Source organism: Myotis myotis, unplaced genomic scaffold, assembly GCF_014108235.1.
Source record: "Myotis myotis isolate mMyoMyo1 unplaced genomic scaffold, mMyoMyo1.p scaffold_m19_p_9, whole genome shotgun sequence".
NCBI classification, from domain to species: domain Eukaryota; kingdom Metazoa; phylum Chordata; class Mammalia; order Chiroptera; family Vespertilionidae; genus Myotis; species Myotis myotis.
The window spans coordinates 46,685,638-46,973,995 of NW_023416401.1; the positions used below are offsets into that span (position 1 = coordinate 46,685,638).

Consider the following 288,358-nt stretch of genomic DNA (forward strand, 5'->3'; position numbering starts at 1 on the left):
AGCACGACTGTTTCTTTCATCTGTCTCTTACAGATGCAGTATGATATTCTTGCCCATCAGCAGGGAATGAGAAGTAAAGTATTAATTTTATATTATAAAGTACTTGGCAATCTTTGCATGACACTTTGCAGGAGAATTATAAATATCATTAACACTACTAAATTAGGTGCTTTAATTTATAGTTATAGTTAATTACATATTAACAAAATTATCCCAGCTGGGTATTTTAAACCTCACCCTTGATGTACAGTACATATAATTTAATGTAGCATATTAGCCTTTCAAAATAGTTTCCCCCCCCCTCATTAACTTTACTAATACTAGTTACAAATACTTGCAAGCATTTTAAAAACTTTTGTAGCATTATAAAAGAATCTAGTAAACTTTGCTTCATCTTGCTTTGGTTGCTCAAATACTCAGGTAAAACTTTCTGAGGTTAAAAGTGATAAGTCTAGAAATATATTGTGTTTAAAAAAATCTTTAACTACCCCTATATAAATATAAATGTGTACGTGTCCTCCTGAATGCAGCACATCATTTAATAGTTATTTGCCATAATTATGATTATGGCTGATTCATCATAATACAAAATGACTAGACTATTGGAATACCATTCTGATATTCTCATAGATAGAGTTATATATGCACGTTTGTGTAAATTCCATGATTTTATTTCCTATAAATAAATTATAAATATTATCAATCATTAAATTGTAAGTAACTGATCGATTTAAAAAGGTACACTTCCCAAGGATGCAGTGTGTCGAATAATGGGAGCATTCTCTGAACAAGATGGTAGTAAAGACATTTGTTATAATTCAAAATTCTGCATAATAGCTGACTCCACCTTAAATCAGTCACAAGTTTTTAGTCCATTTTTCTTTAACTTTACTGAAATCCCCATGGTACATATTCAGGGCTTCATTTATTTTTTGTTTACTCTGTCCAGTATTTTCAAAGCAAGTATTGTTTTTTATCATATATTTAATGAATTTAATTAATTGTCATCTCTTTAACTATCCTAAGATCAGGCATGGTACTCTGAGGTTTCTGATTGAAAGCCTCGTGTTCTTTCTCTTTAGCCAAGTAACAATGCAGGTGTTTAATTCTGACAGTGAAAGTTTTCAGCTTTCTGTTGTTGTTGCTTCTATTTATTGGGGTGGCATTGGTTAATAAAATTATGTAGATTTCAGGTGTACAATTCTACAAGACATCAGCTGTATGTTGTATTGTGTGTTCACCACCCCAAGTCAAGTCTCCATTCATCACCATTTATCCCCCCTTTTACCATCCTTCACCACCACCCCAGACTCCCAGCAAACACGACATTGTTATCCATGTCCATGACTTTTTTCTATTTCTTTTTTTCTTTTCTGTTCAAACCTTTCACTCCTCCACCCAGCCCACCAATCCCCACAGCAGCTTTCAACCTGCTTTCTACTTATCAGTCTGTCTCCATTTTGTTTGTCAGTTCCTTTTGTTCATTATGTTCCACACATGAATGAAATCATGTGATACTTGTCTTTCTCTGACTGGCTTATTTCACTTAGCATAATACTCTCCAGGCCCATCCATACTGTCCCAAAGGGTGAGATTTCCCTTTTTATGGCCAAGTAGCATTCCATGGTGTAAATGTACCATAGTTTTTTTATCCACTCATCTACTGATGGACATTTGGTCTTCTTGCTACACCTGGCTATTGCAATGTTTTTTAAGCTTTGTAGTCTTGAAACTTCAGCTCCTGCCAAAATGACTTCAAGGTGAGACAGTCCATTTGCACCAGTTGGGCCACTCTGTACAGTGTTTTGTTCCCTTAGTATCACAGACTGCAACGAATTTTACTTTACATTTTATAAACTCAGGTATTACCTCAGAACTCGATTAATTAATCCCTCATCGTGAAAACATGTCTTCATTTGCAGCTCTTCACCTTCCAGTTTGGAACTACATACACACCACATACCTGACGCTTTGCTCATTTCCATTTGTCTAGCAGCAGTCTTCCACCTCCTCGGCGTGCAGAATCACTGTTTCCTAGGGGAGATGTCAGGGGAGCCTTAGCTCAACTTGGAACAGTTTCCCTCTCTAAGATTGTAGTGCATGCAGTACTCATTACTTCCTCAACTTTCTGTTGCTTTTAAACACATGCTGTGTGTACTGTGTCCTGCTTATGTAAGTCGCTGCAGTGGGGACCTGGGCCTGCTGCAACTGTCTGACACCCTTCTCGGAGCAGAAGTCTTCTCTCTCTGCTTTTTATTACAATAACAATTTCAAAATTAAAAAGAATATATACCCTCAGATCACATCAGGTAGGATGTAAGTTTTTTCATGTATTGAAATGGCAAGTTCTACCCTCAAAATAAACAAATTAAAACAACAACAACAAGTGACCCCAGGTTTGTCTTCACTTTAGACCAAAGGAAAGAGCTGACCATTTTGCCACAAACTAGTAAAGATCTGAGAATGGTTTGTCAATTGTTCTGAAAACACCTATGTGAATGTTTATTTCACCATGATTGTGAAAAATATATTTTTGAAAAGGCTAATGGAATCAAGTAAATGTTAACTTTAATAGATCATCTGAATAGTAATCATGACATGATAAAACTATAAAATGAGAAGAATCTAGGAACATTTCAACAATTTCACATTAACCAATATCATGAAAATATAGTCAATGCACATGAAAATATGTAACAACTACAAGTGAGTAACATTAATTTTCCTAGATGCATACACACATAGAAACTGCTACATAACACCATCTGTAAAAATAGTTTCCTAGTGTTTCATCTGTGAAGCAATAGTATTTTCAGTTTGGTTAAATAATCAGACTTTTTAACATTTAAAAGCATATACATGGTTACTGAAATATAGATGAAAGAGAAAACCATGAATATAAGTAGAGAAAAGGGACTGTTTATAAAATACAAATAAAAAATACCTAAATTTTATCTTCAGATTGTCTCTTATTTTAGGATGAGTAATAGTTTTAAATAATATAAGTAAACATAAACTATATCTTCAAAATTATGTTTGAAATATCAGATATTTATTGATATTGAATATCTGAACAGTTTAGCAAGACAAATTCTAATCATTTATAAAAGTTAATCAAAACACAAATTGTGATATGCCTTAAATACTATTAGGCAAACATATCAACTTTTCAACATAACATTTAATACAGTTCCAATTACAACAGAGGTCATTTGGGTTGGCTCTAGAGGATATTTATGAACAATAATAGCAGCAAAAATTACTTATTACAAAGATGCATTTTGTGAATATCATCCAAATTTAGTGCAGAGGAGCTGTGTGGGAAATAGTATATTTTTTACCTGAAGCTAGGTATTATAAAATCCCTCGGTTATAATCAATTTACATGCTGGTGAAGGAGGAGGCCTTTATTTTATTTGTTAATTTAGCATAGAATTGCCTACTTTGAAGTTCAGTGTTTAAATGGGTCCTTAACTTAATTACATCTACAAAGACTCTCTTTTCAAATAAGATCGCATTCACAGGTACAGGATGGTGGGGGTGGTGGTTAGGACTTGGGCATATCTTTTTGGAGGGAACTACTCAACCTATCTATGAGATACAAATACCTTATTATCTCAGTGGTTCCAAAATGTATAAGGGATGAATATCATTTGCTGGCCAACCTGTTTGGGTCAAATGCCCAGCCATGAACCAATTATTGTGGCCAGGGGAAGAAGTGCTTGGGCCTCTGTCCATCCCTGTGATCAGAAACCAGGATTTGCATCTATTCCATACCCTATGAACTGAGTATAGAGGGGTCAGTTTTCAAAAGAGAGCATATTTTATTATGACAATAAGGAATACTTAGCTAAATAACAGATAACCACTAGTTATTTATATCTTCACATGAACAGTATTTACTGAGTAAATGGGTTATTGTAAACTTTAATCACCAGTAAAAAAAAGTAATTCATTATAGAACAACACCATAGGAATAATACTATTTGCCCAAACATTTTCAGTGATGTGCATTTATGCCTTGGTACTTTAAGTGTGACTTCATTGCATTCATTCTACAACAACTCCCCCCTCCCCGCATTGATCTGGGTGGGACCTTGATGGACAGTGACGCTGTCACTTCTGTGATTAGGTTACCTTATGTGACAAAGCTGATGGGATTTACCGGGTGGAGTGAAGGTCGTCAGTCAGATGATTGGAGTTAATGCAAAGGGAGACTTTCTTGGGTGGGCCTGGTGTAATCGGGTCAAAACAGCTACAAGAGGGACCTGGCTCTCCTAAACAATTGAGAGCAGTTCAGACTCTCTTTTGTTGACCCTCAAGAAGCGAGCTGCCAGGATTTTGACAGTCACAGGAGATGATTCCTGCCAACAATCTGCAGAAACTGGGAAGCAGACATTCCCTAGTCAAGCTTCTATACAGCAAAGCAGCCAGCAGACACCTTGACTTCAGTCTGTGCAGCACTGGGCACAGGGCCCAGCTGAGCAGTGTTCACACCTCTGCCACTCGGAAACTGTGAAATAATAAATGTGTATTGTTCTAAGCTGCTGAATTGTGGTAATTTGTTATGCACTAATAGAAAATTAATTCAAAGATAAAATAACAAAATGTATAAATAGCATTTTCTGTTTGTTACATTGTCTAGATGTGCTATAGATATTTAATTCTGCATTAAAGTGAGAGGAGAATGACTTGATATTAAATAGCATTCTAATATACTAAATGCCATTCTCATAAGCAGGGCAGATTAGGGCCATCTTGGCTGCTGTGATGAGGAAAAAATAGGAATGGAGAAATTGGTAGGGTTGTAAGTGGGCCACATGGCTTTTGAGTGAGCTCTAATAGAAACACGATACTTCTAATTATTAAGTAGTCCATGATGGTATTATTTATTCATTTTCTTACTTCCAAATTCCTTACTATTTCTGTGTGCTTTTTGAGGAAAAGAAGAACTGACTTTCAAATTTTCGTTCATTAAAAAAGTTCTTTGAAAAGAGTGGTTTCCTTTTTTCTCCCTAAGCTAAGCAACCACAATTTTTATAGATAAGGGCATTTATAGTTTTAAGCATTTTATAGTTTTCAGGATTCTATAAAAAAAATCTCAAATTAAAATATGTAAATACATATAGCATGTACACTCAAAAATACTCTATCATGGCTTGGATTTACAGGGACTTTGGTATTTAAATCCTGGTAAGCAAATTTATAAAGCAATGGATCTTTAGATCCTTCTTATTTCTCTTTCTCAGGGCCATTAACCTCTCCACTTCCTGATCCATTGCCGCTTCGCTACAGCATAATGACTCCAAACACACTCTTTTCCTACCACTCAAGCACAGCTTAGCTTTTCAGGATATTTCCCTCATGGCCTAGAAAGTAATTACTTTCTTAATCTCTGTCAATATCATGAAGATAAAATGTTACAGCTTGAATAATTCATTCTCTTAAGATTATTTACAATTTAAAAAAGTATTGCAGGAAAAGTCTCTTTACCCAAAGAAAAGAATTCTTACCAGTGGAAGTTTTAGCACTGACAGGCTGGTTTTTAGATTGGCACTTGAAACCTTATTTCTCAGGCTGATGGATGTCTAACAAGTTCTGGTTTATGTAATACTAGCCCTTCCTGTACCTAGCCATTTAGGTGAGGTTTATTTTTTGGAATTTCTAGATGCTGCTCGTGTAATTTTCATCATTGAATTCCATTCTGTTTCTTTGGAAATCTTTTATTGCATTATTAGGCACTTTGAACAGCATTCATTCATTTTCAAGGCTAAAAAAAACCCCAAGCCTTTAACTTTACTTCATTTGTTTGATTTCCAGTCTCATCACTGTTTTTAATATTTTCCCGAAATTGTCTCTAAATTGCAGGTTTTCTCACACAATGAATCAGAGGCATGTACATGCACTTTAGGAAAGAGATGATATTGTTTGTGAAGAATTTCACATATTAAAGTGCCGTTTATGTGTTGATTACTAACAAATGCATATCGCCTCTTGCATCTACCTAATGTCCATATATCCAACTACCTTGTCAACATCTGTTCAGATATTGGACAGACATCTCAAATGTACTATGGCCAAGTCAAACCCTGCCATGATCGTTCCTGCTTCTCCACCACCAGCAACCCCTCTTCCCACAAACTTCCCCCATCAGTAAATGGAAGGTCCATCTTTCCTGCCCCTCAGGCAGAAACAGGTCAACATTGTTTACTTTGCACCTCCATGAGTCAGAAAATTCTGTCATTTTTACCTTCCAAATCTACCTGCATTCTGTTGTTTCTTACCCCATCTGCTGTGGCCCAGGTCCAAACCCACCTGTTCGCTGAGACTGCTAAGATTACTTCTTAATTGCTTCCCTGCACCCACTCACTCTGCATTTCTAATGTGCCTCATGCAGCAGCCAGACGTTGCTTTTACAGTACTCCCCTGCTCCAAACTGCCAGTGGCTTTTCTCTAAAAAAGCTGGTTTAATGGCCCTGCCTAGTAATTCTGTGGTCTGTGTCACTGAGGGTCATTTTTCTATTGAGTGATTTTTCTCCTTAAGTGTGGCATTTTCCTGTTTGTGTTTTTCCCCTTCGTGTTTTTTGTTTTGTTTTGTTTTGTTTTTTGCATATCTTTCTCTAATGCATTCCAAACGTTGTGACCTTGTTAGGTTTTAGATTTTTTTTTAAATTCCTCCAATTAGCCCTAGCCGGTTTGGCTCAGTGGATAGAGCGTCAACCTGCAGTCTGAATGGTCCCAGGTTCCATTCTGGTCAGGGGCACATGCCTGGGTTGTGAGCTCAATCCTCAGTAGGGGGCATGCAGGAGGCAGCCGATCAATGATTCTCATCACTGATGTTTCTATCTCTCTCTCCCTCTCCCTTCCTCTCTGAAATAAATTAAAATATATTTTAAAAAGAAATTCCTCTAATTAGATGGGGCTCGCTCTTGGATGGGATTAAGTTCCTTGGAAACAGTTTGATCAATTTGAGACTTGCTTTTAGGTTTTAAGGATATTCAAGATAGCCTTTAATCTTGGGACTATTTTCCCCAATAACTGAGAGAAGTCCCTTTCCCCTCCAGAGGAACTTGGCTTAATCCCCCTGCGTTAGGATCTTTGTACGTGGGTGAAGGTACACCAATTATGCACCCCCCCCCCTTACTCCCCTGCCCCCTGCACTGTGCAGACTTCCTAAATTGTTCTCTCTCCTCCTTCTCCTTCCAGAGGCCCAGTGCTGGGCCGTGGTCATCTCCTCACTCATATGTACTAGGATACTCAGTTCCAGACTCTGCCAAGCTCCCTTCTCTCCAGGGATGAAGTTAATTCCTATGTATCAGGACCCACAAATGCAGGCCACCGCCCAGTGGCCTGGCCCATGTCACAAATGTAAACCTAAGTCAGCCTGCACTTATGGAATGCAGGTCAAGGACACCTAACCTACACCCATCAGGATCCTCCACCACAACTTTAGCGAGCTCACCTCACCCTAGAAAACAAGACCTTCTGGTCTTACAAGGAAATCCCCACCTCCGTGCCCATCCTGCCCTATTTTCACTTTACTTCTAATGCTCCATGCACCTTGAGAAGGTTCTGGGCTGCGCTTGGCTTATCTGCTCTGCTCTCTGCTCTGGGTCCTGCAAAAACTCTTCCCAGAAAGTTAGGAGGACAATTGTAGGGTTCCCTCATTTAGATACTTTCTGTCAGGGATCACTGTCCTGTGCTGGTTATTGTTTGATCGGAAAATTGTGGCTTCCGATATTTTGTCCATTTCCCCTCACCCCCACATTTTAATGACTTTTGATTGATTTTAGAGAGAGAGGAAGGGAGAGGGGGAAAGAGAGAGAAACATCAATGATGAGAGAGCAACATCAATTGGCTGGCTCCTGCATGCCCCACAACCCCCTGGGGATTGAACCCACAACTCCTGCATGCGCCCTGACAGGAATCTTACCCGGGACTTCCTGTTGCATAGGTTGATGCTCAACCACTGAGCCACACTGGCTGCATTTTTGTCCAGTTTTTTAAGGATTGCTTTCAGCAAAGGGGAAATCTGCTCCTTGTTGTTCCATTTTGGTTGCAAGTGCAAATCTAGAGATATTTCTGATAGAATCAATGTTTTGCAATTGTTTTTTTCCTCCAGGTAAATCTGTTTCCAGGTAGGCCAATTTGAAAGTTTCAGCAATGCAGCAAAGCATTCATAAAAATGACTTCAGGAGATAAAGATACAAAATTATTTATAGCATTTCAGTAAGGTTTTGTCACCTTTATCACTAAGACGAATTTTCCTTTCTCTGTCTTATTTTTGAACACAGCTAATAAAATTGAAACCACCGTTAGGCCCACACTGTTGGGCCATGTCTCTGATATTTCTTTTCCATAATGAACAGACAAGGAGTGAATACAAAATCCTCTGTCCTGGAGGTTATTTAGAGCTGAACTTTCAACTTCTCCCCAGCATGAGTCTGTGAATCTTGTTAGACAAAAAAAGCTCAACCCTTGAAGTGAGGAGCCTCAGAAGGGAGCTCGAGGAGCAGACACCCGCCCTGCAGCTGCTCTGCAGCCAGCTTCTTCACCATCCGAGGTGCCTAGCAGAGGCCATTGACTCACCTCCTACAAGGGCTGGCGGGCTTCTTCTCTCATCTCCCTGGCATTTTATTTCTGACGTAGCCACAAAGGTAAATCCGAGTTCGCAGCTTGAACACGTATCAGAGTTCCTGAGGATTCCAGTTCCTCTAATTGTATCAGCTCACAGTGACTTATGATAGAGGACATTGCAATCAGGGGATATAGAATAGTACACCTGTGTTTCCTATTTCTTCCCATTGCCGGCTGAGAGCAACCATCAATGCCACATATTTGTTTAGACACCGCTGCCCTGAAATGAAAATTACCTTCTCACATATGCCATCTTCTCTTTGTTTCTGGTATTTTTTCTACTAAGTAATCATATTCCACCATTAGTTATAAAATTGTTGTTTAATGAATTGCAGATATAAGATGAATAGATTCTGGGGATCCATGCACAGCCTGGTGATTATAGCTATAAACATTGTATTATATACTGGAAGTCTGCTAAGAGAGTACATTTGTCTTCTCCTCCCGCCAGATGGTCACTATGTGAGGTGACTAACTTGATTGTGCTAATCATTTCACAACGCATATTGACATTAATCATCATATTGTACTGCTTTAAAACATTCATGTACAAATAATTATATAAAATTTTAAATAAAATATTTTTGAAATAGCATATAACAGTTTGACAATTCCTTCTGCCATCTATATATATAAATGCCTAAGCGACGGTTTGACCATTTGACCATTTAACCGGTAGCTATGACGCACACTGACCATCAGGGGGTAGATGCTCAATGCACAGGCATGGAAACATGGAACAGACTGATGAATATCAGAGGGAAGGGGGGATGGGGGAGGGTGGGAAGAGATTAACCAAACATCTTATATGCATATTAGAGGCTTGGTGCACAGATTCGTGCACAGTTGGGGTTCCTCAGCCTGGCCTGTGCCGTCTCGCAGTCTGGGACCCCTCGGGGTATGTCAGACTGTTGGTTTCTGCCTGATGCCCGCAGACCAGGCTGAGGGATCCCACCAGTACACAAATCTGTGCACTGGGCCTCTAGTTAATTATATATAGGCTTGTATTACAATTTATCTCAAGAACACTTTCAAATGATGTATTAGATAGTGATACTAGGTATCATCACGTTTTTTCTTTTAAAAGTCATTTAACAATTTGGCTGCTGCATGGAAAATAATAACAATACTGTTAATTTAATTTTTAATGTCTTCGCAAAATATTCAGAAAAAAAGTAGCAGACTTTTTAAGTGTACTTAATATATTTCTAACTTTGGAGCAGTCATGCTCTTTCATGTACTTAAGCGGTCTATTTCTCAGCTCTTTCCCCTTCTTTCTATACTAGGCCCTGTTAATTGTTGCTGATCCTCAGAATGTATAAATGTAATCATCTCAATCAATAGCCACCACTTTTTTCTTCTTTTTGTGCTTCTGGACACCTGTCGCAAGCACACAATGCACAGGGGACAAATGGCTCTTCATGTTCTAACTACTGTTAAGGGCTTAGAAAAGTGTGAACAAACACAAGAGCAGGTTGCACAAGCACAGAACATATATGATCATAACCTAGTGTTCACATGGGCATGAAAGAAAACAGTGTATTTCCTAAATATAGCTTGTGAAGAGAGGAGTGAGATTTCTCTAGGCTATGATTGAAATCACTAAGATTTATGAGGAAGGAGCACATTTTCTCGTGTGTCTGGAAGAGGTCTGATGACTCCTTAGTTGGAGGAGGATGTAGGGGGAGTCCCTGGAGCAGCAAGGTTTCCTAAACGCTTACCCAGTTGGTGGATGAGAAATAGTGACATGGAGTACTTAGATTATGGTCTTAATAGTTCCCAAGGCTTTCATGACTCATACATGGAAAAAATACATATACTTATTTATTTTTCTTCATAGGTGTTTTTAAACTGTTACATGCTTTAATAAAATAAAGTCCTTCACGCTTAAACTGCTTTTTCCTTTACTAACTTATGAGTGTTTCAGTGAAATTAGGAGACACACCATGTAGCTTGCAATCCTATTTTTTGAGCTTCTGAGAAGAATCTCTCATAAATATATTGAATTGTCACAAAATAACCTAAGGCTTTTTGAGACCTAGCTACATGTCTAAAACTTCAAACACTGCTGCTGAGGCCAATTGTTAATTTTTAAAATATGGTATAAAGACTATATTGTTTGAAAACCTTATGAAAAGTGAGTAGTTTAAGAAACTTTTGTTTACACACACAAATTATTTTTTGCTTATAATTTGATTACCCATAATAGTATGATTAGTGTTAGATAACCCCAAATAGTTAAAAGCCTTCTGAAAGTGGCATATCAGTCTTTTCACATATTTCAGTGAGGAAATTTATTTGAAAAATGTCTTTATTTTTAAGTGTTTTTATTGATTTCAGAGAGGAAAGGAGAGGGTGAGAGAGAGAGAGAGAGAGATAGAAACATCAATAATGAGAGAGAACCACTGATCGCCACCTCCTGCACACCCCACACTGGGGATTGAGCCGATAATCTGGGCATGTGGCCCGACTGGGAATCAAACTGTGACCTCCTGGTTCATAAGTCAATGCTCAATCACTGAGCCACACTGGCCGGCCTGTAAAATGTCTTGATAACATCAAATATATAATTGCTATTAATATGATAAAGATAACTTACAAGTCAAATTGTGTGTGTGTGTGTGTGTGTGTGTGTGTGTGTGTGTGTGTGTAAGTCACTGTATATTTTACATTTGCACTAAGATAGCCATTCCTTCCCTTATTATGACCTGGCTGAGAAATACGGAATGGGTGTCTCTTTCTTAATGTTCAGAATTTATGTGCTTATCATAATTATGTAACCATAGTAGCAGTTCTATTCCAATGAATTGTTGGGTTCTTTCATTGACCTAGTGGCTCTATGTCTGAAATAAGTTACAAAAAGTCTCCCTAATAACTCCCTTATTTTTGTTACTTCTACTTATTTTCAAAGCAAAAAAGCTAAGCAAACCAGTATTTAAACTGTTGTAACTTGCCGAAACCGGTTTGGCTCAGTGGATAGAGCGTCGGCCTGCGGACTGAAAGGTCCCAGGTTCGATTCCGGTCAAGGGCATGTACCTGGGTTGCGGGCACGTCCCCAGTAGGAGATGTGCAGGAGGCAGCTGATCGATGTTTCTCTCTCATCGATGTTTCTAACTCTATCTCTCTCCCTTCCTCTCTGTAAAAAATCAATAAAATATATATAAAAAAAAAACTGTTGTAACTTAATGACAAAATCAAAAGCTTTGTGATCTGCCAATTAACGAAAAGGTCTGTGGTTTTGGTCAGTTTCCTGTTTGTAAGTTTCCTTCATTTGGCAGCTGGACATTTAAATGTCCATGAACGTTATGTTAGCGCTGAAGCTCATACTCACTGAAGGCACCTGTGCCCTTTCAGAGGATTGGTGCATCCAGAACATTAGCCTTTTCACAGATTTTTCTGCCTGAAAATGTGATTAGAGACTAAAAAACAAACAAAAAAACATCCTTATCTTCTAAACTTACACTGACAAGGATATAAACTAAGAATGGGCTGGTTTTGCAATTACGTTTAGGAAATTTCTCACATACTAATTAACATGCTAACTAATATCTAGTTTACTTTCTAAAATTATAGTATCAAATAAACAAACACACCACCCTTTGACAGTGTGTTTACTGATGTGTCCATACTTATTTAAAAGCTACTGTAAACTGAATATATTTTAATTTTTAAGCGTTGTTAGATTTGCGTAAATACATAGAAGTTACATGAAATAGTCCAATTACTAAAGTTTCTATTACCTACTGTGAAAACATTTTAAAAATTAAACATTGTGAATTGTTAGCTACTTGCCTGTCCTGTATTCATAGATATAAAACAAATACTCTGTGAGCCTGAAGTATCTAATTTTTAATCAACTTTTAAATGGAGGTAGTATGATATTCATGTGACATTGTAATAGTGATCAAGTACAAAGTATTAATGTTTTGGGGAAGCATTGCCTTTAATTCAGCATAATGTCTTTGGGAAAAGGGTGACTGGTAATATATTTTAAATGCTGCAAAATATGTTCTTGGACTGTATTCTGGAACTCTGGGGGAGATTAACTCAGGTTGTTAAATAAATTAAATAAATACTTGCAGTAAGAGATAGCAAACTTGCTTGATTTTCTTCCAGGGATTGTTGAGCACATCTCACCAAACACCTCTCCTTCCCTCCCTGTTAAGGGTTTCTTGTATTCTGGTTGCTTAGAATACGTGTTCGAGGGCAGAGGCTCTCAAATTTGAGCATGCATTAGAATGACACTTAGATTTAATAGCTGAAATAGTTTAGATAATTTGTGGGTTCTCTTTAGATGAACTCTAAAATTATTCTTTGGTTGACCACTAGAAATTTTGACATTGACACAGATAAGCTCAAAAAATAGAGTCACTTTCCAAACTTCTCTTACAATTCTTAGGATTCCTGGAAAGAGAAAAAGAAAAGTAGAAAATCAAGTTTCTTTTAAATAAATTGAAACAGATTTTTAAGAGTCTGGGAAAGATTTTGTCCATTTCTGCCTCCCCTGTTGGCTTTTGCAGAGAGAGAGATAATGGCGGGGAGGGGTGGGGGGTACAATTGAGAGAGCAAAGCCTTTCATTTTAGATTCCTGCTACTCTGAATTTCACTCAGTTGTGAATTTGGACAGATCTTTCTGACATTCAGTTTTTATTTTGTAAAAATTAAGACAATAATTTAAGCTACCTCACAGAGTTAGTGCATAGATTAAACAAAGTATGTAGAAAAATGCCCAGAGCCATATAAGTGTCTCATAGATGCCTCTTGTTTTTCTGTAGAAAACCCTACATTCAATGTTTACATCATCAATTGTGCTGTAAAACCTGTGTTTTTAAATTTTTATTCTGTTCTAAAATTTAGAAATGAACTCATATGCTGTTACATAATGTTTGCCATTTTTAATGTCTCCTTTTAAATGACAAAGCCATATTGTTTAAGTGTAAATGTTTATGCAAATGTAATTCTGTCACAGGATAGAGTTGGTACAAATGGTTTTTTGTTTTGATACGCAGTACTACATTGCCTTAAGTTCTTTAGGATTTGGTGTTCTGGATTTGGTATTAATGTTATGGAATCCAGAGGTTTTTAATAATGGTGTGTGATTATATTCTCATCTTTCAAAATAATATCAGGTAGGAAAATATAGTCCTGTCCTCCTAATTCACTTTTCAGTTATCTAATTCAGTATTCTTTCAATATAAAACCTTTTCTTCAATTATCTGTACTTTAAAAATACTTGAAAATATGTCAAATCAACTCAGAACATAAACTCACTGATTTAAATTATGAAATTAGAAATGTGAAAGAAAATATTTCTTCAAACATTTTAATTTTCTAACAAATTTTGGGCCTTCTCCAGTTAAATTTGTAAATAGTCACAATTCCCACCGCATACTCAAATTTTGCCCTTAAGTGAGGGCCAACAGAATGACTGAATGCATTTCCACTTAAGAGTTAAACATAGGGATCACTTAATCAACATTCCAATTTGATTTACTAGGAATGATACAAAGCAATCAGTATCTCCTTACCCTGGCAATAAATATACTTTATGTTAATGGTCATATTATGAATTATATGCATTGGCTTCGAGATAGATAGGTTGACTGAAAGTCAGAAACATAGTAAATAAGCTCATAAATTAATAATGTATTGAACAAAACATTGTAAAGCTATGTCCCTTGATACGTTTTCCTCTGCTGTCTACTTTTATGGGAAGCTTCATATCAATGACAAGAACCTACAAAAATATTTGAAAGATATTATAAATAAATAAACAATCAAATAAATAATTATGGAAGTCAGCAAATATTTACTCTAATTTAATACACTTTAAACTTTATACTTTATGAATGAATACTTTATTCTTTAAAATCTTTATACTTTAAAACAGTATATTTTCTCTAATACATATTCCTTGCACTTCCCTCCATTTTAAGGCTATATTCCCCTCTGAGTTTCTTTCTACTGAAGAAACTTTTGCCTCAGACCCTAAATCCTAGTGTTTGTAAATCTATTGGACATTCTCATTCCTCAAAGAGCAGTACCACTTTGCGGGTGGGACCCTGTGTCATAACTACACATAGCTACATAAGCATAAGTTTTAGAGAATACATTTTCTTCTTATTTTCCCTAAACAAGCTCATTCATATACTATATATTCATCCATATATATAAAAAGCCAGGGGCCGTGATGACCGAAACGACCAAATGACCAGTCATCATGAGGTGGCATTGACTGGTGAGCGGGCTGAACTGCTGACCTCTCGGTCCCTCCCCACCTGGCTCCCGGGGGCTCCCTCCCATCTCCCATGGGTGGTGGCGGCTCGCTTCCGCCTCCCACCGGCTGCAGCCACCCGCCTCCAGCAAAGCTCTGCCACCCACTGTAGCCAGTGAACCAGCCCAATCAGAGGGTGGGGCCAGCCAAACTCGTGTCCCCTTCCCCCGCCAGCCTGCCCCTGATAGGACTCTCCCATCCTGATCAAGAGTGGGCTGCACAGAGCCTGGACCCTTCCTGGCAGTCCCGAGTCCCTGGGGTTGAGCATTCTAATGGCCCTGCCCAGAGAGTAGAGGCGCCTGACAGGGAGGGACAGGGACCACCGGCCTCCAGGGAGCACTGCAGAGTTGGCAAGGAGAGGAGAGGCCTGCGGAGGGGGAAGGAGGCGAATCCAGTGGACATCAGCCCAGAATCCAGCCCTTCCCCCCAGAGGCAGCAGACCCTCAACCCATAACCCCAGCCTGAATCAGCCTGAGGGAGGCTTCAGGAAGCTCTACACAGAGCTGCGTGTTGAGAACGAGAGACTTCGTCAGGTCCAGACTGAGACCACGCTGTTGGCTGGCGCAGCTTAAGGTGGAGCTGGAGCACACCGCACAGAGGCAGGAAAGCTTTGCGGAGAGGCCAGCCCTCCTGGAGCTGGAGAGATTTGAGCGCAGGGCCCTGGAGCACAAGGCCGCTGAACTGGAAGAGGAGCTAAAGGGCCTGTCCAACCTCCGGGTTGACAACCAGCGCCTCAAGGATGAGATGTGGCCCTGATCTGCGTCATCAGCAAACTGTCCAACTGACCCCAGAGGACGTGCCCCTGCACCCGCATTTATACAGCTGCTTCTGCCACACACACCCTTCCCTGTGTGAACACGAGTGGCAGGGCTGCCGGGGAGTCTCTGAGAATCCATAACCCCCCCTTGGGACCTCCAGGCTGGCAGGGGAGAGCAGTTGGGAGCCATTCAGGCTGGCTGGCTGGCAGGGGAGCAGTTAGGCGTCATTCAGGCTGGCTGGGGAGTGGTTAGGGGGCGATCAGCCTGGCAGGCAGAAGCAGTTAGGGGCAATCAGGCAGGCAGGCGAACGGTTAGGAGCCAGCGGTCCTGGATTGTGAGAGGTATGTCCGACTGCCTAGTGGGATTGGGCCTAAACTGGCAGTGGGACATCCCCCAAGGGGTCCCAGATTGGAGAGGGTGCAGGCTGGGCTGAGGGACACTCCCTCTCCCCGTGCACGAATTTCATGCACCAGGCCTCTAGTATACTATATATTCATTATATATATATATATATATATATATATATATATATATATATAAAATCTCCATGAATTTCAAACTTATCTTCAACTCCAACCTCTTCACTAAACACAGACTTCATATAGTAAACTATCTTATTAGCATATCCAGTTAACATATTTGAAATGTATCTCCACACCATATCTATATCAAATATTAAACTCATGATCTCCCCCCACAGTTCTTTTTTCCATTATTCTCCATCTCTGGATGTAAACAGCATCTGTCTATGAAAGCCACAACTCTAGCACCTGCATTTAATGCCATACATTCATTCCTTCCAGGAATAAATACATCATCAGCAACTTGATTGCAACTCTTTAGTATCTCTGGAGTCTACTTTTTCTCCTACTCTGCTTTAACCATCCCAAGGGCAAGCTACCCGACTCGGCTTACCTGGATTTTCTATACATCTTCTTATTCTGCTCTTTCCTTTCTCCATGGGACAGCCAGAGGAGGATCTTCTAAATTCAATGTAATTTTTGTTCCCCAAACTGTTCAATGGCTGTTTACAACTCTTAGAATGAAAATTAAAATACTCGACATGGTATCCTTGGATTGGTAGTAGTTTTGGTCATTGACTTTTGGTCATCTCTCCAGCTTTGACTTGCCTCAAACACTATTCTTTACACAGCAGCCACATCTTCTTTCCTTCAGTGTTTTGAAATAGGTAGCTCCTGTAAGCATCCTTCTCTCATGGCCTGGAATACCTTTTCTCCCTCCTTGCTCAGGAAACACCTATTCTTATTTACTAGTAGATCTCAAATATGATTTTCCCAAGGCAGCTTTCTTTGAACTCCTAAACTGTTTCTATCTCCCTGTCCTGTTCCCACCTACCACTCTACAGCTTTTCTTCATAGAAATGATCACCGTTTTATTTATATATGCCTTACAAAACTTCTACATATTGTATATGTACAGATGTATAGCACATATTTTTCACTTATTTCAGTATTTAACATATCTAATCAATAATTGGCTTGTACACTATCCTTTTACTTCTACAAGTACTCAATTATGAGGTAAAGCATCTTAACTATTTCCAATGAACTCAGTTAAATTTAATAACCTAGAAAGCTCCAACGTTTAAACATTGTGGTTATTCTAGACTTTATCTTTTGAAAGCCAGTTGCATTAATGCACCTCTTTCCTATGATTCTGTGAGTGGAGTTTTCAGGTCAGCTAATGGTGATGATCTTGGTTACTTGTGCCATTGATTTAAGGAGCTGCTTCAATGAGGGTAGTCTATCTAGAAATGAAAGGCCCTTCAGATCCTATTTGCAGAGCATAGAGTTAGAGTAGTACTATCTAGTTTGATACTCTTATCAAGATTCTCAGTCTTTATCTTTTTGCTCATCTCTTTGTAAGCACAACTGAGGATGCATAAAATATGAGCAAGTGCATTCTTAGTGAAGTCAATGTTCACTGGTTTCCCATTATTTATTTCCTGTCCTGCAGGCTGTAAGCTCTATTGATCCTTCCTCTTAGCCAGCATCTAATCTCATAACCTTTAAGACACCAAAAGTGGAGACATGCAAAATCTATACTGAATTTCAATTCCTTCCAAAAGCTTTACTGGGGAGAACAGCATGAAGAAGTGCTTCCATCTCCAGGACTGATAATTGGTTTCCAGCCTCGGTTCCTAGCAACTCGATGATCCTATCATTCAACAATTCTGTTCTCTAATTTCCTCATGTGCAAATTACAGATGGCATTAATTGATTCTTTGGGTATATTCTATTTCAAAAATTCATAACTAGAGTCATTTAAAAAGTCATTATGGTATTTTACTGCATACATTCAAATTATATAAACTTAAAAATAAATCTAAAATAATAACCACTCATCATAGATATTTGTATATGTATGCATGTATGTATACAAAGATGATATATGTCACTGAAATAAGTTTTTAGGCAGGTTTAGGAAATTTGAGGAATTAAGGGGTCCATGGAAAAAGCACAAGGCTATAGAGCTGCAGAAGGTACAATTCAATACAGTAAGGGAGCTGGGAGCTACAGAAGGTACACATTTACAGAATAAAGGGAAGAAAGCCCCCTCATTCAGAGAGGGAAGAGGAAAGCCCAGAGGGAAAAGAGAGGGGAACCTCACATACCTCAGGTGAGGTTTGAGCTCTGAAGTTGCTCAAGTGACCAAATCAGAGGGGATAGTGAACAATCAGAGGGGATGTCAGGGCACAAAGAACTGCAGCCTTTATGAACTGTAGAAAAAGGGGACTTAGTGGGACTCTCTACCCCTCCCCATGTGGGAGTCTGTGCTTGTTTCTCAATAAATGTCCATATTTTCTTATACCATCTTTTGTCCATGGTTTCATTCTTCGACTCCACTGGACAAGGACCCGGGAATCATTCTGCTCAAAAGAACCTCATGTGTTCCAGTTTAATTTTCGCATTTTATCCCTGTAAGATAATTATGCCTATTTGCATCAGGTTTTCAAAAAAAAGGCATTAGATATATCGGAGTATTTCATCTGTAAACTAAGGGCTCAGTGCACAAATTCATGCACCTTGAAAGGAACTGTGGGCCGTGAGGCTGCGGTAGGCACAGGGGCGGGTCTTGGCCCATCCTCTGCACCCCCACCTAGCCCCTTCCACCACAGCCCCTGATCCCCTGTCTGCCATCAGCCCCGCTCCCACCACTGCCACTCCCAAGTACTGACAGCGCCGGTGCCCCTTGCACCCACTGAAGGCGTGGAGCGATTGGGGCCGGCGCCAGCAGTGGGTACAAATGGCAGCTGCTGCCTCGATCACCCCTTAGGAATAGGGGGAGGTGGAGAAGCTCTCAGGGGCGATCAGGGCCTGCAGCCGCCACTCACACCTACTGATGGTGCCAAGCAATTGGGACTGGCACTGGGCACCGGAAGTGGGTGCGAGCAGCGGCTCTGGCACTGCCAGCGGGTGCAAGCAGGGCAGTTGCCTACAGTGGGTGTGAGAGGCAGCTGCTGGCCCCGATCTCCCCTCAGGAGCAGGGGGAGGTGGAGAAGCCCTGAGGAGCAATCCGGGCAAGCAGCCGCTGCTCGCACCTGCTGACTGTGCCAAGTGATGGGGTCAGCACTGGGGGCACTGGCAGTGGGTGTGAGCGGTGGCTCTGGTGCCAGCAGCAGGTGCGAGTGCCAGGCGGGACATCAGTGCACGAGAGCAAAGAATTTTCAGTAACCACCAGAAGTTCGCCTTGATGACAGTGACCAGTGCCTGCCTTAGTCTGGTGTTCCTGCTCACCTGCTCCACCATCCCGCCACAGCCAATGCCTGCCATGTTCTGCACATGCCCCCTGGTGGTCAGCACACATCATAGCTACCAGTTCTGCTGTTCGGTCTATTTGCATATTAGCCTTTTATTATATAGGATAATACTAATGGCAAAAATCATGCTTGATTTGAATCATTTTGTTTGAGTTATTTAATTGTGACACAAATTATTTGGAATTGAATTTGACTAAGCTATATTTTCATAGCATGATTTGAAGAATGAATTTAAACTCTTCTTTAGAGAATAAACATTTCTAATGGGATTGTGAAAATAGGGCCAATTTTCCAAATCTGAATAGTAAAATGATTTGAACAACAGAAAAACACATAGTAGCCAGCACTTTTGTTGATAGCTTCAGATAATGTTCTCTCTTGCCACAGTCCATATTGCATATTTTTTATAAATTTGGACATAGAATTTGTTCTTTCTATCCTTAAAATATCTGAAATTGTCCCTAAGGAATTAATAGAGGCAAATCCAGCTATATAATTAGTTCAGTCCAGTGTCAAACTAAATTGTGGGACTTTCCAAGAATGAAACAATCTATAGGCACAAGCTACAAAGTACAAATTGTATAATTTTGGTGAGTCTGTATACCTTGTAAGTGTTCATATTTGCCCTTAAAACTAGTCATGCTCAGTATAAAGATCAACATACAAATTTATGTTAGTCATTTAAAACTTTACTGTAATTGAATTAAGTACCAAATTTAAAAAAAAAAAAAACCTGCTGGAATAACTCAGTTATAAAATTCTCAGAATTTGATAAAAAGCATAAGCCTTGCCCTAGCTGGTTTGGCTCAGTGGATAGAGCATCAGCCTCTGGACTGAAGGGTCCCAGATTGGATTCCGGTAAAGGGCACATGCCCGGGTTGCGGGCTAGGTCCCTCATAGGGGATGTGCAGGAGGCAGCCGATCAACGACTCTCATCATTGATGTTTCTATCTCTCTCCCTCTCCCTTCCCCTCTGAAAGCAATAAAAATGTATTTAAGAAAACAAACAAGACTTGTTAAACATTACATAAACACATAGACAATGACATAAAACAATGAAGTGCTATAAACTGGAAGAAAACGTTTTTCTCTTCCTTTCTCTCTGCCCCCACTGCCTCTCTGAATAAATTACTAACACCGCTCCAAAATTACTGAGAACAATTACAAGGAAACATTATGTGCCTTTTTCTGGAAAAAGCCATTTTCCTTTGCTGATTTTCTGCATAACAGAGCATTCTTTTCTCTGTAGGGAACAATAAATGAGCACAAAGATTTCAAGATGATTTGTCAAACCTGCAATACAAACTGCCTCAATTTGGGGAACTACAGCCTCTGCTGCCGAGAAGCAGTGCAAAGACTTAAGTAGGTCCGATTAGAGGTCCGAGGAACTGAACCGCGGAGATTTAGGAGTTTCTAAATGTCACAAGACACTTCGGTACTTTGTTTCAGAAGGGAAACGGGATTAAATAGTAATTGTCCTCGAGGTCTTGATTCCTTCCCCAGCTGTGCTCTTAGAGATGGTGTAACCAAACCCTTTGGAGAAGTGTGAGACCAGGTTAAAGCCCAAGACCCTCCTGGGCCACTGAAAGTCTCCCTTCTGTGGTTTGGAAAATTCTGCTACGTTATTCAAAATTTAGTCCAGAACAGATTTGCCAGCAGTGATACGAGGTCTCATGGGTTTTGGGGTTTTTCGTTGTTGTTGTTAGACTCAGATTCAGTTTCTTAAATATAAACTAATTTCTTTCTGCTTAAAAAAGAAAAGTGAGGGGGAAAACTTCAGACTTCTATAAGCTTGGTGGTGAACATCAGTTTCTAAGCCAGCTGGATGTCTAACTTTGCAATCTTACTTAATCGGCAAAATAGAATTTATTTTCCAAATATTTTACTCATATTAAAACACTACCACCACCATTGTTGTCACCACCATCATCATCAACACCACCACCATTCTATATCATAGTTGGGAGAATCCAGAGAAGTCAAATACTATAAGTAGCCTGGCACCAAAATAGGTTATATTCTGACATGTTATAAAGCTTATTCTATTTGTTTTTTTAAAAAATATATATATTTTTATTGACTTCAGAGAGGGAGAGGGAGAGAGAATTAGAAATATCAGTGATCAGAATCATTGATCGTCTGTCTCCTGCACACCCCCTACTGGAGATGGAGCCTGTAATTGGGGCATGTGTCCTGACTGGCAATTGAACTGTGACCTCCTGGTTCATAGGTGGGTGCTCAACCACTGAGCACACAGGCTGGGTTTATTCTATTTGTTTTGCTAAAAAAGTTTAGAAAAGTGTTTTCATGGAAAAAAGACAGCCCTAAAGTCCAGTGTGGAAACGGGATAGGCTTGAACATTGAAGAACACAGAACATTGGAGGTAGCCATGCATTCCTTGGCTCTCAGTCCCATCCTTTCCAAGAACAAAGATGTGCTGCTGACATCCCTTTCTTTCATTTGTACACTTCATATTCGCTCAGTCCATCTTTGGATAGAGAACTAGACTGTTCCATGCAAGAGAGCGGGGAAAAAGATTTAGCTTGAGCTATTACATTTGGGGAATTTTTTTTCCTGCAATATCTCAGTGCACTCCTATTAATATCTACCCTTTCTTCCGGGTGAATATAAAAATATGGTTAGTATAAGTTTACATAATAATTCGGTGCCCATTTATTGAATTGAAGAAAGCTTAAATGGCTTCAATGCTATTTAATTTCAAAAGAGGCTGATTTTCAAAATAATTTTGGAGTAGTTATTAACTTTTGAGATATGTACAGTCAAGTTTTAGTGATTTTCTTCCAGGTTGACATTTAGCACACTGTAGTACAAAAATACAGCTGAGTTTAATGGAAAGGTAAGAAATTTATCATTTTAATGTCAAAGTTCTGGATATTTTCTATTTTTGATATTAACATATCTGGGGGGGGGATCCCTATATTTTAAAGTTACTTTCTTATGTATGTAACTATAATTTTGCTAAATTTCTAATAATTTATATTCTTTTGAACACTTGTTTTTATATTTCACATGTCTAATCATTCATATTTATTTTTAAAGAAATGATTTCTCTGCATGGAAAACTTTTTTAATTTCCATTTTTATATATTCAAATTGCTAAAACCAAATAAAATTCTAAAAACAAATAAGTATTGATTGGTTTCTTCCAATGATTTAAAAATATTTAAATCAGACATAAGTATATTTCTCTTTGCTAAAATTCAAATATGCAATCTTTAACATCATTGACAGCAGGAACATTATAATTTTGTAAGTTTCTGTGTGGTAACTATTTGAATATATGCACACAATTTTTAAAATTTAATTTAATTTTATTGCTGACAGTAATGTAGATATTCCTCAATGTTCTGTCCCTTTCCCTGCCTCTTTTCAGCCCTTGCCCCACCCCAGGCCTTCACTACACTATTTTTTAAATGCTACATTTGCCATATCTATAACAACATATCTACGTATCTCTGTATCTACCTGTCATCATCTATCCATCCCTCTGTTACACCATTTGAGAGTATGCCAAAATTTCATCCTCAGTACTTCAGCAGACATCTACTAAGAACATAATTTTACAAAATAATGAAATGATCACACCAAAATTTAAAGTCATTAAAATTCTAATAATCTAGACAGCTCCCTTGATTTGTTTTTCTGCCATGACATTATTGATCACCTAGCCAATGTTTTGCAGAATTTTATTTATGTCATTTCTGTTTCTCATAAATATAATCAGGCTAACTAAATACAAAAATGTTGGCATAAATACTGCATAGGTGATGTGTGAGCCTTAGTTTATCTTTTCTGTAGGAATTGAATGCCAGTTTGGTGGTATTGTGTTCAATCACGTGATTAAGCTAGTGTGTATCAAATTTCTCCACCAAAAAGGTAACTTTTTCTGATGGGTAAATAAGTAAGAATTTTCATCAGTTGATGTCTCTGCTAAAATCAGTTATTAAGCCCTGGCTGGGTGGCTCAGTTGGTTGAGTGTCATCCCATGCACCATGCATCAAAAGGTTGCCAGTTTGCCACTTAGATTCCCCATCAGGGCACAATACCTAGGTTGTGGGTTTGATCCCTGGTCCAGGGGCAATCGATCGATGTTTCTTTATTCTCTCTCTCTCTCTCTCTCTCTCTCTCTCTCTCTCTCTCTCTCTCTCGTAAAAAACATATCGTCCAGTGAGGATTACAAAAAAAAAAATCAGTTATTAAAATAATTTTGTAAAAAGGATGATTTCGAAATCTTTCCAGCTTTCTACACTAAATGATTTGTATTCTACTATAAAATAGAGTTTTTCTTTCCTTCCAGCCTTCAATCATTGGATCAAGGTGGCTATCACTCAAATAAACGTTGTATTTCTCAAAAACAACCATTAAGCTTCTAAACCTGAGGATATTAATTTGAACTATTTTCTTTCCCTTGAAAAGAAATGGCCACTATCAATCAGAAAAAGGATTTCTACTTCACATCTTTCAATAATTTTCAGAGTGGGGAATTGGTACCTGTAAAGTGTGATTTAGATTTTTATGACTAGTTTGAGATGCAAGGGCTTTATGAGACAAACAATGTTAATTTGCATTTATATGGGATGACATTGCCATCCCAGACAACTCTATGGGGATTCTTTCAGGCTGAGAGCATCATAAACCTCATTTGAAAAATGAAATGCATAGAATTTATTATCTTGTCATTATACATATGAAGTATTATCTCTTATCAGTGAAGACATAAATATGGATGATAGGAAAATGCATATAATGAGAATTGTACCACGAATTTCACAGGTGGATACATAGTTCTTTTTCTCAGAGAACTGTGTTCATTAACTGCCCCGCCCTTTCTAGTGTATAGCAAACATCTCCCAAATTATAAAACTAAAAACCCTCCAAATATAAAGATAAAGTAGCCGTCTTCTCTCAGCAGAATGCTTCTGAGATTTATTCATGTTCTTACATGTATCAGGAGTACATTCTTTTAGTTTGCTGAGAATGAACCTTTTTCCACTCATCAGTTCCTGATCTTTACCTTGTTTCTAGGGTTGGAGTCTTATGTTGACATGCTCTGTAAGCATTCATGTATAGGTGTGGACAAACATTTTGATATCTCATAGTTAAACACATGGGAGTGAAGTTGCTGGGAGTTAAGTGTATGTATAACTTTATAAGAATGAGCCATTTTTCTCTGCAAAGTGGCTTTTGCCTTACCAAAAGTAAGGTCTGAGAGTTCCAGTTGTTCTATAACCACTACTTTGTAATGTCTATCTCTCTCTCTATATATATATTTTTCTTTAATTCGTTATGTAAGAGTTGAAAGCCCTTCAGTTCTTCTAAGCCAATTAATGTTCTCATCTTTAAAATGATACAGTAGATCTAGCTTTAATTTCAACTGGCTTTTTAAAAAATGTTTTTATCCATTTTTTGAGAGAGAGGGAATGAGAGAGAGAGAAACATTGATGAGAGAGGGTCATATTGATCAGCTGCCTCCTGTCTCCTGAATGCCCCCCAGTGGAGATTGAGCCCAAAACCTGGGTATATGCCCTGACTGGAATTGAACTGGTGACCTCTTGGTACATGAGTCAACACTCAACCACTGAGCCTCACAGGCTGGGCTTGACTGAATTTTTTTAAATAAACATATAAACATGTTTAAGTCTTATAACATTAAAAAATGGCACACATGCACAAAAGTCATCAAAAACCCTGTTCTTGTCTTACAATCACTCCAGGGTTCTGAGCTCTCATTGTCACCTAATCTCCACACTGAAGTCATGAGTGTCCATATTCTCTGTCCTCTCACTCATATGAAGTGAACATACAATAGAGATAACAAAATTCCCTTTTTCCAAGTTCATCAAATGATAGTTTTTCCTTATGTGTCCAGTGTAGACTACTTAGCTGGATGGAAACATCCATTCCCATGATTTCATTAGCATATGATGATAATCCCACAGCATTATGGGAGCTGATAAAGGCCCAGATATTATTGCTGAGTTCTGGATCATTATATCCTACTAGAGGCCCAGTGCACAAAATCCGTGCATGGGTAGGATCCCTAGCAGCTGTCGGCTGGGGCCTTCTTTCATTCCATGCTGCCCCCTGGTGGTCAGCACAAGATCATAGTGAGCAGTCAAACTCCCAAGGGGACACTTTGAGTATCAGGCTTACCTTATATAATAAATAGGGAATATGCAAATTGACCATCATGCTATAACAGTCAAAGATGGCTGCGCCCACAGTGGAGGCAGGGATTCCATAACACAAGATGGCTGTGCCCACAGCAGAGGCCGAGTTCCCATAATGAGCCCTAACGAGCAAGCAGCAGGGACCTCAGGCTGTGTGGCACTGGGCCAGGGCAGGGGACCTGAGGATGCACCCCCTGTCTGGTGGGGCTTGACAGGGGACCTCAGGCCGTGCCCCCCACCCTGGTGCTGGGCTGGGGGACCTGAGGCCATGCCCCCCACCTGGAAGGGCTTGACGGGGGACCTCAGAGCACTCCCCTTGCCCAGCAGGGCTTGATGGGGGAACTCAGGCTGCACCGCCCGCCCTGGCACTAGGCCCAGGGACCTCAGGCTGTGCCCCCGTCCCCAGCACTGGGCTGGGGGACCTGAGAGTGCTCTGGGGGACCTAAGGCTGTGCCCCCCACCTGGCGGGGCTTGACGGGGGACCTGAGCCTGCGCTCCCCGGCCTGGCGGGGCTTGACAAGGGTAGGGCCGGCTGGGTCTGGATCTTGCCCAATGTGGGTGGGTTTTGCTGGGTCTGGGTCTCATGTGATTTTGAGGTGCCGTGGGTGGGTGGGGACTTGACTCTGGGTCCTGTGGTATGCCGCAGACTCTGACAGGAGGAGGATTTTCACATATATTTTACTAATTTTCTTTCATCTCTGACACTTCTATTATAGAGAAAGGGCAAATAGCAATATTAAAATATTTCCTCTAATTAATCCCCTTTTAATGAGCATGAATTTTCGTGTACTGGGCCACTAAGATATATATATATATATATATATATATATATATATATATATATATATATATATATATATATATATTCCTTATCACATAACCCTACTCTCCCTTTTCAAAATCACCTTAATTCAATGTGTTGAAAATTGAATTTGTCATTTATCTCTGCAAAGCCTCTTCCCCACTGGTACTCCTTACTTGTACGGATGTCACCACTTACTAGTGTCAAAATCAAAAGCAAAGAGGTTGCCCTTTGCTCTCCCCAGTTCACATCCACACAACTGCAAAATGTTATGGATCCATTCTGCCTTCTAAATTATTTGTTTCACCCCCGCTATTCCCCTCTGTGGGTCACCACCATTGCCCACCAAAACCTCCAGTCTGCAGTGACTTCTTCCTCCTCTTCCTCTCACCTCTCTCCACATCACATTCTCAGGGATGCTTCCAAAACACATATCTACTCTTCACTGCTCAGAGTCTAGCAGTGGCTACTCGTTGCCCCTATAGAAAAAGGAAAGCCCCCATGTGTCTGTAAGGTGTGCTGTGACCTCACTCCTGGCATTTCCAGCATCATTTCTCTCTACATACCCTGCCCACTCCATGTTCCAAACAAAAGGGAGATTTTTCATTATCTGAAAGCTTCTCAGCACTGCCACCCATGTGGCTGCCTGCAAAATGTTTAGTTTGTCTCCACTCCCTAAATCTTTTGATGTTCCTCTTCACCTAATAACATTCACTCTTTTAATATCTGTTTTACTTTTATTTGTTCTGAGGGGGTCCTTATTTAACCCCCTAGATTATTTTTTTATGTTCTTGCAGTGTTCTGTGCTTTTCAAAAATTCAATTTATTTTTACATAATGTTTTATTGGTTTTTTTAAATGAAATATAAACAATGTGAGAGCAGTGACCATTTAAAACTGTCTTTTAGCTCTTTGTTTAGCGTTTGACATAAATGAACACCATATATTATTGCACAATAACTTAGTCAATTATACTGTTGATTGATTAATAGTGTATAAATGTAGTAAACTATGTATCTAAGTTGAATAGTATATTATCTGGGTAAGTTACCTGGGAAACATTTGCCATCATTGCACCTATAACTATAATTTAACTTTCACATGATATATTTAATGCAGTTAGAGCTGCTTCTTGGTAACTAATACTCTATATAACTCATTAGAGTATTCAAAAACTCTGTTGTTATATTTTTTTTTTCTCATGAGACATATAGGTCCTAAATAATTATCCTTTTACACTGACTCTCTTCTAATCACAAGGTCTTTTTTTATTGGACTGCAGCCCCAGCAGGGTCACCCCCACGGGAATTCAGCAAAGGACAACCTGTCAGAGCAAATCCAAGCATCAGTCCATCAGGCCCGTGAGGAGCAGCCCTACCCTGCACCCTCCCTGACAGCAGCACGACCTTCCCCATGGGAATGGACTAGACTCATTTACATTCTGCTCTTCAAGGAGAAGGGAAACCGTCCCTAAATAACACTGACATTAACATATACTGCAATGAATTTGCTGTTTTCTCAGTGTTGTAGAGACAAAAGAAAAAGCCCAATTAGTATAGCTCAATAGTGTTTTGTTCGTTTGGTTGTTTTTAGTATGTTTTTTATTGATTTTAGAGAGAAGGGCAGGGAGAGAGAGAAAATAACATTGATGTGAGAGAGAAACATCCATCAGCTGCCTCCTGCACACCCCCTACTGGGGATGAACCCCTCTCCCCCAACCCAGGCATGTGCCCTGGCTGGGAATCGGACTGGTGACCTTCTAGTGCATGGGACGATGCTCATCCAACTGAACCACACCAGCCAGGGCCACTCAGTAGTGTTTTAAGTACTGTAATGTACACGAACGTTCATGTGTATGTACACACAGAGGCACTAGAGAAAAAACATGTTAGTAAATTACATGCCTCACTACTAATACAAGGAATAAAAAACAATCATGGGGATTAATAGTCTCCTGGTAGCTTGAAAATTAGAAAAAATAAGATCCACCACATTGACTTATTTTTTATTTAATTTAAAATACTACTTTATTGAGGCGTGATTTACATACAATATCTATATACACATTTAATTCATATAACTTGAAGATAAGGGTACAGCTGTGAAGCCATCACCACAACCTATGTCATAAACACATCTATCACATCACTTAGGATGCATCTCTTTGGTGACCAAATAATTTCGTGTAAATTGCTTAATATTTCTGGGCCTCAGGTTTTCATTCCCTCATAGGACTGATGCTATCAGACCTTGCCGGAGACCAGTTCCAGCATGACAGCAGGGCTGAATCTGGGAATGGCTGATGGCATTTTCCCAAACCTGAATAGGATACATTAAATTGATTTCTTGGCTGCCCAACAGCTAAAGGGCATCTTAATCTACATCTTATTGCCTCCTACTGGCCAAATACCTGAACAGCCGTAGGCTAATTTCCCCCATTCTGTCAATGCTTGTGTATACCCTTTGAAGTGTATATCTCTGCCTCACCTCAGGACAATCTGTGTTAATAAAAAGTATGGGGTCCTGGGATGAGGAGACTTTTAAGACCTTAGGCCATAGACTTAGAATTTAGATCTTAGCTCTTTTAGCTAGGCTCCTCTGACCCCCAATGCCTTTCAAAATTATGCTTCGTCTCCGGACTCTTTATTAATCTATGCACAGCCTTCTCCAGAACCCCGGCAATACCTCACCTGGGTGTTGTAAGAATTAATGAGCTTACACACATACAATATTTAGAATAGTTCTCAGCACATAATATTCATTAAAACTAAGCTACATACTTTTTCCTAAAAACAATTACTTAATTATGTTACCTGCTCTAAAATCTCTGAAAATATAACCATTTGACATTTCAGGTAAGTTCTGTGATCTTCATTTCATAAGTTGAAAACTTAACTAAGGCAAAGACAGGTTAGCACGTTGCCCGGAATAGAAACCATGCAGTTCATTTAATCAATATCTTCTATTTTTTCCCCTCCAATGTGGTTGTTCTGTGGCTTTCATATCATCGAGAGTTTGAACTCTTACCTCTTGGAGTTCAAATAAGATAACTGACATTCTTTTAGAAACAGACATTGGAAGTGGTCAGCTTGGACCAACTCTTGGCCTCTAACAAAGATCTCTTTTCTCTCATGACTGAAAGGATGAGATCCAGAAGACCAGGAAAATTGAGGTGGAAGTCCCAAGGGAAAATGGACTTAGAGCAAGAAAAGGAGGGTTAAGTACATTTTTGTTGAATCATTCAGAGGTATGAGGGGCACCCACTAAAGAGCGATGCTTTAAATTGTGTAGAAGTATGGGCAATTTCTAGATTTGTGAATCATTTGTCATATGCCAGAGTGTGTCTTTTTTATGTAGAAACTTTAAAAATGTTTATGAAATATCTAGTGTGTATCAGATATTGTTCTTGACTCTGGGAAGACCGGAGTGAACAAAATGGAGAAGGTTCCTGTTGTTACCAGGGGATTAAGGTGATAACAGATAAGTGAGTAAATATATAAGGTGATTTCAGATAGGAAAGTATACCATGAATGAAACAAAATGTGGTAAACCAAAAGCTGATCATTGAGAAGCAATAAGCCACTTGAAAAACTTGGGAGATGTTGCAAGGCAGAGGAAGGGGCAAAGGCAATACTTGTTAAGAGGGAAGTAGTAACCATATGTCTGGGGTGAGTCCGCCAGCAGAGAGAGGTTCAAATAAGAGTCACAAATAGGACAACAGGACACTAGACTTTTAGGGAGAGAGCAACTTATGTGTGGGCCAAATCAGGGTGAGATCTTTTAGACTACATTAATTTTTTTCAGATATTGAATACTTACAAAGCGCCTGGTACTTTGTGAAATTGGGCGGACTTATCAATGAACAAAATTCATTTAGCCCTTGTGTTTGTGAAAGTTATGTTCTATGTGGCCTCTGCACAGGATTGAAAATAACCGAGACAACATAAAAGAAAGAGCCCTGGAAACTGTAAAATCAATGAGGAAGCAGGTAATCCAATAATTCGATCAAGACCCTAGGACAGAGTTTCAATATTCCATAGCTTTTTTGATTTTCACGTATTCTTTAATTAAATCAACAATTACAAAACTAATGCTATAATAAATATGCAAGGGCTTACATCATTTTTAATACTATGTAAGTAAAATCAAATTATAAGTAAATTTCTAAGTAAAGTGCTTAGTCATTTGGGCACTAGAAAAATAACTCACTGTATACAAGTTACTTTGGAACTAAATTATGTTACAAATGACTTTGGTGATCTTGCTTGCTATGTATGGTAAGGAAAATAACAGAGGACATTAAAATAGTGTGTGTAAAATATTAAATTAAGTTTTCCTGCATGTCAACAATATAGAACAAAATTTAATGCATTATAAATGACCCGTAAATGTTCATCTCTGCATTTAGAAAATCCAGGTGATCTCAAAGCCTAAAACCCCTGTCAGCCAATTTAAACTGAATTGGCTTGAGATACTGCCACCAAGTGTACCTGGGGACATAAGGTCCTAAAAAAGAGATTATCCCAGCTTAAATCATAGAGCAATTGCGCAATACATCAGACCAAAACTTTTTAAATTAATTTTTGCTTTATTTATGTATTTACTTACATTTAGAAAATAAGAAAATTGGACGGGGCTATTTTTTTTTTTTCTTATTTCATGGGGACAGTGATCCATTATCTTGTCTCTTCTGTTTAAACAGCAGATTTATTGACCATAAACCTTATATGATGGCCTTGTGGAATTAGGTATTATACGAGGATTTGTTCTGACATGCACATTAAGTTGACTGAGTATAGCCTTCATGAAAAAAAAAAATCTAATGACCATCACTGCCAAGTTAACCAAGGGCTCTGAAAATCCATCTGTGTTCTTTGAGATCTGTAATAAATATTCTGCATCAGTTAATTGTGTGGGGAATCCAGCTTTCTTTTAATTCTTTTTATTAGTCATACAAATGTGGATTTGGGAGACGAAGAATTATTGAAAAATATAAGCTGATTTCACTCCGATTCACTGGCTTTCTTTACATTTACATAGAATTATTGTATCACAATAGAACTCTAGCAAAACATGCCTCACATTGATGGATTCAAAAAAATTATAGATTACATTATTCTCACTGAAACATGGCCATAAATATATTTTTTTACATTATTTGTTTGTTTGCTTATTTTGAGTGATACCTGAAAAACTTGATGTTATGAAATTAGGCTTAAAATATTGAGCCTGAAGACAAATGTGTCTCTAAAAGTCTAAATCCCCAGGAATTTGCAGAAATCATTGGTATGGCTTTGGACACATGCAATGTATTGAATGAGAACTTGAGCCAAAGCATCTAAATTTCCAGCTAAACTCTAGTTGGCATCTGGATTACACATATATGGGTTACACGTGGTCTGTTTCTTGAAAGTCCAATTAAAATGCCAATTCCTCTGCTATGCTCTCCTTTGTCATCTGCAGTATTTTCCTCTTCTTTGTCTCTTCTGTACAGCATTTCTCTAGATATGTATTATACTGCATCAGATCATTAATGTGTCTTCTTTCTGTCTTCTGAACCCTGACTATCCCATCCAAACAAAACATACACACCTTCTTCTAAAATAGGAACTGAAGGTGTTCAACTCTGTATTCCCAGATGCTAACAAGACACAATATAGGATATTGATATATTGTGATATATCATAATGTGCTACTATTTATCTGCTCTATCACCAATAATAAGTAAATGGTGTACTGAGTGACTAACAGGATGGAAGGTTGGATGGGTGAGTGGATTCAGTATTTTTAACCATTGTAGTGTTGGTGCTTAAATTCTTGTAATATGAGCTAAGATGCTCACTTTGGCTGAAAATATGTTGAAGAGTATCTCAAATACTAAAAGACAAAAACCTAACTAAGAGGAAAACAAAGTTAATTTACACTTATTTGTCTTATTCTATTGCTTTGGCACAAAGACTATTGCATAAAGCATAAAAAAAGGTTGGCTATGGTATCATTTTCAAAGTTAAAATGAGTTTCTGCTCATAAAATATACAATTACCTGGAGGGATTTTAAAAATTGTCTGAGTCATGTAAGAGCATTTGATATACTGTTAAATTGGATAACTATATTGGAATGTAAAAATTTATGAAAGTGGAATGCTTGACTTTTAATTTGAGAGTTTAATTAAAAACATACAACGCTATCATGTGGTTGATTAGCTTTCATGGTTTAAAATTAGTCAAGTAATAATAAGTATCTAGATTTGTAATATAACTGTTCCCTAAGGCTCGTTTCTCAGATTCAACCTGGCATGAGTTTGAACACTAAATTAATTTATTCAAAGTAAATAGAAATTAAAAACTATAGTTTATGAATTCAAATGTTCTCATCAAAAGTAAAGCATCCATTTGTCTGAAAATTCTTGCCAACAGCTATATGCTGATGCTTCCATTCTTGGTGTACCAAACCAATTCCAATCTGAAAGATGAATGTTCAAAGGAGCATCGGGAATTCTGCACTCTGTCATTAGCAAACCATGAGCTTGACAGTCACACATATTGAAAATCTTTGTGTATCAAACCAACCAGAAGAAAAATATATTCCTAGAATTCCTATAACTTCTCACTCCAAGAATATTGCAAGAAAGATGATCTACTCCTACTCTCTACTCACAGATTAATGCAGGTGTAATATGTTTGTCTGAAAATTTGCTGGCATAATAAAGAATGCACTAACACATATAAGAAGCAACCTGCTCCTAAATGCTGCCTTTTGAAAGGATTAATCTCCCATGAGTGATATATTCTATTAAAGTAGTTTACTCAAGATAAGATTGCAGTTATTAGAAAGTGTTATACTGACTGAGGACATTTTCCTCACTGCCTCTCCTTTCCTTTTTCTGATAATTAAACACTATCTTGCAAATACTAACTTCTCCTTCGCCTGTAGGCATGTATGAGTCAATTGCATTTTCAAGAAATTCTTGCTCCATCCGTCTTCTTTTCAAAGTGCTGTTTTGTCACTCTGATCCCTGTCATATGGAAAGCCTGGAAATACATCACTTGCTCAAATGAAATCACTTGTGTGTTTCTCTACACCTGTGCAATACCTGTTAACCAATAACAAATAATGCTCCTGAGGGCTGAGTGTGGTGCCCTTGTTTTTCTTGCTCACCTATTTATGTGATTTCAAATATCAACGGTACCAGGGTGACTTTGATTTATATTTCTAGGCCTGACCTCTTGTCCTCTCTATCCTCTTGCGTTTCACAGCCCACTGGATGTTTCTTGATTGTAAATGGTACCCAATTTTTGCCATCCCATTTCTCCCTTCTTTCCCAATAATTTTTAAAAGAATTTTGATAACCCCCAAATCTCAGAAGCTATGAATTATCTTTCACTCTTTCCAATCCTATGATCACTTTATGAAATCACATGCTGAAATGTGTTGTAATCCATCTCTAAATCCAGCTTCTCTTCTCTCTCTTTGCTACCCAACTCTACCCAGACAGATAGGGACTCATGGAAACTGCATTAAAATATGACAATGACATCTTTGTTTGGAAATAATATTAATAGCTTACTCAGACCATATTTTCTATCTTCCTCAAGTGATTCTGCTGGCTCATCTTTTTGTTTGTTTGTTTGTTAATCCTCACCCGGGGATATTTTTCCATTGATTTTTAGGGAGAGTGGAAGAGGGGAAAATAGAGAGAAACATCGATGTGAGAAAAAAACATCAGTTGGTTGCCTCCTTCATGCACCTTGACCAGGGCCTGGGCCGGGAGGGGCCTGCAAATAAGGTACATGCCCTTGACCAGAATCGAACCCGGGGATGCTTTGGTCAGCAGGCCGACAATCTACCCACTGAGCCAAACCTGCTAGAACTCATTTTTGCCTCCTTAAATAAAACTCACTTAGAAGATTCAAGGATCTTTGGCAAGTAGCTTACGTTCATGCCATATGCTTATTATGCGTTCAGTCATTTTATTCTGTGCAGACTTGAGAACTTTTTCCCCCCCTCTCTGATAGGTTTATTATTTTTACTTATTCTTTAGTACTATTTTCAGGTCTGCTATTTTCCAGGTGCTGAGGAACTAGAGATAAACAAGCTATGGTTACCATTCTCAAGGAACTTTGTTATCCCAGAGGGGATGCAGATACAGATATGTGAACAATTAAGTTCTGTTCACTGTGACAAGCGCAGGAATAAAGATACATACAAGGAAGTAAAGCAAAGACATGAGTTACTAGGTTGCATTGAGATCATTTAAATAAAGATCCACTGAGGAAAGCTAGAGAGGAGAGTTCTCCAGGTAGCAGAAAACCAATGCAAGTGGAGAGGCAGAAAATAGAACAAGGTATTTTGAGAACAATGATTTCAATAATACCAGACTCAAGTCTCTAGAGGCAATCTCTATGGAATAGACATTTAGAATAATATTTCAATTTTTTACTGGAATGAGTCTAATGTAATGAAAACTGAATAATGCTTATTTTCTCCAATATGTATATTGATTGTCATTTAAAATATATATATATATTTATTTCAGAGAGGAAGGGAGAGGGAGAGAGAGGTAGAAACATCAAGGAGAGAATCACTGATTGGCTGCTTCCTGCACGCCCCCTAGTGGATGGAGATCCAGCTCAAAACCCTGGCATGTGCCCTGACCGGGAATCGAATGGTGACCTCCTGGTTCATAGATTGATGCTCAACCACTGAGGCACATTGGCCCGGCCGGGTAGGTTGTAAATTTTTTAAACATATATTTGTAGTAAATGAGATTATTTGTGTATGTAGAAAATGAGGTCATTCAATGTTAAGCATACCTTTCTACAAGCCAGCATTTACTTGTATTTCCTTTATGATTAAAACTAGAGGCCCAGTGCATGAAATTTGTGCGGGGGTGGGGGGGGTTCCCTCAGCCCAGCCTGCATCCTCTCCAATCTGGGGCCCCTTGGGGGATGTCCGACTGCCATTTTAAAATGGCAGTCGGACATCCCTTTCAAAATCCAGGACCACTGGCTCCTAAACCCTTGCCTGCCTGCCTGCCAGCCTGATCACCCCCTAACCACTCCCATGCCGGCCCAATTGACACCTAACTGCTCCCCTGCCGACCTGATCGCCCCCAACTGCCCTACCTTGCCAGCCCGATGACCCCCAACTGCCCTCCCCTGCCAGCCCGATGACTCCCAACTGCCCTCCCCTGCCAGCCTGATCTCCCACAACTGCCCTCCCCTGCCACGACCCGCCTCCTCGGCCGGGACCCGCTTCTTCCACGTGAGGCAGCGGAGATGCCAGGACTGACCTCCTCCATGTCGTGCAGAGCCACAGGACTCCTAGGCCTCACCTCGTGGAGCAGCTTCCAGGCCCTGCCTCCACTGTGCACGCGACCGTCTTGTGGCGGCCATCTTCGTGCTTGAGGGCGTGATGCCACCTAGGCTTTTGTTAGTATAGATGTTCTAAGGATCTGATTTTGTATTTGGATTAGGTAAAGGGTACAACAGTATCTCAGCTGGCTGTCTGGGTTCCTCAGGGTTGGTCAGAAAGCTTAGGTTATTTGCTAAGAAAGTGAAAGGAAATGCAGCTAACCATGCTCATGCAACCTCTGCTATTCTCTCTTTGGCCCTCACTAACTCTCCTTTGTGAGTCTCAAGGCCATTGATCACCTCCCAAATATATTTATAAAATTGTCTGTTGTGCTACATGTTCTTTCTCTCTGACTTAAGGTGAACCTTCCCACAATTGCATCATAGTCTTTACACAATCATCTTAAACAAATAATTTTAAAAATATGTCTTTTATCCTACGTTATAAGGTTCTTAGAATATTAAAAAAAACAACACATGTTTTACTCTCAGAGCTGAGTACAGTGTCTGCTTTATAAGTGGCCACTTTACCTGGGCATCCCACCGACTAGTGCTTCTGCTGTCATGCATGTCCTAAGCGAGGCTAAATGCCTGAAGAATAGCTTCATGGAAATGAAAAGAAAACATAATTACTGCAAACGGTGGTCAGAGACCAAAAACAAAAAAAAGACAAATAAGGAGATTGATTTTATTCAGGGGACTGAAAAAGGCAGTTCCCCAGGTCTAAGGAGGGGGCAGAGCACGCAGCAGCGGGCTTCGCCTTACACCGGACAGGAAGCCATGAGCATGTTGTAGGTGAGTTGATTTACATCGGGCTGTTTTACAAAAGCAGGGAGAGTCTCATTCAGTTATCTGAGCAGGAACCGTTTTTTCTCTGGTTACCTCATTTCTCTGCAGAATAAAGGATTCTAATCCCAGCTAATCACCCATGAGATAAAGGATGGGCAGTTGTGCAGTCCCTGGCTTTGACATTAGGTTCAGGCGGAAGGTAAAGATCTTAGACTTCTCACAGGTGAACAAGGTAGCCAAGGGACAGCAGGGCCCACGGGAGTCATGAATGACAGTCTAAGCCAGTTTTCCATAAGCCATTTTCCAGAAAACAAAGGGGATGGGATTTGGGGGTAAAAAAATAAACTAGGGCTGTTCCTCAACTGCTCTCTGGAAGTGAAGAAGTCAGCTGTAGCTCAACCTTGTGTTAAATTAATTAAACAAGAAGGCCATTAGACAGAAGTGGCTCTAATATTGTGGTGGCCTAAGTAAGCAACCTAAAATCTAAGCCTGTAAATGTCTCAAGGTTACAAAATCAAAACACCAAGGACAACCAATCACAAACAGCCATGAGGCTTTAGGCTAGAGACAATCAATAATTTCCTTTCTTTGCTTCTGCAGTTTATAGGTCTTTCCCAGCCTCCTGTGTGCCCAGGGCTCCCAACAACTTCTGGTTTGGTAGCTGCCCTATTTGATTCGATTTTTACTCAAATTATTAAAACCTTTAATACGGTTTACTTAATGTTTTAACAATTGTAACAGCTTAGAGAATATTTTCAGTGAGATGGTTTCTGGTATTTGTATTTAATGCCGTTTATTATTATTTACTCTAGCTTAGTGTTGTTGTTTTTTTTCAAAATTAATAACTTCTGTAAATATGTCATGTATTTTCGGTTACAAGTCTTTTTTTTTTTCTTTTTTCCTTTTCACTGAAATGCCTTCATTAGTTTATTGGTCCAACTTTCATTGGCTCCTTTTTTTTTTTTTGTCACAACATGCTTCTAAATTATGGTAATATATCATTGCTTCCCACAGATGTGAGCTCATTTGTAGGGTCAGAAATGTGACTCCCAAAATGTGCTAATACAGTGGAAAAAAGGGTTGATGCCTTTGTTTAATTTTATTAATAAGCAAGATTTTTTTCTTGTCCTACATAGAAACTAGGTTAACTTTTCAGTTTAAAAAGTCTTGCAAAATAAATGGCCATGTGTTTGATTTATATAGGCAACATAGAAACTGTGCACTTTAAAATTGAAAGATTTTATGCTAGGATTTATGCTTCATGTAGTTCGTTAGATGTGGGTCAAATTAACGAAATATTTCATTGGTATTGTTCTGCCAGAATTCATAAGAATGCTATAATTCTGCACGGGTTACACTCCTTCAATCTCACTGAAACAACACAGATTCAGTGTGATACATGGTGCTATCATATTGATTGTTTATACATTTACTTTCTCTTTATCATGTAACTCCAGGGATTCCTGCTTCCCTTCAAATGCAGGATTCTTATCAACTAAGCCACAGGGATTAACAAGAAACAACAGAAGATTTTTTCTAAACTTTTATATCCAATGAAACATATATATCTTTAATGAGATATAGAAAAAATGGTCATTTTTTTTTCCAGAATAAATGTTCACAAAAAATTATTATAATCCGTATAAGATAGCCTGATTCTTTTGAGATGCATACCTATTAAGAATGACTAAACTCATATTAAAAAAAGACATTTGTAGATATTGTTATCATTGAGATATCCTTTCAACCCATCTTTAAAAATCAACAATAGCCCAGAAAGGTCTATGCTAAAATGTATGTGTGTGATCTTCTTGCTGTAGGAATATGCTAATAGAGAACCTAAATATGGAAAAGAATACATAGGATGCCTTTCAGGCTTTACAACTTGCCTAATTCAGACAGGTAATTTAGAGGTAAAGAAGATTAACTCTAAACTCTGTGATTGGTGACAATTTTTTAAAATCCATTACCCAAAATAAATAGTCAATAAACACAACTATTTAAAATAGAGCCAGCCAATTCTAGATTACTCACTAAAGAATGGTTTGTAGGTCACTAACATAAATTTTAGAAATAGTAAATTTCTATTACTATTCCATGTCTTTGTAAAATGTTTTTGGAAAATGGGGAGTGATGTTAATAATTATGAAATTGTTTTAAAATGCACCCTTCCTGGCAGGAGGAAGGGAAATATTGAAATATGCCCCTGGTATTGTCCATAACAAAAGGCTACCTACTCTTCAGAGGAAAGACTGTACCAGAGTCTTATCTCACCCAGAAGGATGGGACTTATCCAATTTCATCCTCTCTAGCTCACTTGTCTCACCTAAGAAGGAATTGGGAGCTAAGAAACACTTGTAAAAGTCATAGCCCAGAGACACAGACCCACTAACAACTCAGATTTCATTATCTATCTATCTATCTATCTATCTATCTATCTATCTATCTATCTATCATCTATCTATATAGAACCCTAATATGCAAATAAACCAAACGGTGGAACAACCGAACAACCGGTCGCTACGAGGTGCGCTGACCACCAGGGGGTGCACACGGAACATGGCGGGTGTTGGGATGATGGAACAGGTGAATGGGGGCGCCAGACCAAGGCGGGGCGTCAGTCACTGTCATTGGGGCGAGCCTCTGGTGGTTACTGAGAATTCTTAGCTCCCACACGCCACGGTCCCGCCCGGCGCTCGCACCTGCAGCCGGCACTGGCCCCGCTTGCACCCGTTGCCTGCACTGGAGCCACCACTAGAACCCCAATCACTTGGCACTGTCAGCAGGTGTGAGTGGCGGCTGCCGGCCCCTATCGCCCCTGAGGGCTTCTCCCCTCCCCCTGCTCCTGAGGGGTGATCGAGGATGGCAGCCACCTCTTGCACTTTCTGCTGGCACTAGCCCCAATTGGTCCATGCTATCAGCGGGTGCGAGCAGGGCCAGCACTGTCAGTGTGTGGGAATAGCGGCGATGGGAGCGGGGCTGCCAGCAGACAGGGGACCAGGGCCCGCTGCAGGAGGGGCTGGGAAGGGGCATGGAGGATGGGCCGAGACCTGCCCCTGTGCCAACCTCAGCCTCGTGGCCCACACTTCCTTTCAAGGTGCACAAATTTGTGCACTGGGCCCCTAGTAATTATAGAAAGCTTCCCCTCTCGACCACATTAATAGGAATCCAGGATTTTAAAAGTGGATTACAGTTTAAAGAAATGCAAGACTCAGATTCTAATGAGGAAGGAGTTCTTAGGGAAGCTCAGAGATAATAGGGGAGATAAAAACAACATTGGAGGAATATAAAACCTAAGAGAAAAACAAGTAAGCAAAGAATGACCTGTCTTTGATATTAATATAGACTAAGAAGACTGATAGACATGTTGAAAGCTAAATGACTTTATATGACCAAATTTCCTGTAAAAATCTTCGTAATTTTTTTGAGTAATCTCCATACTGTTTTCCATAGTGACTGCATCATTTACAAGTACACAAGGGTTCCCTTTTCTCCACACCCTCATAAACCCTTGTTATTTGTTAATTTTTTGAAAATAGCCATTCTGACAGGTGCAAGGTGATAGTCACTGTGGTTTTGATATACATTTCCCTGATGATTAGTGATGTTGAGAATTTTTTCATATGTCTGTGATGTAGAGAACAAACTGATGGTTGCCAGAGGGGATGGGAGTTGAGGGATGGGTAAAAAAGGTGAAGGGGAATAAGAGGTACAAACTTCCAGTTATAAAATAAATAAGCCACAACAATGTAGTGTACAGCCCAGGGGAGATAGTCAATCATATTGCAATAATTTTGCCCAGTGACAGATGGTTGTTAGACTTGTCCTGGTGATGACATTGTAAGGTATATAAATGTCAAATCACTAGGCTGTATGCCTGAAACTAATATAATATTGAATTCCAACTATACTTTAATAAAGTTTTGAAAATGTCTTTCTAAACTTTATAATGAAATGCCTTAGATCAGCCAAATGCTGTAAAAAGCTATATTTTGGAACAAGTGATAGGTTTAATTGGAATATCTGCAAAAACAAAATAAAAAAAAACACTAACTTTGGGTCAGGGTCTGTTTCTCAGGGAGGTGAATTTTATCTAAATGCAATTAAATGAATTATAGTAAATATTTCTGGCAATAATAAAATGTGCAGCTTTTGAAAAGTGAGGATTTTGTTTTGTTTTACTTTTGATGTTTTGCTGGAAACATTCAGTCTAGTGAGTGAAGTGCAGATTTTGATCTGAGAGTGTTTCTCCTTCATATTGAGATTATTTCTAAACTAGAGGCCTGGTGCATGAAATTCGTGCACGGGTAGGGTCCCTAAGCCTGTGGGGTGACTGGTGGGGTGATTGGGAGGGTCCCTGCTGGCACCCGCCTTGGCCGGCCTGGTGCTGCCCGCTCGTCACCTCCGCCCCCTGCCGCCGCTGCTGGTAGATTCCCTCTGTGGGGCAATCTGTGGGGCGATTGGAGGGGTGGACCCCACTTTCACCCACCTTGGATGGCCTGGGGCCTGCAGGCTGGGGGCAGCTCCTGCATTGAGCATCTACTCCAGCCGTGGGCAAACTATGGCCCGCAGGCCGGATCCGGCCCCTTTGAAATGAATAAAACTAAAAAAAAAAAGACCATACCCTTTTATGTAATGATGTTTACTTTGAATTTATATTAGTTCACACAAACACTCCATCCATGCTTTTGTTCCGGCCCTCCGGTCCAGTTTAAGAACCCATTGTGGCCCTCGCGTCAAAAAGTTTGCCCACCCCTGGTCTATGCCCTGGTAGTCAGTGTGCATCATAGTGACCAGTTGTTCCGCTGGTTGTTCTGCCATTTGATTGATGTGCATATTAGGCTTTTATTATATAGGGTTTTGTGGGCATTTATCATTGATGATCTTTAAAGAGACTTTTAATAATAAAAATAAAGAAATGTTTTCCAAAAATTAAGCCATACAGATACTTCCTAAAATCAAGCATAGTATGCACTCATTATCATATAAATGATATTTATAATGGTGATAATAGATATTTACTTTTCGGAGAATGCATATGGAGGCAAAAAGGACCAAATTCACATAACTGCAGAGTAATGTGTGTATTTTAAGATCTGTTGAGGGCTTAATCGTGGCACCTTGAAGAGTAGTCCAGTTCTCACAGATATGCGAAGAAGGGCTTGGAGGAGTCAATACATTGTCCAGCCAGTGAGCTACTTGCAGTTATTTGTCCCATTCAAACACAGAGGGGGAAAGGAGGTTAGCCCCCCCCCCCTTTTTTTGTTGGTTAATCCTCACCGAAGGATAGTTTTCCCATTGATTTTTAGAGGAAGTGGAAAGCAGGGTGTGAGACAGAGAAAAACATTGATGTGAGAGAAACAAATCAATTGGTTGACTCCTGCATGTGCCCTGACAAGGGCAGGGATGAAGCTTGCAACCAAGGTATGTGCCCTTGACCAGAATGGAACCCACAACCCTTCAGTCCATTGGGCGAAGCTCTAACTACTGAGCAACCAGCTAGGGCAGCCCTCCCCTCTTTTTCTTCCTTCTTCAGTCCTATCAGACTGAATCAGAATTAGCCACCTTTGGTCAGACTTCCATGATGATGTTCTTCTGATATTGGTCCCACATATTACACTTAGATTTAGTTTTCTGAAACACTAGAATGGACTCTTATCAACATATGCAAAACATATCGATCACACATGTATCATACTGAAGCTAGATCTAATATCAGTGTCCAGAGCTAGGAAACTACTCACGGAGCTCTGAGATAGTTCAATCCATTTTCGTAGGGGAAATCACATCAGCTCATAAACAATTTGATATAACTCTCTGTTGTGACTATGTCACCACCCTTTTCATTTCCCAGTTCCTTTTAGCTCAACTCCATGCATATGTCTTTCCTACAGGTGATATGGTCCTCCATTCCTGCCCTAAGATGGATAACATTATGGAAATAAGCTTTTTCCTCTGAGTACTGGATCTGTGTTCTTTAGGTCACTATGGTTGTGTGATAAATTGTGTCTGTACAATGGGAACCAAAAAATCAAAATGTCTTGTCCTTCATAGTTCCTTCCCCCATTCTCTGTGTCATGAGGGCTGGTGGATTTGTGGGGCTTCATGTAGGTTTCTTCCTTTCAGATCTCAGTGATTGCCTGCTGTATTGTTCAGTTTCCCTTCTAGAACTAGAGACCAACATTATAGCATTTGAGGAAATCCTTAAGCCTCTTGCATGCTAATATAAATTTTCTATTACAAAAACCAAAGAGCAAATTAATTTGACTTTTTCATGAATGCACATATGTATTATGTAAATATTATAACACACATATATATGGCACACATATACTCACATGCATATGTATACATATATAAATACTAGAGGCCCACTGCACAAAATTTGTGCATGGGGGGGGGGGGTTCCCCTCAGCCCAGCCTGCACAGTCTCCAATCCGGGACCCGTTGGGGGATCTCCTGATTGGGCCTAAACCAGCAGCTGGACATCCCTCTCACAATCCTGGACCACTGGCTCCTAATTGTTCACTTACCTGCCTGCCTGGTCACCCCTTACTGCCACCCCCTGCCAGCCTGGTTGCCCCCAACAGCCCCCCTCCTGCTGTCCTGGTTGTCCCCTACTGCCCTCCAACCGCCAGACTGGTCGCCCCTCACAGCACCCCCGCTAGCCTGGTAGCCCCATGCAGCCTGCTGTTTAGTCGTTTGGTCATCCCTCACTAACCCTCCTGCCGGCCTGGTTGGCCCATGCAGACTGCTTGTTCAGTTGTTTGGTTGCCCCTCACAAACCCCCCTGCAGGCCTGGTCATAGGCAGCCATCTTGTGAGGGTATGAGGGTTAATTTGCATATTACCTCTTTATTATATAGGATATATTTACCCTTTTCAGTGTGTTTTCACTTTTCAAAATACCAAAAAATTCATCATGTATCTATTTGTTTCTAATAATCACTCATTATCATGGCAACACCTTATCTGAGTCCTATCAGATCAGGTGAGCTTTTTTACAGCTATTGTCCAGTGATACCATCCTACGAACAAAAGGAGTTTGATGATTCTATCAAAAGGAGTTTATGCTTCCTATCCTTGTATGTACTAGTACAAATGGCTTTTTTACTGCATTCATTCCTCATTAACTCACCCAGGCGCATGGATAAACATTATTTTTGGAAGAAGTAAAGATTAAATGCACAACTCAGGATTCACCTGGAAACTTGAATCTCTCCTCTCCAGATGAGTTTCTTATATACAAACCACCTATATAGTTTCCAGTGTCAGCTTGGAAATAACTTAAACATTTCAAGATTTTTCTGTTTTTGGGGGGAGGCTACTTTTCCTTATATTATTTGTAGAGCGAGTTTTACAATAGAGGAAACAAAAATATCTCAATTCATCTTCTATGCTGTCCATGTCACTTTCAGTTTCTGTGAGACGTTATATAACACACATCACAGAGCTTGTCTCCACCTTTGTGTTGAAAACACGGGATTATCATTGTTTTCTCCTCAAATGTTTGGCAGCTTTGCCTTTTCCCCAACCCCATCTGTCTTTTTGCAGCTGTTCAGTTGCATTTATACTCACATTTTTGGCTTTCAAAATCAATAATTAAAAATGGGTTATTTTTGTTGTTGTTGCTGTTACATTAAAATTCCTCAAGCCCCAAACTCTAATGACCCATCTCTTCCTATCTGCCAACCACCACCCCCACCCCCCCATGTTCATTCTCAAGGTCATCTCAGATCAATACAATTGGCATAACATTTTTAAACTCAGAATTTTTCAAAGTTCACTTCATTTATCCATTCATACATATTAATGTAAAGTGGCTGTGCCTACACATTTTAAAAAGAAAATAACTCCATATATATACCTTTAAATTTTATTCAAGAATAACATAAATGGAAGTACTCATGTACCTAATTATGACTCAGGTATGAAAGGCATTGTGACATGTTTATTAAATAGATTTCAAAATTGTTCCAATCTCCAAAACAAGATGGACATATATACAACTTTTCAGTTCATTATTCACTGAGAAAATATGCCACTCAAAGGGGCCAACATAATGTGTAGATCCCCTAATGTCCTACAGTTCTAACTGTGAGGAGGCATTTCAGGGGAAGAAGCACAAATGCACATGTGTACCAATGAATGTGTTATCTCTGGGCATCATGTTCACTTGTAGATGCCAGGTATATATGAGAGAGATGAAGAAATTCTGATTCAAGGAAAAGACAAAACATTACTCTGAATACCTTAAGATGCGTCTGTTCGATAATTCATGGTTGGAAGCTTATGGACACATATCAGAGCAATGAATGCATCACTAGTTTGGAATTTTAACTAGCTTTTTTGGGGTTGCTATTTTCACTGCAAATTCCAAAAGCCTGGAGTTATACACCAGAGGGGATCTGTCACATTAAGTGACTTAGAAAGTCTGTACTTAAGGAGGAGCTGCATTGAAAAGCAAAAAGGAAGAAATTAGTTCAAAGCAAAAACATGGCCATAAACAGTAGGAGCTGGGAGTACACAGGTGCACCAGAAAGTCAGCCAGTCATCGTCATATGTCAACCACCTCCCACACCTCCCACAAGCTCCCCAGGTACCTGTCTGCACCCCCAACCTACACAACTGCTGGTGACTTCCTGCTGCATACGGTGCTCCATGGTGACTCAGGGGGCCCATGACAGCTGGAAGGCTCCATGCAACTCCCCAAAGTCAGTGCCACCTGGAGTGGCACCCAGATATCACCTCCCGCAAATGCAGTTTCTTTTTTCTTTTTTCTTTTCTTTTCTTTTCTTTTCTTTTCTTTTCTTTTCTTTTCTTTTCTTTTCTTTTCTTTTCTTTTCTTCTTTTCTTTTCTTTTCTTTTTTTTTTCTTTCCTTTCCTTTAATTTTCTTTTATTTTTTTAATCTTTATTGTTTTTTTCTTTATTGGTTAAGGTATTACATATGTGTCCTTATCCCCCCATTGTCCCCCCACCGCCCCCACTCATGCCCTCACCCCCCTGGTGTCTGTGTCCATTGGTTAGGCTTATATGCATGCATGCAAGTCCTTTGGTTGATCTCTCCCCCTTACCCCCACCCTCCCCTACCTTCCCTCTGAGGTTTGATGGTCTGATCATTGCTTCTCTGTCTCTGGATCTGTTTTTGTTCATCAGTTTATGTTGTTCATTATATTCCACAAATGAGTGAGATCATGTGATATTTATCTTTCTCTGACTGGCTTATTTCGCTAATCTTTATTGTTGAAAGTATTATATATGTCCCCCTTTTCCCCCCCATCGGCCCTCCAGCCCACCCCACCCTGCAGTTTCTTTTCTATATAAAAGTATGATGAGATGGGTTTAGTAAGTGAACAGTTTTCTTTGGTAATCAAATGCATCTATGGTTACATAATTTGCAAACATTTAAAAAAATATTTGAATCTCTGTACTTCTTCATTTCTATGAAGTTTTTCATTGTTTTTATGAAATGGTTCTGTGATTTTATCTAATTCATTACAAGTGCTCTTAAAGATTAAAATCAGCTTACATGAGTTATACAATGCACTAGGATTAGTGAGCTGCTGTTCACCTCATCTTGTTGCTAATACAGTAAGCCAGAATTCTCATTGTTGATGCTTTTCAGCATATCTCTCGAGTGCCCATTACATTTGAAAAGCTAGCATACTAAAAATTAAAGTAAAAAGAGTCATTTTTCAGTATAAACATATCCATACACACTCAGGTCAATTAGACTTTATATAGGGATAATGGCATTTCAAACAATAATTGGTTGGAATATAGGAACATGAAAACAGTTGGCCAGTTTTTGTTATTTGTATTATGATGTCTCATGAGAAGAAAAACAAAGGAAGTTGCTTGAAGAAATGTTTACATTAACATACAGTTAATGGCTTTCTGCCAAGTATGCTTTGTCAGAAGTTATCTAATTAGTACCTCATTTTTTTTGTTTTTGTTTTCTCAAAAAGGCTCATAATCCTTCTTAAAGCTGCCAAATGTTGAAGGTCTTTGGTATACTTCACAAACAAAGCAGATTTAACATCATCAGGAAAATAATGAAAACGTTATCCTTTCTAAGGCAAGCTCATTGATGTTATCAAAATAGCAATGAAAACATTAAAAAAATTTTAGGATTCTTAAACTTTCCTTTTATAGAAATAACTTTCTCAAAGTCAGCTTAAGAGTGAAAAATGAGATCATTACGTTTCACCCTAAGAACATGTGCTCAGAACGGAAACCAAGGTTTTAAACCAACTCTTCTTTTGAAACTCATGATCACAAATAAGTAATTATCATTCTTTTTCATATCAATAAGTGAACGGAGTGACAGACCCAAATTAGACATTTGGTTCTTGCCTGCTCACATGTGGGGGCTGGGGGAGGGTCGGGGGAAGAATCTGCTCATTTTTAAAATCTGCCCTTTGCTTTCCTTTCTAGTAAACTCATGGTTCCATTCTCACACAAGTCATATCTTTTGTTCTCTTTCCTGTTTCTCTCCTCATCTATTATTGTCCCTGTTTCTGTCCCCGTTAAGTGCAGAACTGATATGGAGACGGGCTTAGCGCGCAGGGCCAAGGCCAGCTGTGTTGGGCCAGCCCAGAGGAAGAAGCTTGTCCAGGGCTAGTCACACAGGCCAGTCTGCCAGTCAATCCCCATTCCAACCTCAGAGGTCACCCTGCCAGAGTTGCGCACACTTCAGGCTGTCAGGAGGCAGTGAGGGCATTGGCAGCAATAAATGTGACATAAAGTAAGGTCCTGCAATAGCAGTTGAAAGGAGAAAAGAAATGTTAATGTTGTTATCCAAAAACCTAATGATTTTACCCAGGATAAAAAAAAGGGACGAAATAACAAATTTCCATCTCCAAGTGCTGACTCTTGAGGCCATATGTTAAAGGGCCCAAGAACAACTTACAACCAAGATTGTTTTCCAAGTGCCTTCTTCTGTTATCTTTCAAAAAAGATTAAGTGTGCTTTTTGGTTTGTTTGTTAGTTTCCTTAATCACCAAATGTACTGCTTCTTTGAGCCATTGATTTAACAGAAAATGAGAACTCAATAATTTAATCCAGTGGAATAAGAGAGATTAACTATCAAAAAATGGGCAGGCTCATATTACTTAGAAAGCAGTAGATTATCCCTGAATGTTTTTCGTTTTTCTGTTGGGAAGTGGAGCGGTGTTATTCATTGCTTGAAAGTGATTGGTTTGTCTCCTGGATTCCAGTCTTGAAGTATAACCATATTGATGACTCATTATACATTTTCTGTGGTTTTCTGTATATGTTTTAGAGGTTTTTGTATGAATATACAAATGTTGCTTTGATCAATGAGAAAAAAAATATTACCTGTCAAGAGGATTGAGTTTTAAAACAAATTTATTCAAAGACTAATGATAGATTCAACTTCTTGTAAAAGGTGTAGAAGGAGGCAGTGTTATTAAGTTTTGCATTTAAATTCAGTTTTGGTGCTTTACAGAAGCAATAAATCATAGTTTTTAAGCATTATTAAATGGAAGTAACCTAAAATGGATGACACTATTGTGATAAAGAAGCTAAAATTCTTAAATGCCATGATTTCTAATAAAAATACAGATAAAGTATCTTTCAGAGATTTGTTGCCAAGCTGGAGTAGCATCAAATTATGAAAAATTATATTATAAAAATATACTATAAGCAATAATTAACCATTTTGTTTTCTCCAAATACTGAAATTAAATTTGTTCTAAAAAATGAATTTTCAAAGCAGTTTTAAAATTTGACTTGTTAATTTTCTTACTAAGTGTTTTGAGGTATACAATAAATATTGAAAAGCTTAAATTTGTTCCATAAAATTCTTAGGTAAAGCATGTAATGTTTTAATGAAACACTAAAACATAGATCAAGAAATGTTCAGAAAATGCACTAGCTTTTAAATTATAAAAGTACCTTTGGCATATACTTACAATGTAACTTAGAGATTACATTGAACACCACTAAGAGATTTTTAACATTCAATATTTGAGTGTATTCCATGTTAATAATTTATATAATTGTTTATCTCTATTTTTTTGAGCATAGATTTTTCAAAAAATCGTATTTTGCTCTGGTAATTATAATTTTTAATACCTACTTTATTTTTTAAAATATATTTTTATTGATTTCAGAGAGGAAGGGAGAGGGAGAAAGAACTAGAAACATAAATGATGAGAGTCATTGATTGGCTGCCTCCTGCACACCCCCCACTGGAGATTGAGCCCGAAACCCAGGCATGTGCCCTTGACCAGGGACCTTTCAGTCAGCAGGCCAATGCGCTAACCATTTTGCACCAGTTAGGGTGGTAATTATAATTTTATTTATTTTTATTTTAGTTTTTGGTAATTATAATTTTAAAAACTCATTCATCATATGTAAAATTGCTTAAATGATGCATTTGCAAATATGCTTATATATCACATCTTTGGAGAATTTCAATTTCTTTTTTCCTTCATTATTTTTAGTTTCCACTAATCTATATTCTAATGAATTCTGTAATCATGAAAACACATAGATAAATGAAGCAACTACACACATGGCACACACCTACCAGGGTGGAAATTTCTTAAGTTCTTTTGTTGGTGGAAGCATGTGAAAGGGTAAGTATCCTTAAAAGAGATAATGCAATGTGAACAGAGTGTTGACACAATTTTAATACAGTTTAAAATATCCTCAAACTAACTTGCAAACACATGTTCATAAAAATTTTGAAATCAGATTGTGATGAAATAAATGTAGACAGCTGAGTACAAGATATAGGGAAGATTTTATTCTTTTATCTTCTTCTCTAACAACGTTTATATACCCTGTGTCACACAATCATATAGCCACTGGGAAAAATAAAACACACAGATTTTCCTTCAGGAAATGTATATTCTAGTGGGGATGAATAATTAATACAAAGTTATGTGAAGGACACAAGTGCCTGAACAAACTTCACTTGATGAATAACTGTCATAGTTACAGTCTTAACTGTTTAAATCTATGTGCTATTTGAGAGAGGACTAGCAATTGTAAAGTGCCCAGTGGTAATACAAGCAAAGAGTTTAGAATCTTGGGAGAGTATGGCTCAAGCACAGTTTCCTGAGTGAGGACCTCCTTTGAATATCAGGGAGGACCCACGAGCCCAGCACAGTGGGAAGGTGCTCAAATCTATAGCACATTCTACTTAGAAAGGGGCATGTGTACAACCTATTAGCTATCTTACAAAGACATGTCTTTCAAAAATCTTAATTCTGGTTTGTTTAGTGTTGACTTTGTACATATTGTGCATTAAATTGAGAGAGATAGATTTTTAGTTCACTTAGCAAAATAATTTTTTACTATTTTCAAGGCCAATGGTTGATGAATGTTTAGGAATTTGAATTCCATCTTTACGTTTGTACCCCTCACTTTAATTGGGCAGTGAGTAAATATTAGTAAGGAAGTCACTCTCTTTGGAATAAATGCTCTATTTTTTTTTTTTTTTGTGACAATGTCCTCAATACTGTGAGGCTATGGTGGGAGAATTAATTTTCATTAAATTTTATGTATGGGATCGTGTATTATAGAATTCATTAAGAGCTAGGCAGTAGTTCCAAAACATTGTCATTTTCTCTGAAGAAGGTAAAATAAAATAAACAACAACAAATTACAGCCGAGGGGCAACAAAGAAAGCTGTCTCTACCCCACTGGATTTGAGAAGGCAAATTGAAGAGCTAACTTCCTCTGTAAGCAAGCTGAGGTCTACTCACACCAAGAACATGCTAAGATTTGGCTGTGACTCTGTTCTGTTTCCTTTGAGAAATGTGTTTGTTTCGGGAAATCTAAAATATGCACATGAGAACCAAGAACTCACTAAAAACAAATGGGACCGGCTAGGTCCACGTGTGCCGTTTGTCATGTCTCCTTGGCCTAATAAATCTGTCCCCACTGTAATACATCAGTTTCATGTGGAGTAATGTTTTATACTGCTGAAAAGGCTTTCCCCCTAGCGATTGTCATCGGTCATAGAGAAAACAGAGCACAGTATAGAGTAATAGTTGCTTGATACCGGAGCATAAAATAGTGTAAAAATACGAGTGGATTTAGTGGTCATAACGATGATGGACTGTGCGAATTGAACCAAATAAACGGTGTGTTGCCTTTCACTGCTTGGCCAACACGCCTCATCTATACTGCCTCTTTGCACTTAACTCTTGAATTTTTTCAGCAAAGCACAATAAAACTTGCTGGTGTTAAACGGCAATAAGGTTCCTTTGAAATACACACAAACTGTGAGTTATAGCAACACAATGACTTGGATATATCACTTGAGCCTTCATAAGTAGTAGCTGCTATAACACTGATATTCTGGAAGAAAAAGAAAAAATTGATCTTTTTTTCTTTTCTACTTCTGAATTTTGTATATGCCCTCAATGTAATAAATAGGTATAAAACGCAAATGACAATGAGAGTTCATAGTCCTAGAGAGGTTTCTAGTTCCAAAATGCTTACCGAAGAGCCTAGTTTAGACAGCATCAAAGATGGCTGTTAAGACCAGGGGGGTGGAATATAAATCTCTTCATCATTGTAGCAATGCTAAATTCACAAGTTTTTTTTTTTTATTGTTGTTAATCCTCACTTGAGGCTATTTTTCCCCCCATTGATATTTTTAGAGAGAATAGAAGGGAGGAAGGGGGGAGGGGAGGAGGAGAGAGAGAGAGAAACATCCATGTGAGAGAGACACATCGATTGGTGATTGGTTGCCTCCTGTACATGCCCGATGGAACCTGCAACTCAGGTACTTGCCCTTGACTTAGAATGGAACCTAAGATCCTTTGGTGTGTGGGCTGGTGTTTTCATCACTTAGCAACACTGGCCAGGGCAATTCATAGGTTATTTTAAAAGCTCGCAGAACCCAGCAACTAAATGAATATTTCTCTAATAGAAAAATAAACAAAAGAATATTTAGCTATTTTCAGATAATAAACACAACAGACATCCAGCATTTTACAAAAAAATGTGAAAATAAATTGATAAACACTAGCTATTTAAATGAATTATGATTAGATACGTTAGAAGAAACTGACTGTGAAACCGTAATGAGAAGAAAGAAAATGACCAATTACATGTGGCAAGTACAACAAAAGGGTGGGTAAGAGGTTCATGAAAAATTAGTTCAGAAGAAAGACATTTTCTTGTCTGTAGTGCTGAAGTGTTTTGTTATTAGCCCTTAATGATTTTAGGAGAATTGAAAGTTTTCATCAAGATTTAGCCTGTCAACTATTTCAGGGAAAATGTATAGTTAATCTTAAAATTGTATGCATTAAAGGTGTTATTCTAAGTCTATAGTGTGAGATCAGCCATACAGCCCAGCATATTGAATAATAAAATATAATATTAAAACTTTCTAATTCACTGCTATATATTGGCTGTGCTACACAGTACTTCATATTGATCATTTTCTTTTATATTCTCATTAAACTTAACCTCAAATATGCACAATTTTATATGCCTATTGTACAAATAATGTAGGTACATCTCCAGGGTTATACAGTTAGATAGTAGAATATCCAACATTGGAACCCATAACTCTTTACATATCATTAAATATGCAGCTATAGAATGTAGTCTTCTATTATGAATAGCTCAAAACTATATTTTTTTTCTACTTTGTTTCTATATCTCAAAAATTTTAGGACCATTTTAAATCCCACTTTTAATAGTAATGCCATTAACTTAGTGATGTGTGTCTCTTAACCTTATCCAAACCCTAAAATTATAAACACACAGTTCCAGAAAACATCAATTACTTTAAACACCCTTTCAAGCAGTGAAATGATCCCTACTATCTTCCTGCCAAATAGCTGTCCAGCTTGTCTTGATCAAGGACAGTAACTGATCGTCTGAGACAGCCCTTTCTGCCTCAAAAAGTTACAATGACTGTGGTGAAATAAAATTGAAATATTGTCCTTTGAACATCTCATACTGCTGCCCTTGTTCTAATCTTGGAACATCATAAAAGAATCTTATTTCTTGCCCCACAAGAATAGTTTAAATGCCTGAAAATGTATTTCTCCAATTGTGACAAATTTAGTTTACTGAACTTCATTCATCTTAGGCTGCTATATGTCCTCTTAGCACTGTGATCTCTTTCTTCTGCACCTTGTGCTCAGTGAGCCAGCCTAGTGCAAGGAAGTGAACAGGGTTTGGACCAGAGCTTAGATGATCTAATTCGTGCAATGAAAATATCCTAGATTCTAGCTGGGTATTTTTAAATGAATTGGGGTTTGTTTGTTGGCTGATTGGTTTTGTTTTGTTTTGTGTAGCCTGTTCATGAGCTGTTCCACTTGACTTAGAGTATTTATATATTTAAAGCAAGAAATACTAGTATTGCTATAGCTCAAATTCCTCTTCAGCTAGCTAAGAGGAGTCCCAGGCTTTTATGAATGTTCAAGACCAAGTGATCAGGTGGACTTTGAAAGAAACTGTGTTTTCACATTAAATAGGGATTTAAAGGGGCACAGAATTTACTGAAAATGCATGTATAATTTATCTCAGCTGAAATAAGTCCTTAAGGTGAGAAAAAAAGTTTGAGTGGAGATAAACAGTTTCTATAAAGCAGGCTGAAATGTCTTTGAATAGAACAAGCTGTTTACTAGCAAGGAAATCCCTAATAAGATTCTGTTTTCCCATGGGCTAAATTTTGCCTGCAGTGTTTTAATGACATCTGAGGCCATGGCTTCTGGAATCTTCCTATGAATTCTCAGCTTGAAGTCTCTTGCTAGAATGAATGCTCAGTAGTCAGGAGAAAATCTTATATATATATATATATATACATATATATATATATATATATATATTTTTTTTTTTTGCGGGGGGGAATATGAATCTTAAGATTCAACTCCTTGGAGTGTTGCTCTACTTGATAATGTCCTTTACAATGATGGTTCATTGAAGGAGGGTTCCTCTCTGCTGTCATTTCTAGAAATCCAATACCCCAGAGTCACTTTTTTTTTTTCAGAGTCACTTTATGTAAGTCTTTAAGAAATGCAACTAGAACCTGTTATGGATATCGTGGTATTTATCTCTTGTGGTAATTTAGTTATGGTAGCCCAAATAAGGTAGAACCTAGGATCATGGAGTAAAATGCATGGGATGATCTCATATTAACTCATAAGAATAAAACTTGTGGATCCTAAATGGAATTGACATCAATATAATCAAATGTAATAACAGTAGTTTAGGCCACACAAGCTCAAGGTGTCTGAAGGTTTTAATAGTTGTAGTTCTATTATTTTATTAGTGAGCTTTACTTTTTGTAACTTTTGTGGATAAAGTTAGTATATTTTCCAAATAGAAAGTACAGCTTTAGAGAGAGATTTGAAAATAGTACCATTAAGACTCGGGTCCCTGTCTCTGTGACCTCCTAATCGGGTAATTCAAAATCAAACAGAAACGTTCCTACCATTGCTATTACAGCTCTTCAGAAAGGCATGACCTTAACCCATCCTGAAAAGAAACCCCAATAACCAGAATATACTTCTGGGTCATTCAGAGCGGTCTAATGAGGCCTCAGGGTTTGGGTTTCTATTCATCTCCTCCTTTTTTAGCAGAAATATTATGAAATTATAGGAAGACACACTTACTCTAGCAAGAAAAAAGAGCATACTCAAAAAAGGAGATTAAAGAAGTACAAAAACTACTGAATATGCTTCTATATTCTTGATCTCAAGTTACATTTATACATTAACTCATCACCAAAATGGGATAGCTTTCTAAGAAAGATGTTCAGATGTCTAGTCCAACTTCAGAGTTCTCTGATCTTCGGGAAAAATTGGTCCTGCTAGGAATCAAAGAGAGAAATAAGACATTGGATGTCATCTTTGCCAGGGAGGCTCCCAGTGTTCCTATGGAGTTATTGTACTTCAGGTAATATTTTTTCACTGAAAATCAGAATAGTAAATTGGGAATTTTATTTTTAAAAATTATATAGTTCACCCTAACCGGTTTGGCTCAGCAGATAGAGTGTTGGCCTGTGGACAGAAAGGTCCCAGGTTTGATTCTGGCTAAGGGCATGTACCTTGGTTGCGGGCACGTCCCCAGTAGGGGTGTGCAGGAGGCAGCTGATCGATGTTTCTCTCTCATGGGTGTTTCTAACTCTCTATCCCTCTCCCTCTCTGTAAAAAAAATCAATAAGATATATTTAAAAAATTATATAGTTTGTTTGATTTCATATACTTTTATTTTGCCCCCCCCCTTCCCCAAGATGTATTTAAAAACAATAAACCTATCATCTGGTGCTATTCTGAGTTAATATTCTATGACCTCCAGGATCAGGGGATGAAAAAGACAAACTTGAAGGAAGTAAAACTTTTATACACAAAAAATTTTAATTTTACTACTGATATCCTACTGTAAGAGACTTCCTAAAAAGCAATCATTATTTTTTACTTCAAGTTTTTTTTAAAATAGTCTATTTTACTTAAAGAACAATGGCATGCTTTTAATATTGGATATGTTCATGTAGAGAATAAGAGAATTCGAAGGCCAGAACATCACTGCAGCACTGATCCTCTGCACAACAGTGGGATTTATTAATTGGATATTAAAAATAAAGTAGATTTCTTTTTGCTGAAAAGAGTCAATCAAATCATTTTCTTTTCCTTTTGTTTTCCTACTCCAACCTTGAAAAATATCCTAATTAGTTTAGTAACTGTCTGGACTGAATTGTATTGCCCCAGAATTCATAGGTTGAAAAGATGGGGCTTTTAAGGAGATAATTAAGATTAAATAAAGTCATAAGAGTGGAGCCCTCATCCAATAGAACTAGTGTCCTAATAAGAAGAGGAGGAAACACCAGAGATGCCTGGGCACAGCTGTGAGAAATAAATGTTTGTTGTTTAAGCCACCCATCCTGTTGAATTTTGTTATGGCAGCCCTAGCAACTCATATCATAATTTATATGTTAAATTCCATAGAAATGTTCTAATAGAATATATATATATTAGAATGAGTGACCCTTATTTTCTAGTAGTTTCCAGTTTTTTCACATTTTGATTTTCTCATTTGTCCATAAGGCCATGAGGTTTAAAATGATGCAATATGCCCATTGCCAAACTATTGCTAATGTGAATGAACATGTATCCCTCTCTGACAGGAAGAGTAGGAATACTTTTGTCAAAATATTTGACTTTGGGTGGTAAACACACAATTGAATATACAGATGATGTGTCATAGAATTGTACGCTTGAAAACTATAGAATTTTATTAGCTAACATCTCCCCGGTAAATTTCATAAATAAAATACATAAATAACAAACAAAACCCAAAAATGTTAACTTTCTCAATTATCTAAGAAGTAGGCATATTTTGGAAGTGGAAAAAATATGATATGCAAAATGAACAAAATCACCAAGAGAAATGATTAACACTACACTTTTTTTGCCTTTGCTCCCGAAGATTTACCTTAAATTTTTTGTTTTAAATAGCAACAGCCTGCAGTTTTCCCAGAAATAAAATCGTGCTGTTGCTAAATGATGCAACATTTACTCTGGGCCAACTCTGCCAGGCAGAACTGCTGGAAATAACGTTACTATATGGTTTGCCCAGTAATCCCAATAAGGGTTTTTAGGAGAGATTCAATTCCTTAGTGGAGTTTTATTATTACACAGTAAATGTGCACATGGACACCTCAAAGAGGCTCTGGGCACATTGAGCACCTTTCTCCATGTTCTGTTTCTGGGTTTTGTGTTTGCTTGTTTCTATAGAGGCAGGATATGTGCTCAAATGAGCAAAGTATGGCAAGAGCATTTGCTGCATATACAGGCTTTGTTCCAAAATCCTCAAAGATAGGATGCCAGCATACGTCCCAATTATCTTATGATTTTTTTCTTCAAAGCCTAATGATACCATAAAGACAAAATTGTGACATTCAGACCCAAATAGGACACACACACACACACACACACTCACACGCGCGCTCGCGCATACACACGTATGTATTGTTACTTAGTGGGTATTAGGTTATACAAAGATTGTTTCCAGATAGTAAAGACATATTTATTTTAAAAAAAAATTTTAGTGCTTATTATTATTGATTTCAGAGAGAGGAAGGGAGAGGGAGAGAGAGATAGAAATATCAATGATGAGAGCCATTGATTGGCTACCTCCTGCATGCCCCCTATTGAGGATCAAGCCCAAAACTTGGGCATGTGCCCTGACTGGGAATCGAACCCTGACCTGCTGGTTCATGGGTTGATGCTCAACCACTGAGCCACACTGACTGGGCAAAGACATTATCATGTTTAAAGAGAGTGTGGTTATAAATGGGAATAGAATAGAACTTATTTGAATTCACTATAAGGCAAAAAATGAGAATAAAGAATGGCATACATGAAATAAAAGCATTCGAGCATGTTATATACAGCAAGACTTCTTTTAAGTTTTTACCCTGAAAAAGAGCTGTTAGTGTGGTGATACATGGAAGGAAATGCCATTCATTTCTGTGGATTTTTTTAACTTGAAAAGATGAAAAATATCAATATGTAACTTGTTCCTATTTGCACAAAGCTGAATCACCTAAGGGCAAAATGAGATGTTAGAAAGAACAACTTGTAGAGAATGACAAGATGCTAATGCATTTTAAAATTAATGATGCAATATTTTAGCCACTTCTTGGAGTATTTCCTTCTAGTATATGTGCTGCCGAAGCGAGCACAAAGTATTTCCTTCTAAAGTGTAGTATTGATATAAAGATGCCACACTTTAATTTGTAGACTTCAAAGGAAAAATACCTTTCAATCAATATCTTATTTATAAACTGTAAGAGGACCTAGAGGAGAATTTTAACATTATCATCATCTTTCAGTACCAGAGAGAAGACAAGAGAGTGAGAGAGGAGGCTGCCTGCATTAGGCATTAAAGATCCCGGGCATACTTAAGTTTAGTTACCCCTACTCCTTGGAAAAGAGAAATGTTTCTTCCTATTTATCTTCACAGCAAGAAAGAACATTCCATGGCATATTTTTCACATTCTGAAGTCAAAATAAATCCACACTATTGCTTTCTACACTTGCCAGGACCTGGCCTTGACAGGTTCGCATCGTGCGGGTGCGACTTCAGAGTGCACCTGGGTATGTTGGATCAGAAACAGAAACACAGTTTCCTTTCCTAACAGGGGGTGTTTCAGTTCTTGGCCATCAACTGACTGACTCTAGCAGGGCTAATAGATCGAATGGCTGTTCACTGTTTTCTGCTGCTTTATTAGCCACTGCTTCTCAAATCCGACTAAGGTCCAGCTTCCTGGTTTATTAGTGTTAACCGTGTTTGTATGAAAAGACCTCGCCTTAGCCATGAGCAGGAAGACAATCTTCCTCTTGGCCAAGAACCTTCTTTGTAACCAATAGACAAAGCCAGTGCCTTGGCCCCAAGATATAAACAGAATGACAAAGAACTGATTTGTAAAACTTGAGCTACCAAAATAGGGAATTTTTTCTGTGAGCGTTGTGAAGGTATACCTAAGGTAAGTGGCCGCACACTGTGCTTTCCATACTCTGAGCGCATCATAACACACAGCAAGTGCTCAAAACCCACACGCAGGCAGAATTCACTGGCATTTTGGCTCCAGGGGACAGTTCTTCAAGCTGAGCATGCACTGTGGCTTTATACATACTGTCTGATCCTTGACTTGGATACATATAAAATGCTCGGTCAGTCATGAAATATATTTCTTGAGTCCTCAGTTTGCAATTATTCCTGCCCTCAAGTCGGTCCCAATCAGGTGGGAGAAATAAAGATGTGTACACATACTTATTATGAAGCTGAGAAAGGTTATAGGATAGAAAAGACCAGGAAGGAAACGGGAACCAAGACAGGGCATAGAGCTCCAAATCCATCGCTGAGGTCACTGGCTGCAACCGTATTAGACAACGTACAGGAGCAGCCAGGATTGGGGGGCTCTGTCGAAGCTTTCCGTCTCAGAACTACACATCAGGCAAGAGAGCAGGTCAAATTTATTAGATTGAGTGTCAACGTTGTGTTAGAAAATGCATTTTTAAAACTGGCGTACCCTGTAAAGAGACACCGGATTGGGAAGAAAGAACATTTGAGACTTTGGCATTTGTAACTCGCACAGGGCCATCGTTGCTGCTCTTTTCATGCTGTCAAATTTCAGTTTAATATGTCATTAGCTGCATTCACATGTTGTCTATATTTTTCTTTTGGGCGAATTCTCTGGTAGGCTAGTCTGTTTTTGGTTCTCCCTTATTGCTGTCTAATGTGCCGTCTTTCAAGACCCCAACTTTAATTCTAGTGGATTTCACAGGTTTCTCTCTTCTTGGGTGGGTCTTGAACTCCAGTTTTTGTCACCACAGACACAGGAGATGGCCAAATACCCTACTCCGCTTTTTCAGCCTCCCCTCTCTGTGTTTGGCTAAACAAGATCCTTCAGTGGGCAAGGCAGCATGAAAGACTGCACTCACCTGTCGGGCCCTTCTTTCATCCCTGGACCAAGCCTTTCCCCAGATCATCACTGCTTGTCTAGCTTCTCAGTTTTTTTTTTTTCTGTAACATTTTATTCGGTTTATCTTGTTGTTTTTTTCATCAGGAAGGTTGATCTGAACAACAGTATGGTATTCTCATAAGCACCGTTTTGTCAGAGTTTGATTTAAAATTGCTTCACAAATTGCAGCAAGGACTTATCTCTGCTAAGGTCTGGAAAAATAATTTAATGCAAAACTGTTATTTTTGAAAAGCTCAGATTTTCTTTCATATTATTTTAAAGTAAGTTGGGCATTTGCTATGGAAGAGTTTCTTTTATGTTGTTTTATTTTTTTTTCTGCATGATTTATTAGAATATCTAGTTGCCAGATAAATGTGAAACTTTACTACGTTATGTCAGTCTGCTTCAAATTTTTCTTTACCATAAAATGTAAGAGTTGCTGAAAGTGTTGGTAAGAATTGCAACAACAGGCATTCAATCAACAAGTTGAGATCATGTAAAAAATGAGCTCCTATCATCCTGATACGTAAGGTTGGAACATTTTATCTAGACAGGACCTTTCATGTTAATGCTTTAATTACAGCTGGACACAAACTGTATCCCTCCCCACCTTGCCCCCAAATCGGTTGCCTCATATTCTTTTCAGCAACTGAAACAGCATGTGTTAAAGCAATGAGGCATGGGCACCCTCTGGGCCTTCAGATGCCAGGATAAAGAAAATGAATGTTAATGCCAAAAATAAAATAAAAAACATATTACAAATGCAGATGTTGTTGGAATTGTATTCCTCACTACTTCATGGGTTCAAGGTGCCATTTTATGATGCTTGTGGAACTCAGACTTGAATGGGGAGTGTGTTTTTCTCTAAATTTTTGCAAGAAAAATGTATGCTCCACTTTGCTAAAATCAGTTGTTTTTGTTTTAAATTTACATGTTCACTTATTCTAAACACAATTTGAGTGCCAAGCATGTTATTGCCAAGTATGGAAACACTGTAATATTTGCTTAAAAATACTGGTGCATTTACAGATTCAACATCAAAAACAATTGAACACTTTATTTGAAATAACTTTTTAAAGTATATTAGGCATTTATATTTGCATTGTTTATTATATTATTTGTCGCATAAATATTATGTGTTTATGCTAAATGCTTATTGGGGTGAAAAATTCTACAGGCGACAATGTGGGAATAAATTTAATATGGTATTACACATATAAATGATGCTAAGCCATACAGATTGCTGGAAGGTGGATAAAGTTTTTAATGATAAATTGATGGTATAAATAAGCATAGACAAAAAATTATTGAAGCTGTAATTTAATATGATATTTAAATAATGTCTCTGGTAATTGAACAAAATATTATAGATGATACTGTATGTTAGTTATGAGAGAATTAGCATATTTACTTGTTTCAGCTGGAAAAACCCACACATGTATATAAATTTGCATCCATAGAGTTGAGATATAAGAAAATAAAAAAAGCAAAATAATTCTTAGAGAATTTTTTTAAGATATGGTGAAAACTTTTTACAACATACGCTTGATAGTAAGCAGCTTTGACAAGTTGCCTTCAATTTAAAAAAATATGTTATTATTAATTTTTAGAGAGGAAGGGAGAGGGATAAAGAGATAACATCGACCAGCTCCCTCCTGCACGCCCCCTACTGGGAATCAAGCCCAAAACACGGGCATGTGCCCTGACCAGGAATCAAACAGGTGACCTCTTGGTGTATAGGATGACTCTCAATAAACTGAGCCACACCAGCTGGGCAAGCTGCCTTCAATTTTTAACTAAACAAAATATTCTCATTATCTTTACTCTCCCATAAAAATTCACAAAATTCCTTGACCCTATTTCTTGGGCCTATAGACCAATCTAATTTCATATGAATAAGGCCAACTAATTTAAGAATTTGTATTATGTATATGGACATCAGCAATGATTTAACGATAGAATATTTTTTGATTCAAATATTTTAGTTATTTTCCTTAAGAGATAGGATTTAGACAGTTATGTAGAAATAAAATGAATAAACCAAGGAAATATATTTATCAAACAAGACCAGATTCCTGACCATCAGAAGTGTATTTAGAAGTCTCTCTGAAGTTATTATTTCAAAAATGGTTCTCAATGTGTGTATATATTTCGGTGTTAATATCTAATGCTGCTCAATCTCTCTTGGTAATTTTTCCCTAATTTGAATATTCATATCTGTAATATTTTCTTGATTATTTATAAAATAATCCATTCACAGTATATAAAATTACATATTTAAAAACAATAATTTCTATAAAATAAAAATAATTATTTTTTCTACATATATTACAAAAAAGTAATTACCTTTTTTTTCCAATCACATACAGGATGGTTTGTTTAAATTAGAAGTTTGCTATAATTTCATTTGCAATATACACATTTACATAGTTAAATAGAATCCATGTACATTATTTAAAACATTAAAATGTTTAAAGATTTTCTAGTTATAATTGTTATTATTTTATACTAAAGGCCCAGTGCGCTATTGAAATCATGCGTGGCGCCCCGCCGTGTGAGGAGGCACCCCGCGGGGGCCAGGACCTGCACCTGACCCGCGTAGTGCCGGCCGCCATGCTGTGTCGACTGGGGTGGGGACAGGCACTCCTGTGTGTTGTGTCTCCACTCTGACCCGCCCTCAGGCCCAACATCATGCGAGGAGGCACCTGTGGGGGGCTGGGACCCGCGCCTGGCCCGCGTTGTGTCCGCTGGGGTTGGGGTAGATGCTCCTGTGTGTTGTGTCTCCACTCTGGCCCCAGCCTCCCTGAGGCCACTGGGGTGAGGGCAGCACACAGTCCCCTCCCGCCCATCTACATGCAACTCCTCCTTGAGTGGTCATGATGCAGCCTCCTCCTGAGTGGTTGTGACGCTCTGCTAATTAGCATACTCCCTGTTTATATATATAGATTATATGTATATTACATAAACTGTGCTAATTCAACGGTCTAAACAATATTAGAAGATTCACTCAGAAAACACTTCTTCTTTGCTTTTGACTTTGGAGGTATATAGTAGTATCTACTGAAAATAACATGTTTATTTATGCTGAAGAAAATCTGTGTGGCAAACCACATTTCATAACGAATTTTTGCTATTCACTTAAACATCATTAGCACATTTAATAAGATTGCATTTTATCTATTTACATAATCCATAAATCTGTCAGCAATTGACAAGTTAATATCTGTGTAATACACTTATAATCTTTTTAGTTTGGATATGAGTCATTAGTATGATCATTGGACCACTGATGAATTATACATGATAATTGATTTTGTTGAGTCAGCTTAATGACAAATGTCAGTTTCAGATGGTGTTTCCCTACATTTTTCTTCCCACCTACAGTTTATTAAGAAAAAAACAAACCTTATAAAACTATTGCAAAGTAATTCCAACCACTGGAACAATTTGAAATAGGTACAGGTGACTTTGCTGAATTTTAATTGTACAGTTTGTAAAATTGGGGACCAAATAAGGAATGTATTTGTTGTTAGGTACATTTTTATGTGTAGATTTTACTTTCCCAATATCTACTATAGAGAATCTGTGTATTATTGCTTTTTATTGTAATTAACCATTTATTCCTCAAATTCATACGTGTCTAAGATTTACAGTTGAAAGGCTAGCCTTTGGGATATCTCTTGTTTCACATCTGACATCCCTACCACCACCACCCCAGCTTTTCAGCCTTATTATATCTGCCTTCCTGGACACATCTGTTGCTCTTGGTATTACCAATTACTTTTGATTCTTTAAATATGACACATATTTTATAATATTGTCTTTGCTCATGCTCATATTGGAAATGTCCAATAGATAAAAATTTCCTCCATCATCTTAAATTATAGTGCAAATACCACTTCCTTTCTGATCCCTTCCAAATCAACACATCCCTTTCCTTATTTCTTTTTAGGAAAATTGATCTTTCATTGTTTAGAAATGTTCTGTAACCATCTACACAACAAAAGAGAAACATGCAAATTAGTGTCACTCCACTACGCCCACCAGCCAATCAGCAAAGACTGAAAAGGCTTGCCTTCTCCGCTGCGGCCAGAGTGAAGGCCTGGGTCCCGGGTGCCGGAGGAAAACTGGTGCCGGCAGCCAGGGGAAGGAAAGTCTATTGCACGAATCTCTTCGTGCAACAGGCCTCTAGTACAGACAATAAAACACCTATATTCTTTTATTTATATGTTTAACAAGCATTGCATTATACTCTTTTATTTAGATGTCTGTCTAAATAACTTCTCTGAAGATTGTTATACAATGTTATGTATAACAATATAATAAAGGTATAAGGCATGTTATAAAGATAGACTCTGTCTTATCAACATGCATCCCCACAGGCCTGTGGACATGAACGTAACCAGGGTCTACCATACTATTTCCTGAATAATATTAAATTCAACATCCTCAGAAAGTGAGTAAACATAAAACCTTTTTATAAACCAAAGCTGTATTTATTCCGTTGCAATGTTTTAAGGTATAATATGCAGTCTTTATACCATGGATACTTGCACTTGAGGAATGTTAATTTCCTCTACATTGGATGGCAACATTTTTCATTACCAGAAATGCACAAGAGAGCAAAGAATACACAGAAGAGTTCCTATTGTTTTTGAGTATTCTTTTGTAAACTTACAAATGCACTGTTATTTTTTAGTTTGATTGAGATATAGTTGGCATTTAACATGTAAATTTAAGGTGTACAATGTGATTATTTCATATACTCATATGTTGCAAAATAATCTCATGCACAGTATGGTGATGATAATTAACAATGCTGTATTATATACTTAAAATTTGCCTAGAGGGTAGACCTTAAATGTTATCACCAAACACACACACAGAAAAACAATTATGTTAGATGATGGAGATGTTATCTAATCTTGTGGTGGAAACCAAATGTACTATTTTCCTCATACTTTATTTTGACAATGCACGAGTTTTGCCCATTGAAATGATAAGTTAATAGAAAAATTCTACTTTGTCTTTATTAGAAACCTTTTTTCTTAGTCAAATATGTATCTTTAATTTCAAAATAGTGCTTCTATTGGTATCTTTTGGAGATATGTAAACACATCCAATTCTTCTTAATCTTGCAAATAATTTTATATAAACTATTCATCATCACCAATGTCTTTTTTAAAAAATTGTTTTATTGCTTTTTAGAGAGAGAGGAAGGGAGAGGGAGAGAAAGAGAGAGAAACACTGAAGTGAGAGCAACACATCAATTGGCTACATCCTGCATGCCCCCCACTATGGATCGAGCCTGCAACCCGGCCTTCTGCCCTGAGCCAGTAACTTTAAGTGCATGGGATGAATCCCAACCAACTGAGCCACACCAGCCAGGGCAATGCCTTTTTTTTCTCTAACCAAGAAATCCTTATTTCTTTCTCCTCTGTTCCTATTATGAAAAAAATTTTTAACTATTCCAAATCCTGGTTACTTCTATTCTGTGGATGGGCTCTTGAGTCTCTAAGCACCTCTTACAATTCAGTTCTCTGAACAAACAAATAGAACACTTCAGCTCTCAGCTCTTGTCTGAAGTAGTCACGGAATCTTGCCTCTCCGATGACTGTAAGTTATCCTCTGCCCTCTGCCCCTTCCCTGAAAGTGGTTGTTTACGTCATTAGTGTCGGCATCTAATACAAAATCCAGTGATCTTTTTCTCTGGTACAACAATCGCTATGTTACTTCACTTTTTAAAGGCAATAAAGGTTAGTGACCCTTGTATTTCCTCTTCCCTTTCATTTTGATAATGCCGGCCTCTTGATCTTCCTACTGCTATAATTTATGTTTTTCTCACAGGCTCCTGTTCCTTCTCTTGCCTTCTCTCTAATGATGCCCTTTAGAATTTATCTTAAGTCTTTGGTTATTTATCTGCACACTCTCCAACACTATTTCTCAAAGGAAATTTAACCATGTCAACAATTTCAAGATAATGACCTCCAAATATATTTCCCCAGACTGGTCCTTCAGACCCATATTTTCAACCATTTATCAACTACCTCTTACTAATTTTCAGTAAATGCAAAATCATATAGGGTTTCCCTCTGAATAATTGTAATTTATTTCAAAACACAAAATATGTGCAGGCTTGGGACAGAAAGAATGAATCTGTGCTCTCTGAACTCAGAAATGTAAAAAGGTCAAGAGAAGGAAGAATTTTTTCAGATACAGAAGGTGAACAAATGTGAATCCTGTCGCCTGTAACCTAGCATAATGTGTCAAGGTGACTACTTGGTGTGGGAAACCTGGAAGATGAGAGAGAGGGAAGACCTGTAAGTGTAAGAGACTGGGTCTATGGTGGGTGCATCTCTTATGATATGGAAGAGAAATGACACCATCAACAATTTACTAAAGAGCCCTTTAATCCTGGATGGTTTCTGCTTTAGGCATTTCACTTATAAAATAGTTCGCCAGTATATTCTTTTTGTTGTGATTGTATTTTTAACATTAAATTGTTAAAACATATTGAAATTATCTTTTTTTCTAAATAAAAGCATTTACCTTTTATTTCCAAGTGGTTTAATTTTTCTAATATCATTTTCAAAAATTCTATCTTTAACCAACCATTAATATAAATTTTGTAATGTGATATATATATATATATGTGTGTGTGTGTGTGTGTGTGTGTGTAATTGTATATATGTGTATATTGCATTATTAAAGGCCCTCGCTTTTATATTCTTTTTAATTGCTTGTATTTCCATCTGATCATGCAATCAAGAATTTATTTATTATTACTTATCATCTTTTACTAAACTTCTTTATAAAATTGGAGTTTTATTCAGAACAGATATTGGTTATGCTTTGCAGTTCAGTAGGCATCTGCACCTGTCTCAAGTATCAAACCAGATATTGTCCTATGGTTGCCTGTGCTATTCAGGACTCTTGTCCTTGACAGTGTAACCCTTTCTAGAAGGAGCAGTGATATTTGACACATGGGCTCCAAAAGTTAAATACCCTTCTCTTTTTTAATTTTTGGATTTTTAGCATTTGTAGCCCAAGTTCAGCCTCTCTTATACTTGTTCTTGAGCAAAGATCAGCAAAAGGGAGCATTTGATCTATATCATTATGGTGGAAGAAACAGCACAATTTGGACTCATTTACATTAGAATCCTTTCCCAAAAGGTAGTATTTAGAAAATATTTCTGTGAAATATTGGGAGTAATCTAATAATTTTTTCATCTTGAACTTGTGGAAATGTTGCTTAACCATGGCTGCAAAGCACTTTTAGATTAGATTCAGGAATATATCTCATTTTCTACTCACATCAACAAATTTAGAGCAGAACAGAGTAAGGGTATTCTGATTAGTTCATAGATCTAATTGTTAGTGTAAGATAACTACAAGTTTTGATTATAAATAGAAGACAGAAAAGAGAACAAAAATTAATTCAAAATATATGATTCTGATACATGATCAACTGAAACTTTAAATTTAATTTTGCTCTTCCCTGAAGATCCCAATAAAATGAGAAAGATATGACAAAAAAATTTCACAAAATCAAGTTGCATAAGTTCTTTAACTGTAACAAGTTCAACTTCTGATATCAGTTGAGAGACTCAATTCAAACTTCTGTTCAAATATATTTTTAAAAAATTTCACTCAAAAGTTTCAAAGAAAAAAAGTTTGAGAATTATTGATATGGCCAATTTTAATTCATGTCTTTGTCCAAAGGATATCTTCTTACATACACACACAGTTTGCCTAGAGCAAGGAAAGAAAATTTTTACTCTTCCTATTAGATATAATTCTGGTATCTGTCTCAAAGGATTAGAAGCTACTCTTGCAGAAAGCAGTTGCATTTATAGCACTGAGACTGTGGACAGAATGTTAATCACAAGTCAATGTTTTGTATCAATGTGCATAAAATTTTTCTTCTTCAGGGGAGTGATTAACTGGGGAACTTATATGCATATATGCATAATCCATGGACACAGACAATAGAGTGGTGAAGGTCTGGGAAGAGCAGGTATAGGGTGGAGGGTCAATGGGGGGAAAAAACACCAACAAAGGAGACATCTGTAATACTTTCAGCAATACGGATAATTTTTTTAAAAAAAGAGTTAAATAGCCCATTTCTTTTTCAACAAAAATATTAAAATATTATTTGTATTAGAAATAAAATCTAGTGGTCACTTGTAATATATTTCATATCCTTCATTTTTTCTAATATTCAAGACAAAATATATATTTAAGAATATACAACCAAAAGTATATTTGATATTAAAAAAGAATGATCATCAAATGTTTATTTACTCTAGTTACCAGATTTTAAATAGTGTATTATACTTATCAGTTAATCAAGTTGATTAATATAATTTCATACCAGCTATTATTTGCACATTTTCCACTATTTTAGCAGAAAATTATGCAGTATGTTGTCATGTAACTTGTATTGTAATTTTAAGAGATTGTATATTTCAGAATATAATTAATTTAATTGCAATCACTTTGTTGTTAGCATTTCACACAATTTAATATTTTGTATTTCAGCTAATATTAATATTCAAGTTTAAATTAGACATGTATGTATTTATGGAATGAAAGGCATTAATGGAATCTAGTTGACATATTCCATAGGAAAAAATTTTGTGAATTTGGATTTACTTTTTTATTTTCCTTTCTGCTTTTATCTGTAAAGCAGTTTTGTACTCCTCATGTACATAACCATGAGCAAGGTTTTGTTTACATTCATATGTAAGCATATTTCAATAGAAACCAGATAAAAAGTAATCTAAGCAGATATTAGGAAGAATTTTTAAATTGGAAATAGCCAATTCTTGTGTTTGTCTACCAATATTATTTATAGATACAGTTACAAAATATTTTATAAATCTGAGAATATCTGAAGACTTAGGTTCCAGATAAATAACATATTTGGAATGTGTCTTTTCATCTTCACTTAGAGGAGCATAAACCAGTGTTGGATTTGTCATATCTCTGATCTATCATTTCAGATCATGAAGGTTTCAGAACATGTGTTTTATGACTATGCATTTCTTTGGCCAGAAATTTACCATCATTGACAACATTAAGAATTCATATTTCTATAGCTCTATCGGTATGCTCGCAAGTTCGAAAATAACATATTGAAGAGTGAAATACACACTTCAAACTATACCTTCATCACTTAGAACAATGCTCTCTGAAAATAGAAATAAGGCAGGGCCTTCATAGCACAGAGAAATTATTGGTGCAGGTGCAACTCAGATGTGCAGGAAGGACTCACTGCGGCGTCCACGTGGACCTGTTAGGACTTTTCAGAGCTCTGAAGTATGCTTGTTGTGATTTAAAAGGGCCAGAAGACGTTTTATGCTATCCTTAGGCCTACAATACATCTGTCTTCATGTAACAGAATTGTAATAGAGGTTTTCGTTCTACAATACTGTTCTTGGCTCTGCATCACTAACCTTGCAGCTATCCAAACTTGGCATGCTAACATACCTTATCTCTTGCTCGTTAGATTGAATTTAAATTAATGTGTACATTGGGTTTAAATAACCAAACTGTTCTAAATGTGTGCTGTTTACATAACAGGAAGGAAATTATACAAACCAACTTTGCAATGCTATTCAAACTAGTACTAGCGTGCAGACTAGTGACTGTGTTGATTAAGTGCTAAGAATTCCTTAATAATAAAAGCAGTCCAAAAGGTAGGAAGTTTAATTCACCTCAGACTTTTCATCTTGAATGATAACAGCTTACTTGTTTGTAACTTTCCTAAGCCTCCTGGATATTTTGTAAAAATATGATGTAAAAATATTCCATCAACATTGAGCTGGAAAATCTCTCCACAGTAGATTTCAATTCGCCTTCCTGACTCTCCCACACAAAACTGTTCTGAAGGAAAAATGTGTTTTCTTATTTTTCTATTGTCAGCAATGCTTACAACTAAATAGTAGGGAGTAAGAGCTCTCATGATAATGTAACTGCAAGAAGGAATTTGTTCCAAATGAGTACTTTATCTTATTTAGCCATCCATTTTATCCTCTAGGGCAATCCTTTAAATACCGTATACAGCCCTAGGAGTTTTTGGTCAGAATATAAAAAATAAATATTTCTTGAAACATAAATGATACATCTATAAAATATCTCTAGTTGAGACTGTGAAATAATTAGCCTGGGCACATAACAGAATTAGGGGCATGAGTGATTCCCATATACCTAACTACAATATTTTTAAAAAGTGAAAATTTAAGATTGCACTGCAAAACATATTAGTGATAATGTTATGTTATAAGTTATCAATAATTTCTTCAGTCCTACTTTGACATAAAACTACTATCTATGGCCTTATGGTTTTCTTCCTGGCCCCCAAATTCCTATCTCTTATTTTCTTTAAAGGAAATATGCCATTATCACTATAAAATTTAAAGTATATGAAAGTACATGCTATTGTTAGGAGATATTAATGCAAAAAAAACTGAATAAAGTAGATAAACATATAAGAATGAATTTAATAGAGGAACATTTTATATTTAATTTCAGCCATATAACCAGCAAAGAGGTGAATATAGCATATTACCATCACCACAGAAGGCCGGTTTTTGTGTTTTCCCAATGATACCCTCCTTGAAATATAAACACTGTTCTGATATCCATCATTATAGAGCAAACTCTTTGTTCTTGAACATCATGTTAATAAAATAATAGTGAATCTTCTGTTTTGTTTCTGGCTTCTCCAGCTCAATATTATGTCATTGAGATTTATCCATGTTACTCTATCAAGACTTCATTGTTATTTCAGGGTAACATTCAATTATTCCTTTTCCTCGAATTCTTATTTTGGCTCTGACATCCAGTACTTTGCCAAACAGAAAAGGTGATTATGATCATCACAGGTTTTTAAAAGTATTATTTAGATTTATGCTTGGGTATTTCTTTTTTGGCCAGTGTAAATGATATTGTATTTTTAATTTCAAATTCCATTTGTTCATTATTAATATATAGGAAAACAATTGACTTCTGTATATTAACCTTATGTCCATTCATCTTGCCATAGTATTTTATTAGTTCCAAGAGTTTTTATTGATATTCTATGTAGACAATCATGTCATTGGAAAAGAAAGACAGTTTCATATTTTTTCCAATGTGTACACCTTTTATGCCTTTTTCTTACCTTATTGCATTAGCAGGGACATCTGGTACAATGTTTAAAAAGAACAGCAAGAGCAGAATCCTGGCCTTGCACCTTTTCATATTGGAAAGCATTGAGTTTACATTAATATTTAGTATCACAGCTATGTCTTCAAAGCTGAATGTAGTTTAGTTTCTTCATTCAATAATAGCATGGATGGAACAGGAGAGCATTATGCTGAGCAAAATAAGCCAGTCAGAGGAAGATAAATATCACGTGATCTCACTCATTTGTGGAATATAATGAACAACATAAACTGATGAACAAAAACAGGTCCAGAGACAGAGAAGCATCAATCAGACTGTCAAACCTCAGAGGGAAGGTGGGGGCGGGGGCGGGGGTAAAGGGGAGAGATCAACCAAAGGACTAAGAAAAAGTCATATATATATATATATATATATATATAGAGAGAGAGAGAGAGAGAGAGAGAGAGAGAGAGAGAGAGAGAAATATGCTAATTAACCGGAATGCTGTAACAGGCGGACTGGACAGGAGGAGGTTGTGCATGCAGCATTGGGGGCGGGGCAGCAGTGTCCTATGCATGCCTGTGCCAGGGAGGGCCTGATCAGCAGCGACTGTGGCTGCTTCAAGGGCTGGAGAGGGAGGCTGAGGACCAGCAGCAGCCATGGCTGCTGCGGGGCCCAGGGAGGGAGGCAGGGCCGGACTGGAGGGTGGGCAGTGCCTTGCGATTTAGAATTGCTTGCTGAGCTCCTAGTTGTTAACATAATTAATTAGACATATAACTTTAAAATATGACAACAAATGTGAAATAAACAGCACTGCGGGGGTGCATTTAATGTTATGTAGAAAGTGTCATGATATAGACAGCTACCCTGAGTGAGGGACATCCTTTTGAAGGACAGGCTCAATAGGAAAGTTTTTTTTTTTTTTGAGAAAAGGAGTCAACAGAAAACTCTTCACAGTCTTGCAGCGCAAACAGAATGCGTGGACAGCTGGGCTTCATACAGGGAGAGTGCTTAGCAGCAGAGGGTCGCAGGGCTAGGCGAATGAAGCAATAGAGATTGAGAACCTTAGAAAAATAATTACCCTACCATAAAGAACTGAAAATGTCCTGGGATGAGTAACAATGACAGACTCCAACAATGGGAAATAAAACATGGCAGCAAATCCTCCTCACCATTTCACTGATCATGGATGGTAAGGGGAAAAGATCCAGAAAAAGCCATACCATGGTAATGTCCTTAATCACAGCTGGAGCCTTTAAAAAAAGTGAATTCCTATAAAAAAAAGAATTGCAAATTATCCAAACACCATAGATTGCCAATAATGGACTGTCACATGCAAAATTACTTAAATTTTAAAAGAATGTATACATTTTGCATTTATAGTCTGAGTTACATCATCCTCACCTAATCTTTTTCTGTTGATTCCATAAAGTCAAAATGTGGAAATAAAATATCCTATTTATTCTGTGAGATAAGTGGTGCTCAGAGTCCAAGGGGCCAACTCATTGAGCGATGGAGAAACTTTAGAAGTTCTGGGAGAACCTTTGATTTTTATTATATTTCACAAATTTAAATCACATGTGATTGAAAGCCTCAATATTAAGAGCCACTTTGTCTCAAAAACCAGAAAGATTCAGATATATCAGGACCATATATTTATGAAGTTTTCTTAGCATAGTTATAGGGAGTAAGCTTTGTATTTCAGGTATATTTTCTTGCTGTTTTAACACATCAAGGAACTTAGGTACTTATGACAAAACATTACAAAGAACCCTTTTAATGTATTTTTTAAATAAGAGAAAAAATTCCAGAAAAACCAGAAACAAAATCAATAACTCATAAATATGTCCATCTTATCTCTTAAAGTAGCATTATTTCCTATGTAGAAATTTATGCAAACCATGATTAATATACAAAACATAGGAAACTTGTGGCTATCATTACAAAGTTAAGGATAATATGAATCATCTAACTATTATATTTATCTCACCAGTTGGATTTAATAAGCAAAAAGAGACCCCATATTGTGCTTATAATCAATCTACTTCCACAGATTTAAAATTTTAAAAACATAAGCTCAAGGCCACTTGAGTATGAATAGGTCTAATTTTCACTGTCAGTGTGATTTGTAGAGAAAACCATGGCCCAGAGTTCATGGAGAAATGCGCCCATCTATAGTGCTATAAAATTAGCTCCATACAGCATAGCCAGAGGGACTATGTCCTTGCTTTCTCTTGGCAAATGTCTAAGGATAATTATCAAAGTAAGTCTGAGGACAGGTGCTGAACCATGAGCACTTGACCAAGTTCAGGTAACAGTCAGTTTTAATGCACAATGTCAAAATTTCAGGATTAGCTGCATTAGAGGAACTGGTTTATACTCATGAATATTTCCCTGCCCAGGATCCCAGTCTTTAAAATATATCAACGAAGGGCTAAGAAGTAACAGTTTAATTCTCTGATGAACATAAAACTGAGATATAATTGGCTCTCAAAAATATTAAGTATAAATTTATCACAATTACCAACTAAAATGTTATCACGCCTACGATGGGAAAGGCACACTTGCAAATAACTGATGTCTTACCCTTACAACTTTTAATAAGAGGAGTTTTTGCCATTGCTTTGAATTCTGTCCCCTATGAACTAACCCTAACTTCAATATCATTCAAAAGCCTGTTAATTTTATTTTCAGCAAATAAGGTTAATATCTACTCCCGTTCACTGAATATAAACATTTATAAATTTTGTTTTTGCTTTTAAATACACACTCTCTCTTCTTCTAAGTCTGTTGCCAATAATTTAAATGTGAGGCAACAGATAGGAGAACATGCATTCTCATTCCAGTTTAAATTAGTGTATAGTTTATTTACTGTTTTCCATTTACTTTTTATCTCCTAATATAGATTGCAATACCAGTACCTGCAAAGAATTGCAAAAATCATTTCACTTTATTTTTCTATTATACACTTTTCATTTGAAATGCATCGACCCAATGGATTTAATGGTTATATGCCAGCAGGTAGAATGATTCTTTGAAAATGATTTCCAGTTTCTAATTCTCTGCTCAGCCAGGAGGAGTATCTCAAGTGATGTTCAAAGCCTACGTAGCAAGAACACTAGGTTTCCTTTTATGAGTCATTTGGAAACACATTTACAGTGCTCTCTATTTGCACTAAAAATGCTTCCCACCTGGGTTGTCAGGGGGCTCAGGTGGCTACATCTCACCTGGTCTCCGCTAATTGGTATCTGGGGCTGTGACTGACAGCTCAGTAACAGGGTGCACACAAGGACCAGAAGGGACGCCTTTTCCTATTTGGTACACAAGGAGGCGACTACAATTAGGCACTGGTTTCTGCTGGTAAGAAACGATTCCATTTCCTCCTCTCTCTTTTTCTCTCATGTCTTCATCACCCATAAACTTAATTCACGTTCTGCTTCTGTATTTATTTTACAAGTTAAGAACTGAAAATATTCTCACTCCATGAATACATCACAAAAATGTCTCATTCTCCATGTGGCATTGATTCTCATTTAGCAAGGTTTCCTGTGCAGAGTCATAAATAAGCTGGAGGGATTAATGCTGTTCTTGACCACATATTAGCACTCAGTTTTTATAAGAGAAGTTTAGTCTGAAGGAAAGCACAATGCCAGGGGTGGGGGTGGGGTGAGGTGGGGTATGTTTGTAAGGGAACCACTAATGACATTCATCTCTCAGGTTCTACTCTTAGCTCTAGGTACACGCTGAATGTTTTCAAAAGTTAGGGAATCAGTGAGCTTCAATGAAAGGTTCTTTTAATTCAATAAATTCTTAGACTCCACATTTCAATTGGCATTCTCTCTTAAATTCAGAATCAAGTTGCAATTCCTAGAGGAATGCATTCAGGGGTTATCATACCAATTTTTAGGATGATGATGGATTTGGGGTACCTCTCACTAACTAGATACAAAGAAGGCATTTTGAAATACTAAAATCTAGCAGTGGCCTTGATTTCCAGATATTTTGTTCTACTTGCTAAAGCCATAGCAATTTTTAAACTTCCTCTATCTCACAATCTATATATATAAAAGCCTAAACAACTGAACAACCAAATGACAGGCTGACAGGTTGCTATGACGTGCACTGAACACCAGTGGGCAGATGCTCAATACAGGAGCTGCCCCCTGGTGGTCAGTGTGCTCCTACAGCCAACCTCCTGTGGCCAGTCAACCTCCCATGGCCAGATGGCCCCCCTCATCAGCCCAGATCAGGGGCGGGGGAGGCAGCTGGCCCAATCTCCTGCAGTCCCTCCCCCAAACCGGCTAACCTTCTGTGGCCCCTCCCCCCAGGTGGCTGCCCGCCCCCCCCCATCGGCCCCGATTACAGGCCAGGCTGAGGGACCCTACCCATGCACGAATTCGTGCACTGGGCCTCTAGTTTATAATAAATGTGTCTCTGAAAATATTTTAATGCATATCAAATTTTGAGAACTTAAAGCATATTTTAAATACATTCATGCAGTTTTCTATTTAATGGAAATGTGTATTAATTAGTTTTGAAACAGAGAGCCATTTGCCTTGATGATATGTCTAGTAAATTTGGATGTAAATATGCCATGATTTGAATAACTTTCTATCTTACTTAGTATTTGCAATCATTCCTTCACTTACTTATTCACTCAAGGACTTATAAGCATCTATTCTTTGTTAAGCCCTGAATTGGAAATAGGAGTAACTGATTATAAATTATAGTTCCTGTATTTCATGACAATTCATCTCAATAACTGTTTGATGCTATTTTAGGTAAACAAATGAGCATTTACTTTTATGGAAACATCTAAAAGCAGATTACAGAAGCACCTTTACTCTTGTAACATTTACTAATGGTTAAAAATAATTTTAAAAACAAAAACAATGCTTCTTCAGACATAGTGATCACTTTAAAAACTGTTCATGTCACTGCTGGAAGAAGTTCCCACTGTAATTTGCTAGATAATATTATGTTCTCTAACAATGTCAGAGGTGAAGTAAGGATTTCCCAACTTGTTGAAAGCTATACTTTACAGACAATGGCCCTGAAAAATCACTGTGAGAAGAGTGGTCCACAACTCTTCTTGAAAGATTGCAAAAGGAAGGAAAGCATCAAAGATATCATTCCAGGTCTCATTGTATCTATTCTGTGTGTTTGCATTTGGTAAAATATACCCTACTATGCCAGTCTTCTGTCAACACTTTCTCATTTCTTAAAAGTGGAGAAAATGTCTTTGATTTGTGTAAATTGACAATATTCCTTCTATCTTCTTGAGTCAAAGCCTTAATAATGTTTTCCTCTCTTTGGTAACCTCAGTAAATGCCTGTCATGGTGCAGGTGCTTTTATTGTTGTTTAATAACATTAATTTACCAGCAAGAAAAAATGTTTTGACTTACTAGAGGATGAATAGATAGATGAGAGAGAGATTTTTCTATAGGTGTAGACACATTACAGTTGTATGTGTTCTATCTTCCAACTCTCAGAATATTTCGCAACAGACAAATATGTTGTCTGTTGCAATATGTTGTAATCTTAGGCAATATCCAATTGATCATATATTATTAGTAACTTATATTGAAACTTAGAAACTTATATTATTAGTAACTTATATTAGTATTCTTATATTAAAAATAGAGATATTTATCATTATGCATAAATTAAGGTTTTGTTATAGTAACTGGCTACTCATATAATGCTTCTTCTTTTCTTAGGGAAATAGAGAAACTGACCATAATTATTTTTCAAATATCAATGCCTGAACTTGAATTTTATATCCACCTATTCTAAAATTATTGTATATGTGTTTGTACATGTAAACATAAATATTTTTTAAATCTGTAATACTTTGCACATGTAAAAATACAGTTTTTTTAAAACAGTGATTTCCATAAGAACATAGGAAGCATATTAGCAACTTGCTCTGAGAATATATATTCAGTTCTAGCAAATATGGAAGCAAACATTTTAATTTTTCTTTTTTCTCTCCATCTGTTTAGCATGGCTCATTGAAGATGTAAGATTCACTACAGTGTTAATTATGGAATTTCTGCTTTTTAAAACCACTTGAAAAATATGCAAACCATAGAAGTTAACACTTTAATATTTATTTTTATAACATTTAATTTTTCCATATGACCTATAGATTCTGCTTGTATCCTGAAAATGATAATTTTGTCGAAAAATCAACAATTAAACAACACTTTTAGATTATTTTGCATCTAAAATATTATCAGAAATATATATTTAATAATTTTTCTCTCATTCTTTTGTTTACCGTTTGCATGTTAGTTACCTACAGCTATTAAGAAAAACAAACTTTTTGGAAAATAAAATGTCTTTCAATACCTGTAGTTCAACTGTGTCTTTACAGATGATGTTCGAGCTATGTAAAAAAGAGAATATATTTTCTCTCATTTATGATCCAATGATCTCTTATTTTTGGTATGTTCATAGAATTGCATTCAGTTTTTTTCTTTTTTCTGTTAGTTCAACTGAAGACAAACTGAAATTTTAAATCCTTTGATTATAGAAAAGGCCTAACAAAGACAAACATCTCTCATAAAGTCAGCTATGCCAATGACTTTGTTACAACCTTAACAGATTTGCTCTGAAACATGAAATGCAAGGTTATCTGCTGTAATCATTGATTCCAAGTGAGCTAGAATTGCAGGTAAGCTATTTTGTAATCACAAGTGACAATATGATTTAAATTCCATGCAAATGGAAAGATAAATCTAAAACATTACTCTATAGCAAAAATTAACTAGTATTCCTTGGGGAGTTCTGAGTGTCTATATTTCCATATTACATTAATTTATCTATAAATATAAACATTTCAAGCTACCGGAAATTAGAATTAAAATTATGGAATGTCTTAAGGCCAAGCTATAACTCAAGAAAAAAATGAGATAGGTAGAGGTGTTATTTTGAAATGTATCCAATGAATTTCTGCTTTGTCATCTCCCCTCTCTGCTCTCCTCCTTTCCTCCCATCCTCCTCCAACTCCTCTTCTTTTTTTGCTTTATCTACTCAAGCAAATAGAGTAGAAAATATCACATTAGCATGCTCCTTTGGAAAAACACACAAGAAAATAAACATATTTCTTCAGAAATATAAATTTTTTTTGAAAAGCTCTATAAATACATATTATGTCATCAAAATTTGAAAATGCCTTAGAAGTCCATGAATGGGGATTAATAATTTCCCTCAAGTAGTGTTGTACATGTATGTTTCATGAATATCAAAGCTTTAGCATTGTAACTAGTATGATTTTATTATTTGTGTAAGCATGATGAAACAAAACATAGATAATATACTTTTGTTATATTTATCAAAGTTAAAAAATAATTAATTAAAAATATATCTCACCACAAATCTTGGAGGGTTAAACAGGCTGGAATGTGCAGGGTGAATTCTACAAGAGAACACTTTCATTCAAAGAATAAGTGCTCTCAGAATTGTAGTAAAATTAAATCAGTGTCAGTTGCTACTTTCCTATTCTCTAGTCTCCCTCATTAACATATGCAAGTTATGTCCCCATCCTCCCAAATACACCTGAGAAATAAGTATGATTCCATGCCCAGGGGACTCATAGGGAACCAATTTCAAGATTTTAGAAAACATTTTGTAGAAAGGTGTAATTCACAGCCTCACAAGCCCACACTGTTATATAAAAGCAGTTTTCTTCTTTTTCAAACATAGCAACAACACTTTGATTCTGCATGCTTTTGAAAGATTGCATCAGGTGAACCAAAACAATTCATAAAAACACAGTGGATTACATATAACTAAAAAGGGAGAAAGTTTCTAGAATAGCTTTCAAAAAATGTAAACATTTGGAGTATTGGGTGAATTTGCAAGAATGTCACCTTTCCATCTCACTCCTTGGGAAGGATTTAATCCCATTTTTTTTTGTTTTACTTTGTGTGTGTATTTGCTAGAACTCTGTGCTCTTATGTATTTTCTCTCTGCTTATCTCTTTCTATTCTTTGAATTCTCCTCAGTGTGGCATCTGTTTGCATCCAGGATACATCTTTATTTCACAGACCTTTTCTACATCAGCATAATTAAATGATAAAAAATGCTGTAAATTTAATTAAATAAGAGGTTATAGTTAAAAGTTAGATGTGCATTTGCTGACTCTGTTTTTATCTCTGTTCTCTCTGTCTCTGTAGTCTACATATATTTAATATAATACATACATACATGCATGAACGTATTCATACGAAAAATATGGGAATGTACTTCAGAGAGTTGACAACGGCTGTCCTGAGATAATGGGTGCATAAGTTTCCTAGGACTGTTTCAAAATATTCCCACAAGCTGGATGGCCCTACAACAACAGGAATGCATGCTCTCACAGCTCTGGAGGCCAGGCGTATAAAGATGTCAGGCAGTGCCACCCTCCCGCTGAAGGCTCTAGGGAAAATCTCTCCTCGCTTTGAATTTGTGGTGACTCCTGGCTTTTCCCCATGGCCTTCTCTCTGTGTCTCTGTGTGCCCTCCTCTTCTTATAAGGGCTCCAGTCATCAAAGTGAAGGCCCTCCCAGGTTGATTGAAAATTCAGGTTGATTTTTTTCTAGAGATCTTTATCTGAACTAAATCTGCAAATACTCTGTTTCCCAATAAGGTCTCATTTGGAAGGTCCTGGTGAACATGAATTTGAATGGGGAGGGGGGTGAGGGGGGGGATTTGTCAACCATTGAAGTGTGATTACTGCTGACATTGCTTTTATTTTTTCCTGGTAAGGTATTTCCTTTTTCTATGCATATGTATTGATTTTATAATCAGAAATGTGAAGATCTTTGGTTTTGGAAAAAAGTAATCAGACATGAATATTAAAGGAATAGAAAGATGCAGATAGGTATGGTAATTGAAAAGTCCTATTAATATTGGATGTCTTTTGTGGACAGCATATAATTAATCCTACCATTAATTCATTATGACATTATTGGAGTGTTTAATTTGATATTTAATGTAATTATCAATATAGTTAGATTTAGATCCACCATTTTAAAATGTATTTTCATTTCATTTCATCTGTTTCCTGTTTCTTTTTGTGCCTTCTTTCAGATTAATTGAATTTTTAAAATTATTTTTAATTTTCTATACCTCTCTGCATTATGTCATAGTGGTTCCTCTACAGATGAAAAGATACATCCTTAACTTTGCCTGATATACTTATAATTAGTGTTGTGTCACTTAGTGGGAAGTGTAGAAACCTTACAAGGACATAGCATTATCTATCCCCTATTATTCATATGATAATTTTCATGTGTATTTTATCCACTTACTTTATCATCATGAGACAGTGCTACAATTTTTGTTTTAAACAATTTTAAGAATCCCAAGGTAAAGCCAAATGGTCCCCTTGAGAGCACCAGATAATGCATGAATGCCAACATTCCCCACGGATAACCCCTTACACTGAGCACAAGTTGCTTGCAGAATTGAGCAAACATTGGTAGGGAAGCTTTTCTTAGCAAACAGTTCCTTTTAAACAATGTCATCCTGGAAAATACATCTATAAAGGTGAGGCACAGGGAACCTGTAAGCACCTCAAAACAGTTTTTTAAAAATTGTTTTCCATGGGGGATTTTTATATGTACCAGTAACAGTATGTTTATGTTGCTTGGCTTAAAGCATTCAACCATCAGAATGTCAGAGTATTCACTGAGTCTGAGAGCTATTGTTTTTTATCTTCCCTAACTGGGGCATTCTGGTTTATGTTTCTGGTGGTAGGGAAGTTCAATTTCCTGGGACAAGTTTTCATGAATTATGTATAAGCAAGGCTTTGCTCCTTCCTCAGAGGCTGTTCTCTCCTTATAACCGCCTCCCCGAAATGTGATAGGTCAGCATGGTGGCATGTCTTGCTTCCTTTCAGTCATGTTCAACTGTACAAGTACAGATGCAGTATAGAGGAAGAGTTGGATTTAACTAACAGATGGTTTTGTATGGCAAATATCACAAATATATATATATATATATATATGAAAGAGACTCAAGAATAGAACAACTTACAGAACATTTAGAAAATGATATACTCAGTAAATTATCTTGTGATAAATGGCATATATACAGAGCATGAAACATTAACCCTCCCACAATCTGAAAGTCAAATTAAGTCCTTTAAAAAATTACTGAAGATGTCATTTTGAGTTCCTGCCTAATTTAAGTCAATGTGATGTGGAATTACTTTATCAACTCACATAGTACCACATAGGAAGCTCCAACAAACCTAAACGGCCTTTATGGTTAGTTCAGCTGATCTTTCTCACTCAAGCAGTCTTGCTTTGTTTTTCCATGATCTATCCCACAGACTCTCACAGGGTATTACAGTAATATTTTTCTGAAAGCCCATCTCCAGAAGTCCCACGATCTTGATCTCTGTTTCACTATGAGGCAATGTCTTTGCCAAGACAACAATGCCATCCTAATCCATTCCCTCTGCATTGACAGCAACCAGCTAACCTTCACCAGTCATATGAAAATAACCTGTTTAGAACACTGCATCCATTCATTATTGCTCTAATAGAAGAGAAATTGAAAGTGAGAGTTGTCCTAATATGTGGAGAATGTTGCTAAATACTCACTTTGTAGCTGGTACTTAAAACTGTATCCATTCAATTAGCATATACAGCAACCATTCCTTTAGAAAATGAGCAAACATAACATACATATATTGACTGCCTTATAGGTCTTTAGATAATTGTATTTTTATGTTAAGTAATCTACTAAAAGATAAACCATATCATTCAGAAGATTTATTAAGAGAAAAATAAGTATCAATAAAAAATTACTCATTGTTCCATTTTAAGGTTTGCAATGTGTTTACATATTTCCCCCAGACACTTATACAACATTTATTGATTTAATGATATTTTATTCTAAAATAATTGTAAAACAACTTAATTATTCAATAATTAATTTTTTCAGTGAATAAATATTTACTACGTAATTTGCACATGTAGGCACCATGCCCCCACTAAGGGTACCATGGTGAACAAAATATATATGCTCTTGATGTCAGTGAGTTATGTAAACAATAGAGCAAAACAATACATTAAAGCACATTAAAAGATAAGAAAAGGCAAAATCAATTAGGTAATGAAGATGAGTTGGAGAGTAAATGTAATATCTTTAAATAAATGACACAAATTCTATACCTATATTGCTACATAATTCTTCAATAAAAGAAAAATTGAGAGGATGGAAAAAGTTCTACATCAATAGGTGGAAGTACCCATATACATGGAAATGAAAGACTTTAGATAAATTTTTATCCATTGTAGAAACTTGCTCTACAAAGTGAAAAAGCTACAATTAAATATGGGGTGAGGCAAAAATAGGCTTACAGTTGTGAGTATGCAAAAACAGTTTATTCTAGAATTATTTATTAATTATTGTATTATTTTTCATACCAACAGCTGTAAACCTATTTTTGCCCCACTCTCTGTATTAAACTTATGCATTTTGTTGGAGCTTTGGGAATCTATCAATGAATTGAACAAATAAAGTCAGGTTGAAATATATGATGCCATTTTCCAGGTGAAGATATGAAAGAAATTTAAAATTGATTATGTACTAAGTGCAGGACTCTTCCCATAAATTGAATGAATGATATATTGCATCCCAACTCATTTGGAGGAAGCTCCATGTTTGTAAATCCTTTAGCATGTGAAGAAATAAATTATGTGTTCCTAAAGGTTAATGGATAGTAATGAAATGGCCTTCAGTCTTACAGTTGAAGCATAAGAAAGAAGCAAAAAGACATTAGTCTGGGCACAAAACAAACAAACAAACAAACAAACAAACAAAAATAGCAAATGCAGACCAAGAGAAGTTTCAGTTCTTTGCTATAAAGCAAAGCTGTTGGTGATTAGACAAGAAATAGTTTATACTGATGCTAGAAATGGTTTGAGCCTTTGGTGAGTGTACAAAAGTAAATTTGTCCAAGTTGCGAAGTACCATGCATGACATCCTAAAATGTGTATATTCCATTTAGTTTCTTCCTGTCTGTGTTTTAGAAAGTTAATTTTAGTAACAGAAATTCACTGTTGGTCTGAGATATAAGCTGCTTCTGATTGGTTCTTATTAAATGGCAAAATAGGTTGATTTGTAAAGTTCTCCCCAACCACTGCTTTTAGAAACAAAAAATAAATACATTAGGAAGAGAACCTTTAAGTTACATCTGCCATTTATTGCTTAATTGAAGTGACATCTATGCTGAAAGAAAGTGATACCATTTCTGTTGCTCCATGTGTCCAGTGACATTTTTTCACAAATGTTACTTCCCAAAGAGCCCAAGCCAGATCAAATTCACAGTTAACAGTGACATGAGTTTGAGACAGAATTCATTCCCAGGTAATACCAGGAAAATTATAAGGTATTTAACAGAGTTAACATTTAAGACAAGGATGCATTTTATAGTGAAAGAAATGCTAAATTATTTGAATATATTCAAATAAAAAAAATAACTATGTTCAATGCAGTGAGCCAGGAACACTGGACACTTACCATAAGGCACATTTCAGAAAGTAGAAAATGTCAAATGATAAACTAGAACAATTAAGTAAGGAGTTTGGTGTCCTTTATTGAAGGGAAAACAGTCCATGGATTGGGGACCATGGTGCCTCACAAGCAGTGGAGCAATGTGCCTGAGGGTTTGGGCCAAGAGCGAGGTATATGGAACCTTAGAAGAGGCAATATGGGAACAGAACAGGATGGGCTCAGAGGTGGGGATTTCCTTGTAAGTCCAGCAGGTCCTGTTTTCTAGGGTGAGATGATCTCACTAAAGCTGAAGTGAAGGATCCTGATGGGTGTAGGTTAGGTATCCTTGACCCCTATTTCTGTAAGTGCAGGCTGACATAGGTATAGATTTGTGATGTGGGTCAGGCCACTGGGGTATCTAAATTTTGTGGGTCCTGATATATACAAATTAACTTCATCAGGAAGAAGAACATGTGTCCTTATGGCCCAACAACCAAAGCTCAGAGATATAGCTCAACCACAGGCCCCATTGACCTCTTGGACCTGGGGTGAAGTGGATCTGGAGACCACTCCCTCTAAGGCAGACATGTTTTCTGAAACACTTTTCTTCTCATTCTCACAGATGTTTCCTATTTTTTATTTTTATTTTGTTATTAATCCTCACTTGAAGATATTTTGTCCCATTGCTTTTCAGAGAGTGGGAGGGAGGTGGAGGAGGGGGGGGGAGAGAAGGAGACAGAGACAGAGACATCGATGTGAGAGAGACACATCAACTGGCTGCCTTCTGCATGCGACCCGACCAGGTTTGGGGAGCGAAGCTGCAACCTAGGTACGTGCTCTTGAGTACCCTTGACTGGGAATCAAACACGAGACCCTTGATCTCGTGTGAGGGTCAAAGCTCTAACCACCAAGAAACACCAGCCAGGGCCAGATGTTTCCTATTTTAAGCATCTGATTATTTTTGTAAAGTTCCAACAAATATTGTAAGGAATAAATGTCTAGCATTACATAGCTAAAATATGCAATCTTTGATTCTAGCACTATCTCTATGGTTTAGTAGTACAATCTTATTTCCATTGAAAGGGAATAGTTTTCTCCTAATTCCACTGTAAATTAACTATGTTAATCTAAACAATGCAAATTGTATTACAGGGTATGCCCTCACATGAAAAATTCCAACAAATAATTTCCTAAAGTTTTTGTATTTGTTATTCTTCTTTTTGGTTTTCCTCTAACCTCTACTCATAAAAATGAAAGGCTATTTAGTCACTGATTTTTTTACATGAATCCTATTGTATATTATTATAGTATATAATGGTTGTGTTTTCTCCCATTATTCTGAACCTTCATACCAATGCAGATTAAGTTTGATTTTATGAAAACTCTCTGGTTTAATTTATTCTCTGAAACTGATTCTAGTGAAAATTTTAACAAAACAAAAAACTCACATATCAAATAGTCATTCCTCATTCCATAATGTGCTATTTCAAAGCAAATAAAATTTACATTTTACTTCATAGTAATTATTTTAAAAACTGTTTTGTTTTTATAGTGTAGGGTAGCATTGAACTTTGACAACTTCTTCCTGAGGCCTATTTAGGTAGACTCTCTGAAAAGGACTACAGGAATAGATACACCCTAATCAATTCGGCAAAAGAACAAATTAAAAGGCAAGAAGAGGAAGACTTGAATTAATATTACGTTCTTATGGGAGATAATTTCAACTACATCTTGTGTTTTCTCCACAGTTTTCATACAAAACTAAGACAACTGTCATAAACTAAACTTCAGTCCATCTGTGGATGATTTCATATATTAAGCAAAAATTTCTTTTGAATTTTAAATAGATTAAGTGAGAAATACAAAATTATGCTAATCATAAGTTTCTCAGATATTAACTGATATAAAATTAATTCAAATTAATTTTAAGAAAAGTCATTTTGGTTCATGTAATAGGTTAGTATTAAGCCAGCGACTTAAAGCTAACATGAAGATGGTCTTTTCCATCACTTGTTTCTGATTTTATGGATGGGTTGTTTTCTTTGACAATTCTCCCCTCACAGTGATTGCTAACAACTCTCGTTTTACATAATTTTATAATTAAGAATCTTAGAATAAAGAGAAAACGTCTTTCTGTATAACTCCAGTGACATTCCTGGAGTTGACTCAAAATGGGCCTAGCATTGATCATACGACCATATCTAAAGGATTGTGATGAAATGGAATAATTGGCTGAGAATGAACCTAGCATATAGTATTTTAGTTTTAAATAACTTGGTACAGCAGCCAGTATGGAAATTAGTATAGAGATTTTTCAAAATATAATACCATATGATGCAGCAATTCCACCTCTTCCTTCATACACACACACACACTCACACACACACTCACACACACACATATGAAATGTAAACAATATTGAAGATATATCTGCACTCTTGTTGCAGCAATATTCATAATAGCAAGATAGGGAACCACCTAAGTGTCTATTGTGGATGAATGAATAAAGCTTTATGTATTTATATGCACCATGAACCTGTAAATGAGTAGCTAGGTCAGGGTCAATGACAAGGCAATGGAACAATGGCACACTTATTGTAAATTTTAATTACATGAATATTTGACCTATGAGCAATTAAGACCAGAGGGAATAGTCAATTAAATAAATAAGTAGTTGAACTTTCCAAGAAATAAGAAGGGACTTGGAGGTTGGGAGATGGATGGTATATAGTAGATCAATAGGTAATATAGTCTTATGACATAATATTCAAAATTACTACAATTATTAATTAATTAATTAGGAAAGGGATGGAAAATAGTTTGTAAGTGGCAATGAGGACAGGAAAGACATTACTAATCCTCAAATATGGAAAGTGTGGTAGAGGACCTCAACCCCCAACACCAGCAGCAGCTCAGAGGATACAGGTAAAGCTTATCTTCGTGAGAGAGTGGTATTTCAGTTAGAGCAGGAAGCAGAGAAGAACCTTTAGAGATTTAATTCAAAATGTAGAGGATATATGAATATCAAAGGACATAATGAAAGGGTTTCAGAATTCGGAAATGGGTAAAAAAGGGAAATGTGAAAACTCATATACTCATAGAGACTGAGAAACAAAAGCTGACTTGGACGATCAGGCCTTCATGTAATAATTCACAGAGCTCAGAGGCCTAGTGAAGTCTGTCCTAATGGTTGTCTGATGAGGCCATCCGTGGTCCTTCCTCCTTCTGGAATTGCAAAGCACTTGGTCTCTGGGCTCTTCCTTACTCCCAAAGCAGGAGGCTTGGAATTTCTTTCGGTCAATGCTAATGGACTCAGTAACATTGTCTTGGTCTTTTGGGACTGCTAGAACAATACCACCAAGCAGGTGACTTACCAACATCATTTACCACTCACAGTTCCGGAGGCTGCAAGTCCAAGATCATGGCTCCATCGCGGTCATGGTCTGGTCCCTCTCCTTGGGTTGCAGACTGGAGATTTCTCCCTGTGTTCTCACTTGATGAAAGGGGCTAGGCCAGGGAGTTCTATGGCAGTGATGGCGAACCTTTTGAGCTCGGCGTGTCAGCATTTTGAAAAACCCTAACTTAACTCTGGTGCTGTGTCACATATAGAAATTTTTTGATATTTGCAACCATAGTAAAACAAAGACTTATATTTTTGATATTTATTTTATATCTTAACAAAGAAAAATCAACCAAAAAAATGAGTTCGTGTGTCACCTCTGACACGCGTGTCATAGGTTCGTCATCACTGTTCTATGGGGTCTTTTCATGGGAGCATTAATGGTGTTCATGAGGACTCATGACCTGATCACCTTGCAAACTCCATCACTTCCTAATACCATCACATTGTGCATTAGGATTTCACCATATGAATTTTGGGGGGACTCAAAATATTCAGACCAGAGCAAATACCTTTTTAATTTGCTTACACTCAGTATGTTTTGCTTGTTGTTATAATAGTTAATTGTGCCTGTTTATGTGTAGTGTGGATCGCTTTATATTGACTTGGTTTAAACATGGTGAGCCCTTTGAGTCTGCATAAAATAGGTAGGTCTTCAATGCTCAGAACTGTTTATGTATTGAATAAATTTTAAATATTTTATAAATGTAAAAATTATAATATTTTCACTTCAGATTGTATTCTAACACATCTGTTTTACTCTTCAGACACATTATTATTTTCCTATTTTGGACATACATTGTCTTATGTATTTTCTAACTTGCCTCCCTATATTGTTCCCTTCCCTAGAGCATACAACCAGGGAGGGCTTCACCAGTGTCCTCTGCTTCACTGATCCCACACTATTGACTCTGCTTTTACGGTTTCCATTGCAGACTTTTAGTTCATGAGTGATGTTTCTTATTCAAAATTATCTAAATCATTCCTCAATTCAGAGCTCTTCTTACTGTCTTGTCTGATTACTGTGTTGTCTTTTCAACTCAAGGTTTTTGTTCTTCTGTGAGAGGCTATATATATATTTTTGACTTTTACAGAAGCTTTTGAACAATTCACTGAACTGTATGTATGAATCCTGCATTGGGTGATTTTTAAATATTTGCTTTCTTTGGAATTGGTCTTTGCAGAATTTCTTTAATGAAGCATCATCTATATGGAATTGGTGTCTCTGTTTCCTGTGTTCCTCATTTCTGTCTAGTTGTGGTGTTCCTACTAAGGACTGTCCCTAGAGAGCACATTGTATACAGAGCTACCAGTTCTAATGTTATTCACTCACAGTAGAATTTCTGTCTGCAATACTAGCAGAATTACTGTCTTGAATTGATTTAACAAAAGAATCACACAATTGTACATGTTGGAGGGATAAATGTGTATTCATTATGTCATTGCTGTTGTAGAGCCCAACCTGCTCCTTCAGGGACCTGAGAATCGAGGAGGTAAAGAATGTCCTATTTTTTATCTTCCTCCTTCTCCTCCTCCTCTTTTTTCACCTTCTCCTCCTTTTTCTTTCCCATCTCTCCTTTTCTTATTTTTGAAGATAAAATTAAATACACACTATGATACTATAAGATGGTTATGACCTCAATGAAACAAATATACAAATTAATTATAAAAGAAACCCCACATTCAATGACAATAATGCAAGAAAAGAAATATACAAAAGGAATATAATTTGATTGTCTTACTTTCAGGTTAATTGAAAATGCAGAAGAAAATATATATTCTTCAATGTGTGTGTTACCTCTCTCCACCCACTCTTCTTTCTTTTGGGGGTTGATAGTAGATGTTCATATTTGGAAATCATTTTTCTGTTGGTATGAGAAGAGTTTTTTTTATAAGACATAAAAGTTAAGCTAAAGGTTTTTGTAAAGTAGCAATAAGATGCAAAACTTGCCTACAAGCAATCATTTTTCCACATTAACCTATTACTCACTTATTCTAACACATTGTTGACTATTTACTAAAATATATTTTACCTTTAAAGAGAAAAATTTGTTCTATATCTATAAACATATTACTATTAATGCATAAATGTAAGTGTAGGGAGCCCCTTTTCATAACATCTTCCATAGTGTATATTTGAATTATTTTTGTGAAAATACAATGTAAGACAAAATATTTGATTGTTCAAACCATAATTGCATAAAATGTGTAAGTATAGCCTTTGGGATTGTGCAACTCATGTTATAGGCTTGCCTATTCCCACACATAAAGTCTGCAAACTTCAGAATTAGTCCCTAAGGCATGTTAATGTGCTTCTTTGACAACTCTTATTAACCAGAACAAGGTATTTAAATTGCAGATATGCTGCTCAGTAAATATTCAAAAGGCACTTGACGGCTCCACACCAGAACAGCAGATGCTCCTTAACTGAATGTCACTTGTTTTATTTTGTGATTTATAAAAGGTTGGTTTAATTTCATATTTCCCTGGCATTAGAGAGATGAAAAGGAGAAAGAAGAATGAAAGAAAGATAGGAGAAAGGAAAGGAAGGAAACAAAGAAGGAAGGAAGGAATAAAGGAAAGAAGGAGTGGAAGGAGGCCTTTCTTACCTTTCAAGAGGGAAACATATATCAGGCACTTTTAAATCATTTTTCTCACTCACTCGTACTTGAGCACAGATCTTCCTTACTCTTTATCTCACATTTTTTTCCAGCCCATTCTGCTTTTCAATATGGAAATCTGTGATTATTCAGATTTTCCATGGAACTATTTATTTAGATTATTTTAAGTTGCTAGAAATTAAGTATATTTGTCTGTCTTTATTTTAATTAATGAAGTTGCTCACCTTCTGGAAAAAACTAGTATATATATCCTATCTAATAAAATAGTAATATGCAAATTGACCATCACGCCAACACACAAGATGGCAGCCCCCAAAGATGGCTGCCACAAGATGGCCTGCAGGGGAGGGCAGTTGGGGACGATTGGGACAGCAGGGGAGGGCAGTTAGGGGCAATCGGGATGGCAGGGGAGCAGTTAGGCATTGATTGGTCTGGCAGGAGAGTGGTTAGGGGCAATCAGACAGGGAGGCAAGCAAGCAGTTGGGAGCCAGCAGTCCTGGATTGTGAGGGGGATGTCCGACTGTCCATTTAGGCCCAATCTCACCAGGGTCCCAGATTGGAGAGGGTGCAGGGTGGGCTGAGAGACACCCCCCCATGCACGAATTTTGTGCACTGGGCCTCTAAAATATATATATATATATATATATATATATATATATATATATATATATATATTTGCAATATATATTGGAATATATATATATATATATATATATACACACACACACATATACACACACACACATATATATATACACACATATATATAAACATATATATATACATTCCAAAAGAAAATGATTTAAACCTCTTGCTTATTATAATATTCTTGAGAATTAGCCTTTATAAGGTGGTCATTTTTTTTTTTCCATAAAGCAACATAGAACATAATAGAGCTATTCCCCTGGGGAGCAGAGAAGATCACAATTTTTTTATGTCACTACAAACTCTGAACACAGATTTATCTTTCCTTCTCATTACTGTACATTTCCTTGAACAGGACGCCATGGAAGGATACAATGAAATGTCAGAGTCTAACAGGTTGTCTTTTTTTTTTTTTTATTTTTTTTTTTTTTGGTTAACTTTTTTTTTTTTTTTTTTATTATTAGTTAAGGTATTACAAATGTGTCCTCATCCCCCCCATTAACCCCCAACCTCCCCCCCCACACACAAACTCATGCTCCCATCCCCCCGTTGTCCATGTCCATTGGTTTGGCTTATATACATGTATACAAGTCCTTCGGTTGATCTCTTCCCCTTACCCCCGCCCTCCCCTACTTTCCTTCTGGGGATTGATAGCCTGATTGCTGTTTCTCAGTCTTTGGGTCTGTCCCTTTTCATCAGTCTATGTTGTTCTCTATAATCCACAAATGAGTGAGATCATGTGGTATTTATCTTTCTCCGACTGGCTTATTTCACTTAGCATAATGCTCTCCAGTTCCATCCATGCTGTTGCAAAAGGCAAGAGTTCCTTTTTTTTTTACCGCAGCATAGTATTCCATTGTGTAGATGTACCACAGTTTTCTAATCCACTCATCTGCTGATGGGCACTTAGGCTGTTTCCAAATCTTAGCTATGGTGAATTGTGCTGCTATGAACATAGGGGTGCATATATCCTTTCTGATTGGCGTTTCTGGTTTCTTGGGATATATTCCTAGTAGTGGGATCACTGGGTCAAATGGGAGTTCCATTTTTAGTCTTCTGAGGTAGCTCCATACTGTTCTCCACAGTGGCTGCACCAGTCTGCATTCCCACCAGCAGTGCAGAAGGGTTCCTTTTTCTCCACATCCTCTCCAACACTTGTTGTTTGTTGATTTGTTGATGATAGCCATTCTGACAGGTGTGAGATGATAACGCATTGTCGTTTTGATTTGCATCTCTCGTATAATTAGTGACTTTGAGCAGGTTTTCATATGTCTTTCGGCCTTCTGTATGTCCTCTTTCGAAAAGTGTCTATCTAGGTCCGTTGTCCATTTTTTTATTGGATTGTTTATCTTCCTTTTGTTAAGTTTCATGAGATCCCTGTTGGAAATTAAACCCTTATCCTTATTTGCAGATGACATGATACTGTACATACAGAACCCTAAAGACTCCATCAAAAAATTATTAGACTTAATAAATGAATTCGGCAATGTAGCAGGATACAAAATTAATGCTAAGAAATCCATGGCATTTCTTTACACCAATAGTGAACTTACAGAAAGTGAAACTACAGAAGCAATCCCATTTACCATTGCACCAAAAAAATTAAAATACCTAGGAATAAACTTAACTAAGGAGGTAAAAGACTTATATGCTGAAAACTACAGGACACTGAAAAAAGAGATAGAGGAAGACATAAACAGATGGAAGAATATACCGTGTTCATGGATTGGTAGAATCAACATCATCAAAATGTCCATACTACCCAAAGCAATTTATAGATTCAATGCAATCCCCATTAAATTACCAACAGCATATTTCACAGATCTAGAACGAACGTTCCAAAAATTCATCTGGAATAAAAAAAGACCCCGAATAGCTGCAGCAATCCTGAGAAAGAACAAAGTAGGTGGGATCTCAATACCAGATATCAAACTGTATTACAAAGCCACTGTTCTTAAAACAGCTTGGTACTGGCACAAGAACAGACATATAGATCAATGGAATAGAATAGAGACCCCAGAAATCAACCCAAACCACTATGCCCAATTAATATTCGACAAAGGAGGCAAGAGCATACAATGGAGTCAAGACAGTCTTTTCAATAAATGGTGTTGGGAAAATTGGACAGATACATGCAAAAGGATGAAACTAGATCACCAACTCACACCATACACAAAAATAAACTCAAAATGGATAAAAGACTTAAACGTAAGACGGGAAACCATAAAAATACTAGAGGAATCCACAGGCAGCGAAATCGCAAACATATGCCGAAGAAATTTCTTCTCTGATAATGCTCCTAGGGCAATGGAAACTAAAGAGAAAATAAACAAATGGGACTACATCAAAATAAAAAGCTTTTGCACAGCAAAGGGAACCATCAACAAAACAACAAGAAGACCCACTACATGGGAGAACATATTTGCCAATGACAACAGGTTGTCTTAATCCCATTTCCACCTCTTCTTGGCCTGCATATGTTACATATTCTACGCCTTAAATTTCTCTCTCTTATAATTGGCAGAGATTGCCTGGTTTTCAAGTTTGCTGTGAAAATTAAATTGCTGATATGTACTTTACATGAGTTGACACTACATAAGAAAGTAAAACAAGCCTAGCTGGTGTTGCTCAGTGGTTGAGCATCGACCTATGAACCAGAAGATCACGATTCGATTCCTGGTCATGGTGCATGACTGGGTTTCCAGCTCGATCCCCAGTTGGAGATGTGCAGGAGGCAGTCAATCAATAATTCTCTCTCATCATCAATGTTTCTTTCTCTCTCTCTCTCCCTTCCCTCAGAAATCAACAAAAATATATTTAAAAATGAATAAATAGATAAATAAATAAAACAAGAAGAGTCCTCAGTATTTATCATTGGTTAATATATGTTACTGGAGGCCTGGTGTACGAATTCATGCATGGAGGGGGTCCTTTGGCCTGGTCAGCAATCAGGGCCAATCAGAGCTGGTTGGCCAGTGGGAGGGACTGTGTGAGGTTGAATTGGGGTCTGGGGCTGAATGGGGCCAGCCGGCCTGCCAGGGGTAGAGACCATGGGAGGTTGGCCAGCTGTGGGAGGTTGGCTGTGGGAGAACACTGACCACCCAGCTGGCAGGGGGGAGGGACCACAGGAAGTTGGCCAGCTATGGGAGGTTGGCTGTGGGAGCACACTGACCACCAGGGGGCAGCTCCTGCATTAAGTATCTGCCCCCTGGTGGTCAGTGCACATCATAGCTACCGTCCGGTCATAATGGTCGCTTAGACTTATCTATATAGATGATTCCTTCAATCTTTCCCAACTACTTATTTGTTTTAGTTTTATTTTAAAAAAGAGCATGAAATATGGGAATAACAGTGGATACTTAAAAAGGAAACCCAAGATTATAAATAGGTATCGAATAATATCCCATTCACACCAACTGCCACATGGAGATTTAGCAAAACTTTTACAGCTGCACAGGATAGAATATTGGTCCCAGTTGGCCTGGTTCCCTCACTAACACTTGACCTCCACCTTCTGCTCTCACCAATCTGTGCTCAGTGCTCCAGTCCAAAGTCAGCTGTTAGCAAGCCTGGTTCCTCCCGAGGACTGAGAGAAAAGGGTCTAATTCAGACCTCTCTTCCTGACTATAAATGGTCTTCTCCTTGTACCACCTGTCTTTCCTCCATGCCTGTTTATCTCCAAATTTCCCATCTGTATAAAGATACCTTTCATATTGGATTAAGGGCCCAACCTATACCAGTATGATCCCATCTGAGCTAATTACTTCTGTAACAACCCGATTTCTAAATAAGATCACATTCTTAAACACTACAGGTTGGGAATCAACACAGGACTTTTGCAGGGACAAGTTTAACCCAAACGACCATGCTTTGTTTATCATTTATCTGCAGATGGGCACTTGGGTGTTCTCCACCCTTTGGCTATTGTGAATAATACTGCACTAAACACTGACATACAAATATCTGTTTGGGTCCCTATTTTCAATTCTTTTGGGTATATACTTGGAAATAAAATTGCTGGATCACATGGTAATTCTATGTTTAGCTTTCTGAGAAACTGTCAAACTTTTTCTCAAAACTATGTTACGGTATTTTACATTTCCATCAGCAAGGTCTGAGGGTTCCAATTTCTTCACGCTATTACCAATGCTTGTTATTTTCTGCCTTTTCATAGCCACCCTAGTAAGTGTAAAGTCATAGATCATTGTGGTTATGACTTGAATGACCCTAATGACTAATGATGTTGAGCATCTTTTCATGTACTTACCAGCCATTCAAATATCTTCTTTGGAGAATATCTATTTAAGTCATTTGTCTATTTTAAAATGGAATGTTATCTGTCTTTTGTTGAGTTTTAGAAATTCTTTATATATTCCATATATTAAATATTTATCATATACTAGAGGTCCGATGCATGAAATTCATGCAAGAGGCTTGGTCCTTGCAGCCCCGGCTTTGTCCAGGAGGTTGTTTGGCTGTCCAGTCTAATTAGCATATTATGCTTTTATTATTATAGATGATTTTCAAATATTTTCTCATTTCATAGCTTGCCCTTTCATGTTCTTGCTAATGTCCTTTTATGAACAAAAGCTTTTAATTTTGATATTTATCAATTTTTCTTTTGTTGTTCATGCTTTTGGTGTCATATCTAAGACTTCATTGCTAAATACAATGTGATAAATATTTGTGCCCACATTTCCCTGTGAGAATTTTAAGGTTGAGGTCACTGCTCTATTGAGGAGAAATCTTAAATGTCTATAGCTAATGAAAGAAACCAATGTGAAAAGGCTATGTATAATAATAAAAGTGTAATATGCTAATTAGACTGGACAACTGAACAACCTTCCAGATGTCATTCTGGACGTCCTTCCGGACAAAGCCGCAGAGGCGGGGGCTGAGACAGAGGCAGTTAGGGGTGATCAAGCAAGCATGCAAGTGGTTAGGGATGATCAGACAGGCAGACGAGTGGTTAGAGTGATCAGGCAGGCAGGCGAGCAGTTAGGGACAATCAGTCAGTCAGGCAGAGTGGTTAGGAGCGATCAGGCAAGGAGGCAGAGGTAGCTAGGGGCGATCAGGCAGGCAGGTAAGCAGTTAGGGGCAATCAGGCAGGCAGGCGAGTGGTTAGGGGTGATGAGGCAGACAGGCAGAATGGTTAGGGGTGATCAGGCAGGCAGGCGAGCAGTTAGGAGCCAGCAGTCCCGGATTGGGAAAGGGATGTCTGACTGTCTGTGGGATTGGGCCTAAAACGGGAGTTGGACATCCCCCAAGGGGTCCCAGATTGCAAGAGGGTGCAGGATAGGCTGAATTTCGTGCACCGGGCCTCTAGTCTATAATAACAAAAGTGTAATGTGCTAATTAAACCAGACATCTTTCCAGACAACTTTCCAGACAAAGCTGGGGCTGCAAGGGAAGCCCGGGTACTGGGTGCCTGCTGGAGGGAAACCCAGGTCCTAGTGTCAGAGGGAAGCTGGTGCTGGCAGCCGGGGGAAGGAAGGCCTACTCTTGCATGAATTTCATTCATCAGGCCTCTAGTATACTATATAATTCCAACCACATGGCCTTCTGGAAAAGGCAACATTATAGAGAGAGTACAAAGATCAGTGGTTGTTGGGTGTTTAGTGAAAGTAGAGCTGAATAAGTAGAGCAGGGGAGATTTTTTGGACAGTGAAACTATTCTCTATGATACTATACTAGTGAATATGTGACTTTCTATGTTTGCCAAAATCCATAGCATGTAAGCCTAAAAGTGTGAACCTTAATGTTAACAGTGGACTTTAATAAAAAAATGTATCAGTATTGGTTGGTTCCCCAGCTGCTCCCTGGGCACCACCCTGATGCAAGTTGCTAACAATAGGAGAAACTGTGCAGGGGAAGAGGATGTATTTGGGAATGTTGTGCTTAAATTTTCTGTAAATCTAAAATTTCTTACAAGAAATCTATTATTAAAAAGTAAAAGGAAACTATTCACTTTAAATCTGAAAAGAAATTTGTGGAAAGACCATCGTAGTTCAAGGGCTTAAGAAAAATATTGTTTAAATGCTTAATGAATGTTTCATAATTAAACAATGTGATCCAGCTGCAAACAGATCTGCTTTCCAACTGGCCTTAGAAAACACAACTTTCTATTTGCCTTCTTTCGTCTGGCTGGTTAGTGCTTAATCTGGAGTTTGACCAAGAGAATAATTTACAGTTGGAACATTACCTACCCTTCCAATAAGATCAAAAATGACCATTTTGTAATGTTTTGGCACACACACTATTGACATTTTTGTCAATCTTTTGCATTTTATGAATAAAAGAAAAGTTAGATTTTATGTTTGATATGGCCATCAACCTACAACACAAAATTCAAGTTAAAAATGACAAAACACATGTGATGGTACTGCCTACATTCTTCTTCAGGCTCTAGGACCCATTAAAAGTGGTCATTTGTACTGAGCACAATGGAAGCTGTGAACAGCTGGTCAATGTCCTGCTATGGAGTCTGGCTGAGCGGGCAGGCCTGTGGGACTTCTATCTCAGCACCATTGTAAAACTATGGTGACCCCCTAGTATTTGGGTCAGAATTGCTAAGTTCTGCTTGGAATCCACCCACACCCATCTACTATAGCCTAGCCTGCCCCCAAATAAATTCAGAAGGCTCCTTTGCTCAATCCCCAGCTATGGTTGGGTGCGTGCAGGAGGCAACCAGTCAATGTGTCTCTCTCACATGAATGTTTCTCTCTCTCTCTGTCTCTTCCCCTTCCTTCCACTCTCTCTAATAATCAATGGAATAAATATTCTCATGTGAGGATTAACAACTAAAGATAAATAGTTCTAAATACATATAATTTGTTGACAGATGATGGAGTTTTGTTACTTATAGGATGTTGGATTACATGTTATTGTAGGTGGTCTCTCCCCCCCACCCCATGATGTCTATTTAATGCCTCTTTTCTGTCCCAGAACCCCATCCAGGATACCAGATTGCATTTAGTTGTTATGTGTCCTTAAGCTCCAGTTGTCTCTACCATTTTCTTAGACTTTCCTTGTTTTTGATGACCTTGATGGTTTTGAGGAGTACCAGTCAGGTGTATTGTAAGATGCCCTGTATTGAAATTTGTCTGATATTCTCATGATGACTGGTGTGATAGGCTGGTGTTATAAGTTATGAAATGGAAATTCCCATCTGTATTGATTATTTTTCAAATAATATGACTATGTTTTTCCCCCCTTAGCCCATTAATGATGTAAGGGACTATTTAGTCAACACAAGCTAGTTTATTTTGCACCAAAGAACACCAAACCTTAGCATGTGAGGTGATGATTTACTTATCAACTTACTATATGTGTGTTATTGTTTGCTGGCCTTCCTGCCCCCCCCCCTTTAATATTTGTCTCCACTCTGGGATTAGGTGATGCAGACATATTTCTGGTATTTAAAGCAGAGGGAAAAGAGGGTATAGATAATCATAATCAGTCTCTTCAGTCTGCTGCATAGACATGACATGTGCCACATCTCACATTTCATTGGCCAAAGAAAAACACACAGCCAAGCCTGACTGTAAGTGGCAGAAAATATGATCATCATCAGGAAGAAAAAATGGATATTGTGAGCAGTAAGAAAAACTACCACACCCATGTGATAGGCTGGTGTTCATCATTTAAGTGGAAGAAAGGCAACACAATGCTGTAAAAATGAACAACAGCAACTTCATGGAAAGCAAGACAAATAATTAACATAAAATCAGAACTACATTTCAGAGAGAAAATAAATATAAATTAGAAAAAGGTCAGTTATATTTTATAATACATCTAAGAAAGAAGAAAAGTGCACCAATATTTAAAATAACAAAAGCAGATACACTCACAAATATAAAGACTTGAAGTAATAACAACTTGAAATTTTCTAAATTAATAAAATTAGAAAGTCTTAGTAACATTGAAAATTGTTGAAAGGCAAAATTGACAAATTTATGGATGAAGAATTCAAAATGCGAGTAATTCAAAACGTGAATTCAATAATCCCAGAAGAAATGGAAACTCATCAAGGAATAATTGTATTTTCCTTTTTATACGTCTTGGTAGTTCAGCTTATGATCTTTCCAGAATAAAACTAATTTAACTTTCAGTAATTTTTTTTTTGCATTGAAAAAGAAAGTTAAACAAGTCTGCTATCAAGCAGCAATTTTGCCCATTATAATGAAATAAAACACTACACACTACCTCAAGCAATGTTTATTACAAAGCTAGAAGATGTTAAATAGGTACTTTTTCAAAGCAATCAAATGGCAAAACCAATTTGTGCTGATATATCTCGATAAGCAAAGCAATTCAGTGTTCTCAAAATAAAATATATTTCATATTTATTTAATGAGATCCATATAGTCAAGGGCACAAAGAGTTATTATGCTTCTGCTAGCTAGTTATTCTCCAGTTCTAGAAGCATTTTTAAACCTGCTCTAATACAAGTTGTCTACTACAAAGAACGGCAAAAGAGAGGAATGTATGTAATATAGGATGTTATACTATACATTAAAATATACCAAACACAAATCAATGCCAAGTGCAGATCTTTGTGTTCCCAACGTTAAATAGGCTGAATACTATGTAGGGCAGTATATAAAGTTCATTTCCCCCTTTTCCTCATAATAATCCACCTACAAGGCTAATCTTGTCAACCAGTGATTATAGGTTTTATATTACTAACCATTCATTCGCATTATTTTGAATAATAAAGCAGATTTGGGGCATAACTCTTCAACATAAAGTCATTCAACCTCAATAAATACTAGTTCAAAATTATTTCAAATGCAATTTGTCAAAAAACGAAACAGAATTACCACATGATCAGCAATTCCACTCTTTTGGTGTGTGGGAAATTGAACAAATATTTGTATACCCGAATAATATCATCATACACAATAGCCAAGAAGTGGAAGCAACCTAGTTATTCATTGATAGATTAATAGATTAAAATATAATGTATACACATAATAGAATATAATTTAGCCTTTAAAAGAAGAAAATTGTGAAATATGCTACAAGGATGAACCTTGAAGACTAAATGAAACAAGCTGGTCACAAAAGAATAACTATTGTATGATTCCTCTTACAAGTCCTTAAGTCTATAGACACGTCAATTTTCTTCCTTCTAAAATGGAACTGAATATCCTTATTTTTCCAGATTGTTGGGAGAACTCTATATAGTATATTTTAAGTAATGTTGCTACTCAGCCACTGAACATTTACAAGGCTAACTGGTCTGTGTTTTTGTTATTATTTGTTGATTCAATGACAAGTATTCTATACTAGAAGCCACCGTTTCTCATCCTCCTGACACATTCCTTACAAACTATCAATTAGACCTATAGGTGCACATTTATTAGTGGTGGTGTAAAATAAAGCATTTCTCATTCATTTTGGAGGTCACAGTTTTTGCATGTTCTGCAAAGGGATTCTCTGAATAAATATAATATCTAATAAGAGAGGCAATCATGAAAGTACCATTCCAATTATAGCTACTTTCATCCACAAGCTATCAGCAGCAGCATCCAAGTGCAACCCACAGATAAGTCCAGATTGAACATGTCAATTTTACTGGAATCCATCCTGGGCCTTCTACTTCAAATATAGGAGATTTCAGCAGATAAAGTTTCACTCCCTAGGCAAGTGTGGCTACCACTCTCAACTTTTCAGGAGACCAAAGTAAAGTTCATTTTTCCTTATTGCAGAAACTATGTCTTACCCTCCTGCTTTTCTGCGATCATTTTCCATTGTTCCATTTATCATCAATTTTTACCTGAAACCTCTAGTTCAGCCAAAGGGCTTAATCCTTATAACTGTCCTCAATAAATATGATTCTTGCCAGTGCTTCCCTCTATGTCCCTTCTCAGTCATATGGAGTAGGTTTAGGTTATCACAAGTTTATAGCATGATCTTCTCCACTGGGTAGAAAAGAAGCTATAACTGTTACATCAATATGGAGTTAAGGCGTAAAACAACCACTTCAGACATCTATTAAGAATTTGGGCAGTTATTTTTAAAGGTATTGCCATTGTGTCCGATTAGAAATCAATCCCTTCTCTGGAACTTGTAAATGCAATCAGGTCCCAGAACTACTGTAGGGTCAGTCAGAGAAAATGAAATATTCATAGAAGTCGGGAAGAAGCTTATAGGAATTGCACCACAATGCCCCCCCCCCACTATATTTTGTACAGTATCTCAACAATAGATGCAATGGTGATACTACTGTGCTTCTGTGCTTATTAAGTTTAAACATGCACCCATGTAATCACTGTCATCTTTTTAGACACTTATTATCCCTGGATTTTGTAAGTAAGTGCTTTAGTTGCTCTTTCCAACAATCCACTACCTTGTATATACTTTATATGTGATGCTTTTTTAGCCTATTGTTTTCCTATACCTGCAGTAAAAATGATGGTTATTTATTTGATGATATTTAAGAAGGGGCTCAAATTGAAAATAATAACTTCTGTGTTAACCATGCAGTAGTGTTAGAGAATTTGTTTTTGTTGCTGAGCATGCAAATCCAAATCCAAAATAAGTCTCTATTCCAGTTAAGATTCATAGGTATCCGAGTAGAACTGTGGATAACAGATTAATATAATCCACTTGCCCACATTGTGGATTGGTCCAGATCTTCATGGTCTGGCCCATGATGGATTTTAGTGTCTGATGATCCTGTTGAGAAGCATAGCAATTTTGGCCTATTTTCAGGGACACTGTAGGAAATGGTCTTTTCCTGCTGAAATTCCTGCACAAACGCTTACCCAGAAGGCTACATTTAAAGAGTAGGTAAGGACGCTGCTTGTTGCTACCAGACCCTTCTATATTCAGGAGAATTTTCTCATTATTTTAAATAATAAATTTAAAATTTTCCTCTATGTCCATAACAGTTTTGATACCACAGCATCTTCTACAAATGTGTCCTTTACATTTACCATTCAAGGGCCATTTTCTATATCACATGGCCGGTCCAATGCCTATTGAAAAATAATAGATACATTAATACTATAGTATTACTATTATTATTATAATTTATTTTCTCTGATACTACAAGAACCCCACTGTTAATTCTGTCCATTGAAGAAATGTATCTTTTCTTTTTTTTAAAGTTTTTTTTATAATGGAACACCTTTCAGATTATGATTATTCCACATTTATAATTCAGTCTTGGCTTGATTTTAAGACTGAGATGCTATTATATTGTCAAAATAACCCTAGTGCTTTTCTTTTATCAAGGAAATAATAAGTAAGAGAATATCTTTGTGGGAGCACTGTAACAATGTATTCTTGGCCCCAATGCGCGAATGCAACTTTGCTTCCCCTTTCTTCTGAAGTAGGAGTGAGAGACAGCTTTAGCCACATGGGTCTCAGCAGAATGCCAGTATTCTTTGGTTTATGACAGTATGATTTGTTAGCACCATTTCTGTGTACTTAACACCTTTGGAAGCATAACTTTGCTTACTCACCTATAGTCCATTGTTTGTCTCCCAGATCTGTCAACTTTTTTTTACAGGCCAGATCTGTCAACTTTTTTTTACAGGCTATACTAGACTAGTAAGTAAAGTATTCAAGTATTAGTATACCTGCTCTAACATGTCCTGAGTAAGAGCAGAAAACCCCTTAGCCTCCTCATTCCACCCCAGGTAACCAATATTGTTTTAAATTATCTAACAAAGTGGGCCTTAATTCTAAATGTTCCCATCAGAATACCCTCCTAAAGGCATATAAATAGAAGAATCTCAAGACAACACTTCCCCCAATGACTGTTCAAGGGAAGAGACTCCCAATCAGATATTGCACACTTTCATTGAAGAGTTCAGGAAGGGGTATTACAGAAATTATGCATAACTTTCACAAATTACTACCTTGAGCTATTCTTTCCCCTTTAAGCCATCCACAGTCAAATCATCACAACCTTCAAACTTCATCACATAACCTTTCAAGTGCATTACAAAATCAGAAACTGTACATTGTACTCTGGTGTTCAATAAGGTCAACAAGGGTTCTTTACTCACCCATGCCATTTTTCCACACTAATGTGAATGATCCTGGGTCCATACTTGGGTGTTGTAACAAGAAACCTTGGCCACCCAATAGTCAGAGTGGCAACCCCCATTTATCACCTCATACCATCTTCACCGGTTTTATTTCAAAGAACCTAGATTTTTTGTTTGTATTTTTCTCATATTTCTTTACCTTATCAGGACTGTTGTGTATAGAGCAGACCAACTAAGACACTTGTAGAGTGTGAAGAATTGATGGATAAGATGAACTGTTTGGACACCTAATCTCTGTTAGTGGACCATCAGCACATTAGTAACCCCATCATTGATCTTCTCCTTTTTCATTCCATTTTCAATCAGCCATCTAAAGATTTCCACTAGATTTAATCTTTCTGATGTATTTCCTCTTTTTTTTTTTTAATTTGAAATCCTTTTTTTTTTTTTTAACAACTCAAAAAATGTTTACATCAGTCTCCAGATTTTGCCATATGTTCCTAGGGAGCAAAGTCAACCTTATTTGAGACTCAATGACATAACTAATCCAAAGTGATTTATATTCTCAGCATCTTTACATATTTAGGAAAAGTTAAACAATTTTTTTTCTCCCTATACTTTATTCTAACTTCTTTAACAGATGAAAAAATTAGGAAGGAGATTAAGATTATCATCCATCAGATACACATAGTGGTGAAAGTAGTTGTCTACTGAGAGTCCTGTGTTAATTCAAATTTCCCTCTCCTTTTAGGTGTGAGCAGAGCCAGTGAAATTTGCCCCACTAAATTGTATGTAAAATTCATTGTAAAAAGAGTCAATTCATTGACAGAATAACCCCAAGTTTAAGTAGTTAACCTATTCAGAATCTCTTATCTTTATAGAATTTTGAATAATGGGGGGTGAAATCAGTCATACCTATTATGACCTGATTACTTTTACAATCCCTTATTAAACTAATCTTTTAATTCCTAACCAGGCCCATAATTTACAAGTAACTAGGCAGATTCTAGTGCAATTGGACAACTGCTCTATTTTGACTTTCACTAATGTAGCTAATAGCAGCCAAGGAACCAAATTCTTTGACTCTTTGCCCTTGCTTTGTATCTGTTCTTTATCCATTTTGCTAACTCTGGACTTAACGCTTCTACATTCCATATCCCTTAATTGGCAGTAGTGTTTGGACAGCCTCAAATCAGATGTCTTGAGCACCAACCTGGCATTAGAGATAGCTCATCCTCCCTTTTCTTTCTCCCCCCCAAACAAAGTCTTAGCCAGATGTAAATTAAAGCTTCAGTTGTTTCAATAATCCTGCCAGCTACACTTGTTGCAATAGTTATTTCAGTATTCTCACACAGGCTCTAATAAAAGCTAAGGATTCACATCACCAGAGAATGAAAGCACTGGCAAACATCAGAGCATCAAACATATCCAAGCAGATCTTCCAATATCTTCTCAAACATCTGAATGTGAACTTCCAGACTTTGTATGAAGGATATTATGAAATATCAGATCTCCCTACAGATTAACTAAGAGTAATTACAAGCTGGTCATTCTGTTGATTGTGTTCCTGAAGAATAGAACTTCATGAACATAGTCTCTCAACTAAATTTTCCTAAGTAACCATGCTGGCCAAGATATTGTTCTAGAGACCAGTGTCCCATACAGGGATAGAATGCATTTCCTCTGTCCTACACAGATAGATAGGATATGTATAGATACACAAACAACCTGTATGAGATGTTCTGAAAGCAGGATACAACTACCAGAGAGAATATACTGACTCTGTCAGCAAAAGAGAGAAAAAGTTGCCTGAGGATGGCTATTTCAAACTTGAATTATGAATAGGTGCTATACTACCACATTAATGAATAGGAATTCATTAGCAAATAGAACTTTCCATTTGTATTCATGAGATATACTAGCATATATTTAATTTCTTTAGGAATTTAGGAAATATAAAAATCTTGATAGAATTAGATGTACTAGTAAGTTCCAACAAGTTTAAAATTTTACTTAAGTTTGGTATTTTTATTTTTCAAAAAATGTTCTCACTTCTATGGTAAATATTCTTCAAAAGTTGGGTGCATTTCAATTCCACATTGGCCATAAATGTGTATTTTACCTGTTAAACTCATAAAGAAGTTCTCATCCTAAGTGTAATATATTAAATATTAACTATTTGGACTATATTCTACAATAATACATATTGCTACTCAAAATGTTGTATTCTAATGCTTCCTGTCTTCCAAAATAAATAATTGTGACATATAATTGAGATTCCCAAGAACTTTTCATCATAATTAATCTACTTACAATTATAACATAATTTAACTACACATAATACATATGCATTATTTAGGATTTCTAGTCTGAATAATCTATAAAGACATTTAAGTGCATCACATAAAACATTTTGACATTTTTTGGAAGCTTGAGAAACAGTTGGACATACGGGGGATTATCCTTAGCACTGTAAAATCTCCAGCCCACTTACAAAATGATGTATGTTCTTATATGTTGGAGAAAGGGTAGAATAATGGTAGAAGTATGTGGTAAGTTGGATTGCCTGGCATGTGTTGGTTGTTAATGAAATCAACTTGATACAATGCAATCAGAATTTCAAAGATTTGGAACTCCTAAAGAATATTTCAAAAACAGTACTTAAAATTTTAGTGGCCAAGAAATATTTAACAAAATGATTTTATATGTATACAGCTAGGTACCTATGTTCATATGAGGACAAACAAAAACAGTTTAGGAACTCATTATAAAATAGGTGATTTGTGCTTAGGTCTCTTGTTCCCTTTATTTCTCAAAGGCAAAATCTCCCACTTTTCAAGCATCAGTGATTTATTGCTTCCTAAGTCCTCTGATTGTGTCAATTGCATAGTAAATCAAACTCCTATGTTATAATGTATTAACCTTTAAAGAAATTCACATATTGTGGATTTAGGTCTTCAATCAGGGAATGACTTAGATTAAGCCATTCAACATTTCGAGCCAAGCACAATTAGAGCAGGCAGATTTGAGAGAGGTTCCCATGATTATCCTGTGCCTAAGGCAGACATCGTCTACAGAGGATAATGACTAAACTGCTAGAGCTTGGAGGCAAAAAAGGAGTGAAATATAATAAGCAAGTAGGATGTGAGGACTGACCTACACATTCATTTCCTCTTTCCGAGTCTGTGCCCTTTCTCTGCCATAACTTTACTCTTTACCCTGGTAAGAGGGCAGGGCAATGTGATGATTCTTGAGAGATATGACAGGTACAGGGAGACAACCACTAATTTGAAATAAACACAGAGAAACTCAGAGTAAAATATTAAATAAATTTAAATAAAGATGGTAAAATCTCACTGTTGGTGTTGATGTCTGCTTTACCTCACATGAATATTGAGGAGGATGTTAAACACTCGTAGTGAAAATGCCTATTAGAGATATTGGAGAATTAAATGTGTGATTTTATTTTTTACCTAAATGACTATAATTAGTATTATTTGGAAATGGCATTTTACTTTTATCTACATAATTAGCATAGAGCCCAAAGACAGTTGTGCATGCCATTAAAAACATATCTAATTAAATTTTCCCTGACTTCTATTTGCTTGCAGTAATACACTCAATATATATGTTTAATATACACATTTTGTTGGCCATGGAACAAAAGCAGGTGTTCAAAACAAGGCACTTTAGGAGAAATATTGTGCACAACGTGCGATAGGATGTGTAAAGGCCAGTAGAGGGTTTGGGTTTTGTGTATGCTTATTCACAAAAGCTGTTAGTCATTACAACATAATGTGTTCAAACAAACTTCTTTTTGTCTTGTGTCTTCGCTAGTGCCATTTCTTTGCCTGGAGCACCCTTGATAGTTTTCCACCAGCCTAGATCTTTATTCTAACTTTCATAGTAAAATCCCTAAAACTGGGTGTTCCTTGCAACAGATGACTTTCAATGAGACAATGAAATGTGAGAAGTGATAGGTGCTTCTTCTACATCAAGCTCTTCAAAGCAATGGGCTTGCCAGTTCTTTGCCATTGCCACTTTGCGGGTGCGGGTGCGGGGGTGGGGGTGGGGGTGGAAGGATAGTCCTTCCATAGTATTAAATGCCTGGGTCAGTTCCTTGGTCATGGAATAAGCCTAGTATATATTCAGAAGTGAAAAATATCACTGTGGTTGCAGCTTTGTGACTTAGGGAAGAAGACCTGCGATTCTGAAGATGCAGTTCATGTGGGATCAACTGACTTAGGACATTGGAGAAAACCATGTATTTTCCCCCAAAATAATAGGAATTCATCATAGTTTCTGCAGGTCAAACTATGTCAAGTTGTATGTTTAAGGAAATTAAAATTCAAAGTGAATTGACTATTGTCAGTTTAATCATGAAGACATGAAATTAGACTCTGGGTAACCAGACTTTTAATAGTAGAAACATATGTGACAAACATCATTTCAAGAAAAAACAGATATATTGTTGCCTGATATCACAATTTCACTCCAAAATATTATCCTCTCCATTGCTTAGTGAAAGACACCACCATCCATGAAGTTTACTGTGCAAGAAAAATATCAGGGAGTCATTCTTGAGATCTCATTTCATCTTATCAAACTAGAAATGCAAACACACACACACACACACACTGTCCCCCACTGAACTCATTGAATTTGTAGTCATCATTCAAGTCTCAGTTTAGATGTCACTGCCTTGAGATGTGTTATATGACAGCTCCCTATACTGATTTTTTTCCTTATTGTGCCATTTTTATTTATTTAAATATATTTTTATTGATTTCAGAGAGCAAGGGAGAGGGAGACAGAGATAGAAACATCAATAAGGAGAGAGAATCATTGTTTGGTTGCCTCCTGCCTGCCCCCTACTGGGGATCGAGCCTGCAACCCAGGTATGTGCCCTTGACTGGAATCAAACCCAGGACCCTTCAATCTGCAGGCCGATGCTCTATCCATTGAGTCAAACCAACTAGGGCATGTGCCATTTTTATTTAAAGTTCCCTTATTGTGATATTTAAGAAAAATGTGGAATATTCACTTATAGCAATTATTATAAGCTATTATTATAATTATGCAGATATTTGTATATTTACATGTTTAAAATCTATTTCTCCAATTATACTGTAATAAGCTCCAGAGAGTAGAAACTTTGCCTGCCACTTGCTGGAGACTCACTTTTGGCAAAAGCTATGTAATAAACCCATACTTGTTCTTCATGTCTCTTCTGACCTTAACCAATTTTGAAATAATACAGAGATTTTTGAAACCACATTGGTTAAGTAATGATTAAATAATGAATAGATAAAACTTATACTACAGAAGGAAGAAAAGGTATTTGATTTGAGGCATATTTACTTTGAGACAATGAACAGTTACCCAAGTGACACAATTTGGACACGTGAATCTAAGAGCAGACATAGAGTGAGATATAGACTAGATTTGAAGATAGGGTTTTAAAGGCCACTGAGTGAAATTAGAAGATAATAACATGAATAATAGACTCAGAAATAAGAGTAGAAAGAAAAATACAGAGGAATAAACGCTTAGTTGTGGAAAACAGTTTTGGAATGTGGGAATTAATAAAGAAACTAGAGGAGTGATGTGAAACAATATTCAAGTTGGTAGTGTTTAGACTTCGACTTGAGTTTGAATTTGGATTGCACAAATGAATAACTGTGTACCTTGCCAAATATTGTAATTGACTAATATGTTTTAAAATGGAGGAATAAGAGTTTTGAACAATGTAATGTATTAAACTGTGGCTCAAATGTGGGTCCATAAATGAACAGTCTATGAATGTTCACCATTAGTATTAGGTGATGGAGAACCTAAACACTGCAAGGTCAAATCCTAGCCCTTCTCTTTAATTAAAAGAATAATTCTTACTACCTGGTCTAAAATATTTAGTGGGTTGTAGATGAGATTATACTATCAAAATAACTTATTTGGAAAGGTACACAAAGATTATATAATAAAATTGTTTGAATATTTATGTTTAAAAGCCAAAATCTATGTCAAAAGTTAAGTGATGCTACAAAATATTTGATAAGTTATTTCAGTTTACAAAATTAAATTTTACTTTGCCCTGCCTTCTCTAGGTCATTTTCCTCTGAAGATCCTAAAATACTAACCACCATTAACTCAGTTAAAATTCTTGGCTCATAGCCCCTTTCACCATTATTGCATTACCTCTACAAAAAGAGCCTATGGCAGACTCAATATTGATCAGAATGACCCCTCTAGAGGAAGTTATTTATGTTCATATAGCTGAGAACAAATCAGTATTCAGTTAGGATAACATTTTAGCTCTTAAACTAATAAAGTGACCCTGTTAAAAATGATCTGCTTTTCCACATATATTGATTTCAGAAGCCCATAGAAGGTAAACAGAGCAAAGAAGCACTCCACCCCGCAGAAAAATGGGAAATTGCTTGCTAGTTTTATGTTTCCAAGATCCACTTAAAACTCACAGTGTGCAGTAACACAGATGTCATTAATGCGCGTAGAGCATTATCAGTGCTTTCCAGACACAACGAGTCTTGTCATTGTCATTAGTCAGGCTCTCTTCTGATTCTGGAAGTCTTAGAGATTAGAGGGAAGAAATGCATTCAACACAAGGAGCCATGATGGCTAAGCTTGGAATGATAAAAATAGGAAAGTAATATTGTTCAATTTGCAGTTATTTTTATGGAAATGATCTGAAAATATATACATAATATTGTACAGAATTAAAGTTAAAATATAAGACCAATTATTTTGTTTAAAATGTTGATAATTATTTATAATATATTGAAATGATTAATATAAAGCAAATATAAAATATATTTAATTAAAAAGCAAACGAAATAAAAATAAGATAAGACATTCTAAATAATACCTTGGGATTAAAAAGAAAAATTGTATGTGCTCAAAAATACCCTATGTAGTTATAAGTATGGCAACTATTCCATGTTATATTGAGAATATGAAAATACATGTGAGTATAGAGAGTAACTAAACTAGAATTGTATTCTCATAGAATTTACATTGTTAACATTTTGCCACATTTACTTTGTCTTCTCTTTAAAGGAAAGCAATATACATTACAAAAAAGACTGGGTAATATTTTCCCCCTGTTTGATCTCATCCCAAAACTCCTCTAGAAATAATCATTTATTTGATCTAAACACAAATACTTTCTGTTCTTTGCAATATTGATATGTCAGCCATTTTTTATAGAAAACTAATCGTCTGCATTTATGTTGACAGCTACATGTATTTGCCTAACTATTAGGTTCAAGCTTCAGAAAGCCAGAGAAAGGTACAGGAGTATCCCAAGTCACCAAATATCTGGGGGAAAGTCATTGTCATTTTAAAGGCAAACTAAGGGGATTTTGATTCGAGATGAAATTAACCAAGCAAGAAAGGATGAAACAAATATGGTAAAAATATTAACAACTATAAATATAGGTAACAGGTACAAGGAGATTCATTTTATTATCCTATTTTCCTCTATATTTTAAATACTCATTAAAAATTTGGAGGAAAATGATTTATAAAATAGAGTTCCTTAAAAATCAATTAGTCAAGAACCATATGATTTACATCATATGAATCCCTCATATGTGGGATATATAACTGAAAACAACAAATGAACAAACAAGAAAAAACAAACAAAAACTCATAGACTCAGATCACAATATGGCGATTATCAGAGGGAAGGGAGATAAGGAAGGGAGTAAAGGGTAAATGGTATCAAATAAATGGTGACAGAAGATTTGATTTTGTGTGATGAGCACACAATCAAATATACAGATGATGTATCATAGAACTGTACACTTGAAATCTAGATAATTTTATTACCCCAATAAAATTAACTTTAAAAATTTGAAAAGAAAATCAAGTAGAATCATGTTTTCAAAAGTTGCATAATTGCAAGCAGAGTGAACCCAAGGCAGTGTTTATTTTGACTTTCTTTTGTTGTCATTCTGTGGCCTTGTGTCTGGCTTGAGAGGAAGAATCACAGACATCCATTTGCGGAAGGCAGCTAGGCAGACATGAGCAGAGCAAGGATGATGGGCCAGGTACAGAGGTCACCGGGGTGGAAAGCCCCAGGTGCCTAGCAAAGGACTATTATAGGGACCTCGATCTCAGGGTGACTGTTCCTTTCCTAGCATATCTCTGGTCAGGCAGCACGGACCCTCTGACCTTTCTTCCTTAGAGATAATATCTAGGCCTCAGTTTTATTTCAGCTCCAAGCCCAGAAAAGCAGCAAAACCAGACAACGGATGCCACAGCTGACCTCAGGATCAACAACATTGAATAATGACCCCTGCCCTGGCTCTGACCAATCAGTGGAGACCACGACCCTGAAAGGACCCACCTGGAAAGCTGCTGAATATTCTATTGAGCTTTCCCTCTGGGACCTCCCCTAAAATCTCTACCCTTAAAATCCTTAGGATGGAGGACCTAGGGTGTTCTCCTTCCTGGGAGCACACCTGAGCCTTTTCCTTCCCACTCCTCATTTCCCCAGACTCTTCATTTTTACCTTACTCACATCTAAGCTCCAAGGGCCCTTCCTTTGCCTCTGTAACTTGTTTCCTAAGCCCATGTCTTCTACCACTCACTTCTTCCACCTCTGTGATTTTCTAAATACCTGCTCTCTTATAGTTTGAGTCTTGGCTCTGAATTCTCTCCTAGCCAGAACTCAAGTACTGAGGTTGCTGAACCTAGGTTTGGTCTGACCCCACCGGTATAACATCTGCTAACACATTGATTGAGCCTCTAGTCTAGTGCCAAAGAGAGAGCAAGGCTCACTCCTGTGCTCAGTCAGGAAGAACTGCCAGTTCCTTCCTGTACCGTCTCACTCTTGCTTACATTTACCCACTCTGAGCACCAGCAGCCTTCTTTCATTATTTTTAATTGCCTTCTGTACTTACTTAACAAATGATATTTGTATCCATTATCTACCTTTAACATTTCATAATTATTTTAAAGAACTTGTTAAGTGCAACGTGGAAGGAAAATGTAAGTCATGTGTGATACTGTGCAATGCTGTTCTGTTCTGAAACACAGCTACTGAATTCATCTAGTATTAAATTAGTGGGTAATTATTGTAAATGCTTCATATGAGGGAGAGATTCTTTTTGGGTTGTCGGAGAAGCACTCAAATGTGTTTTAGTGATATTTGCTGAGGTTGAAGTTATTACTCCCTTTTCACTCTCTCAATCAAAACAATAGAATCTGGCTTGTATTGTCTAAAACATGGGAACAAATGGAGTAGAGAGGATGTGAGAAGAATTTAGGAAATGTGGGGAAATATGATTTTGTTCCTAGTCTCTAATCAGAAACTGTTCATCAGTGACACAGTTTCCATACACAGAGGCATAAAGTTTTATGTGCCAATGTATCAAGAAAATATACATAATATGCTGAATATTTCTGTATTCTGTATTCAAAACTGCTTCTCTTCAATAGCCTATCTTACTACTTCTGCACTGATCTCATTCCAGACTTTATTAAGTAAATATTGTTTTTCATACATACAATATTGCCGGGGTCCAACCCCAGCAGGTCCAGGGGTCCCCAAAGGTGTGGACGGAGTCGGCGAAGAAGGAATGACACGAAGACAGCGTTCAGTTGATCAGCAGCCTAACCAGGATCTCTAGCCAAGTTCTGGTCAGGATCTCCAGCGAAGTTCTGGTTAGGATCTCCAGCCAGGTTCTGTGTCCATGTTCTCTTGCTAGGTTCTCCAGCCAAGTTCTCCAGGTTCTCCAGCCAGGTTCTGTAGCCATGTTCCCCCGCTAGGTTCTCCAGCCAGGTTCTGTCACCAGGTTCTAGTCAGGTTCTCTTGCCAATTTCTGTAGTCAGGTTCAGTCCAGGATCTTTTGCCATATTCTCTCCAGCGAAGTTCTTCTGTCTGTAGGTTCTGTGTAGGTTCTGTCTTCTAAGTTCTGTGTGTAGGTTCTGTGTTCTAAGTTCTGTGTTCTAAGTTCTGTGTCTTGCTGTCTTGTTACATCTGTATTTATACCAGTTGATTCAATCCTATCAATCTCTATTACAAAGGTTAGGGCGTTTCTTATCTCCATTCCAGGGAGTAAAGATTATGTAGCTTAAGCATGATTGTTCGTAGTTAAAGCGATTAATTACCCACCTGGCACTTAGTTGAGGGGTTTTATTCCCTCCCTAACTTCAGGGGAAAATCCCTACCTGGGGAAACAACCTTTCTCAGAGACCTTGGTTAAAACACATAGTGCCAAGAAGGTGAGCAAACATATTAAGAACAGTATGCCATATATGCCAGGTCCTTTGAAACAGCAAGGATGGACTGGCTCCCGGAACAATATAAAATATATTTTTCCTTTAATCACTCGAGTAACTATATTTTAGCATTAAGCTTTTTGCTTTTTCATACTACACTGTAATAAGCTGGAGTTGCATTCAAGGGATGTGGTTTAACATGTTAAATCTTTCATTCTCAATTTGGCATTTTCTAGATAAAACATTATGAACTTAAGCTAAATAAAAAGGATTTTGATTAAAGGTTTAGTATATTTTTAGTACTTCCCTAAGAATGAACAACTGCTGCTTTGGCAGATTATAAAGTGTTTTATAAAATCGACATGATATAGCCATTTATATTCTTTGTTTTTCACGTCCTCTCAGCAAACATCTCTTTATCCAAAATGAATATGTAGTGAAAGAAAACAATACAAACTTGGTAGAACTGTAAGCATCCTTTAGAAGTTCTACTGTTGTCACCTGGCCATGGTGACTGTTAACCTTGCCCTTGACCCTCACATACTGCCTCATTTCTCTGATTCCACTGTGTTTCCTCTAGCACTCACACCCCCAGCCCTGGAGCCTCTTACAGCCCATTTGATTCCAGTACCAAATCAATGGTCTAACACTTTGACCTTTTATACTAATATTTCAGTTTATAGTATATATTTCTTTTTTTTATTCTGGAGAGTTAGATAGTGCACATGAGTTTTGGAGGTAAAATATACTACCAAAATGCTGAGTATTAAAACAAAGTAGATTTTTTACTTCTTTAATATAACTATATTTTAACCTGAGCAGAAAGTCCTATATTTATGTTGAGGAAAAGAAAGTTTGCCCTGCCGATGTGGCTCAGTGGTTGATTGTTGACCTATGAACCAGGAGGCCATGCTTTGATTCCTGGACAGGGCACATGCCTGGGTTGCCAGCTCAATCACCAGTAGGGGGTGGGCAGGAGACAGCCAATCAGTGATTCTCTCTCATCATTGGTGTTTCTATTTCATTCTCCCTCTCCCTTCCTCTCTGAAATCAATAAAACTATATTTAAGAAAAAAAGTTATTACCGTAATGTATTTATTTGTTTTATTGTTTAGAGAAATAAGTTTAATATCGATCCAAGTTGGAATTTTATTTTCATAAATTGAATATATTTATTTAAGAAGAGAAGGGAAGTGCAAAAGCAGAATTAAGTAATTTTCTTCCTCCTGGTAAGGAATGAGAGATACAAAATCACTGTTAAGTGTGAAAGAGTCAAAATTGTGCCAATAATATTATTTTATTTCTGAGACTTCTAATTTTGATTTGGAGATCACAGTTAATTTTTATTTTTTCCCCAAATATCCAAACATCATATCAAAGTTTATATTATATTTTACTTTAACATGATAGATAATATGTACTATTTCTGAGTGCTTATTATGTGCCAGATGCTATTCTAAGCCCTTTGTTTATATTAATTTATTTAATTTGCACAGTAATTTATGAGGGAAGCAATATTGTACAGATGAAGAAACAAAGGCAAAAAAAAGTACATTCAAAGATAAGTTGTGGTGGCCCTGGGATTTGAATTTTGCAAGGTGACTTCCGTTTCTATTCATGTGTTTCATCATCAACCATATGGCTTCTTTATTATAGACTAGAGGCCGGGGGCACGGATTCATGCACCAGTGGGGTCCCTCGGCATAGCCTGCGAGGATCAAGCCAAAACCAGCAGTCCAACATCATCTGCTGCTCCTGCCTGCTGTTCCTGCCTGCCACTCCTGCTCATCCTGGCCCCACTGTGCCTGCCACCGCCACTCGGTAGGCTCACTGCCACTCCACTGGTCCTCAGGCTGCGGTGGCCATCTGTGAGCCCTGTGTCTGGCGCCCGTTGGTCAGCTGAGAGGAGCTCCCACTGTGGGAGTGCACTGACCACCAGGGGGCAGCTCCTGCGTTGAGCATCTGCCCCTCTGGTGGTCATTGCAGGTCATAGCAACCAGTCAACCAGTCGTTCAATCACTCAGGCTTTTATATATATAGATCTGCCGGGAGCCGGTCCATCCTTGCTGTTTCAAAGGACCTGGCATATATGGCATACTGTTCTTAATATGTTTGCTCACCTTCTTGGCACTATGTGTTTTAACCAAGGTCTCTGAGAAAGGTTGTTTCCCCAGGTAGGGATTTTCCCCTGAAGTTAGGGAGGGAATAAAACCCCTCAACTAAGTGCCAGGTGGGTAATTAATCACTTTAACTACGAACAATCATGCTTAAGCTACATAATCTTTACTCCCTGGAATGGAGATAAGAAATGCCCTAACCTTTGTAATGAGATTGATAGGATTGAATCAACTGGTATAAATACAGATGTAACAAGACAGCAAGAGTCAGAACTTAGAATACAGAGCTTAGAACACAGAACTAAGAAGACAGAACCTACACAGAACCTAGAGACAGAGGAACTTCGCTGGAGAGAGCATGGCAAAAGATCCTGGACTGAACCTGACTACAGAAATTGGCAAGAGCACCTGACTAGAACCTGGTAACTGAACCTGGCTGGAGAACCTGGACAGAACCTGGCTGGAGAACCTAGCGAGGGAACATGGCTACAGAACCTGGCTGGAGAACCTGGAGAACCTAGCAAGAGAACATGGACACAGAACCTGGCTGGAGATCCTAACCAGAACTTCGCTGGAGATCCAGACCAGAACCTGGCTGGAAATCCTGGCTAGGCTGCTGATCAACTGAACGCTGTCTCCGTGTTATTCCTTCTTCGCCGACTCCGTCTACGCCTTTGGGGACCCCTGGACGTGCTGGGGTTTGACTCCAGCATAGATCCTGCTTCCCTTGGCCAAAAACAAAATTAAAACATTTTTTAGAAAGTTCTAACTATTCTTAAGGCCTACATAGTCGACTTTTTTTTTCATTTGTGTTTTTAGGAACAGTTTAATATGAGTCATTTTATGTCTAACTAAATTCCATTTGGATAGTTGTTGGCTATTTCCTATGAAAGAATACAAAGCAAAATAAAGAGAGGTTCAGATACTAATTGTATACTTTAATCTACAAATGTCTAGGAAACAAATAAAAAATCTATAAAGTTGAAACATTCAGAAAAGAATCAATTTAGGTATTTTTAGTGTGTTAGTCCAACTAACACTTCATATGTCCAACAACAGAGTAAGGAATTTGCTGTGTTCTGAATGCTTCTGTTCCCCCCAAATTGGTGCTGAAATCTCTGTATCACATATGATAGCATTTAGGAATTGGGGATTTTGGGGGTCTGCTTAGGTTATGACTGTAGCCCTCATAAATGGGATTAATGCTCTTATAATGGAGATCCTACAGAGCGCCCTTGCCCCTTTCACCATTTGAGAACACAGTGAGAAGGTGCCAGTTATGAACTAGGAAGAGGGCTCCTACCAGAGGAACCATGCTGGCACCTTGATCTTGGACTTCCCAGCCTCCAGAAATGTGAGGAATCAATTTCTGTTACTTATAAGCCATGCAGTCCATAGTATTTTGTTAAAGTAGCCCAAATAAGCTAAGACAGAATTGACTATACTTTCTACATCAAAATCACTACAAATTACTTGTTTCATGAGGGTTGCTATGCTATTCAATTTATATGCATTCGTTTTACTACTGAAATAAACCTTTGAGGTTTACATTATTATCACCCCACTAACAGATATTAAGTTAATTAAGATGAAGGGAAAAATGGACTAAGTTATGACATTGGTTGGGATGTAAGAATACTGTATTTGATAAAGCAGAACAAGAAAGAAAAAATAATTAAAGGTCAATAGATAATACAAGTATTTTAATACTTACAGTAAAGCATTTGGAATACTTAGAAATCAAGGATTTTAAAAATAGTTTAAATGATCACCGCATAAAACCAGTATCACATCAAAGATATCATACTTTGTTGTATATATAAATTGCAAAATAATTTTCTTAAAAAATGTCAGTGTTAATTGTGATTAATGAGAAAGGAACTTGGCTTTAATTACCATTAAAATACAGTAAATTTTTAAAATTCTAATTAAATTGTGTATGATGTATTTATCCAAATATTCAGTTGAATTGTGCATGATCATAAACGGAAAAAGCAATACTATGCTTCAGTGTTTTCTACATAATCAGATATCAAAAAATAGTCTTGCTACTGAACTTTGCTGAAACAGTGTGAAGTAACCCACAGACAATGAGGAAACAAGTAAGCATGGCTGTCTTTGGATAAAACTGTATTTACAGACACAGACATAGGATAGAGTTGGCCAAGTGGCCAAGTTTACCAAGCCCTGAGTTAGACTAATGAACCACAGATAGGCGATAAATGCAGGTATATTATTCCATCATATCCTCATAAGATGTTTACACGAAGTGCCAGGAAAGTGTCAACAGTTGATCTGAAGAGTCTTACTATTAATTTTGCTATATTTACTGACAATGGTGCAGATGTTCCTTATTCATTCCTGACATCATCCACTGAAACATTTATTGCTGTGCCTATTGAGTTTCACTTCTTTTCATTTGTTATGTATTGTAAATTGGCAACCATAATGTATGTTCTAGTTTTGTACTTAGATTATTCAATGAAATAACTGAATAGCATTTGGTTAAGATATAGTACCCTTATATCTTCAGATGTTCATTGAAGAGGTGGAGAGAGGCATAAGGCATCATCATAATTAGAATTACTATACAATTAGATTAAAAATCGAGAAGATAAAATACAAAATAAACTGACCCTGCAGGATAACTCACTTCATTATAAAAGGAAATCAGTTTAATAATAGATTCTCATAGCTTCCAGAATATTTGCCTTGCCTTTAGCACTTTTTGTAGATTACTAAGATTCATAACTTGTCACTCTTTTGTCTCTCCTGTCTTTTCTTCTCCTGCCCATTTCTTTCACTCTCTTACAATGTCCAACTGCATTCATTTACCTCTCATCCCTGCCTTTGGAATCACTCCTGACTTTAATGTAAAATAGTCTTGCATCTTCTCTCTCCTTTACTTCAAGTTTAAAATTTAGATATATGAATATTCATAGGTAGAGTTTTGACTTTTGCAAAATGTAAAATGGAAATTACAAGGGATTGTGTTTAGTTTGATTTTTAAAATATGTAAATACATGAAGTGTTCATCCTGAATCAGGAGCTTATTGTAAAATGACAGATTTTTTTTTACCCCAAACTGTATTATTTCAATGCTCTTGCTTACCCCTCTTTCTTAAACTATATTTAAGTGAGCAAAATAAACATACAAAGTGGCTTTGTAAATGGTTGAGTTAACATTTTTAGATTGAGAGACAAATAACTAGTTACAACGTTGTGTTTTTAAGAGTTTTCATTTTAAAAAAAATATATTTTATTGATTTTTTACAGAGAGGAAGGGAGAGGGATAGAGAGTTAGAAACATCGATGAGAGAGAAACATCGATCAGCTGCCTCCTGCACACCTCTCACTAGGGATGTGCCTGCAACCAAGGCACATGCCCTTGACCAGAATCGAACCTGGGACCTTTCAGTCCACAGGCCGACACTCTATCCACTGAGCCAAACCGGTTAGGGCAAGAGTTTTCATTTTTAATAGCAATTGCCTTTGTCAAAATGAAAAAAAAAAAATTTGAAAATTAAAAACTTGTGTATTCAACCCTGGCTGGTGTGGCTCAGTTGTTTGGGTATCATATTATGCACCAAAAAGTCTCAGGTTTGATTCTTAGTCAGTGCACATGCCCAGGTTGCAAGCTCCATTCCCAGTAGGGGGTGTGTAGGAGGCAGCTGATCAATATTTCTCTTTCACATTGATGTTTCTCCCTTCCTCTCTCTCTAAAATAAATTAAAACATATTTTTTAAAAACATAAACTGGTGTATTCAAGTGGAGGAATAATTTTTCAAGCAGCATTCACTCTGTAGCCTAAATTCACAAAATATTCTCTATCTTGTCCTGAAAATGGCATAAGAGTGGTTTCTGTTTTGTCTCTGTTTGCAATTGTATTTAAGGATGCCTTGTTTATTTATATTTAATTACAAAACTCAGAGAGATATTCTAGTGTGAAAGTAGGTGCAAAATAAAAAATATCTAATTCTGTTTACTTACGTGATCCTATAGCTGCAGTAGTATAATCTCATTCTTTCCTCAGATTACTTTTTCCTCACACTTGCTTAGATATGGCTCCGAGGCCCTGGCAGTGAACTTGTCATTACTGTCTCTGACATAATGATAATCATGTTTGTTGGGTAAACGAACAATAAGACCAGCAGAGGGAGAAGGGGATACATTTGAAATTGCTTAAATCATAATTAAAATTGGCTATATTCAATTTTGCATAAAACCTTTGTGACTCTAAGATTTGAGTTGTTTGGTTTGGCTTTGTTATTTGCAAACTTCATGTGGATTTAGAAAAAGATAAGCAATGCAATCACTCTGCAAGTGCCCAGTGCACAGCGGTGGGAAGAGGTTGGTTAGCAACTACCCATCTGACAGGCTTAGAGCATTTCCTGCCCTGAGCTTGTCTTTAGCCTTTCTGTTCCTCCCTCCTATAAATGTATGTGATTTTAAGGACTGTGAGGGAAATGAATCAGAAAGTAAAATGTTTAATTAAAATGTGTGTTCTAATTTTTAGGTAGAATCTCCACAGATCTGCAAATGCACTCAGTGAGTCTTACTTGAATAGTTTATTGTATTCACATAATAGTAACTTTCATAAAATATCTGGAATGTTGTCCCTCTCATTTTTTCTACAGCTCTTGTGAGTTTTGCTATTTTCACACTTAAGGGACTTTTTAAACATATAACATTTCATTACCATATTTCATAAAAATCATTCTTTTCTAAACAGATACATTGAGGGAAAAAGGTGTGTGTTTTTTTAATTTCCCCCACTAATTTCAACAGCTCTTCTAATAAAACATCCAAAGGTTGGTAATATATGTATGCAGTTAAGACACTTTACATTTAATGTGAATGTTCATAAGTTGACTTCAAATTGTCATTCTCATAGCACATGTGAAAGTGAATGGGGAACAGGGTGAATCCATTATAGGGGAAGCTCATGATTAGTATATATAAAGTTATTGAAAATGTACCATCATTCTTAATATGCCTGGAAATTATGCTTTCTAGGAAGGAAATTAGTTTGTAATATCTCAAAAATTATGAGATGTGCTCAAAGACATTGAAAAAAATCTGACAGTATAATGAAATATTTTAATGAAACAAATCGTGGATGTTTAACTGAAAGCCATACCAGTTCTACCATTGTCAGTGGCAATGTTGGCAATGTCTGCCTGATATTGCAATATTAATTACTAATAAAATTTATATTCTAAAGGAGAGAAGGATGTTAAAGACTCTTCAGAGAAGTCTCTCTGAAGATATGCTTATTAATTCACTGAATCCATTTGAGCTATATTTATTATATTTTCTCTTTTAAATCTATTAAATATATGTAATTGTTTATAAGAAATTGTTTCTATTTACCTGATACACTGAATCTTAGGTAAGCTAGCGCTAAAGATAACCAGGAACCTTGCATCAGACTCATTTCTGTAGAGTATCTCCTATTTCTTACCATATAGCTTATGGCCTAGTGATAACTGTTTGAGCTTAAACACTTCTGCATTCCTTAACTGTTCTGTCTAAGCAAAATGTTTAAGTTCAAATTAAATCATGAAAACAAAGAAATCTAACCTTGAAAATAAATCAGAAGGGGCACTATCAAAATAAAACACCAATGAAAATGGGACACAATGAGTAATAGACATTAATGTTCACTGAATGTAGATTTTCTAATGTCCACATCCTGATGATCAATGCTTTGCTTTGTTTTTCTCAAAAGGAATTTGATTCTTTTTCTTTACTTAGAGGAAAAAAATTACTCATAAAATCCAAGCTTGGGGGTGATGTTCAAAATTTCAGTTTAACAGTTTTATTTTCTGAGTGGGGTTAATTTATAGCTATAGATAAATGATGATAGATAGATGATAGATAGATAGATAGATAGATAGATGATAGATAGATAGATAGATAGATAGATAGATAGATAGATAGATAGATAGATAGATAGATAGATAGATAGATAGATGAACAGGACACCTGGAGTTCAAGTGTATGGTGCCCTGCCCTACAGTCTCTTGGTTGCATAGGATTGCATGTTGATATATGGTGATTAAGAACAAGATATTTGGGGGGTAAAAAGATGGGTTCAATGTCAGATCCATCCCTTGCTACTTTATGATATTTTCAGGTTATTTAACCTTTCTCTGTCTTATTTACCAAGCATACAAAGTGAGATAATAATAGTACATGACCTACAGGGTTGTTGTGAGAACTAAATGAGAGAACACAAGTCAAATGCTTACCATAGTGCTTCACATGCATTAATACATTTTCACTATTAACAGTTTTAGTCATAAATAGCACCTAATTAAAAGAGTACTAAAAATATTGATGTTATATGGGTCCAGAATATATATGCTAGAAACATTTTGAAAAGAGAATATTCACAAAAGACCTTATTTTTCATTGCCAAAAGTGAGTAATTATGAATTTTTAAAAACACAGCTTCTAATTGAAGATCTTTCTTTCAGTGCAACTAAATGAAGCTAGAGAAAGTCAGGCAAGGCGAATAACAAAGGTCTGCTGAGCTTCACCCTCAGTGGAAACAATTTGACTCTGGAGCTTCCAATGACCCTCTTGCTGGAGCAACACAGATGAATGTGCATAGTTTAACAACTTAGGCTTTCTAACAGCCCTCTGTAGTCATTTTTGCCTCCTGCTTTCTCAATTATCATTCATTATATCAAAAGTAAAAAACAAATAATGTCTTCTAGGGCATCAAGAGAGAGGAGAAATTGGGGAATTATTTCTTGTTCTGTTTTCACTTCTTGTTTCATTCCAGTTGTGAGAGATGGGGGTAGAGAGACATAAGTGTTTGAGTGCATCAAGGCAATATAACAGAAGAAAAAAAGAAAAAAGAAGCAGCACTCTGTGTCCTCATGGGCATATCCTGGAAAAGGGAAGTAGAGCAGAGGAAGCCAGAACTTCCCTTAGACTTAGAAGCTGCCCTGGCATGTCATCTGAAAAGGCCTATGTAGATTTCCTTCATCTCTGAGCATTTGAAGAACATAGCATGGGGGTCCTCCCTGGGAGCCATGGCTGCAGATGGAAAGCAAACCTCTCCCGGACAGATGCACTGCTTGAAATTAAATGCAAAACTGTGGCAGGTATTCATATGTGCATTACTCTGGGCTTAAATCCACAGCTTACAATAGACATTCAAAAGAGGTTATAACACACACACACAGCCACCGAAAAGTCTCAATGCCTGCAAGATATTACTCAGCACTCATGGAATATGCATAGAATCATGAGTTAATAAAACTGGAAGGAACACTAATAGTCAACTAATTACTCAACATTTGACTTTACAGATGGGAATTTTGGTAATCAAAGCAGCTGAAGAACTGGCCCATGATTACAATAAGTAAATTTATAAGTGGTGGGCTCTGGCACAGAGTCATGTTTTTCTTTCCCCATTCAATTATCTTTATATTGTACTAGAGGCCTGGTGCATGAAATTAGTGCATTGGGGGTGGGGGGGCTGGGGAGGTGTCCCTCAGCCCAGCCTGCATGCTCTCCAATCTGGGATCCCTCTCAAATCCAGGACTGCTGGCTCCCAACTGCTCTCCTGCCTGCCTGCCTGCCTGATTGCCCCTAACCGCTTCTGCCTGCCAGACTAATCACTCCCTAACCACTCCCCTGCCAGCCTGATTGATGCCTAACTGCTCCCCTGCCAGCCCAGTAGCCCCCAACTGCCTTCCCCTGCCAGCCTGGTCCCCCCACGACTATCCTCCCCTGCTGGCCTGATTGCCCACAACTGCCCTCCCCTGCCAGCCATCTTGTGGCTGTGTGCGCCACCATCTTTGAGGGCATGGCAGTCAATTAGCATATTCCCTCCTTATTGGCTGTGGGCATCACCATCTTTGAGGGCATGGCAGTCAATTAGCATATTCCCTCCTTATTGGCAGTGAGTGCAGCCATCTTTGCAACAGCATTTGGATCAATTAGCATATTCCCTCTTTATTAGATAGGATATTTACATATGATTATTATCTGACTTTAGCAGGTAATAATCAGGCACTACTTTACATACCAGGTGCATTAAATTCTTTAGTGCTGAGCAACAGGATTGATTTTACTAATTTGGGAGTTTGAGTAAGCAGCATGTTGGAAACAGATAAAAAATTTCAAAATTCCAAAACTCCAATAACCACATCGCACCCTAACATTCCTTGCCATGTTGACCACTCTTCTGCAGAGAATATAATGCATTTTTTTTTCTGGTTCTGTTTGCTTGCTTGCTCTTTAAAGCAGTTTTTGCAGTGCTGAGCATGAAGCTGCTCTCAGCAGTCTCATCGGGTGAGTGATTTTGCAGATTGTGGTGGTGATGACATTAGTGATTTGGTGGCCACTCTGACTCCAAAGTGAAGGAAGTGAAAGAAAATGTACCCTGGAAATATTGACCTCTCATTCAAAATTGTATCCTGAATAAAGACAGCCAACAAGATGTAAACAAGTACCCCGAATATCCATCAAGTTACCACGCAGAATTAGATTTAGAAAGGCTTCTAAAAGCAATAAACCTTGGGAAGATCGAATTGCCCCTCCGGGTATTAGCACTGGATGCACAGACAGAATCAAACTGTAAATACACTCTCCTCTGACTGCTCTTTGCCACAAGTCTCTCTATGTTTAGGCTCATCATTGATTTCTTTTTAAAGAACTTTTACTATATATTTACTTTCTTAATTACTTTTAAAGACATGATTACAATGTGTTCATCAAAGTTGAACAAATGGCCCTTTGAGTAAACATGGGGCAGGATTATGAATTACAGAATGGAAATCATTTGGACAATGCCAGATAAGTAGTCTTTCTGGACAGAAGAGTCACATTGGAGCATGATAGTGGGTATCAAGTAGTAGATGAAAAAGAGAGATATTGAAGGGAAAACTTGAGGACTAATGTCTGAAAATACTAACACAAAGAATAAGTCCTGGGTATTGCATGAGCTGAATAACCCAAAAGACCCTATTTCAATAAAACATTTCTAATTGCTTTTTAAGGAGACTTGCACTGCAACATTGAGATTTACTAGTAGTCTTTCACCTTTTTTTTGTATCCTATTTTGTGATAGGCCCAGCACTTGGGCTCAAATAAGGCCTTAGTTATTATTGCTTGATATGTTCCTGGCTTCGAGAATCCTTGGCAATAGCTGTCTCTTCAAACTTAGTTGGGAGCTGCTGAATTCATTTTGAGGAACTTTTTTGACTTCACTATTGTAGGAAATTGCATCCAGCTTTACTCTTAAATCAGAATTGCACCAGCTTTGTATCCCATGACTTTATCAAGATCATGTCCCTATGTGGTCCATATTAAATGTTTCTTAATCTAGGTTATCCAATCAATTAGGGAATGCAAATTGAGTGATCAGATCAATAGTAATATAGATGAATCAGTTTTATCAACTAATTGATAAAACAAGTTAGGCTGCTTAAAGAGTCATTCTTCTTTTATCTTCAATATTCTATCGCACTTTCATTACTATAAATATCTATCTAAGATCTTGGTGGAAGCAAGCAACTAGAGTTGTTTTGGAGGTTGGGTTAGGAATCCCAGAGTTATCTTGATCCCCTGGGATTCTATATTTTAATATCTGATTCTAATGTTCAGGATCCTACATTTTGCCAATCAGTTACTGCCTTTAGGATGTGATTGAGCTTCTGTAGTTCAGCAGGATAGATGACTATCTAGCTGATTGACACTTTTTTCCAGTTATTTGGATGCAGAAAGTAAGAACTTCTAGCAAAGTTATAACCTTGCTGTTTGTACTTTCTCCATGTGCAGGTGCATTGGCTGGGACTGGGTCTTCGATCCCTTGTAGTGCTATACTGAAGAAAGAAAAAAATGACCAACACATTTTACAGTTGTCCTCACTTCTCCAAGGGGCCAACTTACTGAGCACAGAGTATGGATTTTTGGAGACTATGAGCAAAAATTTGCTCATATTTCTTTTTATTATATAACAGGGACAATTAGCTGTGTTATTGGGATCAGGAAAGCCTCATTCTGCACCTCCCCTACTCGACTTATAGTGTAATAGGAAATGTTCAATAATCAAGCCTCAAAATGTTAAAAAAAAAATCCCTAATGTGTAACAATCATGTTTCCCTGGTATAAACTGACCCAATGAGTCATTTCAGACCACCAACATGATGGAGATTTGGAAAGAGATGAACAACATAGTTGCAGTACATCACCACTCTTGTACCATTATCTACACTAATAAAAGAGAAGCAAGCAAATTGGTGTCACTCCGCTATGCCCACCAGCCAATCAGGATGAGTATGCAAATTAACCCAACAAAGCTGGCGGTTAATTTGCATATAAAGGCAAGGAGCAAAGACTGAAAGCTCTGGCCTGAGTGAAGATTGAAGACTGAAGACGACTGAAGACTGAAGAGGCTTGGCTTTGGGTCCCGGGTGCCAGTGGAAAACCAGTGCTGGCAGCCAGGGGAAGGAAGGCCTATTCCACGAATCTCTTTGTACAATGGGCCTCTAGTCTGGTATAAATATGATGTCGTTTGAGAACAGTGACATTATCACTCAAAGGTTTATCTACATATAATCATATAAGAAAATCTTCCTTGGCTGATGTTACATATATCCTTGCACTACCTTTTATGGTATCTCTGGGCCATAGATTTTAAAGGTGTCCTAGTTCCATATAAGTTCTGTTTACTTGTTGAGTATCTATAACACAACACAGGACCTGAAGAGAAAAAAATGTCTTATAAAAATTCTAGGGTGATTGATGTTTGCCATGACAGTATCAAAGGCTCAGATCCGTGCAATCAATTTTCTTTATGCTATTAGTCATGACCTTCCCCTTTGAAATGATTGCCTGCCATCTGTTATTTCATTAAGTATTAAATCTTTGTCGCTGAGCAGCAAGCCAATTTGCCTTAGTGACTTCACAAAAAACCATTATGAATTCACTTATGAGGGATGTAGTGGCTTAAACTCAGTATTCTTTAAAATTCCAGATAAAAAGTGAATATATGCATGTGAAGTACACTGCAATCAAGATATTGAAGTCATTAGCTGTGCAGTCAAACAATCCCTTAAAAGGCTATTCACAGCTTAAGCTCTATATTATCACAGTATGTGTCTTTTGCAAACCTTGCCCATTAAAGATGAGGATGTATGCATGATAATGAAACAAGAGCTTTATTAATAATTTCATGAGGCAATAAATTATTGCCATTTACATCTGTCATGAAACTGTTTTTAGATTGTACTTTTCTGTATTCTGGATGTGGGTTTTGTGTATAATTGATTCCTCTATATTACTATTGATCTGATCACTCAATTTGCATGCCCTAATTGATTTCATAATCTATATTAAGAAACACTTACCTTGGAGCACATAGGGACATGGTCTTGATAAGGTCATGACAATGCGCAGGGTAAGTAATATAAATTGCATTAAACTTTTTCTAATATATTCATAGTTTTCATTGAGAAATCATCAAAGATCATGAGTAGCCCTATCCTCACCTTCTGTCCAAGGACAGGATTTCCTGACCAAGGCTGATGTACAACCAAAGTTCTCTCAATTAATCAAGGTCAAATGCATAGGAGTTTACCCAAACTAAGGGCAGTTAGGCAGTGGTCATTGCCTAAAAGAACAGTGTCTCAAACATTGAAAATAATGATATGGAAACTCAAGAAATACTTTTTTTAAATTTTTTTTAATATATTTTATTGATTTTTTACAGAGAGGAAGGGAGAGAGATAGAGAGTTAGAAACATCGATGGGAGAGAAACATCGATCAGCTGCCTCCTGCACATCTTCCACTGGGGATGTGCCCGCAACCAAGGTACATGCCCTTGACCGGAATCGAACCCGGGACCGTTCAGTCCGCAGGCTGACGCTCTATCCACTGAGCCAAACCGGTTTCGGCACAAGGAATACTTTTTAAACCCAGTCAGATAGGCCATTTATATACAAAAATGTAGGGACTTAGTCAAACTATTATTAGAAATAAGAACTGATGGAAATGGCATCAGTAAGTCAAAGGTCCAACCTATGACAAGGTATTGGGAGTTAAATATATACTAGATCAGAATGCAGATCAAGGTTGAAACAAAACATTTCAAACTGAACCACATGGTTTGAAATAAAGGTTTGCAAATTAAATTCAGACAGTGGGGTCTCTTATTAGAATGTAAGTTTTCAGGAAAATTAACTAAAAATTGGGAAACCAACACAAAATCTCAGTGTTGGCACTAGAATGCATAATCTAGTAACAATTCAACAGAGAGAATTACTAAGTCATGGAAACTCAAGGACAGGAGTTGGCTGAAGAAGTTACCAGAGATGTTTAACTATCACTTGCTTTGAACCTGAGGTTCTTATATCAAGGGGAAGAACTGAGTGTGTAGGGATATCAAATACAGGACTAGCAATAGATGGTGCAAAAGCAAAGCCTGGGAGATGAGAAACAGCATTATTCTAAAATACACTCATTTTCATTAGTAGTGATTGTTGAATATTGCATTTCGATTATGTGTGTCTGTTTCCAAGTCAATTATACACTGGAAAGCAACTTTCTTCTCTAACTTTAATTCCTAAATTTAAATTCCTGGAGCTGTTGTTGTTACTTGCAGAGCTTTCTAAAAGCATAGATTGCTATGCTTAATCCAATTCTAGAGTATTGTCCAGGAATCTATATTTTTAAAGATTCTGATATAGCTCCAGGTTTGAACACTACTGTAAAGAATCACAAAGGTACTTAATAAGGAAGAATTCAGATAGAAAAAGTAAAAGGCTGAAAATGTATCAGTGTCTGAGTAATAAGGAATGTATTCCCAGAAAAAAAAAAATTTTCATGAGATGACCTCTAACAAGGGAGAGAAGAAGCAAGCAGTGGAGAAAAAAAAAATCAAGAGAGCTTTAAAACCAGAGTACTATTTGATTTATATTCCCTTAAGGCAGCTGTTTCAACTGATGTGCCACAAGTATTTTTAAAACATGTGATACCTGACTATTTAGTTAGGGGCACTGACCTCTTTCCTCTTAGATTGTCAAATAAAAAAGTGACAACAGCCAGCACAATAGTAGCCATCTGGCGTGAATGCCCTGTCTGGAACCATAAATATATAGATCATATAACAGAGCTGCATCATACTGGTCACCTCACATAATAAGATGGCATCTGATTGTTTAATTCTTGGTACCAGGAAGCCTTATAAAGAAGTAGCGGCACATGATGTTTTAAAAAGTCACTTTGGAGCAAAAAGAGTAGGTAATTGCTATTATTATTTTGTTGTAAATCAATCAAAATCATACCTATTTTTTGTCAGATCAGCAAAAAGATATATTTTTGATGCATCGAAGAATCTTAGTAATTAGTTTATGTGTGCCATGAGATGAAAAAGGTTGAAAGTTGCTGACCTAAGAAGATGGAAAAATTTCATTTTTTCAAGTAAAAGTAAAAAGTGTTCTGGAACCCTGATGTTGGAGTATATTTAAGCCATGTAATTACATATGTAAGAATGAAAAATTATTAAAACAAAGAATGGTAAAGAAGATAGCTTCCACGTAGTGTATATTCTACATGATACCTAATCACAATCAGACTTAATGAAAAGCAAAAGGCAGAAGTAAAACACACACACACACACACACACACACACACACACAATTTTATATTTAGGCATCGCTTTCAAAGCCCTGAGATGTGGGGAAAATTCTTGAATTTAATGATAGTGAAATCAAATACCTGTGGCAATGGAAGGCTTCCATTCAGTAAAAATAAATGATCTGTGAGATATGGTCTGTAATGGTCTCTAATGGCATGAGGTGCTCATGGAAATGTGTGAATAAGTTAGAAGGGTCATACTCTTGGTTAGCAAGATGGGTCATATCCTGAAGGAAGTAGATTTTAGAGGAAAAGGAGAAGCTCTAATAGAACGGTTTTGTTTTGAGAGCTGTTCTCAAGAGAGAAACAGTACTTACAGCAGGTGGTGTTTGCATGCACTTAATGATATTCATTTTAGAGATCCCCTTAAATCTCTCTGTTCTTCTAATAAAGCCATTTGTGCTTTGAGTATCTGAGATACCTGAGGAGATGGGTTCACGTTGAGTTTCTCAAAAAAGCTTGCAATTCACTTTTACTAGTTTCACATTTGATTTCAAAAGTCTGAGAGGAACCCTAACCGGTTTGGCTCAGTGGATAGAACGTCAGCCTGCGGACTGAAAGGTCCCAGGTTCAATTCCAGTCAAGGGCAGATCCCCAGTAGGAGGTCTGTAGGAGGCAGCTGATCAATGTTTCTCTCTCATCAATGTTTCTAACTCTCTATCCCTCTCCCTTCCTCTCTGTAAAAAATCAATAAAATGTATTTTTAAAAAAGTCTGAGAGGAGATTCTCAAGTTTTGTTTTCTACCACATTCCTCATCAAGACACTGCTCAATTTAAAAAGCACAGCAACCAAATACTCTTCTCTTTCTTTAATTTTTTTTATTGATATCTGAGAAGAAAGGAGAGGGAGAGAGAGAGATAGAAACATCAATAATAAGAAAGAATCATTGATCGGCTGCCTCGTGCATAGCCCCTACTGAGGATTGAGCTTGCAACTGGGGCATGTGCCATCACAGGGAATCGAACCCTGATCTCCTGGTTCGTCTGTCAATGCTCAACCATTGAGCCACTCTGGCTGGGCCTAATTATTCTTGATAGACAACATGTAGACATGGCTAAAAAATTAACAAAATGAAAGCATCAGAGAAGTGTTTTGGATATTCATTTATAAAGAGCTGAAAAATTTTAAAAAATTGGATGATCTTTGGGATAGTGACTAATGATTGAGAAAAACATATGACTAAGTATAAAGTTTTAAAGTAGCATTATAGGTAGGAATTGGCAAGGTCACTCAACCCAACAAAAGAATTCAATAGGAAGAGTTTAATAGGAAAGAGTCTGGCACTAAAAATGTATGGAAGAAACTGGCAGGGGAAAGCAAACCTCACAGAGGAGAGTGGGTACATTGCAGAGAGAATTGAAAAGAAAATTCAGGAAAGGCTTTTAGTGTCTTGATAGCCAGAAGTGTCCAAAGGGTGATATAGAACATAGGATTAGGGGATGAGTGAGTAAGTGGAGAAGGAACCCAGCAATTATAGGATGTAATGATTCCTCATTTAATATAAATTAGAGATTGAAAGTCAGGCAGATCAGCAGAAATGTTACGGTTGTGTAATATAAAGGAAAAAATAATTCCTGGTTATCTGTACCAAAGCTACGAGTGTCATGTCAGTAAATATAATAAATGCATGTCCAGCAACTACATGTTACAATAGTGTTTTGAGAATCGCCTTGAACTGTACATTTAACTTAATATTCATTTATTAATCTCTGTCATGAATGTACATACCCGTAGGAAGGTTTTGTTAAAGATAATAAAAGGGCCGAAACCGGTTTGGCTCAGTGGATAGAGCGTCGGCCTGCGGACTGAAAGGTCCCAGGTTCGATTCCGGTCAAGGGCATGTACCTGGGTTGCGGGCACATCCCCAGTGGGAGATGTGCAGGAGGCGGCTGACCGATGTTTCTCTCTCATCGATGTTTCTGACTCTCTATCTCTCTCCCTTCCTCTCTGTAAAAAATCAATAAAATATATTTAAAAAAAAAAAAAAAAAAAGATAATGAAAGGTTTGTAAGCTGTCCTGTGGAAGAAGTCTGTGATGTTTAGGACACCTGGGAGCCGTGAGGGCAGTGTGAGGCTCAGCCTTTCTTGACCAGCTCTATTATGGGGCCTGGCCCAGCCATGCATGGGGCTGGGGAGATGGGTGTCTTAGGGGTCGGGGACAGGGGACTCAGAAACACCTTCTCTAGTGCTTGAAAACCTCGTGACAAAGGAAAGAAATATAATTATCACTCTCCCGTGTCCTCTGTTGAAAAGTTAAAATACACAGAGTCGGGGAAAAGTAGGTTTACAGTGAGTCTGCAAAACACAGTTTATTCTTGAGTTATTTATTATTGTATTATTTTCCATGTGAACAACTATAAACCTACTTTTGCCCCACCCTGTACTTCCTAACATTTTCCACCTTACTTTAAGTATACGTTTCTGAAGTACAAAAGGACGTCTATTTTTTTCTGAAAAAGTTGCTCTCTTGCCGCACACATTGTTTCTCCCCAGGGCTCAGCTCAGTTTCCACAGCTCTGATTTCAAGGGGAAGTAAAGATGATGTGGCAGGACATAAACCGCATTCACAAAATGCAATAACTGGACCCTTGCTCTAAACCAAGATTAGGGCAAATGACCTGCTTAAAAGGGAGAGATCATTTTCAGGCAGCGTCCCTCAGTGTGAAGGGCAGAGATGCTCAATATAAGACAAAAGTGCTACAAAACATCTTTTCCATCATTTTCAAAGGAGTGACTTATCCCCTACTGCAAGAACTCTTATATGAATCTAAATGTGATTTTGATGAGAAATCACATTTTGGCATTGGTCTGCAGCTACAGCTATAGCAATTCTTAGCAATTTTTGGTGTAATTGATCTAATTATATTACTTATGAAAATTATTCAAATTTATCTTATAATCATTAAACTTAAAGTTTTGTTATGTCTGTTACTAACATTTCACTCTAAAACCCTATATAATAAAGAGGTAATATGCAAATTAACACTCATACCCTCACAAGATGGCTGCCCACGACCAGGCTGGCAGGGGGGTTAGTGAGGGACAACCAAATGACTGAACAAGCAGGCTGTGTGTGGCAACCAGGCTGGCGGGGGGGGGGGGGGGGCCATGAAGGGTGACCTGGCCAGCCGGAGGCGGGGGGCAGTTAAGGGCAACCAGGCCAGCAGAGAGGGGTAGTTGGAAGTGACCAGGCCAGCAGGGGAGGCAGTAAGAGGTGACCAGGCCAGTGCAGGGAGGGGTGCAGTTGAGGTGACCAGGCTGGCGGGGGGCAGTTGGGGGCAATTTGGCTGGCGGGGGGGGGGGCAGTGAGAGGCAACTAGGCTGGTGGGGGGGAAGTTGGGGGTGACCAGGCTGGCGGGGTGCAGTTAGGACTGACCAGGCCAGCAGGGAGGGGGCTATTGGGGGTGACCTGGTTGGCAGTAGGGGGCAGTTAAGGGCAACCAGGCTGGCAGGGGGTGCAGTTAGGGGTGATCAGGCCAGCACGCAGAGGCAGTGAGGGGTTATCAGGCTGGCTGATGGGGACAATTAGGGGCGACCCAGGTAGGCAGGCAGGTGAGTGATTAGGAGTCAGCGGTCCAGGATTGTGAGAGGGATGTCCTGGATTGGAGAGAGTGCAGGCTGGGCTGAGGGGGCCCTCCTAACCCCCACCCCATGCATGAATTTCATGCACAGGGCCTCTAGTTAATATATAATGCCCTGGCTGATGTGGTTTAGTTGGTTAGGCATCACCCCATTCCGTTATCCAGGAATGCTGTTTCCATTCCTGGTCAAGGCATATGTCCTGATTTTAGGCTCAATCCCCTGTAGGGGTTTGCAGGAGGCAGCTGATAGATGTTTCTATCTCTCTTTCTCATCTCTCTAAAAAAACCAATAAAAATATTTTTAAAAATCAATATATATAATTTTTCAACTCCAAAATTATTTGGGATAAATTATGGAGAGGTTTTTATTTTATGAGATGCATATTATGAACAAATGTAGCATATAAAACTAATTTCTATAAGTTTATTTTTCACTTTCTCTTTTAAGAGCTGAAAGAAAACCAAACCCAAAAGCTAAATAATCAGCAACCTTTTTATATCCTGTCAAAATCTCTATCTTATTTTATTACATCATTTTAGTAAATAAAAAGTCTGCTTTTATTACATAAATTAGTTTTGTTTATTAAATAAAAATGTCAATGCATTGAATATCCATTTAAATTAGTGAGAAAGTAACAGTTTCTGTGTTCTAGTTATATTAGAAGACTGAACCTTACTTTAGGATAAATTTTAGATTTATTTCCTTTGTAAGTTCAAATCTGGTGTTTGGATTTAAACCATGGGTTATAATTATTTTTCTTGAAGAAAAGCTTATTTCCATTACTTCTATATAGTGGATTTGCCTGTTAGGCAGAGAGATATCAAGAAAAAGAAAAGTACTTAAAAGAAATAACTTCATTCAAAGACAAAATACCTTAAGACAATTAGATTTTATATAGCCATACTCAGTAAGAAAAAATACTATCAAATCTGTGAAACACCAAATTCTATGAAATATCATGGAAACCCTGAAAAATTGAACATTTAGAAAAGCAAGGAGAAACCAAGAGATTATTATTGCCTATAATCTTTAGGAAATCATTTGTGCTGTGTATTGTTAAAGGTTGCATTTTTTAATAGATTGTCAAAGGTACTTAAATGTTCATAATTTTACTCTGCAATAAAGCATATACTTTCATATTCCTTTAGAGTGCTATTTTCTCTGAGTATATTAATATAGGTTATTCATTAAAATTGGATACATACTTGCACTTTTTAAAACCATATTTTCTTAACTGTGAAAAATTAGCATAATTTCATTTATAAGTTTAATCTGCTAATTACAGTTCAGAAGTTTAAACATAATTACTAATAAAGAGGATTGGATTAGATATGTACACTCTCTAAAAATAAAATAAAGCAAAATGCATTTATAAATTCAGGATGTTTATTAAGAATTAGTTTGGGGAGTTAATATGAATCAGGATTTAATATGATGTACCAAATCTACATATAGATAATCTTTTGTATTTGTGAACCATTGATATCAACTATGCATGTCTTATACATATCTGTCAGGATATATTGCTATTGGTGTTCAAAGGTACTAATAATTCATGCCTCCCCAATAAAGAACCAGTTTATACCAAGTCCTATCAATCATATTTATAATCAGCAAATATGACCACTCCCAGTTTCTATTTCCTGACCTATGACATTTGCTCTCATCTCCTACGTTTATATATGCCATATGAACACAAATATGGGCAGGTGTCTACATATCCAATAGTGAGCAACAGATGTTCTTCACAATGAAGGTGAATGTCTCAAAGACAAGGCCACTACCCAAGCAGCACACACATGAAAACTGTTGGACCCTGCTTGTCAGGAAACAGTTTTAAAATTTTATATTGCTTTCAGAGAGAGAGAGCAAGAGGGAGAGAGAGAAACATCCATTTTTTGTTACACTTATTTATACTTTCATTGGTTGATTCTTATATGTACCCTGACCAGGGATTGAACCCACAACTTTGGTGTATTGGGAAGACACTTAACTGTGAGGCCACGGCCAGCATGGCCTGGGTTCAAAGACCTGGAGAAAGGGCTGACACGCAAATTAACACCAGACAAGAAATATAAATTTGTTCTCCACAGTGGCTTCTGAGAGAACAGTATGGAGCTACCTCAGAAGACTAAAAATGGAACTCCCATTTGACCCAGTGATCCCACTACTAGGAATATATCCCAAGAAACCAGAAACGCCAATCAGAAAGGATATATGCACCCCTATGTTCATAGCAGCACAATTCACCATAGCTAAGATTTGGAAACAGCCTAAGTGCCCATCAGCAGATGAGTGGATTAGAAAACTGTGGTACATCTACACAATGGAATACTATGCTGCGGTAAAAAAAAAAAGGAACTCTTGCCTTTTGCAACAGCATGGATGGAACTGGAGAGCATTATGCTAAGTGAAATAAGCCAGTCGGAGAAAGATAAATACCACATGATCTCACTCATTTGTGGATTATAGAGAACAACATAGACTGATGAAAAGGGACAGACCCAAAGACTGAGAAACAGCGATCAGGCTATCAATCCCCAGAAGGAAAGTAGGGGAGGGCGGGGGTAAGGGGAAGAGATCAACCGAAGGACTTGTATACATGTATATAAGCCAAACCAATGGACATGGACAACAGGGGGATGGGAGCATGAGTTTGTGTGTGTGGGGGGAGGTTGGGGGTTAATGGGGGGGATGAGGACACATTTGTAATACCTTAACTAATTAAAAAAATTTAAAAAAAAGAATGAAAAATAAATCCTTTCCTCATTATGGATGAGCATGGAAAAAAAAAAAAAGAAATATAAATTTGAAAATTATGGGAAAAGCCAGTTGTGAACTTGGTTCCAGGGACCAAGTTCCACTGAATCTCCATTCCCATCTGCTTTTTATTTACTAGAATACACAACTGTTTTTTAGGAATGCAAACAGGCATATCAAAGGTGAAGTTTAGTAAACAGTAAAGAGATCATCAGGTTTGGGGGGTTGCCTTCGCTATTGAGTCAGCAGCAGGTAATAAAATGCAGATATTCAGCCCTGTGAATATCAAAGCTGAATTGACTGAACTTCTCACATTTATATTAGTTACTGTTGATCTTGGTGCCTGGCACTTAACCAACTGAGCTACCCAGCCAGGGCTCATCAGGAAATATTGCAGAGAAGGAACCAATGGCAGGGACGTGTTCCTTGTTGCCTTCTCACACCAGGGAAACACATAGCCTCGAACAGAACAGATATCAGAGTCTAGGAAGACCATTTCGACCTTGGGCTTGGGACTTTGTGTCTTCAGGATTCAACAGAAACATAGTACAGCCAAACCTTGATGACAGCAGCTTGGTCTTCATGTGTTAGACTAAGCACAGGACCCTCCCTGGCTATCATCAGAGGGTGGGGTTTGCCAGCCTTGTGGATGCAACCAGGTGACATGAGCACATCAGGATTCACAAGGGCCTTCATAGTTGGTAAAGTGCCCCTGGCTTTTTAATGAGGCTTTGATCTAAGACTGTGTTTGAGCATAATTGATGCCTTCCCACTGGCGTCAGCCAGTTTCCAGGGGGTTTTGCAGAAGTTAAATCCTTTTCTGGGACTCCAGTCTGCCTGAGACCTGTGTTGGTAAAAAGCAAACAAAAACTCCAAAAAATAAACCAAACAACAAGGACATACCACTCAGGGTAATCAATACATTTTTGGAAGAAAATATCTGAGAGAACGTGTCCCCAGCAGAACTGCAATAAAGAAAAAAAGAAACCTAAAGGGTATGTTTGTAAAAAGGGGAGATTATTCTATATAGAAGCTCAGACATGCAGAAAAGAATGAAGAAAAATGTAAAAGCAGGGCTAGGGTTACAGCAAAGGCCAGAGTGGTGAGAACTGAGAGGGAGAGAGGCCAGGCTCAGAATGGTGGACTATGTTTGCGTGCTTGTGTCTGTTTTCTTCACTTTTCAAGTTTCATTTTTTACATATAACTACATATTTTATGATCTCAATGGTTTTTTAAAAGACCATTTGCTTTAATGTTAAAGTAACTATCAGAATTTTTCCAAACAAGTTACTTCAGCCTATATAATTCATTAACCTTTTCAGACAGCAGTTTGAAAAAAAAAATGGTTGAACAGAGATGGATGGGTCCATATTTCTTAGGTTTTTCTTTTGTTTCAGTTGATTTTGTGTTTTCTCCAGAAGAATTTTTTTTAATATGTCTTTATTGATTTTAGAGAGAGGAAGGGAGAGGGATAGAGAGATAGAAGCATCAATGAGAAACATTGATCAGCTGTCTCCTTGCACACCCCCCACTGGGGATCAAGCCTAAAACATGGTCATGTGCTCTATGACCTCCTGGTTCATAGGTCAACACAGCCAGTGAGCCACACTGGCCGGGCAGCAGCAGAATATTTTTACAGCGATTCAGAAACAGGTTGTCTACTTACACAAGAAATAAGCTGATTAAATAGGAAACTGTTAAGTTAGTGCTGAAAAGAGGGAACAGTGTGATTCTGGAGAAGAATGTGCAAAAAAGAGTTAACTGTGACAGAGCTTCTGCCCAGAGGCAGCAGGGCAGTGTATGATCTATAGCAGCACAGCAGCTGCCACTGAGAAAGACACTGAGTACAGCAGGAAAACCCCTCCCCCAGGGCGAGCCTCTGAAATGATGGGGTTTCCTCTGAGATGATAAATCTCTTCTCTCACACTGGAGAGTTAATCAGTGGGTTAGATGTGCTACCATGCACACAAATTATAGAGGGCAACTAGCTTTTGCTGCAAATAACAGTATCACAAGGCAGTGGACTAAGGGTTAGAGTATACAGTGGGAGTGGAGGAAGGAGAAAGAGAGACAGATAGATACAGAGACGGAGATAGAGAAACAGAGGCAGACATGCAGAGAGACAGGGACAAACAGAGGCAGGCAGCCAGGTGGCTGGGGGTGGGGTCATGACAGCCTGGACTCTGCTGGTTAAAGTCTACAAAGTCAGTGAGAGCACAACTCAGCATAATAGAACCTTATTAACAATGACTACAACCACATCAATTGCCAAGAAAACAATGTGTTTAAAAATGTAAAGATGTAAACAGGTATATTTGATATAATAAGGGCCTATAAAATGGAAAATAGCTAATAGCAAATTGTGAATGTCAATAAATTTCTGTAAAATCAGAACTTAAAAACTAATGTAAGCCTGACAAGAAATTTTTATAGGAATGTTCATAACACCATTCTTTAAAACTAGAGGCCCAGTGCACGACATTTTTGCACTGGGGTGCAGTGTCTCTCAGCCCAGCCTGCACCCTCTCGCAACCTGGGACCCCTCAGGGATGTATGACTACTAGCTTAGGCCTGCTCTGGCCTAAGCCAAGAACGGGCCTACGCTGGCAGTCAGACATCTCCCTCGGGGTCCTAAGCACTGCCATGGAGGCCGGAGAGGCTCCCGCTGCTGGCAAGTGCAGCGTTCCCCCTGTGGCTGAGTGGAGTTCCCCCTGTGGGAGCGCACTGACCACCAGGGAGCAACTCCTGCGTTGAGTGCCTGCCCCCTGGTGGTCAGTGTGCATCATAGTGACCGGTCGTTCCGCCGTTGGGTCAATTTGCATATTAGGGTTTTATTATATAGAATAGACAAAAGGCAGGGGAAATCCAGTGCCCATCAGTGATGAATGGACAAAACCAGGTGTCACAGCCATGCAATGGAGCATTACTCAGCAGTGAAAAGAAATGAAGGACTAACACACACTGCAACATGGATACTCTGGAAAGAATTTTGTTAAGTGGAAAAAAAAATAGTCATTACAAATGCTGGAATCATGGGAAACCAGCATTGAATCAATTTAAATGCGAGGCCAGTGTCAGTTGGGGACAAATTAATTCTTGGAATCAGAACAGCCTCTCCCTCTGCAGATCCTGTTAATACTTCAGCTTCAATAATGTTAGGTCGTAATCTTTTGATAGTAAATCTGGTACCATTACAAAGACCCCATTTACTATTGAGATTTCTCAATAGCATGATGATTGCACCCAGTTTCAATTTTAATTTATGACACGGCATTCCTGAAGGAGTAATACTGTTAAGAAATTCGATAGGAAAATTTTCCTTTTCAGCATCATCTGTTGAATCAATGGAATCATCACTCAAATATGTGTGAAAATCTCCATTGAGTATATCCAAATTTTCTCCATTTAATTTTTGAACATGCTCATTTTTTGGACAAAGAATTGCATGTTTAGATATATTTTTAATATTATCTATAGCAGTGGTTCTCAACCTTGGCTGCACATTAGAATCACCTGGTAATCTTTTTAAAATCCTGATTCCTGGGCCTCATCCTCCGGAAATTGTTTCTTTGTCATGGGGTGGGGCCACAACATTAGTAACAAAGAAACAGAATTAAAACTTTATTGTGGGGAGCTGCTACAGTGTTTTAGACAGGTTCAAGCCTTGGACTGATAAGAGGGCACAGTCCTCTCATTGCCACGTGCAAATCCCAGCTTGGAGGGCAGGGTCCTCCCAGCACAATTATAGCCAACAGCTATAGTTGTAAGCTTGAACCTATAGTCTGAACTCGTGGCTCCATGTTCCTGAGTGATGTAGGCTTGATAGAGTTCAGGTGCATGTAGTTGAGTAGGATTGAAACCCAGGAGAATGTTGTAAACAGCTTGGTCACGCCCTTACTTTGCCTCGTAGCATCTGCTATAAAATAAAGGCATGGCTGTGGGCATGGTCACTGTCTCTCAGAGAAGCAGCATCCCACCAAGGCCTGGCTTTCATTCTCTTGTCTGTCTTTTCTAAGCCTTTCAGCCGCCCCACTTAAGTTCACCCCGTGCTGGCGCGGCACACTTTAGAAAGATGTGCCTCCATGCTCCCAGGGTGGGTTCCTGCCTCAAACCCTGCCCTTATAGGAAACTGCTCTGGGAAACAGCTCGGGGGAGGGCGCAGCTGTTGCCAAGACAACCCCTGCCAGGACTGACTTCCTTCCATTGGGTCGAGGCAGTTGTGGTCGTGATGAACACTACCCATGGTTTTTATATAAGTAGATATCCAGTTTAGCCAAGTTTTTAGAGATAGAAAATAAATTTGTGGTAGCCAGGGGCTGAGGGCCTAGGACTGTGGTTGGCAAATTGTGGCTTGCAAGCCACATGCGGCTCTTTGGCCCCTTGAGTGTGGCTCTTCCACAAAATACCACAAAATACCACGTGCGGGTGCACACATACAGTGCAATTGAAACTTCATGGACTATGCTCAGAAGTAGGTATTTTGTGGGAGAGCCACACTCAAGGGGCCAAAGAGCCACATGTGGCTTGTGAGCCACAGTTTGCCAAGCCACAGTTTGCTGACCACTGGCCTAGGAGAATGTGGAGTGACTGTGATTGAGCATGGAGATTTAAAAAACTTTTTTGGGGGGAGGGGAGTTTTGATAAAAATATTCTCTAATGCCCTGGCTGGTGTGGCTCAATTGGTTGGGCATCATCCCATGCACCAAAAGGTTGCTGGTTTAATCAATATCTGTTTAGGGCACATGCCCAGATTGCAGACTCGATCTCTGGTAGGGGGCATGCAGAAGACAGCCGATGATGTTCGCTCTCATACCCATGTTTCTCTTTCTCCCTTCTTCTCTAAAAATCAATAAAAATATTTTTAAAAATATTCTCAAATGAAATAGTGATGATGGTCACTCAATTCTTTGAATATATTTAAATCACTGAATTACACACTTCAAAAGGGTGCATTTTATAGTTTGTGAATTATATCCCAATAAAGTTGTTATAAAAAATAATGTAAGAGTATTTAAAAGACATGGGCCATGTGAAATAGAAGATTTAGGATGAGTATACAATTACATATGTGAATTGGAAATTATGTCACCTCCAATGGTGAAAAGGCATTGTCTGTGAAAAATAAAGGCCCAGACTTGTCTTTCTAGCCATGTCAAGGCAGGGAATCTGGATTAACTCTAAAAATATGAGAAGGGTGTTTTAAAATATCAGGTCCTTAAAATCATCGGAGAACTTTCAAAATACTAAGGCACTTTCAAGCTAAGAAATGAAGTAAACATTTAATAAAAAAAATGAATCTGAAATTGCTTTTGCCATGAGGATAATAGTTAACTCAGACAAACTTGGGTTTCTCTTTTAGTTTTTCTTAAAAAACAAGAGAAAATGGTTGAAAATGAAAAAATCTGATAATATCAAGTGCTGGTCAGAATATATACAACAAAAATATCTCTGGTGGAAGCAAAAATGGAAAGTTTCTGTGAAAAATAGTTATAGACAGACTAGAGGCGTGGTGCATGAAATTCATACACTCAGGTTGCGGAGGTGGGGGGTCCCTCAGCCCAGCCTGCACCCTCTCACAGTCTGGGAGCCCTCTGGGGATGTCCCCACAGGGAGCGGGCCTAAGCCATCAGTCAGACATTCTTAGCACTGCTGTGGAGGTGGGAGAGGCTCCTGCCACTGCCACTGCACTCGTCAGCCATGAGCCAGGCTTCTGGTGCACTGACCACCAGGGGGAAGCTCCTGTGTTGAGCCTCTGCCCCCTGGTGGTCAGTGGGCATCATAGTGACCAGTTGTTCTGCCATTCGGTCAATTTGCATATTAGCCTTTTATTATATAGGACTAGAGGCCCAGTGCACGAAAATTTGTGCACTCGGGGCGGGGGGTCCCTCAGCTGGGCCTGTGCCCTCTCACAGTCTGGGACCCCTCAGGGGATGACCACCAGCTGGCTTAGGCCTGCTCCCAGGTGGATTGGGCCTAAGCTAGCAATCAGACATCCCTCTGGCAGCCCGGCAGCCCTTGGGAGATGTCCACTTGCCAGCGGGGAGCAGGCCTAAGCTGCAGTCGGACACCCTTAGCACTGCTGAGGAGGCAGGAGAGGCTCCCACCACCACCACTGTACTGGTAGCCATCATCCTGGCTTGTGGCTGAGCAGAGCTCCCCCCTGTGAGAGCACACTGACCACCAGGGGGAAGCTCCTGCATTGAGCATCTGCCCCCTGGTGGTCAGTGTGTGTCATAGTGACCATTCATTCCCAGTCTTTCTGCTGTTAGGGTCAGTTTGCATATTACCCTTTTACTATATAGGATAGAGGCCTGGTGCACAGGTGGGGGCTGGCTGGTTTGCCCTGAAGGGTGTCCCCGATCAGGGTGGGGGTCCCACTTGGGTGCCTGGCCATCCTGGGTGAGGGACTAATGGCTGTTTGTAGCTGGTCACACCCCCTTCAGGGTGGGGGTACCGCTTGGGTGCCTGGCCAGCCTGGGTGAGGGGATGATGGCTGTTTGCAGCTGGTCACACACCCTTCAGGGTGGGGGTCGCCACTGGGGTGCCTGGCCAGTCTGGGTGAGGGGCTGAGGGCCATTTTCAGGCTGGCCGGTGACTGAAGCTCCCACCCTCTCCTTTTTTTCTTTTTTTTAATTCTAGGATTTATTTATCTTCTATAATTATAACTTTGTTGCTGTCACTGGAGCTGAGAGCCGAGAGGCTCCTGCTCGCTCCCACTCTGTGGCCACCGACTGCTGAAAGCAGGTATCTGGGGTTTGTTTAGCTTCTATAATTGAAACTTTGTTGCTTTCGGAGCTCAGAGCCGGGCTGCGGCAGGAGGGGAACCTTGGCTTCCTCCATCACTGGAGCAAGCAAGCTTCCTGCTCGCTTCAGCTGCGTGGCTGCCGGCCGCCATCTTGGTTGGGATAATTTGCATATCGTGCTGATTAGCCAATGGGAGGTGTAGAGAAGGTATGGTCAATTACAATGTTTGTCTATTATTAGATAGGATTACAGAGTTATACCATAATATTGATGAACCTAACAAACGTAATTATGAGAAAGAGAAATAGGTACAGGAAAACTGCATACATGTATATATTAGGGTTCCATACATAGTTTGTATATATTTAGTGTTACATACATAATTGGTGAAACAAATTAAAAAAGGAAAATCAAGCTAACATTGAAACAGTTTAGGAGAGGGTTGCCTGTGGCAAAAGAAAATTCAGAAAGTTTTACTGTATATGAATACTAGAGGCCTGTTGCAAGAAGATTCCTTCAAGAATAGGGCTTCCTTGGGCCTATTCCTTCAAGAATAGGGTTCCTGAGACCAGAGTGAAGCAGAGAAGGGAGCAAAGCCCACTGAGGAGGGCTTCGCTCCCTTCTCTGCTGCCTCACTCCCTCCCTTTGCCACTTAGCCCTCGGCTCCCTCCCTTCTCTGCCACCTGGGCTCTCTCCCTTCTCTGCTGCTTTGCTCCCTCACCAGGTCACGGATCCAAGGCCAGGATCCCCCAGGCAGTGTCAGGCGCTACCGGCCCCGCCTCGCCGGGTCAGGGATCCAGGGCCCGGGTCCCGCAGGCAGCGTCACATGCTGCCAGCCCCGCCTCGCCGGGTCAGGGGTCTGGGTCCCGGGTCCAGTGGGCAGTGTTGCGAGCTGCTGGCCCCGCCTTCAGTATGCAAATTAGCCTCCATCTTTGTTGGCAGTTAATTTGTATATCACGCTGATTAGCCAATGGGAGGTGTAGCAAAGGTATGGTCAATTACCATGTTTGTCTATTATTAGATAGACTTTTTCTGTGGGAGAATCAAACTGTTTCCAATCAGGGAGATTTCAAAACCAGAAGTGCATAAATAGTTTATAAGGCATAAGGAGGAGAAAGACTGCTTTGTGAACAGTTACTAGAAGCATTCCTTTTAGGGTAGTCCATTTTAATCTTGCTTGCAGGTGATTGGCTAGGAAGCTGTAAGGTCCTATTGACATGGAGAAAACTTAAGTTTTCTTTTAAGGTCAGAATCAGCATTTCAGGGAAGGAAGGACAGTTTAAGTTTCCATTATGTGGCTGTGAGTGTTTAGTCTGGAGGTCTATGTGAACCATGGCCTTGATTTGGGGTTCAGTTTAATACTTCTGTTATACAGAAGAGTTGAGCCACAATCAAAAGTCTCACCTGTGTTGAAGAGAAAACCCACAGACCCAAAGTGGCATCACCTGTGCTGAAGCCAAGACCACCAAACCTGGATTTAACACCTAACCTAATAGAAGTTCCCACCTTCCTCAGAAATGGGACCTGAATCAACCATTCTGGAATTTTATTTTTCCAAACATTTTTATTTTTTATTTATTGATTTGAAAGAGGGCGAGAAAGAGAGAGGCAGGGAGAGAGGGAGAGACAGAGAGAGAAAGAGAGAGAGACAGAGACATAGAGATACATAGATTTGTTGTTCCACTCATTTGTGCATTCATTAGTTGATTCTTGTATGGGCCCTGACCCAGGATTGAACCCGCAACCTTGGTATATCCAGAAAATGCTTACATAAATCATTAGTAAATTTACCTACTCTAATTTGGGAATTTGTTCAAACTAAACTTTATTTACCACTTTTGTTCTAAATAGGAAATACTGAATTTATAATATAGAAAAATCACTGTAAGAACATGCTGGATTGTACAGGACTTGAGTTTGTTGATCCTGGGCCAAAAAGATTCAAGGGTGAATAACATGCTGAATCAGAGTATTTAGTTGAATCAATTGGTTATGTTTTCAAAGTGTTGCATTATTCAAGAGAAGACTAGATTATGCTACAGAAAATTATGACTGACATGTTGGGTTAAATTGTAATTACATAAATATTCCACCATGATCAATATAAAATAGTGTTCAGTGCTCATCAGCAAAATATTTTTTTAAAAATCTGATTAGTCAGAAGTGATGACTTAATGAGTTGGAATTGAGAGCAATTATTGTCTGTCCTATTTTTGATGGATGATCCAATGTATTTTAAAATTGCATTGTAAGAAAATACAGCAGGAAATTCCATTGTGCTTCCAGTATATTAAAATGACAGGTAAAATTATTTTATTCATAGATGATTTGTCCCAGGGAATAAGACTCTACCCTTAACACACTTGCACAACATAATTAGGTATATTAAAATATAAGGTTATTCACTAGCAGTAGAGATAGACTATTAATTAGTAATGTAATCATAAAGACTTCAATACTTGCTTACTTATATCAGCAAATTTAAACCTGCTTCTCTTTCTTCAGGTTAAAAGTAATAAGAGCTTGCCTAATTCTAATTAAAAAGTACACTGTGATGAAATTCTAAGACATTCCTTTTAATTGTGCAATTCACTTTTAGAAAATTGTTTTTATATTTAATTAAAGTATATATCCTTACTATTTCAAATTTATAGGTTTTGTTCTATTTCATTGGCCTATATGGACCAAATGCATTCATTCAAGAGATTTACTATCTCTTGAAATTATTTTCCCACATATTACCCATCTCTAGTTAGTTTATTAAGTTCCTAATATGCTTTGCTTTTTCATTCTTTTTATCCTCATCATTCTTCAAAAATAGACTTCAGTTTGCTGACATTGTTTATTATTGTTATTTATTTATTTACATTTATTTTTTCCCTGTCTGCCTGTGTTACAGGAAAACTCAGACAGCTTTGGTTGTGTAACCAATCCATAGGGAAAGGCCAATTTTCGTAGGTTGCAGAAAACCTGTCTAAACCTAATCTTCCCTTTAAGTTCACTTCTTTACCACCTTGACAGAATTATTCAATATCTCAAGCATGAAGTACCGAAGACCCAGGAAAGGAATGATAACATTCTGTTGATTTAGCACTTCCCATTCTGCAACACCCTCCTGACCTTAGGACTCTTGTCACCCAATTCTTGGCATTGTTACTCCCACATTCACTCCATGATTATTCTTTCACAAGAATAATCATGGAGTGTCTGTCTTTGTCATTCTCTACTCTAAGTTTTGTTGATACCATTGTCTAAGAAGACCACCCATGTTCTAATTCACCCCACAAGTCCTTGGAACATCTTCATTCCTAAAACATTTCTCTACACTCGATTTTATCTAATCATTTATTCCCCAAACAGCACTCCAAATCAGAAAATCAAACAAAGCATACTTATCTAAAATATTTCAACTGACACTCCTCGATTCCACAATCTCTGATTAACAATTTCTGTCTATTGAATATTTTGGGGTCTTCTCTATGCATTCATTTTCCTTCTAACCTTGTCTTTTGACTTATCTCTATTTTTAAAATTTATCTTTATTGTTGAAAGTATTACAGATGTTCCCTTTGTTTGTACGTGTTTTTCCCATTGACCTCCTCCACCCCATATCTGACCCTCCCGGGCCTTTACCCATCTATGTCTTTAGCCATAGGTTATCTCTTGACATTTCTTTCCAATCTCTAAGCAATGTCTGCCTTCTCTAAATTTTGTTTCCTAAGTTGTATACTATGATAGTCTTATCTAATTTTCTCTTAGCACAATCTTTTTTTCCCTTTGTAGTACCATTATCCCAAAACACCCACCCAGCAAAACCATACCATTGATTACTGGGAAATGCTATCATTTAATTTCTTTCTTTTTACACTCAGGTTACTGAAAGCTACTGAGAATGGTAGGAATACAGTTTCAAGGACTCCAACTTCAGCTTGGTCATCTGTATTGCTGACCATCCTTTAATTTGTCTTTGTTGGTGTCATCAGATTGCTGAGATAACAGGTCAACTAAGCCTGATATTACTGATAAGTACCTCTAAGGGGAGATGGAGACTTCAACATTTATTCACATGGGAATGAGCAGAAGAGAAAAGGGAGTGCTATTTAAGCCATTATGAAGAATTCAATTAGTTTAAAAAAAAATTACAAATAGCTGAGTGTGGATGACCATGAGAGTATAGAACCTCAGGAAGCTTCAGGCAAAAGGGGTTTGCCCTATTCAAGGACTCTTCTCTCTGGATCCTCACCAAATGTTCACAACAGAAAACTGGAGAAAGCTTCCCTGAATGGTGAAAGTCTAGGAAAGAGTAGACATTGTAGTGAGAAAAAATTATACACATCACCTGCATCTTTCTTGCCTATGGGTGAAAAGTCTTAATTTTCAGGTGGAATAAAAACACATATTATTGCCTCTAGGACCAAAGAAGATAATAGTAAGAATAATCTCTACCTCTGGGTGGGGAAAGGACATTAGAGATATCCAACCACTATGAGAGGGTCAGGTTTATTGGAAAAGTCCCTTTTCCAAAACTCAGGACCCTGCTAAGCTTGAGGCTGAACCATGACAGCAGAGAGCCTCTTTGTCCCACTCCACCAAACTGGAAATCACTAAGAAACAAGCAACAATATTTTACTACTAAGAGGGGGGCAAGGGCTTGGAGAAAACCCTCTCTGAGCAACAGGAACAAAAATGTGGCCTAAGAGTGAAGGAGGCAATAAGAAAAACCCTCTGATAAACAGACTCCACCCTAAGAACAAGGTAATATTAGAAAAATTGGAAGTATTTCTATTACCCCACAAAGATCCTTCAGACCCACTTGTGGTTCATTATAGGAAACTATCATAACAAACTTTAAATCCAGTTCAACTCCTGATTAGATAGTCTCAAATCCCCATCCCCACTTCCTTCAGAGGCAGAGCAGAACACAGGACATGTTCATTTCACTTCCAGGAATAAATAAATACACACACTATCTGTGTTTCAACCAACAATTTTCAGGAAGACACGATAACAAGGAGGAAGACAAAAAAGAAAATCTGTCCATAGACAAAATAATCAATAAGACTTGACTCAGATGTGACCCAGATGCCGGAGTTGTCAGCCAGGGAATTTAAAATAACTATGACTAATATGTTAAAGGCACTAGTGGAAAAGATGGAAAACCTGTAAGAACATATGGAGCATTTCACCAGTGAGATGGAAAGAGATAAAAGGAAGCGCTAGATTAAAAACAAATTGCTAAGAGAAGTGAAGAATGCCTTTGACAGGCTCATTGGTAGTCTCCTATTGGACTGAAAGCTTTCTAGCTCAGTAACCACTTTTATCCATATTCAAGTCTAAAGCTGTTAGCACAGTGCCTGGTATGAAGTATGTACTCAATAAATGTCTGCTTAATTAAGAAATTTATTAATTTTTATATTTATTGCAAGATTTCAAGTGATTTTTTTAAAAAAATACATATATTTTATTTTTATTGATTTCAGAGAGGAAGGGAGAGGGAGAGAGAGAGAGAGAGAAACACAATCGAGCCCGCAACCCAGCCCATGCCCTGACCAGGAATTGAACTGTGACCTCCTGGTTCATAGGTTAATGCTCAATAACTGAGCCACCATGGCTGGGCTCAAGTGATTTTTTAAAAAATAAACAGATTTACTGAGGAAAATTTGCATTCCATAAAAGTCACCCATTTTATTTATACACTAAGTTTTCTTTTTTGTCAATTTACAGAGCTATGCAAATATCACCAAAATAAATTTTAGAGTATTTCTATTATCCTGAAAAGATCCTTCAGACCCCATTTGTTGTCAATACCCTATCATCTATCTATCTACTATCTATCTAACTAGGTATCAATAGATCTATATTTTTACAAACTATTTTTAATTTATTTTCTTGTGTGCATACTATGTAAAAGTACTCAATATCTCACTCTTAACTTACTGACAATTGACTTAAATGTCCCTGTTTCTACTCTTGTTCTATATGTAACTACACATACACACATTTTCCCCCTAAATATGTTATAGATGGAATCAGATTGAGAGAGTTAAGAAATAATGTCTGCATACCTAAGTGTGGAAAGAAATAAAGAGACTCTTGTAGAATAACTCAAGTGACTGCTATTTGGAGAGCCTGGGTGGAAGAAAGGAAAATCTTAGATAAGAAAAGATGAAGTCATTTACCAGTAAAGACTTTTATATAGATCAGAAACCAGTATAAGGTACTTATCAAGGGTGAAAAACTAAGCATACACACAATAAATATGAATACAGTGAATAGTAGGGCTCAACATTTAAGTCAGCTGGCTTTGTCCCATCAAGGACATCTCTCCTGAAAAGATGAGCATTCTAACTTATTTTTAGGTATGACAGATGGAGACAAGGCTTCAGGGTAAACAAAACACATTTGAGATCATCTTAACTTTGTAAACCAGCAACAGATGTGCTTGGTTGGGGTGTGCTAACTCCACCAAAGAGGGAACTTGTTGGCAGAGAAATTCTCATCTACACAGCTTCCAGCGCTGCCCCACATTTGTCCTTGCCCAGAACTACATTCACTGTGAGGGGCAAATCTCATGAGAACTAGTCATTTCCCCGAGTCTGTAGGAAATAAGCTGAAATGGGATCCCAGAATATTTGCCTATACCTCTAATAAAGAAAGACATTCAAACAATCAAATGTGGAAACATTTGCCTCTGCTTAAGAAGTTTCAATGTAGAGAAAATTGCTTTTCAGAATATCTCACGAATCCAGATTAATTGTACAAAGTGGCAATAAAAATTCACTTAATGCAGTCCTCAAATCTCAGCTCCAAACAATAAGAGTCTTATATCATCTCTGAAAAGTAACATAATCTAAATTAAAGCTACCCACAATATCTATGAGAAAGGGTAGGATGAAATGTATGTGCAGCAGTTCAAAATAAATAAAAGAAAAACTATGAAGCACAACAGAATTTGCAAAATACAAATGGTGCAAAAATAGCATTAAAGATAAAGTGCTTCTTTCTAAAAATAGACTTATTTCTGAGAAAATAATAAATTGCATGCAGTATTTATGGAAGCACCAAAGTAAATGAAAAGTGATTTTTATATTATACTAGAGGCCTGGGGCACAAAATTCATGTGGGGGGAGGGGGGGGCTCCCCTCAGTGCAGCTTGGACCCTCTCCAATCCGGGATACCCTGGGGATCAGGCCTAAACCGGGAGTCGGATATCCCTCTAAGAATCCGGAACTACTGGCTCCTAACTCCTCACCTGCCTGCCTGCCTGGTCACCCCTAACTGCCCCCCCTGCTTGCCTAATCACCCCCAACAGCCCCCCTCTGCTGGCCTGGTTGCCCCTAACTTCCCCCTCCACCAGCCTCGTCGCCCTTCACTGCCCCCCTCTACCAGCCTGGTTGCCCCTCACTGCCCCCCCGCCCCTGCTGGCCTGGTTGCCTTCAACTGCCCCCTGTGCTGGCCTGGTTGCCCCCAACAGCCCCCCTGCCAGCTTAATCGCCCTTCATGGCCCCCCACTGCTGGCCTGATCACCCCCAACTGCCCCTCCTGCTGGCCTAGTCACCCCTCCCTGCACCCTCTGCTGGCCTGGTTGCACCAACTGCACCCCCTACTGACCTGGTCACCTCTCAACTGCCCCCCTCTGCTGGCCTGGTCACCCCTCACTGACCCCCTGCCAGCCTGGTTGCCCCTCTCAGCCTGTTCGGTAGTCCATTTGGTTGTTTTGGATGTGATGGCCCCTGGCTCTTTATATATATAGATGTGATTCAAAATTGAGATGAATGGAAAAGAGTTGGAAGAAAAGTGAAGCAATCCATGAAGAAATCATTTAGGAAAGTTTAAATCTATGTCAAAATAACCATTTTTAATATCAGAAGAAGCATCTGATGCCATGTAACCAAATTCTGAGCACTTCATTTAGTAGAACTCCACAATTTTCACACAGAGTAAAATAAAAAGATGAGCAAACTCCCAAAATCCACCAAGTTTTGAGAAAAAAAACAAACGTCATAAAAGGAGGTGCAAATATCAACAACTGAGAGAAAGAACACCTAACGAAATAGTTACTAGAGCACACATGTCATTCTTAAGTACTTTGCAATATACCTCCCAAGGGCTAACACCCATTGGAATTCTATCAAAAATGTCATGGAAGGGCATGAGAAACCATGTAAACAAATGGAGAGACATGCATGTTTCCGGATGGGAAGACTTCCTATTGTAAAATGTCAGTTCTGTCCAAATAAACTAGCCAAATAAACCAACCAGGAAGGTTTTACAACTCACTAAGCTTATGCTAAAATTCACTAGGAAGCTATAATGAGCATGAATAACTGAAAAGTTAAAAAAAAAAAAGAATATATACTTAAGGGAAAAGGTCAAGTCACCAACCTCAGAATATTTGTTTGCAAAGGTATTACAAAAGTATTTTTAACGCAGATATATATATATATATATATATATATATATATATATATATATATATATATATGCATATGCAGACAGAATAGGAGATGGAATCTCCCAGTCTGAGAAATGGAAAATCCTTTAGTGTTTTATCCATTAGATTTTTATCTGGCAAGAGGCATGGAAATCTCTATGAAGAGAATCAATTGCATTTACTGTATATAGGTGACTAAGCCTTGCTTGAAACAATTTTAAAGACAATGGTTCATATAGTACTTTTGTAAATTAAAAAATGATGATGTTATAAATACAGTCTTCTAGTGAAGTCTATTTTATTTTCTGGAGTATGGAGAGTTCAGAGAGGTATTTAAGAAATGTAACTAAAAATTTAGGCCAAACGTTTGCCTTTAGCCTTTCTGCCCTGAGACAAACAAGGCATGTTTCCCACATTATTAAAGTCGGTTAAGTCTCTGTGTTTCAGGAAGGAGATGGAGGGCATTGCTAAAGAATAAATGAGCGAGTGAGTGGTTGAATGAATGAAAGAATGAATATTACCTTCTTTTCAGACATTTTTGTTTTACTTTCAGAGACTCTCTGCTCATTTGCTGCCTACAATGGTCACTTTCCACCAAGTCAACCAGGAACAATTTTGAGGTTTTCTGCATGGACAGGCACACCAAGGGTTACATACTCTAAAGATATTTTTAATTCACAATTTCTCTCCGAATCCTGCTAGGCCACTGGCGACCTAACTCAGTAAATTAACTAGTTCCTTGCCAATCATCCTGAAAATACCTATGCTGATTTAATTTAAAGATTAAATGAGTAACTTAAGTGAAAATTGCAAATACATAATAAAAAAAAGGTAACATTTATTTTGTGCTTACCATCTACCTTAATTCTCACAATATCCAAGTAAATAATTACTGCTATTTCATAGATAAGGAAACCCAGGCCCAGGGATGTCAGCAAATGTTAATGGGGATGTGTTACCATACATTTGACTCGAAGATCTAATTTGGATATAATGTATTAGCCTAATATTCAGACATTGTGACCAGTGAATAGGATATTTAGAGTTAGGCAAAATTTCTTCTTACCCTGCAAATTACCACTCAGGGGCAGTAAAACCAAGTCAGCGATCCAATGGGGAAGAAAAACAAAAGAGCAAAAGCAGCCAGGGAAAGGGAATATGTTACTATTTCTGTTAGGAATAATGCTATGTTTCATTGTTATGTCTTAATTATAAAATTAAAAACTTTTTGGGCAGTATATTCTATAAATGCTTGACAATGATTAAAATTTTATTGTATCAAGTTCATTAAGCAAATCCAATCAGACTGTGAGTTTATTGTCAACTTCAACTTGTTTAAGTGTTTCACTTACAATTCCATTTTTAATTGTAATAAGGTGCCTGATAAATGACAGCAGTTAACAACTGCTGATAAAATACCCCAGGGCAGAGCCCCATAAATGTAGAACAGTTGGAATAACAAATGAGAGTAGCAACGATATGCTATTATCTTTATATTATTCAGTTAATTTAGTGCAACATTTTAATCGTTCCACTTGTTTTTACCGGTTTTGGTCATTGTTTTGAACTAAGTTTACATCTATTGCATTTCCAAAGCAGAATAATCAGATTTAATATTTTTAGGTGCAAAGATCAAATAACAGGGAGAAAGACTTGGGAATCATGGACTTTCCTATGCCTACCAGGACCCAAGGGTTAAGATTTAAGGTAAACAATTGTTTTCTTTTTCTTTCCTTTTTTTTGTAACTATATCAAGTCTTTTATTAAAATTATTTTTCAATTATAGTTGACATTCAATATTATTTTGTATTAGTTTCAAGTGTATAGCATAGTGCTTAGACAAATATAATTTACAAAGTCAATTCCTCGCTATTTCTAGTAACCCACCTGGCACCATACACAGTTATTACAATACTAGAGGCCCGATGCACAAAATTCGTGCAAGGGACTTGGCCCCCCCGCCACTGTGGCTTTGTCCAGAAGGTCATCCTGTCTAATTAGCATATTATACTTTTATTATTATAGATTATTGACTATATTTCCTATGCTGTATTTTACATCCATGTGACTATATTGTAACTACCAATTGGTACTTCTTAATACCTTCACCTTTTTCACTCAGCCTCTCCGACTACCCTCCCATCTGGCAACACTGAATTTGTTTATTTTTTATAATTTACAAACTCAAACTAACATCTTTGCTGATGCTCAGTGACAACTTCAAGACTACCTCAAGGCTTGTCTGAAACTACTTACAACAATTGTTTTCTTTAGGTGATTGCCAACTTAAACACCTACTAACATGGCTTTGCAATTTTGACTTCCAACTTCCAAACATGTGAATTAAGAAAAGATCACATAAATGCTTAATTGCTTTATTTCTTTTCCTTAAAATTACCTATTTAATGTACACTTCACACTTAAGGGAAAATAAAGATGTCACAGTATTTCAAACATCCCAGAACAATTCTCACATATTTTGCTCACCCAGGGAATCAAACATAAATATTTACAGTACCCTGACTATTTATAATTAATAGAGAAAATGGCATTTAGATAATGGCAATGCATTCATTTTGTTCTAATGTTCTCACTAGCAATTCATTTATAAATATTTATAACTCATTCAAAAATTATTCAGCATCCCTCACAAAATTATATTCTCTGAGAATCAATCCAATTGAATCGCTGAAATGGCTTGTAAGAGTGTGGCATTTTTTTCAGAGAAATTGATCACATTTTAATATATCTCTGCTGTGTAGAAGAATGACTTAAATGCAGCCACTTTTGGAGGCCTCAGTTTTTAAATAGTGATAAAAATTCAAGAAAGTATTCTTAAAACAGGACAGAACACTGAGTGTCAAATCATAACTACAGCAAACCCTCAATTGTGTAGACCTCAATTTAACAGACTTCAGACTCAACAGACAGAATTTCTGGCCCATATGTGATATGTGAAAATTAACACCCTGTTAATTTTAAAATGCTTTCAATGAAGATTTGCTTATAATTAAATTAACAGGCTATTTTTTGTTATTAATTCAGTTATTTTTAACAAATTTTAGCAAATAGGCCATATGTTGGAAAAAACACTGTAGTAATTTCACCCACATAAATAAATATTGCATATCTACAACTATAGTGTACACATTTAAATCCAAGAGTCAGCCCTCATAAACAATGTTTGGCAAATGATTAGCACGTGATCACACCGCATATCCAGTGGTAATTGGTTCTGTTGTCATGTGGTGTAACTTTCTGCGGCTGTATTTTTTTTTTTTTTAATGTATTTATTGATCTCAGAGAGAGGAAGGGAGAGGGATAGAGAGATGGAAACATTGATCGACTGCCTCCTGCGCATTCCCTACTCAGGATAGAGCCCACAACCTGGGCATGTGCCCTGACCGGGACTTGAAACAGCGACCTCATGGTTCATGGGTTGACACTCAACCACTGAGCCACACCAGCTGGGCTGCAGCTGTTTTAACACATGCTGGCAGATGTTCCTACCTGGACTAAGCCATGCCTTAGCCATGTGCATTTTTTTACTCTCAATGATTGGTGAAGGCATGTATTTACTAGACCTATTCAGTAGCAATTTAAAATTACTGTAATACATATAGAAAACTTTTCTGTGAAATTAAATTTTTCATACATAATTTTAATTACACAGGTGTGTCTACATAAGTAAAAACAGGTAAACTAACTAATTTGTCAATTTTTTAACATATGCATTTGAAAACCTACTTTATTATATAACAGACTTCCAGCTTTAATGACACCCTCTTGCTGAATTAGTCCATTATCTCAAGGTTTTACTGTATTTAGTGGTGAAAATCTCCTACACATCTATTTCACTGAGAAAATTCTTTTATGATATTTAAGTATTAAAATAAGAGCTTGAAAGTTTTAAAAAATGTTGTATTTGTAATGAAAGCTTCCTTTATAATTATATACATATGTATGTTGAAGAATACTTTGTCACAAACAATAAGATAGCACATATTGAATTTTTTAAAGATGGTTTGATACAAAAATATGTTCTCAGATATTGGAAGCAAATCTAGAATGAAAATTTTTAAATCTTAAAATTATCCAATATTTTAATATCATGGATAATCTTCTGTTAGTTGTGGAAGCTAGAACAATGCTTAAAATTACTAAAAACTTAACAGTTATTTTGTGGGATGAGGCTATAAACTTTATTTACTTTAAGTCATATTGTGGCTTTTAATGTTTTAAGTAGCTCTCTAGCTCAGTACTTTTGTACTTCAACTCATAAACCATCCGCAAAGGCAGAAAGCTTTATGGAACTCAAATTGTTTAAGATTTATCATCCCAAGATAAAATCCAAACAACTTTGGTTTAAATTGTATACAAATTCTTGCTCATCTATGTGCTTTTTTTTTTTTTTTTTTTTTTGGTTAGTATTCTTTGCATGTACTAACCATGTGACTTCTAAACCCATGGAAAAGCATTACCTATATATGTTGTACTAATTCTTACTTCATGCATTTGCATCAAAAGAAGTGAAAAAACACACACAAGATACTCCTAACTTAAAAATGAGTAGCATCAGAAGGAGACAAATAATGGGACAGTATGACGACCACTTAAAAGCTAAAAGTCAACAAATGATATTACATGATAAATTGTTAATCCAGTTTCATGAAACTCAAGAATAAAACTCACTAGAGATTTTCAATATTACCTTCGGGTTTTGTTAACACAATAAGGCAAGAAAATTAAGCATTTAGCTAAATAAATTTAGCCGCATCTTATGATTATTAATTTAGAAAAGACTTTGCTACAAACACATTATAACGAATTAGATATTTTAATGTGGTTAAAGACTAGATGCATAAACAAAGATCAGTAGTTTTAATAATTTTGGAAGAAGTATTTTGAATTTCAAATGAGATGTCTCTTTCTGAGTCTTCATTTGACATAAAGAACTGCACCTAATCTTTCAGTAGCGTCCTCCTCATTAACCATCAAGAGGGATGCTGCAGTAGGCACTTTGTTGTATCAGAAGATCAGTGGAGCCTGCTCTCCAAGCATCCCACAAGCCACACACATACCAAAATTTACTCTTTTCACATGTCTGGTCTTGGAGAGCTTGAGCCACTAACACCATGTGTGGTGCCTGAGCCATGGTCGACTCAAGAGCCACCACGGGCTTGCCTATGTAGGTTGGTATCACTGCTGGCCCATCACCCACCTACTGAACTAACAACAGGTGTCATAATGAAATGATTCATAGTCTCAGTAAGGGAAAAAGTGCCTTAACATCAACAATACTGCTTATGGTGACAAACTTTCTCTCCATTTCTGCTGAGCTAACAATTTCATTTAAAGAACTTTTTCTAAGTTTTATAATCATGCCTGCATCTCTATCAAGTAACTCATGCCAAGTCAGAAAGATGATTTATCCCAAAGGTTGTCATGTTATCCTTCAACAATTAACACAAACTAACAAGTTTATATTAGAATTTTATTTTACTACTAGAGGCCTGGTGCACAAAAAATTGTGCACTCGGGGGGATGGGGGGGTTCCTCAGCCGGGCCTGTGCCCTCTCACAGTCTGGGACCCCTCAGGAGATAGTGACCTGCTGGCTTAGGCCTGCTCCCAGGTGGCAGAGGGCAGGCCCAATCCCTAGGTGCAGCCCCTGGTTGGGCTCAGAACAGGGCCGATTGGGGAGTTGGGGCGCCGCCCCGTGTCATGCACAGAGCAGGGTGATCAATTGGGAGGTTGTGATGCCACCCTCAGTCATGCTCAGGGTAGGGCCGATTGGGGGGTTGGGGCACCGTCCCCTGTCACACTCAAGGCAGGGTCGATGGGGAGGTTGCGGCGCCACCCCCTGTCATGCACAGAGCAGGGCCAATCAGGGGGTTGGGGCGCTGCCCCCTGTCACTCACAGAGCAGGGCCCATCAGGGGGTTGGGGCGCCACCACTCTCACACTCAGGGCAGGGCCGATGGGGAGGTTATGGCTCTACCCAGTCACACACAGAGCAGGGCCTATCAGGGGGTTGGGGCGCCGCACCCTGTCACACACAGAGCCGCAGGGCGATCAGGGGGTTGGGGAGCTCTCCCCTATCAGGCACAGAGCAGGGCTGATCAGGGGTTGGGGCGCCTTCCCCTGTCACACACAGAGCAGGGCGGATAGGGAGGTTGTGGCCCCGCCCCCTGTCACACACAGAGCTGTAGGGCGATCAGGGGGTTTGGGTGCTGCTCCCTGTCACGCTGATCCTGGTGCTGGGAGGCATATTACCCTTTTACTATATAGGGTAGAGGCCTGGTGCACGGGTGGGGGCCGGCTGATTTGCCCTGAAGGGTGTCCTGGATCAGGTTGGGGGTCCCCACTGGGGTGCCTGGCCAGTCTGGGTGAGGGGCTGAGGGCTGTTTTCAGGCTGGGGGTGACTGAAGCTCCCAACCACTCCTTTTTTTTCTTTTTATTCTGGGCCAGCTTTAGCTTTGAGGCTTGGCTCCAGCTCTCAGGCCTCCGCTGCTGAAAGTAGGTTTCTGGCCTTTGCTTACAATGTTGCAATCCTGCTGGCTGAAGCCCCGGCGGACTAAAGTAGATTTCTGGGGTTTTGTTTAGCTTCTATATTTGTTACATAGTTGCTTAGAGTTGCAGCTCAGAGGCTTGCAGCGGCAGGCGGGGAACGTTGGAGTCCTCCGTCACTGAAGCAAGCAAGCCTCATGTTAGCTTCAAGCTGCCTGGCTGCCGGCCGCCATCTTGGCTGGCAGTTAATTTGCATATCTCGCTGATTAGCCAATGGGAAGGGTAGCGGCCGTACACCAATTACAATGCTTCTCTTTTATTAGATAGGATTTAATTTTATTATGTACTATATGCTGGAGGCTAAGGACAGTAGTTAGTATAATAAATTCAAGAGGTTTGTCAGAAGGCTAATGGACATCTTCAGCAAGGCTGATGGACATCTTCAGCAGGGCTGAAGATCTGCATATTATTACCTGCTGCCAAACAGCTGAGAGCAATTCCCCTACCCGTGGTCGGCAAACTGCGGCTCTCGAGCCACATGCGGCTCTTTGGACCCTTGAATGTGGCTCTTTCTAAGCCTTAGGAGTACCCTAATTAAGTTAATAACAGTGTACCTACCTATATAGTTTAAGTTTAAAAAATTTGGCTCTCAAAAGAAATTTCAATCGTTGTACTGTTGATATTTGGCTCTGTTGACTAATGAGTTTGCTGACCATTGCAGTAACCTGATAATCCTTTATTGTTTACCAAACCTTACCTTTGATATGTATATCTGCTTTGCTAAAGGTCAAAATGTGTTAATAAAAAGCCCTGGGTCCAGAGATTCAGAGAGCTTAGTCACTAGAGCTAAGTTTTCGTCTGGCTCCCCCAAAATGCCTTCCAGGCCGAAACCGGTTTGGCTCAGTGGATAGAGCGTCGGCCTGTGGACTGAAAGGTCTCAGGTTCGATTCCAGTCAAGGGCATGTACCTTGGTTGCAGGCATATCCCCAGTAGGAGGTGTGCAGGAGGCAGCTGGTCGATGTTTCTCTCTCATCGATGTTTCTGACTCTCTATCTCTCTCCCTTCCTCTCTGTAAAAAATCAATAAAATATATTTTTAAAAAAATGCCTTCCAAATTTATATTTCTGGTCTAGTATTCATTTATGCGCAGCCCTTCTCCAGATTCCTGAACCCTAGCTGCGGAAAGACTGCGGCAACTATATACCAATAGGTAGAGAATGTTAAGTATAATTCTCCATCATGATCACCCATTCAACAAAAACAAGACAATGTATTTTAGTATAAGGTGCTCTTTTCTTAAATTAAGAAATATAAACCAAGCATCCTTGTGATGGCATCTCTTTAGCATCACAGTTGTGAGAGTTTTAGAGTTGTTCTCTACACTAGAAGTTCCCATTTATCCTTCTTAAATGTTGGCTATTCAAACTGCCTGGCCGTTAGGCCAGACTTAGAGTGGACACAAAGAGCCTTGCCACTGACACCAGGATGCTGCAAAGTAAAGGGTGTCCCAAAATTCACGCAAGAAGTAATTTTGACATAAAACACAGGTTTATAATAAAAATTGTAAATATTTTATTGATTCATAAAGTATACAGTATAGGGTTATGTATGAATAGCATATCAGGTAAATGGCCTCCACAGCTTTGCTGGCACATATGCACTCTTTTGTTATTGCCTGAGCAGCCGCATTTTTGAAGAAGAATGGCCCGATGATGCCTACAGCCCAAAATCCACACCAAACAGTGACACGTCATGGATGCATTTGTTTCTCAATAATCACTCGTGGATTTTCTGAACCCCAAATGCGACAATTTTGTCGATTAACCAAGCCATCAAGATGAAAATGAGCCTCATCGAAATTCAGCCATATTTATGCAAAACGGTCATGGGAAATTTCAACAAAAGAGTGCATAGGTGCCAGCAAAGCCATGGGGGCTATTTACCTGATATGCTATTTGATACATAACCCTATACTGAATACTTTATGAATCAATAAAAAATTTACAATTTTTAATTATAAACCTGTGTTTTCTATCAAAATTACTTCCTGCGTGAATTTTGGGACACCCTTCATTATCATTATCTCTGTGTGCTATGCTGCCCTAGTCGTGATCACAGGACCCATTACAAAGCTACAAGATAAATTGTTCAGCTGAATGGCATGGGCTCCTTTCTATGGTGCAGTTATTTCTGTTTCTTTTAATGACAAAATTAGTTGTGCTGCATTGTGATTTAATCCTCAATTAACAACATATAGGCAACATATCGATTGTTAATCGAGGATTAAATCACAATGCAGCACAACTAATTTTGTCATTAAAAGAAACAGAAATAACTGCACCATAGAAAGGAGCCCATGCCATTCAGCTGAACAATTTATCTTGTAGCTTTGTAATGGGTCCTGTGATCACGACTAGGGCAGCATAGCACACAGAGATAATGATAATATTTTGCAGCATCCTGGTGTCAGTGGCAAGGCTCTTTGTGTCCACTCTAAGTCTGGCCTAACTGCCAGGCAGTTTGAATAGCCAACATTTAAGAAGGCTAAATACTCGAATAGCTGCAGCAATCCTGAGAAAGAAGAACAAAGTAGGTGGGATCTCAATACCAGATATCAAGCTGTACTACAAAGCCACTGTTCTCAAAAAAGCCTGGTACTGGCACAAGAACAGACATAAAGATCAATGGAATAGAATAGAGAACCCAGAAATCAACCCAAACCACTATGCTCAATTAATATTCAACACAGGAAGTATGAACATACAATGGAGTCAAAACAGTCTCTTCAATAAATGGTGTTGGGAAAATTGGACAGATACATGCAAAAAAATGAAACTAGACCACCATACACAAAAATAAACTCGAAATGGATAAAGGACTTAAACATAAGACAGGAAACCATAAAAATACTAGAGGAATCCACAGGCAGCAAAATCTCAGACATATGCTGAAGCAATTTCTTTACTGATACTACTCCTAGAGCAATGGAAACTAAAGAGGAAATAAACAAATGGGACTACATCACAATAAAAAGCTTTTGCACAGCAAAAGAAACCATCAACAAAACAACAAGAAAGCCCACTGAATGGGAGAACATATTTGCCATTGTTATCACTGATAAGAGTTTAATCTCCAACATTTATAGGGAACTCATACAACTTAACAAAAGGAAGATAAACAACCCAATCAAAAAATGGGCAATGGACCTAAATGGATACTTTTTGAAAGAAGACAGAAGAAAGGCCAAAAGACATATGAAAACATGCTCAAAGTCCTAATCATCTGAGAGATGCAAATCAAAACAACAATGCGGTACCATCTCACACCTGTCAGACTGGCTATCATCAACAAATCAACAAACGACAAGTGCTGGCGAAGATGCGGAGAAAAAGGAACCCTCGTGCACTGCTGGTGGAAATGCAGACTGGTGCAGCCACTGTGGAGAACAGTATGGAGTTTCCTCAAAAAACTAAAAATGGAACTCCCATTTGACCCAGTGACCCCACTTCTAGGACTATATCCCAAGAAACTAGAAACACCAACCAGAAAGGATATATGCACCCCTATGTTCATAGCGGCACAATTCACCATAGCTAAGATTTGGAAACAGCCTAAGTGCCCATCAACAGATGAGTGGATTAAAAAACTGATACATCTACACAATGGAATACTATGCTGTGGTGAAAAAGAAGGAGTTCTTACCACTTGCAACAGCATTGATGGAACTGGAGATCATTATGTTAAGTGAAATAAGCCAGTGAGAGAAAGATAAATATCACATGATATCACTCATTTGTGGAATATAATGAACAACATAAACTGATGAACAAAAACAGATCCAGAGACAGAGAATCATCAATCAGAACGTCAAACCTCAGAGGGAAGATGGGGGAGGGTGGGGGTAGGGGGAGAGATCACCAAAGGACTTGTATGCATGCATATAAGCCTAACCAATGGACACAGACACCAGGGGGGTGAAGGCATGAGTGTGGGGGGTAATGGGGGGATAAGGACACATATGTAGTACCTTAATCAATAAAGAAATTAAAAGTCAAAAAAATATCAGCAAAAATTAGTGTTTTCATCATGCAAGCCCACCCTATGATGCCACTTAAGTTTATAACCACATGGAAGGATTATAGATAGCTCTTAAATCACTGATCTGATTTTCTGTTTGAGAAAAATAAAAATAAGCAGCTCTGAATAATTCAGTTACATTTAGATATTATTATTGCTTGCCTCAATCTTTGCCATTTGGCACAGAGAGGAAAAAAATGTTCATGTCTTCAAAGGCTAATTGAATTAAGAAAAGAAAAACATAAACTCAAGAAACATGATTACATTATTTTTAGGCTGAGTAAAATAAGCAAAAAAGGTAGATATTAAAAATGCAGTATTCATTCAGGAAATCTCAAAAGAGAGGCATCTCAAAAGTATATACTGAAGATAAAATGTACTGATTGTAATTTGGCATCTTCTTTGTTATAATTTAAATATGTTTACTCTTTCAAGTACACAGGAAAAAATGACTATAGAGGCTAAAAAGAACTTCTTAGAAATATATCTTTGGAGACTGCTGTCTACCCAAAGCATTTTCTCTGCTTCTTGAATGCATGGCTAGACCACATCATCCAGGTTTTCTTTCAATTAAACAATGACATCCATATAACTATGTTTTCAAGAGTGGGAACAACATTGCTCTCCAACAGAACCCATACAACTCCTCAAACACCCTTGGCCATGCTTTTTACCTGCTTTTGCAGGCTGGAACTATAATGACTCTAGAAGCCTGAGAAATAATCAGTTAAAAATGGCAGGGACACTATGGCCTGGGTCCCTGAATGACCAGGTGGAGAAGACACTCCCTCAACCAGCAGCACCCAACCTGGACTAGAATTGCAGCAGGAAATACCCTTCTATTTTCTTTGAACTATTGGATTTTTAGACCAACATATTCATTATTTAGACTACTAAATAGTATAGATATCCACATAAACACCTGATAGATTCATTCAATTCTGTTAAAGTTTGTACAGAGTAAAGCAGCTGCTGTGCAGGTTATCACCAGGATGGGCAGTCTAGAGCTTGGAATAGGATCTAGGGAAGTGTTAACATTGACAGCATGACCCTACTCAGCTGAGATCAATAAACTACTTTGAGTGTGACTGACCTTCCTTAAGATGCTATCAGTGGGAGTCAAGGTGGGGAGGAGTAAAACTTCTGCTTCTAGGAGTCCCTTTCCAGAACAATTACGGCCTCTCTACTTCTACCTTCTTTGGGGGCAGCAGGATAGATTTAAGTATAATCCTTCTCCATGGTCATATTGTTAGAGGTGGTCTCTGTGCCCCTGGTTCTTGTCTTGCTTATTGGAAGGAATTCAAACAAGTGACAGTACCAAATAGCAGCAAAGCATGCAAGAATTTATTTGCAAGAAAAGGAAATACACTCAGGTATAGGACCCATGGGCAGCTAAGTTGCCCAAAGCTGAACCAAGTGCCCCACTGGTTTAGGCATTTGAAATTTTATACCTGGAGTTGGGTTGTGCAAGAAAACAAACACAAAAGCAAACAAACAAACAAAAAACACACACAAAAACCCAACAAAACCCAGCAACAACCACAAAAAACAACCTCCTCAGTTTTCAAGGCTGCCCCACCCAGATGTTAAGCTACCTGTCAGACCGCATTCTGGAGGACTTTTCTAGTCTCCCCCTTCCTCACTCTGGAGTCTGCTAACTTTTAGTTAATTCTTATTTGTCAAATCTCCCACATCTTCCTCTTGATCTTAGCCATCCATCCCAGCTCATGTCTATCTAGCTACCCACTCTTAACAATATCAGTTACCAACAGAAGCCCTGGTTCTGGACTCTTGAAAACCTTTCATTGTACCCTAAGGTAGCAGAGCTCTTGCTAGTCCTACCAAGATCCTCTCTGTGATCTTCCTGTAATCTTCAGGGTGCGGGGATCTCAGGCGACTTGATAGGGAGGATGAGAAGTGGTCAATAGGTACTGGGGTGCGGAGGCTGGAGAGTGGGTGTGACAGTCACCAGTTAGCAACTTCATAAAGGATATTTAAAAGGATCATTGATATACATGATATTTACCTAGAAAAAAATTAAAATCTATTTAGGAATTATAATATGTGTCCAGGGGGAAAATATTAAAGATCTATAAAGAGATCATGATTTTAATTAATTTCAGCAACAATAATTTTTAAAAAAACATGTTTAATCCATTATGCTAAAAGTGAAAACTGGGTTATTTTAATAGAAAATTATACTTTCAAAGGAATTCATAAGAAGAGGTAATCCAATACATGCAGTAAAAAAGAAAAGAAAAAGATTTTATAGAGGTATATCTAATTATACATGTATATACTCAGAATTGGGTTGTCTGCTTTTATGCATTTTTTCTTAATGTCTTCTCTACTTTAAACATACACTCATTTTGTATCTAATTTTATCTCCATATGTTGTATGGCTTTTCTTAAAGAGAGCCCCTGATTTTTATGAGCTTCAGTCCCAAAAGTTCTAGAACTATTCCTAGATTTATGCTTTTGTTTAGGATGTTAAAGGTTAACCACATTAATGCCTTTCCCCCCCTCTTTTCTCGTTTCCAAATATAGATATTATTCCATGTCCATGTTGAAAGAGATGGAAAGCCCGGTGAAAAAAAACAATCTGAACTTGCTATTTGAAAAATGCATTGTTTTTTTGTGTGTGTCTTTCACACCCCCTCCCCACCCCCCGCCAACTTCTTGAGTTTCAAAAATAATAAGAAAAATGTTTGCACCCAGCAGGTTTTGAACTTTGGATACAAAGATATCTTGAAGTAAAGGGCATTTTGTTTTTCTTTGGGTAAACATGCATGGTGCAAAATGAAATATTTTATACACATTATATACACCACATGTTATGGACGCTGAAATAGTTTCCATAATTTTTAAAAAAGCCATGATATTTTTACATCTTTTATTCTCTTATTCTTCTTTTCACAAGCTCTCACTAGCCCACCGTCACATTTGCTCCCTCTATATGGCTCAGAGACACACAGTTGTACTTTCCAGATGACTTTTTTTTTCTCTCTGTGAAGATTAAAAGCTCTTTTTTGCAGGATGTTCAATTCACCAGGGCTATTGTTAAAAATTTTTGAACGTATTAATAATTCAATATTTATAACTTAAAAATGTGACAACATGGAAAGGGTGAATCTGACAGTCGCGTGTTGTTGAGTTGGGAAGGAAAAGGAAAGCCTACACGTAGGCAGAGAGTTCTCGGATATGATTCTGAGCGATCAGGAGAACTCCAGTCTGAAACAGAACAGAAAGAAAGAGCGGTCAGGTAGCAGCCAAGACATAATTAGGGCCAGCTTGGAAAATATTTTCCATAGAACCCTTCTTGATATCTACACTTTGGGTTGTAATTTTTAAGGTTTTCTTTGAGGTTGTTTTTATCTTTTCCCCCCCCCTAAATCCTTTTACTTTGGTAAAAAAAAAAAAATGTGGAAGAAAGAGTAAGTGAAATGAGAAATGAGAAACACCCTGCTATGCTCCCTGCACTGTAATTTGTTCTGGGATTTCACTTTCCTTAGAAATGCCCCTTTCATCAAGGATTCATTTATTCTTCTCAGCTAACTTTAAGTAATTTTCTGCATTTCCTGGAGACAGATCTGAAATGTAAGCATTGCTTCACATTGACTGTAACATATGCCTGCTGACTCAGGTTCCCCTTCCACCATTTAAATCTTCTAATAAATGCAAGACACTCAAGATAATACATTAGCACCTTTGAAGCACAGGTTTTCTCTATAGTACTATATTCCATTATTGTCAACTAGTTAAATTAGTGGGAGCTATTAAAAAAATCTATTATTTAAAAAAAAATAACATTTGATGAAATTCAAAGCTATTTTTCCATGAGGTGGCCCTGAATTTTTAAGCTTTGGAAATAGCTTAGAACTAAAATTGTCTAGAAATAAGGAATAAAATGTATTTTATGGTGTTTGACCGTCTCTGTGTATTCTTTTTCTGGTGTGTGATCTCATATATGTAAGATTCAGCTTTTATCTTAAAACTGAACCTCAGCTAAGAGTTAAAGAAAGATGAAACAAATATTTGATCTTATTCTTTGATCGCCTGAGATTTGAAACAAGCATGTAACCATCAGAGAGAAATGCCACCAGTCATAAATCCGATAAGATGGCAGTGGTAGCACAGCCTCCTTTTGAATCGATCCAAACCAGTCCTTCCACAAATGTATATAAAGCAACCAGAACAACAATATAGGGCCTAACCCACAGCCAATAAATTCCATGAAAGGACATTCCCAGGCATGTTCACAAACTCCAAATGGGAGGTGTGTGTGTGGAGGTGGGTAGTGTCAAACCATTGACAGTTGCGAGACCATGTCAATCACACCATGTAAGAAAAAATGGGGAACTGAGAAACGGATTCATGAACTGGAGAACCAAGAAAAAAATAGTCAAAGCAAGTATCCCAATTTGAGGAGATCCTAACTGTCTGAAAGCACAGCCAGGTATTCTGGGAAGAGCAGGTAAAAATGGGAGTGGTTTCACCATACATTTTGCTTGGAGTAAAGAGAACCCTGGCAAGTTTGACTGGCCTGGATGCAGCCTGAGCCCTGCCTTGATCAATGTACAGGTATTTGTGCTGTTCTATTTTCTTAGGTTATACATATCTCAAAATTGAAATTTGGGGGGGGGGGGGAGGAGGGAAGGGCAGTGAAGACAATGACTACAGAGAGAAACTATTTTCATTGTAGCTGCTGAGAAAACATGCAGCCTTCATAACATCACTATTGTACAATATGATATAAATTTGGCACAAATAAGAAAGCTCATTTAGTATCAATTTAAACGCAAAACAATTATCTAGAATTATGGCTACATCAGCCATTGAGAAAATATTAAACAGTAATTTGAAATTCTAAAGAAGGCATATGTTGACCCCTCTTGGCTTCCCCCTATATAATTTAGAAGACTAGCAATCAGGGAAAGAGTAAAATCTACAGATTTGCAGCATCCAAGGTAATTTGGATCATTTCAGAGGCAGTAATCAGACACCATTGAACCAAATGAGCAAAGAATCTAATATCTCACTGGTCAATGAAAGTAGTTCTTGCATAGTTACTGACCTTAATGTTTTGAGATAAGCCCATATACTCTCATTCCTTGCTGTTTGTCTCAAATGCACACGTGCAAATGATCATGATGTAATTCACACCCAGAAGTAACTCAGGTGAGAGTTGCAGCGGCCGTGTTCGATGAGTGGTTCCCAAAACTGACTGCGTCAGAATCTTCTCACAAAGTTTTTTGTTTGTTTGTGGTTTTTTTTGTGTGTGGTTTTTTTGTTGTTGTTGTTAATCCTCACCCGAGGATATTTTCCCATGGATTTTTAGGGAGAGTGGAAGAGAGAGGGAAAGACAGAGAGAAACATCGATGTGAGAGAGACACATCAATTGGTTGCCTCCTGCATATGTCCCGACCAGGGCCCAGCCAGGGGGGAGCCTGCAACCGAGGTGCGTCCCCTTGACCGGAATCGAACCTGGGACCCTTTGGTCTGCAGTTTGAAGCTCTATCGGCTGAGCCAACTGGCTAGGGCTCACCAGTTTTTAATAGATATTTATTTCCCAGCTCCTTTTAAGCTTCCTGACTCCCAATATATGGATACGGAGCCTGAAATCGATAATAATACAACCAGCAAACAAAACTCCAGATGGTTTGCATGCATAGGCAAACTTCAGAATCACCAAGGACAAACAGACTTCCTTATGCAGCACATGTGTAGTCACCTTTGTATGTGGGCTTCTATCTGTGAATGCACACAAACCCAGGGTGTCGCAGGTTTAGCAATGATGATTGTCAAAAGTTTGAGAAATAACGAGGAGGATGAGGAGGGTGATTCCATGACCACATTTTGCTCCTTTTTGGCTTAAACGTCTGACTTTTGAAATATTCTAAAATACTTCCTAGTAACATCACCCAGCTCCAATAGATGAGAATTGTGAGTCACCGTCAAATTGCCTACAATAAGTATTCTTTGACGGTTAATGTTTTATTCATTATTTTACTACCTCACAGTATTTATAATTCCATTAGCATTGCTAAACGGAGAATATAATGGGATGGCTGGAAAACCATTAATTCTTTAGAAACAGCTGAAAGGGTTAGGGAAGGTTCCACATCATTTAAGACTATGGTTGTAAAAAATTGTTCCTATCTGAAAAAAAATTAGATATTATTTTAAATTTTCTCACTCAAGCTTTGCAATTTATTCATGTCACTTTGATCATAAAATTAATTTATTGATAGGTACTCTTTGAACTTGATATGTGATACTGTTAAAAGGCGAAGGTTATCCCTGTAAGGCAAGGATGTTAAATTTTCAGACCCCAAATACCTATATTACTAAAGAGAAGGCTAATAGCTGAATTAATTCTAACTGCAACAGAAGATGCTCATAGATGAATGGCATAGTTCCAACATGGGTAAGTGCTCTGAATTATATGTTAAAATTTTATCTGAAAACCTGCCTTTGAGCTGGTTCATAGTTAATCACATTCCTCTGGCATGAATTCATAAGCCACTCACCTTTTCAGCAGATGAACTGTCTACATATTCAGGCAAGATCAAAGGTAAGTAAGATTGAATCAGATTCTGTTATCTCTGAGGAGGCGCTAGGAACCAATTATCCAGGATTCAAGAAAATTATAAATACAGAGTGATGCTGGCAGAAAATCCATTTAGTCCCCATATTTTTTAAAAGTTACCATGATTCACGTATCACTCATCAGCCCGCTGCCATCCTGTACTCCAAGGTGACTCACATCCCACATTACTGGAGATGTGCAAATGGTCCAAGGTGCCTTCCTTCCTGTTTCATCATTAGTTTTCTCTGAGTCTTTTAGGGGTGTGCTTATGTCTTTGTTACTCATTACTTAAATAGCCTGTAGTGTAATTTGTCTTATTTTTCTTAGGTTTGTAATTCATACTCTTGTAACTTTATTAAATTGCCATTTTTGAAACTGTAGAATATTTTCCACTTAAATAAAAATTATCTGTTACAAATAGGAAAACAAGAAAAATTTGGGGGCTACTAAACTCTTTTTTTTGAGACAGTACTTTGGTATTTTTCCTGTTTATTTTAAAATGATTTATCTATTTTGATGACCTATTTGTGTTCATTTTAGACACTGTCTTGGGGGACTCAAAAGAAACAAAGTTGCTGCCTTCACAAAGCTCATATGCTTGTAGGACAGCGGTTCTCAACCTGTGGGTCACGACCCCTTTGGGGGTTGAACAACCCTTTCACAGGGGTCGCCTAAGACCATCGGAAAACACATATATCATTACATATTGTTTTTGTGATTAATCACTATGCTTTAATTATGTTCAATTTGTAACAATGAAAATACATCCTGCATATCAGATATTTACATTGCGATTCATAACAGTAGCAAAATTACAGTTATGAAGTAGCAACAAAAATAATTTTATGGTTGGGGATCACCACAACATGAGGAACTGTATTAAAGGGTCGTGGCATTAGGAAGGTTGAGAACCACTGTTGTAGGAGAAGGCAGACAAGCAAATACATAAATTGAGAGAGCAGTGGAGAAGGTTACTTTTAAATAAGGCGATCAGGAAAGGACTCACTCAAAAGGTAAAGTTGGGCAAAGAGCAGGTAGCAGAGGTTTCTTGATTATTTTCCTGTATATCCATTTTTTGCTCCTTTCTATACACATGGCTGGCCACTACAAGCCACCTTTTCCAATTGCCCTACATGTTCTTGTCACTATACAATAAACTAATCACTGGCCAATAACTTTTTAAAAATTAATGGAACTTGTTTCTTCTCACATCTGAATAAATCTTCTAGAAAGTATAAAACAATGACATGACTAACACATATTAAAATTTCAAAATTGCAACATTGGCTATCGGAAATAAGGCTGAATGTTTCATCTTTTCTTTAAGCCATAAAATATGTGCAGTTGCGACATGGGATTAATCATGAGTTGAATGAACATACTTTCCAACCTATTTCTCATTACCGAGCTGCAAGAAAGGAACTTTTCAACAGACTCATATTTCTCAACATCATTTTGCAATTCTCAAATGTTCTCATTCTTAGATAGAAAGCAGAGCCTGATGCCTAGCTGTGAGTTTAGGGAAACCGAGGCATTGCCACCTTCCTGCACCATGGCCATCCTTTGTTGTTCTCTTGGGACTTGCCACCAGTAACCATGTCAACCCTTGACAATGAAGGAGGTTGGAACTAACTAAACTTGTTCACTCATTTCACCCCATTCTATAAAACTGAGCTCAGATTATTTAAGTGGGCTAAAATGCTCACAATTTTCAAAGCTGTGTCTTGCCTTTCATAGGAATACTCATAAGATGGTCTTTAACAGATGCAGTGTCTTTATTAAGTAGGGCTCTCCTGACCAATCATTAAACTGTAAGTTTGTTGATTCCCAGAGGTTTTTATGCTCTACTAACATTTATGATGTGAGAGATATGCTTTTTCTTTTGTCAGTTGTGAAGGAAAACAGAGTTTGCCACCCCAAAATATGCCTTAAAAATACATTAATTATTTTAAGCTGGTTATTTTTAAGAAACAAAAGACTAAACAAAAAATGATGTTGTATCCATATTATTCCTCCTTCATGAGACTGTTACATTCTTCTTTCCCGCTTGAGTTGAATACTCACTTTACTTATTGCCAATTTCAATTGCATGAGCAAATGCTAAATGTATACGTCACACATACACCTCTTTCATAAATTCTCAAAAGCCTTAGGAATATTTTCCAAGTCCTTATATGACATTTCTCAAGCCTCAGTTATAGCACTTGCCACATAGCTGTACATATGTTCATAGAACCATTATCTCACACTGGAGTGTAAGTGTGCTGAAGACCAAGATGTTACCCTACTCACATGCCTGTGGCCTCAAACAGCCTCTACATAAGATCCGGCTCAATAAAGTTGGTGTGTGATGACCAGCGAGCTAATTGCAAGAGGTAGACAATTTTAAAATCTACCACTTCCCTCTTTTCCTCTCCTCTTCTTTGCTTCCCTTCCCTAATAATTCCTTGCTTATATAATGAAAAGCACAATCTAAACTTCTCAGTATTCATTTTTTATCCAAGCTTCTCAAGCTGCCAGAGTGCACGGGGCCAGCCCTGGTGTGTCATTTGGTCACAGCAGCATCAATAGACCTACTTAGTGCCGTGATAGCGAACTTGGTTTCTCACTCTGTTTCCTCCAGGCTTAGGTCTCCTACTCTCCCCAATTCTTTGAACCAAGCACAATCCTGACAACAAATTCCATTTCTTCCCTCACAATGGTGAGACCTGGCTTATGATACTGGCCATCAAGAATCCTCACTAACCCACTAGCTGAAGGACATGCCTTACAGAGAAAACTTCCTGAAGGCAACCTAGTTCTCACCTGGACAGGTGATTCATTGCACTCACTTCATCTTGACTTGTTTCAACAGTACAGACAACGTATATCTTTTTCTACATTTTATTACCTATGAAAGCTACCCACCATTCTTGTCTCAGACCTCATTCTGCTAATAACAGTAACTTATTATTATTAATTAAGCTTTCTGGTTATTCTTATGCAAGAAAGAAATGCTCTGGATACATGCAATCAGGTTATTCTCTCTCATGTTCTCTAACCTCCTGTGGAGAATTGTGTAAATCAGGCCCCCAGAATGAATCAAGTTGAGGACACTTACAGGAAAGAAGGCCCTGGGAAGGACCCTGCATGTCTGGAAGTAATCCTTCTGGAGTCGGCTGTTCATGGCTGCCTTCCAAACCTTAACAGAACGACTTCCTGTCTCTGATTTCCCTTAGCACTCTGGTCTGCTCTACACAAATACTGAGATTTTCTGACCGCTCCACTGCAACTAATAATTGCTGTGATGTTATGATTTTCAAAAATGCCAGAAATGCTGAGTGGCTTTGGTGGATGCATGTCCACAATGAGCAGTGATGAAATGTTTCTTCTCCCATTGGAATGTGCAAGCCTATGACTGCATGGCTGTTGGTGTCCTGCATTGTCTCCACTAGCAGAGCCTCTGAGGATTCAGCCCCGTGTTTCTAAAGGGAACCATGTCATGTGGTACAGTTTTAGAATACTGTGAGCAATGAAAGGGTTTTGCCAGCTTCCCCAGAAGAGAAAATAAAAAAGGATTAATTGAAAGTTTTAAGAATCTGAAAGGACTCTATCTCTCAAATATTAACACTGGAAGACAGAAAGGCAAATTATTTCCAGCCAAAGTTCTGCAACAAGCTGATAAAGTTTGGAGCTGACACAGATGATCTGGGAGCGGTTTCTTATAAACAAGGTCATTCAATTCATGTGAACAAATTAAGAGGACATTTTCACAAGTGAAGAGAAATTTGGTCATCTATGAACCAGGAACAGGAAGCAGACCCTCACCAGATATCAAATTTGCTAGCACCTTGATCTTGAACATCCCTGTCTCCAGAACTGTGAGAAATAAATGTTTGCTATTTAAGCCATCTGGCCTACGGCATTTTTTTCTCTTAGCAACCCCAATGGACAAAGACATATATATTCCATATGCTTTTTATGTTTACATTTTATTATTATGTATTTAAAAATTAAATGTTAAAAGTTGAGCAATTTATTTAATTTCCAACACTGTTAACACAAATGAAAAGTAAATTGTGATGACTGCATTGCACAATCAGAAAACACAGTTGAGACATAGAAATGTGTCCCTATTCAAGTAGACAATATATGAAATTGCTAAAATAATACTAAAATGTCTAGGAAGACAAATTCTATAATAAATTTGCATAACTTGTTGAAAAGATACTTTAAAGTGACTCAAGAACATATTCCTTTTAGAACAGTTTGCAATCATTTATAAATAGCACAGTTATGTGTAGACACTAAAATATTCTAAGATGTTAGCAGTAGAAGGAAGAATGCAAAAAGAATCAAGTCCAACTCTTCCTTTTTTATATATTTTTTCTTGGAGTTATAATAATTTGCTTGCAACACAAATATTAACCTGCATCACTTCTGCCTTAATCTGGTCATTGTCCATTTGCCAAATGGCCGCATGCTCACTGAGCTTCCCTGGGACCCTCACTAGAATGTCCCTGTTCACATGTGTGTATCTAAGACCTCTGCTGGCACCAACTGGAATCAATAGCAACTCACCCCTTTGGAACCCAGAGATCTTGTAAGCTCGTGAATGCATGTTTAAATCACAAATATGAACCAATCAATAAAACAATACTACCAAACTAGAATGTGTCAGGGTCCTCCAATACACACAAGACTCAAAACTGAAACTTTTGAGAGCTTGATTTACAGGCTGTGATCAGCTTCTGATTAAAGAATAGAGTGCAGAGGCTGTAAGTCTAGAAGGATGCAGAGCACAGAATATTTGAGAGTAAGCATTGCCATATTCACCTGAGTCTACCTCCTTTTATTGTGTGTGATTCTAAAGTTTCATGTTTGACACATACTTAGCATGGGAGAATTTTTCTTTTCCAAAAGCTACTAACGTTTCCATCATTATTTTCTCCTTTCCTAACGTATTCATTCTCCAGTCTCCTGGATGATGAGCTGATGCTTTGCTTCTCTATTCAAATACCTAACACCTCCTCCCCTAAGCTTATTCTCCTGTGACTGTTTCCTGCTTCACTGAGAAAACAGGACAATCAGAAGAGAACCTATGTAGGCTCCTCACAGCACAATTCCCACCTGCAGGCTCTCCAGCCATGAATTCTGCTGCCAATCCTATGATTCTAGAGGTCTTTTCTGCCACTGTCTATAATTAAGCTTGTGCACTACATACCATTCCCTCTCATGTTTCCAAGTATATAATTCCAGAATTTTTCCCTCATTATCTCATGCATCATCAGATTTCCAGTCAATTGAATCATTACCTTCACCAGCAAATGTGTTATAACATCTCTGCTCTACAAAAAACCTCCTTAGGTCCCCACATCTCCCTTCAGAAACTTTCCCAATTCTGCAAAACTTCTAAGAAGGCTGAACTAAACTCACTGTTTCCAATCCCACTCATCCCACTTTCTCTTTAATCCACTTAAACCAGAATTTCATCCAACCATTCAACCAAAAATTTCTCAAAAAAGATGTTGCGACTTTCACCTTGCTAAACCATTGATTCCTCATGTTATTTGACCTATAAGTAGTGTTTGAAGCCATGAGCTCTGTCTTCTCAGAAACCATTTCTTGTGTTCCAAAAACCCCCACCCTTGTGATTTTCCCCTATATCTCCACTGATCTATCTAAGTCTTCTTTACCTGCTACTCCTTTATCCTTACCTTTGGATTTCCCCAGGTCTGCTTACTTTCCATATACACTTACTCTATTGGTTTTCTTTCTCTATCTCATTGCTTTAATTTATATTCCAACATTTTGCAAATTTATATCTAGTGCCTGGGTTTCAATCTTTCACTTCAGGCTCAAATATGCAAGAGTGAACTCAGTGTCTCTACTTGTATAATAAGCATCTCAAAAAATTGTTTGAAATTGAATTAATCACCCCAATCCGCTGTCTCCTCAGATAATTGCATCTCTATACCAGATGCTTAGTCCAAAACCAAAGATAATTGCATTCCTCTATCAACCAACTCTAACAATCCCCTCTGCTGCTACCACCCTGGACCAAGCTACAAATATTTCTTGTCTATTTTTTAAAATAGAGCTCTAGGTAATATCCCTGCTTTCTTCTTTACTTTCCTATGGTCTATTTTTAATACAGAAGCTGGCATGATCTTTTTAAAAAACATGTCAAACTATGTTGTCTGCCTGCTCAAAACCCTCCCATGGTTTTCCAACTCATTAAGACTAAAAGTCAGGTCTTTGTGATAGCTCCTAAAGCCCTACATACTTGAACCCTCATAATCTCTCTGACTCATCTGTTCCCTTCCTTTGCACACTCCGCTTCAGCTCCACAGGATTCTTTGCTCCTTTTGTGCCCTGGCATTTGTCTCCCTGATAATGGGCATTCCTGCTGTCTCACCTTCTTCAGGTTTTGCCCCCAAGTAACTATTTTAATATCTAATTTATCAACCTATTTACAATGGGAAAACACAGCCTCCTCACTTTCTGTATTCCTTTCTGCTGCATATTTGTCAATAGAAGTGATCATCCCCTGAAATATATCATAATTACTTATTTACTTTATTAGCAACTCCCCCACATCACTAGAACATAAGCTCCATGAGATCACAGAACATTCATTGAGTGAATGGGTGAAAAGCAGTTGCTAAAATGATGGCACCTTTTACAGTTGGAAGCATGTCAGAATGGAGGAAAAAGGGTGTATCTTACTTTTTAAATAAGACTTTCGAGATTGCTTTTGAATAGTTTAGAAACCTAATTGCAAACATGATACTGAAAATGGGTCTTGTTATAAATAACTGCCTCTACTCTCGGCTCAACCTTCAATAGTGTTCAAAAGTCTCATCTCCATTATTTGCTCCAGAGCAGCTCTTCTTAATTTTAGTCCTGTTAATTCATTTATATTTCCTAAATCACCTCTCTCTCAGTAGGAGATCTTGGCTTTTACTTCACAAGGAAAATAGTCATTAAAAGTGAAAACACCTGGCAGGCTGAAGCTCTGCTTTGTAAAGAAGCTGATTTGAGACACTAAAATCAACAGGGTGAGAGGGAACATGGACAGGAGAGAGCGAGGGAGTTCTGTTCTGTTTTTGTGTTCTTTCTAGTTATTCTCAAGGGAAGTACGACCCCTGTCATCCCACAGTTTCAACCTTCCTTTGTAGGATCAGTCTTGATGCTAGGATATTTATTATACACTTTCAGTTAAAATCCAATTATAGTTTATTTATTGTGTGTTCAAATGGTTCCAGCTTTGAGTATTGGTAATCTTTCATTGTGTCCTGTGCCCTGCTGATATTATTGCAAGGTTTTATTTTATTTTATTTTTTTGAGAATTTTCTCACTCTTGGGGACTACAAAGGTTTTCTCATATGTTCCCTGACCCAGTCCTAGAGTCAGTCATGTCTCCAAAGAGTCCTAATTCCTACTCTGAGAGAATAGTATGACAAACCAAGAACTGGGTGATATATGTGTGTAAACTGACCTATGTATGTACTATTATCTTGAAATGTGTCTACATGTAGCCATCTAAATGTGTATTAAGCTAAGCATGAACTCATACTTATTCATCCAATTCTAATCCGTAATCATGGGATCATTCCAACCTCCTCCCCAGTTTATGTGTCGGCTCCCATTCCAACACTGAGAGGGCTGGCTTCCATAATCCTCAACCCCTTTACGTAATTGTTTAATTTCAGAATACAGGTATAGTGGTTTAAGAATTGCTATCCATGCCCCACTGGGAAACAACTTTTCCACCTAAAATTACTGAGGGACCTATAGAAATGTACTTCATGCCTCAGTTTCCTGCTCTGTAAGATGGAACAACAGCCATATCTACCTTATACAATAATTACAAATATTAAAGAATAAATATATGTAAATTACTCAATACAGTGTCTACCACATTTCAAGTGTCCTGTAGTTATTGGCATTTGTTGTTTTCTTACTGTTAAATATTATTAAGATGTATGTATTCTAAATCATTAAAACATTTGAGAGATAAAAGTATCTTTAATGTTAAATATGTGGAAAATATAAAATGGCCTTCAAAGTTAATGTAAAAGAAAGCAAGAGCTTATTTATATAACATTATATATTCTACATGTTAGTTATAAAATTGTGTTATATATATAGTACCCCCAAAATGTATGCACACACTTTGAATAATTATAAAGGCAGTGCTTATTGAAATAAATTTCATTTTAAAAATTGAGCTATCAGCTGTTAAAGTGTGTATGCACATTTTTGGGGACACCCTGTATATATACATCTATATATATCTATATCTATGCAACATTTTAGGGACTCTAGTAATTGGTAAAATTGCTATATTTGGGGGGTAATGAATTCAAACATTTTCAAAGAATATTTGTGTTCATTTTAAATCAATGTCCAAGCAATATAACATGCCAAGGATAGTTGTGGGTCAATGTTCCATTCCTTTGACTTAGTTTTTCCCTAGCTTTCATGTTTCTTTCACCCAGGCTGTAATATGTCATAGCATTAAAGATGAGAATTTGGATATTTTTAGGAAGGAATACTTTCCCGCCCTCTCCTGACATTCCTTTCTAGAGGAGGGATGTTTCTTAAGCCTTTCTAAGCTCATGTCTCAGCCTTTATTCCTCTCATGGATAAGGCTTGATCGCGGTTGTTTGATCAAAGTCGGTGGTCCTCCTTCTTGGCGGGTCGAGTTAATTTCTCCAGAGTCCTGAGCAGCCTGGGAGGGGCTGGATATAGAGGAAGGAATTATTTGAGTTTTCTCTCCATTTGATTCCACAAGGACCAACATGTAACTGGGTAAGATGTGTCTGTTTTGTTAACTTTCTTCAGGGGGCTTGTCTTTTTTTTTTCTTTTTATCCTCACCTGAGGATATTTTTTTTCCATTGGTTTTTACAGAGAGTGAGAGGGAGGGAAGGAAAGATGGAGGGAGAGGGAGGGAGGGAGAGAGAGAGAGATGTGAGAGACACATTGACCCGTTGCCTCCCACATGCACCCCAGCCAGGGCTGGGGATCGAACCTACAACCCAAGTACATGCCCTTGACTGGGAATGGAACCCATGACCCTCTGGTGCATAGGCCAACACTCTAACCACTGAGCATGCTGACGAGGGCAGGGGGCTTGTTTTTACTTGACTTTTCTAGTGGGTAGGACTGAGCAATGTCATTCTGACATAGAGCAGATGTTCAACAGGCATGCCTGGTATGACCATACAGCTGCTATGCTTGGATACTACCATTTTAGGTGACCCAAGCCTTTGCCTTAGAATTGTTAAATATTCTCAGTATCAACTCTGCCCTGAATTACATTCTATATCTTAGCTTTCAAAAGTTACAAGAGTGATAATTTTCATTATCTATCTATTGACTATTTAGTTTGTTTGCTTCTTATTTAGCAATTAGTTCATAACTCAGACAGGAAAAACAAGTGCTATTTATTGGCTCCATTGAAAACCCCAGGGCTGCCATGTTGTACTAACCCAGGGATTTCCATTCACACTATCTTTGATGATAAATGTACCCCCTGAGTACAAGTATGCAGCATCCCAACAAATATGTCAAATGAAAAATTACCTGTCTTTTAGCACAAATGAGTATATTGAATTGCTCTTTGGAGATTTCAGAATTATTTCATAAATCCACAATTCTGAACATTTATGTCAATTCTTTTTGTCTAATTTTTTGTCTTAAGAGAAATTATGTTAAATAGAAATAAACAACTCAAAGTGCTAAACACACATACACACACACAAACTCTTCACATCACAATAATTCACTACAAGGCAGCAGGTATTAAAGACACTGGGAGATGATAAATCAGGTCTATTGCTCTATCCCCTGAGTTCTGTGGAATGTTGAGTTGCAGGCATTTGAGAAAGAAAAAGAAATAGTTACATCTAGATTTTGCTTCTTTTTAAGCTTGAATCTGCTCTACACCACAAATACCATCCTCTCAGCTGACAATGGCAAGGGGCCATGCACTTAACAATTGGCCTTTCCATAATCCCCTCCTTCCCAGTTGTTTTGTCTTGCTTTGTTTGTCTTCAAATCCATCTTTGACACCTGTTTTAGTTCACTATAATCTTTACCAAAATGTCAGGAGTAGTGAAGGCAGAAAGCATACAGTATAAATTTTCCCCAGGTTCTACACGCTATAGAGAAGGCTCTTGCTATAGAAAGGGCACAAACCCACACAGGGCACAGTCTCTGTCCTCAGGAAATCCATTGTCTAGTGGGAATTACTGAACACAGGAGCACAACAGGGTGCCATATTAGATGTAGGAACTAGAAAAGAATTGCGTATTCCCTTCGAGGGATTGTTATCTAAGCTTTGCTCATTGTGCATGTCAACTGTGTTGATCCATATGACCTTTGTCTCCAGTGGTGGCGAACCTTTTGAGTTCAGCGTGTCAGCATTTTGAAAAACCCTAACTTAACTCTGGTGCTGTGTCACATATAGAAATTTTTTGATATTGGCAACCATAGCAAAACAAAGACTTATATTTTTGATATTTGTTTTATATATTTAAATGCCGTTTAACAAAGAAAAATCAACCAAAAAAATGAGTTCACGTGTCACCTCTGACACGCGTGTCATAGGTTCGCCATCACTGGTCTAGGAAAGAGTCGCATAACTTCATTCCAGCAAAATCCAAGGACATGCCAAGGTTCAGCTGTCCATAGGAAAGTGTGAATAGGAGGCTCTGGGAACTTTCTGTCTCAGGTAGAAGGAGTAGGTTTGAAATTAACAAGTTGGATCAGTGCTCCCTGCAGCTGGAGCCTTCATAGGAGAGCCAATGAGGGACCAACTGTCTCCATTCAAAGTATAACCAAAGCAAGATAAAAATCTTTACTGAAGAGGCAACCAAACCTCAAAAGTGAAGCATAGTATAAAACATTTAAAAAGTTAAATTTCCATTAACTTAGTAGTTTTCTAGTTAAAAAACAACAACAACAACAAAACAAAACAAAACATGGACTGTGCACTTTTAGAAATAGCCCCCATGATTTTCTCTGGATTCTCATTCTCTCCTCCTCCTCACTACTTTTTTGTCTGCCTTTCCTTACTTTGAAGTTCCTATCTACTTATTCCCTCTGAGTCACACAAATTCCAGTGCTTAGCTATATTTATTATTTGCAATTTTTCAGTAAGTTTTAAATTATTTCCAAAGAAAAATGTTTTTAAAAGGTCTCACACACAAAAGATAAGAAAGAACAAATTTATATACTCTCAACCCCAAACCATTTTTATTGACTCAAATTATTCATTATCTGAATTCAAAATTATTGACTATATGAGTATATAGATATGTATATAAGGTTAGGTTTACTTTGGGGGTTAAAAACATCTTAGATATCAAAGTGCTCGCTCTGTTTACTGCTGGCAATATTTTGAGCAGGTTTAGTTAAGATTTTAATCAGTATTGTTCTTAGAGAAATAGGAAGTAGGTTAATTTCTTAAAGTCATGCTTCCTCATGTGTAAAAGATACAGTTTTTCTGAAACACTATTATTTTTGCCTGTCTTTAATCTTTTCAATGCTTGTTACTTTAATATTTTACAATGCAAATAAGAAAAAAATCTATTCAACGACTTCACTTCTTTTTCTTATACTACTTTTAATGAAGAATAAGCCAACTAAAATTTATAAAATGTTGAATCATCCATCGACAGCCATTTTATCTTCAATGCCTTCTTAGATTAATGATGTTCTTTTGGGCTTGGAATTAAAAATAGATTCTGGTTTAATAATCCAGTTCTTCTAAAATTCTTCAATTTAATAACACTCAAAGTAATTTTGGTTCTAATTATTATAAAAGCCTAAGCTAGTGTTGATATTTTGTTGGCAATAAAGTTGATTGTGAAATATTGTTTTCCAAAGGAAGCATAAAAGTGAATCACTTTAGAGGGAGGAATTTGAAAGAATTGTTAATAGCTTTATAAACACCTTCAAAATGTTACAAGAACCGTGTGGAGTGTTTTTTAATAGTTGGGCTGGGAAAGAGAAAAACAGAAGGGATGTTACAATGCAAAAGGGAATTGTTAAATTTGTTTCCAATGACAGTCAGTGCTAGTACTTCGTGAAACTCAGCAAATCAATCTACAGATGTTCTCCCTGTACTATGCCACAGAGATAGAGATAGATTAGAAACTCAAATCAATTGTCTACAGAAGCTTGTAGTTTTGTTCATTTATATTGGATTTTTTTTAAAATGGGCACTTAAAAATTTCAGATTAGCTCTATTATGTAACTTAGTTCCAGTGGCAATTGTGTATTTGTTTATTTGCTTGTTCCCTCTCATGGCATCCACTGACAGCTCTAATCTCTCGTTTTCACATAAAAGATCATTATAATGACATTCGCTCCAAGAAATTCATGAAAAAATTAAATTATTTTAGTCACATATTATTAAAATGAGTTAATTGAATTCTTCAGTTGTACATTAGTTAAATTCATTCATCCTTTTTTAAAATCCTTTTTTCCAGAGGAATGTGAGTCCAAGTTAGAAATGAGTTTACATTGCTATTTTAGTTAATACGGTTATTAAGTAGATTTATATTGGTTTAGAGTCACGGTACTAAATTAAAGAAGTTTTAAATGGTCTTTAGTTACATAGATTTTCCAAAATTATATTAAAATTCAAGTTTAAATCCTGATTTCATGCAATAGATTGTGTAATGACCACCTTAATTAACTTACGCATTCTTATTACATGGTAGATATTTTTTAGACATTATCTCTAATCCTCATCAGAACGATAAAAGGAACGTATTTCTCTTCATCCCAATATATTCCCATCTTTTTAAAAATTCTGTACACAAACTAAACTGGATATTTTCAGTCCTTCTTAAACCTCGAATTTGCCACACTTATTTTCATCAGATAGAGACATTATCTCCTACTCAAACTTCTAATCTCCTAATTTTCTTTTTTTCATTCTTTCAAATCTTAGCTTTAATATACTTTTTGTTGTGTGGAACTATTTCCTTCCCTCAAAAAACAATGTCACTTGAGCCTACTGTAAACTCCCACATTTACAGATTCCCCTCATAAAACTTCTGTGGCTGAGTCTCCCTCTAAGCGTCCTGTGTGCAGGTGGAGGCTTAACTCTCCCGCACACTGATGCCCCCCAGAGTTTAGTTTTCTGTCTGGAACACAGTCATGCCACACTAAACATTTTTGTGTGTTAGTGGTAGAATTCCCATTAACATTGAAAATAATAAAGTTCAAGGGGAAAAAAAAAAAAAAAGTGAGCGTGAGACGTCCCAGTCAGTAAGTGGCAGGACTAGCATTCCAAGCAAGGTTGTTTTTATTTCAATCCCATATGTCTTCAACAATGCAGGTTTCCTTAACATGGGTCTATGATCCTGTATAATAAAAGGCTAATATGCAAATCGACCAAACGGCAGAACAGCCAGTCGCTATGATGCGCACTGACCACCAGGGGGCAGACGCTCAACACAGGAGCTGCCCCTGGTGGTCAGTGCCCTCCCACAGGGGGAGCGCAGCTCAGCCAGAACCTGGGCTCACATCTGGCAAGCACAGCAGCAGTGGCAGGAGCCGCTCCTGCCTCCACAGCAGCATTAAGGGGGCACCCTTCGAGAGCTCTAGGACTGTGAGAGGGTGCAGGCTGGGCTAAGGGACCCCCCGCCCCTGAGTACACAAATCTTGTACACTGGGCCTCTAGTTAGTATATAAATGTGGAAGTACCCTCTGGTCTAATTTCTGGAAAGAGATAATTTAGAAGAATATCAGCATCGAATGCATTGAAATGCTAATATCTAGGTCTGGGTGCATATTGTTTTGTTTATTGGCAATATGGGAAAGGACAGGAGATGATAAGAGTTCATTTGATATTGGATTGGATGTGAACCACCTAACAGGAACATCTGAGAACATATGTTATGATTTTCATTTTATAAGTAAAGTGAGACAATAATCAATGCAGAATAAAGAAAGAGTGAGACAATGTGTGTTAAACATATATTAAAATACTCTTGCTATACATTAAAATGTTTTATTGGCCTTGTACCTTGTAGGTAATATATTCACTACCCTATTGCTTTTCCAAGGTGATTTCTGCATTTTACATCTAGAGACAGATACTACAAAAGTTCCAGATTTTTACCTTCTGCAATGGAAATTTTTTTTTACCAGACCCCAGTAACAGAATACATATGGAATTACTTTCAAGTCTCAGCTAATCTATCTGTTTTTCTGTTTCTTTAAGCAGATTTTGACCAATTATACTATAGAGTCTGCACTTACAGGCTCAAAATGGTCATTTTAAAAGCTAATTTAAAGAAAATTTTATAATCTTCCTCCATTGCGCTGCTGTACTAAGATTAATGGCATTTTTTCCTGATAAACTTTGATTTTTCACACAGAATTTTGATGCAATGCACTAATAAAATTGCAGTGCTTTAGAACTCTATTGCCCACTTGGATTTAATATTGCTCTCAAACCCCAAAGTCTCTGGGAAGAATCAGAAATTCTGTTAAGCTCACCGTGTCCTACCTTACTGAATTCACATAGGTATGCCTACCAAAACATCTCTGTATGCAGTGACTTCTAAGGGAGAGAGGCAAAGAGTGGAGGAAGGCAAATCTTCGGGGTGAGAAGAGCAGCAGAGTTGGCACAGTCTTCCTAAAGTGAGTTCTCCTTCACCTGGGGTGTGATGTGTGGGTGGCGAGGTCGGACTAGCCAGCCCCATCCCATCCCAGAAGAGGAATCTTTGTTATTTTTGTTAATACAGTAAAGTTTAATAACAGTCAAAACAGAAATGTGACCTCAATATAGCACCCATTTCTTCCTTGTCTCATGAAATTTTACAGGTTTTATGATTAGCAGTTCTTGGGCAGAACAAATTGATAAACTTTTTTTTTTGGGGGGGGGGAGAATCAAAATATTGAAATCTTCTGTCTTCTATTTTGTGTATCTAAGTTCCAATTCTAAAATATAGTGGGGTCAAAAGTAGAAAAAGCTTTTTTTCAACTCATTACAATTTCATAACTGTTACTGCTTCAAGGAAAAACCTCAGCACGAGGGTAATACAAGCTCTTATGTGTTTATAGAATTGAATTTGTTTATCTCTTCCCTCACCATTGGGACATATCTAGTAACAGTGACACAGAATTCCCAGGAAAAAAATAATGTCACTTTTTAGATGGCAGTCTTTTAGGCATGCTTAATAAAGAAGTGTGTTTTTAAATTTATTTTTCTATCCTTTAATTAATTGCCTCATTAATCCAACTTAATTATTTAAGAATAACGTATATATATTTAGTTCACCACCTTCTTTTTCCTCCTGCCTATTAATATACATGTACCTACATATATATGCATGTTTCTAAGTATGTTTCTTTATATTTATTTTATGAATGAAGCCTTTAAGTCACACACTGGCTCATTTTATGCTTTCATGTTTCAATAAGTCTATCATAAAGTCTAAATGCATTGAGATATTTCTAAGTGAAGTAAGTTGAGCTTCTCATAATTAATGTAAAAAATAAGTCAGTCAGAGAGAGAACCAAGATGGCGGCATAGGTTAACGCCGGAGTTTGCTGCTTTGAACAACTACTTCAAAAGTGAAACCAAAAAACGGAAGGGACATCACCCAGAACCACAGGAACGCTGGCTGAGTGGAAGTCCTACAACTAGGAGGAAAGAGAAACGCACATGGACACTCAGAGGAGGCGCAGTGCTGAAGTCAAATTCTGAGGTTCAGAGTGCGCAGAGCGGGCTGGCGGCGGAGGGCGCGGTTGGAGTTTTCAATCCGGAGGGAGTCGCAGACTCTGAGCTCCAGATCCAGGCGAGTCTTTAGGGACCCAGACTCAAACGGGAGAAGCGGGACTGTCTGGCTTCGGTCAGAGCGAGTGCAGCTTTCTCTCTGAGCTTTGCAGCGGGTGCTGGGACTCAGAGAGGCAGAGCCCCTGGGGACAGGACTGAGAGCCGCCATAACTGCTCTCTCCGGCCCACCCTGTTGATCCTGTTCGACCCGCCCCGCCCAAGCCCTGCACAGAGGCATTTGCCGGATAGCCTCAGGCAAAGGCTAGATTAGCACCTCCCTAGAGGACAGAAGTTCTCTCACTGCTGACACAGCTGATTCTCATAGCCACTTGGCCTGGAGGTCAAACCCTCCCTGGAATTAGCTACAACAATCAAGATTTAACTATAAGACTGCGCACAAAGACCACTAGGGGGTGCACCAAGGAAGCATAACAAAATTCGGAGACAAAGAAACAGGACAAAATTGTCAATGGAAGATATAGAGTTCAGAACCACACTTTTAAGGTCTCTCAAGAACTGTTTAGAAGCCGCCGATAAACTTAATGAGATCTACAAGAAAACTAATGAGACCCTCGATCTTATATTGGGGAACCAACTAGAAATTAAGCATACACGGACTGAAATAACGAATATTATACAGACTTCCGACAGCAGACCAGAGGAGCGCAAGAATCAAGTCAATGATTTGAAATGCAAGGCAGCAAAAAACACCCAACCGGAAAAGCAAAATGAAAAAAGAATCCAAAAATGCGAAGATAGTGTAAGGAGCCTCTGGGACAGCTTCAAGCGTACCAACATCAGAATTATAGGGGTGCCAGAAGATGAGAGAGAGCAAGATATTGAAAACCTATTTGAAGAAATAATGACAGAAAACTTCCCCCACCTGGTGAAAGAAATGGACTTACAGGTCCAAGAAGCGCGGAGAACCCCAAACAAAAGGAATCCAAAGAGGACCACACCAAGACACATCATAATTAAAATGCCAAGAGCAAAAGATAAAGAGAGAATCTTAAAAACAGCAAGAGAAAGAAACTCAGTTACCTACAAGGGAATACCCATACGACTGTCAGCTGATTTCTCAACAGAAACTTTGCAGGCCAGAAGGGAGTGGCAAGAAATATTCAAAGTGATAAATACCAAGAACCTACAACCAAGATTACTTTATCCAGCAAAGCTATCATTCAGAATTGAAGGTCAGATAAAGAGCTTCACAGATAAGGAAAAGCTAAAGGAGTTCATCACCACCAAACCAGTATTATATGAAATGCTGAAAGGTATCCTTTAAGAAGAGGAAGAGGAAGAAAAAGGTAAAGATACAAATTATGAACAACAAATATGCATCTATCAACAAGTGAATCTAAGAATCAAGTGAATAAATAATCTGATGAACAGAATGAATTGTTGATTATAATAGAATCAGGGACATAGAAAGGGAATGGACTGACTATTCCTGGGGGGGAAAGGGGTGTGGGAGATGCAGGAAGAGACTGGACAAAAATCGTGCACCTATGGATGAGGACAGTGGGTGGGGAGTGAGGGCAGAGGGTGGGGCGGGAACTGGGAGGAGGGGAGTTATGGGGGGGAAAAAAAGAGGAACAAATGTAATATTCTGAACAATAAAGATTTAATTAAAAAAAAATGAGTCAGTCATTAACAAAAAATACTCAATTACAATTACTTTGAGGTGAAATAATTATATAGTCCACGTCTGCAATCTTTTTGTGAGAAAGCCGGTATATATTAAAAAAGGTCCCTGAGTTCATCTTTGTAAACCTAGAGCTCTCTAGTCCAGGCTTTACATCTCTAAATGGCATCTCTCTAGCAGTAATTTAGACAAAGCAATGAATTAAACTTGGCTGAAATTCTAATTTTTCCTTCTGTCTGGTGAGATGATTTTGTTTGTTTGTCTTCTTACACAGAAGTGTGTTCCTCGTATTTCTTTGTGAGAACAAACTGGTTCAAGTAACTCTGGTGCAGCCTAAAGGTAGTTAAATACAGGGTGTCCCCAAAAAATGTGTACACACTCTAACATGGTGGTTCTCAACCTTCTGGCCCTTTAAATACAGTTCCTCATATTGTGACCCAACCATAAAATTATTTTCGTTGGTACTTCATAACTGTAATGTTGCTACTGTTATGAATCATAATGTAAATATCTGATATGCAAGATGGTCTTAGGCGACCCCTGTGAAAGGGTCCTTCCACCGCCAAGGGGTCGCGACCCACAGTTTGAGAACCGCTGCTAACAGCTGATAACTCAATTTTGAAAATGAAATGTATTTTAATAAGCACTGCCTTTCTAGTTATTCAAAGTATGTGTGTACATTTTTGGTGACACCCTATGTATTATCCTTCGTCTAGCTGAGGATATAGGGTAAAATGATATATAAACCTAAAATTTTCTGGTCTTTCCTTCCCAAACACTTCAGCCAGACATTACTTCTGATTTTGAATGTCCCGATCTTCACTCCCATGCACCTCCAGATGTGACATGAATGCAAATTGCAGTAGGTGCCAACAATCAGCCTCCATTCTCTCTTGCTGTCTGAAAATGATTTGATACACACTGGCTATTAGGCTATCTCTTGAACAGCCTGTCTGAATGGGGCAATCTGTCAATCTTCCTAGCAGAGCTGGCTGCCGTGTGTGATGGGCTGATCTTAAAGAAACAAAAGACTTTGTTTTTTTGATCACTAAAAGGAGACCTCAACTGCCTTTATTGTAACCTTATCACTGCACCTGGCAAATCCAGATATTACGGAGAATTATTGTTCAGCAAAGAAGAGGAAGAAAAAGTGATGTGATGTGGTCTTTTCAAAATTTTCCTCAGAGACCCAGTGAAGTTGAAGACTGATTCAGAAGAATTTGTTAATTTGCAACTCTGAAGCACTACTACTTGTTTTGTTTTGCTTTTTTTTTTTTTTTTCAGAAATTTAAACTTTGTTGACCATTGAGGACTCACTTTTTTTCCAACCTTTGTGCTCACGTGCAAGCACCATGTTAATGCACTCAGGAGTTGGTTTTGCAAATCTTATTTTTAATCCAAATCAACACAGCAGTATAAATAACAATGTATTAGCAATAGAACTGGACTGAGGGCCTGGAGAATTGGGTTGTTATGACTCTGTCATTAATTGCTAGGTGACCTGGAACAAATCATTTTTGCCCTCGGATCTCCCTTTGCTCATTTGTAAGATGAGAACAGACAGGGAAACTCATTTTGCATGGGTGGTTTTTAGCTATGACTCAGCAGAATTACTTGGGGATCTTGTAAACAGTACAGGCTCAAAGGCAACCCCATGAAGGTTCTAATTTAGTAACTGAAGACAGTTGAGACAGTGTATACACTTAATGTGCTTCCAAAGAGATTCTGATGCAAAAGTGTAGACTGGCATTGGAGAACTACTAGGGTAAAGAGACCTTTGATTCCTTTAAGTTATAGGTGAAATCCCTTCCTAAGGTAGATGGTGGCTGCTCATTAGAATTACCCCTCACACTTTGAAAGTTCCAGGTACTGAAAAGTCACTGGTTCCTAGGCATTATGTTACAACTAGAGGCCCGGTGCATGAAATTCATACATGGGGGGCAGAGGAGAGGGGTGTCCCTCAGCCCAGCCTGCACCCTCTCCTATCCAGGACCCTGCGGGGGATGTCCAACTGCCTCTCACAATCCGGGACCGCTGGCTCCTAACTGCTCATCTGCCTGCCTGCCTGCCTGATCGCCCCTAATCGCCCCTGCCTCACCCCACACCTGGGACCCAGGATTCCCTCCTCCTGCCGGTCATAGGCACCCAGGACCTAGGCCGGCTTCGCTCAGGCTGGCTGCAGCTGCAGGGGATCATGGGTGGGCGGCTTCGCCCAGGCTGTAGCCGCAGGAGCTGGCACCCGGGACCACGGGGCAGGCTTGTCCCTCTTCCGGGGCGCAGCCTGGCTGTTCCCCATTCCTCTCTCCCCAGTGTTGAGTGTCTGAGCCATTATGGCGTGATGGCATGAGGGTTGACGGCATGAGGGCATGATGGCATGAGGGAGTGATGACCATTTGCATATTAGCTCTTTATTATTATAGATTGATCTGGGACAGAGCCTGGGCAAAGGTGTGTTTAAAAAGCTCTCCCAAGTGACTCTAAAGCACAGCTGTTTCAGTGGGTCTCCAATGGGTCCCCCAATGTATTGAGAGTTTTTACGTGCCCTGTGTCTACCACATTATACAAGCAGTGTTACCTCCGTTGCACACAGGAGGAAATTGAGGATTACAGAGATTGAATAACTTGCAATGATCATCTGTCCCCATGTTCCTTCCAGCATACCATACTGTCTTTCATTGGTTTACTGACTGGCTACAATATACTGACATCATAATTGGGCTAACTAATCAAATTTGGCCAGATTCCCAGTTTTACTAGTTCCTAGAAATGGTCAAAAGAATTTTCTTAAGGGAACAAAATCTACTACACTCCATCAGAGGACTCAATTTCAAGAGCTATCTTGGGTCAAATTTAACCAACATAATTATGGAAATAAATCATTTATTGAGTCCCTTTCTCATAACCCATAGCCAATTTTAGTACAACATCCTTTGGTTTGAAATCAATCTTTGAGACCCAAAAGCAATTAAGAAATTGCCAGAATTTTTTGAAATAAATCATGCTGATTCTCTTTTAGGAAGCACCTTAGTTAGACATTTTCATTAACTCTAACTGTAGATCAATAGTTAGTTTTTAAAAAAAAAACAAAAAAAACAGATAATTTCCTTCTTTTGGAATAACTGTTTCTAATCCAAAATGTTATAATATGACCAGGTGGTAAAATCATAATACCCCTGAAGTATTTCTTACATTTCCTCATTGAGTTATTCACAAGTGGGGTAAAATTTTCACCTGTTGATAAGTATTGTCTAGGACTTATTATATAACTGCTTAACATGCTCTCAGATATTTGTTAAATATACCTGACAGGATACTTATTCTGAAGATATTCAATTTGCTTGTTCACTTTTATGATCAGTGTCAGACACTGGGTTTAGAATATTGTCACTTGAGGACACAGAGGATAATGATCTCTGGTGATGCGATTATGGAGCCCTAATGGAATCTACATGTCAGCAAGACATTCATACATCCTTGACTGAATTTAAGGATAAGTTTACTACCTTGTTTGGTTTTTTACTTGTTTATTTGTTGTAACTTGTAAATATTTGTTTCAATCTTTAGTCTCTGTCTTCTTGCTCAGGTTTGGTTTGTTCCAATGTGTTAAATTTTTAACCTCAATCTACTTCTGGCTCTTCCTTCACACCAGGCTCTGGTAATGCACCAATGGCTTGTAAGTGTCTGAGTCAGCTTGCTTTCACAGTCTAACTCTATAGAGGTGCTAAAAGAACTCTATTCAACATTCTTTATAAGAACCAGAAACACATCAATGTCTGACTTACCCAAAACAGATGGGTTCTTACTTTAATAAATTGGTTCACCATCAGTGATTCTTACAAAGGGCCCACAAGCCATCTCAAAAACAGGCTTTCACAAGCCTCAGTAAAACGATGACTTATGGGTATATGACTATATTAATTCTACTCATCAATTCTCGATTCCCATTGTATTGACACTTTCCTTTCCCCCCTATTTCATTGTGTTTTCATCAGGCATAACCCCACGATCTTTATTGCAGTCTGGCTCCTGATCCCTTGCTTCACAGAGGTGATTTGCTGCCCAGAGGATTCATGCAGAATGCTGAGGGTCAGCCTACAATGTATCTTTAATTGAACCCAAGGAATTTGGGTTTTATCTGGAGTTCATGTTCTGCAAAATAATCTTGCTTATTGACTGGAACGAATATAAACAGAGTAAAATAAACTTGGAGTTATTTCATTCATTCAAGTGCACTGTCCTTTTAAACATAGATAATGCTGTTTTCCATGTCTTTGAAGTTAATCAGCATTTCTCTTGTGTTTTGCTAATTTAATGGGATACAGAAAAGGAAAAGTTCTATTAGGAATGTATTTCTGTTGAGAGTAGCTGAATCCTACAGATAAACAATTTTTAAAGGTTTATTCTCAAACCTAAGGAAAACAACAGAAGTGGTTATTAGGGTTATTTTGCTTGATCATAATCTACATAATCTACACATTACCTTTATATTATACTATATACTGTAGTAAAGGCTGAATAGGACATCTCTAGTTATTAGTTTTAAGGGAAATACATATATCACATGATCTCACTTATATAAGGAATCTAATGAACAAAATAAACTGACTAACAAAATAGACCCAGTGGTGTGAAGCATGCAACAGACTGATGAATCTCAGAGGGAAGGTAGAGGTGGGAGGCAGGAAGAGATTAACCAAAGAACTTATATGCATATATGCATAACCCCTGGACACAGACAATAGTATGGTGAAGGCCTGGGAAGGGGGCAGGAGTGGGGAGGAGGGGGCCATTTGGGGGGGAAGGGGACATCTGTAATACTTTCAACAACAAAACAATACATTTCTTTATTAAAAATAAATAAATGACCCTAGCTGGTCTGGCTCAGTGGGTAGAGAGTCGGCCTGAGGACTGAAGGGTCTTGGGTTCGATTCTAGTCAAGAGTACAAGCCTGGGTTGTAGGCTTGATACCCAGTGGGGGCCAATCAATGATTATCATCATTGATATTTCTATATCTCTCCCTCTCTCTTCCTCTCTGAAATCAACAAAAAAATATATTAAAAAATAAATGCATCACTTGTAAACAAATAAAAAAAACAGAATTTATGACCTAGCCTTAAAAACTATTTCCTTGGAATGACATCCACTCTGAATAAAAAAACAAAACACATAATTGGTTTGACTCTTGTGGCTATTGACAGAGTTGATACTTTTCATTCAGCTGTTCAAATTGGTAAAACAGTGATTCTTTGGGCCTGTGCAATAATGCAGCATTTCTAGTAAAATACAAAATCCAGCAAAAACATGCTGTATATGTATCCCTCGTCCCATTATAGGTATGACAATCTGTGACAATTTTCAGATGCTGACCACTTTATTCACTTTAGCATCGCTCAAAGAGTCTTTAATTTGGGATTTAATAAAGAAACCCAAAGGATAATTAGGATCATACTGTCCATTAATAGATATATCTATATGTAAACTACATATATTCTATTAACCAACTAACAAAATTATAGACAAGCTAAGAAAATGCTATACATATGGTACAATTACATGTGTTTTGTAATACAAACAACGTTTGGAGAAGAGAGAACCAGGAAGGGGGCTCTCACCAGTTGCTGAATCTGCCAGCCCCTTAGATCTTGCACTTGCAGCCTCCAGAAACATGAGAAATAAATTTGTGTTGTTTATAAGCCACCCTGTCTAGGGTACTTTGTAATAGCAAAATTGGAAAACCTACTTTATTATATAACTAGAGGCCCAATGCACGAAATTCGTGCAAGAGTAGGCCTTCCTTCCCCCAGCTGCCTGCGCTGGCTTCCCTCTGGCACCCGGGACCAGGCTTCCCTCACAGCCCCGGCTTCATCCAGAAAGGACATCCTGTTTAATTAGCATATTATGCTTTTATTATAGACTAGAGGCCCGGTGCACAAAAATTTGTGCACTCGGCGGGGGGGGGGGGCGGGGGGGTTCTCTCAGCCTGGCCTGTGCCCTCTCGCAGTCTGGGACCCCTCATACTGGCCACGGCCCCCAGCCACCCAAGCTCCCAGTCGAGGCTGGCTGGAAGCAGGTATCTGGGATTAATTTATCTTCTATAACTGAAACTTTGTTGCCTTTAGCGGAGGCCACAGCTGGCCAGGGCAGGCAGGTAGCTTGGCTTTCTCCATCCCCGAGGCAATCGGGCCTAAGCTGGCAGTCAGTCATCCCTCTGGCAGCCCAGGAGCCCTCGGGGGATGTCCTCTTGCCAGCAGGGACCAGGCCTAAGCTGCAGTCGGACATCCTTAGTGCTGCTGAGGAGGCAGGAGAGGCTCCCACCATCACTGCTGTGCTGACAGCCATCAGCCTGGCTTGTGGCTGAGCAGAGCTTTCCCTGCATTGAGTGTCTGCCCCCTGGTGGTCAGTGTGTGTCATAGTGACCAATCATTCCCAGTCATTCTGCTGTTAGGGTCAATTTGCATATTACCCTTTTATTATATGCCTGATATATGGGTGGGGGTTGGCTTGTTTTCCCTGAAGAATGTCCTGGATCAGGGTGGGGGTCCCGCTTGGGTGCCTGGCCAGCCTGGTGAGGGGCTGAGGCCATTTTCAGGTTGGTCACACCCCCTTCAGAGAGGGGGGGTCCTGCTGAGGTGCCTGGCCATCCTGGGTGAGGGGCTGATGGCTGTTTGCAGGCTGGCCACAGCCCCTTCAGGGTGGGGGTCCCTGCTGGGATGCCTGCCATCCTTGGTGAGGGGTTGGTGGCTGTTTGCAGGCTGGCCATGGCCCCCAGCCACCCAAACTCCCAGTGGAGGCTGGCTGGAAACAGGTATCTGGGATTTATTTATCTTCTATAACTGAAACTTTGTTGCCTTTAGCGGAGGCCACAGCTGGCCAGGGCAAGTGGGTAGCTTGGTTTCCTCCATCACCGGGGCAATCAAGCCTCCTGCTTGCTCCAGCTCTGTGGCTTCCGGCCGCCATCTTGGTTGGGTTAATTTGCATATAGTCACTCTGATTGGCTGGTGGGCGTGGCTTGGGGCATAGTGAAGTTATGGTCAATTTGCATGTTTCTCTTTTATTAGATTAGATGACTTTCGGCTTTAACAAATTAATTTACCTATTTTTACTTATGTAGACATGTTTTTGTAATTAAAATTAAGTTGTATGAAAAGTTTAATTTCACAAAGGTTTTCTATACGTGTTACAGTAACTTTAAGTTATAAATGCCTGCACCATGAGTAAACAAATGCACATGGCTGGGGCGTGGCTTAGTGCACGTGGAACATTAGCCATATGTGTTAAAACAGCTATAGACAGTCATGCCAAGCCAATTACAGCCCACAGTGCACTATGATCTGTGATCACATGCTAATCATTAGCTGAACATTGTTTATGAGTGCTGACTCTTGGATTTAAATTTAGACCATAGTTGTAGATATGTAATATTTACTTATGTGGGCAAAATTACTACAATGTTTTTTTTTCCAAAGACCTATTCACTAAAATTTGTGAAAAATAAAAGTGAATTAATAACAACAACAAAAATACAACCTGCTAATCTAATTATAAGCAAATCTTGGTTAAAAGCGTTTTAAAATCAACAGGTGTTAATTTTCCCATATGACATATGGACCAGAAATTTTGTCTGTTAAATCCAAAGACCATTAAATGGAGGTCCAAAAAATCAAGGTTTACTCTACAGGTATAACTACAATAATATGAAGATATAGACATAGTTCATATATACTCAAAACACATTTGTTTCTGGGAGAGATTTATAAGCATTCATTTGGTGATATACACCCACCACCCTAAATTAATGACTTCTGGAATAAAAAGAAATCCAGGCTTGGAGATTATACCGGAGTTTGTTGCTAGTCTCTTATAATCTCCTTCAACCTACCATTCTCTGAGATCCTTAGTGTTATGCTGAGATATTTCTTCACAATGCACACAAATTGTGCCATTGTTTCTATGACATTTTCTCTCAGATGAGTTTCTTATGGAGGGTACCTCTCTCTGAATCTCTCTGAATCTGTCTGTCTGTCTCTCAACCTCTCTCTCTCAGTAAAATTATGAATGGTAGGGAGAAACTTTAATAGTGAGGTCATCATACATTGGAAAGTAACTCCTACTTTCTCCCTGAAAGCCTTAAGTGAGAAAAAGTCCCTGGGTGAGGCCAACCAATAGTTCCATTTAAACAAATAAATAAATAAAACAAAACAAAACAAAACAAAAACTCCTTCTCTGTTAATTAATTCATGTATGGATGCTATCCTCTTATTGCTGCACCCATCCTAGGCTGTGGCATGGATTTTAAATACCCAAAATAAAGATTTCAGTCCTGTTAAGTTTGTCTTGTTTTGTCATGCCTTCAGAAAGTGTTTATTTGTTTGTTTCATCAAACTCCAGGCTGCAGTTTTCACAAATGTCTGCTTGGTTGCCATCAAAAGAGAGAGGCTGCCGCTGGATTATGTGCCGATTGCACACCTGCTGCCATGACTAGGACAGGTAGAGAAAGTCTGTTATGTATTTTCTTTCTGCACGTCGGGTTTTATCGACACTCTTTCCCGAGAGCCTAGTTAGCAAAGATTGGCTCAACCAACTGAGAAAAAAACAGCATAAAATTCTAGTACTCTTCCTAGTTATGTTGGTGAGGTGAAAAAATACAGCTGCTCCCCTACGCATTCACCTACACACACTATTCAAGTCACCCCGTCTTTCAAGATGTGTAGAAAATTATTCTCCACATTCTTCCCCCTCATTGCCTGAAGTTTCCAGGGATATTTACCTTTTGTTTTGTTTTTATTGATTTTAGAGAGAGAGAGGAATGGGAAGGAAGAGAAACAACCATGTGAGAGTAAAACATTGATTGGCTGCCTCCTGCACACCCCCAACCAGGGATCAAGTCCTCAACCCACGCATGTGCCCAGATGGGGAACTGAACTGGAAACCTTTCTTTGCATGGGACAACACCCAACCAACTAAGCCACACTGACCAGGGCTACCAAGCATTTTGAGTTCCTGTTGTCACAAACATTCCTCCTCACCCCCCCCCCCCCGCAGTCTTTCCAGAGCACCCCTATCTCTGATAACCTACATCTGCTCTAGGAGCTCACTTAGCCTGTTACGTATCCACATAACTAATACATTAATCCTCATTATAGATTAAAGTGGTCTCAGGCTCCCTTAACTTCTTAACCTTCTGACTGCTTACAAGATCACGCATGTAATCTGAGTTAAGTTCTTTCATTGTGCAGATGAAGAACCTGCATGACAATTACGCAAGGAAACCTGAAGCCAGGTGACCTCAGGAACAGAGCCCAGCTCGTTTGCACTTTCAATCTACCATATTAAGTATTAATCCAGCTCCTTGAAATTGACTTCTCAGAAACCTGCATTTTCAGCATGAATGTATTCAGTGTTGCTGAGACGTAGTCAGTGACACAGGCGTGCTTTGTTCCGTGCATTTGGGTTTATTTTAAAGGACATGCATTCTATTTTCAAACTGATACTGTTCTCTTCAAGAAATGACTCAGACTGTTGCATTTGCTCCTATTAATGCCAAATCTCTGCAAAATGCATCATCATTCAGCTGAAATCATCTTTTGGGACGATGCTCTTCCCATTTTGACTGTCACTGTGACTTAGCTGGGTTATTTCAAACCAGAGTCCTTATCTATTTGTTCAGGTTTTCCTTCCTTCTTATCAGTCTTGTCAGGAGAATGAGTTTTTTTGCATAAATCTCTTTTTGTTTTACATGGTTGCAACATATACTTTATATCTGAGTCCTGTCAGCTTCCCAGTCGGTGTGTCCTTTTCTGTCAACAGCGGGATTATATATCACCAGAACAATAAATATGCATTTTGTCAGGTTTTCTATTTTGTTCAGTGAGGTTACCTAATGTTTCCAAATTTGGGGGGGGGGGGGAAATATTGTGTGGCACTGCTGATCTTTTCATATACAATGTTTGATAGCACAAGTGCTATTTATGTTATCAAATGTCATAGTCTATGACAATACAATGAACTGTTCAGACTCCCTGCCTAAATATCTTACATTTATATAATGTTTTCTTTTCCAGAGGACATTCACATGAATTATTTTATCTGTTCATCACAACATCCTATGACTTAAGCAGACAGAGCAGATGGTGTTAGAATAACCCTCTAACTCAGAGGGGTTATAAGTGAAAGTCGCACATTTAGCCAACCAAAGCCAAAAGGGATGGTACATTTTCTTTTTCAGTAGCAAAATGGTTTTTCCAATCTACACTCCAACTTATCAGGCCCATGATACACCTTGAATTTCATTTTTAAGAATCAATTCTCATTATTCTCTCTGCAGTCTGCTTCCTCACCGCCACAACAAATATAGATTCCTTGCTTACCATGTGTCCTAGTTCTGGTGACATGAATACATTATAGTCATGGTGCTTAGGCAAACAATAAGTATGGATACCTGATTATCAAGTTCTTAGCAAATTAGTGGTGATAAGAAAGATTGCCATAAAAACGTATACTACCAATAAAAATTTGCAGTGGAAACAAAAAATAAAATTACATGGCAGACAAATATCAGTAAGTATCATAATTTTAAGCAACTTTATAATACTAGAAAACTTTTATCAATGGCTGTTATACGAAGCCACCAAGAAAACTAATTAATAATCACTTTTTATTTTAAAATTCATGGAAACATAAGAAAAATGTATACACACTTTAACAGCTGATTCTATTACATCTTGAAAATAAAATGTATTTTAATAAGCATTGTCTTTATATAATTATTCAAAGTGTGTATACATTTTGGGACACCCTGTATATTATCTATTCTCAATCCACAATGGTTAAAATAAGAAAAGGTTAAGGCAAAAAAGGGGGAATCTCCAGTTAGCCAGAAAGTTTAGCTTAATGGAATAAATTATTTCCCAAAAGTTTTGAAAAGCAGAGCTTTTATTCAATAGGAAGGTATCTGAATAACAATAAAATAATAATATGCCACAAGGTAAAACATATTTATAACTTTGAATGAAATATATTAAAAAATGCTCAAGGAGCCCAGAAAGCATTTGTGTGATGGAAAAATGGCACTTAGGAGAGTTTCCAACCAAGTACTGAAGGACAAAGAAGACTTGGATAGACAAATTAAAAAGAAAACTCAACAGGAGGTGAAGATTTCAGATACCTCATCAAGAATTCTAACAAATAGGGTTGTATATCCAAGAAGCAGGGTAAAGAGAACTGGACAGTAAGACTGTTCACATGTAGGAATGATGAAATATAAGAACAGTGGGAGAGTGCTTTTGAAAAGCAAGGTTGATATCCTTTGTATTTCAACACTTGGGAATAGGACATTACTAAATGTTTAATTAATAAAGAACTTATACAATAATAACAGTACTGGAAGAGTTGAATATGGCACCACTATTTGGGATAGAGAGAAACTAAATCGGAATAAGGATAGAGGGAAAATAAATTGCAAAGAAAAGCTATTTAAATAAGGATATTAATAGCAATTGAGACTTGGAGTTGACAGTTTCAGTGGGAATGAAAGGCGAGGAACCATTTTCAACCCACGAGGTGTTCAGAGGTAACCCTGCTGAATGAACTCTCAGAGGAGGGAAGACAGGTAACTTGTCCAAGGGCACACCCCCTAGTTAGTATTGAAGCCAGAGAGTCCTAATCCTCTGCCCAAAGATAGTTTTTAGTATAACACTTATTTAAATTATGTTTCTTTAATTTTGTTCTAAAATGCATGAGCCTTCAGAACCTGGGCAAGAAGCCAAGAATTTGAGATTTCATTTCCCGATCTAGCCAGAATTGTTTTCTTATTGTCACTTAACCGGACTGCCCCTGCCTCTTTTCTACACCTCTTAAATTAAGATTCTAAGAACATTTCTTCCAGATCATATCTGTTGAAAAGAAATGCCGTTCTTCCAAGAATGAGGCCATGAAAATGTGCTTGCAAATGCAGCCTGTTGTAAAATACACAGAAGTCAGCCAATTTTTTTTTTCCATGTTGTGATGAATTCTGGCATGAATATCGTGAAAAGAGATGTGTGCTATTCACAAAAATGTGTTTTTTATATACAGAATTTCAATTTGATCTCTAAGGAAACTTAGGTTTCCACTGAGCCAGTAATATATATTCACTTAAAAAAAAAGATTAGAAGAGGAATATATATATAATTAAAAAAACAAAATGGGATTTTCTAGCAGCCATTTCCAAACTTTTATCATCTTGAAACACTTTCCATTTTCTCACATTCTGTGCTTCTCTGTGCATTGAATGTAATGCCAAATTAGCAATGACCTTTTTAGGAAAGTTCAACTGAGCCTGTACCCTCCTCACCCCCACCCACACCCCCCAATAACATATATTTAACCTGCTATTATACAACCCCAACATATTTTATTCTATTTAATGATTTCTTCATTTTTAAATTTTAATTGGGTTTTATTTGTATCAACATAATGTCCTTCTTGAGGTACTATTTTACCCCTTTCAGTTTAGCCTCAATTAGTTCCAAGCTCCTTCCCTGGGTCTCCCTGTTGGATTATATCTCATTTTATGTGTAGCTTTATGCTCTCCTTGGGTAAAACTGTTGTTAGGTTTTATGGCTGATTTTCTACCCCCAACTCCCCAGGTCAGCGTGCAAAGTGAATGTTTCTTCTGTATCCTCAAGGCAGTCCTCGGATAAAGTGCAGCACCGATCATCCGAAAGGGGTCAGCAGGATGGACGTCGATGTCCCCTCCTCTGTTCTTCAAAGCTGTGGTTCCCCTCAGGTGCTGTGTTCCCTTAATGGAGTTTTCAATTTACTTTATGCTTCTGTCTTTCTGTGAGGTGGAAACAGGGAGTAGGAAATAAACAAAAGCAGAGACTCCTGTTAGAGCAAGACTTTGAGACACTGCTGCTACTGAACCCTGCTTTGGTTTCATGTCCCAACCTTTACTGTTTGCTGTATTTCTGGGTTTGGTGCTTAATTATCTTGAAAAGTTTAATACAAGGAAAGAGGGGACTTGGCAGGTAGACAGAGCAGAGCAATGGAGAATCTCAGAGCAGGTGGGCTGAGAGAGACAAGCCGGTGAGCAAACGATGTGACTGGGTACTCGGTCAGCAGATAACAGGGCCCTGGGCACCCGTCAGGAGATGGAAAATAGACAGAAAAGATCCATAGTCCTGCAACGTACACGCACAATAATGAATCAAATCTATAAACAAACAAAACTAGACAAGAATCCAGTCAGCAGAAGAACAAAAGTTAGAAGAGACCTACAGAATCTGAGGGTCTCCTAGATGAAGAACTTGGGTCCCCTATTTTTGATAGTTCATGGCCATAGGAACTTTACAGTGAAGTCCTCTGAGCGATAGTGTACATCATTTTCTCTTGCCCTAAGGTCAGGATTGACCTACTGTCTGGGGCCAGTCTAAGTCTTCAGGTGAGTAGAAAAGTCCCAAATGTGGTCAGAAAAGGATGGAGAACTGCCTATGTGGGCATAGCTTGAGAAAAATATTCAATTTATGAATGCAAAGTTGGAGACACCTATAAACTATGGGAAAAAATCAGAACAAGTGATACCTGTAGTCAAATTAAAAGATGGAAAAAATTAAATATCAGAAAATAATTCTAGAGTTTCTCTGAGTAAAAATTACAACTACTCTCAAGGAGTCTCTCTGTTACAAAAGAGTATGTTTTGTTGAATAAAACATATGATTCCCTTCAATCCAGCAGTGCCTCTAAAGTAGCTGGTCACACCTGTGGTCAGAGCAAGGGGATGAGCACACACAGTCATCTGTGCAGGGTCTCTTGCCCCTACTTCATCAGAGCATTGACGGATGTCTTTCAGGTGGGTGTTTACGTTGTCATGACTCCATGTCTGGGGTGTGTGGGCCTCCAGTTTATCATGAGGTAAACTGTGAGGGCTGAGGCCAACTGGTGCAGGCTGCAGGCTTCCTATAAAGCCTCAGTGTAGCATCGAGATCCTTCTTACCAACTGTACGTATGACCTTGACACTTGGAGCCTCAAGCTCCCAGTAAATAAACTGAGATGTGTACAATGCGCCCTGTGAGGATCAAATGAGACGATGTGAGAAAAGTGCTTAGAGCAAGTTAGACACACAATCAAGTGTGGTTCTCCTTACTCTTCATCAGTATGAAATATTTTGAAGGATTCAGTATCTGTGCTCTCCCTCAAAATGACAAATGTGACTGCTTTTGACATTGTGAAGTTGCCTGGAAAATCCTGAATAGTAACACTACCCAGCCTGACACAAAATGGTACTTCCACTTAAACCCCCAAGGGCAGCTCCTCCATTTAGCACATCTTATTGCTAACAGGCCTTCCTTGTTGCTCTCTCAATGACTATGGCCCTTCAAGGTGGACGGTATGTGATCCTGGCAATAGCTCCAACTATTCGCAGAAGCTATGTCCTTCCCAGTGACCACATACCGGTGGGAGTATTCTCTTGTTGTGGCAGTCTCCATTCATTTAATACAAATTGGAAATATTGCTGAGCAATTACTATTTGCCTGGCTGTGTATTAGACTCTGAGTGAACAAAGATAATAAAGCAAGCAGAGTTCGAACTCCTCACAGTCAAGTGAGGGGGGCCGACAATATCTGCCTGTAGAGACATAAATAAGTTGAGTGTTGCCTACTTTTTTTTTTTACATGGCAGTCAAGAAGAAACTGGAAAAGACAACTCCATCAGCCCTATCCTGCCATTAATGTCACAGATCACTCTGTCCTCCATCTATGACATTCTGACTATGTGGTTTTTATCCTAGTTTTCTTAAGATGTATTTTCCATCTGCAGTTTTACTTCATATTTCAGGTGGGAAAAGAAGTAGAGCAAAGCAAGGAAGCCAAGAAGGAAATCAAAATTTTCTGAAAAACCCACAGCACATAGATTGAATTCTCATTGGTCAAAAGGTGTCGCATGGCCTCCATGCTGCAAAGAAATCTGGGGACAGAGTGTTGCAGCTAGGCACATGGTTACCCCCCAAGCAAACTGGGTTTTCTTAATGTCAGAATGGGTAGAGAGTAAGCAACTAGCAGTTATCGTCACAGCATACATCACCTTGGTGGAGATAAAGACCTACTAAATATAGTTGGCCTAACCTGATTCAACAACTCTCTGCATCAACTAACTCTTAATAAAGGGTGGATTCTGAAATTTGTCTCATTGGTTCAAATCCTAGCTCTGACCCTTGCTAGCTCTGTGACAAAGAACAAATATTTAATCAGACTGGACCTTAACTTCCTCATTTTTAGGGATAATAGTGATCTCTCTATCATAGCTTTGGTATGGGGATTAGTTAGATAAATATAGATTGAGCATTAAAACACTGAATGGCACTAGTAAGCATTAACTGTATTAGCTCTATTTTATATTAATCAAACCATCTTTTTGTCTTGCTTTGGTTTCCCACATATTATTTCCAAAATGAACAAAAATGAATGGACCATTGATGTGATTAATTCCAGTTGGCTTGGCAGCTATGTCTCTCCATCGTCTTTTAATCCATTTACTCCTCTGGCATATACCTGTTTCGTATGAATGGAATAACAGGGCACTTGAGGAAACAAAATCAATCTGTGCTACATGAAATTGCCGACCCTGCAGAGCTGAAAAACCAGATTCCCCTCAGTTAGGCAGAAGCAACCTGTAAGATGTGGCCTCTTAAGTGGCAAGAATAATAAGGTGCATATTGCTCCTCTCTTTTCAATTGTGAGGATCTCATATTCTTTTTATTATCTTATTATTAAAAACACTTCAGAGGTCTTAGTTAACACTCTCTTCAAAAGACTCTTTAAGACCAAAGACACACAATAAGCAAGATGGGGGCCAGTTCTGCAATGAGTCTGACTCTACCACTGACCTTCTATTGGGCAAAATACAGTCCCTTCCTGGGTCCTTAACTTTTCTGAGAGCACAGAATACCCATAGCAAGACTTGGATGCCAGGAACTTCACCCTGATCAAACTCATAGCAATTTCTTTATGGCATTACAGTTGCACAACAGTAAACCTATGTGTCTTCCTAAGCTCAAATGATTACTGGCAAGTGAGTTAGTAACTGGGAACAACAGAGACATGTGTATGATTGTTTTTCTCTTTGGAGGTTGGCCTGAGCTTTTAGATTCTTGAATTAGGTGCCTTTTGTTTTGAAAAATCTCAGTAACAAATTCCTAAGCAAAGATCATATATGCAAACCGCAAATTATATTTCTTATAGAATTCCAGTCTGAACTACTAATTATCAGGGAAACCTTCTACTCTTCCTTACCCCTCTTTCATAGGTGGGAGGCAATATCTTTCATGGGTGTTACTGGTGCATCGATGGGGTAATTCTTCGTCATTTGGAATACATGGTCCTCGCCCACTAAGTATCAGGTAACTATTGCTGTAAAAAGGAGCCGTTACAAAATTCAGTAGAGGAAAATAATAAACATTCACTCTCAGGCACTTGAAGGTTGGTGCTGGTGTCTCTGCTCATCTCAGAAGGGCCTACTCATTTGTCTGATGGTCACGTAGGGTCTCTAATCCTGGTGGTCTCTCCTAGGGCAGCTTTGCTCCACGTGTACCTCATCCTCTTTCTGGAACCAGAGAGCTAGACTAGGTATGTCCTTCTTTTGAAAGAGGCAGAAGTACTAAAGACATCAAAACACAAATTCTGGCTGGTAGGAGCTAGCCCTTCCAAACATCTGCCTCACTCTATGGGCCATAACCTGAAATAGTTAATAATAAGTCAGAAAGACAAAACAATAAACATGCAGAAGCTTTTCATTAGCTTCCATGAAAATACAGAAAATAATTTAGCCCTAACCCAAGATGCCATCATCTCTTTAAATTGACAAAATAGGAGGGAACTAAAAATTGTGAGCTTCTGTTTAGGCTCACAAATTCATTACAGCAAAACAGAGACTGATAAAACCTCTTCCAGCACAGAAATACAGCAAGCATGCATGGGAACAGTGTGAAATTTCACCAGGGGCAGGAGCCTGGCCTGGACCAATAGACCCATGTCAGCCTGTGGTATAGGCCAGAGGTGTGTGTGTGTAAAATGCAAATCAGACCTTTTTACTCTTCAGCTTCAACTCATTCGTGCCCCCCCACCCCCACCCCTCCATTGCTTTTAGGCTAGGTCTTCGTCTGCTCTACTTACAGTCACAAAACTCAACAGGAGCCTAGCCTGCCAGCTTCACAGGCTTTCGGAACATAAGTCACAATAGCCTCCTTTCAATTACTCCAAGTCACTGTGCTGTTTATGGCCTCAGGGGCTCTGATTGGAATTCTCACGGCTGCTGGAATACATTTCCTCCAATATCACTTCAAGACCTAGAAGAACTTTCTGCTCTCCCTGTCAGAGGTCCTTACCCCATCCTGCATGCCACTGTGGCAGTGATATTTGAATTGAATTTGCATCATATAAATTTATTGAAAGTCATTCCCACCCAATAAAAATGCATTGCTACAAGAGCAAGGGCGGTGATTTTCTTGCTCACTGCAATGGCCTGGCTCCTATGATCTGAGCGCATTCAGTGAAGGTAATCAATAACTGTGTGTCAAGTTAATGAGTGAATCAATGGGTCAAAGACCAGAAAGCAACAAATTACAGGTAATAAGGGTGCATCTGATATAAAAATCAACTGTCCTAACACAGGATGGGGAACACCATTTTCACAGTAGTAACTGTTACGCTGACCTGGCTTTGAGAAAGCTAAAATTCATTTCATGTCTGGATGAGTGTCCTGTGCCAGCAACTATCGAACTTATAGTCTTCCAAAGGGATTGTGCATAGATCTTGTCACACCTGGAAAAGCATAGAATAATTTTCCCTTCTAGGTTCTTTGGCTGGCCTCATCATTAAACTGACAAAAAACAAATTAACAGGAGAAAAACTAATTTGGAAGGTGTGTGAGCCCCATAAAATCTGAGACTCCAAGGCTGTCCAGCAAGGCCATGCGGAGCTGAGACTGGGGGTGGGGCCTAGGGCTTCAAAGGGAGGAAGACCATTCACAGGAAGATGAGAAGAGCAGATGTTTGGTGAACAAATGTTTGCCATGCCTTGCAGAGGACTCTTTCTGATTAAAAAAAAAAGCATCCAGTGGCACCAGCTCTTCCCGGTAAGGCCCCCTGTCATGTATATTATATACGTGAGAAGCTTTCCTTGAGTCTGCTGGGTCTTCCTTCGTGGTCGTCAGCTCAGAGCTCTCCACCTGCCAAAGTGGCACATTCTGTCATCCACAATATTGAAACTTGAACCTCAGAATTAAAGAAAATGTTAAAATACTGAAGCAAAGCAGAAAGGGTGATGTATTTCACGGAGTGATAGCTGAAACATTGGTAGATATCTGAATGCTTATCTGAATATCTGAAGGGCTACCATGGTAAGGGAATTTTGTTTTATTTTTTCTTGCTAAAGAAGAATAACTACGGTAAATTTCTGACTCAAGAGGGGAATAATATTAAACAAAACAAAATACACAAATAATCAGCCCAGCTGGTGTATCTCAGTGGTTGAGTGTCGACCTGTGAATCAGGAGGTCACAGTTTGATTCCTGGTCAGGCCCCATGCCCAGGTTGAGGTCTAGATCCCCAGTGAGAGGTGTGTAGGAGGCAGCCAATAAATGATTCTTTCTCATCATTGATGTTTCTATTTCCCTCTCCCTCTCCCTCTCCCTCTACCTCTCCCTCTCCCTCTCCCTCTCCCTCTCCCTCTCCCTCTCCCTCTCTCTTTCCCTCTCCCTCTCCTTCACCCTCTCCCTCTCCCCTTCCCTCTCTCTCTTTGTCTCCCTCTCTCTCCTTTTCCTTCTTCTTCTCCCTCTCCCTTCCTCTCTGAAATCAATAAAAATAAAAAACAAATAATCAAAGTTATCTATTACCTGCGTGGTTCTCAACCTTCCTAATGCCGCGTCCCTTTAATACAGTTCCTCATGTTGTGGTGACCCCCAACCATAAAATTATTTTCGTTGCTACTTCATAACTGTAATTTTGCTACTGTTGTGAATCGTAAGGTAAATATCTGATATGCAGGATGTATTTTCAGGGGTCACGACCCACAGGTTGAGAACCGCTCTAGGGTGTTGTGGTCCTATCTCAGGAAGATTGAAAGCACTAGACCAGGATCAAGGGTGGAAAAGGATCTTGGAGGAAATGAGCTCTGATGGATTTATTTTTTCTGAGAGTCATTTTAATTTGATATAAAAAATGTCGGAGAAACCAAGATGGCGGCATAGGTTAACGCCGGAGATTGCTGCCTCGAACAACCACTTCAGAGATATAACTAAAGGACAGAATGGACATCATCCAGAACCACAGGAAGGTTGGCTGAGTGGAAATTCTACAACTAGGAGGAAAGAGAATATCATACCCAGACTCAGAGGAGGCGCAGTGCTGAAGTGAAATACTCAGGTGCGGAGTGCGCACTCGGAGCGGGCTGGCGGTGGAGGGCGAGGTTGTTGTTTTCAATCGGGAGGGAGTTTCAGACTCTGAGCTCCAGATCCGGGTGAGTCTTTAGGGACCCAGACTCAAACGGGAGAAGCGGGACTGTCTGGCTTCGGTCAGAACTCGAAGGCAGCTTTCTCTCTGAGGTTTGCAGCAGTTGCTGGGACTCTGAGAGGCAGAGCCTCTGCGGACGGGGCTGAGAGCAGCCATAACTGCTCGCTCCGCCGGCCTTGTAGATCCCCAGGGACCCGCCCCGCCCAAGCCCTGCGCAGAGCCATTTGCCAGATAGCCTCAGGCAAAGGCTAGATTAGCACCGCCCTAGAGATCCAGCACAGAAGCTCTCCCACTGCAGACACAGCTGACTCTCATAGCCAGTTAGCCTGGAGGTCAAATCACCCCTGGTATTGCCGACAATCAAGGCTTAACTACAACAAGACTGCGCACAAAGACCACTAGGGGGTGCACCAAGAAAAGATAAAAAAATGCGGAGACAAAGAAACAGGACGCAAATGTCAGAAATGGAAGATATAGAGCTCAAAACCACACTTTTAAGGTCTCTCAAGAACTGTCTAGAAGCTGCCGATAAACTTAGTAAGGCCCTCGAAAAGACTGGTGAGACCGCCGATAAATGTAGTGAGATCCTCAAGAAATCTAATGAGACCCTCGATGTTGTGATAAAGAACCAACTAGAAATTAAGCATACACTGACTGAAATAAAGAATATTATACAGACACTCAACAGCAGACCAGAGGAGCGCAAGAATCAAGTCAAAGATTTGAAATGCGAAGAAGCAAAAAACACCCAACCGGAAAACCAAAATGAAAAAAGAATCCGAAAATACGAAGACAGTGTAAGGAGCCTCTGGGACAACTTCAAGCGTACCAACATCAGAATTATAGGGGTGCCAGAAGAAAAGAGAGGGCAAGATATTGAAAACCTATTTGAAGAAATAATGACAGAAAACTTCCCCCACCTGGTGAAAGAAATAGACTTACAGGTCCAGGAAGCGCAGAGAACCCCAAACAAAAGGAATCCAAAGAGGACCACACCAAGACACATCATAATAAAATGCCAAGAGCAAAAGATAAAGAGAGAATCTTAAAAGCAGCAAGAGAAAGAAACCCAGTTACCTACAAGGGAATACCCATACGACTGTCAGCTGATTTCTCAACAGAAACTTTGCAGGCCAGGAGGGAGTGGCAAGAAATATTCAAAGTGATGAATACCAAGAACCTACAACCAAGATTACTTTATCCAGCAAAGCTATCATTCAGAACTGAAGGTCAGATAAAGAGCTTCACAGATAAGGAAAAGCTAAAGGAGTTCATCACCACCAAACCAGTATTATATGAAATACTGAAAGGTATCCTTTAAGAAGAGGAAGAAGAAGAAAGAGGTAAAGATACATATTATGAACAACAAATATGCATCTATCAACAAGTGAATCTAAGAATCAAGTGAATAAATAATCTGGTGATCATAATAAAATCAGGGACATAGAAAGGGAATGGACTGACTATTCTTGGGGGGGAAAGGGGTGTGGGAGATGCAGGAAGAGACTGGACAAAAATCGTGCACCTATGGATGAGGACAGTGGGTGGGGAGTGAGGGCGGAGGGTGGGGCGGGAACTGGGAGGAGGGGAGTTATGGGGGGGAAAAAGAGGAACAAATGTAATAATCTGAACAATAAAGATTTAATTTAAAAAAATCCCAAAAAATATATATATATATAAAAAGAAAAAAAAATGTCAATAATTCTTAAAATTCCCAAGATCACAATAGACGACTGGACAGCACACTAAATCACTGTACATGTACAGAATTTGCATGCCCCCCTCCCTGCTATGTGCTATTAGAAAGAAAAATTTATATTTTAGACAAACATCAATATTAAAATTTGTTTGCAGAGATAAGGCATTTGTATACTTTACAGGGTTCACTCTATATTTCAATTAATGTCATTTCAGATTTGACATTAAAAAACAAAGTGTTCCAGTTCTGTTTGAGAGACCTTCCGCACATTTTACCATTACGGGAACACTATTTTGAATTCCGATGCCCTTACAAATGGAGATTTCCCTTAGAAACGTAAGTGTCTCTTCTAAAAGGGTAACTTCAAATCAGTTTTCAGAGCTTTTGCTATGTCTGCTATTTCTTAAAAATAACCATCTAAAAAAATCTTTATGCCAAAGATGTGTATTTTGGGTTGGCATCATCCACTCCCTTCACTATTCTCTGCTCGTTGTTTACAGTTAACTTAGAGAGATGCCAAGTTTTTTTTATGGCATATCTAGCTTTAGATGACTAGTACACACTTTGACTTAAAATGTCATAATTTTAAGGAACCAGAAATGGGATAATGCCAACAAAAATGAGGACAAACTTCAGAAGTACAACTTTTAGAGACTATGCCCCAAGGATCAGGCAGGCATCTAATCAGTTGCTTTGGAATGTGTTCATGGGAAGAACTTGGCCCTCTAAACTTGACACCTGACACTTGAGAAGGGCTCTTTGTAGCAGGTGTGTGACTCTCACACTCAAAGCAAATGGCAAAAGGCTACTGACCTTCTACACCTCCTTATGCACATATTCCTGAAGACTGTTTGATATTCTCACCATCTTGTGATGGCTTCAAAAGAATATTAGTTCTTTCATCAAGTAAAAAAGGAGACTGGCATAGAACCATGGCTTTCAGCAGGTGTTCTATCAAGCCCTTGGAACTCAAATTTATATATCAATGTTTCTGATGAGCACATGTGTTTACTGGGGGAGATGTTTCTCTCAGAGCTGCTAGACTTTCATGTTTCTTAGATTAGGGCTAATGTAGGATTTAATCAGGGAGGGAATCTAGCTTTTCTTCATCTGAAAACCACTGCTTTAGAATCAACTATTCTACAGACTTTTAAAAAATATAATCTGGCTTTCTTCCAACCTCATGATGTACTTGAAAACAGGTATATTTTATTTTCATTTATCTCACCCTACTGGAAGATTATGTTATTTCATTAACTTTGCTTTAAAATTAAATTAATTGAGGTTTAATCAATAGTAAAATTCACTCAAGGTATTTAAAAACTATTTTTGTATTGTTTTTTGTTTTTGGTTAGGGCATGTAGAATCTACAGATTTCAAATAAAAGATTTCAAGAGTACACATCAACAAGATTTTATATGGATGTAGGAGGCACTTGATAACTCTTGACTTAAAAGTTTTATATATGAATATTATTGTTGATGAAGGGTAGTAGAATATACCACCCCCAAAATGTTCCAATTTGGCATAAGGATGACTGAGCTAAAGGCACTTAAAAAACAGCAGATGCAAGAAGAGTGCTCTAATCTCACCTTTTCTTCCTGAAACAGGAGATAAACACTCTCATGTGAAGATACCCTCCTGCATCAGGAAAACAAAACATTCTTCTACAGAGAGTCTAAGCCAAAAGAATTTTGTACAAACAGACCTTGTTAATTTTTATCTCCCTTTAGCTTCCTGGTATATTTATATTAAATAGCTCTCCAGATAAGAGACAAAAATTGTCTTTCCCATAATTGTCTCTGTTCAACCTAGTATAAACATTTGGGGTTTGTCACTTCTTTGGGTCTTCATTTCCTTATAAGGCCTCCTGTGTCAGGTAAAACTTACATAAATTTTTATGCTTTCCTCCTATTGATCTGTCTTATGTTCTTTTCATTTTCAGGCACAAACAAAATATCCTAAGAAGGTAGAGGTAAAATCTGCCTCCCCTACATTGCCATATTTTATGGTGAGGTTATGTAAGAACTTGATTATTCACTTTTTTCTTCTGTTCATGTGAACATAGTGTTATATTATGGCAAAAAAAAAATGATCCTAGCTGTAGTCAAATTCTTCCCTAACCTTCGTTCAGAGGTCCTGGAGCCCTTGTTTATTTCAGACCCTTTCCATAAGAGGAAATAAACTTTCTCTTCTACCTGGTTAACTTCCTTAGTCTTCCCTTGATCAGCAAGTTGGCAAACTTTGTCTCTTGCTGCAGAATTAAATGTCTGTGTCTGCTACACACCTTTAAAAATCCTGAGTGGAATGAAAATAAAATTAAGTAGGAGCAGTGCCTGAGAAATATTCAAGTTTCTATCTTGGGCCAGACTATGCAAATGGATTCAAGAGAAATATAGAAGATAAAAAGCCAAGAGCTGAAATTACTATTCACTGTCTCTCCTTCTGTCCATATTGGATAAATTTAAAATGGAGCAGAAGTGAGGAGAATAAAATGAGAAGACATGAGGGTAAGACAACCTGTATATATATGGGATGAATAGAGGAACGGGTGTTCCTTGAGCAATTAACTGTATACTGGCTTAAGTTAGCTCCAGTATGGTGTTAGATCTACTGGTTTCCTGCTGGTATTGATGTCCAAAAAATAATGCAATTGAATATAATGATTAATACTTCATCTTTTTGTGTTATTGTTGCTGCAGGTCATAGTGGTATTTTATAGAGTCCCATTATCTATGAGTATGTTGATGGAATTGCCATCAGTTTGAAATAGAAGGATTTCAGAAAGTTTATTGACACATGGTAATAGATAGGCTCCAGTGTCTGACACTTAACTGTCTCTTAGGGTCAGACAGGTAATAAAAACAGTACAAGAAGTATGAGGTGATGGATATCATGATAATAATGAAGACTCAGCCAAGTGGGCAAGGCATGTTTTGCAAGAACTATAGTGATTTTCCATTAGCTTTCAGACAAATCACCTTTCAAGTTAAACTATCAATTTATTCCAACTGATCTTGCAACAGAAAAATAAAATACTCAGACAGGACAACATTAACAAGCCCTGGATGTCTGGTTTCTGAGAGAGCAATTAATGACAAGTATAACTCTTGAAGGATGTATTCATTTAGCAATTATTGGATGATCACCTATAATTATCAGGCACTGTTCCAAATGCTGAGGATACTACAGAGAACAAATTAACAAAAATCCTTTCAACAGGAAATTTATGTTCTAGTGGGAAGAAACAGACAATTAACAGACTAAATATATAAAACACATTGTATGTTAGATGGTTGAAGGGAAGCAGATTATACCACCCCAAAATATGCCTCTTTGGCACAAGGATTATCTTGAGATGATTATTTTAAGAAAGAGCAGACAGAGGAGAAGCTCTGAAAACTGAGTAGGAATTACCCTTCTGAAAGAGATGTTTACATTTATTAGAGAAATCCTAATTTGTAAGGGTGTCTCTTTCTCTATATAAGGAAGAGTAGGAAGCCAATATACAGAAACTGATATCAATGGAGGAGGCACGGACCTCAAGCTACATGACAGCCTTATTTTGGTTTACTGTGCTTTCTCTGATCACCTCCCATAACTGTCTCCCTCCATCACCAACATCATTTTGTGTGTGTGTCTTTATCTATGGATGGTATTTAAGGTGGTAGATTGGGTCAGTTGGGGCATTTACTCAGTTTTCCTGGTTATGCCCCATGTATACAGAAAGTATACATGTTATTAAATTTCTGATTGCTTTTCTCCTGTTGATTTGTCTTTTATTACAGGAGGGATTTCAGCCAGGAACCTAAAAGGGTACAGTGAAAATTATTTTTCTCCCCCTTACCTGATAATTATGTGGTAAAAACAAACAAATCAGCCAAAGAGGACAGGAAGTTGAGGAGTATGGTTTACATGTTATGCCATAAGAAGAGGTGTCTCTGAGCAACAGCATTTTAATAAAGGCATTTAGGAACTTAGGGAGTGAACACGTGGGTGTCGGGTAAGAGAAATTAGACAGAGAATAGCAAATGCAAAGGCCCTGATGTGCAAGTCAGAATTCTTTGCATTGCTGCAAGGAGTTCATTGGGAATAAATCAAAGTGACCAGATGGAGTCAAAATTATCTCCATTTTACAGATAAAAAATGAGAAACAGTGGGTTTAATTCATTTGCCCGATTTCACAGAATAGTATCAGATACAGGTGGGACTCAGACCTTGGATTTATAACACTGAAATTCAATTTCTTTAGTGCTTTGCTCTATGATTTCCACATAATTCAAGAATTGGAGTCTTTATTCTCTTCTCCACATGCCAAATAAAATATCATAGAATTCCACCAACATAGGCATCTTTTTAAGTAATGCCTTCTCTTGTACGAGTCATATGACATATTTCAAAATCAGAAAGAACAATAACTCCACTAGGTTTGTGATCACTGTGGGCAGTCGGAGGTTGGTGATTGCTCTGCATTTTGTCTCATCTATTTTTCTTACCTCAGCACATTGTTTCACAGATGAATTTAAACTTCATTTCATATGAAGCATAGACTGTGTGCAGTTTCTGTCTGTGAGATCGCCAGCACTTCTACTATTTTGAAATATCTTGAACAATATAGAAACCCAGAACTCTCACTTTCTTTTTCATTTTACCTTCAAGCTTAAGATGTGAAGATGAATATTGTGGGTAAAGAAAGGCATTGGATTCTACATGAGGACCTACTAGTGGACATTGCTTGCATTTCATGTGCTGCAGAGAATCTGGAGAATCTACTGACAGTGGATCAGAAGGCCACTATGTTTCCCTCAGGCTGACCAGACTATTAGGGGATCCTAAATCTAAGCATTTACTTTAAAAATATTATACATTTTCTTTGTTCCTATTTTTAATGGCTCTTGACCCCTTTATACCCTAGAAATGTCTTCCTGAAGGACCTGGGATTATCTCATTAAATGTGACCACCAAGGAAGACAGAGCCCCTTTTTCCTAGTCTCTGTGGAAAGGCAGGATCCTAAGTCAATGGGCACAAATAGTGAACACAGGTGGTGTAATCACAACTCAAAAACCTGTACAAACTGAGGACTAGCTTGAAGTGCTGACATATCCCCTTGTTCAGCCACTCTGCTGCTCACACTCCATCTCTCATCCACGCTGTTGCCTCCTCTTGAACTTTAAGGATTCATGATAAAACTGGGCCTGCAGGGATCATCCAGGATAAAGTTCCCATCTCACTGTCATCTGATTAGCGATCTTAATTCCATCTACAGCCTTCATTCTCTTTGGGCGTTAGAATGTGGAATGCGGGGAAGGGGAGTCTTTGCCTACCAGCACATTCTACAGCAGCGGTTCTCAACCTGTGGGTCGCGACCCCTTTGGGGGTTGAATGACCCTTTCACAGGGGTCGCCTAAGACCATCGGAAAACACATATATAATTACATATTGTTTTTGTGATTAATCACTATGCTTTAATTATGTTCAATTTGTAACAATGAAAATACATCCTGCATATCAGATATTTACATTACGCTTCATAAAAGTAGCAAAATTACAGTTATGAAATAGCAATGAAAATAATTTTATGGTTGGGGGTCACCACAACATGAGGAACTGTGTTAAAGGGTAGCGGCATTAGGAGGGTTGAGAACCACTGTTCTACAGAGTTTCTTCTCTTCTTTTTGAATAATGCTGGATTAGTTAAAAAAAAATAAAAAATAAAATGACACACAGTTGTTTTTCAAATGAGGAGAGTAGAACCTGAGTTCAAAGCTTACAGTCAAGTATTTTTCCAGGTAAAGAGAACTACCTGTCTCTCAGCAAGTCAAAAGATCATAGTTTTCTATTTGGTTTCCATGAACATCACACTCTATTTTGACATAAATGCTATTTTGACCCAATAGACACAACTGTTATTTTTACTATACTTTGGCTTATAAAAAGCTCCCAAATTCACTTAGCTATTACTAAAAACGTTTAAAAAAATAATTTAAAGCAGCCATGGAAAGATAATAGTGGGTTTTTTTTCTGGTTATAATAATGATCACAATTACTGATAATGCTACTCTAATTATCCCATCATCAATGGTACCTACTGTTAGTAGTTCAGATTTTTTTTATAGATACTAAAAAAGAAAACAATATAAAATCACATTAATATCACATCGCTCCAAATTGATACTGATTTCTTCTGCCTGGCAAGCTTTCCTTCCCAGACCATGTTTATGAAAGTGTGCTCCATTATTCATCTTTCATTAATATTCCCTGGCCATGAGATCCATTCTGTTCTTTTATACTCTCATTCTTTCTCTCTTTGGGAACACATTTTAACTTAGAGTTTCTCCAGGATGCTTATTCCACCAGTAATGCTTATATGCATGTTTTTTTAAATCTATCAAAGGTCTTTAAATAAGGTCCTTTTAAGTAAGGTCCCCTTTAAATAAGGTCCCTTATTTTTAGCAGAGATCCTAGAACACAAGATCTCTGTTTGTTGAATTAAATGTAGAAAGTAAACTCAAAATGTCTTTTGAGTTTTATTAATCTGATCCCATATTTTATTAAACTGAGCCTAAAATTGTTACTATTGAGAAGGTTAAGGAACTTCCCATTTTACCAAATTCTTAATTATGGTTCGAAACCATTTCATATTCTTCTTACTTTGCTCCTCACCTAGAAAAATTGACCAGTGCTGCCAATCTAAAGACAAATGCTTAAAATTTTAGTTTAAAACTTCTGGACTTAGTACATTATAAAACTAACAGGTGAAAATAAGCACTTAATTGGTTTTATAGGCAGTCTTAGGATTCCAAAAATAAATTTTACCAGACTCAGAATGGTCTGTGAAAGATTTTCTGTAACCATAGTTGTAATTAGCATTTTGTGACAAGGAACCAATGTGGTAGTTACATGAAGTGAAGAAGAAGAAGAAGAAGAAGAAGAAGAAGAAGAAGAAGAAGAAGAAGAAGAAGAAGAAGAAGAAGGAGGAGGAGGAGGAGGAGGAGGAGGAGGAGGAGGAGGAGGAGGAGGAGGAGGAGGAGGAGGAGGAGGAGGAGGAGAGGAGGAGGAGGAGAGGAGGGGGATTGGCTATAGCTGAATTGACTATAAGAAGATTTAGCAGAGTTGGCGATCCCAGGCCTGGAGTGGACATAATAGTAATTAAATGTAGTGGAATTAGCAGATCAATTAAGGAAAGAATAAAATTTTAAGCATAATATTTTATCAAAACTTATTTGAATTTTAACAACTGTCTTCAACTTTATACAAAAATAACTTGGGAAGCTGAAGTTCATATATAGAGATTGAAGAATTATTTCCAGAAAAATTAGAAACAAAATAAAAAATTTAAGACTTCATAAAAACAGTCTGACAAAAATAGTTTTAAAGGATAATGTAATAATCTTATAAGTGTAACTCTTCTAAGATTTATAGTGCTTCTTATTCTCTCTGATTGACTCCTTGACTCTCTTGTCACGTATCTGTGTGTATTTTGGGGGTGAAAATAATTTATGAGTATGAGAGGACTTAGAAAGAAGGAAAAGAAAAGGAAAGATGGGAAGATAATGAGAGAGAATGTGTGTGTGTTGAGAGAGAAAGAGAGAGAGAGCGATTTTTAGTGTTTCAGCAGTCTAAATATGAGTCCTTTGGATTGCTTGCAAATTGTGTTACATCCAACAAAAGCAAAGACTGTAGCTTAGAGGAATTTTCCCTTCTCCATTGTGTCTGTAATTCTTAAAATGCAAGGTTATATATCTAACCAAAATATTGCACTCTGATAAAAATGTAATTGAAGTGAAATACAAGCTAAGATAATGTGATTGAAAGCTAAAATAAAATTAGAGGCAGAAGTCTTTAGTGTTAGTACATTTTGAGTTCAATGATTTCCAAAGAAGGAAGAAAAATAGCAAAATTATCTCATTTGTCATTACTCTTAACTTGGCTGCCAGTCTATAAAATATTCATTTTTCTGACTTAGACTTTCTCTTACTAATTTTCCAAGTTTCTGGGAATAGTTAGCAGATAGATATGTAGAAGCTCTGTTTTCTACTAGAAACATAACTATTAAGGCACTTTAAGATTCCGGGCAGACATTTCCCTGTAGTTAATCAATATGACATGTGCTTCCCAATTAAAGAAAAACAGGCATTATTTGAGGATGGCAAACAATAATAATTGCAGGGAATCCCCATGTTAAAATAAATAAGGCCTGGTAGTAAATGCAATAATTCCGTAGATGGTGGATTCTTTTCTGTTTACTTTATAAAGGGTTTATCTCAGTAATGTAAATAAACTTTTCAATTCGAGCTTCTCCTGGGGATCCAAACATTTTCAGAAAGAAAGAACAGCTGTCCCCAGCACTAAGTGACTGTGCAGTTAGCTACAAGTCACAGCACCATAAAACCGCTGTAGCAGAAAACAGTTTTGTGAATGCTCCTGGAGTAAGATACTTTGAAGGGTGCATTAATAGGTATTTATCTTTCAGCAAACCTCCGGTTGCCTCTTCTGGGGTGGTTCCTTTAGCGATCCATCATTACATTCCACCTGGCCCCCAGCCACTAATTTATGTAAAATTGTTTACTATCATCTGTAAACATCGGGGAGCATAAACACACACACACACACACACACACACACACACACACACACACACACACAGCTAGCCTGTAATTTCACTAGTAAATGCTATAGATAGATAATCAGAGACACGGAGTCAACTGATATGCCAACAAAGTGAATGATATTTTTACACTGAGGAATTACTAAGAAACACATTCACTTTTCTTGGGAATTATAACTCATCAAGAATTGTTTATGGAAGAGCTTTGAAAGTGATGTGAGCATGGTTAAATAATGGGGATTTCACCAGAGGCTTAAAAAAAAATATCTTGGGATTTTTTTAAACGTTAGAGGTATATGGTTGAGCCACCTTTATAGAAATATTTTTACAGAAGAAAAGGATAATTTTAAAATTCACTAAGAATGAAAAGGCTTTTTGTTACCGCTTTTGAAAATTTTGTCTGCCCCTCCTTTCTTTACTAGAGGAAAGAAGCAAAGGAAAATTAGCTTTTATGACTTTTCCAGAATTTTAGAGTAGTTTCTTCCAGAACTGAGATCATTCCCTAGTCGTATTTCCATTTAGAAAAACCACAAACATTTTAAAGCCTTTCTCCACACATGAATTTTAATGGAAAACAGTGTCAAAAGGAAAAGAGGCTTTCATGTAAGCTGTTTGAGATGGCCATGAGCTAAATTTCATGCTGTTTGCAGTAAGTCTTAGAATTGCTCTTTGAATTTGGCCTTAAGGACTCTAACATTTAATTAATTAATAATAACTTTTAAGGAGAGGAGTGTAGAAATAAATCCCTTCTCTGCCAAGGAAATTACAACTAACATACCTCACATAACCAGGCATGCCTGACTAATACCCATATTTGGCTCTTGAGTCAGGAGGTAGGTCACTTGTGTTTTGGAGTGGGGAGAGGTGGGAAAAAGGGTCGTCTGTGCCCCTGTCACACTATACTGCCACCCTCTTCCACCGGATGCTGTCACTGAGATAAAAATAACCCTGTGATGTTCATGTCCCAACTGCACTTCTCTAAGGTTTTCAAATCTCAAATGATTGCATTCAGCCTTCCTCTACATATCGCTGTGGTCTGGTGGCTAAAGACATCAGACATATCTATATATTTGGTTGGTCTGGTGGCTAAAGACATCAAAATTTTTTTTATCCTAAATGTATAAAATACAACAGTCAAAAGCTTATTACTGCTTTTTACATATTTTAATGCCTTGTAGTACAAACCGTTTAATTCGGAAATGGAAGATAAGACATTTTGTGCATTCCTCAGCAAGTTAACGGACGCTTGGCACTTAATACTCTGGTCAGACAGAAGCAAGATTGATGTGGTAGCTGGTAACCCAGTGCCCCTCCTCAACATGCACAGACTATAGCATTGGAAAGGGGGAATCCCAGCTCACACTTGTTTCATAAAAATGTGTGGCTATGATGGTGCTGTGTAATTTGGATTATTACTTTATGACACCATTCACTTTCTGTTATAAATAATAAATTAACTGTGTTATCTTTTGTAAATGTCAGACATTCTGGCAAGTTGCAGAATGTACAGATTTTTTTTTCATTGCAAAGTTTTCAGAAAGTAATGTCCATTCATCTCACATCCAAGTGTAATGGGGACTGTGCTCCACGGGCCAGACCCCTGAGGACATCTGAACCGTGTTCCTGATGAAGGCTCTCGGGCAAGTTTCCCTACCAGTTGGAAGACGTGCCAGTAGTTAGACCTGGGAGATCTGGGAGTCGGGAATGATTGTGTAGCCCATATGGGAGCCGAGCTACCTACAGAGATAAACATAGGTCAGGTGCTTATTCCATCACAGATCCACAAATGAGAAACTGCTGAGGGGGCCATGAGCTTATCTGCTGAAATTTGACTTTCACTAAATACCCAGAATAAAAAGGGGTGAAATTCACAAAGAAAATTTATGAGGCAAACTAATAAAAGATTTGCTCTCTGCTAACTTTGTACCAGAGGGGAATTGAACATTTGTTTTATAGATACCTTGCACAAAGATTTTCAATGTCAAAGCAATGAATTATAAGACCGTCCAGTTTCTAATTACAGACTGATCCAGGGGTTTTATTTCAATAAAATAAGGAAGGTTATCTTTATCAGAAAATGTTGGTATTTTAGAGTCTAGCAGAAGTCATAGGTTCATCTACCCTATGCCATTACTCTACATGTAAAGAAGTGGAGGTCAAGAAGGGGAATGACTTGCTTTATACAGCAGAGAGAGAAGCATTAGAACCAAACTTAGAACCTAGACAGCCGTGGGCAAACTACTGCCCGCGGGCCGAATCCGACCCATTTGAAATGAATGAAACTATTGAAAAAAAGACCGTACCCTTTTATGTAATGATGTTTACTTTGAATTTATATTAGTTCACACAAACACTCCATCCATGCTTTTGTTCCGGCCCTCCAGTCCAGTTTAAGAACCCGTTGAGGCCCTCGAGTCAAAAAGTTTGCCCACCCCTGATAGGATATCAATTAGTACATGTGTGCCAGGAAATAAATAAAAAAAGTTTAAAATCGCTACCTGAAAGCATTTGTGCTTGGTGTGGCACTATTTCCTGGTGAATGCTGCAAAGTTTTGGAGCACCACTACATTTCTGTCCTGAGAAGTGGCAAATGACACTCCATGACACCAACTATTTTGTGCCCTTTCGTAAGAAAATATTTTCAAAATAATTTTGTGGACCCAAGTATCTAATACTTTTTTTTTAAAATCCTCATCGGAAGGTATTTTTCGTTTGATTTTTAGAGAGAGAGGAAGAAAGAGGAAACATCCATGTGAGAAAAACACATCGACTGGTTGCCTCCTGCAGGAGCCCCTTCCAGGGCCCAGGCAGGGGAAGAGTCTGCAACTGAGTTATGTGCTCTGGACTGGAATTGAACCCAGGACCCTTTGGTCCACAGGCCAATGCTCTATCCACTGAGCAAAACTGGCTAGGGCATCTAATTCTTTAAAAAAAAAAAAGCAAGGTCCTTTTTATGTAACTTGGATTTGAAAATACTATACTTTTAAAATTATTTATGAGAAACACATTCTTCTGAGATTAAAAATGTAAGACTATTCCAGTTTTATGCCTCACAACCTGTAATTCACTGTCACTGTGACCTGCTGCAAATAGCCATCAGCCCCTCACCCAGGCTGGCCAGGCACCCAAGCGAGACCCCCACCCTGATCCGGGACACACTTCAGAGCAAACCAGCTGGCCCCCTCCCATGCACCAGGCCTCTACCCTAAATAGTAAAAGGGTAATATGCAAACTGACCCTAACAGCAGAAAGACTGGGAATGACTGGTCACTATAACACACACTGACCACCAGGGAGCAGATGCTCAATGCAGGAGCTGCCCCCTGGTGGTCAGGGCGCTCTCACATGGGAGGAGCTCTGCTCAGCCACAAGCCAGGCTGATGGCTGCCAGTACAGCCGTGGTGGTGGGAGCCTCTCCTGCCTCCTCAGCAGCACTAAGGATGTCTGACTGCAGCTTAGGTCTGCTCCCCGCTGGCAAGTGGACATCCCCCGAGGGCTGCTGGGCTGCCAGAGGAATGTCTGATTGCCATCTCAGGCCCAATACCCCGGGGATGAAGCCTAAGCCAGCAGTGGTCACCCCCGAGGGGTCCCAGACTGCGAGAGGGCACAGGCCGGGCTGAGGGACTCCCTCCCCCTGAGTGCACAAATTTTTGTGCACCGGGCCTCTAGTTTAAAATAATAGAAGAAAAGTCCTGGGTGAGATTGCAAATTAAATTTGAATAAAACTTACTTTGTAGTACCCTTCACATTTGTAGAACTTTGTGTTAATTCTTATAAATATATATTTTGGAATTTGATAGAGATTAAGATGAAGAATATACAGGGTGTCCCAAAACAATGTATGCACACTTTGAATAATTATTAATTCCAATGGGTTAAATCTGAAAATAAAGAAACCATTAATTGAGCTATGAAAAAATGTATGTGTATACATTTTTTTGGGACAACCTATACACTTAAGAATTAGGCTCATAAAAATGATTTCTGAAAGCCTGAACATGAATTACTTTTTTGACAAAGGAGAAGTTATAGTATCAGGTAAAATAAAAAACCCTGAGGAATTTCCATACTTCACTTATATAATAACTACTATAAAGTTTGGTAAACAATAAATGTTGATCAAATAAAACAAACAAGTGAATACATCCATATAGTAAGAACATAGCAGAAGAAAGAGGGCTGTAGAGTCTTGTTTTTCAAGACATTTGCTGAACAAATGAGATAATAAAATAGGGAAATATAACTATAACAGAATGAAGACATTTTTAATAGTGTTTTTAGAAAGACAAAAGATATTTTTACTAAGACTGGTCATCTACCTTTTTCTTTATTTCATTCACTTCTGTCTCTTTGGACTATTAGATAATTTATTATAAGTATAATTCTAGGAACAAAATAAACAATTAAAAATGTTGAAGAAAGTATATAGATTATTTGAAATAAAAGTATCAATGGATGTGATTTTAAATACTTTCAGTAATACAGAAATTATGCTATCAAATTTGTAAATAGAATACTAGATATTGTTATTTATAAGTAATATATGCAATCACAAAAATGAGATTGCAAAGGGATATTATGACACTCCTGTATATCACATAATGCATTGATATTTATAGTTATATTCAAAATACGTGTCTGTGATCTAAAAACATCAGCTGATTGTCAGATCAGAAGTGACCAATCATGGTTTTTCATTATGATAACCTCTAACAAGTCTTTTTTTTAATTGTTGAAGCTCAATCAAATTTAATTAATTAGGATGTCATTTTCCTTTAGCAACTTCAGTCTTTTCCTTTTTATTGAACTTATTGGGGTGACACTGGTTAACAAAATTATACAGGTTTCATGTGCACAGTTCTACAACACATCATCTGTAGATTGCATTGTGTGTTCACCACCCCAAGTCAAGTCTCTCTCTATCACCATTTATCCCCACTATACCTTCTTCCACCCACCTCCATTCCCAACCTCCTCCCTCCCAGCAATCACCACGCTGCTGTTCATGCCTATGAGTTTTTTCTGTTTTTGTTGTTGTTGTTGTTCAATCTCTCTATCACCACCCCCAAACCCAGCCCTGCTTCCCCCTCCCCCACTCCAATAGATGTCTATCTATGAGTCTGTCTCTATTTTGCTTGTTAGTTCATTTTGTTCATTATAGTCCATACGTGAGTGAGATCATATGGTATGTGTCTTTCTCTGACTGGCTTATTTCACTTAGCATAATATTCTCCAGGTTCATCCATGCTGTTACAAAAGGTAAGATTTCTTTCTTATTTTAGAGCCAAGTAGTATTTCATTGTGTAAATGTACCACAGCTTTTTTATTCACTCATTTACTGATGGGCACTTTGGCTGCTTCCAAATCATGGCTATTGTAAATACTGCTGCAATGAACATAAGGGTGCATATATTCTTTCAATTTAGTCTTTCCACATCCAGAAGTGGAATCACTGGGTTATAAGGCAGTTCCATTTTTAATTTTCTAAAATAACTAGGGGCCCGGTGCACAAAATTTGTGCACTGGGGGGTGTCCCTCAGCCCAGCCTGCCCCCAACACATACTGGGAGCCCTCAGGGGATGTCCTAGTGACGGCTTAGGCCCCCTCCCTGCTCCCCTTGGGGAGCAGGCCTATGCTGCAGTCTGGCCTCCCTTTGTGGAAGGTGACGGGGCTGATCAGGGGAAGGCACCAGCCCCATAAACCTGCTGCTGCAGCCACTGCCAGTCATCCCAGCCAGCAAGGTTTTTTCATCAACAAGGACTCCAGTCCCTTCACCATGGAAAACAAGACAACTTTCTTTAGGCATTTTCAAGATGTGTCTTTCATATAATAATAATTTCTTTATTATTTTTTTTATCCTCACCTGAGGATGTTTCCATTGATTTTTAGAGAATGTGGAAGAGAAAGGGAAAGATAGAGAGAAACCTCAACGTGAGAGGAAAGCTTTGATTGGTTGCCTCCTGCATGAGCCCTGACCTGGGCCCTGGCCAGGAAGGAGCCTGCAACCTAGGTACATGCCCTTGGTCAGAATTGAACCCAGACCCTGCCATCGGCAGGCCAAGGCATTATCCACTGAGCCAAAGTGGCTAGGGCAGGATATGACATTTCTTAGCCCTCCAGCAGCGGACCTTCGTTTTTTTCACCAGGATGTGGTGAAAAACCCTAGATCACCTTTTTGGATTCTTATTACCCAAGTTACTAAGAATATTACCAGTGGCATACAGGGAGCTTAGCCAATGAGTGGTCAGAAAAGGTGTTTCCTCTGTAGTTCACACCAATCCCCTGGGCAGGGGACCCCCATCTCCCCCCGATCACTGGCTCCGCACTCGCCCAGGCCTGACGCCTCAGCCAGAGGCGTCCACACCCATCACCTTCCAATCGCCGTATCAGCCCCTTGCCCAGGCCTGACGCCTCTGCCAGAGGTGTCAGGCCTGGGCAGGGGACTCCCATCTCTCCCCGATTACCAGCTTCTGGGCGGCTTCTGGGGCTTCTGGGGCTGGCCTTCAGCCTGGTATCGTATCTGATCATGGGTGGCAGGCAGGCGGCTTCTGGGGTCACACATGGGGGCCTGGATGGTGGCTCTCACGCTGGTGGCTGCGCTGTCCCACCCTGCCTGCAGTATGCAAATTATCCGCCATCTTTGTTGATGGTTAATTTGCATATCATGCTGATTAGCCAGTGGGAAGCATAGCAAAGGTACAGTCAATTACCATGTTTGTCTATTATTAGATAGGATTCCATACTGCTTCCCACAGTGGCTGTACCAATCTGCATTCCCCAGACAGTTCATGAGGGTTCCTTTCCTCCACATCTTTAACAACACTTGTTTGTAGTTTTATTGATAGGAGTCATTCTGACAGGTGTGAAGTAATATCTCATTATGGTTTTAAGTTGCATCTCTCTGATGATTACTGATGTTGAGCATTTATCATGTAAAATAAGTTGATCATGTTACACATTTTAGCCAGTTACTATTCTACTTCCATAGAGAATTCAAGCCTATGTTCCATTAGGAGCCCAGCTCTGACTGACACCAGTGAGAGAAAAACCTTTAATTACACCCTCCAAGCCTGAGTGGTTTTATAACCACAGCTCAAGAAGAATACATTCTTTCCTCCCACAAAGACTTGCTTAAGACTTCACAGAGACCAATGAGGCTTTTGTGAACCATGTTGTAATAGGGACGTTTTTGGTTTATTTTTAAGCAAAAGAGTCTTTGGCTCACTATACCCATATTTTCGCACTGTATTATTCCCATGCTAATAAACAACTGGAATTTAGTCATCACAGCATTTTCCTAAGACAACCTAAGGACATTAAGGGTCTCCAGAAAAGACATGGCCTAACAAACATGATTAAGTCCTTTTTGGCTTCAAGAACTGGAGGATTAGTTTTAAGAACTCCCAGAAATCGAGGGGACACTTCTACACTCCTATCCAAGCTCCTGGAGGGTCTAAATCTCATCACTGAGACACCATCTGAGGACCCACCAGGTAGACTGAAGAATCAGCTGCTCTTCTAAACGGTATTTAATGTGTCAGGAAATATATTATTTTTCAAAGCCATTCCCCCTTCCCCCTTTATCCTGTATATCATGTGTTTTTTTTTAAATCTTACCATCATAACCACTGAAATGTACTTTAATATAAATCTTTGACTAGAAAGGATCAAAAGGCAAAACAGTGACCAAAAAACATTTCTTTGATGTATTTTTTATATTTCTGAAAGCAAAAAAAAAAAAAAATAGTGAAGGTAAAACAGACTACTTATTCTTCAGTTCAAATCTCTGACAGGCAGTCTTTTCCATTAGAACTCAAAAAGGAGTGAAAGATGGGATGCAGAGAGCGTTTTGATAATTTGCAGTGTCTTAATCTCCCTGTTGATGCCAGAAGACCTAATTAGCCTACACTCAACAGGTGCTGGGTAACAGTATTTCTAGCAGGTCTTGAAACAATAAAAAACATCAAAGTGTAAATGGATTCTTAAGCTACTATTTTTGAAAATGTCAACAAATATAAAATGTTATCACTAAACTGCAGTTTTAATAAAGCCTCATAAAGTCTATCTGTGGATTACTATGGCTTTTCAAACCTGGAAGCAAAGAATTTGAACTTCGGCAATGTAAAAAAAAAAAAAAAATAGCTCTCTATTTGTGTTCCATTAGGCCCAGTTGAAATGAACTCATTAAACAGGCATATTTATTTATTCAGCTTCTTGGTTTATTTTAGAGATGAATTCTACAATTTGGAAAAGGTTTCAGTATTGAATTAAATTTCTCAAGTGAGTGGGAGTCCAAAACAAAACAAAACTCTCACCTCCCAACTAAAAGAAAGTAAAAAAAAAAAAATTACTTATCTGTTATCTACCTAGAGCAGTGGTTTCAACCTTCCTAATGCTGCGACCCTTTAATACAGTTCCTCATGTTGTGGTGACCCCCAACCATAAAATTATTTTCATTGCTACTTCATAACTGTAATTTTGCTACTGTTATGAATCGTAATGTAAATATCTGATATGCAGGATGTATTTTCATTGTTACAAATTGAACATAATTAAAGCATAGTGATTAATCACAAAAACAATATGTAATTATATATGTGTTTTCCAATGGTCTTAGGCGACCCCTGTGAAAGGGTCGTTCGACCCCCAAAGGAGTCGCGACCCACAGGTTGAGAACCGCTGATCTAGAGCCAACAAACCACTAGACTAGTCAGGAGCTATCAGGGCAAGAAGCTAGAAATGTATCAAGAGACAGAATCCTCAACATTACATTTCTCAGAATCATTTTTCTCAAGAGCCATGCAGGCAATCTTATTTTAGGGTTTTATCTCTATCTCATCCCTTGGTCTCCTTTGGGGAGGTGTTAATAAGCTGGCAGCGGTAGCCCAAACAGAGAAGCGCTAATTGTCCGTGAAAGAGCCATGTGTGGGCAAAGTCTAACATGAGAGGTGAAAAGATTAATTCACAATGTAGCTAAATGTCCCTAAATAGTGAAGAATGTGCTTAATTGCATAATGAACCTGAGATGTTAGCACAGGAATGAAAAGAGAAAGAATTCTGATAATCCAATTATTTTGGGACACTATCTTATTATAATTGCTAGTACTTTCTATGAGCCAGGCACTGTGCTAAAGACATTTCATGTGTTATTTCATTTGGTTATCACAACCCCTCTGAAATTAGACACTATTAGAACCCCCATTTTATAGACCTAATTTTATATAGCTGTAAGATTAGAATCTAAAGGACAAAAATTGATGCAGATTCATAGATACAGAGAGAGAATGGTGATTGCCAGAGGGGAGAGGGATTGGGGCATTGGTGAAGGGACTAAGAATCACAAATTAGTGGTTACAAAATAGTCACAGGGAAATAAGTAAAGTATAGGCAATATAGTCAATAATATGGTGATAAATATGTATGGTGCCAGATGAGGGTACTGGAAATATCAGGGGAACACTGCAAAGTATATGATTATCTAACCACTAAGCTGTACACCCAAGACCAATACATAATAAATATAAGTAAATAATAAACAGATAGATAAATAGATAAAAGAATTTTAAGTGAAGTAGCAGAATCAAGCTTTAAATTTGCACCAAAGTTGAACAAGTAAAGAAAACTATTCAAGGCTATTGCAATAGAGGGGAGAGGTCAATGCTGAGTCCAAATTCAATTCCACTAAAACAGACGGGCTGGAGGGTTATCCTAGGCCAGTGTGTTTGCTAACTGGCTTTTCCCAAAGAGAAAGTCAACCTTTTAAATATCTTTATGACAAGAGGTCCTTTTACAACTTAAGAGCAAGAAGCCCTCTGAAGTTAGGTTCTTCAAAGGGATGGCTCTCCCGGTCCTTAGGAAAGATACTTCTGAATTGAAAACTGGCAGGAGGAGGCTTTTAAACAGATTTACATCTCTAAGGGGGCAGAGAAAGAATTTATAATGATAAGTTTTAGTCAGAAAGAAGTCTGTATAAAGTTTAGTGCAGCTGAGGGGATTGGTAAAGCTACCCTAGGCAGTGATCTGAGTCAAATAACTTTGTCCCCTGTATCCTGTACCCCCAAAATATATGAGAATCGATACCAGAAAAAGCAATGAGCAAAGAAAAAATATTTTTAAATTCCCTATTTATTCCCTTGCTTCATTAAGTTTCAGTTTCTCCATTCTTAAACAGATTTTCCTAGATCTGTAGATTGGAAGTCACAAATCTTGAGACCCCAGAGAGGGTCATGAAGAGTGGAAGGAAAAGGAGCTGCCCAGGATTCCTATGGAAGCTGGGTGATGGGCGGCTAAATCCACAGAGTCCTCGTTTTGCTTCAAGGAGGAAAGTTCTGTTTATCAGTTGCACAAAATGAACTTCTGCTTAAGAAGTAAAAATAGGGAAGAGGATTTTCTTACAAGATAAAGTGTGATAATCACTAGATAAATAATATTTCATATGTCTTCTAAGTAGGACCCACTAGAAGTCTCCAAACTACCTTAGATTTCAGAAGATTCAAAGATAAAAAAATCAAAGAATAAGGATAATTAGTACTTTCTTCTCCTTTATAGAGATAGCCCCATATGCGTGTACTATGGTCATATACAACCCATGAAGGCATGGACCATTTCCAATCATATATGTAGTATGAAAGCAGTAGTTACATAATACCTACCTATTCCCAACCTGTAAATCGACAAATGCACATGCCCACATACACTAGGGTGTGCCCACCATTAATCTATAAATTGGGCACAGATCCATAGGAGCTGCTTTCTGTCTACAGGGTGTTTTAAACACATCTTTTCCCACTTCACTAAAAGCAACGTAACATTCTGCACAGTGGCGGCAGCTGAGTGATGGGGAAACATTGTTTTCCCAGATCCTGATAAAATACAACTCTTATTTACATAATATACAGAAGGGTGGTGCAGTTCGTGAAGTCTTCAACTTTAACTTACGTTGCCAAGTTTTATTTGTTGTGGGTTTTTTACAATATACAAGGTGGGGCAAAAGTAGGTTTACTGTTGTTTATATGGAAAATAATTAATAAATGATAATTCAAGAATAAGCACTGCGTTTCGCATATGCACAACTGTAAGGCAACTTTTGTCCCACCCTGTGTAACACCTGCTAGAAGAATTAACATAGTTTCACTCAGCGCCCCCCTCTTCCTTTCAATGCTTCTAAAAACTAATACTCTGTGGGCCACAGGCCGTGAGGATTGTACTTGGTATTTTTTCACAGGGTCCTAAAAGTTCCCAATATTTTAATCTCCTAATTGTCAGATTTGATTTGAAAATCTTTTCTCATAAGAGGCAATATTACAGTTGGGTAAAGCTCTCAAGGAGGCCACTGGTGCACATGCTGGAGCCTGCTGGGCTCAGGACACATTTCTTAAGGCAGCATAAGAAATCCCTATTATTGTGACTTTCCCATAGTCTGAAATGCTTCAGCATGTGGGAAATGAAAGAGATGAAGGACCAATTCAGGGGAGGAGAGGAGTTGAACTTTAGTAGCTTGTAAAAATGTCAGGCTACTGGGAATAAGACACTCACTTTGGCCACTCTCCTGTTCCTGCCTTCATTCTCCTGCAATGTCTGTGGGGATCCCTGCCAGCTGCCCTTTTCCTGGCCTACAACTATTGCTTGAGAAAGACATTCCGCTACCCCACTGTGGAAGAGAATTTCATCTCTTTCCTCACTTGTGGCTAGTAACAACAGGAAACAGCTATAAAAATGTCTTTTTAAAACCTTGTATCTGTCTATTGCTTTTACCATGAATAGACTATCATGCAGTCCACCCCCTTTCCAGCAAGGAAATTTATGTGTGGATAATAACATAGTTGTATTAATTAATTGTGTGCCGGTCAACTTGCTGTTGTAGAGGAAAAACAAACAAAAATGTCTGATTTATAACATTTGATGATTTCCATCTGGTCAACATTCCCACTTTGGAAGATTTCATCGATGTGATGTCATTGAACATAGAATGTGCTAGAAGCCCACACTAACATCCCACTGGTTTTAACAATATATAAAAGATGAAAATCCCAATTTCTTTATCTTCTGCAGTGCAATTCAGGACCATGGCCCGTCAGGAAAAAATGGTTCATACATGGGAATTTGATTTTTGGACTTAAACCACAACTTTAGAATCTGATCACAGAGGGAGTTTATGTTCAAACATGGGACATTTTTATGCTGTTGGCTTTTTATTCTAGAAACACCTTCACTACTCTGACGCTATTGGCCATATGGGTGGATGTCATTTGGAAACAGAACAGTGAGTGAAATTTCAGCCTGAAGATGAAGTGGCCTTGGGATTCATGTGCATTTTGTGTATTTAACGTGCTCTCCCCACCTATTTCAGAGCCTTTTGTGAGCAAAATCTAGTCATTCACCCATTATCTCAGGAAGATCGGTTTGGATGGACCTACCTCGTGAAAGGTAGAAGCAGAACTGTTTTGACCCACCACCCATTTCCTATCATGAGGGACAAAGTCACCTTCTGAAGACATCAGATCAAAGTTAAACCCAATGGTTTAGAGCCAAGACAACATATCACTGGGGTAAGTGTTTCCTCAGTGGGCCCTCCCCATTAGAGCTACAACAGTTCCCTTGTGGACCACCTCACTTCTCCCTCGGAAGAGGATGTGACTTATCTGATGGGAGTGCTTGGCCCAGCCCTTCTTCCTGACTGTAGAGAGGACCCACTTCTGTTTGCTGGCCGGGGGACCTGGTGAGGGTCCCCGAGCTGCATCTGCTCACAGGACACTGAGCTAGTTGTTTTCATTGCACTCCTAACACCTCTTTCCAACACAACTTTTTTCTTTTTTTCCCCATTAAAAAGCTGATCCCCATCCTATTGCTGACTCTCATGATTCTGAACTGCAGTTATGAAGAAAAGCTTATCATCGATACTCCAAAATCCAAAGTTTCCACGTCTTCATTTCCCTTTTTCTAAGGGATTATGTCTCTGTTGTTCACTTATTTAGTTTCGGTGGATTTGTGGGGAGGAAGGAAACATAATAGCTTGTGTTTAATCTCCCATGTTTAACCTGCTAATCCTGTCAACTGAGAATTTAAATTCTTATGGAATAAGCACATTAAGCAAAACCAGGCATTGATTAAGCATTGATGAGTAACAGCTAATTAAGTTGTAGCTGTGTACAGCTGTAGTTGTGTACTTTTTAAAATCTCACTCTATTAACTGCATGATTCAAATGGCGGTGCGGAAATGACTTCATTGAAACCAGTTTAGGTGTTCCTGCCAAAGGGTCCTATTTCCAGGCAGAAGCCAGGAGTCATTACTTTTCCCCAAGTGCTCTGGGTGATTGCTGTGTAACACTCATTTTCACAGGAAAAAAGAAGACCATTAAATGACAGGATAGTAAAAATAAAACAAGGGGAATCCTTTTATAACACATCCATCCATCAAATCATTATGTTGCACACCTTCACTATCATACAATTTTAATTGTTAATTATATCTCAATAAAGCTGGAAAAAAAATAGAAGAAGCAAGATGTGGCCTGGAAGTGAATGATTAAATGCAAAGGCAGAGAGTAATTTTGTGAGACTTCTGAACAACAAAATCCAAGTTCTAGCTCTGAAGACAGAGTGGCAGTGGGAGTGTCCGCCTTCCCTTTCCAGCCTAGTGGTTCCCAAACACTGGGATGCATCTGAATCACGGGAGCGCTTCTGAAACGCACATTGCTGGCCCAAGCCATGCTGTCTGGGAGTCTGCATTTCTAACAAGTTTCCAGGTGGCGACATATTTGGTTAGGGAAGCGCGCTCTCAGAAACTTGCCTCCAGTACTGACACACAAATCTTAGCTTTTATTGGTCCGCGGACACAAGAATTAGGAACATATGGATTTAAAGGAGGAAGAAATAATGAAGATGGGGAGAAAGACATTTCAGTTAGCAACCACTGGCCATGTAATGGGGATGCGTTTCTTCCCTGTACACCTTCATCAAACATGTTCCCAACAAATATAAATCTAACAAGCACACATCAGTGTCATTATTGTGAATGCTTTTACACTTTAACTAATCTAATTCTCCAACAATACTCTGAGTGTAATAAACGAACTATAATTATTCCCATTCTATAAATTTTTAAAAAAACTAAATGTAAATGAGCCTATGGCTTTCCAAGTTCACACAGAGAAAAAGTTCCAGAGCTAACACATTACCCAGGTTTTCTCACTCCTAGTTCAGTGTCCTTTCTATGACTTCACTGTGGTTTGTAAATAAGGCAAACACCAGAAAGTAGAGGGTGCCCACATGTAGAACTCAGAGAGTGCCGGTGTATAAAAGCAATGATCCCTTGTGGAAAAGCTGAGATCAGGATGAGAGGAGGGGGAGAGCCACTCCTCCCAGACATGTACTTTTAGGGGCTGCCAGAAAACACAGTAATCAGAAAATAATAATGTCACATAACATTTAAACTCAAAATTAATGCAAAAACCAATGAGAAAATATACCAATTTTGAATTAAAATGGGTCATTTGTTGGTTTTTAATAACTAGAGCAGCGGTTCTCAACCTGTGGGTCGCGACCCCTTTGGCAGTTGAACGACCCTTTCACAGGGGTTGCCTAAGACCAGCCTGCATATCAGATATTTACATTATGATTCATAACAGTAGCAACATTACAGTTATGAAGTAGCAACGAAAATAATTTTATGGTTGGGTCACAACATGTGGAACTGTATTTAAAAAGCTAGAAGGTTGAGAACCATTGAACTAGAGTGATGGTGCAATGGAAGTCACTTGAGCTTGTGCAAGTGTTCAAGGGGAACAGTTCAAATCAGCCATGGTCCCTGGAGCAGGCCAGGCAGGGTTATAGCATCACCAATGGGGTGCAAAAAGATTGCACAAGCATTGTGGGTCTTTATGTAGGTGTGTCTGTTAATTGCAGGGGTCATGTGATCTTTTTCTACTAACTTTAAAATATGGGAGGATTGATAAATGCTTAGAAGACATACATTTTTTTCCTTTTGCTTCATACTACACATCTTAGCAAGGCAGCGCCTAAGGGGTTAATCCCCCTTTCCTCCACATCTTTAATTCTCTGTTCTATCATTTTCTAATTTTCTTGTGTGTGTCAATAAGAGGTTAATTTAAAAAAATTCTTTCTATTTTTATTTTTTCAATTACCGTTTACTTTCAGAATTATTTTGTTTTGGTTTCATGTGTACAGTATAGTGTTTCGACAATCATACATTTTACGAAGTGTTCCCCCTGATATTTCCAGTACCCACCTGGCCCCATATATAGTTGTGGCGGTATTATTGACTATATTAAGAGGTTCTTTCATTAAAAATCTTCACCCAAGAATATGTTTTTTTCTCATTGATTTTTAGAGAGAGTGGAAGAGAGAGGGAAAGACAGGGAGAAACCTCCATGTGAGAGAAACACATAAATTGTTTGCCTCCTGCACGAGCCCTTGCCAGGGCCTGGACTGGGGAGGAGCCAGCAACTGAGGCACATGCCCTTGACTAGAATCGAATCCAGGATTCTTCAGTCTGCAGGCCAATGCTCTATCCATTGAGCCAAACTGACTAGGGCAAGGGGTTCATTCTTGATAAAAGAAGAAAGAACAGCTGGAGTTCCCATTGAGATCTGAACAAGAAGAAGGCTGGAAAAACTAATTTATCTCTAATGTGAAAGAAAGAGTTGGGTTACATATCCACTTTGATAATGTCAGTCTCAGGGTCAAGTAATGGCTTCAAAAGCTGATTTGACTCAGCTCAGCAGTGGCCATTTGGCCATTCAGGTTCACAGTTTACGAAGCTCACTGAGGAAGGGAAGTGGCTACCGTGAGACATTCAGGCACTAGGGGTGTGAGATATAAAACTGTTTTCACATATGCTAATTTGGCTCATAGAATTGATAACAGTCCTGCATTTCATGTCTGTAGATATTAAATCTTTATTTCTGCAAGTAGCTTGTTTATTACTCACTGAGTTCACTTGTAGACATTTTCTATTTTAACATAAATGATTTTGACAGAAGAGCCTGCAAGGTTTTTTTAATTCTCTGAGCACCTCCCTACCCCCTTCAACTCTTCAATTTTGTATATAATCAAAGTAATTACAACTGTCATTGCTAGTGTCACTTGAATGAGGAAAATAATTTTCTGGGGTGGTTTTTAATAATGCGGATTCCAGCCTCCTCCCCTCGATATTAATTCTGCAGGCCTGGGATCAAGGCCAGTCATTTGCATTTTTAAGAAGCACTCTGATGATTGTAATATAGATGGGGTCAAGCTCCCTGGGGAGCAGACTCTGCCTCAAAGATTGGCTTGCACAAAATTTGTTGGGAAATGTATCTCAGGATCGGTTCCCGTAGTGAAGGGGTGAGAGGGTCCACAGAGAACATGCTCACAGCCTCAGCCACCCTGTGAGGCTCTGGAGCTGTGATGGTTCTTCAGAGATGGCAGAATTGGAATGATCAAACAGCTGGGACCTTTTCCCCTCACCCTCATCAAGCAGTCACTGTATACAGGCTGCTGTAGGGAAGGAGGCTGAATGCTGGACAAGGCTAGGCAGCTCTTAGAAAGGCAACAGAGAGGGGGCTGAGCAGATCCAACATCCACGCTACCCCACTGCCCGGCCAGGCATCAGGTGAGGCCCCAGAGCAAGTGCCGGCCAATGGCCTGTGGCCAGAATCATGTGCTCACATCTAAGCCAGATAGTTTCAGAGCAGACAGGTGATCCTTTCCCTATCTCTTCTGACCCACAAATAAGGAGACCATGTATTCCAAACAGAGCACTTACAGTATTGTGTGGTCTCCGTGATCTTGAGTTCCCCAGTGCCCATGTAGAACTGATCCCCTGAGCTGACCTGAAATGGAAATGGAACATGAACTAGAAGAAACCAAGTGGTTTTCAGCTACTGGGATTTCAGCACTGGTATGATCTACTAGACCAACCTTCCTAACAACAGCCAAAGCTCAGTTACACAGTGAATTGCATGGGATCAGGATTATCTGGTGATATTTATAATTAGACTGAAACTATACCTAAAGGCTTTTACCAAGTTCAGAGTTGGAAGAAATAATATCTTGGGAAAGCAGATAACAATTCCCAGATGGCAAGGGGGATCTGTCACCTATCTTATCTGATTGGATAGCACTTTAATTGTGTGACCCCCCTCTGCCATCTACTATAAAAAAGATAAAGCACTCCCCTCTTTTATACTCAAGACATGGTAAAAAGAAACCATATCATTGTTTTGCCCTGTACAAAGGTTAATACATTTTTAAAGCATAGAATTTTCCCTGGTGACAAAAGGGAAAGGGACTTTCCAACCCTCTCCATTCGCTCAGAGAATTTTCTTTAGAAAATGTGTAATTGTAAATTCTTTCTCCATCCCTTGAAGGTGCATGTCACCCTTTTCAGAAAGCGAAATAAGCCTCTTGCTTGTTTTATAACCCAGGAATGCTTTTCTTTATGGGCCTTAGAGCCATCTCTTTGAAATGTAAACATCAAGGAAGACATAGCCCCTTTCTGCCTGTCTCTGTGGGGATTCAACTAGGCACCTGGTTCCAAGTCCCAAGGACTTGCTTTCCATAGATATGGGAGACATTTCATTTTTTCCTTTGGGTAAAAACAAGTAGGTAACACGGGTAGCAACCCCAATTGCCAGGTGAATCCAGAATTAACTACGTGTACCTAGTGATGTTGTCCATTCATCATACTTGATGATAACATCATTTATCTTAAGAACATGTTTGTAATGGGTTGTACCTGTCTGGCTATATAAAAGGATGAAATTACTTTCTGTCTTTGCAATCTCTCTATCAGAGTTCCTGTTGTGTGTATCACAGTCTAGTTTAACGGTTATTCAATAATAAAATGGTTTAATTAATTTTTACCTTTGTAGGCAGGATTCACTGGGTTGGCAGGTTTCTTTTTATTTATGTTCCCCAACACCCATAATAAAAATTGTAGTACGAAATGAAAATGGCTCCTGATCAATTATTCCAAAATGAATAAATCATCATTTTGTACATCCTCCAAAATTTAGCTGGCATAGCCAGCAACCCTGTAAATCAAGTGATCATATTTAATCACAGAGAGCTTGACTGTGCGCCTGGACTGCCTTGAGAGAGTTCTCAGACTATCTGATTGGCTCTAATTTAAATAGTCAATGAGTACTTCAATGAGATTACTTTTATGGTGATTACAGGTAATTAATATCAACCTACGTTACACTTTTTCGAATAAAATATTTTGTGTTTATGTTTCAAAGTATAGGAATTCAAGACTTTGACCCATCCAGTCTGTACTGAGACTGTATTGTATGGGTAGTCATGCCAGATGCGGGGGGTGTGGCGGGGGCAATCTTAGGATTATCTGTGAGCCTTTGCTTCACTTCCTTGTACAGGTAAGGTGGCCCTCTATTCAGGTGTAAGTTTTCAAAACTATGCAGAGGCTTAATTACCAGTCTGTTCTGATCATCTTCTATCCACCCCATCGGTGAAGGAGTGATCCTGAACCTAAATAATATGAGGTAGACAAACATACAACATTTGACTTTGGACAGATGGGATTGGTAGTGGCTTATTCATCACACAGCCTCACAGCCCAGGAGAGGAGGGTACCACCTGCTATCCAGGGCCACGGGGGGTTATACTTGGGAGTAAAATGAATCAGCATAGGCTGGGGAGTCAGGCTTTGTAGTAAGAAGAAGAGGTGGTGACCTTTGGTTCCCTCTGGAGGATAATATTGGTTGGTTTAAATAATCTTGTGAGCAAAAAGGGGAGTGAAACCCATTTGGTTGAGGACTGGGTGGGATGCAGGTGGTCCAGCTGCTGGGTAACTAGCTGATGGAGAGACCTTCCTGCTGAGTGGGGAGCAGATCAGGTGAGAGCAGGGGAATCTTGGCTAAGTCTTTTAGGCTCTGTGAGGCTCAAAGTTGTCACAGCAGCACTTAAAAATTTAGATTTACAATACACAGTCCTAAATAGAGCATTTGAATTTGTCCTCAATAAGGAACTAAGTAATTTGAATATCTGGCATATCTCAAAGAATGTAATTGAAATCATGGTTATGATACATACTGTTAATCGGGAATCGATTTTTAATGTTTTGTTGCTTATCCTATCACATATATTAATTTAAACAGTAAAATAAGTAAATATATATATATACTAGAGGCCTGGTGCATAAAAATTTGTGCACTCGGGGGGGAAGGAGGTTCCCTCAGCCCGGCCTGGGCACTCTCACAGTCTGGGACCCCTCGGGAGATAACAACCTGCTGGCTTAGGCCTGCTCCCGGGTGGCAGAGGACAGGCCCAATCCCTAGGTGCAGCCCCTGGTCGGGCTCAGAGCAGGGCTGATTGGGGAGTTGGGGCGCCGCCCCCTGTCATGCACAGAGCAGGACGGATTGGGAGGTTGCGATGCCACCCCCAGTCAGGCTCAGGGTAGGGCCTATTGGGGGGTTGGGGCACCGCCCCCTGCCACACTCAAGGTAGGGTCGATGGGGAGGTTGCGGCGCCACCCCCTGTCACACACAGAGCAGGGCCCATCAGGGGGTTGGGGAGCTCCCCCCTGTCACTCACAGAGCAGGACCAATCAGGGGGTTGAGGAGCTTCCCCCTGTCACTCACAGAGTAGGGCCGATAGGGGAGTTGGGGCACTGCCCCCTGTCACACACAGAGCAGGGCGGATCAGGGGGTTGGGGCACCGCACCCTGTCACACTCAGGGCAGGGCCGATGGGGAGGTTATGGCTCTACCTTGTCACACACAGAGCAGGGCCCGTGGGGGGGTGGGGTTGGGGTGCCGCCGTCTATCACCCACAGAGCAGGGCCTATCAGGGGGTTGGGGCGCTGCCACTGTCACATTCACGGCAGGGCCGATGGGGAGGTTATGGCTCTACCCCATCACACACAGAGCAGGGCCCGTGGCAGGGGTTTGGGGCCCCACACCCTGTCACACAGAGAGCAGGGCCAATCAGGGGGTTGGGGCGCTGCATCCTGTCACACACAGAGCCGCACGGTGATCAGGAGGTTGGGGAGCTCCCCCCTATCAGGCACAGAGCAGGGCTGATCTGGGGGTTGGGGCGCCTTCCCCTGGCTGAAAGCAGGTTTCTGGGGTTTTGTTTAGCTTCTATATTTGTAACAATGTTTCAAACTGCAAGCTCAAAGGCCGGCAGTGGCAGGCAGCAAACGTTGGAGACCTCCGTCACTGAAGCAAGCAAGCCTCATGGTCGTTTCAAGCTGCCTGGCTGCCAGCCGCCACCTTAGCTGGCAGTTAATTTGCATATCGCCCTGATTAGCCAATGGGAAGGGTAGCGGAGGTACAGCTAATTAACATGTTTCTCTTTTATTAGATAGGAGATATATATATATATATATATATATATATATATATATACACACACTAGAGGCCCGGTGCACAAAAATTTGTGCACTCGGGGGGGAGGGGGGGGCCCCTCAGCACGGCCTGTGCCCTCTTGCAGTCTGGGACCCCTCGGGAGATAACGACCTGCTGGCTTAGGACTGCTCCCAGGTGGCAGAGGGCAGGCCTAATCCCTAGATGCAGCCCCTGGTCGGGCTCAGAGCAGGGCCAATTGGGGAGTTGGGGCACCGCCCCCTGTCATGCACAGATCGGGGCTGATTGGGAGGTTGCGATGCCACCCTCAGTCACGCTCAGGGTAGGGCCGATTGGGGGGTTGGGGCACTGCCCCCTGTCATGCAAAGAGCAGGGCCCATCAGGGGGTTGAGGCTCTGTACCCTGTCACGCACAGAGCAGGGCCAATCAGGGGGTTGGGGCGCTTTCCCCTGTCAGGAACAGAGCACGGCCAATAGGGAGGTTGTGGCCCCGCCCCCCTGTCACACACAGAGCCGCAGGGCGATCAGGGGGTTTGGGCGCTGCCCCCTGTCACGCTGATCCCGGTGCCGGGAGGCCTCGCGGCTCCGCTGATCCTGGTGCTGGGAGGCATATTACCCTTTTACTATATAGAATAGAGGCCTGGTGCATGGGTGGGGGCTGGCTGGTTTGCCCTGAAGGGTGTCCTGGATCAGGGTGGGGGTCCCCACTGGGGTGCCTGGTCAGCCTGGGTGAGGGGATGATGGCTGTTTGCATCTGGTTACACACCCTTCAGGGTGGGGGTCCCCACTGGGGTGCCTGGCCAGTCTGGGTGAGGGGCTGAGGGCTGTTTTCAGGCTGGGACTGATGCTCCCAACCACTCCTTTTTTCTTTTTTCTTTTTTTTCGGGGCCACCTTTAGCTCTGAGGCTTGGCTCCAGCTGTGAGGCCTCAGCTGCTGAAAGTAGGTATCTGGTTTGTTTCGGTTCTATAATCGAAACTCTGTATCAACTCCAGCTCTGAGATCCCGGCTCACTGAAAGCAGGTTTCTGGGGTTTTGTTTAGCTTTTATATTTGTTACAATGTTCAAACTGCAGGCTCAGAGGCCGGCAAGGCAGGCGGGGAATGTTGCAGTCCTCCGTCACTGAAGCAAGCAAGCCTCATGTTCAGTTTAAGCTGCCTGGCTGCCGGCCACCATCTTGGCTGGCAGTTAATTTGCATATCGCCCTGATTAGCCAATGGAAAGGGTAGTGGTCGTACGCTAATTACCATGTTTCTCTTTTATTAGATAGGATATATTCTAGAGGCCGGGTGCACGAAATTTGTGCACTGGGGGGTGGGGGGTGTCCCTCAGCCCAGCCTGCACCCTCTCGCAGGCTGGGACCCCTCGGGGGATGTCCGACTGCCGGCAGTTGGACTTCCCTCTCACAATCTGGGATGGCTGCCTCCCAACTGCTCGCCTGCCTGCCTGCCTGATTGCCCCTAACCACTTCTGCCTGCCAGCCTGATTACCCCCTAACCATTCCCCTGCCAGCCGGATCGATGCCTAACTGCTCCCCTGCTGGCCCAGTTGCCCCCAACTGCCCTCCCCTGAAGGCCTGTTGCCCCCCAACTACCCTCCCCTGCAGGCTTGATTGTCCTCAACTGCCCTCCCCTGCCGGCCATCTGTGGCTACATGGGGGGTGGCCATCTTTGACCACATAAGGGCGGCCATCTTGTGCAAGGGTGTGGCAATCAATTTGCATATTACCTCTTTATTATATAGGATATACATATATGCACATATATACAAAAATGATTACAGTTTTTAACACCCCAAGGAACACAGTAACATGATTTTAGTGCTATTTAATTCCACTTGGGGATTAAAACAAATAATAGTTACATGATTCTTGGTCAAATACTTTTGAAAAGTTATCTAGGTCAAGCAAATTATGATTTTTCTCTGAGTATTTGCAAAATTTCAGTATTATTGCAAAATGATTACAATAAAAATACAGGGTTGAGGAAAAATACATTTATAGTTGTGGGTATGCTAAACACAGAGTTTATTCTTGTATTATTATTTATTCATTATTGCATTATTTTCCATATGAATGACTGTAAAACCTACTTTTGCCCCACAATGAATAATGAGGAAAGCTAATCAGAGAGATTAATATGGGAGAAGCATGTTTCAAATTTAACTGGTTTTAAAGCCACACTCATATTCATTATTATATTTAAAAAAGGGGCTTATGTTCAAAAGACCACTATTTTGGTTTTGATAACATTTTTAAGTATAATAATTACTTTAAAAATCATTATGTTATGCCAAGAGAAAAATTTGTTCAAATATAAAATTTTTTGTAAAATGTGTGTATATACTTAAAAAAATAAATGTACAGTAATAGTGCAACTTAGACAATATAAATGTCATAAGTTCTTTGTATTCAAAAATGTTAGCAACATTTTATAGTGAGATAAGTAAATATATGTTGGGCTTCATGAAACAAAATTTTGCTAAGATTCCACTAAGAAATATGAAAACAAATTAAATAATTTACCTTTTTGGTAGAGATTTTCTTCTCTCTTTCAATAGTCATGGGAACACCTGTCCTATAAAATACAAAATGTAAGCTGAATTAATTAAGCAGATGTCTATTTGGAAAGCAATATGTCAAATTTATAGCAAAACCCTAAACTCAATTAGAAGAAGAATTAAATTCCTTTTCCTGAAAATTAATAAAAAAACAACCTACTTGCATGATTTAAGAAAAAAACAGAAGAGTGAATATGAAATCACAAAAGGAAATTATGTCATATAAACAGAGGACAGATCTTGGCCACAGCAGCTGAATTCCAGCCTGATTATGTATTCATTTTGGCAAGTCGTAGCATGTTTTGGTTACATATGTTGGGTTCAGAATCTCCTTGCTTATGCTATCAAGAACTAGAAAAGGATTGGGAATGGAAATTAACTAAATTAAGAAATTCAGTGTAATTGGTATTTTATAAGAATAGGACAAAGCTTAAAGAAAATGTAAGAAAATGTATTAATATGAATAACATGGTAAAGTATCACTCATTGTAGAAGGTCATAAATTTATGAATTACATATAAATAAGAATGAGGTAAAAAATCAAATTGAATATGGATAATGCAGTGATATGACATATATTAAACTGTAGTCCTTCTCTGATTGAGGTCATTTTACTTCATATACATCCCACCTTGTAAGGAGCCTGTGGGTGACAATGAAGAAAGACCTATCCCTATGGTCTAATCATTGCTAACAATAAGCGGGTGACAAAAGATGCAGGCAGCATAGTCTCAAGTCCCTCTGAAGTGTGAGTTCTGGGAGTATTTTTCACCAAGGACAAAAAAAGAAAGTTGAATTAAAATAGGAGGAAGAAAATATATTTCATTATGTACAGAAAGATTAAGAGTCATCACATAATTAATCAAACTATAAAAAAATAAATGAAACTAACAAAGAAGTCTCTGTTTAGAAGTCTTATTCATTGTAGTATAAAATTTCTCCTAACTCAATAACAGTGTCAGTATCTATTTTTGGAAATCAAAACACAGGGTTCTAACATACATTTTTAATGGCACATTTCCTCCCAGGATCCTCTGTAATTTGAAACAGAGCAAGGGAATTTCTATCTTCAATGGCAACTCACCTTTTTAAACACTTATCACCACAGCTGATTTGTTATAATAACAGACTTTGCACAAATATGACATTTGAAAATGGTTTACTATGAGAGTATCAATTGCAAATGCAACTCTTGTCTGATGGTATTATTGGCCCAGATTTGCTACTTATCTTGTACACACACACACACACACACACACACACACACATACATATGAAAGTGCATGTACATATAAAAGTATATGATTCCACATCTATCCATATCCTATCTAATAAAAGAGTAATATGCAAATTAACCATCACTTCGCAATAAAGATGGCGACACCCAAAGCCAATAAGGAGGGAATATGCAAATTGATGTGGCAAAGATGGCGGAGAGCGGGCGCTGGAGGCTTGGCTTCCTTGGTCGCCCCAGGCGGCTCTGTGGCCACTGCCTAGACAAAGCCATAGTGGCAGGGCCGAGGCAGAGGCGGTTAGGGGTGATCAGGCCAGGAGGGGAGGGCAGCTGGGGGTGAGCAGGCCAGCGGGGGGTGGGGGGCAGTTGGGGGTGAGCAGGCCACCAGGGGCATGTCAGTTGGGGCCAAGCAGGCCGGCAAGGGGGGCAGTTGGGGGCAAGCAGGCCAGCAGGAGGGGCAGTTTGGGGCAAGCAGGCTGGCAGGCAGAGTGGTTAGGGGCAATCAGGCAGGCAGGCAGGTCAGCAGTTAGGAGCTAGCAGTCCCGGATTGCAGGAGGGATGTCAACTGCCAGTTTACCGATAATCAGACATCCCCCAGGGGTCCCAGATTGGAGAGGGTGCAGACTGGGCTGAGGGACACCCCCCCAACCCCCGCATGAATTTCATGCACCAGGCCAATGAATTTCATGCACCAGGCCACTAGTATATATTCCAAATATATATACAAATATCATATATATAAATATAAATTATATATATATATATATATATATATATATATATATATATATATCCCAAGTGATCTTGCTGTAATCTCAGCTGGGGAGAAACCATGGGCTCTTACATTCTCCATTGTTCTCAATTGGTAAATGAGCTCAAGCCTCTCGGGATTGTTTCTTAGACAACACCTCCAACTGAGATGCCATGGCCTAACTGTAACTTATTTTTACCAGGTAATGAGCTGGCAGGTTATTTTTCCCTTCCAGGCTGTAATTTTTAAAATCAAAGGGTATTGCTTTCATTTTATGTGCCGTGTGAGCAGCAAAGTACTGGGTACACAAATTTAAATGGGTAGAAAAAGGGAGGGAGAGAGAAAGGAGGGAAAGATAGATGCAGGGCAGAAGGCTTCAGGGATTCTTTTGCTCTTGTCCGAGATGCACGAGAGAAATGTTCAGTAATCGCTGGACTAGGATAAAAGCCAACCTTGAGGAAGAATAACAATACCTGGGATGTTTCCAATAATTCCAGAATTTTCTTCAGTCTCCCATGATGCGGAAGACAAAGATCAGGGCCAGTAAGCACCCCCATTGACTGGAAAAAGAAACTAAGCTATTTAGTAAAAAAATGGTTCTGCCAGGATCCAGCCCCACATATACCTGCAGCTCCCTATTCTTCAAACTCATCTTCCAACTCTCTATCTCCTTTATTTACATTTATTTCTCTCCTCACCAGGACCTTAGATGCAGAGAAGTGATGGTGCAAAGGAGTAAAGTAAACTCCAAAGCAAATTCTCACCCAGCTCTCTAGTTCCAAATGAGGGAAATGTCCTCTTGGAGGTGCTAATATCTGCCTCGCTCAATGATAATCACTTCTATTCCTATTTTTAAAACTATCAAACTAAAAGCAAAAACAGAAATAGAAATCAGGCCTACAGGTTCCAAACCAAGGCAGGAATGTGGTATGTGTGTAAGACACAAATTTGATTAAGCCATAATGAAATAATGGACTGGACTCAGGAACATCAAATGTCACACTCATGAGAGCCACCAGTGTGGGGTGGCCGTTCTGTTAGCAGTGATTTCAGTCACCCCAGAATGTGGTCTGGGACTTCATCCAATCAGCTGTGGAAGCAAAGGGCTGAGATAAGAGCTCTTAGGTCCAGTTTGATGTGATTTCCTCCCAGGACCAATGATCAGAAAAACTAGTAAAGCCCTGGCTAGTGGCTCAGTTGGTTGGAGCATCATCCTGTCCTGTACATAGAAAAGTTGTGGGTTCGATCCCCAGTCAAGGAACATTCAGGAGGCAACCAATTGATGATTCTCTCTCATATCTGATTTCGCTCTTTCTCTGTCTGTGTGTCTCTGTCTCTCCCTTCCTCTCTCTAAAAAAATAAAAAAATAAAACCATATCCTCAGGTGAAGACAAAAAAACAAAACAAAAGAAAACCTAGTAGAGTGATAATGGAAATGTAGACTTTTTGGTTTTGTCTTTTGTATAAAAACTGGTGCAAACTGGTTTTCTTTGCATCAATTAAACTATTTGGTATACTGTGTAGTTACAAGGAAGTGTATTCACCTGCTTGATTAATCCAGTTTCTCACCAAACACTTACTGATTACATGCACAAGAAATGTTGCTTGGGATTCTAAGGAATAAAGCAGATATGTAAATGGCATTTTCTTCAAGCTCTCAGGTTATAATATATGAACATAAGAAATTACAATACACTTCTGAATAATGTATACAGAAATAGAGACTACTTATAATGCTAGATCTATGCACTAAAGAGAGACAGGATTGCAGCACAGGGGAATGCAAAGGAGGAGACTGTATTTTCAGTTTAGAAATGTAAATTAAAGTTCATGTTTAATGTGACATTTGAGCTAGAGAGAAGGAAGAGTTTGCATTACAGTTTAAGAAAAAGAAAAACAGATACCCCAGACAAAAAGAACAGCAGGAGCAAAAGCACACAGACAGGAAAATTTTACTTTCAATTCTAAATAGCTTATAGTCCAGTAGGACCAGTGTCTGTGCTGTAGAAGTGCAAATAATGAGAAAACCACTTAAATGGGTTTTTGGGTTCAGAGTACAGCACACAAGAATGATTAATATATATGGGCATCATTCTATAGGCAATGGGGAGACATTAAATATTTTCGAACAAGGAAATGATATAATAAGTCATGCTCTTCAGGAAATTAATCTGGCAGCCAGCTCTGGGAACATAGAATAGGAAAAGATGGAGATAGAGAGGACAGTGAGAGGGAGGCTACTGTGGCCCCCCAGAGTTTCTGCAAGGAAGGAGAGTCACTGGGAGATGAATGAGAGACATTTTGGATGTTAACCAAATGATATTTTACAAGTGAATGGAGGTGGGACTAAAAGAGAAAAATAGTCAAAATGATAATTAACTAATGATAACTAACTAACCAGTACTTTGATGTCCCAAAGTACTTTTTTTTTTTAAAGAAGAGATTCTGTCAAAAGAAGTGTGATATTCCTGAGAGATAAAAGTGATGTATTATTATGCCACTAAGAACTTTGATACAAGGATCGTATTTGATCTTTTGAAATTAATTATTGCTTTTGAACAAGGAATTAAAAGCCTTAATTGCAACGTTTTTGTCATCTGACTTTCTTTTTTATTAAATTTGTTGGGGTGACTGACATTAGTTAATATAAGTTTCAAGTGTACATTTCTATGATATAGAATCTGTATATTACATTGTGTGCCCACCATCCAAAGTCAAATAATCAAATCATTAAAATCATCACTTGACTTTCCAAGGAGGGAAAAAGAAGACATTTTTCTGCATCAATTTCCTTAAGACTGGATGGAGTGGTATGAGAAAAAAAGGTAGATTTTCCCCTCTTCTTCATATAGAAATTCTAAACCTCAAAAATGTACCCAGAGGACTCCTGGACAGAGATACTGTTCAGTTTTCTTCGCTTGTTTTCATGTTTGGGTCTGTCAACTCAGTAGCTTAATAGCAGATGAAGATCCAGTCTGCGTAAGAGTGAAAGTTAACCTTCGGGAAGCATGCAGAATACTGTGGTTCCTCTGTTTATCCAAAATCCTTTTCTCCCACATGCTGGTGTCAACTGCCACCCCCACCACGTGATCTCATAAAGTCCCCTGACCACCAGGCCCCTTCCCTCCTTCCCTCCTTCCCTACAGAGCTGTCCTAGGAGTACAGGTCTCCATCACGTGTCCATAGTTCCTCCAGACCTCTGGGGACTGGCTTCCTGCAGGGTGAGAGCTAGTTCTGAGGAAAACCTGTCAACCCTAACCACTTACAAGAGAGAGAGAGAGAGAGAGAGAGAGAGAGAGAGAGAGAGAGAGAGAGAGAGAGAGAGAAATCTCAAAACATTGAGAGTAGTTATTGTTGGGGGTGAGGGAGGAGGGTGTAGAACATAGTGTGTGTGTGGGTGTGTGTGTGTATGTGTGTGTGACCATGTTGTGGGAGCTATTGAAAAATCCAAAGGCATAAACTTCAAAAATCCAATAAACTAGTTTAAAAATTTATAAGAGCAGTTCAGAAAGCACACAAAAGGGGAGTAGAAAGTATCAGATGGCGTAGTGGTCAAATTCACAGATTTTAGAATCAGCAGCCTGGGAACCCCGTTCTAGTCCTTACTGACTGTGAAGAATGGCAAGTTACTTACACTAAATAGCCTGTCTCTTCATCTACACAATAGGTAAGAGAATAGTATTAACTCTCACTTTTATTTGGGAGGTAAAGTGAAATAATATACATTTGTGTCTTGAAGACACTGGTTCGCACACCCGAAGCTTGGCACACATAGTCATTAACCCTGAGCTTCAGCATGGTGGTTGCTTTGATTTCCCTTTCTCTGTCTCTCCTTCCTCCTTCTATTCATCTCATGGTGAAGGATTGGTTTCAAGGCTTATGCTCTCACAAACTGTCCCCTGTGCCTAATATTGGTGAGAAAGTCAGGACTGTCCCAGCCTCATGGTATAATTTTCCACCATCCAACAGGGCAAAGCTAATTGGTCCCTAAGGGATTTCTTTTCCACAACTAAATTATTTGGCCGAGCTGTAGTATTATTTTTCTTTAGAAAATAATTCATTATAGATGCCAAATTTGAACCAAGATATGAAAATACATTTTAGACTATTTATATTTTAAAATAAAATTAGTCTACATTTATCCTTGTCACCAGGGAGTACTTCTCTGTGTGAATAACGAACATGCACACATTTGTAATTCTGTGGATAGAATTCCTCCACTCCACAGTTAACCTAAATGCGATGCTCTGTATTCCTCACTATTTTTCTATGTGCTAGATACTGTGGGAACTACAGGAAAAGTGTAAAGTCAGAACTGCCTTCTTTTCATCTTTCCCACCACCTGCCTCTCTGAAACTGCCCTGGTTCCTGCCAAACTTCTAATCAATTTCAAAAAAAAACAAAACAAGTCTGTTTACTATGGCCTTTGGCACCTTCTCCAGTACTCATGCAAACATATACGCAAATGTACTGACTGGCTTGTGTATAAGGTTACTTTTTTCATTGTGTGTAACTGTGAGAATATACTGTACATACAGTTTGCTACCTCTTGTTTTTCTCAATACGTCATGGAATGCCACCCCCACCTCCACCGCCCTGTCAGCTGAATAGTTCAAGGCATTGCTTGTAATGACTACTTAAATTCCCATTGTCTGAATGGGCTACATTTATTCAACAAATTTATTAATAAACACTTATCATTTTCAATTGTTTACCTCTACAAATAATGCTATGCTTAACATTCGTATACGTATTATCCACATGTCCTGGACTTTTGCTTCTCTGGAAGCATAAATCTGAGAGGGATTCTGGATAAAATATTATGATTGCTCCGTGAAAGAATATTTAAATTAAAAAAAGAATTTTATGGAAAAATATTTTGGAAGAACTGGTAGATGTCCAGGATAAAGGAGGAGACATTCATAAGTAGTGAGTTTCAGGAGGGCGTGTGAGAAAAAGCTAAGAGAGGAGTTTACCCTTAAGCTATTCTAGCTTGGTTAGAATAGTAATGAGATGCTCAATTTAAAGATGTGGGAGAAGGGAGAATTCCCATTTCTCTCTTAGTTTTTATGGCTGGTTGCATTAAAATAAAATAAGGTGAATTAACAGGAGAAAATTAAGTATAATGTGTGTGCACAGGTGAATTCACAGAAGCATGAAAATTCCAAAGACAGTAATGTAAAATGAGGTACAGATGTCAATCCAGATTATGGAGGTCAAGATCTGGGACCTCAAAGGAAAGTAAAACAATTCACAGGGAGATGAGAAGAGTTCATGTTTCCTAAACAAATGCTTGCCGCCCCATCTAGAGACAATGAGTCACAAGAAGGACTTCATCAAAGGGGCCTTGATAGTTTCTTCTTTGTCTATAAATTTTTCTTCCTAGAATTGCTCTGCATATATCCATGTAAACTGCCACTATTCTAGTCAAGTTATCATGATTTCTCACCCAGACAGTAGAAAACCCTCACACACCCATTCTAATTCAGTAAGGCTGATTTGGGGCAAGTTCAAGCCTCAGCCAGGGTCTCCCTACCTGATCGCTTTCTCTGCTCTTACAGATCCAAATATTAAACACGTCCTATGAGGCCCTAAGGTTCTGGCCTTTAGTGGCAGCGTAATGTGTGCAGTTGTCCTTATTTTTGTGCTGTTGCCACACAAGGCACTGGAAGTTCTTGACCTTCTGCCCTTCACTTCCTCTTCCTGGAATGACTTCTCCCCCTTTTTCTCTAGTTAGTTCCTCTTCTTCCTTTAGAATTTAGCTCAGTTCTCACTCCTCAGGGACATCACTCCTCTAGTCTTTGACTTCTAAAGTAGGTAGCATAGCTTCCAAGTACCATTTATTACACAAATATTAGGCTTTAAGCTCCATGATACCCAAAACTATCACTATTTTGTTTTTAAATTTTGTCTCTAGTGCCTCAGACATATTTGATGATTAGTAAATATTTTTGAAAGTCCAAGAGCTCAAAATGTAATTAAAACTATTCTAAGCAGAGTGAAAGATAAATAGTAAAACATTTATAGTCAGAGTAAGAATTTCCATCTAAGACTTAAGTGTAGAGTCAAAAAAATCTAGTTAAAAATAACAAAAGGAGAAATGTTGCTCATAGTGTGATACCACCCAATGGGAAAAGTGGAAGCAGAAAAGTCAGCAGTATAGATTTTACTCAGAAAGATCAATGGATAAATTAAAAGGATGAATTTGAGAATCCAGCTTAGAAAATCACCTGATGAGTCTCTGAGATTTCTTTAGTCAATAACTTTTCAGCACAGCTAAGTCTAGTGGAATATAAAAGGATTCAAACTAGGAAAAAAAAAATTAAATTTGTTGTTCAATCTTTCACTTAAGGTAAGGGAATTAAGGGGGGGCAGGGAGATGGTTTGATTGAGGGAAAGTAGCCATGTGGTGGCAGAGGAGGGATCAGATATCGCCCAAATGCAGTGGTAACACTTCTTTAAAATCTTTGAGCATCTTGTAAGATGTGATTGAGTTATAAAATTAATGGTTTATAAGCCTATTATTGAGTTCAATGAAATCTCTACTAGTGCTTTTAAAGCAGTTATTTCCTGATCTCTTCTGAGCTTATTCACCAAATGAACAGTTGAATGCATTTCTAATCAACTGCAAATTCAAATGCAAAATGATAATTTGATCCATTAAAAAAAAAAAAAAGATAGTGGCTTTCAAATGTATCATTATTGTTACACTTACATTCCAATGGGAAAATACCAGCAAGACTTGCTGCCAAGTTTCTTTTGCTGATATACTTTAATGGTTATATTTAAAGGTATAAAATCAAATATATATTTAAGTGTTTTTGAAAAAAAATAGTTTCTCTAAATCTTAGTTGTGTAGGTTGATGGGAGAATTAAAAACAAACTTCTTTTTTTTTCTAAATTATTCCTTTTCCTGATATATTTCTAGAGGTATAAATTGAAGGGAGTATTGAATGAATAGTCATTTGTTATACCCATTCTGCAATGCATGTAGAGGAGTGTTTAAGAACACTTGTAATGAAAATGTTTCTAAGAACAATTTTTAAAAAGCAATTGTCAATGATTATTTTTTGAGGCTGCCTACTGTTATCTACAAAAGAATTACTGAGGAAAAAAGAAAGATTCATAAGTTATAAATATGTCTAACCGCTGTGCTGTACACCTGAAACTAATATGAAATAATATTGCATGTCAACTAAGAATGAAAAATAAAATAGAAAAAGTAATCGTGCCCCTGTATTAAAATTTAGAGCCTTAAGAAAAAAGCTGTAATTTTGTATTTTGACTTCTAATATCAAATTAAGGTCACAGATTTTATGACAATAATTATAATAATCATCATTCCCTTTGATAATTTTTACAAAAAAATATTAATCTAAAATAGTTTTAATGTGAAAAACTTGATTTTTGTATTTTTATGTTTCTAAGGTAATACAGAAATCAAATGTAAAAATGAAAATTAAACAATTGAAAAGAGAAGTAAATACATTAAATTAGTAAATATAGCCTTAACCGGTTTGGCTCAGTGGATAGATTATCGGCCTGCGGACTCAAGGATCCCAGGTTCGATTCCGAACAAGGGCATGTACCTTGGTTTCGGGCACATACCCAGTAGGGAGGGTGCAGAAGGCAGCTGAATCGATGTTTCTCTCTCATTGATGTTTCTAACTCTCTATCCCTCTCCCTTCCTCTCTGTAAAAAATCAATAAAATATATTTTTTTAAAAATGAAGAAAATCACTTTGTATACTTTATATTAAACTTGTAATAAATTTCATAACTAAATAGCATGTGAAGTGCCTATTTCTTCCATAAATTTATATTGTGCATTTTATAAACAAAACATGCACATATAATAATAAAAATATAATTTTATTAATAATAAAACCAGCACATTTTGACATGAAAAATGTGCTTATCAAAGTTGATACATATACTCATATTAAGTAAAAAAAAAAAATATGTTAAACTGAAGAGCTTTATCCCTAGAAGAGATATTTCCTGATCTCTTCTGAGCTTATTCACCAAATGAACGATTAAAAAAATCATTTTCATAAGATATTTAGTATTCAATATAACGTTCACTTACAAAACACATGCTCAGTAAAACTGTCAAATGAAACAGGCCTGGGAGGTCTGTGACCTTCAACTATATATTTTTAATCTGCTCATAATTACTTAGTAATATAATTACTTAATAGCATTGAATATAATGAATGTAGGTGCTAAAGGGGGCTTTAGAATTTTAGACTCATAAACTTGGTTCCATAGGACTTAATTTTATCCATATATAAGGATGGCCTTGAACTTTATACAGAGGAATTCAGTACCAGGTATTGATGACATAGAAGAATTAAAACTCCAAATTAGGGACAAGGAGGTTACCTAGAGGTTAACAAAAGGAAGAAGCCACTGCCATCCCTGCGCAGGAAAGACAAAGCTATACTAGACTAAAGGCGTGGTGCCAGTCTTATAGGACCAACAAGAACTTGGAATCGGGCACTTGGTCCGTTAAGACCTGGAACATAAAGGAAATGTAACTGCAGCCAGAGATGCTGCCCAGGACTGAGTGGGATCTGGTTCTTTCCTCCCCTGTTATGGTCTGTTGCTGACTTTGACTATACTTAGCCATGGGGGCCTAGGAAGTTGGGCAGCATAATTGCTAAGGCTTAGTTAGCTCTGTTGCAATTTAAAAAAAAAAATTGAGGAAAGGACTGGATCTGAAAAGATAAAGGCCAACACTGGGCACAGCCACCATATTTTCTACTTAGGTTCTATTCTCACCATTCTCTGCATATAAACTCTTATGTGAGAGCCCCATCGTTCTATATATCATGATGCAATGGTCAATTCAAGAGGGAGTGTGCTTTTAACAGTGGTGCTGAAATAATGTGATAGCCACATGAAAAAGAATGAAGTTAGACCCCCTACCTCCCGCTGTACTTTAAAATTAACTAAAAATGGATCACTGACTTAGCATCAGGGCTGAATTACACAATTCTTAGAAAGGAAACAAAGGAGGAATCTTTGTGGGAATAAGTTAGATGGTGGTTTCATGGAAACTACACCAAAAGACTTAAGCAAGAAAAGATAATTTTGCTTCACTAAAATTATCGAATATAATATGTCTTTAAAGAATATTATCAGAAAACTGCAGAGATAGCACACCGAATAAAAGAAAATATTTGCCATCATATATCTGATAAGGGACTTGGACCTGAAATATACAAAGAACTCTTACAAATACTCAGCAACAGAAAGACAAATAACGCAATTAAAATACGGGCAAAGCATTTGAAGAGAGTTGTCTAAAGAAGTTATACAAATAAGCACAATATACAAAAGTACATGGAAATATGCTGAATTATTCATTAGGGAAATGCAAAGTCAAATCACTTCACACTCACTAGGATGGCGAAAATCAGTCAATAACAAGTGCTGACAAGGATAAGAACACTCATACACTGCTGGTGAGAATAGAAAACGATGCAGAGGCTTTTGGGGGGAAAAAATGACAGTTCCTCAAAATTTTAAATTAGAGTTGCCATAAGAGTTAGCAGTTCTATCCTTAGCTAGTACCCAAAAGAAATGAAAACTAGGTCCACACAGAAACTTGTACACTAATGTTCACAGGAGTACTATTCATAATAGCCAAAATTGTCCATCAACTAAGTAATATACAAAGTTGGGTCTATCCATACAATGGAGAATTATTCATCCATAAAAATAAAGGAGGCAGTGATGCATCCTACAACATGAATAAAAGTTGGAAATATTATGCTGAGTCAAAGAAGTTGTTTAAAAAGAGCCCATATTGTATAATTGCATTTATATGCAGTATAAAATTGGCAAATCTATGGAGATTGCTTGTCTACAGAAAGGAGGGGGAAAGTGTTCACTGGTTCTGGGGCATGAGGCGTGACTACTAATGTCCAAGCTTCCTTTTGGGGTGTTAAACATGAAAACTACTGAAAACTACCAAGTTGGATACTTTGAATGGTAAATTCTATAGTATATGAATTATTTCTCAATAAAGCCGATAAAAAGAGCTTTTACCTGAAAAGTTGACATTTCTAGGTAAAAGAAAGATCTTTTGAGTCCCCTCCATCAAAAAGGTATTGGTTATGTTTCAGTAACCTAAAATAGTTAAGATCATATTTTGAAAACTGGCAATAGTAGAGTAAAAAATATTTGATTTTTCACAAGTACACATTGCATATGAAGATAGACACGACTGGAATGGGTTTGTTTAAATCCTTACTGATGATGTTGCTATGAAAATCAACCACATTTACAGGAGGAAAAATGAATGTTTGCTTGTGTCTGATGCATCACATCATATTGCTAGGCTCTGCACTTAATCAGTCGCCTATCTCCATTTATTTTTATAACCTCGCTCTTCATTTTCTTCATGGCTAAATTGCATGATATGTGTTGTTCTGCTTCAGGAAGAACCATCTGTTGTGTAATTATCACCAGGGGCTAACCATTATCTCAAGGTGCAGATATTCGGCATTACAGGTAATATAAATGCATAATTTACTATGTCTACATGCCTAATTGAAAACTCAAATGTATCCAGCTAGAACCATATGTGATCAAGAATTCTGAGCTTTGAGAAATAGCATCTTGCTCTCAAACTTGCAAACAAAATAACTTTTAAACTGCAAAATTTACTGAGCAAAATTTGAAAAATGACAGATTTGGGGACTTTGAGACAATTGCACTTAACTCAAGAGAAATTAAAGGCAGAAAAATAGGACTTATGTAAACAGAGGAAATATAATATTCATTGACATAAAGTCATAGATGACTTTGAAAATGTATTGCTGTTTGGAACATAGAGAGGGCAATTACAACATGTGGCAATTCCGATCAACATGGGCAGCGATCCTGGTCTTAATGTTATTTTATTTTTATTTCTGAACAACTGCTTAAGCTAGAGGGAAGAAAAAAAGGATAAAGATGATAGTTAACTACTGAGGATATTTTCTGATATATCATATTCTAAATTTAGTCTCTTGACACAGATTTCTGTGTACATTAGGCAAATTGTGTGTCAATATAAACGTTTCACTTTCATTAGGGAAACGCAGATATATAGATATATGAGTTTTTATTTACAAAATATAAAATGAAAATAGAGGATATTCATTTCCATCTGGTACACTGTCTTTAAATATTCTGCTTAAAATTAATGCTTGTGTGGCTGGCTCTAAATTCTTTCTTATGCATTACTGAAACCTACACTAAATAAAATCATTTCAAAGTTTTGTACTGTGACATAAAATGTACCCAACAGAAATTCATACCTGGTCTGCTCTTGTTATACTCCTGAATGCTGATAGCTACTCTCAGGATGGACACACCATTAGCATTCCTTGAAGTAAATCTCTAACTCTAGAATGCACATAGATAATAAGAGGTTTAATAGAAAAGGTAATATAAAGATGATATGTGTTGCTCATCAGAGGTCCTCAAACTTTTTAAACAGGGGGCCAGTTCCCTGTCCCTCAGACCGTTGGAGGGCCAGACTATAGTTTAAAAAAAAACTCTGAACAAATTCCTATGCACACTGCACATATCTTATTTTGAAGTAAAAAAACAAAACGGGAACAAATACAATATTTATATTTGCATGTGGCCCGCGGGCCGTAGTTTGAGGACCCCTGCTACATCATATGTCATTAAGGCAATGCAAAGTAAAATAACAAGATACCTCTAACACACCTATTAGAATGGTTGAAATCTGGAATGTTGAGAACACTAAATGCTGGTGAGGATGTGGAGCAATAGGAACTCTCGTTTATTGCTACTGGGAAAACAAAATGGTACAACCACTTTGGAGGTTGGTAGTTTCGTACAAAACTAAACATACTTTTACCATATGCTCCAGGAATTGCACTCTTTGTTATTTACTCAAAGGGTTTGAAGACTTATGTCCACACAAACACCTGCATATGGATGCTTACAGCAGCGTTATGCATTACTGCTAAAATTTGGAAGCAACCAAGGTGTGACTTCAGTAGGTCAATGGATAAATAAACTGTGGTACTTTCAGATAGTGATATATTATTTAGCACCAAAAAGAGATGAGCTTTCAAGCCATAAAGAAACATTGAGGAACCTAAAATGCATGTTAGTATGTAAAAGAGGTCAAACCAAAGACATGACATGCTCTATCATTCCAATATGACATTCTGGAAAAGGCAGATCTATAGAGAGAGTAAAAAGATCATTGGCTGTTGAGGTGGGGCTGGGAGGAGAATGAAGAGGTAGAGCACAGAGGATTTTTAAAGCAGTGAAACTCTTCTATATGATGCCATAATGATGGATACATGTCATTATACGTTTGTCAAAACCCATAGAATATGTAACACCAAGAGGGATCCCTAAGGTAAACTATGGACTTGAGCGATAATGATGAGTCAATGCAGGTTTACCAATAGTAAAAATTGAGCAACTCTAATAAGAGATGCTAATAGCAGAGGAGGCTGCTCATGTTTGGGGCAGTGGGTATATGGGAAATCTCTGGGCCTTCCTCTCAATTTTGCTGTAAACCTAAAAGTGCTCTAAAAGTATTACCTTTTTTAAAACATCAAAAACATATGCACCTCTATGTCCACAGCCGCACTATTTACAATAGCTAAGATCTGGAAACAGCCCAAGTGCCCATCAGTAAACGATTGGATAAAGAAGCTGTGGTACATCTACACCAGGGAATACTATGTAGCAGTAATAAAGAAGGGTCTTTTACTGTTTGAGACAGCATGGAGGAACCTGGAAAGTATTATACTAAGCGAAATAAGCCAGTCAGAGGAAGACAAGTATCACGTGATCTCACTCATATGTGGAATCTAATGAGCAAAATAAACTGATGAATAAAATAAACCAGCATGAAGAATTCAAAAAGTAATAAGAGGATAGACAGGATAAGAACAGGGAGAGGTGGCCTCATATTACCCAAGAAAGAATTTAAATGACTTAATTACTACAACAGTGCCATTTTGCTAAAGCATTAGAAGATAAATTTATATTTCAAAGGCTTACTGTATGGGTGGAGAAAACAGAGCAATCCAACAGAGAACACTAATTTCATGAATTTTTTGTTAACCTATAAAAACAGAAATAACATGATGAGGATTCTAAAAAGATATTTAAATAAAGTTCAAGACGGGGAAACCAAATATGCATCTGACATTGAAGCAGCCATTAATGTTATAAAGATGCATAATTTTTTTAAAAAATCAATCAAAATTATTCTTCACAACAGAACTATTAATCAAATTGTAATTTATTAATCTGTTGATTAATCTTCTGGTGAAGACTTTCTGTATTCAGCACTATGTACTATGGTAAAGAGTCATAAAAGTAAGCATATTTTGTTACCAAATAAATGGTATGTTTATTAAATAAATAAACATCATGGGATGTAGAACAATAAAATTAAAATAAGTTTTCAGGGCAAACTGCATTAAAATGTTTGGCAGCACTGTGTCTCCCTAAAGAAAAGTACTCTCAGACCATCCAGCCATGTTTGCCTCCTGGCTCAATGAATAAACAAGTAAGATGGAATGCTTTCCAACATTTGCATCTGTCATCGTGCTTGTTTTTCAAAATTATCTCTATATATAAAAGCCTAAGTGACCTGTTGACTGAACGACTGGATGACCGGTCGACTGGTCACTATGACGCGCATTGACTACCAAGGGACAGATGCTCAACACGGAATCGGGCTCCCTCCTGTCTGGATCGGGCCTGCAGGGATCAGACGGAAACCGGCTATCTGACATCCCTCGAGGAGTCCCAGATTATGAGAGGGCGCAGGCCAGGCCGAGGGACCCCACCGGTGCACAGATTCGTGCACCGGGCCTCTAGTCTAGTAATAAAAGGTCATCAAGCCATATATTTCTTTAAAAAAAAAACAACAAACTAATATTGTAGATGTGTCAGGCCATATTTTTATCTTCTTAATACACTTTTTTTCTTCTTTTACTAAATTATATATTTCTTTAGAATGAAATTGCGCTTCTATTCCCAGCAAGTATGAGGTTCTTGGCATAGAGCAGGTGAGAGATCATAAAAGCATGCATTAGTGCAGGGACTGAGGGAGGGGAGGACTCATTTTAGGAATAGGTGATAAAATCAGTAGGTCTCTGTGATAAATCTACCACAAAGCCAGCAAACATCAAACTCTTCAGAAGCTTACTAATAAATGTAGAGTGAACGGTGCAACTGGAGCAGCTTCCCCAAAAGAAACGAAAAGCAAAGACATGACTGATGGTGGAAGATGTCCTATGCTGACATGTCCAGGTAACAAATCTGGGAGCAAGGGAGAGGTCAAAGATAAAATTACAGCCAATATTCATGGAGGCTTTCTTCTGAGTATTTTACAAGTATCTCATTTAATGTTTACCAACTACCCTACTAGGGAAGTTTTATTTTTATCATATTCTACAGCTGAGGAAAAAGAAGCACAGGATTCTAAATAATACGCCCAAGTTTGCACAGCAAGTAGTGGAGGAGGCTGACTTTGAACCTGGGTTCGTAAACTTATTACTGCGCCTCACTGAAGAGAGGAGGTTACTAATAAAGTCCCATAGGAGATGTGAGGGAGCAGGGACACAGATAACGGTTTATCCTAAAAGGAAGATGACCCTAGACCAGCCGTGGGCAAACTACGGCCCGCGGGCCGGATACGGCCCGTTTGAAATGAATAAAACTATTGAAAAAAAAGACCGTACCCTTTTATGTAATGATGTTTACTTTGAATTTATATTAGTTCACACAAACACTCCATCCATGCATTTGTTCTGGCCCTCCGGTCCAGTTTAAGAACCCATTGTGGCCCTCGAGTCAAAAAGTTTGCCCACCCCTGCCCTAGACCCAAAGGAAAGGACATAAAGATGAGGGCAGATGCAGAAAGTGTTTAAAAGAGGTCAAACAGGGAGCTAAAGTGCTTGATGAAGAGGAAAGCAAGGCTGTCCCTAATGCTGAGGCAGGGTGAATATTGGGGTGTTACTCTGAAACCACTTGAATGCATGAGGAGAGAGCAGTAACTTTCATCATATTTCTCATGATGTCCCTGTGTAAGAAACATGAGAAAATCATTACAGTGACCATACGGTGATATTACTATATAAAAAGAAAAAATGAGGACTTAAAAAAAAAAAATTCAGGCTAGATCAGAATAACAGATGGATCATGTACTTCTGAGCTACATTATGTAAATTTGATTTTGAAAATCTCATAAAACCAAAATCAGGTTTTAAGGAATATAACATAAACATAAGAATTAAATTATACCTTCGTGTGCTAAGAAGTAAATCTAAGTAACTATAGAGAAATCTGTCTTTATTATTAATCAGTATAATCCCATAAAGCTGGAAGGGACTTTGGCATCAGGTGACCCAAACGCTTCCCTTCTCAGCAGAGGAAACGATATGACTTGCCAAAAATGACAGTTCATTGAGAGGAAAACCAGGCCTTGAGTATCCTGTAGTCTTTTCTCTTTTGCATGTGGTCGGGAGAAATGATCTCTCTCATGTACTTTTTGACCCATGTCCTCTTTGTGTTATCCTAGCATGTACATCAATTAATCTACTGTAATAGGTGTAGCAACTATTAATTGATCCTAAGGGGTCAGAGAAGGGAACTAACATGTATAGAATGCATACTCTTTGCCAACATTATCAGTAATCTTGTGTTTGGGCTTTAGCACACATAATTAATTACTTTGAGTGTTTTTGGATGGCTCCATCTATTTCCACTGTTGAGGAAACTGTGACCGAGGGAGGCAAATAACTCATGTGACGTCACATATGGTCATTTACTCCCACCGCACTATATTCTACCATGATATTTGCATCTTTTTAAAACCTAAATATTATTTTTCCCTGAGACTTTACATATTTTTTTCCCTTTAAAAAAAATATCAGTACTACCCAGCCGGCGTGGCTCAGTGGTTGAGCGTCAACCTATGAACCAGGAGGTCAGTTTTCGATTCCTGGTCAGGACACATGCCCGGGTTGTGGGCTTGATCCCCAGTGTGGGGTGTGCAGGAGGCAGCTGATCAATGATTCTCTCTCATCATTGATGTTTCTATCTCTCTTCCCTCTTCCTTCTTCTCTGAAATCAATAAAAATATATTTTAAAAAGTAAAAATAAAAAATATCAGCACTGAGAGCTACAGGATAGCTTCCTCAAGTCTGATAAGTCATCTATTTTCCAGATTTCAAAATTGTGTTTCCCCTTATCTTTTCTCTAGTTTTCCTGACCTTGTGTTTCAAAAAAAATTTTGTTTCTACAAATGGTAATAAAGTCTCAGGAAGGAGGAAATTAGACATTTGCATTTAAGCTCATATTCTTATCTGCTATTCCCCAGAATATGTGTCAACACTCATCTGACATCATTGTCAACATGCATGTGGACACTCCCAACTTTTTCTAGCACTTCTTACACTGACCAAAGTCAGTGCCCTCTCTTTATTGTCATTGATAAAACCAAGTGGATTCTTTATATATGGCCTTTTGTTAAATTTACATTTTTGTAACATTTATATTATTTAACCTTTTAGATTCTGTATCAGATAATAAAAATTTGGTCAGCTTCCTGGTGAAATATTGCCTGTTCAGTTTGAACAGCAAAATGTTCGAAAAATAATATAATTTTATGGAGTAGGTATTCTTACACCTTAGAACATTTAATTATTTGTCTCACCCCTGAAAGTATGTGAGGTCTCTAAAGTACTTTATTGACATTGAATAAATAAGAAATGAATGAGTAAATGAGTGAATAAGTCATGCATATTCAATATCTGTCTCAAAATAACAAATTTTTATTATATTTTCCTTTATCTCTGCATTTGTTTGCCTGGTCCAGATCCTTTCCTGAGGAATGATTTTTCAGTTTGGGGCTGTTTTTTTCTAAATTTCTCTGGCATTGATTATCGATTTTATATATGAACTCATCATTTGGTAGACTCTATTACTGTGCTCATAAATGCTGAGAAGCTACTACTGTCAGTTAGCTACTAAAATGTATTTGCTAACTTTGCATCCTTCATCCTCAGGCACAATATGTAGCTTCAATCCCAAATCACAATGGTTAACTCAGCACTTTGGGTCTAGCTTGGTAATACAGCACTATTTCCACATAATGTAGTTATTTGTTTATATTTCTTTCTTGAATATACTGTGACTTTTTCAAGGACAGTAACCAGGACTTACTCATTTGGGGTATCTCTTAACTCTATTAAAAACATATCTACCATGCTATTGATAACATCTTTGCCATGCAATAAGCAATTGTTAAAGCAACTCAGTTACACACCCTTTTGCCACCACATTAAAAATCTGCACGGACTAGAGCTTTGTTTGAACTGATCTGACTAGAATATATATTGTTACACAGACAGCTTCCCAGAATACTAAAACATCTATTCAATTTGGTGGGGGGAAAAAGAACTACAAAATTAATATTGTTGGTGCAAAATTGCCAATGTGTTCTTCGCTTTTTTCTCCTTTCATACAGCTGTCCTGGTATTATATTTAAAAAAGAGAAATAAATACTGCTATGTACATCCAATGGCAATTTTTCTCCTTTCCCATTCCTTCTTTAATCTCACTCAGCAAATTGATTTGACTAGCTCAGAAATGGATCTGCTATAAAAAATATTACCAACTTCACAACGATTCTGGAATCTCATAAATCGTAATCATTAGCATGACCTCCCTTTAGAATTCAATTAGCTCCAAAGGAACAATTTCCTATAATAGATTTACCTCTATTGCCCCTAATAGCATTAACTGGGCAAGGCTACAGATGGCATTATGAGCGATTCCAGTGCTTGCTCAGGAGCACACTGGCCTTGACTGAATCCAAGTGTGTCTCAAGGTCTGAGTCCTTCCTTTGCTGCTGCCCTTACCCCAATGTCTAACTGTGAAGTAGTCTTTACCTCATATATGTACTGGTTCTCCTTAAATCCTAACAAATGTTTATTTAAAAGTCTACTGCTGCTATTATTCCTAAACTTCTCTATTTGTCATAATCTCTTTTTAAGAAATTATTTTAAACTTAATTTTATTGTAGTATTGCAGATGTCCCCCACCCCCGCCCTCCCCCACCCCTTTTACCCTCCTCCTCCCAGCCCCTGCCCCACCCTAGGCCTTTATCAAACTATTGTCTGTGTCCATTGGTTATGCATACATGTATATGAGTTCTTGGGTTAAGCTCTTATCACTGTCTCCCCTACTCCCTGCCTCCCCCCACAACCCCCTCCCATGAGAAATTTCAGTCTGTTCCATGTACCCATGTCTCTGGACCTATTCTATTAGTCAGTTTATTACATTCATTAGTCATACTCTCTTTTTCTACTTTCCATTGCAAATGCAGCCTTGGGAAGAGTATTAGTTTATGAAGATGATATGGTCAGCAAGTGAACCAGTGATCACTTGCCCAGTGCAAAATTAGCAGTTAGCTAAAATTATCACTACGGTCCCTTCCTGTTCTAAAATTTCAGGGTCAAGAATCAGTTTGCTTATCCAGGCCCCTTCCAAGTTGGCTCTCAGACAAGTCACGTTTTGACCACAGACCTCTGTTCACTTGGTGACAGCTGACTGGCCAGCATAGTTAGAAAAGGACTTTCATGAGAACACTGGCTACAGCAGTGATGGGAACCTATGACACGCGTGTGAGAGGTGACACGTGAACTCATTTTTTTGGTTGATTTTTCTTTGTTAAATGGCATTTAAATATATAAAATAAATATCAAAAATATAAGTCTTTGTTTTACTATGGTTGCAAATATCAAAAAATTTCTATATGTGACACGGCACCAGAGTTAAGTTAGGGTTTTTCAAAATGCTGACACGCCGAGCTCAAAAGGTTCGCCATCACTGGGCTACAGGCTCCCCAAACAGACTGACTCAGTGACATCCAGGTGTGGGAAGTTCAAGATCAGTTAAGCCATTATAGAGGGACTGAGTTAGTTAATAGTTTAAGAGGCACAGACTAATAATGGCAAAAAACCAGTAAATGAAGGTCAGAATTGTCAACATGTCTTAAGTTCAAATCGTCATGGTATCTTGAGTAAAATTCCAGTTTCCTATGAAACTCATGAAATACTTCCCATACAGCTGCATTTTTCTGTATACCGTACAACAAGGTCTTAGCATGAGAGGCAACTGGAATATGTCAACTTTTTTTTTTTTAAAGAAAAGATTCTAAGTAATAGTGACATAAAACCTATTTTTAAACATTTTTATATTACTTAACAATAGATTGAATATAAAATATTTATAGAATATTAATTTTTGATTAGGAAAAACATAACTTTTATAAATTTAGTTTTACACATTTAATTTATATAAATTTATACTTATAAATTTATAATAAAAACTTATAGTTTATACATTTAATTTTGGACTAATTTTTTTGTTTTTTTAACTGTGCAAAGTTTTGAAAGCAATAGTTATATCACAGCACCCAAACAGTGGAACTATACAGAGCACTTTTAAAAACTAAATCTACTTAAGCAAAGCTCTTTTCTTTAGCTTCCAAATATTCTATATGGCTGCAGAATAAGATGATTATCTTAAAAGTAAAGAGTTTGATTAATTTAAAAAATACATATGTATGGGTGGCTGCAGTTTTCCTCAAGGGTCTTTGAATCATTATTTAATTTGTTCCTAATTCACTTGACTTTTAAAAGTTTATTTAATTTTACCGACATCCAAAACTCTTAGATCTTCAGAAGGGCAAAGTGATGCAGTTAAATCAACAGCATAAAGGTCACGTGATCTGGTTAAATTACAGATTAACAAGTATTTTCTATAGAGAAACAATATATGTGTAGAAAATGAAGAAATTATGTTTTCTACATTGCTGCAGTCTTTTGATTATATAATATGAAAAGGTTTAAAGTTTTTAAATAGCAATGCTAAAAAACTGGAATAAAATATTTGAGGCTATTGAACCATATTGAGCCTCATACTTTAGAAAATAATACAGACTTAGGAAGCAAAAGTGAGTCCAAATTAAAAGCACATTGAATAATACTATGCATAGCACAAGTCTGAAGTGCAAAGATAATGGCTTCTGAGAAGAATAATAGAAATTGAGTTAACTACATAAATGAATGGGGGAAAAAAGTGATCATTTGGATCCATTTTTAAATTGCCTAAGGTTTTCTTTTTGAATTATATATTTTGGAAGTTTTCAATCCCTGATTTTAAATTACTTTATAACAGAGGAACAGTTAGGGGGAGGGAAGGATAAGAATCTACCTTCACTTCAGGAGACTTGGAAACTCTGTAACCAACAGCAAAGTTCCAAAGGAGGTTCCCTGTTTCCCTGAGGCTCTTGCTGTGGTTGCTTTTCCTTACTCCGCTACAAAAAAAAAAACAAAAACAAAACAGCGTATTTTTAAGTTGCCAAAAGAAGAATACAAACAGATACGTGGAAAATAATTTCAAAATTTAGGGTTCACTGGTGACCTCTGTTTCATCCTCTTGACCTCACTATGGAAAGAATCCCACAGCCTTAGCTCTAAATCAGGACCCAGATGCCCCTCAACACAAGACACTAGGTCCCGGCAGGGGATCTGATGATAATTTACTGCAAGGCAACTTCCTTTGCTCAAGTTAAAACTTTGGTGGTGGTCTTCCTATTGGTTAAGTTGGTTCCCATCCCTTTAGAGGGTGAACTATTTAATGACAGGGAGCAATATTAAATCTATGTGTAAACAGTATACATGCTGACTTTGAATAACATTAAAGATGGTATTTAAGTTGATTTTAATGGAAGCAATAAAAGCGAATCTACATGAGTTTTAACTTCATTTTTAAAAATGTTTTAATCCTCACCCAAGGATATTGTTGGGGTCCAACCCCAGCAGGTCCAGGGGTTCCCAAAGGTGTGGATGGAGTCGGCAGAGAAGGAATGACATGGAAACCGCATTCAGTTGATCAGCAGCCTAGCCAGGATCTCTAGCCAGGTTCTAGCCAGGTTCTCCAGCCAGGTTCAGTCTTTATTGTCCTGTTACATCTGTACTTATACCAGTTGATTTTAATCCGATCCATTCTATGCCAAAGGTTAGGGCGTTTGTTAATCTAGTTCTGTTGAGTTTAATCCCGTCTAGGTTAATCTCTGTGTTCCATTATAAGGGCTATTCCAAGGTCACTGCTCTACTGATAAGCTACAAGGAAGTGACTGAAGGAGATTATCCTACCCAGTAAAGGTTATGTCCTCCCAGCCTCGCTGCTTGCCTTCCCTGGGACTGCCCTGTGTCGGTGGATCTCCAGGGGTATAGGCTTTGATGCTTTCCCTGGTGGGCAGACCCCTGGGAATGTGGGCCCAACAAGTCACAAATTTATTGCCAACAGTCTTAGTCCAAGTTCTTCATAAGTAGTAGATGGTATTTCTGTAACACTAGGGGGTTTCACTGATTTATTCTTCCTTAGTCCTGTTAATCCCTAACTCCAGGGAAAAAATCCCCACCTGGGGAAACAACCTTTCTCAGAGAGGTGACCTTGGTTAAAACACATAGCGCTAAGAAGGGGAGCAAACATACTAAGAACAGTATGCCATATACGCCAGGTCCCTTGAAACATATGCTGTGCAGATGTTTCTTCCCTACAGCCACTGTGTCAGGCAGCAAGGATGGACCAGCTTCCGGCAAGATATATTTTTACTGATTTTTTTTTTTAAGAGAAAGGGTTAGGGAGACAGAGAGAGAGAGAGAGAGAGAGAGAGAGAGAGAGAGAGAAATAGGTTGACTCCCATGTATGCCCCAACTGGAGATGGAATCCAAAACCTGGGTATGTGACCTGACCATGAATCAAACCCGTCACTGGTATAAGGCAGTGGTCGGCAAACTCATTAGTCAACAGAGCCAAATATCAACAGTATAACCATTGAAATTTCTTTTGAGAGCCAAATTTTTTAAACTTAAACTATATAGGTAGGTACATTGTTCTTAACTTAATTAGGGTACTCCTAAGGCTTAGGAAGAGCCACACTCAAGGGGCCAAAGAGCCGCATGTGGCTCGCAAGCCGCAGTTTGCCGACCATGGGATGAACCAACAGAGCCACACTGGCCTGAGCCCATTCCCTCTCTTGATTGAAGTCTGGCCTCACCACACCTCACCTAAGATACTGTGGTTAAAACACAGACATTGACAACAGCCTCCTGAGAGATCCTGGCAAGATCCATCCTGCTTAGCTGTTCCCAGCTGTTAATCCTCAGAAATTACTAGAGAAAATAAACACACATTTGTTTTTGTTGCTAAGTTTGGGAATAATTTGTTGTGCATCAATAGATAAGTAATATCCAAGCTAACATTCTTCAGACTTGGCATGATATTTGGACTTTTCTCCCTTCTCTCTTAGACCAGATTCCACTTGTCTGAAGGCTAATTTTCTCCAATCTCTCATATCTATATATATAAATAGCCAGTGACCGGAACACCCACTGCGGCCAGTGAACTGGCTCTATCAGTCCTCTTTTAACCTGATTGAGGGCAGGGCGGCCAGCCAACACCCCGGCGGGCCTTCCCACCAGCCAACCCCACACCCCGATGGGTCCCCACCAGCCTGATCAGCCCACAGCCCTCCCTTTGGCCAGCCCTGCCCCTGATTGCTCCCCACACCCCAGTAAGGGGTGGGGTCAGTCAGACAACCTCCTGCAGCCCCTTCCCCTGGCCTGCCCCACCCCCAATGGGCCCCCATCACCCTGATTGGCCAGCAGCCCCTCCCCATGGCCGGCCCCACCCTGGATCACCCCCCTACCCTAATAAGTTGTGGGGCCTGCTGGCCAACCTCTTGCAGCCAGCTCTGCCCCTGATTGCCCCCCGCCACACAAACACCAATTGGGGGTGGGGCTGGCTGGCCAACTTCCCACAGCCCCTCCCCCAGCTGCTGTACCCCCATCAGCCTCCTACACCCCATTCGGGGGAAGGGTCTGCTGGCCAACCTCCTTCTGACAGGCCCAGCCCTGATCTTCCCTGATTGGGGCAGGGCTGGTTAGATCCTACCTATGCACCAATTCATGCACTGGGCCTCTAGTGTGTGTGTATATATAAATATATATATATATATACTAGAAGGCCCGTGCACAAAAATTTGTGCACTGGCGGGGAAGGGGCGTCCCTCAGCCCAACCTGTGCCCTCTCATGGATCATGCTGCCGCTGCCCTGCCCACCCTGTCCACCCTGGCCACCCTGCCCAAGACTGCCGCCCACCCCGCCCACCCTGCCCACCCCACCCAAGACAGGGCAGGCCTGGATTCTGCGCTGGGGCAGACAGCAGCTCTGATTACGCTGCCGCTCGCCCCGCCCACTCCCCCCACCCCGCCCCAGACAGGGCAGGCCGGGATCCCATGCTGGGGTGGCCAGCAGCACAGATCATGCTTCCGCTCACCCCGCCCGCCCCACCCAAGACACAGCAGGCCCTGATCCCGCGCTGGGGCCAGTGGCCGCTTAGATCTTCTGCCGCCCACCCCGCTCAAGACACGGCAGGCAGGGATCTCGCTTTGGGTGGCGCAGTGGGATCTGCTTGCAGTATGCAAATTAGCCGCCATCTTAGTTGGCAGTTAATTTGCATATTGCCTTAATTACCATGTTTGTCTATTATTAGATAGGATTAAAGGCCCAGTGCATGAAATTCGTGCACTCGGGGGAGGGGGTCCCCTCAGTGTGGCCTGTGCCCTCTCACAGTCTGGGAGCCCTTGGGGGATGTCCAACTGACAGCTTAGTGGGCTAGGAGGGTGGGTTTAGCCACACCCCCTGCAAGGTTCAGTGCACTTCTGCTGCGGAGAGCGCACCACTGCTGTTGGGGAGGGGGTGTTGGAGGGGATGAGTCTGACCCCGAGGCCTGCCTTCACCAGGGTCTGGAGTTGTAGGGAAGAGAGGCGTGCCTGGTCCCAGCAGAGGGGGCCCAGCAGCGGCAGGCCACGGGCCTCGGGTGCCTCCAGGGCACTGACGGGTTGTTGCACGCATGCTATTGTTGTGGGCGCCCCTAGCGGGGGTGGCAGGGGAAGAGATTGGGAGTCAGAGATACAGTGGGGCCTTGACTTATGAGTGTCCCGACTAATGAGTTTTTCAAGATATGAGCCGTCTCTCGGCCGATTTTTTGCTCTGAGTTGCGAGCTAAAATTCGGGTTACGAGCCAGCTTCAGATACCCCACAGCTAGTTGGCGCAGCGAACGTCACAGTGAACTTCACAACATCAGCCCAGCATCACGTGTCTCACTCATTCACTTTAATGATTTGACATACAAGTAATTTGAGTTACGAGCTCGGTCACGGAACAAATTAAACTCGTAAGTCAAGGCCCTACTGTACAGGCTGCAGCTACCCCCAAGGTTAGGTCTTCTCCTGTCTGGTCAGCCTCCCCATCCACCTGGGGGTATAGGGGCTGGGTAGGGTGTTCGTGCAGGGCGATTGGAAGAGCTCCCTGTGGCTGCTTCCTCTTCCTTCTTTGCAGTCTGGGCTCCTGTCAAGCACTCTCCTCAGACCCCCGGGAACTTGGCTCCGGCTGCTCTGCCTCTCCATGGCTCCCTGCAGCCCCTGCCCCACTCAGCTCTCCCGGCCGCACTCCTGTTAGAAGGCTGCCAGGATGCCCTGCTGTGGGGCCACCAGGGAGTATGCCCTAAGCCTTAGCTAAGCCCCCGGCCCGCCACTTGCGGGCCCCGGGAGTATGGCAGAGTCAGTGGAGTGAGGTGGGTGGGCTGGGGCTTATGGCGCATGGCGAGTGGGCCGGGGGCTTAGCAGGTCCCCCTCTTTGCTCTTCGCTTGCCATACCAGCCTTCGCTTGCTGCTCCTGCCTGGGGCCAGCCGGCTTCACTCCATAGCTTGGCGCCTACATATGCAAATTAACCGCCATCTTTGTTGGCAGTTAATTTGCATATCGCCCTGATTAGCCAATAATAGACAAACATGGTAATTAACCGTACCTCCGACACGCTTCCAACCAAGATGGCGGCCAGCAGCCAGGCAGCTGAAGCGAAGAGGAGGCTTGCTTGCTCCAGTGATGGAGGAAGCCAAGGTTCCCCGCCTGCCGCAGCCCAGCTCTGAGCTGCACTCTAAGTAACTATGTTGCAATTATAGAAGCTAAACAATCCCCAGAAACCTGCTTTCAGCCAGCCGGGCCTCAGAGCTGGAGTTGCAACAGTGTTTCAATTATAGAAGCTAAACAAACCCCAGATATCTGCTTTCAGCAGCTGAGGTCTTAGAGCTGGAGCCGAGCCTCAGAGCTAAAGCTGGCTCTCAGCTCCAGTGACAGCCATATAAGGTAAATAAATCCCAGAATAAAAAAAAAAAAAGGAAAAACGGGGAGGTTGGGAGCTTCAGTCACCCGCCAGCCTGAAAACGGCCCCAGCCCCTCACCCAGACTGGCGAGGCACCCCAGTGGGGACCCCCACCCTGAAGGGGGTGTGACCAGCTGCAAACAGCCATCATCCCCTCATCCAGTCTGGCCAGGCAACCAAACGGGACCCCCACCCTGATCCAGGACACCCTTCAGGGCAAACCAGCCAGCCCCCACCCATTCACCAGGCCTCTATCCTATATCGTAAAAGGGTAATATGCAAACTGACCCTAACAGCAGAAGGGCTGGGAATGACTGGTCACTATGACACACACTGACCACCAGGGGGCAGACACTCAATGCAGGAGCTGCCCTCTGGTGGTCAGGGCGCTCTCACATGGGAGGAGCTCTGCTCGGCCACAAGCCAGGCTGATGGTTGCCAGTACAGTGGTGGTGGTGGGAGCCTCTCCTGCCTCCTCAGCAGCGCTAAGGATGTCCAACTGCAGTTTAGGCCTGCTCCCTGCTGGCAAGTGGACATCCCCCAAGGGCTGCTGGGCTGCCAAAGGGATGTCTGATTGCCATCTTAGGCCCAATCCCCCTGGGAGCAGGCCTAAGCCAGCAGGTGGTCATCCCCTGAGGGGTCCCAGACTGGGAGAGGGCACAAGCTGGGCTGAGGGACCCCCCTCCCCACCGAGTGCACAAATTTTTGTGCACTGGGACTCTAGTATATATATATACTAGAGTCCCAGTGCACAAAAATTTGCATATATATATATATATATATATATATATATATATATATATATATTCTCCAGACAGACACATATATTTGGCCAGAGAATTGTGCTTCTAATTCAGTTCAAATTTTGTAAATGATATCTTTGGAAATGACTCATCCATACATGTGCTTCAGAGATTTTTTATAAAATCAAAACATTTTACCATAGTCTGATTCCACCACAGTTCAATTCCAAAAGAGTTCACTGAGTAAAAACTGTAAAATTCTGGCTGGAATTGTTCTGAATACAAGAAAAAAATATATACAATATCTAGTCTCAAAGAATTAAAAGTTCAATGAGCCAGTTCTCAAAATTTTATTGGTAAACTTGATGTGCAAGTTATTATGCCTTATCAAGATTAAAAAAGAACCTCTGGTGGACACAGAAACCTGTTTTTTAAAGGTTTCTGAAAGAATTTTGGTGCAAAATTAAACTGTATATAAAGTGTAAACTGCTTTATTTTAAGATGCACACAGACTAGTTATTTAGGAAGTGATTTTTTTTTAATATCAATGTTAACAAATTTAAAATATCTATCATTGAATTTGACATCCTCAACAATGCAATGGTAAGACTGCAGATCTGTCTACAAAAACCTGGGCTCTGGTCCCAGCTGTTGGTCTGTCTCTCAACTTGAAAATATTTGTTTCCTTCACTGGGCCTCAGATTCTTCATCTGTAAAATTAGAGAAATGGATGAGATGTTGGCTTAAAATATTCTGTCTTTAAAATTAGACCATTTTAGAAAGCAAGTTGCTGGACACCTCAGATATGACATTTTCTCTTCCTCGGTGTTTTAGTATATGACATTGACTTGATCATACACTGTTCACATGATTGCTAAAAGAATGAAAGGAGACAAAGTGCATAAAATTGCCTTTTAACTATAAAGAGGTTTGCTTGAGAATCCCCAAAGTTCAACACTGAGGGCTTTCCTTGCCTCTTGTCATTTGAACTCCTCAACTTCCCTGTGCAGCTAGTAATGCTGCAACTCCATTTTTCACAGATGAGGGCATCTATATGTAGAAAAGCTATGTAACTGGCCCAGTGTCTCACAGCAATTTACAACATAGCCGCAGAGCTCGGACTCAAATTCGGGACCATCTATACTTACCATCTAGGCGGGCAACCATGAGCACTCGGCGAGCCATACCATTCATACCATTACCAGGAGAGAACCACTCTTTCTCCTTCTACTCTGTTTTGTTTTTTTTTCCCTAAAAGTCCCTGGTGACTACCAAGAATACCAAATTCCTGATTTCACCTCAGCCCCTTAATCTGCATTTCCAGTGGAGGAATTAAGTGTCCTTGGTGATCCTTATCATCAAGGACTTTTTAGGAAACATGGTTCTGTCCACTTCTTTTCTCTGTATTATGTTAAAAAGATGACCAACAAGAGAGGATTTCAATCTTGTATTTTGGGTTTGACTGAATCCTCTACTAAAAAGCTCTGGCCCAGGATGCAGTGTATGCCGACAGCACAACCTGTTCTTCCGCACTGGACCTTCTCACTGGTCTGCTTGGCATCCAGCTGCAGGGAAAACAGCTCTGTCTCATCCCCAAGGGTCCCCAAACAAATAGCTGAAGGGCCACGTCTGTTGCTTTTGAATTCCCTCCGTGTCTATAGGAAGTCTCTGGCTGGCTGTGCTGGAAAGTCTAGAAACAGGTCAGCAAGACAAGTTCCAGGATTCTTTCCGCAGAAGTCAGCCAGCTCGCTCCTGCCTGGCTCACTCCCGATATTGCAACAGAGGGGGCGCAGCTCCTCCAGAAACCCACACATCCTGGAGATTTCTTACATCAAGATTCCTCCCCACTTTCCCATTCCTGAGTCATTACCAGTCTCTCACTCTCTTCCATTTAAATGTGCTTTTGAAAAGAGTGGGCAGCAAAATATGGAAGATCCTCCAAAGACATTTAAATCTCATAAAGTAATGATTAAAATACAGAAAACAAATGAATTAATAAATCATACTTATTCTGTCTTTTTATTATGCCTTTTCTGTCCAGAGCATTATAAGCTCCATTTGACTAGGAATATTTTTCCCCATAGAGGTTTCCCACACTGCCCTGCACAGTGTGCTACTGAACGTTTAATGAATATTTATTGAAAACATGAAGGAAATAAAGTGCAATACATTTCTGTAGATATAAATATGATTGTTTGAATACATCATCAGTCTTTGACTGTTCCAGTCTGAGAGGGGTTATAGTAGTAGATAACTTAAGATAAGAAAGAATGGTACTTTTCTCTCCAGCATTAAAATGGAAGTTGAATTCCTGGGGCGGGGTTGGGCTAAGGTAAAATCAGGAAATTAATTTTGAGCTTCTAAATCAAAAGTGAAAACCTTGCCATTTATGAGCTAAATCCATCTCACAGACATATTTTATTTGGACTTCACAGTGTTTTAAAAAAGATTAAGCCATTTGTAAAAATCAGGTTATTTCACACACACACAATCCAGAATTCTGTCTTTCCTTGGAAAAAATCAGACTATCTGGCTACCCAGGACCCTATATTCCACATGACAACAGTCAACTGGCTGACTTCACCCACATCCAGTACCTAGTGAGACAGTGTGGTACCATGGCTACAGTTGAGGTAGTTCGGAGGGGTACACCAGAAAGCTTTTGCACCTAATACATGCTCATTAAGTGCCAGCTACTATGATTCGCATTAGTACATCAACTTCATCATCAACACCATGGTCACCTACCTACTCTGCATAGGCCTGTCACCGGGGACCCCAGAAAGGACTATTGCAGCATCTTTCTCTGTTCTTGGCTAGCTGCTTCTACAATGTTGCCCAATAGAACTTTTTGCAACATTGGGGGGGTACTCCCTATGTGTGCTGCTCAATATTATAGCTATCACTCGTAGCTACTGAACACCGGGAATGTGGATAGTGCAATTAGGGAACTGAATTTTAATTTTATTTAATTCTCACTAGCCACATGTGGCTACCATACTGGATAGCACAGCTCTATAACTCCACTCAAGTATACCTTTTTTCCTCGCCTCTCTCCCTATCAAACTCGCTTTCTAGATCTAAAACTAATTTATGTTCTATTGTAAGCAGCTGGTAATATGTTAAATAGGTCATCTCTCTAAAGGCAATTGTCCAATTTTGCATAATCAAAATGACATTTAAAAATATGAATTCTTTGTATCCCCATTCCCATTCTACCTCTGTAAATCTAAGGTAGGGTCTCCAGTCTCACATTGTATACTTTTAACAAGCCCTTCTAGGTGGTTCTTATAATTAGGTAAATTTAGTAATTTCTATCATAGGAATAATTTCCAAAGACTGATAAGGAAGAGGAGTCAGCATGCAATGCTGGGTATCTTTGAATGATGTGTGCCAACCTCCCTTCTTCCCTCTCCCTGTCTCTTAACCTCCACCACCTCAAGGACCCACCATCCAATGCAGTGCTTACTCACGCCTCTCAGAGGAGCCCAGCCCTTTGGTGTATCATTTCATGGTAGATACATTTTAGGTACTACCCAGCTCTGTTCTCTTATGATGATTGATATTCCAAACCCACTAATGTTAGCCCCTGTAGCAACGTTTGAACTATTTGACCTTGAACTACTTTCCATCCCTGTGTGAGTCATGATGGAACCTCGACCATGCTGTGCAATCATCCTTTCTTTCCTGAGACTTTGAATTTGGAATCCAAAAAGGATACTTGCTTTCTGCCTGACGATAGTGTCAAGGCAACATAAACCTGTGCTGAGGGTGCTCAGTTCAGTCATATCCCCAGGACTGAGCTGGTAAAGCTGATCCTCAGAGCAAGAGAAGCTTGAAATCAATGCTCGGAAGCAGGGGGAGAAGTCTCCTGGGCTGGGATGGAGGGAGGGAGGAACCTAACTTCCCAAAGACTTTCCGGTGAGGACGGCTACGGAAGAATGGGGTGTGGGCTTGATCTCATTTAAGTGGCAGCACCAATGACAGGTTATTGACTGACACTGTACAAAGACAACCTGTCACCTCTGCTCCACAGCTAAACTCTCACTGTTTTCTGGGGAATTCCTAACCAACTGTGTGTTGGCCCCTTAGGGACCCAGGACAAACTCCTCTGCTACCGTCCACTTAATCAACTTGCCCCAAAAATGTGAGATACAAGTTCCACTGTGCCCAGACTGTATCAAATTTCCTCTCCTCTATTTTATAAATCCTATTTATCTCACTCTCTCATGTGTGAGCAAACAGTCAGCATGGGAAATAATGAAACTAGCTGCAGAGTCCTTCCCTACATGTCTCTGGATTATTCTGGAACATCAACTCCTTTCCCTCGATGGTCCCTGGGCTCCTGCTAGCCAGCGGATGTTTCTGCCAAGGGGTCCCGCAGACACACCCCCCCAGATGTGCAGGGAAGAGGAAAAGGATGTGAGTCCTCGTCTTGGAACAGTGGCTGTCCAATGTGGCGTGCATCTGAGGAGCACTGGAAAGATGCAGATTCCTGGGTTATACACACCCAGAGAATTCACCCATTTGAGAAATTGGCATTTTTAGCAAAAACTCTGGGCTTTTTTATACTGAGGGTCCAAGGATTTTAATTTGAAAACATTGTCCTACAGGAAAGAATTCTGACAATAGAGGCAGTCGAGGTGTGCCTGTGTGTGAAGGGGTTTGCTTTTTTTTTTTTTTTTTTAACATCAGAAGGGCATTCCTGATCACCTTAAAGTCACTTCTTCCCAAACTGTTCTGTAGTAATTGATTTATTGCCAGTTGTGCCTGGTCGCCTAGCCCAGGCTCTTAGATGAAGCGAAATAGCTGGTGTTAGGAGTGTCTTTGACCAAGCAAAGAGTATGGACCCAGTATCTGATAAACAACAGAAAGCCACGTGTTAATACATGAGTAAGAGCAACTCTGGGACTAATCACAAAATGGTGACGGAAAGCCCTTAGGACTTGATTCAAACAATTACCAACAATTTGCATATCATGGATTGTTAGAATCAGTGGGCTAAGGCAGGGTTTTTTCAAACTCAGCAGTATTAACATCCTGGGCTGGATAATTCTTTGCTTGGGGCTGGGGATGGGGCTGGAGGATGTTTAATCCTTGGCCCTGCCCACCACATGCCCTCAGTCCCCCATGCCCTAGCTGAGACAATCAACACATTCTCCACTGTCCAGTGTTTTCTGAGGAGCCAAATGTCCCTGGGGTTTGGGGTTGAGAAACTGGAATAAGACAGGGAGGGGACAGAGAAAGAGCCCCATCTCTACTCCCCTTGTCAGTTTCACTTAGTCTAAAATTGTCCTTCAGGGTAAGAGCAAAACTGTATATAAGCAGATGTGGTAGCAATAATGCTTCCCACTTAAAAATACAAGGTTTTACTAGTAGTGGACTTCTGGGGAAACTTCTGTCCCCAGAACTTGGCTTTGGTATTTTAAAAGTTTTAAAAATCTGGTTACTGTCAGAGAGGCTCCTGTAGAGCTGAATAAACCAACTAAAGCAGCGGTTCTCAACCTGTGGGTCATGACCCCTTTGGCGGTCGAACGACCCTTTCACAGGGGTCGCCTAAGGCCATCCTGCATATCAGATATTTACATTATGATTCATAATAGTAGCAACATTACAGTTATGAAGTAGCAACGAAAATAATTTTATGGTTGGGTCATAACATGAGGAACTGTATTTAAAGGGCCAGAAGGTTGAGAACCACTGAACTAAAGGAAGACTCCCAGCCACATCTTCATTGGCAGCTCTGCCAGCAAAATCCCTGTCACTTTGAGATGTTGTGCATTCAAAGCAATTGCAGAAAGAGTATTTCCACATTCTACTGCCCGCTTTAAATCTGTGGTTTTTGTCTTTCTTATCGGTGTGGCCTATGACTGCTGGTCAATTGTGCAAAAAAATTTTGCAGCTTAAGTTTGGTGTCTGTTTCTGTACCATAACAGCTGCTCTCCCCCCAAATGCTGGGGCAAACACTGGTTCTAGCAGAGCTCGTGGATCACTATAATACACATCTCGCCTTGTAATTGGTTCAGGAAATCTGCATCTGAGCTCTCAGCCAAAACCATATGAAGGAAGGGCAGGGGTGAAGGGAAGAATAATGAAATCACCCACGTTCTCTGTAAGCCCGTGGGCTAGAGATCTGCACATGCTCAGTTGCTGAATGAACCGCAGTTAGTTCTTGGATATCTTTGCCCCAATTATTAAGAGATAATCCATACAACAGATCATCGACAAAAGATTTCAGTCAAGGGACATCATGTGGTATCTTGGTTTGTTTTAACTGCTTACACTTTATCCCTCTATAAGCAATGGAGTATAAACCTTAGGCTCTGAGGCTCAGAACTTGAAGTTACCGATCTTAAGACATACAATTCTTGCAGAGATTCTCCTTATCGTGTTGGCTGACTTTCTAGTCTTAGGTGGCACGTGAAGTCACCCCACGACACAGCTCCAATCACTGATCCTACAGTAACAAGTTTCTGAGCACGGCTGGGAGACAACAAGCTCCTGATTCTGCTCTTCAGGGGTTTATGACTTTGTTCCTCTTCTGCCATAAAATAAGGGTGAGACTCCATGTTCAATACTCAACATGCACTCCACACAAAGTGCAAGGCTCTGGTCTAGCTGTTAAAGAATGAAAAAGAAGAAGGAGGGGAGGAAGAGAGGGAGGGAGGGAGGGAGGGAGGGAGGGAGGGAGGGAGGGAGGGAGGAAGGCCCTGCCTTGGGAAATCTAGTCTAGAAAGTGTCATCTCTGTTTTAAGTGGTATAGCTGGTAGTTTGGTTGAAAGATATTCAAATAAAAAAACCAGATTTTCATAAGTGCTTTGAAATCACGAGTAAAATCTCATGTAGATTTAAGATCTTTGTATATAGCAGAAAATCCCCAAAGCAATAGACTGCACTGTTCTTCTTTTACATAAAATAAGATACTGTTCCAGGATTCTGAATTTAGCAGCTGTTGGTGTACGTGTCTCTTGCCGCGCTCATAAAGGTTTTTAATGTACAATCACATAACATGTAGCTCATCCCTTCTACGGTTAGATGCATTATTTATAACTAACTTTGTATCATCTCCACATGTTGAAGGAGCAATAAATAATTGGACCTATCCATTTTTAGTTCTCAGAAAACAAGATTCTCTTCATTTTTCTTTTTTTAATTTTTATTTGTTGATTTTAAAGAGAGGAAGAGAGAGAGAAATATGAATTTGTTGTTCCACCTATTCATGCATTCATTGGTTACTTCTTGTGACCCAGGATCAAACCTCGGTATACAGGGATGACGCTCCAACCTACTGAGCTGCCTGGCCAGGACCTCGCTTCATTTTTCATAGTGCCATCTGCCACTCACCCTTTCTGCCAGAGATTAGCATTGGTCCACTGTAGCTCCTGTTTTATTTCAACGCACTCATAGCTGGGAGACGATGCTGCTTAATGTGAATTAGCCTAAAAGCTCACCTGAAGATGCCGACGTTAGCTGCATCCCACAGCTTCAACACCCATGCAAGGGGCAAACCCAAAAGGCCACAATGTCTATACCTGGATCCATTCATCTGTAAAGTGAAAACGGTCATGTTGATGCTAATAAATCTGAAAAAAAGATCAGATGCAAGTTAAAATATTCACCTGCCAGATGTTAGTGCTCATAATAACCTCCATGATTCACCTTGCCTTAGTGTCATGGGAAACTTGGGATCCAAGGATAAAAGAATGCCACCCACACATTTTGTTCTGAAAAAGTCTGCATACTTATTCACTCGGTGTATAGCACTAATTCCTAGGCACTTTCCAAAGCACCTCTTTGCAGAAAACTATAGGAATCTCTGCAGTTGGGCTCCTCGTTCCCCCAACTCTATGCTCTCCCATAACTGAGGTTGGAAGCCATGAGTCATCTTCCTAAATTGTGGACCACATAGGGGGACGAGCCAGACTTTCTCAGGAAGTTCTGTTTCTGGAGTTCAGAGGAAGACTCATGCTTCACAATGAATGTCAGTGGAGGAGACCAGGCTCCACGTGAAGCCCACTGTTAAAGGTTCAACTCATTTCAAACACAGATACAGCGCTTACAGAGGGGATGGGTGACTGCTTGGAAGTTGAAGGAGCTTTGCACAGAGCACAGGAGTCAGTCAGGTAAATATTAAGCACAAAACAAATGCTCTAAGGGCTGACTATAGACCCAAATCACAAAGTGCTTGAGTGACTCATTCTGGTTGGGGAAACTTAGGAGGTATTTAGAGAGGAATTTGTAAGCATCTGAGCTAAGATGAGAATGATTAAAAGAATTTCAGTAGACAAGTTTCAACTAGTAAGTGAGGGTGGTTGGGCAGATGATGCTGTGCAGGGAGGAACGGGATAAGCATAGTTATCAAAGTGCCAAAGCAAAAGCAACTTTGACCATTTGGACTGCGGTGGGGTTCCCAAGGGGACAAAATAGAAGGATGAGGAAGTAGAGTCACTTTTCACCTCCAAGGTAAATAATTGAAATTTATTCTCCTAGCAATGGTCTCTTGTTTGGTTTTACCAGGAAGTGATCTTAGCAAGACACTCTTCCTTTTTTTTTTTATTTTAATGGGATGGGCTTGTTCATTTGCAACTCTTCATATTTCCCTGTGTTCTTATTATTGCTGTTATTCGTGATAGTTGAGGTCAGATCTCGGGTTGGTTTACACGGAAATATAACCTCAGATACCTGTGAGGAGTTCAATAGGTCGAGTATAACAGGATTCACAGCTGCCTTAGGATTCCCTAACCCTAGAATTGCAATACGTGTCATAGTAACCAAGGGACTCCGTCTTCGCCGGCCATGGGTCTTTACTCCAGTTTCCATTTCTTTAATAAGAAAAGAGGTTCCTTCCACCTGCTTGTTACCCACATTTCCATATTTATGCTGCCGGAGAAATGATTTCAATCCATAAAGCTAATGAGTATTTTTTTGGCTCCCCCTGATCTTTAGCATCTGTGGCCCTGAAGTCACTCTCCTATTACTCTGGAGCACTGATTTTGCTTTCCTATATGACAGCAACTTCAGCCAGACTGCCTGTCATCCCTCCCCCGCCCCCCCCCCCCCCAGCCCTCGCTCTTCCTAAAGGGTGAAGGCTGACACCCACCGCCTCACCCACCAGCCCCCGCTTCTCCCATTTGTCCTCAAGCCCAGCGCTTCCTCCATCTTCCTCCCACCCTGCGCCCTGTTACAGTGGTCCTCGCCCCATAACCAAAGGGACTGGCAGGCGGGCGAGAACTTCAGACACTCACACACCCCAAGTCCCGGCTGGCAGATCCTGTGGTCCCGGAGGCCCGGCGGCCGCGGCAGCCTGGAACGCGCGGGCCGCGAGCCCCTCCCGATAGGCGGGGAGAGCGCTCGGCTCCGCCCCGGCCCCGCCCTCGCCCGCTCCTGTCCCGCCCCCAGCCCCGCAGCCCCAGCACCCAGTCCCTCTGGCCCCGCCCCGGCCAGAGGCCCCGCCCATCCCGACTCGTGTCTCCTCCTCACCACCCCCCCGCAGCCCGAGGCCCCGCCCAGGCCCCGCCCCTGTCTGGTCCCGCCCCGCCCCCGGCCCGCGGAGCTGTCTCTCGCCTCCCGGGCCGCGCGGCCGGAGCTGGCACGAAGGAGCGGCGGCAGCGGCGGCGGCTTCGGGCATCGCGGCTTGGGGACGCCGGCGCTCCGCTGGACACGGCGTCCCCGAGAGCGTCCTCCGCGCGCGGACCTGCCTCCCGCGGTCCCGGGCGGCCCGGGGACGTCCGGCGTTCCCCGAGGGCAAGCGTGTCCGCGCGGGGTGGGGACCAGCGCGGGGCTGCAGCCTGTTGGAGCTCGGGGAGCGCGGGGTCCGGGGCTCTAGGGCTCCGGGGACCCTGCGCGGAGCCGCACGGCCAGGCCTCCTGCGCACCGCAGTTCTCTCCAACTCCCCGCCTCCGCCGCATCGGGGCCCAGCGCCGCCGGAGGACCCTGTCCGGATCTGCGAAGGTAAGTGGACTTGACCATTCAGGGGTCTTCTGTCCCCAAATCACCGCCGGAGTTCGCGGAGCGGGAAGCGCAGGATGGGGGCGGCACGTTCGTAGGAAGCGTATTTAAAAAATGCAACAGGCGGGGCCGAGCAGGAAAACTCCTCGGGTTAACGTTTCCCACGGAGAGGAGACTTGTCCAGGACTGAAACTTGGGTAGGGTTCTTCCCATCCGAAGACTCGCAGGGGCTCCTTAAGTCTGGGTCTGAGCTCCCTCTGCTGGTTCCTTATGAGGATGGAAAGCGAGGCTACAGGTGAGAGGTGGGAGCGGAACTGCCCTTCTCTGCTCCCACACATTATCATGATTTCTCCTTTGAGGGAAGTGACTGGTCCCTTACAGGGGCACCTTCTGATCCCATGAAAGCTAAACCCTCAGACGGAATCTAAAAAGGTCCTTGCAACTTTTGCTTTTCATCGCTGAGTCGTTTGTGCCTGAAACAACAAGAATCATAGCAGGACTCACTGGGTAAACTGCATTCGAATAAAAACATTGTATTTATTTTACATTTTAAATTAAATCTATTGGGGTGACATTGCTTAATAAAACTATATAGGTTTCAAGTGCACAATTCTATGATACATCATTTGTATATTGGCTGTGTGCCCACCACCCAAAGTCAAATCTCCTTCCCTTAGTCACCATACACTAGAACCCCTCTACCCCTCATTACCCCTCACCCCCTTAAAACATTTTAAATGGCTAAAGCCAGCCACAGTTAAAATAAATACCGTGGGGCAAAGTTATATCTTGTAGCTGCTTGTCATCTGCCACTATTCTTTGTTATCCTAATGTGTGCATTTAAAGGTATAATAGTAATAAAAAAAGAATCAATTGAATAAACGTAGGTTATATTTAATAACAGATTTATTGTGATTCCGAAATTTCTGTCCAGTACACGAATTGAGATATCAGTTTATATCCACTCCCAGCATACCTGTAGCCTCAGAGAATTTCTTTGTGTTTTTTTCCTCCCAGAAAGGAATGTCATGAAAAAGGAACAGAAAAGAGCCGTCATTGTTGGTGAAAGGGGAGTTTTCTTTCCCCACTGGTGGTTACTTCATGATTGGAAGAGATGTACCTAGGTGGCTGAAGAGATTAGATTTTTCTAGCTGTACAGATGAAGCTGATAAAAGAAGACATGAAAATGCTTCCTCTGGGTCATAATAGGCTGATAAGTAAGAAGGCCTGAAAAAGACAGATTTGAAATGAGGGCAGGAATTTTGAGATTTTTAAAACCAGGTAGGACTTTGGACACTTATTGAGGATGTTTTTCTCCCAAAAACGAAGAAGAAAAAATTTTCAAAGCCAGAAGTGTAAAAAGTTGAGAAGAAAAACAACCGAATCCACCCCAAGGATTTCAGACTTTGTCGCTTTCTTTGGGTAGACACACACACAAGGACATCACCCACGTTTGGTGATTTTATTTCCGGCGATGGTTTCCTATGCTAGGAATGACTTCATTTGGAGTTTGGAGTGCTTTTTTCTTCCTTTTTCTTTTTCTTTTTCTTTTTAAACAGTGTGTGTTTTGACACTTCATGTTAAATTTATGCAAAGGAAGTAAATCCTAAAGTCATAGTATGTTTGAGTCTGTATATCACTGTTTGCTCTGTGATATGGAAAAACTAGAGGATTTAACATTCCTTGAAATTTTATTGGAAGTGAAACTGTGTTAGAGACGCAGATATACAGTGTAAGTTTTCTCTTTTTGGCAATCGTATTTGCTTTGAAGGAGCAACTATCATCTGGATTTCACAGCATAAGCGATTTATAGTCTTTGTTTTATCAAGGCCTTAAATGGGTGTTTTATACTGAGCAGATGGGAACCACATTGAGCACTCTGTTTGACATGATTGCCTAAGGAAAGGAACTCCCTGATGGATCATGGCGTTAATGTTTACAGGACATTTCTTATTTTTAGCATTAGTGATGTTTGCTTTCTCAACTTTTGAGGAATCTGTAAGCAATTACTCTGACTGGGCAGTTTTTGCAGATGATATAGATCAGTTTAAGACACAGAAAGTGCAAGATTTCAGATCCAACCAAAAGCTGAAAAAAAGTATGCTTCATCCAAGTTTATATTTTGATGCAGGAGAAATCCAAACAATGAGACAAAAGTCTCGCACAAGCCATTTGCATCTTTTTAGAGCTATTAGAAGTGCAGTGACAGTCATGCTGTCCAACCCAACATACTACCTACCTCCACCCAAGCATGCTGATTTTGCTGCCAAGTGGAATGAAATTTATGGTAACAATCTGCCTCCTTTAGCACTGTACTGTTTGTTATGCCCAGAAGACAAGGTTGCCTTTGAATTTGTCTTGGAATATATGGACAGGATGGTTGGCTACAAAGACTGGCTAGTTGAGAATGCACCAGGGGATGAGGTCCCAGTTGGCCATTCCTTAACAGGCTTTGCCACTGCCTTTGACTTTTTATATAACTTACTAGATGATCATCGAAGACAAAAATACCTGGAGAAAATATGGGTGATTACCGAGGAAATGTATGAATATTCCAAGGTCCGCTCATGGGGCAAACAACTTCTTCATAACCACCAAGCTACTAACATGATAGCACTGCTCACCGGGGCCTTGGTGACTGGGGTAGAAAGAGAACCTAAAGTAAATTTATGGAAACAAGTTGTAGTAGATGTGATGGAAAAGACCATGTTTCTGTTGAATCATATTGTTGATGGTTCTTTGGATGAAGGTGTGGCATATGGGAGCTACACAGCTAAATCAGTCACACAGTATGTCTTTCTGGCCCAGCGCCATTTTAACATCAACAACTTGGATAATAACTGGTTAAAAATGCACTTTTGGTTCTATTATGCCACCCTTTTACCGGGCTTCCAAAGAACTGTGGGTATAGCAGATTCCAATTATAATTGGTTTTATGGTCCAGAGAGCCAGTTGGTTTTCTTGGATAAGTTCATCTTAAAGAATGGAGCTGGAAATTGGTTAGCTCAGCAAATTAGAAGGCACCGACCTAAAGATGGACCAATGGTCCCCTCCACTGCCCAGAGGTGGAGTACTCTTCACACTGAATATATCTGGTATGATCCCCAGCTCACCCCACAGCCTCCTGCTGAATATGGTACTGCAAAGATGCACACATTCCCTAACTGGGGTGTTGTTACTTATGGGGCTGGGTTGCCAAATACCCAGACCAATACCTTTGTGTCTTTTAAATCTGGGAAACTAGGAGGTCGAGCTGTGTATGACATAGTTCACTTTCAGCCATACTCCTGGATTGATGGGTGGAGAAGCTTTAACCCAGGACATGAGCATCCAGATCAGAACTCATTTACTTTTGCTCCCAATGGGCAAGTATTTGTTTCCGAAGCTCTCTATGGACCTAAGTTGAGCCACCTTAACAACGTATTGGTGTTTGCGCCATCACCCACGAGCCAGTGTAATAAGCCCTGGGAAGGTCAACTGGGAGAATGTGCACAGTGGCTCAAGTGGACCAGTGAGGAGGTTGGTGACGCAGCAGGGGAAATCATTACTGCCTCTCAACACGGGGAAATGATATTTGTGAGCGGGGAGGCAGTGTCTGCTTACTCTTCAGCAATGAAGCTAAAAAGTGTGTATCGCGCTTTGCTTCTCCTAAATTCTCAAACTTTGCTAGTTGTCGATCACATTGAGAAGCAAGATGATTCCCCAATAAAATCTGTCAGTGCCTTCTTTCATAATCTGGATATTGATTTTAAGTACATCCCATATAGGTTTATGAACAAGTATAATGGTGCCATGATGGACGTGTGGGATGCACACTACAAAATGTTTTGGTTTGATTACCATGGCAATAGCCCCGTTGCTAGTATACAGGAAGCAGAGCAAGCTGCTGAATTTAAGAAACGGTGGACCCAGTTTGTTAACGTTACGTTTCAGATGGAATCCACAATCACAAGAATTGCATATGTCTTTCATGGGCCATATGTCAATGTTTCCAGCTGCAGATTTACTGATAATTCCAACTCTGGACTTCAGATTTCTCTCAACGTCAACAATACTGAACATGTTGTCTCCATTGTAACTGACTACTACAACCTGAACACAAGATTCAGTTACCTGGGATTTGGTGGCTTTGCCAATGTGGCTGATCAGGGCCAAATCACCCGATTTGGTTTGGGCTCTCAAGCAATAGTAAGGCCCGTAAGACAGGATAAAGTTATTTTCCCCTTTGGATTTAAATTTAATATAGCAATTGGGTTGATTTTGTGCATTAGCTTGTTGATTTTAACATTTCAGTGGCGGTTTTACCTTTCTTTTAGAAAGCTAATGCGATGGATCCTAATACTTGTTGTTGTCTTGTGGTTTATCGAGCTCCTGGATGTGTGGAGCACTTGCACTCAGCCCATCTGTGCAAAATGGGCAAGGACGGAGATGGAGGCCAGCACTAAGTCTGTGTCTTCCCAAGGGCACCACGTTGATCGTCCCGATGTTGTCATTACCTCACTTCCTGGTTCAGGAGCTGAAATTCTCAAACAACTATTTTTCAACAGTAGTGATTTTCTCTACATCAGGGTTCCCACAGCCTACATTGATATCCCTGAGACGGAATTTGAAATTGACTCCTTTGTAGACGCCTGTGAATGGAAGGCATCAGATATCCACAGTGTGCATTTCCGTCTACTCCGAGGCTGGCTGCAGTCTTTAGTCCAAGATACAAAACTGCATTTGCAAAACATTCATCTGCATGAATCCAGTAGGGGTAAACTGGCCCAATATTTTATAGTGAATAAGGACAAGAAAAGAAAATCGAAGAGGAGAGAGTCTTTGTCAGAACAAAGAAGTAGAATGAAAGGCGCCTTTGATAGAGATGCTGAATACATTAGGGCTTTGAGGAGACACCTGGTTTACTTCCCGAGCGCACGGCCTGTGCTCAGTCTAAGCAGTGGGAGCTGGACCTTAAAGCTTCATTTTTTTCAGGAAGTTTTGGGATCTTCGCTGAGGGCATTGTATGTAGTAAGGGACCCTCGGGCGTGGATTTATTCAATGCTGTACAGTAGCAAACCAAGTCTTTACTCTCTGAAGAATATACCAGAGCGCTTAGCTAAACTGTTTAAAGTAGAGGGAGGTAAAGGCAGATGTAGCTTAAATTCGGGCTATGCTCTGGAGTATGAATCATTAAGGAAAGAATTATCAAAACCCAAGTCCAACGCAGTCTCCTTGTTGTCTCATTTGTGGTTGGCACACACAGCAGCAGCCCTGAGAATAAATGCAGATTTGCTACCTACCAGCTACCAGCTGATCAAGTTTGAAGATATTGTGCATTTCCCCCAGAAAACCACTGAAAGGATTTTTGCCTTCCTTGGCATCCCTTTGTCTCCTGCTAGTTTAAACCAAATATTGTTTGCCACTTCCACGAACCTTTTCAATCTTCCCTATGAAGGGGAAATATCACCAAGTAATACTAATGTTTGGAAACAAAACTTGCCTAGAGATAAAATTAAACAGATTGAAAACATCTGCTGGACACTGATGGACCGTCTAGGATACCCAAAGTTTATGGACTGAGTGCTGCAGGTCAGCAGAAATTTGCACTAATACTTTCTAACCCAATTTGTGGACATGAATTAGAAGAGTTTGTTTATTCTTGTAACTGTGTGTGTGTGTGTGTGTGTGTGTGTGTGTGAGAGAGAGAGAGAGAGAGAGAGAGAGAGAGAGAGAGAGAGAGAGAGAGAGAAGAGAATGTGTGTGTTCAGTTAATTACTTGCACAGAGAGATTGTTTTAAAAATAGACACCATATTTGGTGGAGCACAATTTAATTTTTATGTCACTACTTTCTTGCCTTTGTTTCTGAATTGTTTTCTGCTAAAGTGCTTCCACTACAGAGGTACAGATGAAGTTCTATTGTGGTCAGGAAATACAGGAAGATTTTTAAAGTTTTTGTCTTAACTCTCTTCATCTGCAACTGTGCTGATGTGTCCTGGAACCTCAAAGACTGCTCAAGGCCTTCAGTGGCTGTTGTACCCAAGCATCTCTTGCTTTTAAGATGGACTACAGAGGTTCCTTAGCTTTTTATAAAAGGTCTTCTAACATGTTTATCCTGCACTAGAAAATAAATCCTTTACTGTGTATAATGTTTAGTGATATCACTGGGGAAATGGTGGAAACTTCTGTCTGAACTATAAGGTTCCTTCTATAAAATACAGATGGACATACAGAAGGAATATGGTTTTTTGCAGATCAGAAACTGACCTAAACAGCCTCCTTAACGTTTTCTCCTTTGAAGTAATGGAATCAGTCTTTGCATAATCGGGGTGCCAAGGGCTGGTGGAGTATTTTGGACCTGCTTGCCTGTGTAAAACTCCTTTCTTTGTATTGCCTCCTTGAAGCCACAGCTGCTAGCATCACACCACTCCCATCCTGTCCCCTTTGTCACTGTCATGCAGAATCAGTCGCAGTTACTGATGGCTAAACTCCCTGTATTTTCCAGGATTCCCGCCCCCCACCCCCATGATTAATTTTGCATTAAAGCCTAACACAGACTTAGAATGAAACTTCTTTTTGTGGAATTATCACTGTATGACTCAAAGGAAGCTGAGGCACCACGGGCTGCATTTTTTTTTTAGACTAGAAGCAGAGTTGGAAAACTGCCTGACTTGTCTCGCATCCTTTGAATGAGTTTACAGACTGCCAGTGTGGGCAAATGGGAGATGATGTCAGAGGCATCTGTTTCCTTTACCATCTGCATCTTATTAGAAATGTCGTCGTCATCGAATGCGGTTCATTTTCTTTTGGTAGACGCTGAAATCCAAATGCTGTGCCAGTAGAAGCCAGTGGAGTAATTACAATGTGCTGGATGAAAACTATTAGGCAGTGTGGAGACTTGATGAAATCTCTGTACAGATTGCAGTCTTCTTCCTGATGTTGCAAACTGTCGTTTCCCCCAAGCTCTCTAACACTTGGGCGTCTGTTATTCTGACCTAGATAAAAGTGGTTCTTTCTCAGTACTTTGTTATTGTGACAAAATGTGCCTGCAGAGTGATAAAGCTGTGGATATGTTCCATTCCAGCGAAACCTCACTTGGCTGTCATTTCCCCCCATATAGTGTGAATGAATGCAGGCCACTCCTACTTCTGCTTATATACTCGATTTTCTTCCTGGACTCCCATGACTTTTTCTCTACAATGTCAAAATGAATGAAAGTCATATTAACATAGGTTGAAAGGGCAGCTAAAGACCTGAATCTACACTGTTATTGCCAAGGAAGACAATAACCTTCCTATTTGAGGGTTATCAACAAGCATGTAAAATTGCTACACAGATGTTAACAATATTTTCATAATTGGTCAGAGTCTCAGTGTTTGCTTTCAATTCCCAGGATGTGGGATCTCAAATGAGATCCAATAAAAAGGCTTTGGGTTGGCAATAATATCAGGTCTGATCAAGGTAAGAATTAGACATGTGTAGGTAACAAATAAGAAAATGAAAGCTATACCACTGTCTTTCTTTTAAAATTTTATAGAAATGTGCCCATGGGCAGAAGAGAGCCATTCATTCAGTACATGGAGGAAAGAAGGGGAAAATGAAAAAGAGTAGGTCTGTGAATGAATAAGGGAACATGTTATTGATAGCTAATGAAAGTGACATGGTTAATAAAATGCGCTTCACAGTGTATCCTAACTTGCACCTCCTCCTCCCCCAGCAATGTCAAGGTGAATTTTCCTGTCCCTGTACTCACCCCCTCCTGCCCCAAGGGAAAGTTTACTGAAAGAGAAGACCTATTTGCAGATGCTCCTGTGAGGAATATTCTATGTGGAGAGGCATTGAACATACATGATATGTTCATGCTTGGGGACCCCTGCCTTGTCATCTCAATACCTAAGGTGACTGACCCTCCCCAAACACCCAGGTCCTACACTCTTAGGATGTTACCTAGGAAAAAATTTGACCAGATTCTACACTTACTCTTATCATCTTAAAAATAAAGCAGCAATGATCACTATTGTGACGCTTCCAAAAGAAACAAAATGTCCTCTGTAAATTCGATCTCTTCATTAAATTCCCCAAACTTCAGTCCAGTTGAGATAAAAGCCTTTATTAAAATAAGAGCATTTAAGTCTTGAAACTTGGAAAGAATGTGTTTTGCTGGCACAAGTAACATAAGTAAGTATAGTGATAATCTGTTTTTCCAAAGTGGAATAATGTTAATTACTCATTTTGGATGGAATGTGCTCTACCCAGAGTTGAATTTACTGTAATAAAAATTCCAGGAAGGATAGGAAATGGGAGAATCTGTTCAGGAGAAAAAAAGATAAATCTATGAATGCGGTTTAATTTCTATAAACCTGGAGAGGCACAAGTTTTAAGCAGATGACACAAGGATGCATACATATTAGGCCTAGACCCCATATATTGGACATTTGATTGACATTTTTATTTAGACAGGAAGAAGTAGTAAATGCCTGGCAAGAATGGGATGGTTATGTCAAATTCCTAGGCATGGAAGAGGACTGGCCCCATCACCCGCAGTGAATATATTCAAACAAGAACTACTCCACACACACGTATGTTTTGTTTCTTCTGTGGATGTGCTACCCTCTTTTGGCCACTTGTAATTTATGTCATTTGTCAGTAGAGTTTGGGGTGCATCATCATAGATCCCAGACAGTCCTGATATATAAAGAATATCACATTCAATTTTCTATGAGTAAATATTAACAATGATTTAAAAAATTGCTATGTTTGATCATAAACTAGTACATTGGGACTACATGTATAACAAGACTCCTCTCTTACTAAATAAAAAGCTATAAGCAAGTTGGCCATGGTTGGGATAATTTGTGATAGCCCTCTTCTTTAGGTCTTGGGTAACTGTTAGGATTCTGTATGGAGCTGAGAAGGCAGACAATGGGAAATACAGTTGAATATTGACATATAGTCCTACACTTTCAGCCACTAAACTTGCAACATTCAGTGGTGGGCAAGCCTTGCTTCTACTCTTCTAATTTAATTCCAAGTTCTTTCTCTGACTTGCACCGTCTTCTGCATTCATCTTCCCAACTTACTAAATGGCAAGAACATCCCTATACTATGTATTTGCGCTCTCTATCTGTCCCTCCTGCCACTGGTAAGATCTTCTAGTATTATCTCTCTAGAAAGAGGTTCTTGCAGGTTGCTTGAGACATTCTAAGTCAGTGGTGCATGAGGTTGGCACAGGGAAGACTTTTTTTTTAAAGGGATGTAGCATCTATCATGAATTAATCTCAATGTGTGCTACAAATTGAACCATAAGTTTTCATGTATCTCATTACAATCCTCACAAGAACTCTCTATGATACTTATTTACAGATAAATTTGAAATCCATATTATCTCTATGGGGAATATGCTTTGTGAAATAATGTTGAGTGAATTTACAATTAATTCATTGTTTACCATACTTTTTTTTAGCTATGTCCAGGTATTGATTAGCATGAGGGAAGAACACAAAAATTGGTTGACTATGACCCTACTCTGTAGGGAATTGGCAATCTCTAGAGACTTCAGAATTTATCAAGGGGAAGAGAGGCAGGCAGGTAGAGATGACCACTGGATGAAAGGCATCAGAAAGTCTTATCTGTCCTGTAGTTGACACGGTTTATTTGTTTCTGAAACTGCGGTTATGAGGGAAGAGTAGTTTAAAGAGGGAGTTTTTGGTAAATTTGGATAGAGATCACCACCTATTCTTATTTAGGTTTTGACTCTATAGTTGGCAATGACACCTGCCATTGATTTCCAAAGAGACATGCAAATAGAACAGAAGCACTGGCACTTGCCCTCTTCCTATTGCCTCTCACTCAACTTCCCCAGCACATTTACTACAAAGAAATTCGGCCCGTCACTGAATGCCAATGCCCTGAAGAGCACATGGTCTGCGGAGTTCATGCTGGTTATTGCTGGTAATGACAGGAAGAATAACTCAGTGTATTTCATCTTATTCACTTTAATGCCATACATACCAAAGGATTATCTCAAAAATTAATCTATGTACAATAATGTTTTCCTGGTAATTCACATGTCATTCACACATATAATTTGGGTTGGACTAAAAGTACCTTATCCTCTGCTTGGTGCTTTGTACATTTGGATGCTTTCTGTCTTCCATGGCTGTAGGTGAGGACCCAGGAGCAAATCCCAGAGCCTCCAGCCAGAAACTCAGCCTCCCAATGAAAAGTACACCTCTGCATTGGGACCAAATGCCACAGACCTGTGAGAGTGGGGCTCATACTCTTTATAGACAGGGGTTCCTTTGCTATGGTTGGGTTTTTTTTGGCTATTGCTGTCCACACCCTGCTATGGTTCACTGTATGTGAATTAGAAAACACTATTGTGTTGATCCTGGAGTATGCCAGCTCTGCTGCACCTGTATATCAGACCGTAGGCATTATGGATATGCAAAATAGGTTCCTCTGTGATATTGATCAGTTTCTGTGGCCAGAGGTGGGACTTAGCATCAGAATTCATATACTCACACATTCTATAATCTGGTGCCAGGCATCAAAGATCTGAAAGATATTAAAATGAACACAAGTAGACATGTCATCTACTCTGAGAAAATGCACAATTAATTCTGACTTTCCATGATCACATTTTCCTGTTTCCACCAACTACCCAAGAGGTGAATGTTTATCCTGCATGTTCTGTTTACCATTCCCTGGATTGTCTTTATAGCTCCACCATACACGTCTCTCCTTATCAACGTATTGTAGAGTTTTTCATGTTTTGCAACTTTTTGTAAACAGTAACATATTGCATATATTATTGTGCAACTTGCTTTGCTTTGCCCAAAATTTTGTCTAATGCATCTTGATTTTGTAGGTGGCCGCTTATTTTCAACTTGGTAGTGTTCCATTATATGTTCTAGATATAAGAATGTTCTGTCTTTTGTTTGTACCCAGAACCTTCCCACCCACTCCCACCCCAGCCTCCTCCCTAGTATATGTATCCAGGGCTGAAAGCTCACCCTTGGCTATTCTAGACAATGCCAAGGTATTATTTCTCAGATTGTCTGTACCAATTGACACTCCAGCCATCATAGGAAAGTTTCTGTTGTTCCCAATGTTCTCTTGTACTTGACAGTTTCAGAGTTTTTAATACTTTCCTGTCTGGGTATCACATTTTTGTTTTCATTTGCACTTTCTGACTATTAATGACATATAGCCTATATGCACCTGAGCATGAGCACATGCACATGTATAGTCATGTTTTCCATCTGTAGTTTGTAAAATGAAGTCCATGTTCTTGTCTTTTATCCATTTTTCGAGTTCATTTTTTCTTATTAATGCATTGAAGTTTGTCATATATTAATAATAGACTTTTTGTTATATGTGCTATGAATAACTTCTTTGCTTCTATTTTCATGATCTTTGTACTATGATTTGTGTAATCTATTTCGCTACACAGGTGTCTTTGATTTGAATGTAAGCAAATATGTCAGTGTTTTCTTTTATTATTTATAGTTTTTTGTCTTATTAAAGAATCTTTTCCAGAGTCTTGGCACTATAAATACCCTCCTCTATTTTCCTCTAAACCTTTTAATACTTTTATTGGATGTCTATTGCTGTATAACAAAATTACCACAAACTTAATGGCTTAAAACAACACAATGATTATGTCAGAGTTCCTGTGGGTAGGAATCCATGTGTTCAGTCTTTCACAAGGCTGCCATCAGGCTGCTGGCTGGCACTGGAAACTCATCTGACACTCACCTGGAGAAGCATCTGCTTCCCAGCTCCTTGGTTATTGGCAAGATCCAGTTCCTCGTGGGTTCTTGGACTAAAAGCCTTAGTTCTTTTCTAGCTTTTGGCTGAAGACCACCCTTAGTCATGACCACATGTGCTTCTCCGTATGACAGTTTACTTCATGAAAGCCAGGATGGGAGCGAATCAGTAAAGGAACTACTAACTACTATAACAATGTAGCTCAATTGGAAGTGACACCCAATCAGCGTTGGTTAGAAGCAAGTCACAGGTCCTCACACCGAAGGGATTATATAAGATCATGAATACCAGGTGTAACAATGGGGGGTCATTTTAGAGCTTATCTGCCATAGATTTTTGTCTTTTAATATTTCAGGATTTAATCTGCTTTATGTAAATTGTTGTGTTGATTCTGAATTTTTTTTCCTTATGAATAAACCTGTTATCCTAGACTGAAAAGATTGAAACCCCTTTCTTTCCCACTACCTTTCAATGCTATCACTACAACATACCAGGTTGTCTATTTTGTATGAGTCTATTTCTGAGCTCTCTACTTTATTCCACTAGCAAATTTGATAAAGCCACTGACAATACCACACTGTCTTAATTACTATAGTCATTTTGTTAGCCTTGAAATATGGCAAGGCAAGGCTTTTTATTTTCTTTTTCCTCATTTTGTCTTAGATTTTCTTAAGCCTTTATTCTTCCATGTGCATAGTTTGCACAGTTTCTCAAAGCTTACAAACAAGGTACATGTTCATTGTAAATGCATTAAATCAACTTTGAGAGAATTGACCTCTTTACATTAATTAATCTCTGTTCATGAGCATGGTATGTCTCTCCTATATAATACTTATTAATCCTTTGATAGATGTCTCTGAGCACTTTATATTGTTATTACAGTAGATGACATTTGTTAATTATATGTTCAATTATATATAGAAAAAGAATTGATTTTTGTGTATTTGTATTATATCAGGGACCTTATTAATTTTTCTTACTAATTTAATAATTGACTTGTAAATTCTTTTGAAATAAATGGTTTTGCAATGGTAATTTATGAGAATTATGGTATTTCCTTCCTCTTACTCGTAACTTTTTAATGTTCTTACTGCATTTGTTAGGACCTCCTGTAAAATTCTGAAAGGGTTTGGTGATAGTGAGTGTTCTTGTACCGTTCCTATGAGAATGGAGAGCTTCCAGATATCACCACTGAGGGATGGATGCGGTGTGTATTTCATAGACTCACCTTATCTGGATGTGGTACTCCTTTCTAGTCCTGCTTTGGTAAATGACTTCTTATCATCAATGTATAATAGGATTTATTCAGTGCTTCTGATGCATTTATTGTGATAGTTGTATGTTTATTTGCCTATATCTGTTAGTGTGAAAATATCTGTATTATATGAAAAAAAATATTTTATTTTGAGATTAAATCAAACTTGGTTGGCTATGATAAAATCAGCCTGAGAGTGATTCATTATATTTGTGTATGTAGCTGGATTGAGTTTGTTAATAATCAATTGAAGATGTTTACATCAACCTTTGTCATTTTCTCATACTGTACTGATCTAATTTTGAAGTCAACACTTCTTTCACATAAAATAAGTTGAAGATGTTCTATTTTTCTATTCTGTAGAAGTGTTTGTGTAAGATTGGAGTGATCTAATACTAGAATGTTTGTTACAACTCATTTTTAAACCAGCTGACTGTTGTGTTTTCTATGTGTGAACATTTTGACTATGTGTACAATTTGATGGTGATAGGCTTATTTTATTTAGCTCGCCTATTTAATTTGAAGCCTATTTTTGGCAAGTTATGTTTTGAAAGAATTTGTTCTTCTTTTTAAATTTTCCACATTTATTGACCTAAATTTGCTCAAAAGGCATTCTGCTGCCCCTCTTATTTCCCATCTTCCCACCCCCTGGTTCATCGCTGCTTTGTTCAGCTGTGTCCATAGGGGTGTGAAAGAAATGGGAAGCTGGATTGGCCAGATGGTTGTTGTTTGATTGTGAGATGACAGAAGAAAAGAGTGTGAGGGGAGTTGTTTGCAGGTACTCAGTACAGAAAGTAAAAGAGGCTCATGAGAAACCCAGGAGACACTGTTGTAAAGGATTTAGATTCTAGTGGCGCCAAAGACTGTTGGAGTGGACATCCTCCCTGGCAAGAATATGGGAAGGAAGCAATGCTCAAAGAATATAACCCATGGATTTGAGATCATTGAAATTATTGCTAATAAATCTAGGGCAGCAACTCTAAAACTCTTTTGGGAACACTTTGTACTCTTAAAAATTATTGAGTGCTCACAAACCTTTTTGCTGTATATGCATGAAGCCAATATTTAATATATTCTACCTCAGAACTGAGGATTTTTAAATATTCATTTATAGGTTTATTTTTAAAATGACACCAATAAAGCCATGATAGCATGATATGCCATAGCATTA

General features: G+C 38.8%; 1 protein-coding gene across 3 annotated transcripts in view; it reads left to right on the forward strand.

The window, feature by feature from the left end:
* Nucleotides 1–273,789: 273,789 nt before the first annotated feature.
* Nucleotides 273,790–288,358, forward strand: part of DSEL (dermatan sulfate epimerase like) — a 14,677-nt gene continuing 108 nt past the window's right edge. The window contains exons 1-3 of one of the 3 annotated variants that reach the window (XM_036322248.1): nt 273,790–274,183; nt 275,198–279,751; nt 281,878–288,358. The exon at nt 281,878–288,358 is cut by the window's right edge and continues 108 nt beyond it. In XM_036322248.1, coding sequence (XP_036178141.1) covers nt 276,104–279,742 — 3,639 coding nt within the window. In that variant the 5' untranslated portion in view covers nt 273,790–274,183; nt 275,198–276,103 and the 3' untranslated portion in view covers nt 279,743–279,751; nt 281,878–288,358. Of the gene's footprint in view, nt 274,184–275,197; nt 280,307–281,877 lie in introns of those variants that run through there. The other 2 variants (XM_036322246.1, XM_036322249.1) reach the window with 2 other exon arrangements.